Source organism: Leptonotus elevatus, chromosome 1, assembly GCF_054856555.1.
Source record: "Leptonotus elevatus isolate MCC_2025b chromosome 1, RoL_Lele_1.0, whole genome shotgun sequence".
Lineage (NCBI taxonomy): Eukaryota > Metazoa > Chordata > Actinopteri > Syngnathiformes > Syngnathidae > Leptonotus > Leptonotus elevatus.
Window position 1 is genome coordinate 22,071,597 of NC_141239.1, and position 288,358 is coordinate 22,359,954.

The 288,358-nt window shown below is 39.3% G+C and overlaps 13 protein-coding genes and 2 long non-coding RNA genes across 25 annotated transcripts in view; 7 read left to right on the forward strand and 8 right to left on the reverse strand.

Moving 5' to 3' along the window:
• Window positions 1-42,925: 42,925 nt before the first annotated feature.
• Window positions 42,926-48,198, reverse strand: snap47 (synaptosome associated protein 47). Its single transcript, XM_086084324.1, has 4 exons — window positions 47,047-48,198; window positions 46,474-46,952; window positions 45,228-45,352; window positions 42,926-45,093 (listed from the first exon to the last, which is right to left on the reverse strand). The coding sequence occupies exons 1-4, from the start codon at window positions 47,550-47,552 to the stop codon at window positions 44,947-44,949; spliced, it is 1,257 nt and encodes a 418-aa protein (XP_085940450.1). The 5' UTR covers window positions 47,553-48,198; the 3' UTR covers window positions 42,926-44,946.
• Window positions 48,199-48,433: 235 nt separating this feature from the next.
• Window positions 48,434-52,590, forward strand: jmjd4 (jumonji domain containing 4). The gene is made up of 6 exons (XM_086084308.1): window positions 48,434-49,024; window positions 49,099-49,264; window positions 49,661-49,786; window positions 49,917-50,184; window positions 50,966-51,112; window positions 51,199-52,590. Exons 1-6 carry the CDS (start codon window positions 48,772-48,774, stop codon window positions 51,532-51,534), a joined length of 1,296 nt encoding a protein of 431 aa, XP_085940434.1. The 5' UTR covers window positions 48,434-48,771; the 3' UTR covers window positions 51,535-52,590.
• Window positions 52,422-55,539, reverse strand: iba57 (iron-sulfur cluster assembly factor IBA57). The gene is made up of 3 exons (XM_086084360.1): window positions 55,060-55,539; window positions 54,329-54,678; window positions 52,422-53,040 (listed from the first exon to the last, which is right to left on the reverse strand). Exons 1-3 carry the CDS (start codon window positions 55,401-55,403, stop codon window positions 52,634-52,636), a joined length of 1,101 nt encoding a protein of 366 aa, XP_085940486.1. The 5' UTR covers window positions 55,404-55,539; the 3' UTR covers window positions 52,422-52,633.
• LOC147181245 (uncharacterized) lies at window positions 55,087-72,781 on the forward strand. 2 transcript variants are annotated; one of them, XR_015095924.1, is made up of 3 exons: window positions 55,087-55,368; window positions 60,353-60,571; window positions 72,484-72,781. It is a non-coding gene; the product is annotated as an uncharacterized LOC147181245 (long non-coding RNA). The 2 variants fall into 2 exon arrangements; XR_015095926.1 differs by lacking the exon at window positions 72,484-72,781 and adding an exon at window positions 61,385-62,008 and having other exon boundaries at window positions 60,353-60,567.
• On the reverse strand, window positions 55,892-75,857 carry gjc2 (gap junction protein gamma 2). 2 transcript variants are annotated; one of them, XM_086084340.1, is made up of 2 exons: window positions 75,657-75,857; window positions 55,892-58,001 (listed from the first exon to the last, which is right to left on the reverse strand). In XM_086084340.1, the coding sequence occupies exon 2, from the start codon at window positions 57,970-57,972 to the stop codon at window positions 56,719-56,721; it is 1,254 nt and encodes a 417-aa protein (XP_085940466.1). In that variant the 5' UTR covers window positions 57,973-58,001; window positions 75,657-75,857; the 3' UTR covers window positions 55,892-56,718. The 2 variants fall into 2 exon arrangements, with proteins under 2 accessions (XP_085940466.1, XP_085940477.1); XM_086084351.1 differs by lacking the exon at window positions 75,657-75,857 and adding an exon at window positions 61,468-61,859.
• A 4,029-nt stretch (window positions 75,858-79,886) lies between these two features.
• On the reverse strand, window positions 79,887-82,710 carry LOC147181247 (7-alpha-hydroxycholest-4-en-3-one 12-alpha-hydroxylase-like). Its single transcript, XM_086084294.1, has one exon. The coding sequence runs from the start codon at window positions 82,694-82,696 to the stop codon at window positions 81,143-81,145; it is 1,554 nt and encodes a 517-aa protein (XP_085940420.1). The 5' UTR covers window positions 82,697-82,710; the 3' UTR covers window positions 79,887-81,142.
• Window positions 82,711-83,982: 1,272 nt separating this feature from the next.
• Window positions 83,983-88,512, forward strand: higd1a (HIG1 hypoxia inducible domain family, member 1A). Its single transcript, XM_086084443.1, has 4 exons — window positions 83,983-84,151; window positions 84,456-84,530; window positions 87,425-87,559; window positions 87,650-88,512. The coding sequence occupies exons 2-4, from the start codon at window positions 84,461-84,463 to the stop codon at window positions 87,721-87,723; spliced, it is 279 nt and encodes a 92-aa protein (XP_085940569.1). The 5' UTR covers window positions 83,983-84,151; window positions 84,456-84,460; the 3' UTR covers window positions 87,724-88,512.
• A 149-nt stretch (window positions 88,513-88,661) lies between these two features.
• Window positions 88,662-95,337, forward strand: LOC147181249 (coiled-coil domain-containing protein 13-like). The gene is made up of 10 exons (XM_086084395.1): window positions 88,662-91,037; window positions 91,747-91,903; window positions 91,975-92,126; window positions 93,464-93,606; window positions 93,694-93,774; window positions 93,867-93,980; window positions 94,061-94,165; window positions 94,278-94,427; window positions 94,494-94,670; window positions 94,751-95,337. The coding sequence occupies exons 1-10, from the start codon at window positions 90,932-90,934 to the stop codon at window positions 94,955-94,957; spliced, it is 1,392 nt and encodes a 463-aa protein (XP_085940521.1). The 5' UTR covers window positions 88,662-90,931; the 3' UTR covers window positions 94,958-95,337.
• Window positions 91,640-95,825, reverse strand: LOC147181250 (uncharacterized). 4 transcript variants are annotated; one of them, XR_015095931.1, is made up of 5 exons: window positions 95,378-95,808; window positions 94,472-94,889; window positions 94,287-94,398; window positions 94,052-94,153; window positions 91,640-92,053 (listed from the first exon to the last, which is right to left on the reverse strand). It is a non-coding gene; the product is annotated as an uncharacterized LOC147181250 (long non-coding RNA). The 4 variants fall into 4 exon arrangements; XR_015095930.1 differs by having other exon boundaries at window positions 94,052-94,398; window positions 95,780-95,825; XR_015095929.1 differs by having other exon boundaries at window positions 91,640-92,050; window positions 94,052-94,398.
• On the forward strand, window positions 95,561-102,622 carry ccdc13 (coiled-coil domain containing 13). 3 transcript variants are annotated; one of them, XM_086084410.1, is made up of 11 exons: window positions 95,561-95,931; window positions 96,350-96,495; window positions 96,562-96,704; window positions 96,780-96,860; window positions 97,280-97,393; window positions 97,937-98,041; window positions 98,170-98,319; window positions 98,397-98,564; window positions 99,504-99,713; window positions 99,793-99,872; window positions 101,023-102,622. In XM_086084410.1, the coding sequence occupies exons 1-11, from the start codon at window positions 95,897-95,899 to the stop codon at window positions 101,057-101,059; spliced, it is 1,269 nt and encodes a 422-aa protein (XP_085940536.1). In that variant the 5' UTR covers window positions 95,561-95,896; the 3' UTR covers window positions 101,060-102,622. The 3 variants fall into 3 exon arrangements, with proteins under 3 accessions (XP_085940536.1, XP_085940556.1, XP_085940546.1); XM_086084430.1 differs by having other exon boundaries at window positions 96,354-96,495; XM_086084420.1 differs by lacking the exon at window positions 95,561-95,931 and adding an exon at window positions 95,991-96,204.
• Window positions 102,623-109,786: 7,164 nt separating this feature from the next.
• tmie (transmembrane inner ear) lies at window positions 109,787-134,232 on the forward strand. 3 transcript variants are annotated; one of them, XM_086085863.1, is made up of 4 exons: window positions 109,787-109,874; window positions 124,584-124,701; window positions 125,822-125,971; window positions 132,066-134,232. In XM_086085863.1, exons 1-4 carry the CDS (start codon window positions 109,794-109,796, stop codon window positions 132,314-132,316), a joined length of 600 nt encoding a protein of 199 aa, XP_085941989.1. In that variant the 5' UTR covers window positions 109,787-109,793; the 3' UTR covers window positions 132,317-134,232. The 3 variants fall into 3 exon arrangements, with proteins under 3 accessions (XP_085941989.1, XP_085942005.1, XP_085941997.1); XM_086085879.1 differs by lacking the exon at window positions 132,066-134,232 and adding an exon at window positions 126,060-128,182; XM_086085871.1 differs by lacking the exon at window positions 109,787-109,874 and adding an exon at window positions 118,802-118,910 and having other exon boundaries at window positions 132,066-134,231.
• pth1r (parathyroid hormone 1 receptor) lies at window positions 134,135-213,979 on the reverse strand. The gene is made up of 13 exons (XM_086090415.1): window positions 213,911-213,979; window positions 172,714-172,819; window positions 162,518-162,628; window positions 159,401-159,525; window positions 153,193-153,287; window positions 143,983-144,169; window positions 140,205-140,358; window positions 139,913-139,973; window positions 139,607-139,673; window positions 139,380-139,474; window positions 138,891-139,032; window positions 137,355-137,396; window positions 134,135-137,275 (listed from the first exon to the last, which is right to left on the reverse strand). Exons 1-13 carry the CDS (start codon window positions 213,977-213,979, stop codon window positions 136,886-136,888), a joined length of 1,644 nt encoding a protein of 547 aa, XP_085946541.1. The 3' UTR covers window positions 134,135-136,885.
• Window positions 213,980-243,347: 29,368 nt separating this feature from the next.
• On the reverse strand, window positions 243,348-247,349 carry LOC147181254 (uncharacterized). Its single transcript, XM_086084487.1, has 5 exons — window positions 245,431-247,349; window positions 245,303-245,353; window positions 245,166-245,217; window positions 245,061-245,093; window positions 243,348-244,977 (listed from the first exon to the last, which is right to left on the reverse strand). Exons 1-3 carry the CDS (start codon window positions 245,819-245,821, stop codon window positions 245,177-245,179), a joined length of 483 nt encoding a protein of 160 aa, XP_085940613.1. The 5' UTR covers window positions 245,822-247,349; the 3' UTR covers window positions 243,348-244,977; window positions 245,061-245,093; window positions 245,166-245,176.
• A 1,651-nt stretch (window positions 247,350-249,000) lies between these two features.
• On the forward strand, window positions 249,001-258,266 carry myl13 (myosin, light chain 13). The gene is made up of 5 exons (XM_086084476.1): window positions 249,001-249,147; window positions 253,557-253,584; window positions 253,826-253,975; window positions 255,061-255,234; window positions 257,968-258,266. Exons 1-5 carry the CDS (start codon window positions 249,043-249,045, stop codon window positions 258,072-258,074), a joined length of 564 nt encoding a protein of 187 aa, XP_085940602.1. The 5' UTR covers window positions 249,001-249,042; the 3' UTR covers window positions 258,075-258,266.
• A 3,039-nt stretch (window positions 258,267-261,305) lies between these two features.
• Window positions 261,306-288,358, reverse strand: part of crhr2 (corticotropin releasing hormone receptor 2) — a 58,865-nt gene continuing 31,812 nt past the window's right edge. For both annotated transcript variants that reach the window (XM_086084721.1, XM_086084730.1), the window contains 10 exons: window positions 282,721-282,806; window positions 280,090-280,196; window positions 279,317-279,434; window positions 279,093-279,246; window positions 270,476-270,536; window positions 270,140-270,212; window positions 269,832-269,917; window positions 268,400-268,535; window positions 266,976-267,017; window positions 261,306-266,225 (listed from right to left, as the gene is read on the reverse strand). In XM_086084721.1, coding sequence (XP_085940847.1) covers window positions 266,085-266,225; window positions 266,976-267,017; window positions 268,400-268,535; window positions 269,832-269,917; window positions 270,140-270,212; window positions 270,476-270,536; window positions 279,093-279,246; window positions 279,317-279,434; window positions 280,090-280,196; window positions 282,721-282,806 — 1,004 coding nt within the window. In that variant the 3' untranslated portion in view covers window positions 261,306-266,084. The remainder of the gene's footprint in view (window positions 266,226-266,975; window positions 267,018-268,399; window positions 268,536-269,831; window positions 269,918-270,139; window positions 270,213-270,475; window positions 270,537-279,092; window positions 279,247-279,316; window positions 279,435-280,089; window positions 280,197-282,720; window positions 282,807-288,358) is intronic.

A 288,358-nucleotide genomic window follows, 5' to 3' on the forward strand; every position in this document is an offset into this window, starting at 1 on the left:
ATCAAGAATTGCTGTAACTATAAACACCTTATTTCTTGTCTTGTAAATTAAGCCATCTTTTACATAACAGTGGAGTGGCACATTTTCAGAAATAGGCAAGCAACAACAACAAATGGTACATTACTCGGTTATTTAACTTCACACTTGATTGTTGGGCAGGTACTCCAGAGGCCCAACTATTTGTATACAAGCCATTAAAAGCTTGCTTTTCTACAATACATCCCTTTCAGGAAAATATCCAGACATGATACGTATCAGGAAAATTTAAACGTTCCTTTGTTTCTGAACAATGATTTTCAATTTATTTATGAACGAACTGTCCAATTAATCCAAAGGAAAAATAACAGAAACACTTGTGTAGATTTTGCACTATTACTAAAAAGTAGCGACATCTGTCATACTGGCTCTGTGTCCTATTGATACCAAATTCTGCAATGTCACCATTCCGATATAATGAACTGCAGGTGTACACCAGCTGTACCTAATAAATTGCCTGATGACTGTCTTTTTGAAGTGCCTTTTTGCCCCCATAGAGGTACCAAGAGCACGTTTTCCCAAGAAAATGTCAAATTATTCCTTCAACACTTTGAAATACAATACTGTACCTCCAAACGGCAGCCGAGCAGTGCTGCAGTGTTTACAGGTCAGCGGGTTCCTGGAATGTGGAATGACAGAAATTATCAGTAATAGAACTATTGCCGGCTGCTAAGAAAGTCAATGACAGGCAACATGGACCATGTTTATGATAGAGAAAGGCTCATGTTAGTCAATAAATGTCCTATTTTAGTAGATTTTTCTTTTTTTAAGGGCACATTTTAACTGCTTTAAAGGCTGGAGGTGGACATATGGCTTTCCCCATCCCTCCATGCAACTCACTGATACATAACAAGTGTTGTACAAACGTGTACTTTTCATGTCCGAACATAAGGGGGAAATCTATAAAACAGATTTCAAATGTATTCTAATCTATTGCTTGCTTTCGTTGACAATACAAACAATGTTTACGGTTGAACAAACATGCCATTTTTTGGGGGTCACCTGAGAAGTAAATATTTCGGCCCGACACCAGCAAATACCTCACAATGTTTGTAATTGTAATACTGAATGACTGTTACTTTCCTTGATTGACCTGTCTGTTCTGTTCTGTTCTCCAGGACATTCCAAATAACCGATTTTGTTTGTCCAAAGTCTCCAATTGATTTGCCGTCTTCTCTCAGCTACACAGTTGCTTATTTTTCCAACCACAGCTATCTGGTCTTCATGTCCGTTACGCACCTCTACTCCGTAAATATACAGTCTTCACATCTGAATCTGAAACCGAGCACAGGCAATTAATGCTAGTTATTGTGTGAATAACAGTGGTCATCACACATTTTGGTGCCAAGAAAGTTTAAACAGTTTAAGGGTATTTTGATGTTGACTGAATCCGAAAATGACTGAATTGGTTCTAGTTTTTGAGTAATTCCGTATTTAGTTTAAAAGAAAAAAAGTTACGATATTGGTATTCTCTTTATAATACAGCTTTGCTGACGCTGTATCTGTCTTTTCAAGCATATAGTAGTCTAGTAGTATAGATAGATAGATAGATTTATTTATTGTCTGTTCCAGGTAAAAACAGAAATGTATCTTTTGTCACATCTGTAAAAGAAAGTTAAAAACTCACATGTTATTGTGTTTCTAACTGCAAACATTCAAATTTAGCTGGTTGGGTTGAAAAACAAAACAAAAACTAAAGCTGCGGGCAGCTATAAAGGGCCCTCCCGGGCCACTTTGAGGTACTTGCACGTTTGGGTACTGGCACGTTTGGGTAGTGGCACATTCGAAGCAGAATTTATTTGAAAATGGCATAATAAACCTTTACGTATAATGGATTGTTTTTTTTTGCCAGGTGTGATGAGTGTGCAAAGCTCAATGAGTTTTGCTCAATGTTAAGACCCTCAAAATCAGCGTCCGTTTTATTTTTTGGCAATGAGTTGCCCCGATTTTAAAGTACATAACACATCATTGTTAGTTTTACTCATAGCACATTATTGCTTTTATTTTCTATACAGGACATAATAAATGAATAAATAAATAAAGTACATATGTATGGATAGGTCTGATGCCACAAAAAATGTGAGTGCTCAAAAGTAAAAAAATATATGTTCATAAATGACTTAGTTATCACACTTACAAAAGTATCAAAATTTTGTACATGTGATTTTTTTTTTTGTCGACCCCAAGGGCTAGGTGGCGCTATATTTACAACCGACTATTGTCATAGGGATACCTTCGTGACTATATACATACATGTGAAGTTTGGAAATGTTTTGAGTATTTCGTCTTTCATAGAAAAGGAAATATGAAACAAAAAATATGATGCTCCGCCACCTTCATATAGTATTTTGAAAATTCAAGATGTTTTCCCCCTTTTGTTGACCTAGGTCTTGACATGGTCCAGGCCAAGTTTGAAGTCAATCGGATCCAACGTGTAGGAGAAATAGGCAACAGAATTCTCCCTGTAAATGTGCAAAAATCGGCAACAAATGGCCATTCAAAAATTCCTAACTCACTTCATGTCCATTTTAGCATATGAGTCCAAGAGACTTTTTTGTAGGTCTTGGGCTCCCTCATATACCAAACATTTTTTCGTAGATCTTGCTTAAACATTTAATACAGGTAAGCAGCAAAATCCAGCATTTTTATCTAGCTCAGGGGGCGGCCATTTTGCCACTTGCTGTCAACTGAAGATGACATCACAGTTGCTCAGGGCTCAGGCAACAACCAATCACAGCTCACCTGTTTTCAGAAGCTGAGCTGTGATTGGTTGTTACCTGAGCAACTGTGATGTCATTTTCACCCGACAGCAAGTGGCAAAGGATAAAAATGGCTGGATTTTGCTTCATAACTCTTATTCCGCAAACGTAATATTAATCAAAATGTCATGTTTAGACTAGTGAGGTCACATATAACATATTATTGTCAAGAAATGTTTAAGGTTGACTTGTCCTTTAAAAAAAAAAAAAGAGTGCACTCAAAGGAAACAAAAGTTTTTCTACATACCTACATAGAAGCTGAAATGTTGACTTTCAAAATTGTTTGTTTCTCATTCTATTTCGGGTCTCTGTTTATCATGTTGTCAAGTCAAGCCAAGTTTATTTATATAGCCTTTAATCACAAAAGAGTGTCATATTGGTGACACATTTTACTGGTATAATATACATAGTCTTCACTGGCCAGATGTAAAACTGAAACAGAGCATTGTGAATTATTGCCTTGAGTAATCAATGTAACACAAACGGGACACATTGAGCAACAAGACATTTAAAAGCCCCATTTCTTTCGGAGTCAGAGCTGGACATAAAAGGTGAAATGTCCATCTCTTGTTTGGAATTGGCTGCACTGTTCCAATACTTTTGGATGGGAGTGCGCATGGTTCAAACGTGTTTGATTAATAGGAAGAAAAAAGATAGCGTTTGCTGCGATAACAGCTTCCACTATTCTGGGAATACTTTCCCCGCTAGATGTTGGAGTGTTAGATGTGTGCGTGTGTGGCGGTGGAATTTATGTCCATTCATCCGGAAGAACATTACTGAGGTCACTGACGTTGGACCCAAGAGAGGGCCCAATGGCTCCTAATCAGAGTCGTCGCGTCGATTGACGTACTTTGACAGTGCCAATCAAAAACTGAGCGTTATTATCTTTGTAAAGGCAGATTTTTCGACGACGGCTCTTGAATGGAATATTGTTACATTTTGTAGGTGTTCCCAATGTTGTACTGTGGAGAAATATTGCACAATAGCCAATGAGGAGGTGCCTGGTGGATGTCAACATTCCTGTGAAGTCCGTGTCGCTCTGTTTCCAAGTTGTAATCAGATTAAGCATGTACAAATACGGGCTTACCCCTTGTGTGGTCTCTCGCCCGTGAAAACCTGCCACCCAAATCCCATTAATAGCCCCTTTTAATGATGGGATAATACCTGTGGGATATTGTATCATTATTGTTGCTAATATTATTAAACTGTCATTGACTGACACTCGTGTCACATGCTTTGGAGACGCCGTGTCAGACGCCATTATTGAATTCTACACATTCCGCACAAGATTTTGCCACTTGAATGTTATCAGAGAGCTTATATGAGAAGATGCTTAGTTCATGTGAATTTGGTAAATCACGCTACTGTAAGCGCTCGTTTTGTTTTATCTGCTTGCCGAAAATCAGTGAGAGGGGAGTAAGAGCGGGGGAGGTCTGACAAAAAAAAGGTGCGAAAGATGAGGACAGATGTTGGATTTCCTTTGATGGCTTTGACCTCACAAGTGCCGGTCGGCAGCCAGCACGCCATAAATACACGGCTGGTGTTGGGTGGGAGGCAGACATGACCGGGGTAGCGCCGTGTGACCTCACAATCTGGCATGCTGTAGGACAACAAGCGTTTTTCTTCTCTGGCGCATATACCATTTTTTCACACTTAAACACAAAAAATAGTCATGTTGCAACTGTACTAGAATAATTTAGTACAAGTTATGTACTAAAGCAGTATTGTATGTAGCGAACGCGTATCTATAATATGTGGTATATATGCATATTTATATATATATATATATATATATATATATATATATATTTTTTTTTTTTTAATTCTAATTAATCACATGACTTCAATAGTTAACTCATGATTAATTGCACATTTTATATCTGTTCTAAATGTACAATAAAAAAGCATTGTTTTCATAATCTTGTTAACATAAAAGTGGAAAAATGTTAAAATAATAGAAATATAGCTTCATCTTTTAGTCATTGATACAGTAATTTCATAATAATTCAGAAAAATTACAATTAAAAAGATGTAATGTACTGTAGTGTGATATTGATTTGTGTTGAGGTCATTTATTCTGCCACTAGATGGCACAATTGTATTTGTAAGATGTGGGTGACAGCTCAGTGCATGTTTCTTTTCATATTAAGAGCTATCTAATCTTTAACATGAAGTAAATTGTAAAATGCAGCTTGACCCAAGTCTTTCTTATCGCAAAATTTTGACATGGACGTGTCTGCTACGGCGCGACTGAAATTCCCACAGTACAGACTTTCCAAGTAAGAAAAAAAAACTAAAACTAAATTTATATATATATATATATATATATATATATATATATATATATATATATATATATATATATATATATATATATATATATATATATATATATATATATATATACATAATCAGGTCCGGCAATTCCAGTTTATTAAGAGCAGATGGCCTTGCGTTGCCTTACAAGATGGGCCGAGGCAAAAAAAACAAAAAAAAAACACCAGGCTGACTGGCTTCTCTCGAGTCTCGCTCTGCTCTGGGGGAACCAAGAGCGACCGGTCCACCCATTTCCTTTCCTTGCCCTTCCCAGGCATGTCAGAGAGGAGCCAAGCCAAAATGGAAAAAAATAAAAAATCAGACCGGCTTTTTGGAGGAACGGTGCGGTCATTACGATTGGTGACAGAAAAGGTGTGTAGTAGAGCCGAGACCTTTAAAAAAACAGCCACAAAATAAACAGAATGATAAAATACTAGGACATTCCGCTCCCTACCCCCACCGCTATACGACATTCCGTTGACTGTTCTAAGGTCCAATGAGCATCACTAAAATTTTAAGTGCTATGTCACCGCAGCCATTTTAGTAATTTTAAAAGGCCTTTAACTGCCTCCACCAATCGCGAAAGGCGACAAAGTTTTGTTTTGATTGTTGTTTTGTGGTTGGCTGGTTAGCCGGCAGGCTCACACAAAAATTTTGCCAAAAAAACGCTTGTGGCAAAACCTAATATATGTTGGTACGAAATCATGTAAAAGAGGAACTCATTTTCTCTTTTTGGTATTTAAGTCATGACAGTTGAGACATTCCCATAACTATTGAACATCTTACTTCATTCCCCATGAACCAGAAAAAAGCCTGCTAAAAATAAAACTAATAAAAGTAGTTTAAAAAATATATATATCCTGCATTGGGAACAAAAATAGAACAGTCCTTTTAATTTGTCACCCTCTCTGAACCAGGAAGTAGTCCGCTAAGCAAAAATCCTGTGCCAAACTATTTTCCACTTTTGCTAGACAGATGGGTTACTTACTTTTTTTCTTCTTCTTTTTCTAAGTCACATTGGAATTGCTCCCCACTTCTTCAGAATCAAAAAGGGTACAGTCTTGTTGTAGGTTACACTCCCTATAACCAGGAAACTGTGTGGTAGCTCACAAACAGAAAAACACACAAACAAAAATGTAAAAATGTACACAAGTATATTGTCTCTTTTTAAAATACGAGTCAAGAACTATTTTCCCTCCCTTAAATAATGATGCAGTCCAGTTTTCAGTGTTCCCTTCCCTGAATCAGGAAGTAGCCTGCTAGCTTGCAAACAGATGCACAGAAACAAAACTATGGCATGCTACAATTTGACCACTTTTATTACACAAATGTATTCTGTCTTTTTATTATTTGAGTCATGATGGAACTGTTACCTGCCTACCGAGAAAATGTTAGCTATCTTAAGTCATTGTCCATGAACCAGGATGTCACCTGCTAGCTAAGAAACAGATGAACACAGAAACAAAAATGTGGCATGCATGCTACAATCTTTTACATTTATGAGCCAAGAGTAAAATTCATCGAGTTTTGATCAATGGGGTCGATTGAGTCATTCAGTGTTCAACTGAATGTTCTCTATAAATGTCTAAACAACATGAAGTCTTACAGAAGCTACACATGTAGCATGATTCATTCTCTCCTTTCGACATTGCATTATTTTTTGCTCATTAAGCGCCTCGCTTGTGATCCTTCGCAGGCACCACGAAACGCACGGAGAGATCTTTTTCCAAGCAGGTGGAGAAACTTATGAGCATGGGTGGATTTCCAGAGGAGCATAAAAATGCGACGCAGAGAACCTGGGAAAAGCAACAAGTCCCTTTTAGGAGCATCTGGCATTGCCTCCTATTTGTAGTAAAGTAGTGGAATAATAATATAGCATTACATAATTTTGTTTTGGGTGGCCTTGGATACCGCCACCCACCTACCCGCCCCCCCCCAAGAAAGAAAATATAAAAACAGTGGCTGCGCAGGGAATTCCCCGACATCACCTTACGTGTGTTTTTGTTTGCTGATGTTATTTTTTTTTTCTTTTGCTGCTGCATCAAGTTAAAAAGCGTGATTTTAGTCCATGAGAATGAGCGCTTTTGTTTCCGATTGAGGAAACAGGTGAGAGTAACAGCCAAAGCATCAGGAAGTGCTCATGATGGATCGTTAGAGAATACAGCGACTCGGAGGAAGCTAATCTAACTGTTTACATGCCAGACGTTTGGCCTGTTGAGTCAATTGACGTTTCTCTTAAGCAAGATGCACGTATGCCAAATTTCAGCCTCTTTTGCTTCCCTTAGAATCAAAGCCAGCAACGGTACTATTCTGCGACATCTTTGGAAACGTATCCTGAGCGATCATCCTGTGAGGTGGGGGTGTATTAAGAGTTAGTTTACGTCCTCGATCTGCTCAGAAAATGGACTGGTCCAACGATTAACAAATGTTCAACTTGTTCAATATTTACAATCTTAAATCCTTGTGGGTGCTCAACACCAAATTGGGACGTGAAAGAGAACTTGGCCAAAAGCTTGCACTCTTGCCTGACACATAGAGGAGCGACTGTTCGAGTTGACTGATTATGAGTACGTTTACATGCAATCGGTAACCCTTTTAAAACCCGAATTTGAGCAATATTGGGGTTTTGAAAGGCCACGTAAACACGTGCAAAACCCCAAATACCCGTATAAGACTTCGAGATGACCAGAATTCTTGTTCATAATATAAATGAATTCAGAATGCCAGAGGTGGGCATTCCGTCAATATTGACGGAAGGTCCGCCCATTTTGTTGACGGTTGACAGGAAACTTTCTCCCACCAATGTAATCATCGACCCGTCAATAAATTCGGCAATCCCATTTTGCTGACAGATTGACGAATGTCGATTGAAAGGAACATTGACTACGTTTACATGCAGGCAATAACGCTTTTAAAACCCGAATATTGCCAATATTAATAAACCCAAATATGCTCTTATTATTATGCTCTAGTTTATTATAAGACCCCTGGATTCATAACCAGAATTATTGCTCTTATAAACACATTCGGAAGACCTCGATCGATCGGGGCAATGTTTTTCGCTGTGCGCGTGCTCGCTACTTTTTTCTTCGTCTTCTTTTCTTCTTCTTCACTTTTTTCATTCACAAGGAATCTTGGTCTATGAAGTCACGTCCTACTTGCTAAAGAAGGCTCCCTTAACTACATTGATTTCTCCGCAGCTTTTTTTACGTTATTTTGTGTCTCCGCGGCAAAATTGCCACAGTTTGTGTCTACATACACATACAGTAAATACAAGTATATAAATCCATGCTTCTGGCGTGCAACACACCCGAAATACTCAAGCCGTTGTCAACAAACATGACACTCCCAGCAAAGAAACACACTTCAAAAGCGAGGAGGAAACCGACTACTTTATTTAGCGTGGTGAGTGACATAAATATAATGTCTTTTATTCACTAATTAATTAATTTAGTAACTCTTTCCGCCACGCATGTAAACGTGTTACCTCAATTGTTTGTCATTGTGTAACGTGTCTTACAAATTCTTTACTGAAATAAAAATGATCATGTGAAGAGCTTTGCACCACAATGTGTATGTAATAATCTAAAAGTTATGTCAGCTGCTACTATTTCTTCTTCTTTGTACTTTCTGATGCCCTGTGGCACTGTACTGCCCCTCACTGGTCAGTCTTGGCACTACAATAGACACTTTGATGGGTTGTGGGATGGTTGTGGGGTTGTCTCAAATTTGACAAATTGATGATTTAACAACACAGAAACAGAATAGCCAATAGCAGCGCAACACAGAACAGACCCTATTCAGTTCAATAACACATTAGGATTAGGAAAGAACAAACTTTTGACATATTTTTGCTCTTTTAACAGGTAAATCTGGCTAAAAATATGTGGATTACCGTATAATCAGATGAATCTTTCACAAATCAATACGCACACGGTTTTCTGCTCCTAAGGTAAGCAACGCAACTGTAATATCTATTAAATAAAGTGGTTAGCATGTCTCAAATTTGTTCACAGGTGTGAATTTAAGTGTCAATAATTGTTAATCTGTCCCTTTGTGTGACTCGCAACCCTCTCACCCAAATCAGATGGGTTGTTAGTTCAAAATGTTCACATTTTTCTACTCGCCGCTGAGCCAACATGAGGCTAGCTGCTTTGATGCGTCAGCGAAAACTAATAAAAGCGTCATTAGCACAATCACAGCCACAATGTGGTTGCATGCATCAGGAGATGATTGACGGCTTTGAGTGCAAATATGCTGAATTTAGTGTGTAAAAAAAACATCTACTCTGCATAGCCCCCCCCCCCCCCCCCAAAAAAAATGAAGGCAGGAGGCTCGTTGGCTGGCATGAGTCCTCCTGTCAAAGCAGGGCAAGCCTCTTGATGTGGCTCTGCCGTTTCCTCAGAGGTCGGCCTTCCTATGCAGCACGGGGGTCCGAGGAGTGTGGGAAAAAAACAGTGTGAAAGGGAAGAGAGGAAGTGTGTATTTATCTCTGTTGGCGGGGGCGTGATTCCCACTTTTGATCCGTGTGTGTGTGTGCAGGCCAGCTTCTGCTCTGGCACCGTGAGTTAAGGGTTACTGTGTCATCAGCCAAAACAAATGTTAAATGTATCCAAATAAAAATCCTACAGTTCCACTCTTGTCCTGTAGGTGGGGGTAATGTGAATTGACAATTGGTGTCAACTACCCCAAAAGGGTATGTTTTATTTCACTGCAGCTCCATCTACTGGAGCTGGGGGTCATTGCCGCAGTTGGGCCCAATGCGAGCAGACTGTACCCGACAAAAGTGAATGTTAATCCGTAGATATGAGCATTTATTCTGATCTTCACCAAAATGAGTTTTTGGCATTGGTTTTTCGTTGAAATTTGCATTATTGTTTTTTTGCCTGTGTCATGTGGATCATTTCTCCCACTTTGCCTATATGGAACTAAAAAAGTGAAAATAAATGATTCTATCCACACTTTTATTCAGATCTACACCAGAGTGAACACAATTCATTCTTTGCTCTTTTTACATGGTTTTAGATCGAGTTTGACCGCCACCTAAGCAAAACCATCTTAATTTGTATTAGCACCTGATTATTTGGATAACTTCTACAAATGCCTCCATGTTGTAAAATATAAAATAAAATACCCTATCGGGCAATGTCTACAAAAGCAAAAATAGTTTCCGATCTCCACCACATTGTGTTCAGCTTTGGGCCAAGCGCCAACATTTCTCTGTGTTTGGAGAAATTCAGTTAAGCAGTGTTATGTAGTCTCAACTATCTCGCTAAACTAAGATTTTTGTTTGTTTTTGCGTATAGTGCGTTTAACATTTTTAAACAGAGGTAGCTTGACAAAATATCCCATTTCTCAATTCAATTTAACAAAAGTTAAAATTATTCAGACAATTGTAATGGGTTCCTTTTCCTTCTTGGCTCTCTATTTTCACAAAATTTGGAGAGAATTTTTTTTAATGTAGTTTTTACATAATCCTGTTCGCTCGATGACTTTTGGTGGAGGTAGCTACAATGATCCTGGCAAAATGCCACCAACTGTCGTTCATTCCCACGTGCACCAAATTTTACGCTAATCTTTACCTTTTCAGTTTGTTTCAAGAAAAATTGGGTAGTTTCTATGTAATTTTACGAGTTGACCTACTAACCTAACAGTATTTTTCACTTTTTATTGAGGTAGCTAAGATGACACTTGCAATATTAAGAGTGAAAATTCTTTTGATCTAAATAGAAATTTTTATTTGGCCATGATCATTTTGGAAAATGAGACGAAAAACAAACAAACAGTTGATGTAATCCTGTTGCTAAACAAACGACGATGAATCAAGGCTCCAAATTGAGCATGTTGTTCCTGTCGTGACAACTTTGCCTTCCGTTCCTTGCACTAAACAGCCAATCCAAGAAATGTGCAACTCTCATGTAAAGACAGTCAGTGTTCGCGCTTAATTAATTATGACGAGGCTCATGTCGGCGCTTTACAGTGAAAGAATGATATCATCGGGCTTGGTCCATCCATCTTCCATCCATTTCCAAATCTTACTCACTGAGCAAACAAATCTTTTATTTGCTCTGCTCATTCAGTCGGGAGTGGCTCATTAAAGCAGACGTTTTTCCATTGTCTGGACGGGAGCGCTTTTAATTAGAGCGCGAGCTGCGCGTCATCACCTCCTCCGGTCTGCCGAGTGAGATAGCGCAGTTTTGCTCTGGTGTTATTGCGGCTTTGCGGTGAAGGCGAGACGGATTTAAGGCTCAATTCAAAAGTCGTTTGCCAAAGCCTGGCCCTGGAGGCATCTTTCGGTTGGTGCCCTGGCGGCGGAATAATAGACGACATCGTCCACTAACGAACATAAACGCTTCCCTCAGTTAGATGCCTTGTCGGGGAAAAAAAAGCAGTTAGCATTGTAGTGACATAAGAAGCTAACCCAGCTAATGTCTATGTATAATGTTCACAGAGGCTACTGATCACACACGGACATTAAGGATTTCATCAATGAGATCAAACACACTCTTTTACTAAACCAAACAGTGGCACATACTGATGCCAATAAGCACTCTCAGATAACAATTTCATCATAATTGTCTCAGTTTATTGACGCCATTGTTCAGTGTTCACACGTACACTGTAAACACAAACTAATCGAATAGACAAAAACTACTACTAACTTTTGTATGCTTTTATGATTATTTTTGTACTAATAATTTTTTGATTAAATTGACCTATACTAGTTTTTGGGTAAGATAACATAAAAGCATTAATTCGCTGTAACTTAATAACATTTAGTTAGTTTGAGATCAAATCTTGTTTCTATTGTTTATAAAAAAAAAAGCTAGTATTTATGATTAAAAATTATTTCATATAGTACATACTAAAAATAAAACTAATGTTAGAATATGAAAATAGCAACCATAACTGTTGGGTCAAATTGAACCAATTTATCAGTCCGATTTTGGCCCAGAATTTTTTACCCAGCGGTTTTAAGAGTGTTTCGGTATGGAGTCAAATAATCACAGCTGTGTTTTTTTTTTGTCTGATAACATTTTAATTATCATGAATTTGAATTGATTGTAGCCGCAATTATCAGAGTCTATAGATTTTATTGTTCACACACGGATATCAAAGAGTTAATCATTACTGAGCCCATTTGAACGCTGTTGCAAACCAAAACAGCAGTGGCGATGTAAACATGACTTTCCCTCATCACGAAAAAGAAAAAAAACTGCTACGTGGGTCATTTTGACCCAGGCTTTGGTTATTTTGGGGTTGTTTTGTACAAAACCAAACCAAACAAAACAAAACAAAACAAAACAAAAAACTGATTGTTTTGTACAAAATAACCCCCAAAAGTTACAAGTTGGGTACAGTTTTTTTGTTTTGTTTTTTGTTTTGTCTATCAGGTAATAAAATTGATTGTAATAGTAAATATCTGAGTCTATATTGTTCACACATGGATATTAAAGAGTTAAATATTGAGCACATTTGAAAGCTGTTGTGAACCAAAACAGCAGCACGACACAGGTAAGATGATGTTTTCCCCATCACACAAAAAAAACATTCAAGTTCATACATGCTGGTATGTACGGTCTGTTTTTTATTTATTTATTTATTTTACGAGGGATAAAAAGTCATCTGAGAGCATATTTACGTGCCTCATTTGAACGGCTAACCAAAACAGCAGTTTTCCAGATGTATTGCAAATGTACAGTCCTGAATTATCTGGATCATATTAGCGACAATTCATGTTTATAAAGACAAAGGTAAAGTAAAAGCTGCTCTACTTATAGACACCTCTTGCCATCTGCGGCTTAATAAATAAAAACTGTATTTATATTATAATTTTTTTTTAAATGCATTTGTACAAATAAAGGCTACCGCCTACCACTTTTGTGTACTCCTTATCCATGGAGTACCCATGGAGTAGATTAGACGCCTCCCTCCTCGTCTGCGATCTGTGTGAGTGAATAACCCCCCCTTCCACTTTATGCGGAAATACACTATCTTCGCTACCAGCTGAGGGCATCCACCCGGACCCTCCCTCTCATTCTCCATCGGTGTGCATGTGGAGGAAGTGGGTCAGTGAGGGTCCGAGTGGCACATGGCTGTGTCTATCTGGTGCTGACAGTTCACACAGGCCTTTTTTTTCCACCGCCTTTGCGCATATCAACGCAGCGTTTCCCTTCTCAGAGGGTTGTATTTCCTGCATGGCCTCAAGGCTAAAAATGTCCAGGAACAATATTTCGGCCTCTCCTTGTTTGTCGCGAGCTTCGTGTTTCTGAAAATTCAGTCCCCAATACCAGTTTCATTTAGCGACATGAAATTTGGCCGGCATATTTATCACTTAAGCCCATAAAAAAGTTTCAAGAAGTCTTGCTTGAAAAGACACAGGAAATTGGCCATTTTGGCTAGACGAGGCCATTTTAAGGTAAGCTTTACCGCAACCCAAGTCAGGTATGATTCTGAATCAAAACTTTATATGAGGGAACGTTTGAGTTAGTAATAATCCACGTTAGCTAAATTTGGGGAATACTCGAGTTTGTTACACATATAAGCCGCACCCGACTATAAGCCGCGAGGTGTTTTAATGTTACTGCACACTTTCTTTTCCATAATGAGGGCGCAAATTGTCTCGCTCTCGTACTCTCTCTCCTACTGTATTTGGGCTCACTTGGTTTGTTTTGCTAAGCCTGATGCTCTTGCACCTTTATAGTGTGCACCCTTGTGATGTGATGGATAAGCCGCACCTTTGTATTAGCCGCAGGGTCGAATGCAAGTGGAAAAAAAGTAGCGGCTTGTAGTCCAGAAATGACTGTAATCGATTGTAATTGACAGTAATCAATAGTTTTTGTTGTTCCATGTTGAAACTCCAGCTACATCTTGTGTCATACATGAGAAAACCAATACGGATGATGATGATGATTCAATCTAGGACTGCAGCTATTAAATATGTTGCGATTTGTCCGACTGAAAATTTGAAAAATTGAGTATTCCAAAAATATATTTCTGCTTGATAAAGAACAATAATGAATATACAACAGAAAATAAGACATTTCACTTAATAATCAACAGCCAAACGTTTTTCTTTTTCAGATCATTTAGCATAGATTAGGTCATATAAATTAAGCTAGTTTTCTTTTTTAGACAGCATTTTTTCTTAAATTTAAATTGTACACAGCAGCAAACTTTTGTCTAGAATAATAGTTGAGATTTTGGGCTACGGGACAAAGCTAAAACATAGCACATTTGAGTACGCCTGATTTGTTGTTTGTTGGATCAGTAGGAACTGCAACTGTGTCTAAGGCTGTCAGCATCCAAGTGTCCTGAGTCATTTTCACCTATTAAATGCCTTTAAAAGTTATTCGACTGCTGTTACCAGCCTGTACTGGGTACTCACGGCTACCAGCTAGCTGCTAGGTACTAGCCATTAACGCTAGCAACTGGCACCGTATTATAGCTGCGATTTACTCCAACTTAACTGCAACCCTCATGAGAATAAGATCTATTGAAAGTGGTCTACGGATGGACCAGTCCAGGGTCCCCCTGGCCTCGGATCTTCCAATAAAAGAAAATAGTGGTAAGAAATATTGTTCCTAACCATAAAAAATCAATTGGATTTCTTCTTTGATAGCAAGTGACGATCTTTGAATTGGGAAAAACCCAGCTAGCCCGGTCAAATATGATTCATAACAAGCCATTCAGTAATTGGCAGTAATAAGTACTTCGAGAGTCTTCTTATGTTGTGACATGTTGGGAGAAAATGGAAAAATATTGATTGGAAATCCGCCCTTATCTCATTTCAGGCTGACGTGTGCTTGTGCGCACATGACAAAGTGAAGTACGCGCTGTTGTTTCCGCTGCCTGTCATTTTAATGACACAAAACAGTTACGTTTTCCCTCAAACAAATCACTGACTCATTTGGCTGCCGCCGCGTGTTTATTGTGGGCCTCGGAGGTCAAAACAGTAAGTAAGCATCCGCTCGCTACGCCGCCCTGTGTCGTCACCCCCGCTGACCCGCTCGCTTTCGGTGTGTCATTAGCCTAATGAATGGAGGCTCTCCTGTTTTCCTGTCACATCGCAGCGGTTTAGCGACGATAGCGTCACGCTCATTAGGACAGCGCCGTGTGTGGGATTTCCCATCTGGAATGTCTCACGCTAAAACACAGTGTCAGGGCAACGGGGGCTGCATTTCAACAAAGGGTCCATGGGACAGAATGTCCGCAGGTTGTAATTCTCCAAATGGACGCGCAAATACATTGTTACTGTACTCGGGTATTTTTTACTTATGATGACATTTGACTTTCATTCCCGGCTTATAAGGGCAGCAAACAGCAGCAACATGGGCAAACCAATGAGTATTAAAAACCTTGCCGTATTTATAGAATTTATTATGTTGTCAACTACGAGAATGATTTCTGGCGAATGCATTGTCTTGAGCCAGCCTACACTCTTAAATACAGTTAGGTCGAAAATAATCCAAATTGGGTCAAGAGGGGCGACCCAACTTTTTGGGTCAAATGAATAACCAACAAAACAATGCAAAAATTTGGTGTAATTTCAGCCAATATTTTGGGTTAAATAATTGGGTCTGTTTGTTTTACTTTTAGGCTATTTAACCCAAAAAGTTGAGCCAAATTAATTACCAACAAAACAACCCAAGAAATAGGGTTGCTTTGTGGATTATTAATGTACTGTAATTTGACACAATTTTTTGGGTTAGATAGCCTAAAAGTTGGGTCATACCATTTTTTAGCCAATTCAATCGGGTTGTTCAATTACCCTAAAAAGTTGGGTCAAATGAATGACCCATAAAACAACCTGACAAATTAGGTTACTTTGAGGGGTTATAGATGTAATTTGACCCAACATTTTAGACTAATTGAATAACCCAAATTGGGTCAAAAAGGGACTGACCCAACTTTTGGGGTTATTCAATTAACCCCAAAAGTTGGGTCAAATAATGATGAATGAATAAGCAACAAAAAATAAAAAAAAATAAATGGCTGTTTTCAGGGTTATTAATTTAATCTGACCCAACATGTTGGGTTAAATAACTCAAAAAGTTGGGCCATTTAATTTTTTACCCAATACAATTGGGTTATTCAATTAATCAAAAATGTTCGGTCTTATGAATGACCCACAAAGAACCCAGGAAATTGGGTTGCTTTGTGCATTAATTTAATGTGATACAATTTGTCGGGTTAAATAACTCATAAAGTTGTGTCGGTCCATTTTTGACCCGATTCAATCGGCTATTCAATTATCCCAAAAAGTTGGGTCAAATGAACAACCAACAGAACAACACAATAAATTAGGTTGATTTGAGATTTGACCGAACATTTGGGTTAGATAAACATTTTTATAGTTATAAATACCAAAAGCTTTGGGTTTAATATAAAAAGGCTCATTCAGAAAAGGTGTTTTTTTTAATATTATTTTTGAAATGTACTTATTTTCTTCTTAGTATTGGCACTATGCAAGTTAATAGAAGATGGCAACCACTTTGTTTGCGAAGAACATTCCTTTCTTCGATGTGCCAAATGATCAAAACGGGTAATGAATAGGCTACAGTCGGGGTTATGCACAACCATTCGTCAAAATAGGACAAAGGAGATGGAGACAAAGCACCTGTTGAAATATTAAACGTCTACATTGTCTTTTGTCTTACACAAGATGTTTTCAAGACATATCTGATATTTAGGCTTTGTTTTTTGTTTTTTTACACAAAGTATCTATAGTTCTGTAACAGATAGAAACATGCGCCCGAGCGACACTTCTACTTAAGGAAAGTGTGTGAATACTTCTGTAACCTCTGCATCTTGGTATTTGGAAAAGCCTTGAAAATGAATGGCGAGGACGCAAATTCATTACAATGGAATGAGCGCCTCGAGGGGAAGGAATTCCCAGCGCGTGATGAAATTATACGTGTCTGTCCAGCTTTCAATCATTTCGATATCGAATTCCGCCTCCTTTTTTTGTGTCAGGAGAGTCCGCTTATGACTGATTAACATAAATAAATGGAAGGTAAATGTTGACATTAGGAGCCTTGTCGGCAGTGATGGTGGGCCGTGGAATTTCCATCCACAGTCACGCATGTGTCGCGTCTTTGATTTAAGGGGATTTCAACCCCTTGGATGCCTGAAGTTACCGCGCATGCCAGATGAGGATGATGGGCGGGGGGCTTTTCATGTCTGGTGGAAAGGGCGCGGTGTGCATAAAAGTGTCACCACTCTGACTACAGAGGGATTCGTGCTGGGCTCGTTCAGAAACGCAATGACAGTTGTGATTAAATCTGCAGCTACTGTCAATGTTGGGCAGGTTAGCGAGAATAATATCCAGTTCACGCCAATTTGTGAGCAGCAATGAACGGATCTTCGCACACCTCTAAAAATCCTTCAGCTTTGATGCCAGGCCCAACAAATTTGAAGGTGATTTGGATAAGTCACCAAGAATACATAAGATTTCATAATTATACATTGACTGTAAAAATTGCAGACGGTGTCTGCAGTATGGAATAAATGAATATGAGAGCAGATTGATATTTAAATGTATTCATACATTTATTTTTGTATTAATTTCCACATTTACTTTAAGTAAATGAGTCTCGTTTTTTTTATTTTTTACTTTATTATTAAATTTTTTGCAATTTATATTCTTTTTTTTTTCCATTTTTGAATTACGTTTTTATATCCGTTTTTATTTTCACATTTATTTATTTTGTCATGATTTCCTTATGTATCGCTGGGGTGACGTTCCCAAAAAATACCCACAATAAGTGAAATCCGCAAAGTAGTCAGCTTTATTTTTTACATTTATTCTAAATGTTTGAAGGCTGTAAACCTACACTACATACACTCCATACACTTTTTTCATAGAGGCATTTACATTTTCTCACAATTCTCTCTTGTTTAAACACTCTTAATGTTTAAACCTTAATAAAATCAAAATAGGTACACTACTGTAAAAAATTGCATGCAAAATTGCACACACACACAAATCTGCGAAACAGTGAGGCCACGATAAGTGAAGCATTTTATAGCGAGGGGACGCTGCATAGAAATTGAGACTCTATCAGAGCAGTGTTTGCCAAACTTCAATGAGCCAGGGCATCGACTTCATAGAGGAAAACTCCCACGGCACACCTCCCAAGAAAAATATCCCAAGGATCAGGAATTCTAATACACTTTACACCGTCTTTTTATCGAGTCCCTGTTTCATGCAAATAATTCATTGTTCCCAGCGCCTCTCTGTACTGCGGGGTGTGCCAACACAATAAATAAATACTTAAGCCCTGAGTTTGAAGCCAAAAGACATCAAAAGTTTTGATGGATTTTCACTTGTGGTGGCAGCACTTCAACACAAAGATGCCAAATGATACCTGTCAATTAGTTTGTGGGTCCATGCATGTGGCACGGAGCACAGACAAAGTCTGCTAGCAGCTTTGATGAAGTCAATGTGGTTATCAAAGACCCATCTATTTGTATACATGCAATTCAAAAGCAAATTTGCATAAATTGTATTTCTATTCAAATTCATAGCACCTTTCCACCTTGACTTCTTGCAAAGTTTACTGAAACGTTCCACATGACGACGCAGCCTGTGTTTAAAACAGAATTACAGTGATTCACAGAGCATGAAGTAAACAATTAACATAATTTTAAGGTACGACACAAACCGTAATGCGGGCGTTTCGACTTTTGGCGCCGCGCTGATTGGTTGCCACGGCAACGCGTGTTTCTTGCGTTCTTCACCGTCCACTTTGGGTTTACGGCTTCCTCAAAAATCAGAGGTTCCGCTCCAAGAGTGCCATTTTATTCCTGTTACCGTCTCCATCACGAGAGCCTTTAATTTTGTCGCAGGGGAGGAAATATCACTTCAATTCTGAAAATAAGGAAGGTTTTTCCATGTCTTTACGAGGGAAGCCTTCAAGGTGGGTGCGGATGATAGATGAGTGCGAGCTGGAACTTTACAGCGCAAATGCGGTTCCTCGGGCAGTCGTTTAAAGTGAAGGATGGGATCCTTTATTATTCCCCTACAACTGGAAATCGTCGCGGTTGCTAAGCTCGTAAAGCATTCCTGAACCTTGAACCCTGGCCTTTCTCCTCTTGTGCGTGTTTGGACAGACATTAGGAAGATCCAGTAGCACAACTACCATCAAAATGTATGTAATTGCAGTATTAATTAACCATGCATTTCATAATATAAATACAGGATTTAGCAATACCACAATGATTTGTAAGCATATAACGAAAATCCGCCTTTTAAAAACAAAACTATCACATCATAATTGTAGAAGCAATCAATACGACAGAAGGACAATATAACAACACCGAAGTGTATCACGTACATCATCTGGAGTCGTTCACAATCAATATTTATTTAATGACATGAAAAAATATGCAATTTTTAATATAGAAGATGCTAATGATCAAACATATTAACATAAGCAGATCCCCAGTGTTAAAAAAATATATATAGTAACTAGTTACAGTTACTAGGTACTTCATTTTAAAAGTAACTCAATCAAACAAAAAAGTAATACATAACTTTTAAAAGTAACTATTTACTTACTTTTTTTTTTTTTTAAAGAACATAGACTGTTCCTTTATGCTCAACTAAAGTAAAGTAATGAGCGTATTTCCACACAAAAAAAATTGTCTTGACTCTCACCCTCCAATCCAATCCATTGCAAACAGGAAGTAGTACAGTACACAGCAGCCATCCATTCATTATTTGATTCTGAACCGCTTATCCTCACGAGTCGCACAATTAAATTCTTAAATTAAATAATTCATCAAGTAACCGACAACTGTAACCGAGTTACTGTATTTTATATAAAAAAAAGAAATTCATTAGAGTATTAGTTATTGTAAGAAGTAACTAAGTTACAGTAACGCGTTACTAGTAACTAGTTACTGCCCAACACTGCAGATCACTACAGTCGTTCAATTTAAATAGTTCGGATCAGCCAAAGTCCAGGAAAACGCTGACATTGACACTGTTGACAGGAAAATGTGAAATCAGAACAAAAACAAACCGATACTAGTACAAGTACTCAACTCTTGACCAGTCAAAGATAATGGTAAGTACAGATATAACTAGTACTTTTGATACATAAAATGTACTAAAAAAGACAGATCTTTTTTAAAGAAATACCAATATATCCTAATGTAGTATTTTTTCTTAAAATGACCTGAAATGAGTGGCAATTTTCTACTAGCGTTTTTTCCCATTTGTTCATAAATACATATTTTGTATAAAACACACAATAAAATTCATTTAAATAAAAAAAATCCATTCTTAACGGGAATCTGTTAAGCATGTGTGCTTTAAGTAGCTGATTGTAAAATAGCCACAAAAGAGCCACTGTCGCGAGTGTCGATGCCTTGAAATAAGGTCGGGTATCGGTACTCGCCCATCCCTAGTCAAAACATTTATAGACTTTATTATTTATATAAATCATTTACAAATGAATGACAAATGAATACAAAAGTACAAAAAATGAATAAATACATTTTAATGCATAATTTACAGGATGCTTCATAATGTAAATGATCTTTAGGCTGGAAAGCAGGGGTCCGCATGTGTCCCGCGTACCATACTTTGCCCACCCCTGGATGAAAAGACATTTGCTTTGCACAGGCCAGCTTTCTGTACACACACTTGACTGATGGACAGTAACCTCCTGGTTCCCAGGGCACGTATGAATCGAATGTGGGCTGAAGCTGTTGTTGGGGAATGTTGATGAGGCGGTCTGGCTGGGCAGCGTGAAGGTATTCGCCAGGCCTGGACGACGGCAAGCGGAGAACGGCATTTGTTGGCCCATCCCCTCGCCAAAAGGCAGTCAGACGTTGTCGACTTGTTCTGCCGTAATTAGAACCCGCTGCGGATGTCTGGAGCGTGACCTCACCGCGCGCAACGCGGCTTCCCCCTCGGCTGGCTGGTGGACTGGGATCTCCCCGTGTTTCCGCCTTCTCCACCCACGGTTGGATGTTGCCCAAATTAAACGGCAGGAGATGGGGAAGATATATCTGCTAAGGATGCGCATAAGGGACCCGTTGGTACAGATTCTGGTTGACGGGGTAACCGAGTCACTTCACCCTATTTTCTCATCCTGTGTGAAGCTAACCATAAAAGCTGAACCTGAACCCCAAAATTCAGATACTAGAACCTGAACCCAAAACGCCTGGTACTACAACCCGAAAACTAACAGTAGGCCTATACCGTAACACCACCCTTAATCAAAATCCTTAACCGAAACCCTAAATCCTCCCCCCTGACCCTAACAATCAGAATCATATTTATTGGCCGTGTGTGTAAAAGCAAACAATCAACTATGACAAAGTGAAACGTATGTACATAGTCTTTTACGATAACTCTAACTGTAAGCTTAAATCCACCCATAAAACCTAAACCCCTAACCTTGACCCTACACCATCCACCTAAACTGAACCCTAAAACCAAACCCTAACCATGAACATAAACCTTATTCCTAGAACTTCTGGGTTCTATTTTCATGTCCAATGCAAGCCTGGCGCGAGGCGTAGTAAAAATCTACACAGGGCTAGACTGAGTTTTGGTATTTTCTAGGGGTGTGCCAAAAAATCGATTCTCATAAGAATCGCGATTCTCATTTAGTACGATTCAAAATCGATTTTATTTAAATTATTTTATACTGTCTTGCCTTTGTCTGTGTGTGCCTTTATTTGGAGCGCTGTTCATGTTGTACCCGGTTTAACCACTTAGGGGCAGTGTGGTTCCACACGGTCTAATACACTGTTAAGTTGTAGCCACATTAGAGAGTAGAAGGAAAAAGTCACGATCAAGTTATTCCAATAAAAGTTGTTTTTTTGTGGAGCCATTCTCTTGAGTGATAAAAGTGCCACGAGTAGTGCGCTAATTAGCATTAGCGTGTCAAACTGGAGTAGATCATACTTCTACCTATCTATAGATTGAAGCAAAAATCATTGTCAATCAAATAATTTTAAATCAAAAATCGTTATTAATCGAAAATCTATTCTGAATCGAATCGTAGGCCCAAAAATCTAAATCGAATCGAATCGTGAGACATTCAAAGATTCCCACTCCTAGTATTTTCCCAGACACATGCAGCTTCATGCAGAAACAAGTGTTTTGCACCGACGTGACTCGTTGCCAATCAGCACCAAAGTGAGCTTATAAGGAGCTGTCAGCAGACCTCCATAGGTGGATAATGTAAAGTTGGCTCAAATCTGAGCACTTAGAGACCGCCTTCCACCCTGATTGTTCATGTCCGTGTGTGATTCCCTCACTCGCTCGGCCAGGCTGAGATTTTTTAATATAATTAAGATGATAATAATTATAATCAGAGGTGGGTCCGTCAAAGAATTCTGAGCGGCCGTTATTCGGCAATCGTCAACAGTCGGGACACCCTTCCATTATCGTCAATCCGTCAATATTTCAAGCCAAACCCTCAGCCTGTCATTCGCCGATTGTGCAGCAGAATGAAAGTCCGTCGATGTTTCCGTCAATCGTCATTCGTCAATCTGTCACCCTAACGGGACGTCCGTCATTGACGGATTGCCAGCTTTATTGATGGATTGACGATTACAGTGACGGACAAAAGACATCAGTAGTCAGGTTTCCATCCAATTTAGGCGAATTTACTGAAAAGGCGCAAAACGTACATGCGACTTATGCCCGTTTCCATCTCTTTTTCTTTTGCAAATATTAAAAGGTGACTGCGCTGCTGTAGGTGGCGGTATACACCATAGAGATGTGAGCCACCAGTAATTTAAAAGAAGAAGAACAGGAAGCGACTGCGCTGTGCGATGACGTTCTGTGAGTTTTCTTTTGTAAGTCTTGATAAACCGTAGCGTTTCTTTGCTGTTTTCCATCTAAAAATTGCGTTAATATTCGCTTCTTTAATTAACTCCAAAACGATTTCTGTTTCGTCGTCCCCCCCCCCAAACATTCTTACTTTATCGTCCGCCATTATTTTGTAAATACAAACGTGACGTAATATTTAGTCAAAACGTGCAACGTGTATCCGGTCTTGTTAGTGTTTATTCGCAAAACTTGTTTCCATAGCCAAAATTGGCATTTTCCTTTTTTCAATACGCTTCAAAATACATCCCCTCCAAGCGTGATTTTTTTGTGCGAATTTTGGGCCTTTTTTTGAATTTCGTGCATTTCCATTCAGTTTTATTTTCGCATTTCTTGAAAATTCGAATACAAATTGGTGGATGGAAACCCCGCTAATGCTAAGTTTGTCAATTATTAGAAGTTTCCCATCAATCGCCAACAAAACGGGTGTCCGTCATTGATGGTAATAATAATGTATTCAATGAATTGACTTCTACAGAAATTCTGAGGTTTAAATGAACGTCGCCGTCTGAATGCGAAGTGATGCCATCCACTGCACAATCTGTCTGACTGTGCCCCGATCAAATTCACCAAATCGCGCGGTACCAGCAGACATAAAGTTTAGTCGACTTTCAGCGAGCAAATTGTCAGGTGTGCCAGATGCGTATTCACGGAGATGCTCTCGGTATGCCAGAACGCCCACCATGGTGCAGAGTGGTCTGCCAAACTCCCAAATAGGCAAAACGAAGCTTGATTTTGTGTTCATTTTGACAATAAATTTGTATTTAGTTTTAGTTGTAGTCTTTTGACTAAAATTAATTAAAGTCATAATTCAGTCATCTGATTGTATTTTAGCTTTAATAAAAATTTATTTTCTTTTTTCTTTTTTTCTTTTTCTTGAGAGAGCTCATTATCATTATTCGATTCGACATGTCATGACATGACGTGACATCATTGCTCTCTCTCTTTTTTCCTTTTTATTTTTATTTTGTATGTGCGTGAGTGTGTACAAATTAGTTCACCTAAAAATCCCATACCGTTAATCTAAACCGAATACTTCAGAATCCAGCTAGAGTCGTGAGGTTGTCAGGAGACCCGAGGAAGGATCAAAGAAAAGAAAGGAAAGTGAAATCCAGCACCGACCACACATTACCTACTACCCACCGGGTTACCGTTTTAATACTATTTTAGTCGACGAAATAAAGAGCAATTTTAATTAAATTGACAATTTAGTCGATGTTTTCCCTCTGCATACATTTATACTTTTATACAGAAAATGATCACACCTATTTGTAACTGTAGCAAGACAGTTTTGCTTCAATGAAACATGTTGAACTGACAATAATAGACCTCTTTTGTCTTTTGTGCCGTAAACAGTATCTGAGTGGTTATTTTCTCCCACCCGCGTTTGATTCCTTCTTCTGATTGGATTTTGTGAATTTTCATCACTGTGCTGTTTTCGTTTTAGTCATTGACAAAATTGTCATTCAGTTTTAGTTATCATCATCTCAATGAATGGCTTCCGTTTTAGTTCGTGTTTCATTTTTGTCGGAAAAAAATGTTGTGTCGGAAAATATGACGTACATTTTTCGCCGACGAAATTATCACTGGCTTGCACCGACATGAAAATCAAGATGCGGCCGTTTTTTAGGCTCGAACAGAGCTGAAGTCTCATCCGAATGATTGACTTTAAACCCTTATGTTTTCTTCAAAACTTTGACCCCGTTACTTTGACCCCACTTAGCTTGCATGAACTTAAGACTCACAACGCAACTTTCTGGAATACTGATGACCCACAAAGCAATTCAGCTGCATTTTATTTAACCTTTGTGTCTTAATTATTAATAATCTAATAATGACTGTGTACATGGTCAAAAAGCTTCATTGAATCGACCACAAGAATAGTGAGAAATGATTCCCAAAGGCAATAACAAACCATTGTTGAGTGTTGAGAGTCCAATCGTACGAAGGCCTGCGTCTCCAAGGTCTCCTCAGCGTCTTCATGTAAACTTAAGGTCATTCATCCGCTGCGTGACCAATTAACCCCGCATGCGGCTCTGCGGAGTGTCAGCCGGAGACACTGGAAACATGACTTTACCGTCTTTTCGCGGGATTGATTTGCTCGTCATGCCGAATGGGAATCACTGATTCAAGGGCGCATCGCACATTTGAATCATTTACGCATCTCAAAGGAAATTACCCGCCACTTATTTTTCTCCTGGATTTACTTTTAAGGGCTCGCGGTCATGGTGTCATTGACATCCGGCGTATATTTGTCCAAGTCATGTCATGACTGCTCTCGTATGCGCGTTCCATAACCCGCAGAGTCCCTGCGGGGAATCTAATTACAACGGGGGGGCGGGGGTGGGGGGGGGCGGCTGCTGATAGTTTTGCTGTGATGGAAGGACGAAGCTAAACGTCAAAAGCAAAGGAAAGTCTGCAGAGTGTAAAGTAATATTAATGAGCAGACACGCCATGTTAGCCCTGACGTCAATCCAGCGCGGCTATCGAAAGTGGCCCGTTTGTACTTCCCAATGCGTGATGAAGCCTCCTTATGAGCTAAATATCAACTAAAGTGCACTAGAGGTCAACGTGTCGAATGGGTTGATTACAAAAGACAGAAACATCTGCACTCTATAAAGTTAGGAGAGTCGCCACCAGAGACACGCGTTCTCATTTTTTGCAGGGTAACAAATTAGCCCCGTAACCTGGAGCCAAGAGGCGGTTAATCAAAATTTAAAGCTATAAAGTACAATGTGTAAACAATCCTTTATGTGACGACATTAGAATTCTGAGTGCAAAATGTTTCCCTTGGAGAATAATGCAAAGGGAATTTGTTCAGTCCTGGATTCAACTGTCGTCATCGTAAACCTTCATTAGCCGCACACGCCTTGTTTTAAGTAAATAAACGAAATAAAACAAAAATACTTAATTCCCTGAAATTAGTGCTTCATCTGCTAAGAAAAATAAACACCTCCCTTTTTTCTTATTAGGAAAAAAAAAACACCAGACACTATTAATATTAAATTATTTGGGCTCATTTGAACTCTGTTGCTCACCAAAATAGCAGCACCTATAAAGACACACAATTAATAATGATACATTTAAGTGTAGATGTCTGTCTCACAGTCGAGAGATTCTGAGTGTGAATCCCGTCTGGGTGCTCTTGTGTGAAGTTTGCATTCTCTTCTTCAGCTTCCTGCCACATTTCCAAAGCGTCCACGTTCGCATCATCCAAATTGTCCGTAGTTCCATACCAAGATCATCATAGCTTATGTAAACAAGTGAAATAACGAAAAATAAAATGGATAAAAAATGATTCAGTTAATGAAATATTAATATATAAAAATGAAAATGCTTTTTTTTAAAGAAAGAAAGAAAGAAAGAAAGAAAGCTAATTGAAAACACATATTACATTTTTAAAACTATAATTATAATGAAAATGTCCTGTTTTCATTTTTTGTTAATTAATATCATTAATGAGCTTTCGACGATCCTGCACCAAATACTCCATATATTTATAAATGAAATAAAATGTAACTAATTCTAAAACTAATTTAAAAAATCCAACTAAAATGAAGCCTTTTCAAAAAATATAAAAACGAACAAACCTGTTCTGAAAAAAAACCTGAAAGTAAAAAAATTAAGCTAATTGAAAATACATATAAAAATTGTTATAATTATAGCGAAAATGTCATTTGTTTTCATCTTTGTCAATTAATATCATTAATGAGCTTTCGACGATCCTGCACTGAATACTCCATATATTTTAAAATCAAATCAAATTTAACTAATTCTAAAACTAATAAAAAAATCTAACTAAAATGAAGCCTTTTTTAAAAAATATATATAAAAACTAACAAACCTGTTAAAAAACAACAACCCTGAAAGCTTTAAAAAATAATAATAATAAAATAAAAACGAAGCTAATTGAAAATACATATTATGTTTTTAAAACCATAATTATAGCAAAAATGTAATTTGTTTTCATCTTTGTCAATTCAATATCATAAATGAGCTTTCGACGTTCCTGCACTAAATACTCACTATATAATTTAAATGTATTTATTTCAGTTTTACTGTACCGCTGTGCAAACAGTCATTTGGGGATTGTAATTTCATTTAGTAACCTTAAAAATAAATAAATAAATAATAATAATAATCCTGCACTAAATACTCCATATAATTAGAAATAAAATAAAATTTAACTAACTCTAAACTAATAAAAACTAAAACTAAAATGAAGCATTATCCAAAAATATAAAAACTAACAAACCTGCTCTAAAAAATATTTAAAAGTAACTGAATTTTCCAAACAAAAGTCTAAACTAAATAAAAACTATCTATAATGAAAAATCCCAAACTATTAGAACCCTGGTGCTTACACTGCAATTAATTGGTTACTGGTCCAGGGTGTCACACAGAGGTAGCAAGGATAGGCTCACCTGTGACCCTAGAACAGTGGTGGGCAAACTCGGTCCTCAAGGGCCGGCGTCCTGCAGGTTTTGGAGGTTTCCCCGCTGCAACGCAGCTGATTGCAATCAACAGGATCAAGCTTATGCAGAGCTTGCTGATGAGCTGATCATATATCAGCTGTCGCAATCGCGCCAAAATAATTTGTGCACTAAACTAAAACTACACCATTGTGACGGGTACAGCCTGTGCTGGTCGCCAGCCAATTACAAGAAACATATAGACAAATAACCATGTTTTTAGCATGTGGGAGGAAGCTAGAGTACTCCGAGAAAACCCGATCCACGTCGGGAGAACGTGACGAGATTCAAACCCAGAACCTGTTGACTGTTAGGCAGAAATGATTTTGTATTTATAATTGTTGTTTAATGAGTTGGTATTGCTCATGGTTACATACGTTTACACATGTTCTTTCTTTTACATTACCGGTATCCTTTTATGGTGTCGTCACACACAACCAGCCAAACATCGTGGAGTTAATCAAGATTATATTTGCTTTTTTATGTTTTATACTCACCTTTCTTTCCGTTTCATTAGAGGGACTGACACAATTAGCACCAAAAAAAAAAAAGTGCCAGATGTTGTTTAAAAAAACAAAGGTAGTCCTCACATTCTCCATGCCGACCAACAATCACCAAGGAACCGAAGCTGATGTTGGCCGGCGTGGAGGCGCACAAACTGCATATCCACTTGTGTGGCCCACATCCATCACATGAACGCAGGAGGGACATCATTAAAATAACAAGTTACCACGCTTCGGCTTCCCCATTCCCCACCGCGTCTGACGGTAGCATGCTGAGAGAGAACATTTCCTCGTTTGAGCTCAGCCCTGACGGTCACATTTAACTGGATAGCCTTCAAAACCGATCGCTGATTCTAAGAATGCAAGTCGGGATGTTTGATTGCTTGGAAACTGTCACCAAGAGAGTACCAAAAACTTTGATATCACCCGTGCCCGTCGCTTCTCAGTGGTTATCATTCGAAATAAATATTGGGTTCTTACTTACGTACAAAAACCCAACACATAATATTTGAACAAAAACAATGTAGTACTTTGGTTGTTTTTAGTGCAATCTGGTCCTAAATAAAAAAGTGACCAGTGGGCCATACGATGAAAAGGGGACCTCATGGCAAACTCGTACTTGCAGATGTGAGCAGTGCCTAATGACCAAGGCCTGGAATTTGACCATCAAAGTCCGCCACTAATGATAGAACTCCAAAGTCATTTCGAGATGTGCCCCTCGTCTATGAAAAACCGCAGAGAAGGTCAGTGACGCACTAGGCCGTGTGCACATAAACGGACAGAGTATATAAAATCATCTATAGGTACAGGCTTGGCATTCCCGTCACCTCTCTTGTCTGACAGGAGGGAATGTCGTTACGGATCAGCCCCAACGCATGCTGTATGTGGTCGGTGGATGTGGCAAGTATACGTTAATAATTAGATAGAATAATACAGTATCGATACCATACATACTGAAGTGAAGGAGAGCAGCAGCAAGAAGCATTGTCAGTAGGGGTGTGCCAAAAAATCGATTCTTATAAGAATCGCGATTCTCATTCAGTACGATTCAGAATTGATTTTAAATGTCCCAAAATAGATTTTATTTAAATTATTTCATACTGTCTTCCCTTTGTTTATGTGTGCCTTTATTGGGAGCGTTGTTCATGTTGTACCCGATTTGTCCACTTAGGGGCAGTGTGGTTCCACGCGGTCTAATACACTGTTAAGTCACGATCAGTCACGACCAATAAAAGTTGTTTTTTTACAGCATGAAGCCATTCTTTTGAGTGATAAAAGTGCCGCGAGTAGCGCACTAATTAGCATTAGCGAGTCAGACTGGAGTAGATCATTACGAGTCCTTGAACATCTATAAATTGAAGCAAAAATCACTCAGTCAAATCATTTTGAATCAAAAATCGTTCCTAAATCGAAAATCGATTCTGAATCGAATCGCGCACCCAAAAATCGGAATCAAATCGAATCATGAGACATTCAAAGATTCCCACCCCTAATTGTCAGTATGCAGGGCTGCTCAATTATGAAGAAAATATGAATCATGATTAATTTGGTAATAATTACAATCACGATAAAGACAATCAATTGTTTTTTGGTACAAAATAAATTGTTTAAACATGTAAAAAATACTACTTATTTCTTTGAAACTTTATAATTATGCAAGATATTTTTAGACCAAACAAGATCTATTAAATTTGTCATTTTAAAATTAAAAAAAGGTGCAAATAAATACATTTAAACGGCTCAAATTGAGTAATAACAATCTTTTGTTTTTGTTTATGATTATGCTGATTTTTGAAATTGTGGAGTGTAATAATTGAAGTTGTAGGATGTCGATCAATTGCACAGCCCTACCAGTATGTATAAGCATTCTTTTTTCAGAAGTGCAGTATTCAATTCTGCTCCAGAGTATTTTCTTCCACGTTTGTAGCGTCTCCCATGTGGCTTGTGGCAAACTTCAAATGGGCATTTTTTTCTTTCTTTGAGAAATGGCTTTCTTTCTGAAGCGTGGAACTGCCAATGTGGAGCAAACATTTTTACCTGGTGAACGTACTCAAATTGTTCGAATGTACTTATAAACGGGTTTGAACGTACTTGCAAATATGTTCAAACGTGGGTTTGCGGTGGTCTGATACTCTCTCTCTTTTTTAATATGAATGATCCAACAGTGCTCCACGAGATGTTTAAAGATGGTGAAATATTTTTAAATCCTGCTTTAAACTTCTCCACAACTTTATCCTGGACATGCCTGGCGTGTTCCTTGGTCTTCATGATTCCTTTTTCTTCCAAATTTTCTTTTAACCGATCTGTGGGACCATCGCAGATTATCATCATCATCATCTTAATTTATTTCAACATTGGATCATTCAGAAATCATCAGGGATCTTCTGGCGTCAGTTGGCTGCGCTGAGGGAAAAGGGGGTGGCCCTATTTTTCAGCTATTTGCAAAAATTAAAAGGTTAAAATACTGTTCCATTTCACAATTTTGTCCCACTTAATGTTGATTCTTCACCCCCCCAAAAAATCAAATTTATACATTTATGTTTTGAAGCTTGTGGCATAAACTCAAAAAGTTCAAGGAGGGCTAATGTTGTCGCAAGGCACTGCACTGTATATATAGCATACTACACTGTGCATGTATGCAAGTGAACGTAAACTGGATGAATGAATTGATACTCCAGTATTTACAGTATGCAGCAACAAATTTGAACAGCAGAAAGAAGTTGGCAATATTGTATTTTAAAAAAAAATACACAGCATTCACATGTGCCATTGGGAATGTCAAACTGAACATTTCTACTTACACCACTAAACATTTCAGGCTTGGGCCACTGTGCTCCTAGTAAAAAAAAAGTAAAAAAAAAAGTTAAAAAGTCAAAATAAAACGAACTTAAAAGCTAATAAAAAGAATAAAAATAATTTATATATATATAGATAAGGGATGCACCGAAATGAAAATGTTTGGCCGAAACCGAAAATGAAAAATGCAGGAAAAAAAATGATGCCAATTTTTACTCTCATTACATTTCTTCTTTTCCTTTTGGCTTTTCCCTTCAGGGGTCGCCACAGCGAATCAGTTGCCATCCAACCCTGTCCTCTGCATCCTCTGCTCTCACACCAACTACCTTCATGTCTTCTTTAACTACATCTATAAACCTCCTCTTTGGAAACTCATCTCTCCTCTGGACATGTCCAAACCATCTCAGTCTATCATTGCATCTATTATAATGAATTAAAATTATAATATTATTATAAAATATTTATTTAGCACTGGCATTTTAACAAAGCACAATATAAATTGAAATGTGCGCACACCGCAGACATGTTGGCTAATTAAACATCAAAAGAGGGTTGAGCATTTTCTGGCGGTGCGATTGCACTTTATAGTCAATGTAGTTCGCACGGGCGGACACGGATGCGTGCGGCGGGACAAGGTGCGGCGCACTTAAAATCGGCACATTCACATATTCACCAACGTTTAAAAATAGATTAAATAAATTTGTTCGCACCAGCTAATCGGCTTCGGGAACAGACTGCAAAGTCACACACAAGCGTTCCTGTAGAGGTCTGCCGCCATCCGGAGATAGCGGTAAGTGTTCCCGTGTTTGAAACTGTTGATAGCAATAGTGCTAGCATTAGCTAAAGCATTTAGCACGACCACCGGGATGCTGGTGAAAAAGTGGAAGCGTTCGAGGGGCTCTTATTAAAAAAAAAAAAAAAAAGGAAGGCGCTGCAGGACAAAGAGTGGCTCACCTGTACTGCAGTACACGGCAGTTCTTTTTTTTCCCGACCCGCTTAAATGTTGTACACCAATCGAGTCGACGCCCCTTTCCTTCGGCGTGCGCAATGATCCCGGGAGCTGCTGCGACCGACCGGTACAAACTTATACGGTGAAAAGCCAGCGAGAGGCGAGGGGACAACACCCCCCCCCCCCCACCACCACCACCACCACCACCAAGCCACCCCCCCCCCCCTTCCGTGTTCGCTGCTTACTTCAAACAGACGCTTACTTGCAGCGGTTTTTTGCTTACGTCACCACAACATCCAAATTCGGCCATATTCTTTTGGCTTTAATTTTATTTCGATTTCGGTGGCCAAATATTCACTGCATCACTAATTGTATAATATATATATATATATAATAAAAATATAAATAAATAAAAGTTAAAAGTTTGTCTAGTCTAGAGTCCTACTGTGTGGCAAGAACAGTCAGCAGCAAAGATATTCATGTCATGTTACATTTCAAAACATAGTGACATAGCGCTTCGAAGTCTAAACATAGCTCAAACATTCAAGATAAAGCCACACATTACAAAGACGAATGAGGTGATAAACTGCGCGTATGTCAAATAAAAGCGATTAATTAAGTACTTGCTCGGTTTGTTATTGGGCAGGGAGTAGTGCAGCACTGCAGCTGCATGAACGGGAGTGAAAACACGACAGTGGGCATGCAGAGGGAACAATGAGGAGGCTGCGAGATGAAAGACTTCTCAAGGCTTCATTGAGATAAGAAATATATTACTTTTTTTCCTCCAGTGTCCTTCATTTGAAAGAAGCCAAATTGTACAGCATCGCTGAACGCGTACTGCCAAAAAAATTCTGGGTTAAACATCCATAGTCAATGACCTAAGAATTTGGCTCATTAAGCTGTAAAACATATCCAGAATTTTATATTAGTTAATGTAAGAAAAACAGTCTGAGTTATGTGCAGCTGCGTAATAATCTTATTCATACACATTGCGGCTAAAGGAGGAAAGCAAAGTTACTGTTGCTAAGTCAGTCAAGATTCCAACATGAGTGACGCTTCCACTATCCACTACAAACATTGCAACCACGTTGCTAGCCTCGTTAGCTTAGCAACAACGATAGTGCTGTAACTAGAGTACCCGACTTTAGCATTTTGAGCTAACAGTAATCGTTTTACATAACAATGCAAGTACATTGTCCAATTTAGAGCAGAAAAAAACTTTTTAAAAAGGTATACCAATTTATTTTTGAGAAATTCAAATGATTATCCGGACTCGGACTAGATCAGAAAAATGTATATGGATGACGTGAGTCACTTCTGCAAGTGCTCAAACACATCTTATACCTTTTAAAGGAGCAAAAACACACCCAAAGCCTCCCATTGTCGAATTTCTTTAAGTGGGGGAGCACACATAGCCTACCGATTTTTGGATGTCTCCAAAAGATGATCCCAAGTGATAGGATTATCCTTTGGCGTTGTGTACGTTAAGAGTGATTTTTCCCTCCTAAGCTGCTCGCAAAACAGTCTGCGCCGACAATCGAAGATGTTAAATCTATTCAATATTTACAATGGCAAATTCTTGTGTGGGGTCAACACAGACTCTATTATTGTGAGGGTTAGGGTTAAAATCAGATTTACAAATAATTGACACCTGCTTTGAAACCCTGACACTTTTAAACTGAAGGTCATACATTCTGACAGCTGTGTTTTTTTATTATTATTATTATTTTTTTTTTTACTGAATTTCATAACCCTTGCTAAAAATCTGGACCCTTCTTTGTAGCTAAACCATCCTATTAAACCCTAACTTGAAACCCTGATTGCTTTGAAACCTGATGTCAAACATTCTGACAGCTGATTTTTATTTAATTTTTACTGAATTTCATAACCCCTTGTTAAAAATCTGGACCCTTCTTTGAAGCTAAACCATCCTTTTAAAAGCAAACTTGAAACCATGATTACTTTAAAACTTGAGGTAAAACATTCTGACAGCTGAATTTTCTAACTCAATTTTGCAACCACTGTTAAAAATCGTGAGCCTGCTTGAAAGTCAAACCTTCCGTTGAAACCACTTTGAAACCGTTATTGCTTTAAATCCCGACCTCATACATTCTGACAGCTGAATTTTTAAACTGCATTTCATTTGTGAACATGTGTGACCTTTCATTGAAGCCAAACCATCCTTTTAAACCCTACTTTGATACCCTGATCGCCTTACAACCCGAGGTCAAACAGTCTGACAGCTGAATTTTCTAACTAAATTTTACAACCACTATTAAAAATCGGGAGCCTGCTTGGGAGTCAACTCCTCCTTTGATACCTTAATTTGAAACCCTGATTGCTAGCTGAATGCTAGCTGAATTTTTAAGATGTATTTCATTTGTGAAAAATGTGGACCCGTCACTGAAGCCAAACCATCCTTTTAAACCCTACTTTGAAACCATGATTGCTTTAAAACCCGAGGTCAAACATTCTGACAGCTGAATTTTCTAACTCAATTTTGCAACCACTGTTAAAAATGTAGTCTGCTTGGAAGTCAAACCCTTCTTTGAAACCCTGACTGCCAATTAAAACTCGAGGTCATACATTCTGACAGCTGAATTTTTAAACTGAATTTCATAACTTTTGAAAAGAACTTGGACCCTTCATTGAAGTCAAACCATCATTTTAAACCCAACTTTGAAACCCTGATTGCTTTAAACCCTGAGCTTGCTTGGAAGTCAAACCATCTTAGAACCCTCCTTTGAAACTCTGCTTTAAAACTCGAGATCAGACATTCTTGACAGCTGAATTTTCTAACTCAATTTTACAACCACTGTTATAATTGTGAGCCTGCTTGGGAGTCAAACCTTTTTAGAAACCCTACCTAAAATCTGACTGCTTTAAAACCCGAGATCAGCTGAATTTTTGAATGCACTCCCTCACAGTCATTCACATTCTTTAAATCAGTCAAGCTGTTAAAAATCAATGAGTTACCCCTGCTTCAGAGAAATGTAAATTAATGAAGGGTTGAAAACAGATCCCTGAGGAACACCATGTATTACAGTAAAACAGTCAATATTTGACACTGGTTTTATTTTACTAAATGATTTATTGAAGACTCAAAATTGTCTATTTTGGTGTTAATGTAAATGGTTGTCTTGGTGATCCATATGTGCCCTGGGATGGACTGACGACCAGTCCCGGGTCTACCCTGATCATCAGTGAATAGGCACTACATAAAATGGAGTGATTTGTTTTTGCCAAAAGGGTAACGCATGTAGCTATCATTGTTAGCAGTTCAAATGTTCAAGAAAGTGAACAGAAGTGTTTGTAGATCTTATAAAAGCATGACATAATCCATTGTGGAGCCGAAATGACTGCATTGCAGCAACTGATGGCACCACCATGAAGTCTTTAAGGCCGCTTGTGTGAGAGCAAGTCCGCGGTTCAAAGGCTTCACGATGAATGACAAATTATATGGGCCCCGCTTTGAAATCAAATCTCGGAAAACTCCTAACCGCTGCGTCGCTGTATTGTTCCAGAAAATCTTCCACATCACATGCCGTCTGGAATTGTTTTTCACACAAAAAGCCGGGCTGCCGCTTCCAAATATTTCGACGCTCCGGACTCTCAAAACATCGGTCGACCACAGGTGCAAGTTTCCCATACCAATTAGTCGAGGGCCCCACCCACAAATTTGCTGTCCAAATAAACCAGGGGAACGAGTAAAGAATGCACATTAAAAATGGAAGCCATTGTCTTTGATATTCAATGCTTTAATTGGAACCAGGCACGGGTTCCGACACTAAAAAGAGGATTCCTGATTGAGGGACGCTACGTTTCCTGTTTGCGGGGACGCGTCGTTGTTTGCTGGCCTTCGTGGTCGCATGGTCAAAGGTTCAACGCAGACCTCGAGCAACCAGGCCGCATATGGTCGGGCTGGGTAAACATCTGGTAGTCTTTTTTTTTTTTTTTTTCATACCTCACCAGGCTACGTTCCATTTCTCTGTGTACGTGCGTGTACTCCATTCTATCTTCTCCAATTACACACTTGCTGGCGGCTTCCCCCGTAGTTGCACAGCATCTGGGATTGCGGAAGGTGTTTCCACAAAATAGGTGTCATTCCAAAAAAAAAATTTAATTATGGAAATAAACTCTCATGCAAGAAATAATGAAAGGGGTTACACAGAGATTGAGCGTGGCTATTTTTTCCTTTTTCAGTTTTGATTCAATTATGCAATTTTTTTGTCAATGCAAGCTGGGTTATACTTAGTATACTTATACTTAGGTTTTACTTTGTTTTGAATTTCGTTTCTTAAATTAAAATACGTTTTTAGAGCCCTTTTTTAGTTTCAGTATTAGATTTTTTTGTCAAAAGGTCACGGTTAGGATTATGCAATAAAGTAAAGTAAAATACAATTCCAACTGTTCATACCAAAATTAATTCATTTAAAATAAACCCCAAAAGATCATGTATGAAATTAATTGATAGAGACAAAGGACATTTTGGCTATAAATTGCAAATAAATGTATCATGTATTTCCAGTTAAATTTCATTTCTAAACAGCAATCTCATTTTTATTTTGCAGTAGCCCCTCGCTATTTCGCAGGTTTTTCAGAGATTATTTCAGAGATTATTTCAGAGATTTTTTTTTTATAGCCATATTATCTTGGCATCCACTATAACCACTAAAAACATGAGATTTAAAAAAAAATCCATGTTGTTTATGTGGGGAAAAGAGTCAAAATCATAAGAAAAAAAGAAGAAAAAATATTGCCCAGCAGAAGAAATGCGGGTGTGAAGGGACTACGACCATCGGGTCACACAATGGATAGGCCTCACATGTGTGGGCGGTCATGACAGTATGAGTAGAAACCATTTTGAAACCAAGAGAAAAAGAGTCCACAGCTGTGTACTTGATCTTTCTGGCATCCAGGAAATATTTCAACTGAAATTAGGCAATCTTCTTCTTGTTGTTTGTATAATATTGAGAACATTAAAGATAAAAGGACCGGGTAATCGGATCTCCAAGAACTTTTCATTCTTTCAAGCTTCTGGGGATGAATTTTCAAAAAATGTACAAGCCAATTATTGGGGGTTACGCTCACCAACTGAAAATAAAAAATAAAATTAAATAAAAAAAAGCAGGGGCTGGAACGGATTAATTGCATTTCCGTTCATTTCAGTGGGGACAGATCATTTGAGATGCATGTGTTTTGATATCACAAATTTAACTCATATCTCAAGGCACCACCATATTGTGTGTATTTTTTTTTTATGGGGAAGTCGGTACGTTTTGCATGGGATAGTTTGAAACAGACTCAAGAACTGTTTTCCATAATACATTTTGAAAAAGATCTGAAGATCATAATTTGATAAAAATGATGAATAGTGTTGATCAACATCAAAAGTGAGTAACTAACCCAGAACATACGATGTGTTTACTGAAAATAAACAGTACGTAAGGGTTAATTATGTGTAACCCCGCTGGCGTGTTTCATGTTGTCCACGCCGGAACCGTTATGTTTTTAATGGCTCCTAAAGAATGGCCGTCCAGTGGATCAGTGACCTGCTTATTTACTTTGCACGCCAACCGAGAAAGACTATTTTTATCCGGCGAGGTGGGAGGGTTGACAAGGCACATCTTTAATTGTAATCACAGCGGATGTCGGAGCAACAACCCTGGTGTGATTGTTGTTGTCCTCTTCCGCGAGTTCACGCAGTCCAAAGTCATTACCGTAGAAAAGTCTGAGAGGAAATCCGGAATCGGTATTGGTGACTACGCGAGTTGGTATCAGTAAAGTGGTATCAACCCCCCCCCCCCAAAATAATAAAAAAATAAAAATGGAAAAAAAATCGACAATATATATATTTTAATATTTTTCAACAATGTGACTCTATGTATTATTATTTGTAAATTAAAAAAACTACTTTTTCTTGAGACCCCCTCCACCGCGTTATCAGTCCCATTGGACCAAACCAAACAACAACAGGACAAGTGTGTATATAGCGGTACACCCCCTGCTTGGACTCCGGCACCTTTTGTTCCGGGAAGGTTTTTCTCCCAAGTCTGACATTAAACCACCAGGCAGGCCGTCATCATCCGATTTCCTGAAACAAGAAACTCCCTGAGCAAATGGAAAGCCCGGCAACACCTGCGCTCGCGACGAGAGGCCAAAAATGCGGCCGGACATGGTCAAAGCATTAAGAGATTAGGGATTACGTTTTTATGCATATCATTTAATTTTGGAACATAGAGAACAATTGGAGGATGGAGCGTTGTGCTGTATATGTCTACAGTTTTACACATATCAATAATTTAGAAAAATATAAATATAGTTTATAAAATGATTTTTTTTAACTCACAGCCCACAAGTATGAAGAAACTGTTTGATTGTCATGTGTAGCACACGGTCGGTCAGTATTGTAAAATTATATAATATATTTGAAATATTTTTGGGGGACCATTTATATATTTAATAAAAAAATAGAATACATAAATTCTTTAAAATGTTTCATGTACATATATTTTAGACACTTCATTTTTTTAAAATGATGATATGGGTGAATTTTGTCAGTACAAAGAAATATAAATTACATGAAAGATTGTGAATATGAATATACAAAATACATTTCTTAAAAATTAGCAAAACTATGGTACGGAGAACGGCTAAATTAAAACACACACGCAGTCGACTGGTTGGATCTCCGTGAAGTGTATAATTGACGGCCATTGAAAAATCATTGGGAGGGGAATTTATTTATTTATTTTTTAATTAAAAATTCTTCATTCCAACAACATTCAATACTGTTATAGACCTTTTGCATTTGACGTCACAGCCCTGATAGGAACGCTGGACGGCAAGAGAACCGCTTGCCTATATCGACAAATTTGACACCGTGTACGCTCGTACAGCTTATAGTCCTCTATTTAATTGATCATGTTCTAAAATGGTCACATCTTGCTGTCCGGTCGGTTGTACAAATAGAGAAGGGTGTAAACCAAACGTTGCTTTTTTTAATCATGTACAGCACCTAGTGATGAAGACAAAAGTCGTCGGTGGGTAGCAGCAATCAACCGAATGGACTCAGTATTTGCGGATTTGTAACAATCATTTCTTTTTTTTACGAGGTTAGTAGATCAATGTTCATACACTCTGACAAAGATTGTAAAAGGGGGCAAATGACGTGTTTCAAATCACAATAATGAGCCAGATAGTGTCCACTCCAACTGCGCACACACAGGTTAGTTTTTAGTTTATTTAAAATTATTAACTCCTTCACTGCCATTGACGGCTATAGACGTCAAAAATTCATTTGGACTATTTCTATTAGTTTAACATTTTTTTCCACTTTTGTTAACAAGAGTATGAAAACCTAGAATTTTGGGGGGGATATTTAGAACAGATATAAAATCGCGAGTTAACTAGTGAAGTCATGCGATTAATTTGAATCGCCTGACGCCCCTAATTTTTTAAAATTATTTTCTTTTTTAAATTGTTTTTTTTTAAGAAGAAAAGATTATTAAAAATTAGGGGTGTCGGGTGATTATTTTTTTATTGTAATTAATCGCATGACTTCACTAGTTAACTCACGATATAAAAAAAAAAAAGAACATTAAAAATGAGGGGTGTCAGGTGATTACATTTTTAATTGTAATTATTTGCATGACTTCACTAGTTAACTCACGATTAAAAAAAAGATGATTACAAATTAGGGGCGTCGCGTGATTAAAATGTTTAATTGTAATTAATCGCATGACTTAAGTACATGATTAATTACAAATTCTATATCTGTTCTAAATGTGCAATATTTTTTTTCTAGGTTTTCATACTCTTGTTAACAAAAGTGGAAATGTGCCACTTTGACCGACAGGCGAACTTCAGCTGAAGTAGTAAATTCCATGGCTCGATGGGCAATAAGAACTTTTAATTCGTAAAATAACAAGTCTCTAAGTCGCTCCGCGCCCCGTCCACTTCAATTCAACAGTCATTCACCTCTGCCGTCCGTCATAGGGCAGTCATGTGATCATGTGACACCGGTGCAAAAGGTCTATATATTTTCCACTAAAAAGAAGGGAAATCCTAGACAAATATTGGAAAAGAATGATCTTTTATGTCATTAATGATCTCTTCTAACATTGGAAGAATTATGGTAGATTGTTGTCACATGAAGGACCCAGCCAGAACTTGCCAGAAAGTCCTGCAGCTCCTCTCAAGTTTTTATTCCACATGGCTCCACCTGTTGGAATGCCTGGCTAGGTAGATTGTTGTCACATGCCAACACTTGCCAGAAATCACTGCTTTTTGTCAATATTCTGGAGTATGACTACCTTTTAAAAGCGGCTCTCAGTAAAAGAAGCAAAGTGAATGGATGGCGAGTGAAAAACATTCCCAAGGATCTTTCCCTCCACACTGTTTGCCTTCAAAGTTGCGGAACGCCAGGCCGCCCACATGTGTGCCGTCGTAGCCCGCAATCGCCTTCTTTGTTGACCGAGTGGCCATCAGCGGAATCGCACGCGGCCCACAAACAAGGCGTCAAGGCCGAGCCAATCCCTTGAGTATCCATACCATCCGTTAAGGGAAAGCCCGCTCTCGTGTGTCTGCGGTGAGGACGCGGCCTCCTCCGCCGCCGCCGCTTCCTCGTGCTGCAAGGCTGCACGGAAACCACGCCAGCGTGTGTGTGTGTGTGTGTGTGTGTGGAGTTCACACGAGAATGCGGTGTGCGCCTTTGCCCCGCGCCACTTCACCGTGTCAAAACTGAGCATCCACGCTGAATGAGTGACTGGGTGCAAACCGGCGAGCCTTCCAAGATGCTAACCTGGGGCTGCTGGAACAGTAATTGCATCCGTTTGCAGTTGGCCAGTGTTTTCATATTTGTCACTTGGGAGTCAACCACGAAGGGCGTCGTCTTGCTGACTTTCAGTTAAAGAATAAAACAACGCTGGTGGAGGACTCCTTCGTTGACGCACTGTTGTTCCAATGACTGACTGACAAGGTTATTGTAGTTAACGAAAACGAATGAACAAAACACTTCTGAAGGAGAGTGCTGTAAAAAACAAATAATGGAAACTACTTTTTACATTTATAACATTTATATTTATAACTTTAGCATAAATGTTCATTTTCCTTTTTGTCAATGAGTTGTATGAGCTTTCGGGGTTCATTTGAAATTGATTTATTTTGGTATTGTAGATTTTTTTTTGTTTACTTTATTATTACACAATAAACTCTTGACTTATTTTTTTTAAATCTTGCATTTAACGAATGCTCAATTTAAAAAAAATCAAAAACTAATACTAAATCTGATTTTTTTTTAACTAAACCAAAATTAATCCTTTAAAAAATTTATATAATCGAAATAAAAAATAACACACCAACTCTTAAAAACTAATTAAAACTACATTACTTCAAAAGAAAAGTCAAAATGAAATAAAAACTATAATGAAAAATCCAAAAATATTATACCCCTGCTGACTGATTGGCACTTGACAGATCCCATATGATGCATTTTTTTCACAATTTTAAAAACTTCCCTGGCTTGGACGTTTTTCAATTATGAAGAACAGGGGAGATTGTTGTCAATTGTAGGAAGTGGTCAGTTCTAAGAAAAAATAAAAATATAATTTTTTTTAAACCATAATTAGCTAAAAATTGATTATGGCAGTGGTGAATCATTAAAAGTACAATGTGTAAAAGTTCACCACTAGATGTCACTATATCACAGAAAGCAGCCAAAGTGCACACTATGGTGACTCAGAGAGATGAAACTTCGCAAGCTTACAACCAATTATTAATTGGCGTGAGCGACGGCAACTTGGCAGCTGGCGAGAACCCTGGCAAGCGATGCTGAAAGACCAAGCGAGCGCGAGTTAGCCGGCGCAGCTAGCAAGAGCGGCTAACGGGAGAAGCTAGTAAAAGCTTGCGAGAACAAAGCAGAAGGCGACAAGGGACGGGAGCCCGAATACAGGACTCAGCGACGACCGCTTGCAGGCCCCAGCTGGGAAAGGTGAGCGGTGGTCGACCCATTGGGTCCGACACGAGCTGCAAGCACCACCGGGGCTAATTATGTTTACAAAATCGTTCTTCGGGTATCCGTAGCAGGAAGATGGCCAAATATCTAGTGCAGCGGAGCTTTGACCTGTAAACAGGAGGCGATGGTTCGAATCCCACCTTAGAGGGATTGCATTTGTTTGAACGTTTGTTCTTTTTATTCATTTATCTTTCAACTACAATTAATACACATAATTTATCTTTCAATTTACTTCATGAGCATTCAGGTATTAGCATTCAGCTTTCAGCATTCCCACGCAATTTCTCCAGAAATTGCACTGTCTAGTGTAATTAATGATTACTTGACCTACGACTAAAAAAAATAAATAAATAAATGTACGTTGATGTGATAGACCATATTTTTTTGCGTTCCATTGAAATCAATAGTGGGTAGACTCTGGTTAGTAACCCGGTGGGTAGTAGGTAATGTCTGGTCGGTGCTGGATTTCACTTTCCTTTCTTTTCTTTGATCCTTCCTCGGGTCTCCTGACATCCTCACGACTCTAGCTGGATTCTGAAGTATTCGGTTTAGGTGAACGGTATGGGATTTTTAATAGGTTTTAGGTAAACTAAAGAGTACACACTCACACGCACGCACGCATACACACATAAAAAAAAAATTTAATTCATAAAAAAAAAGAAGAGAGCAATGATGATGACATGTCAAACCGGTAAAATTACCGAATGAACAATACTGAGCTCTCAAAAAAAAAAAAAAAAAAATCAATAGTGGGTTTTTAAATTATTAGTTCACCACTGGATGGCGCTGATTATTACACACTTGACTATCCATTTAAAGGCTTTAAAATATTAATGTCTAAGTGCCATGCGATTGTCTGGCGACCAGTCCAGGATGTTCTCTGCCTCCCGCCCAAAGTCAGCTGGGTTATGCTCCAGCTCTCTCGCAACTCTGGGAAACAGTACTATATTTCAGATAGTCGATGGATAGACAGTTGATTGTTGTCACGTGTAGGACACAGCCAGCACTTGCTAGAAATTCCTGAAACACCTTCAAAGTCAAGAGAAGGCACATTAACAATTATTATTCAGCAGTCACATGGGTTCATATTTCAAAATTCCAGGTCGGGCAGACTGTTGTTACATGTCGGACATGGCCAGCACTTGCCAGTAATTCCTGCATCTTCTTTAATGTTCGGATAAGTTCAACCTCGACAATGGACTGTAGTTGTTTTTCAACTGGGTGTTGCCACAATTCACATATTTATTGATTTTTAAGTTATTCAATGAATTTTGCATGGTTTCATTTGTGGTTTTTCAGGGGTGTGTAGATTCGGTATCAATTGTAAACATACAGTACCATCACTTAATTATAGGACTGATTACAATCGATGATGATGATGATAATGTGTTTCTTTGCGTTATACTTTTAACTCATTCACTGCCATTGACGGCTATAGACGTCAAAAATTCATTTGAACTATTTCTATTAGTTTCACATTTTTTTCCACTTTTGTTAAGAGTATGAAAACCTAGAAAAAAAAATATTGTACATTTAGAACAGATATAAAATTTGTGATTAATTTTGAGTTTAAATAATTAAGTAAGTAAACAAAAAAGAAAATATTAAAACATTTGAGGCGTCAGACGATTACATTTTTTACTTAATCGCATGACTTCAATAGTTAACTCATGACTAATCACATTTTATATCTGTTGTAAATGTACATTTTTTCCCTAGGTTTTCATACTCTTGTTAACAAAAGTGGGAAAAAATGTGAAACTAATAGAAACAGTTCAAATGAATTTTTGACGTCTATAGCCGTCAATGGCAGTGAATGAGTTATTTGACACACGATGCCAGTGCATGTTGTTCGTGCATTCAATTGTTTGGACATCAAATAGATAACAGACAACAAATACATTATGACTATGCATATATGTCAGTCCTACACACATTTGACAGCTTTTCAAGTCTTAAGGAAATAATCTTTTACGCACATGCAATACATCGTGGGTATGTCACATACACGTGAACAAGTAGGTCTCTACAATGACTGGAGCAAAAAGATGTCTTCAGTAGAGCATGCTCTTCGCCTGTTTAGTTGCGAGTGTGCTTTGTGCATCAAGGACAAACAGCGTGAACTCGTGTGCCTCAACCAAGTGCTCATACAAAGCGTCCCAAGGGGCGTAGTTCCCCAACCCTGTTTTATGGAATCAACTATATTTCTATTCTAACGGTATTGTATAGAACTGTGCATGTCCCAATGGACCCTTAACTGATCCTGGTTAAAATAGATACTTTGGAAATCATCTCCAAAATAAAATAAATAACATTCAAAAAAGAACATAAAGTTAAAAGTGCCTATCTAATTTTTAGATTTTACAGTTAACTTAATTCTCAAGGGACATTCGGGAAAGTGAGGACATCATGAAAACAATAATGCTGTAATATATAAAGTTAATATGATGATGTTCGTGATGATTCATTATTTTTTGTTTCTGTATTTTACATTATTTTAAGATTATTATGATCATATAACAATAATGTTAACAATAAAATTTTACTATAACGATCAGAAAAATACAGAAAAATGAAAAAATGTACAGTGGTCTATTTTTTTAATCATTATTTATGTCTAATATATATTTTTTCTCTTTTTCAGCCAATTTCAAGACCGTCCGTCATTACGTTAATAACCTTAAAATGATCATTCTTAAAATGAATAATAATAATCTGAATAATGTTTGATCCACTACAAATTTGGACAAACGTCAAATAAACATAGCAATAGTTACTATAGAGCATGTGTCAAACTCAAGGCTCGGGGCCAGATCCGGTCCGTCACATCATTCAAATCAATTGTCGACTTCATGTTTCTTGCAAAAATATCCAAACTGAAAATTATTTTGAATAACATTGAGATACTACAAGCATTTTTGTTACCAACCTCCCTTTTAAAATAAATTGAAAACAGATATTTATATATAATAATATAAGGGTGTCATATGGGTCTACAGTCATAATGGTCCCCCAAAGGAAACCATAACTACGAAGTGGCCTGGGACAAAAATGAATTTGACAGCCCTGCTGTAGAGGGTCAAGTAAATACCAATGAATAAATACATACCCAGTTTCAACTCTAAAAGGAATGCAACGTCTTTCAAAGCGCCAACAGGTTCTCACCAATCTTTCAAGTCTCTGGAAGTGCCCAACCGCACATCTGTCCGTCTGTCTGTCTGTCCACTGGTCCAGACTTTGCGTTTACAGCAGTCTCTTCATGCGGCAGGTGTGCTTCCCGATGGTCATGGAGGCTTGATCGGTGGAGTTGGTCAGGACGTTGAGTGCTTCGTCCTGTCGTTCCAGCTCTGTCTCGGCCTCCAGGGCCAAGCTCTTCAGCTGAAGTAGCATCTGCGCCAACATACGCACGTGCTCACTTATGACTGACACCATCACAGACGTATAGATCGAATAATATGGTGATTTAATTTTTTATTTATATTTGTATTTTTTTTGCAGCGCCACAGGGTGTACGCGCTGGTCACCTGCTTGAGCTCCTGGGCTTCGGCCTGGCTGACGGCGGGCTGGAGGACGTGCACCTGCAGCTGGGACAGCTCCCCCGCCGGGATCTCCATAGGGACCTCCGTCTCCTGGCACCCGTGCAGCAAACCTGTGGTGGGACGGGTGGAGAGTTAGACAAGTGCCTGGGTTTGTGTTATGAGAAATGCAGATGGGCTCTCCAGATGTGATGTGGTTTACTGACAGAGCTACACTGCCACTAAGTGGTTAAAATGGAGAAGTGACTGCAGGGGTGGGCAAAATTTAGTAAAAAGTATAGAAAAAGCCTATTTAAAAAAAACTATGAAAAGAAAAAAAAAACAGATAAATAAATACTGATGGAAACGCTGGGTGTCCGAGGACCCCAATTTGGTCCTACGTTATGAAGGACCAAAAATTCCCAAATAACATAAAATAAAACAAAATAAATAGAGTCAAAATAAAAATGTATATTCAAAAATTATTAATTAAAAAATGTAATATAAAAAATAACAATAAATTAAATGGGAATAAAAACATAGTAAATAAATACAATTAAAAATTAATACAAAAGTAAAAGTAAAAATAAATAAAAAAACAAGATTCAAAAACTAAAAATAAATATGGACATAAATACTCAAATAAATGTATAAATAGATTTAAATGTCAATCAATAAATAAGAAGGCTCTGCTCTCATATTTATTTAATTCATGTCGCAGACGCTGTCAGCATGAAATGCATCATGAAATGTCGGACTCTACCCATTCCTCAGCAAGGAAGAATTCACACACACAAAAGAAACAATGGGCCTTGTTGTTTACAGGAACTTGTGTGAAGTTATCGAGCAAATCAAGTCGCAAGTTGTGGTGACAGTGGACAAGATAGTCGTCTATTGCTGGAGCTCTCCATGCAAGCTGGCGAGACTTCCTTGTTCGCCGACCTGTTGGTGTGAATGAGAGAACACTCCACCATCGAAAGGCAGTTTGCAACGGCAGCATGAAATAAATAAATACGAGAGCAGAGCCTTTTTATTTATTTATTGATATTTAAATGTATTTATATTTTTATTTTTTGTGTGTTTTATTGTATGTATTTTTACTTTTATTGATTTGTATATGTATATATAGGGTTTTTTTGTATTTAATTTTTGAATTATATTTTTACAACCATTTTTATTTGAACTTTTATTTATTTGGGCATTTTTGGTACTCCTATGTGGCCACACAAGTCGCACTGATGAAAAATTGCCTTACCGTCATGCACATCACAGGGCGACGAAGCGGGTGTGGCCCGGAAGGCGGCGTACTCCGCGGCGAACTCCACCTTCTTCTTGTACTGCATCTCCAGCACGGCCAGCGCCTCCGGCATCTTGGCCGACAGCAGCCGGCAGCGGACGTCGGGCCTGCCGATGAAGCGTTGCCCCACCGTGATCTCGTAGGGGCTGTGCACGCGAATCTCGTCCACCTCGCCACGCTCGAAGCGGTGCAGCAGGCGGCAGGCGGCATCGCGCACCTCCAGGGAGGACGGCAGCACCAGCAGGCAGCCGGGCTTCAGGTCGCAGTCGCCCTCCTTGGACACCACGGCTGGGATGCTGGCGATCACTTCGCTTCGGGCGGACGCTTTGGATGCGGCGGCGGCCCGGGCCGCATCCTCCGCCTTGGCTTCCTGCTGAATCTTCCATGGGAGTTTACTGAAAGGCCACCAGGAAGGAGACTCCAGCTCTGACAAAAGTCTGAAATGAAACAATTGGAGAAAAGGTATAGAGCATAGAACGCAGGACTTGATTTCCCCCCTAATTTTACACTTGCAAATGAAAAAAGTCCTACTTATCAGCCACTCCCAGGTCCGAGTCCATCTTCTCCAGGCCTTGCATCATGTTGTCGAACTGCTCTCCCTGGTGGCTGAGAACCCTCCCGGTGTCCTCCAGTCGTCTCTGGGCCCCAGCGACGAGGTGGATGAGCTCCCGGCCCTTGGAAGGCTCACTCCCCAGAGTCTCACCCCTGGCCTCCGAGCCGGTGGGGGACAGCAGGCGCTCCCTCCAGAAGTGCTCCATCACGTTGTACACCACCACACGGTTGGGCTTGAGGGAGCCGAACCAGTGCTTCACGTTGCCCTCCTCCAACACCGTCAGGGTGCTGAAGATGAAACTGGACGATTCCATTTTGATCTCCATGATGCGGGAGAGGTGGAAATGGGCAAGGGTCTCCTTGGTTTGCTTTGAGACGAAACGCAGTGCGGTTCTGCTCAGGGACAGGGTGCCGTTCTCCCACCTCTTGTCCGAGGTGAGGTAGTAGGAGCCCGGCCAGCTGTGGATGGAGGCATCTCGGCTCATTTCGGGAGTTGATGACCGAGCTTTAGCTCTCGGTCTTGCCGCTTACATTCGTTAACTGACCTAAACTGTTTTAAAACGTCCCTACATGTATCGCTTCTTTCTTAAAAGTAATAACCATGGAAGTACTACCAAACGTTTCGCCTTGTTTGGCTGCGTATGTTTATCACGGAAGTGACGTCACTACTGCAGTGTAGCGCTGTATCGCGTTGGACATAAAAAGTCAGTTGACCTACTACATTTTAATCGTTGACCGCGTCAACATCAAATCGCTTTAACCATTAAAATATCACGTTCTTTTGATAATAGTCCTCTCAATTCAATCGGAATTAGTGCGACTTGGTGTTGTTTCACTGCGTGCGTACTTAATCATTATGTGACGTCACGTGTTGCAAACAACACTGTTTTTCTTCATGTTAATACATAAAACAAACACATTTTGCGCATACACACATAAAATCGCCGTTTAGCGTCCAGTGGTTGTCAAGGAAGGGTCGTCTTTGATGTGTCAAGTGTTGCACTTTATATTGTCCGATTTCAAAGTGAGAGACATCCGAGGACATTGACGTACCATGACAATGCTTTTAGACATTTATTTGACTGCTTTACTGTCGAGTCAGTCTTCCCCAACTTGTATCACTTAAAAAACAAAATAAATAAACATGTCGCTGATGCTTCCAGTATTTACTGTCCGATTATGCAACGGCAACAATACTTTTAATTTAGACAAATTGAAATATTTGATATTTTTTCCCTCGTATCAGTTAAACCTTATGCTAAAGCCAATCTTATAATATTCCTGATATAATGTGTAAGTATTTGGGCAAATATTTCGTGTTATTTGGCATCTTGTTATTTTTTCATCACGGAAGTGACGTCATGGTAAATGATGTTGCACTGTTTACTGTCCGACTTGAAAGTGCAATGAGAGGATGGTCCACTGCGACAATGCTTTAGGACAAACATTTCGGCGAGCAAAGACACCGGGTTTTCATTATTTATTGTCATACTATATTTTAGAATGAGTATTACTAGCGTTGTAAAAACATCCGTAAAGGCGTCGTAAATTAAGTGTACCAGAATGGATATGTTCTTTGCTGTGGCGCTCCAAAATGACGTCTCCGGAACGATGTCACCTCCAAGGAACAATTTTCGGACTATTTCACTTTTTCACATATTACATTTTTTTAATTTCTCGATTTAATCTCACGTTTGCACCATCATGGACAGGGATGCTTACCGCAACTGCTGCAGTCTGGTCAAAATCCCACGGCAGTCTTACGACCAGTTCTGCTCGTCGCATTTCGTCGACTACATCGACAAGGATTTGTCCTACTCCAAATTCTTCAAAAGGTACCTGCTTCCCAACCACCCGTGCGTCTTTTCCAAGCGATTTACCCAGGAATGGAAATGTACGAAGCAATGGGTGACCGAGGAGGGCAAGCCTCACTTCCAAAAGCTGCTGCAAGAATTTGGTAAACATGACAGTCGATGCACCCTTCCCTCGATAACACTTCATTAGTTTTAATTCTTAGTTTTTCCTTCTCAGGGGAGACTCCTGTTCCTGTGGCCAACTGCAATGCAAAAGAATACAATGCAAACCCCAAACAAGTGATGCCTTTCAAAGAATTCATCCACTACTGGAAGGAGCACATTCAGAATGGACACTCGTCTCCTAAAGGATGTCTCTATCTTAAAGACTGGCACATGTCCAGGTACAAATGCAATGCAATGCAATGCAAATGTAATGCAAGCATGTAACGACATACTGTACATCCATCTTCTAGCTGGAGCCTATTCCAGCTGACTTGACGTGACATTCGATCACAGGGTACTTTCACACTGACATAATTTAGAGTCTTTAATTAGTCATTTAGAGTTTAGAGTAACATACAAGTGTTTGGAATGTGGGAGGAAGCCAGAGTGAAGACCTGGAGAAGCGCAAGCTCCACACAGGGAAGAAACCGACATTTGTAATGCAGAACCCCACACATGTGCCGCAGTCGTGCTACCCTATGTTACAGACATGTACAATATATTTTAGGTTAAAGAAGTTCTAAAAGTGGGGGGCGAAACATGCCGGACGTGTAATATCTTATTACTCATCGCAGGGACTTTCCGGAGCATCATGTTTACACTACCCCCATTTTCTTTACCTCTGATTGGCTCAATGAATACTGGGATGCACTTGAAGTGGACGACTACCGCTTTGTCTACATGGGGCCCAAAGGATCGTGGTAAGGATTTTGGTTATGAATGAGTAATGATCGGTGGAATTTGCCATTTGTATTGAGAAGGTGATAGTTTTTGGAGACAAATATTTTAATGATATTAATGCTACATTATCTAAAGATTTCTTACCCACAGGACGCCATTCCACGCCGACGTGTTCCGCTCGTACAGTTGGTCAGCCAACATCTGTGGCAGGAAGAAATGGCTGCTGTATCCCCCCGGCCAGGAGGAGTTCCTGCGGGACACGCACGGCAACCTCCCCTATGACGTCACGTCGGCCGAGCTTCGCGACGGCAGCCTTTTCCCGCGCTCCCTGGAGGCCTGCCAGCCTCTCGAGATCATCCAGGAGGCCGGTGAAATTATTTTTGTGCCCAGCGGCTGGCACCATCAGGTTTATAATCTGGTATGTTTCGAATAGATGGTGTATGATGTCAAATGTACATTTTGATTGTTTGTATGCAAATTATTGGTCTTACATAATATTATATAATATAATTGTATACATATTATTATTTATTTATACAGTATATTTATTATTTTATATATTTGTATTATTTATTATTATTATTAAATATATTCATATTTTTAATATATATTAATAGTAATAATGATCTATCGTTGCTGCTATGTGAAAAGCACTTATGTCCATTTTTTTCATTTTTTATTAAAAAATTTTTTTTTTTTCGTTGGAACTAAATGCAGGCATCCCAAAAAACGTACAAATGTAAACATTTACAATAGGGCTGCTCGATTATGGAAAAAATAATCATCACGATTATTTTGGCGATTATTTATTTGTGGGTACAAAACAAGAAAATGTTTACACTTAAAAACAAATAAAAAACCTTAAGGCAAATAAAATTCTTTGAAACACTATAATTATGCAAGTTACTTTTGAATGAAACTAATTGATTAAATGAGTGATTTTTTAAAAGGTGCAAATGTATACATTTTAACAACTCCAAAATTAGTATAATTTTTTTTTTTTTACGATTATGCTGATTTTAATAATTGAAATTGTAATTGAATTTCAATCAATTGCACAGCCCTAGTATATTATATATAAACATGTTATCTGGCAACCTTGATTTTAAATGGTGAAGGGGGTTGTGCACAATATTCTAATTCTGGACCCATTCCACCAAGACTTAAAATGTAAAGATGTCCCTGACACTTTCTTATAGGAGGACACCATCTCCATCAATCACAACTGGCTAAACGGCTGCAACGTGGACATCATGTGGCAGTTCCTGCAGAACGAGCTGTCTTCAGTGCAGAAAGAGATTGACGAGTGGCGAAACACCATGGTTTCATGGCATCAGCACTGTCAGGTACAAAGGAAACTCCAAAAGGGCTTGACTTCCAAGTTGGTACAATTTTGAAACAAATTACCGTTCACTACAACGTCCATTTCAAGGTCATCATGAAGGCTTGTTCCGGCATCGACTACGGGGAGTTCGCCTCGTTCCTCAAAATGGTGGCGCACAACCGCATGACTTTCCTGAACGCGCGCCCCTCCGGAGACGGCGCCGACTACCCGCGCCACCTTTCCGAGGCGCTCGTCACCCTCGGGCCTTATCACGCCGCCTTTGACTTGCAACGGGTGGCCCACATCCTGGAGCTCCTGCTGTGTAACGAAGATTTCAAGCTGCTCGACCACTCGGCGTCCGCTGTGCAGCCCGAAACGCTGTTGCAGCAAATTCGGGACACCATACAGTCCACCAGGGGGCAGCATCTTCTTTATCAAGACTGAGATGTCTAGTGTAAAGGGTTTACAAACAGGTAGACATGTTCTGCTACAAATCCATTAACTTTAACTGTGGAAATATTTATAGTTGGACAATTGGTGTGAGAGTTGATGAAAATTAATTTCTAGTTTGTTTTTTAAATGATCCACATAGTGATTTTTTTCAAACATTTTAAAAGTGTTCAGATGTTTTCATAACATACATGTGATGTGTCAAAAGGATGAAAAATTAAAAAAAATTTAAAGCCTTGCTCAAGTTAGCCTGTTTTGAGGGGGCGGTCCTGTCCATGCAAAGAGCCACTGTTCACCACGCCCCGTTACTGTGTTATGCCAAAGCTAGCAGTTGACTTTTGTTACTATGGCAACTAAGGGCAGTGCCAGATGGAGACTACATTATTAGCTCCCAGTTTGAAAAAGCAAATGGAATTTATTTTCACCCATGGAGGCAGCACTTCATCAGTTTGTCAATTAGTGTCGTCGATCCCAGCATGTGGCTCATGCAGCTGACACATCACAGAGCAGCTCTGCTTACCTTTTGGCTTTTACATGGTAGTTCTTCGGCGTAACCCACTATGTGAGTGGTATTATCTAAATTATTGGCATCACACTTAGGCAAAATTAAGAACGGCTCACTCACAGTCACAGACTGAGGTAGATACTAGCTAGCAAAAGATTGATTTGTAATATCTTTGCAGTGTTGTGTGATTGATTTGCATAAGATCTGATAGTCCCCATGCCCCTCCCCCCAAAACAACTAATGCTTGGCGTTTTAGCCAAGTCTGAAATTTTGAATTCCCATGTGTAGTTTCCAAATTCCCAGAATTGCAGCCCTATTTCTGCATATTGCCTGGAAATAGCTTGAATGCAAAAGATGACACTGAAGGCACTTTTTTTGTGTTCAACTCTTGTAAAATATTTATTCGTACACCATCACATGTCACATTTAGTTAGAACTCAAGACGATTCATGACATGATTGGTTTGTCGCTGTGAAGTGCACGTGTCAATCTCATCGTTTGCCCTTTAAAAATAAACACAGTCAAGTTGTGACATTGAAACAGCACTTGGGGCTTCCATTTGAAACGTGTCAGCAGCATTCATGTAAGTCACATAGAAGCTCCCGAGTCGCTTTTCTCATTTTCAGGCCACCAGTCGGGCACGGAGGCCTTGAGCGTCACTTGGGTGCTGTCGGCGGATTTGACCGTCAGCGCCTCCTTGGCGTGAGCCAGGCGGATCAGGCTTAGGCCCAGATTCCCCAGCCCCGCGCGGTGCTTCCCGGCCGGCTTGCCTGACTGCGTGTGCAGCGCGGCGTCCTCCTCCAGGCTTTGCACGGGCGCCGACCAACGCACTGGCATGAGGCGCTTGCGGATCACGCCGGTGTGATGAGTCCTGGCTGTCAGCTCCTGGCCGATGTAGCAGCCTTTGCTGAAATTGATGCCTTGCATGTAGACTAAGTTGGACTCGAGTGGTAGCGCCACTCCCGGAGGAAGGTCTTTCACTCCCTCTGGAAGTCCTGGACAACAATGACAACAGACAACAAAGAAATACATGCTTTAAAATCAGCGTTTCGCACTGGGGATAAAAGGGCTACACAATAGAAATGTTTTTTGTTTTGTTACAATTGAATGTCATTTTTTTCTGAGTTAGTAATATTAGAAATTTGTGTAAACTGACAGTACAGTTTTTTTAAAATACAAAATACTTATTGTTTAAAAAAAAAATCTCTACATTTACAAAAGAGACTGGGAAGGCATTTGTTTTCTTTAAATACTAACATTTTAACATTTAGAAAACATTTTAAATATTTTTTTTGAAATAAAAACAATTTGCAATTCATTCTTTAAAATAAAACGTTTTTTTTTTAATGCTGGGAGACAGTTTTTCATTAAAAAAAATATTTAAAAAACTTAAATTAGAAAAGAGACAGGGATGATTTTTTTTGTTTAAAAAAAAACAGCCAAATATACTTGCATATTTTAAGTGTAAATACAGTTTTTTTGTTTTGTTTAATTTATTTAATAAACAAAATAAAATAATTGTTAAAGAGGAATCTTATTTATATATATCCATCCATCATCTACCGCTTATCCGGGGTCGGGTCGCCGGGGCAGCAGCTTTAGCAGGGAAGCCCAGACTTCCCTCTTCCCCAGCCACTTCAACTAGCTCCACCGGCGGGATCCCAAGGCGTTCCCAGACCAGCTGAGAGATATAGTCTCTCCAGCGTGTCCTGGGTTGTCCCCGAGGCATCCTGCCAGTGGTACATGCCCAGAAAACCTCTCCAGAGAGGCATCTGAACCAGATGCCCAAGCCACCTCAGCTGGCTCCTCTCAACGCGGAGAAGCAGCAGCTCGACTAAGTCCCTCCCGGATGACACAGCTTCTCACCCTGTTTTATTTATAAATATATTTTTTAAAATTTAACTTTTCAAAGAAATAGATCGGGACAGTTTCCAATATTGTGGACACCACCTGTACATGAAGCAATATCAAAGTGACCTTGACTGATAAGCCTGCTTGGAACAGACTTGCTTGCTTTCCTGTCTAGCTGAGCCTGCCTTTCTCCTCCCAAAAACCATAACCAAGCAGAATAAAGAATCTTCCCATGATTCTTAATGCGTACTCGCTCACCACTATCTTGTAGACTGCTCTGTTAGACGTGTGTATATTTGAAGCTTCAAATATAAAGAAACCCAAAAGACAAATTGTTTTCCAGACTGTTTCGTTCATCTCGCCTAACTACTGAAAATTCCACAAAAGTTGCCTTGTCAAAACCAGAAGTAGAGAGCAATGTTTGGCACTTACCTATGCTATAGCGATGCCTGTGGTAGTCCTCCGTGTCGCCTTTCTGACAAGACGCAATCACATCGAAGGGATCCACCTGACTTTCCAGCACCAACCTCCAGCCCATGTCCTGTGTCCGCGGGTCCGCCTCCCACACAACGGCCTTTTCCGGTGAGGAGAGCTCGGGCTTACTGAAACGTTGGTTGTGACTTTGCTGCAGGGGGAGCACGGCCCACGCGAAGAGTTCTGGACACGGGCTGATGTCGATCTTCCTGCGGATCTTGTAGACTTTCAGGTGTCTCAGGAGTGAGTCAGTCATGGTGCTGTCACACTCCAGGAGGATGCCACTTCCTGTTGCCGCTTCCTTATAACTGAAAGAGCATACAACAGGAAAGGTGAAACTCTAAATTTCTGCCCATTTATTTTCCAAACCAATTTTCTTCATTTAGGATTTCCGGAAAACAACTTGACAGGAAACGTCATCAAATGCCGAGTTCATTACGGCCAGAAAAGTACAAAATATCCAATTTGGAGCTTACGACTTCCCGTCAAAGTCAACAAAAATGTCTGACGAGCTCAGTAAGATGTTGTTCAGCATTCGATGTACATTTAAGTAAGTAGATGTGATGAAAAGTAATACAAGACCAGCCTCACGCTATTTATTTAACAAAACATGAAAATAGCTACCGTTTAAACATTTCCGAGTTTTCCCCAACGCACCAAAATTCCCACGACTCACGAGGACCCCTCACCTGTACATCATGACGTCATATAGCGTTCTCCCCTGTATGTTGAGGAAGTGCGCGTACATGGCCCCGCCGTCGGCCTCCAACTGTTGCACGTTGTTGGTGACCAGCCCCTGAAGAAAGGCACCAGCTTCGGCTCCCAGGACCCGGACCAACGCCCTGTGGACCAGGCGATAGCACGCAAGCTTGCCCGGTGCGGCTGGGTCGTCAAGCGCCGCCTGGCTGTACCTCATCACCCGGAGTCCCGCTCGAGCCGAAACATCGACGCCGAAGCCGGTGTATTTGCTCGCGACGCCGCCAAAGGGACCGCTGGAGGTGAGCGCCCGCCTCACAATACAAGACAGCGTCATGGTGAACACCTCCGTGAAAGTTTACTGCGTGGGGAAACAAACAGGCTAGAGTCCGCTTAAATAAGAGTGAGTGACAGCTATGTTCTACAGGACACTACAGAGGTCGCCATTTTGTATTTACCCACAATCCTTTACTCCACAATAACAGTGGAGCACGTGAAGCTAAACGTCAAAGTGCTCAGTCAGGATGACGCATGTCACTCTTATTTTACATTTTACAAAGCTACGTGTTATTTAAAATAAATAAATAAATTATATATATATATATATATATATATATATGTAAACATACATACATATATATATATATATACATAGATATATATATATATATATATATACATATATAAACATACATACATATATATATACATATATACATATATAAACATACATATATACATATATACACATATATATATACATATATACACATATATATGTATATATATATATATATATATATATACACCAGGCATGTTTTTGGAATGTGGGAGCAAGCTGAAGTATCTGGAGAAATAACCAATAACTTTATTTTCTTTTTCCAGACTAAAATACAAGAACAGTCTTGAAAAGTTTGAGGCACTTTGATGAATGATAAACGTGAAGGCAGGATTAAATGTTAAAATCAATTTTTAAAACACACATTTTCGAGAACCAACATGCCTAAACACAAGTACCTGTAGTTTCATCGCTAAACGTGGGTTTTCTATTGTAACCTATGTATAGCATGCATCATCTTTTGATAACAAAAAATAAGTATGATATAAAATAACCATTTCTCTTGTTTATAAAATGTGATATTGATTTTTTTGGGGGATAGTAAACATGCAGTGACTGAAAATGAATGGGTCTGTTAGCAGGAGCACGCTCAGGAATGTGCCGATTCTTTAGCAAAGCATGTCACATTTAATCTGCTTCCAGCAACTCTCATTCAAATTATCCAAACTATCGAAACAAACCCCATTCATAAATACCCTTCTTTCCGACAACAATCAGCAGTCATCCTTCTCAAGAAATCAGCTAATGAATCAATTTTGGCAACAGTCAATAAATAACTTGGAACAGTCTTGGTTTCTGTTTTGATGAATTAGTCGAGTTAGAGATGTAACTAACCAGGCGTACGTTCAAGCACAAAATGACACTGGAACGTAACAAAGACAATTCTCAGTTTCTTGGTGTGTGTGTGTGTGTTTTAAAACTCTAAAGTCCGGTATGTTGGGTAATCCTTTAAATGGTCTGATTGTTGTCCAAAGTAGCACAGGTCTTCGTGTGCAGAGTCTTTAAGATAAAACTGTTAAAACACAAAATATTTCTAGATCCAGACAGAAGTTTTTCCGTTTTTTACAATGGTGGCAGCCTTCTCCGTGGCCGACTTGGGCCTGGCACCTTGCTTCTCCTGGACTGTGTTGACTCGATTTTGCTCCGCCATAGTCGCCCCAGACACAGGACTGCTGGTTCTGGAGGTCTGCTGGTGATTTTTTGTTTGGTACGTCTGAAAGGCCATGTCCAGCTGCTCCTGGGCCACCCTCAAGTGGCGGTGAAGGCTCGCCAGTTCGGCGGGGATGTTCTCATCTGGGCTGGTGCACTGCTGCTCCTGGGCCACGTTGGCCATGTTCTGCTCGTGGGTGGTGATGAGGCTGTTAGGCATCCTGCTAGGCTTGTCTGTCTTCATCACAAGGTTGTATCCAGGAGGGGAGGCTGGGATGTTGCGGGAGAACGGGTAGCCGAAGCTCCGCCTACCTCTGTTTTTCTTGAGGCGCAGAGTGTCTCGAAAAGTGCCGATTCCCAGGTGAAGCATTTCGCACACGTTCAAGATGAGGCAGAGGCAGCTCACCACATACATGATGAGAAGGAAGATTGTTTTCTCGGTTGGCCTAGAGATGAAGCAGTCCACTCGGTGTGGACAGGGGACCCTGTTGCACACAAAGGAAGGACTAACTCGAAAGCCGTACAGGAGGTACTGTCCCGCAAGGAAAGCGATCTCAAAGATGGCTCGTGACAAGAGCTGAAGAACATAGATCCGCATCAGCCCCTCTTGAAGGATTCTTCGCCGACCGTCATGCTTTGGTTGCTCTTTACAAGTGCTGCTCACCAGCTCAGGTTTGGTCTCCGGACCCTCCAGGGTGTCTTCGTAGATCATCGGTTGAGCGTCGTCATCATCCCCCTCCAAGACGTCCTCCAGATGGTGGCTTCCCCTCCATCTCGAGTGAGCCGGCGGCTTTTTGCGGACCCTGTGACCCCTCTGCCGCTCCTGCTCGGACGATCGAGCGATCTTGTGGATTGCGTAGCCCATGTACATGATGGAGGGTGTGGAGATCATGATGATCTGGAAGACCCAGAAGCGCACGTGCGAGAGGGGCGCAAAGGCATCGTAGCACACATTGTCACAGCCCGGCTGCTTGGTGTTGCAGGTGAACTTGGTCTGCTCGTCCGAGTAGATGGACTCCCCTCCGACTGCTGTGAGCACGATTCGGAAAATGATGAGCACAGTCAGCCACACTTTGCCCACAAAGGTGGAGTGGTTGTGGATCTCTTCGAGCAGACGTGTGAGGAAGCTCCAACTCATGTTGCCCTCGCTAGCTTTTCAACTAGAGTCTGTGGAGAGAAGAAATCGAATTGAATCATTGTGTAGGGAATGGTAGGATCTTTTGTTTAGGCCCAAGTCCTGATCTCGCAGTTTGAACTAGCGACCTTTTGGTCTTTGGTGGATTTGTCTCTCATCCACAGTTTAAAGAAATCCAGTTAGGGCAGTAGCAATAAGGACTTGGCTTGGGTTCTGGAAGTTCTGAGGTTTAACCCATTGAACGGAGACAAGGTAAGCGAGATCTGACAACATCTGAGTAAAACGGATGTGACAGAACGTCAAAGCTAATTCAAGATTGAGAGTCATGACATGACTGCCTGTACTTTACGTTCAGATTCCACCAAAAGTGAACGTGTTATGGAACATGGTCTTTCAAATTGCTCGCTTACAAATAGTTGGCTCTCTGCCTAATCTACAAATGTGCAACTCTACAACTAAGTAAATCTTTAGCAAGCTTCCTATTTCTGAAATTGTGTCAGGCAGCAATCTGTTCTGAATTTTGAGTTGGTAAGCTAGGTTGGGGGAACAACTGCCATTTTCACGCGATGGCAAGAGTCTGTTGGAATCAAAAGTGGTACGGGGCAGAATGAGCAGCAACTCATTTGCATGAGACTGAACCAGGCTGTTGCAAATGTTGAAAAAACACTTGCCAGACACTCTCAAAGAGCAGAGAAATTTTGAACATGTTTAAAATTTGGTCAGTGAGATACGGACTTTACTGGAGAACACAGGAAAGACAAGAGATTGGGAACCTCACAGTCTCTTTATAGCCATCGACTAACAAGTGGTCCAGTTCAACTTGTCAACATTATGGTTTGAACAGTAAATCGTAGAGGTAATGCTACATGCATTTGTATCTGGAATTTTCAGTATGGTAGAGTGTAACTGCCTCGTACTCCAGCCACACATCTACTCCGTAAACAAACACAGTGCAGCTTAGCTTCTGCCCAGTGTACGTCATGGCTGGCGATATTTATTTATTTATTTATTTATTTACTTATTGTGCTCATTATAACCCTCAAGGGAAAATTACATTAATTTTACGTTTTTTTTGTTTTTTTTACCCCTTTACAATTGGTTAATTAAAGTATATGTATTCGTTTTAATGCATTTTTATTATTTTTTTCTCATTTAATAATTAGTTGATTGGTTGCAGTAAATAATACAAAAATATATATATTTTACATTTATTTATATATATATATATATATATATATATATATATATATATATATATATATATATATATATATATATATATATATATATATATATATATATATATATAGTATTATTATTATTATTATTATTATTTTATTAAATAACAATAATTATTCATCCGTCCATTTTCTGTACTGCTTATCCTCATCTGCCTATCCTAGCTGACTTTGGGCAAGATGTGTGGTACACCCTGGACTGGTCACCAGCCAATTGCAGGGCACGTAGATAGTAGGGGTGTGAATTGCCTAGTACCTGCCGATTCGATTCGTATCACGATTCATAGGTCACGATTCGATTCGATACGATTAATCCCGATATACGAATCTATAAATTGATTATTGGGATTTTTTTTTTTACTCAAATTTAGAAAATACTAATCAGAAAATATATACATGAACACTAAGATTTGTATGAACATTTATTCATCTGAAAATTCAGGTTGCAGTCTTTTTCATGTTTGAACAGCACTGAAATAAAATATTAAGGCTTAATGTTCCATTAATATAACATTCCTCCATGCTTAATGTGTGAATCATTACCCTAAGTAAGACGTTTTGTTGAATATTCCCATAAAAAATTGATGTTTAAAAATCGATTCAGCCACATATCGAATCTATTCGAGAATTGCGCGCTGTAATATCGCGATATATTGCCGAATCGATTTTTACTATCTAAACCCCTAGTAGATAGTATAGAAACATATAGATAACAATTCACATTCACACCTAAGGACCATTTAGAGTTTCCAATGAGCCTAACATGCGTGTTTTTAGAATGTGGGAGGAAACTAAAGTACCTGGAGAAAACCCAAGCAAGCACGCGGACAACATGCAAACTTCACACAGGAAGGCCGAAGGGCAGACACAAACTTATGACCTCTGAACTGTGAGCCAGCTGTGCTAACTAGTCGGCCAAGGGGCCTGCCGCTCACTGATTAATTAATTATCATTGAGTTAATTATCAATAATGCAACTTAAGAAATAATGTAATTATTTTAACTTCATTTCAACAAATGACCCGATACATCTGTATGTTTTAAATATCAAATGTGGCCTCTAGGCACAAAAAGTAGTAGTAGTCTTTTGTAGTGTGTAATTTTGTAGCAATAGACAAAAATATTTGGCCTTCGTTCTCTTCACAGTCTCTTTCATGCCATGATGAGCCCCCCATTTCTGAGTTCATGGTGCCCCGCGCTCCCCGGCGTGGGATGCGCCATCTCCCTTGCCATCTGAGAGAACAGGAGAGGCTCTGCTGTGCCCCCCCCCACCCCCCAATCCCTGCACACACACCCCTCATGATCCAGCACTGCCGAGACTGGGGAAGGTTTTGGCCTCGTGGAGACAGATGGCACCAATGGTGGGTAAGTGTGCCTCAGGATGGGATGACATGAGGGGCTGCCTCACTATGAATACTTCCATTCAAATTACGCCTTTAAAATGAGTACGTTGTACTGTAGGTCAACTGATGTCATTCTAAACAGGTGCAAGGAGAGGTTTGGTTAATTTAAAAAGACTATTACTATTACTACATTACTCTAAAATGAACTTGAGAATGTGATGATCACATGCTGTCTTACAAAATAATGTTTTGTGGTGATACTATTAAAAAATACATAAAGACATTTATGACAATTATAGAAAAGAATGCAGTGTTTTATGAAAATCATTCTATCCAAGATTTTTTTCACCCCATAATTTCCTTCTCAACATTTTTTTTCAAGGTCAAACTCATCTGTAACATTGTTTGAAGATAAAGTACAACAGCAAATAACTAATAATAAAAAAAAAATAATAATAATCAATTTAATATACAATACAAATTACATAAAAAAATAACCAACTACATTACAAAACTATTACATTCTCTTTACAATTTACTGAGAGATATCAGCAATAAAGGTGTTAACCTTTTGCCTCACCCATGTTCGAAATGAGGAAACTAAAATATTAGGTCTCAGTGTGATGCGGTTCACCAATACAAATGACAGCCATGTCAAAAATTGCCATATGAAATACAGTTTTTGCATTGGGTCTCACTTGCTGCCTATTGAACTATAGCTTTTGTGCGGTAATATAGTTTGCCATTTCATTGATCAAGTATTGGCTATCAATATATACATGTACAGTATACATATAATGTTACTTAACTGCTGTATGTGGTTTTGCATTTACAGCTGATTTTTACAACAACATGCCCATTTCAATGAATTATGTTATTAATAGATATGTCAATAGTCGGAAAAAACAAAAAACCCACCTGGAGAAGTGGCAAATGCATATCCCGTCCTAAAGGTCCCCTTTTTGGTCCCCTGCCCAATCTGAGGCGAAGAACACCACCTCCATCCTAAAGTCCTAGACCCCTCTGTTCTATGGATACTTTTCAAAGCTCCGAAGCAACACGTTCAACTTTCTTTTTGGATCAGTTTTGCTTCCTCACATTCTGGCTCATGTCTGGATTCTGTAACAGCAGCTTTCTGAGCATGTAGGAAGTCTTATTAAATAATAAAAAGGAAGAACATGAGAAAAAAAATAAATCCTCCTCTGGCAAGAGACCCTCATCCAAGAGTTGAGATGTGAAAATATGGTAGTGCAGAATGAAATCAACACCGACGTGAGGGAGCGTGTTCATCCCCACACACTCGGCGCTCATGTGCAACATTTGTAACGCAGATGATGAGGGTTCCTCGCGCTTTCCCCTCCTCTCTCTGTATGTATATCTCTCTCTTGCTCTCTCTTGCTCTCTCTGTCTCCTTATGGCTGACGCTACGCACATTGACTACAATGACACCTGTGCGATCTGAGACTCAATTAAAGAGTCGTAGTGCCTTTACATCCAAAATAAAATTGGACATTTACAAAATAAGGTTATTATTGTAGTATGTAGAATTGGTACCGTATTTGTCAGAGAAAAAAGTACAAGTATAAGTGGTATTTCTATGAGGAAAATGTGGCAATATTACAAGAATGAAGTAGTGCTCCTTTTTGACAATTAAAGTTGTAGTTAACGAGAATAAAAAAACAAAAAATTCTAGAGTCAAATTATTTTTTATCATTTTATGACTAATTTGTCACTCAATACATGCATTTTGTCATTAAGGTCAAGGCGCATAAAGCCATGGTTGAAAAGATGCACAAACAGGAAGTCTGCTATTTTGGTTGTAAGCGGCCATTTTAGGTGTCAGTTTGGCCATTTCAAAGGCGTACTCCCAGCCATTTTCACTGAAGCAACCCCCTTCGCTCCTGACTGTTTTACTGGATTTTGACTGATTTTGCAAGGCCCACAGAATATTGAGTTATATTGCTATAAAAACATAAAACCTACCAAAAGAAATATTTGAGTCGCTTCTTTCATCAGGAAAAAATATATATCAGTTTCTGTTTTGCAGCAATTGGAATTAGAATATAGCTAAGTTTCACCAGCATTCACAAATCTGTCTAGAACTGTGGGGAAATCAGCTTGTTTGCAACATGGCCCTGGTTGATCTCTTGTACTCTGCTGTCACCTGCTGGCCGTTTTTGTAATTACTACCATTGCTTCTCTGCAGTTCAGAGGCTGCATCAATGCCTTTATGCTCTAGCATAAAAAAAGTATTAAAAAGAAATGTATAAATACGTCTTTGGGACACTTAAAACATTTAAAATAGAAACTATTTATACGTTTTTGGGAGCAATTGTGTTAATTGCAATACATTTGTATTGTCAACAATGCGTGTGGGCAGAGCATGGTGGTTGGCTTATTCTCTATAAACACAGCACTTTAATATGGCAGCACACAAAATGTGATCAAGAACAAATGTTTTGAGCGTGATGAAGGGGGTGTAAAAAAACAAAACAAAAAAAAACAGGTTTGAGTACAAAAATATTTTAGAGCCATGAGTGGCTTCGGAGCAGATCCGCTCAGTCACATGTAGTAATGATAATATTTACATCTTCCATCCAGGATCATGGACAGATAACAGAGCGTACCCTAGCTCGCTGTCATATTCGGGAAGGGATCCTTCAAAAGTCAAATTAACAGATGGCGCTTTAGTTTCTGGCTTGTATCTGGCCATTGTCACGGTGACCATAAAATGCTAAAATGTTACACTTGCATGATCCTCAATAACCCTTAATGATGACTTGCTTTTGCGATTGAGGCCCGCCTAAAAGGGCTCTGTAATTGTGTATATAGATGCCACAAGATGGCGGCCAAGCACTTAAAACGGAAAGGCCAATAAAGCATTAAGACCATACATCTAGCATGTGCACAATAATAAACCCATGTTACATAACTGAATTCAGCAGTTAAATTATTCGCTACAAAAAAGCTCATCGTTGGCATTAGGTCGTATATTAGCCTAAATAACATGCTAGCATAAACTTTATAGCACTTAATAGAAAATGCTATAAAGTCATTTAACTTATCTGTTGGCATTTATACACAATAATAAATGTTAGGGAATACAGCCAACTTGTAACAGCAAACAATGCAGCTGGGCACTGGGTGCATTAAAGTACCGCCAGCAAAACCGTACCTCTCAAACGCAGTTGATAAATAAATCAATGAATTAAACCTTACAACAACAACACCAAGATTCCACAAGTTGGCACTAAAGTAACACATGATTGTTGCTTTGACCTGAAGACAAAAACAGTGAACAGACAAGTTTTTCAGCAAATAACAGAGAATATGTTACAAAAAAATTAAATAATTTGCAAATGTTGAATCGCAACTATGCGCCGATTGACTGTAATCTGTAACATCCAATCAGCATCATTGTCTCCGTTTTATCCGAGAAGAAGCAAGACGAGAGGATCTTAGTGCTGTCTGAGTCGTTTCCAGTCCAAAGAAAAGCCATATGGGCCTGCAGGACTCCTCGCCTCGCAGCCTGCCCTCTCCATGTGACGGAGGAGATGTGGCGTAGCTAGCACCCCTGGTAAGAAGACAGGGGATGCTGCTGGAGTGAGCATTGGGGATTTGGACATGTGCAATTCCGCAGGGACAAATCAGCACGTGTTTAGCTTTTTTTTAATTTATATTTCCTTCCTCCCGTCCAACTTTTAACACTTTTTTTCCCCCTGCTGCTTCTTCCAAAATCTTTGCCTCCTCCAAACGACGCAGATGGCTGATAAGTGAACATTGGAGGCACTCAAAGTCAACGTCACTTTGAGTGAGCGTTCCTCGACAGTGAGTGGAAGTGGCTGGCTGTGATGGACAATTAGCACTCGCAGGTCGCAGTGATTTAATGAATCATGATACTGACACGAACATCCTCTCTTTAAATAGCGCTATTTGACAGATACAGTAGCCGTTAGCCTTTTATTTCACTCTGAACTGACCATAAAAAAATTCCATATGACTTTTTTATCGAAATATTTTCCATTGGAATTGCATCAAAGCCAATTTGATATAATAAATAAAATAAGAGTAATGGAAATAAAATGAATTGAATGACAATGCATACATGTGTACAAAACCATTAAAAAAAAAAAAATTGTTATCTAAAATTTAGTCTAATTGGAATACACAAATAATAATAATAATAATACTTATTATTGCACTATTATTTGATTGCACAAATGCCTGCTATAATGAGTAATTTACCAGATAAAAATAAATAACACTGCATACGCCTTTCTTCTTCTGATAACTTTTAATTAAATTAAATAAATTTATTGGGGGGGGATAACCATACATAAAAATATTCAATTGCTCTACATAAATGTCAATCTACTTAATTAAATAACAGGAAATGAAATTATACGTGTGTGTCTCCATTATATATTTTTAATTAAATTTTACAAAAAATATAATTAGAATAACTTAAATTAATTATAAAAAACACAAGTTGTAATAGATTTGTTTTATTGAAATCTATCCCCAAAAATTTAATTTTTTCCTTTACAAATATTTTCATTTTATTTCGTATTTTCTTTAAGGTCCAACTATGTCACTAGTGAAGACTTGGTATTTGCATTAAAGAGTTATGATATATGTGGGGGACACAAACCATGAATCACTTGGCATTAGACTTCATTAGGTTCGCCTGTAGAATCTATACAAGAACTGTACAGTTTGTAGGGGTGAGGGAACAAGCCCTGACACAAATAGCGAAAACCCGCAATTGATTTTAAGTTTTGACCCAGAAAAGAAGAGATGTCTCATGTCAATTTGTTAACGTCACTCCAATATATTAAAAAACAAATCTAAATGTAAAATGTACCGTAAAACAATTGTATTTGACATGTAGGCGCTTTAAATGCACATGCACCTGACACTTTTGGATAATCAAATGTCAAACATTCCCGAGTCAAAATAACCATGGAACATCATTGATGCCCTTCAGAAACAAACCTAACAGGAGGGATTAATGAAAACCACCCTGCAGGGTCAATCAAAACTCAGCTTTTATTATCTAGTCAATGTCAATCTTCTATTCATTAGACATTGCAGATGCACCTAATTTTGTGGCTGCTCATTGAACTCGTTTCCCAGACTATCTCCGAACATTCAAAAGTCAGCGAAGCTTGAAACCAAACCAGCAGCAGATTCCGAGCAATGACAACAGAGACGGTCGCCCTGGTGTCCTCAGATAATTCGAGCTGTTCTTGCTTTGGGACAGTGTGCTTCATGTTGATAACTATTGATTGAAGCGCCCGCAGCCTTTCTCCTGTAAGACATGCTTTGACATTGCTCGCCAGCCAAGGTCTGGCAACATGCGACAGCCAAACGGCACTCTTTAATATTCATAAGGCTATATTTGGGTGTGACATGTAAAATGGAAATGTGTTTTTAATGGTAATGTGTATACATACCTCTTGCTCCCGCTATCTCCTATCTATCTGTCTCAGTAAATAACCAACCACTACGCCGTGGCTCATTTGTGTGTCGTGATCGAGCATCGGGTCTGGTGCAAAACAGTCAATCTGTCTTTGTTTATTTACCAATGACTGCTATGTATAATGACAGGTACAGTAAACATGTGAATTAAGTGTCTTAACTTAACTCATTCACTGCCATTTGACGGCTATAGACGTCCCAAATTAATTTGAACTATTTCTACTAGTTTCAATTTGTTTCCACTTTTGTCAACAAGTGTGAAAACCTAGAATTTTTTTATTGTACATTTTGAACAGATATAAAATTTGTGATTAATCGTGAGTTAACTTGTAAAGTCATGCAATTAATTACATTTTTTTATTAATCTCATGACGGCTTCAATAATTAACTCACGATTAATCACAAATTTTATATCTGTTCTAAATGTACAATATTTTTTTGAGGTTTTCATACTCTTATTGACAAAAATGGAAAAAGTGGAAAACTAATAAAAATAGTTTAAATGAATTTTTGACATCTATAGCCGTCAATGGCAGTGAATGAGTAAATAAACGTTGAGAAACATTGATCGACAGTATCTACAGTAATTGGAGAGAATAAAGTTGTATTTTTTCAAGGAACAAAGTCATATTAAAAGAAAAGTTTTATTGCTCAGAGAAAAAAGTTGTGTGAGAGTAAAGATCGATTTTTTGAGAATAATGACAATAATTCATTCTTAATAAATTGAATCATCTTGAATAATTTTATAATTCAAGAGATTTTTGTTTTTTTGTTTTTAGTATTGACAAAAAAACTTTCTTCATGAAAAATATGATAATCTTGTCAGGATGGGGGAGTTTGAGGACCCAAATGCGGGAAGGCAGAGCGAGGAGGCAGTGGTTCAGTCAAAAGGGGGATTTAATTAAACCAAAAACAAGGAGGTACAGGATGTACTGTCCAGAATCAAAAACAACAAACTCCAAGAAGGCAAACAATGCAAAACATGGGGGGGGGGGGCACAACAGGGAAAAAAACTGGCAGCATAACTGGAGGAAAACAACAATGACAGGAGACTAAATACACACACACACACTAACGACACGACAAGATACACTTAGGGCAAGACACGAGTGGCTGAGGGCACTGATTGGTTGACACGAGGAAGGGCAGGATTACACTTAAGAAGACCAAGGGAGACACACAAGGAGAAACAGAACCCAAACATGACAAATCTGAAAATAATCTTCAAGGGGAAGTCAACCCAAACATTTTCTTTACAATAATATGCAGCCCCACTAGTCTAAACACTTTATTCTGATTAATATTGTGTTTGTGGAATATGAGTTAAGCATAAAAATTCACCCATGTTTATCCATCTCAGAGGATGGCCATTTTGTCACAGCTGAAGATAAAATCACAGTAGCTGAGGGCTCAGGTAATGACCAATCACGATGAAAATAGGTGAATTTTGATGCTTAAAGTGACAGCAATGTGAAAAATCAACTTTTGGTCTTTTTAAGCACAAAGCGATTCAGCTTTAGAGCCAATATGCCGCCGTTCAACGCACGTCCCATATCGTTGCATGAGAAATGGCTGTTACCCCGGGCAACAAGCAATCGAGCGACATACGGCGAACGTCGTTAAAATCCATCCGTCCGCTCCATAACAAGTTATAAGTCCGCGCACACACAACACCAAATGCCTGAACCCGCTCGATGAGGGGAGGGAGATGTTTTTAAAGTAATATTAATATCTCTGGGCGTCTGTCTTCCGTAAATATCATGAGCACCTCCTACGGAACTGCGAGATCCCGCGATACGGGACATTACGAGAATTGCGCCTCAGAACCGAAACACTCATCAATGGAAACACCGGCAAGTCGAAATTGTACAATATCGCTTTTACTTGTGCAAAAAAAAACTGTAACGGAAACGCACCTAGTGTTTGACGTCATTAGGAGCGGATCCGCCCCCGTACCGCCTCTGCAGACTAAACGAACGGCCACTTTCTCTGAGAATTCCATGGGATAGTGACAAAACCTGTTATCAGTAAACATTCTGTCCAAATGAATTCAAAGCAATCAATTATCCTTCACATTTGCAATGGCAAAGTGCAATGACAATTGGCCGTCTTAAAATCCCAGAAAGGGTTATGGCTGACACTTGTGTAAACTGCAAGTAAAACCTTCGCGCTGCTGAACCTAACTGAACAAAGGGTCTAGTGGTTAAAGCAATCAACCTATCAGCAGCAGGTACCCGATTCGTGAACCGCTCAGGTTTGGATTTTTTCCCTCTGTCTTCTTCCCTCTCCTACCATCTTTCTCCACGATTTATTGCGGCAAGGAGCTGTTTTGTTTCAAATGTTTATTGAAGAATTCATGGCTTGCGTGGCCAAACGCAGAGATCCAGCAGCCGGCTCGCCCGGGGGTGTGGCAAGCACACAGGGAGAGGCGGGGGTTTTTAACTGTGGGAGGGCTTAAAATACCGTGATGTAATCCCTTTAACTCATATTTCACAAACGCAATATTAATGAGAATGCCGTGTTTGAACTAGTCTTAATGTTACAAGAATAAAGTGCTCGTCAAAAAAGGTATAATGTTAACCGGGAAAAAAAGCTGCGAGAAGGTAATAATTTAAGAATAAAGTCAAGGTTCTTTAAGATATATTTTTTTAAACGTCAAAATGTTATGTCATAAAAGTTGAAATTTAAAAAATAATAACGTTTTAACATTATGAGAAAAAGTCTTGATGTTTCAAGGAAAAATTCGTAGTAGAATTAGTAATGTTACGAGAAAAGTGGGAAGTCAAGCAAGAAGAAAGTTCTAGTCTTGAGTTAATCACAATACAATTCCATCACTGTAGCCACTAACATGTTCCTCAACATCATTCCGCACGACAAGGAACAACTCAGAATCATGAGGAAATAAAAGTTGAAATGTTACAAAAAGAAAAAGTTGTTCTATAAAAACAGAAAAAAGAAAAAAAATTATGTTACGAAAATAAAAATAACATTGATGAGGAAAAATGTTAGCATGTTACAACAATATAGTGTTAATTTCTTCCAAATACTCGTAATGTTACAATTAGAAAAATGTGTAAAGTTACAAAAGTACTGTCACAATATTATGAGATAATGTTGGAATGTTAGATCGTGGGTAGGGAAGCCTTACGAGGAAAAACATAGCGTTACGTCAAAGTCAGAATGTTACAAGTTAAAAGTTTGCTATGAATAAAAAGTCAGAACATTGGAAGATTAAAGTTATCTTGACAAAATGTTAGAATAAAGCTGAATTTCTTTGAGTTAAACTCATTATAAAAAGGTTCTTACAACCAATATTAAGATCAATTCATAATGCGTTGCAGAACATTTTTGTAATTTTATGAGAACAAACTTTGTGATATTACCAGAAAAAATAGAAATATTGTGTGGAAAATGTTGAAGTATTTAAGATATTACAAAAAAAATCCAGGAAAAGTCAGAATGTTATGACTGAAGAATCATAAAATTATGTGAATAAGGTATAATTTATTTTTAGAAAAAAGTTTATGTATTATGAGACTAAATTCAGAATAAGTGACGTTTTTAATAAGATCCAATAGAAGACAGACCTCGGCGTTGTTGTATTTTTCCACCGTGTTTCACCTTTAAGAGGTCAATGTGAGCTGTGAGGGTTCGCAGCGTAGCCGAGTGAAGATGTCGACAACTCTCCTTGGCCGCCACTAATGTCATCACAAGTCTTTTTTTTTTCTTTTTTTTTTAAGCCAAGCGGCTGCGCTGAGCAGAGTTGATGCGAGCAGACTGCGGGGCTATGGAGGTCTGCGTTTATGTAACAGATCGAGCTGCCCCCATGTGACTCGGAAATGCCCCCCCCCCCTCCCTCCCTAACCCCTTCGCCACCCCCCCTCAGAGAAAAGAGTGACACAAGACACCAGAGCGAAAACATGCAACTGCTTCTGCGCCGCCTGTGCTGTGTGGCACTATCATTAAAGTGCTGTGGTCTGGGTGGGAGGGGCGGGGTTGGGGTGTGTGTGTGGGGGGGAGGGGGGGGGGCTATCCCATAGGCTGCCTGAGAGTGGTGGCAGTCCTATCTCATTTGTTCATCTGGCTTCTCGTTTTCTCAGCCAAGCCTATCCTACCCGCGGGCTCAGTGCGTCCCGTGCCAGTTTGACTAAGGCCCGGCTCCACTGAAGCGACGGAGATGAAAAGGCCTTGAGGTGGGCGCCGGCAAACTTGCGCTGCGTCTCGCGCACATGAGCCCGGCTACTTGCTTTATGCATGATTGTGTCGCTGTTATAAATCTCCCACCCAAAAAGACAATGGGAGCCACCATGCCGAGTCAGTGTTCAACCTCCTGGCGAATCTGGGAATTTAGTGGCAAATTGTACCCCCAAAAAAAAAAGTGAAGCGTCAATGTTTGGACTGGAGAACTTACATAAGTATCAACAAAAGTGGGAGGCGGAAATAGTGGAACGGCATTTTTGCAATCGTATTGTGGCAAGCAGCAAAGTGTGCTACGGCAATAATGAGGCAGTTGATGCCACAGAGTGACAAAAAGTCGATACATAGCGGGCGAAGAAACCAATGTATAAAAAATCCATTTTAGAATATCAAATAAAATCTTGTAGTATGGCTATGCGAATTTCTGATCACCCTAGAACAAGCGTAACACCCTCCCTGAGAGTGTGCCATGACTATTCATATACCAAATTAAGTGCAGCCTCAAAAGCAGCTGACATGGCGAGAGAGAGAGAGAGAGAGAGAGAGAGAGAGAGAGAGAGAGAGAGAGAGAGAGAGAGAGAGAGAGAGAGAGAGAGAGAGAGAGAGAGAGAGAGAGAGAGAGAGAGAGAGAGAGAGAGAGTGCTGAATTTGTGTGCTGATTGAAAAATAACAAATCAAAAGTTTGTCACAAAAGTGTTCCCGCATTTATTATTGGGGTTGCATTTCCAAAAAATACACACAATAAGGGAAATCTGCAAAGTAGGTAGTCAACTTATAAACTTATAAATGTTTTAATGCTGTAAAACCCCTCACTACCCACTTTATAAAAAAAATAAAAATTCTGAGAGGCATTTACATTTTTGCATCTTCCTCTCTTAATGTTCAAACCTTCATAAATAAAATAAAAAAAGTAGTTACACTACTGTAAAAAAAAAAAACATGTAAAATTGCACTAAAAAAATCCATGAAACAGAGAGGCTGCGAAAAGTGAACCGTGTTATAGCGAGGGAACACTGTATTTACTCAATACTTGTTTTTTGTCACTAAGTACTCTTACTTAGTAATTAATTGGAGGAATACTTTTTACTTTTACTTGAATCATGTTATTCTAAAGTAACAGTATTCTTACTTGAGTACAATTATTGGTTACAAATAATCATGCCATTCCTACCTCAGGGATAAAAGAAAAATAACAATATAAAAAAATGAATATACTCTACATCAGTCTAGATCAGGGGTCACCAAATGTGTCCCCCAAGGGCCACTATTCTGCATGTTTTAGATTGTTCCCTCCTCCAACACGCCTGATTCAAATCAGATCAGCTCTTCAACAAGTTCCGCAGAAGCCTGAAAACGATCCTGATCATTTAAATCAGGTGTGTTGGAAACATCTAACACAGGATAGGGGCCCTCAAGGACCAGGTTTGGTGACCCATGGACTACTGTCGATAATATTAATGGATTTTGCTAGTAATAGTAATAATAATAGTAGTAATAGCATATCATTACTCATAGAATGACTCTTGTAGGATTGTCAATACAATTAATTAATTATGTTGTTTGTGTGTTTGTGTCGCAGTAAGTTATAGTATGGTTATCATGATCACACTTAAAAAAAATAAAAAATAAATCACTGGTACCCTTCTCTATCCTTCTCATGTCCCTTGACAGTCTTAAGATCAATTGTATCACAGTTTGAGTCGAAAGCAGCGCACAATGATGTTGTTCAGTATTGTACAGTAGATGTGCACTCTGTGTGTGTCTGTGGGCTACATTTCACAGTGACGCCATTCCATGTTTGGCCCTTTGTCAGCTGCTAAGTGCACTGGAGACTGTTGCACTCTCATTGAGCACGACGTGACGTGGATGCTTAACAAACTCGACGTTGCAGTAATCCAAAGCCATTTGGTGTTGATGTTGTGCAGTTTTTTTTTTGTTTTTTTACTCATACATCCCAAAGTAGAATGAATGTTTTGCCAGTTTTTAATCCCACATCAGGTCTTCATCTTGCTGTGGCTAATGAAGTTTTCCCATCAGGGCACTAAAATCTGACTTACCATCCAAAGAAAGGCAATAACAAACACGCCTGCAGAGCGTGGTGGTGGGGTGGGTGGACTTCATCTTTGACGTTATCTTGTCTTAACCAGCCGTGTCATGGGGTCCGAGCAGGGGCACGCCCGGAGCAGCGACAGACCTCGTGAGGGTCATTTGCAGTAGCAGAGAAACGTTAACTGCATCTTCTCCTCCCTCCTCTAGATGCCTCAGTCCAACTCAGTGAACTACCAACACTGCAGGGGGCGCCGTGGGGTATCTCCCTCACTCGCTCGCTGACACTTATTCACGCAACAATAGTGCCTATGTGCACATTATATCGGCTTCTTGTTGGCAGATGACGCATGACTCAGCTTTTTAAGGCAGTGATAAGCAAGTTCAAGGTTGATCATTTACACGGGGTCAAGGTCACAGGGTCATACAGTGAGTGCATAAAGGTTACATTTATATGAATATCTAATACATGGACTGCTTATGAAATAAAGATCAATCTTATGAAGAACTTTGAGATATTTTGCTTCTTTTTTTTTTGTGGTTGCAACTTATGGCCACTAGATGGGAACCATGTATTCCAATAGTAGGAGTCTCCTCCTTGATCATTTACAAAAGTGTTTTGTAAATTTGTCAAATTTATATATATAAATATAAAGTAAAAAAATAAATAAATACGATGACAGTATTAAAACAATTCTATAAAGTTATTAAAATATCTATTTTATTTAGAAACTTGAAAAGTAAATGTCACAAAATGTATGATTAAAGATTTTTATACAGTATATAATACAAATAAATTGAAATATTATATATTATTAAAAAAAATTATTTTAAATTCTTGAACTAAATATATAACTAAAAATTTTAGTCAAAGATGTGTTTTTTAATATATGTTCTATTACTGATTTAAAAATAAAAAATGTATGCAGTATATATTTTTTAATTATATAGAAGTAAAAATAGTCAAATAAAAAAATCACTACAATCAAAAGTAAATGATTATAAAATATACATTGTGAAAAAATATTTAAACGTTATTTAAAATGACAAAAATCTGTCCCAAGTAAATACATAAGAGGGAGGCCAAAACTGTGATGAAAGTCGAACTGTTATATAAATGGTTATGTCGTGCCACTATCACTGGCCAAGTTACTTTTTGAAATATCTCCAATCCGAAATAAATGAATAAAACCCAATGCCTCAAAATTATATTTATTGCATATATGTGTTGTATGTATAGCTGACTTTATAATACAAAAACCCTGCTGGCCTTGTTTGTATTGTATTGTATTGTATTATTATTTATATTGTATGCTTTTAAAAATATTTTTTGATATTTTTTATAAGTTAAGTAAATATATTGATCTGGCAGTGACTTAAGGAACAAAATAAAAGGTAGGAGGGAACTGAAGTGTCCTTTTTTTATGGTTAAACATGAAGCCGGTCACGTTAACCCGTAAATGTTTTTGGTGTACCAAAAAATGACCCGTGAACATTTTTTAGGTGTACCAAAGAACAAATAAATATAAACAGAAGGATTACGCATTTTTCAGCCCTTTGATGGATATTTAACTGGACAAATAGAACAACAACCTATCATGTGGTTTGTTGAGCCATGGTAGGGTGACAAACAGTACAGGTGCAATAACCCAGCAAGTATGAAAACAAACGCACCTCACACTGTGACGACAATACAAACAAGTACCACAGCAGATTCTTTGATGAAAAGAGTTATGACAAAATTGTGACAACAATTGAGTCACACATTTTTCATAGCACCTCGTGTTGTTACCAAATGACACAAACACGCACATTTACACACACACACACACACACACACACACACACACACACACACACACACACACACACACACACACACACACACTAATGTGAGAAATCTACTCCACATGTTTATCCTGATAGCATGTACCTAAAACACACAGGTCCTCAGTCCATTATGGTTTGAAGTTGCCATTTTTAGGAGGGAGAGGGGATCTGAATTGGGTATTAGGTTAGGGCTGCACGATTTGAAAAATAATGTAATTTTGTTTTCTTTTTTATCTTAACTCATTCACTCCCAGCCATTTTCTCTGAAGCAACCCACTTCGCTCCCAGCGGTTTTACTGGATTTTGATCGATTTTGCAAGGCCCACAGAATATTAGGTTCTATTTCTATAAAAACATGGAATCTACCAAAAGAAAGATTAGAGTCTCTTCTTTCATAAGGAAAAAAGTATACATATTTGTATCTGTTTCCGTTTTGCAGCAATTAGCATTAGAATATAGCTACGTTTCATCATTATTCACAAACCTGTTGAAAACACTGGAAAAAAGAGCTTGTTGCAACATGGCTCTGGCTGATCTCTTATACACCCGCTGGCCGTTTTTTTATAATAATTACCATTGCTTTAAGCGTCCTCTTCAGGTCAGAGGCTGCATCAAATCCTTTTGTATGCTTTAGCATTAAAAAAAATAAGAAGAAGTTTTGGGGAGTGCAGGACAAAGTATTGAAAAAACTTATTAATAGGTTTTTGGGTTTGAATGAGCGATTGCACTTTAATATGTTAAAGTTCCTCTTCCCATTTATTTATTTTTTGTAAGCGCAAGGTTGAACACTTATAGTATGCAGGAGCTGCTTTCGGCCACAGTTCACATCGAAAACCTCACATGCAAACTCGCTGATGTCTAAAACCATCCCACCTGGCCCCACCTCTTAAAGACATGTGTTTAACACACAGGCTGGTACAATACCTACATTATTGACTGTCTCCTATACATTTTATGGTTTTAATTTTGTGTGCTTTTAAAAATGTGTTTAAATTAATATAGATGTGTGGGAGCTGTAAATGTAAATATAAGTGTTTTTCTTCATATGGTATTTCTTAGTTGCGCTTTTTCACCTATTGCAGGTGGGTTTGCAACATGTTGTCTGCGATGAACTGAGGTAACATTGAAATTGCGAAAACACACTACAAGGGATTATTTTATCACTTACTGTATTCTCCTAAAATGTAAAAAATTATTATTTTCTCTTTTACCCTCCTATTCTCAGAAATGTTCATGAGCCAGTATGACACACTGCATGTCATCCTCATCATCATTTTTGGAAATTTAAAAAAGTAGTTTCGATTTTTAAAACCTATTAGGAGAGTTAAATATAAGGCTTAAATGAAAGTGATAAGCAAAGAGCTCCAGAAGTATTTGGACAGTCGGGCTCATATTACTAAATGGTAAACATCCTTTTTTTTCCCCCTTCAAAAACTCTTAATTAAAACTGCATTGTTAATTGTTTTAAATCGAATCCATTGTGCTGGTCCAAGATGTCATCACTGTCCCAATACTTGTGGAGCTAACTGACGGTGACTTAAAAAGTGCCTTACCTGTCCATGTGGATAGAGCGGTAGTCTTTTCTATGTTTTATGGATGAGCATGCTGGGCTAGCGTCCAAAAGCATTGTTGCACTGTGTTCACGCTCGACAACAGTGGGACGGCAAGTGAGACAATAGCTCATTTTTCATCAAAACCGATCCCCACCAAGTACAGGCAGCACTCTCAGGAGAGCAGAACAGCCCGCTGTGAAGGCCACCATTGTTGTTCTCCCACCGCCTTCATTGCTGTGACGCTTGATTTATTAAGGATTTTTTTTACTACAGCTCCATTCATGTTTTTTTGTTTGTTTGTAAGTCTGTCAGCAGGATGGAGGCAAAAAGATTGGGGATGGGGAGGGCTCATGCCCTCAAAAATTCATTCATGAATCAAGAAAAATCACCCCAAGGCCGTTCAATATTAGGTATACAATTGCACAAAATCAATGTTCTTAGCCAAAACGGACAAAATAACAAACTCAAATTGAAAATCATATTTAGCTAGATAAAATAAAAATAAAAACCAGAGTAGTTAAAAACAAACAAACGACTAGCGAAAATGTACTTATTTTTCATCTTTGTCAATTTGCTACATGAGCTTTCAGTGCTTATTTTTAGCTTACTTTATTACAGAATGCTAAGTGATCTTTTGTTTTATCTTGCACTCGACAACTATTGCATGTATTTTTTTTATTTAAAAAAATAATACTAAAACTAATAATAAAAACTAAAGCGAAACCTACTTGAAAAAAAAGTCATCAAACAAACACAAAAAAGCTGAAGAAATAATAAAATTTAAATTAAATAAATAACTGAATTTGAAAAACTAAAGTCAAAACTAACTAAAAACTAACAATTAGAAATCAAAAATGTTTATAGCCATGGTGGATAGGCACAATTAGATTTCATGACTGGTCGAATTGTCTGTATTCTATTTCATCATCATCGCTCTAAAAATGGCAATCCAAAATTAACATCGTCATCCATATAAAACAGAATTGTTTATACTGCTCAACGTTAGCTCAGCTATTTAGGTAGTTAACGTTGTGCAATTACGTGTTTAAAACCAACCCTGGGTTATTTCTATTTGTTGTTAATGCTTCCTTTGGCCGTTTTCCAAAGGTTATTGTCAAAGGCATTTTTTCCCAGCTGGGCGCAGAGGACTTTTTTTTTTGTTGACACAAATGTAGCCTGACTCCCCTTTTTGTCAAACATTGTGTCAAAACAATAGCCACGCTTCTTTTTTGACTTGATGTGTCACCTCTTGTTGATACTGGGGCGTTACGTCCAGCTATGAAATCTGGTCATCAAACTTCAATGACAAAAAGTTTTAGAATGCATGTTGACAACAATGGGGGTTTTTTTTTGCGACAAATTAGGTGTAAACTGTGTATACTTAATGTTGGGCTTTTTGTAAACAAAATAATTTGATTTGGATCATCTGTGACTGGTGTTGCATTTTTTTTTAGTAAAGGACTTGGTTCTGGGTGTTTGGTTATCTGGTGTTGTGCTGTTTGTGAACAAATGGCTTTGACATGTATATCATATGACTGTCGGTGTGATTTTTTACTTTTATGACTAGGAAGTAAAAATAAAAGACGAGATTCTAAAAATAAATGTAAAAATAAATGCCAAAATAAATACAAAAATAAATATACAAATAGAATTAAATACCGCCGTTGCAAACTGCCTTTCATTGGTCGATAGTCGTCCGGCGAGACTTCCTTGTTCGCCGAGCTGCTCACTTGACCAATGAAAGGCAGTTTGCAACGGCGGAGTCCAACCCAAGACACGCTTATGACCGCCCCCTCATTTGAATAATGTTTCATCCTGGCAGAGCATTTGCACTTTGCAGCATGAAATAAATAAACGTGACAGCAGAGCGTTATTTATTGATTGATATTTAATTATATTTATATATTCATTTTTGTATTTATTTTGACATTTATTTTTATTTTTTGAATCTCATTTTTATTTTTTTATTTAAAAAAATAATAATTATGCATATATGTATAAATGTATTTTTTATATCCGTTTTTATTTATTTTGCAAGACCCTGCTGCTGAGATAGTACTCGGATGTCCCCTGCGGAATTTAAATACCCCAGAAGTTGTTGTTGTTGAATTTTCCCAAGGTAAATGGAAAAGTTCTCCAAAAGTTCCGTCGGTGGAAAAGCCCCTATTGAGCCGCTTCTTGGAATGTATTGACGTGTGTATGCCAAAGTCCATTTCTGTATGTAGATTAGTAGATTACATAGATGATAGTGTAATATAAGACAGGAAACAACTTGATGAACTTTCACTGCCTCTCAAATTGGATATCCGATGATGTCATTCACCAATTTGAAGTTGAAGAATAAGTAAATAAATCACATCTTAAATGACTCAACAACTTTTACGGTCAGTATTTAAAAAAGAATCAAAGTTGCCAGTAACAGTGTGTTTTTGTGACAGAGGCCTGACTTGTATACAGACTGTCAATGACCTGGATTGGAGCCATACCTGTGTGGACATCCTGTATCAATGAGTAACTGGAAAGAGTGTTGTGTGTTTACGTCAGATGAATGCTCAGTGGAGAAGGTCACTACAGAGCAAGTAGACGTGACTGGACGCCAAGTGCTTCATCACAAGATGGATAAAAGTAAATTGTGTGTGACTGTGTACCTTTTTGTTTTTGTTCCAATTCCTATTAGCTTGATGGGATTCTCATCTGGAGCTTGAATCATCCGACACGTGGACAACTGTGATTTTCAAATCTTACTGCCGTTACGTTCCTTGTCATCTACTTGCTTTGATTTTTTTGAACAAAAATTGTGTTGTAATTTGAGGGGGGGGGGGGCTTCTTTGAAAATGTGCACGCAAGGCTCAAAATTAGGGGTGTCAGGCAATTATTTGTTATTAAATCTTAATTAATTGCATGACTTCAATAGTTAACTCACAATTAATCACAATATCTGTTCAAAATGTACAATAAAATGTAAAATAAAATATTTGTTTCCAAGTTTCATACTCTAAAAGTGGAAAAAAAAAATTTAAACTACATCTTTTAGTCATTAATACAGTAATTTCATAATAATTCATAAAATTAAGTTAAAATTTAAAAGATGTACTGTACTGTAAAAAAACGAGTGTAGTATTGATTTGTGTTGAGGTCATTTTTCTGCCACTAGATGGCATAATTGTATTTGTAAGACAGTGACAGCTCAGTGCATTTATCTTTCATATTAAGGGCTATCTAATCTTTAACATGAAAATTTCTTTTTTGAAATTCTGCTAATTTTTTAAATTGTAACATACAACTTGACCCCAGTCTTCACAAATATATGCATTACTGTATTATTAAATGTATCTGTTGCGTTGCCACTGGAATTCCCCCAGTACAGGCTTTCAAGTAAGGGGCGGTCATTAATTGCACATAAAAAAATAAAAAAAATAGTGGCATTAAAGGAACTTTAAATTAACTCAAAATTGAATGCACTAATTTTGACACCTCTACCCGAAATAAATAATAAATTGCACTTTCAGTGTCAAAAATTTTACGCCTCAGACAAACACATTGAAACGCAAAACTGCAAATGAGCCGGCGTTTATCTGATGGCTTGTATAGTATGAAGTGTTGATAGTCAATGTGTGTGTGTCGTGGCTACTAGATGCCCTCTTCATCAATGGACAAGCCGCTGATCACACTTTGGGTATGTCCGCCAGCTTGAGATCTCATTGGCTCAACGCAGGGCAATAGGCAGTCACTACGTGGACAGTGTTGTGTTGAAACTTTGAGATACCACTCTTGGAAGGTAAAGTATATATTTTTTCAAAACACATTTCTGATTCAAACTCATGGCCACATATGATTTGCTTTCCTTCCAAAACAGAACCTTGGACACAATTAGGTAGTGATGAGGTACAGATGTTGACAAGAGTCTTTAATGTGCATTGCATGTGAACTTTTCTCCCGAAGGCATTGCTTCCTTCGAAAGTTTTAGGAGATTGGACACGCTTTGCTCCTTTTTTGAATTATCTTTGCAACCCGATTGGACATTTTGTGCGCCAAAATTTCACTCTGTGCCGCTTATATAAATGTGAAAAGATTCAGCAAAGCAAGTGAAGGTTTTATTTAGTATTAATTTGTGTCTGATTGTATTAGAATTGGGCAGAAATGATACTATTTGTGTATTGCATTGGATTTGGGTTTGTTCTTGCAATTATACGCAATCATTAACCTCAGCAATAAAACACAAGAAATTGCTTCTTTTTTTTTCGCATACTTTATTTATTTTGTAAGGAAAGTTCACACTTCACACATTTTGCTGATCAAAGAATGTTACTAAAACACAAACCAAGTGGGAAAAAAAAGACTACAAGACATGCTAGCTTTGTGTCAAATAAAATTAGAAGAATTATATTGATATATGATTACGTGTTTTACTCTTGATTATTTCTAATAAATACATTCTTCCATGATCGTTTTCAACTTCATTCCAAGGGCAATCTGCCAAGTATGTTACGAAAGTGGTCCCATACTTGGCAAGAAAAGCATCGTTGCGCACACATGTTTTTCATCACAGTGTCTTTGCAGGCTCAATTCCATTCCAAACTTCGATTTGTACCACTATGTGTCCTTCTTTTAAAGCAATGCATGTAAAAAAAAATCATTTAAAAAAAAACATATACATTACACTCACTTCACGCTGTTGCACTCTTTATAAACAAGAATAGTGTGATTACAAGCAGATGTTTACTCATACTAGCCATCATTATAGCCATAGATCTTTGTTACACGAGTTGAGGGATTTGTTCCTCAGCTATAAAACATTGGTGAAGATATATATGTTAATTTTACCGTATATACAGTATTAATAATGGAAAATACACTTTTACGTAGAAGCTTTTTTGGCCCAAGAAAAAAAAATGGTACAACAAATGTTTATTTCTTGAGCGAGATTTTAAATGATGATTGACTTACATTCGTGAATAAAATCTCATTTAAAAATGATGAAGCTCACTGAATTTCAAAGAGTCAAGGTGAGAGCACATAACATTTTCATTGTTGTGACGGGTGGCCCCAATACATTTGTTAAGCACTACAAATAACGGTGAAAATAATGATTCAGTATACAACAATGCCTACACAAATTGTCTTTGTTTTGATTTTCCAAAAGGAAGGCCTTGCTTAAGACACTTACGCTAAATCCAGCATACAAAAGTCACAATAAACCACACGGCTATTTTCATTAGGAAACTTGATTTACTAAAGGTTTGTTTGTGCAAAAACGGGTGGAAACCAGATTGTGCATGCAAATGGATGTGGATGCTGATTCACTAATTGGGGTGAATCAGGGCAACACTATACTACATACTACTAGGTACTATACATATGAAAATTGAATTGAAATGTCACGATAAAAGATTATGGTGCAAACAGAATATAACAAATGATAAGCTTTAAATTTGATTGCATCGCCCTTTAAATAGTCTTCATTTTGCGTCCTTTAAACTCTGTGTTTAATATCGGAGTCTATATCGGAAGGGAACATCTCTGACGGGCTGCATAGTTCCAAAGCCCCATCGCCGGACGTCTATTCCAGGGATCTCCATTTCAGGATCCAGCAGCTCGCACTCAAAGTAGACCAGAATGAGAAAGATGAACTGCTTGAGCTCGTTGGTGGCAAAGAAGCGGCCCGGGCAGATGGACACGCCCGCGCCCCAGGGCATGGTGTAGTACTTGACCTTCTTGCCGTCTTTGTAAAACTCCGTCTTCCTGCTCCCGTCGGTGTTGAGGAAGCGGTCGTACTTGAAGGCCGTCGGGTCGGAGTGGATTCCGGGGTCCATTTGCACGCTGCTGTAAGGGAAGATTGCCATCCTGTCCCCTTTGCGGACGAGGAACTCCTGTCCGTCGGCCACCTTAAACGTCATGTCCTGGAGCACGGCCCTGGTGAGAAGGGGCGCGGCGCAGAGTCTTAGGGTCTCTTCCACGGCGCTGTCCATGACGGTGGCCTTCACCAGCATCTCGCGCGTCAGGTTGAGTAAGGGCCCGCCACGCCTCACTTCCTGGCCCGACTCGCAGACGATCCGGTCCACCTCGGCCTTGACGGCCGCCATGGCGTCCGGGTGCTTCATGAGGTAGAGCAGCAGCCAGAAGGCGGACGGGCCCGTGTTGCCCTGCGAGGCCCACAGAAGGAGGAACATGTACCTGTCGACCATGGCCCCATCCATGCCCATCTCCACTCGCACCTGCTGCATGTCCCAAACCCAACCGCTGATGTTGTCTTTGGTCTTCACTTTTTGCAACGACAGGGCATCCCAGAAGTAGTCCATGAGCCCCCGCAGTTCCAGCCTCCTCTTGGGAGGCAGGACGCCGTAGGCCAGGTTCGGAAAGAGCTGGTCGTACTTCCGGAACTTGTAGAACAAGGCCTCCGATTCCACCCTGTCTTTCTCTTTGGCCTTGCCGTCCTCGCACTTGGGGGACACGTTGCCATATAGGGACAGGTAGCCGGCCCTGAACACGATATTGTAGCAGTACATGAAGAGCCCGTCTTCTGACCAGGCTTGCTCCTCCCTGCCGAGGTTGTGCAGCATCAGGTTCTGAAGATTGCTCGTCATGGACTGTGTGAGGACCTCCAAGCCGTCCCCCTTCAGGTGCTTGTTGCTGGACTGCTGAAGGAGGTGATGCTCACTGTTGGGTGACCAGTAGCCGAACACCCTATGCACCAGGTGCTTGGCGAACTTGTTGAAGTCCAGCTTCTCCCGGCTTTCCTTGACAAACGGTCCGAAGGACAAGGGGTCCTGCACAAAGGTGACGTAGAAGCCGCCAAGCTGGATGGTAAACACGTCTCCATGCTTGCTCTGCATTCTCTGCAGGAACTTCACCGTGTTCCTGCGGAACTCCAAGACGTGACCCAGCCAAGGGAAGAAACCCTTGTCCAAAGGGGGCTCTCCGGGTCGCCGCCGTCTGAACACCCCGAGCAGATACAATCCTCCCATCAGTGCTGTGAAGAGCGCAACAAGGATCGGCAGCACCGGCCCTTCCATGACTGATCCCTCTGACGGAACAGGCATGCTTTGGAGTGAAGGTCCACACACGGAGTATAAATGCTGTTTTAGCTCCTCCCTAATAGGTTTTAGTTTTCCCGGAACTCAGCAGGGCCGCCTTTTATGGATAGTTACCAACAGAATGTACACCATGAACCACATTTGCTCTTAGTTAGACTCCATAATTCATTCTTCCTTTTTAACTGTTGCTGTCAAAGGCCGCATTTACAAGCTGGTGGAAAAATCCAGCTTTTACAGTCATCCAAATAGAAACAGCTGTTAATTTGCTATTTATGGACTGAAATGCTAACATTGCCATATTTTCGCTGAAATATGACACAGTGCGTACGCCGCCTTCTTCTTTTTAAATTTCACAACACTAAATTGAAACTGGACTGCTCTGTCTTTAATTTTTTTTTGCCTATCTCTCATCTGGAAAGGCTTCATCAGTTCATGCGACAATGCTTAGCTATACGACATACCAGCCTGATCAGGCTGCTCAAACAGAGCCGTCTATACTCTTAAAACAATGTGATTATCCATAGTGAATTATAACAGTAAGTTTGGAGATGTCCCTTTGCAGACTACCCTGAGCATGTGGCGCCACCTCGTGGGAAGCCTGCCACAATACAGGCATTTCGTTCTATCAGTGAGTCAAGTGGATAGATCAAGAAATTTTGTCAGTTTCTTGTAGACTATTGTTTAACAGTTTGTGTTGGGGAATTACGGGGTCTCCATGAGGACTCTCTAAAGTGTAACAAACTCATTACAAAAGCAAAATAATAGCCAAATCTGTAGCGAGTGACGAGCCTTACAAACTACGTCGTTGCAGAGAGAAGGAAAAATTAATAGGTTCCCGTCCACTTGCTTCCGTTTTCGTTTCAACAGTAAAAGTTAAAATCGCTTTTCTTGGGTGGTCGAGAGCAAAAACAGACGTGATACGGTTCATCTTCCTGAGTATAAGTATAAAGAATTACAAGCCACGATTCAATATACTTTATTGCATAGACTCCGTAATGTATGCGATAAATGGGCGTACGCTATTTTACGATCAAGAGCAAGATTAGACTGGTATTCTCTTCGATAGAATTGACTATCTTTGATAGTTGCGCTCATTGTACAACCGATGCTGCGTAGATTTGAATATTTTCTTTAAATGTCGGTTTAATATTTCAAAGATTCTTTAGTTATTATTCGATTTAATGTTTAGAGGAAATAAAACATCACGTAAATACGTTTTATTACATTTTTAACAAATAACAAAGAAGCGTGCCGTAGTTTGTACCATTTTTACTTGTGTCCTCGAACGCACCACAATGCACGAATCCTTTGACGTCACACCTGCGTGCAATGGTGATTGCATCACGAAACCAGGCCGGTTGGTACATTTCCTTCGTACGTGCGAATTGAGGACCCAGGGGATTCCGTAAACTGGACATTCGACACATAATTTACTCCAATAACGTTCACATTTATTTACAGGTAAGACTTATTTGAAACAACTGGTTTCTGTAACTGCTACGAATAAATGACGTCTTGCTGAAGTGAAGTTTTTTTTTATGGACCTGTACGATAATCAAAATCACGTGTGTTGTATGTTTCTAATAACGCGTGTGACCGTTTTAGACATTTTCTTAACATTTTGACCCTGTCTAACTTGACTACTTGTCCTTCATGTGTAACCTCTGAGCTGTTCGTTAGCATGAACCTCGAAGAGCATGTTTAAGCTAAGATGCTACACAACTCTTTTAACGGATTTCTATTTTCTACATATTTTTATGTCCAGTTACAATGTCTGCCTACGAGGAGAACGAGTCCAAACTTGCGAGAAAATTCAAGGAGAATCCATTTGTTCCTGTTGGTGAGTACCCCCCTGGCTACCTTGATCACATCACTTGACAAACACAACAGGTCGGACTTCTAAACTAGGTAACAATGCTCAATTTTTATTAACTACGTGTATGTTACCAGCCAACTTAGTCCGTTTTGATGTGCCTATCGAATTTATTTCATTATGAGGTTACACAACCTAGTTGCTGGTGAGATGCTGTGTCACACAACTCTGCACCTCAAATACTTGTCTCCCTTAGTTTGATGGCTGTTATTACCAGCATCTGTATAAAGACTGATGAGACGCATATCCTGTAAAGCAGATGGCCCCTGCTAATAAGTGAAGTGCGCATTACGTTTGTGCATGCGTGAAAATCAAGTTAATAAAAATAAACTTGCTACCAAACAAAGCCGTCATTTGAATGGCGGCGAATGGAGTGCGGAAAGTGTTTGCGTAGCTACACACCCCAAAGCTTGCAAGCATTGTTTAAACGGCTTTCAGCCTAAAAGGCACTGTCCGGAGTGTTTACCGTTTCTGTTTGTCAACAAACAATTCAAAACGGACCACTCCCATGGTTCAACCCATACGAGCTCAACGTTCACGCCCCCTGCCTCTGACCGCACTCAGCCAAGCAAGCTGCAAGAGTGAGTCACGAGGTATCTTGCAAATGGTCACATTACTGATAATAGTTCAAAACGACATTCGCCTTCTAACAATGGGGAACTAATCAGAACAAGTGTGGAGCTAACAACAGTTTTCAAGAACAAAACAGCCAATAGCGCGCATAGCTTTCCCAAAAAACAGTCTGTGATGCCTTCATGGTCCGTCCAGAACGTCGGAAACTACCCAACCCGCAACCCACCCCCAAAGGTTGCTACAGCCTTTTGTCTTAGCTTCACTTATTGCCAGCTGTATATATAAGGATATTAAAAAAAAGTTCGACCCTCGTTCTATATTGCCGAGTTACCCTTGTCAATGTGACTTAGCCTAGCATGTCGCTAGATCAGCAAGCTAACATTTTCTTTTCTGTTTGCCACTTACCTGTCAAATAGCAAGCCAAGATTTACTCTCATTTTCGACCGTGCATTATCCGCTGCACGTTTTGTTGTAGTATACTTTTTTTCTCCACTCGAGTCACTCAACTCAACATCCCGTCTGCCTACAGTGACACGCCCCCCGCTCTGCGATTGGCTGGAGAGTAAACAACAGTCTGTAGACTCTGAACGTCCCGCTGCTGGCAAAACAAAACACAAAATGGCAAAATACAGTTGTTGTTTTTTTGGGGTGAGGACAAAATCACCACCACACATTAACAGAAGCCCAGAGGTGTAGATTGAGAAGGAGTTCATGTTTAAACATCCTGTATTTAAGAAGGGATTTTTTCTGAGTCAAAACGTTGTCCTAACGGAGTTTATAGGCAAAAAAAACATCATTGCGAAGCTCGAGAAGACGGAAGTGTAAACCTCAGTTCACTCTTCCCGATTTCCAGACAGAAAAGAAAGATCCAAACGGACGCAAAAGAGGCTAAATTGTAAAACTTCTCGAACACATTTATTTTGTCCATATCCTGAAACCGAGGGAGCAGACGGAAGGATCACGAATCTTGCTAGCGGACGTACGTGTAACGAAACTAATGGAGTGACGGGCATTTAAGAACCTGCTTCTAGCCCCAATTAACCCCTTCAGTGAAGAAAGATCCTACCCGTCTATTGATCCCGTCTCCTGGTTTTGTGCCCTCGATCCAACTCCCGGTAAAGTGCACACATTCAGCAATATCGGCTGACCTGCAAGGTGGCCGAAGTTTCAAACCATGGCCTTCTTCCAGCCATCCGTCACTTGTCTTCAAGGGGTCAGAAATGACTTTGTCTCCAACGATTAACAATGACGTAGTCATTTCTCACAGCGTCTCTTCCTCCTTTGTCAATAAGACTGGTCGTTTTTGGATGGATGCAGGCGACGACAAAAACGCTTTAAATCAACTTTCATGCGGTTGAAATCGTCTAAGTCTCCATTGCTTTCCATTACTCTTGACTGCTGTTTGGTAGCCGGGTGACGTCCCCCTTACCCACAATGCACTGAGCGGGCCCAGATGCGCACTCTGCTTTTAGCCTAATGTTATTTAGCCACATGAAAGTGTGTGTGGGTGTGTGTGTTGGGGGGAGATCAACACCACACCTCTAATACACACTTCCTTTTAGTGGGTGGAATAACCTTTACCCATGAATTGGTGCCACCATGTCTCAACAGAAAACAATTGCAACGCACCCAACCTCGAGGGCAGGCCAATGAGATCACAACCTAAAGCTACCTTTTTAATGAGTGATGGAGGAGCTAATACGATAATTGTTCCCGAACGGAACTCTGCCCACAATTCGTAGCCTCCTTTAATGTCTTTAGTGTGCCGTTCACTTGAATAGATAAGCAGCAAGTATCTCAAACACAAGCATCCTTGTTAACTGTAATACATAATTATAGTATGTTTTATATATTGTATATTATATTATTGTTTGTTGGGGGGAAAATAAGCGCAAATAAGACCATTGCCTTGTCCCTAAGTGACTGTATACCCCAGTTTCAATTTTTTTAATATTTCCTCAATTAGTGGCCCCTCTTTTTCCATTCCCTTAATAATCATCGGTTATTCTGTCCACTCAAATAAATAAACACCAGACCTCAAATCCTATAGATAATATTTTCTTTAATGCATAATTGTCTGGCGGGGCAAAACAATAAAACAGTACACCAGAACACACCCTGGCATCTGTGAAGCTGACGTTAAAAATTGAATATTCAACAATATTGTTATAATACGTGATACATTTGTGGGAAATATAAGTCACTGAATGCCTTATCCCAAAATTAATGACCGTTCATATGCGCAGTAAACTATTTGGGAAAATGTTGGCATTGCCTTTTGTGCTCAGGAATTGCCGGCTTCTTCGGCATTGTGGCCTACAGACTGTGGAAGTTGAAAAGTCGCGGGGACACTAAAATGTCCGTGCACCTGATCCACATGCGTGTCGCCGCCCAAGGCTTCGTGGTGGGAGCCATGACTGTCGGTACGTATGCAGCTGGAAAGAAACACACAATACATAATGTAACTGCTTTGTTTGTTTGTTTGCTTGTTTTTTTTTTTTTGGTTTTTTTAGGTGTCATTTATTCAATGTACAGGGACTTCTTTGCCAAACCAAGTGAAGAACAAAGCCCCACACAAACTAAGTGAACATGGACTCGGCTCCTTTTATTTAACCTCCCTTAATATTACCTCATTATAAGGTGTATTTTTCTACTGATAGATCGCACCTATGCGCAAGTAAATATAACATTTGATTATCTACACAAATAATACTGTATGTCAAACTATCACCTCTTCTACACACACAGTTTGCAGTTATAATTCAGGATTATTTGGGGAATTTTTTTGTTTTCATTTCGAATGGTGTGGGGAGTGTTTTTAAATTACACTTAAAAAAAATAATTATTTATATATATATATATATATATATATATATATATATATATATATATAAATCCCTTTGTAGTTTTGTCTTGTACGATATTTTAGTAGAATTTTTTTCTTTTTGAAGAAAAAAAACGCTCCTTGCTCACATCGCTTGGATGTATTTAACCAGTAAAACACAAATGCAACAGATATATTGTCAAATGGATGTAATGTGATGCATTCATAAATGTTAGGGTAATATATTCACTCGCTGTGTTCAATACAAGTTGATCATCAGGGGCAAGTGTTACAGTATGTTTGACATCAACTCTGGTCCAACTACATTACAAGTGATGTTTCATGAGTGGCAAATGAAGCGGTACACATAATGCACACTGTAACTACGGTATATTACCGGTATATAGCATGGTGTGCTTTAGCTAATATCACAATTTAATGCCTTATTTGACAAACGGCTATATTCAATGTACATGTATTTCAGTATTTGTAATGGATGCTGCTTCCATGTCTTGTCACTGAAAAATAAATGATTTCATGATGGATCTCTCACTTTTGGCTTATATTTTATAAAATGTTCTATTTTTTATTATTATCGACATACAGTACAGTATAGGCGTTGTTTAACGCTGTATAGCTTTTGATTGACGGGATGGGGAAGGGGGATTTTTTCTCTCGTTTTTTTTGTTTTGGAAGTCGTGGCCTGTGATTGAGAACGTGACGTCACGTTGCATTGCGGTACGGCACCATTTTGTTGGTGGTGTCTCCTTAAATAATACATTTTAAATTAACTGGATTAGGTGTTTTCTGAATAATCCTGACTCAATGTGGAACTGTATTTTGAACTAGTTTTTCTAAAATTGGTGGATTAAGACTTCTGTTGTCATGTAATTATAAAATTGAAAGGATCCCCATTCGCTTATCTAACTTGTTTGGTCACTCGTCTACAAGCATAACTTTTCACCACACCGCTATTCTATTTGGAATAACCAAGACATTTGTTACAAGAACAAATCCATTTTTTTAAAGACTTGGTTTGATCATAAAATCATCTGGGTGAATTAATTATTTAACAGGAGAGGAGTTTTATTTACTTATGAGGAATTTCTTCTACACTTTCTGATGCCTGTGACGCCTAAACAATTTGCTGTAGTTTTTTATGCTATTCCTTCTGGTGTATGAATGCTGTATAGAGGCCACATTAGTGTTGTAGTGTGACACTCCTATTGCTGATATCACTGAATCACCAATTGGTAGATTATGTTTCAAACCTTCCTGTCATGAAAACAATCGCAAAATCCGTGCTCTTTTCCAATCTGATATTGTGTCTGTGTCACCTGCAATATCATACTGGAACTGTCGTGTAAAGAATTTATGTTGGAAAAAAATGTGGACCATGCCTCAAAAATTATTTTTAGTGAACAAGGAAGTGTCTTTCAAAATTATTCATCGTTGTTTTCCTGTGAAATCCTTTTTTGTTAAATTTGGTTATGACATGGATCTGAACTGCTCCTTGTGTGGCTTCCAATCGGAGACTCGTGTGCATCTGTTTTGGAAATGTTCTTATGCTCGCAAGCTATGGCAAGACATTTGCTAATTTATTTTGGACAATATCTTTTGTAATTTTGTGCTTTCCTTACCAAATGTTTTGTTTGGATTTTTTAACTATGACAATTCATTTGAAAGAGAATATTATTTGATTAATCTTTTAATTTATCTTGCTAAGTTTTATATTCATAAATGTAAATGTGTTAAGTCAAAACCTATTTTTTTTCTGTTTTTGAAAGAGATGGATGTATATTTACAGTCCATCTCTACTTCCAAAAATAAGAAGGCTATCAAGACATTAAATTTGTGTTCTCATTTTGGTGTTTTTAATATTTCTTAGTTTAAGACCCCTGGCATATTTTTTTCCCCTTTATTGTTATTGTGAGATGGTTGTGTACTGTGATGATGTTTGTTTGCTTAATGTTTGCCATGTTTGCCATGTTTGGCTTGTGATTTCAATTTGTTAAATAAAGCATAAAAAAATAAATAATAATGTGTTGGCTGCGTCAAGGCACGATCTGCGACCCCTGCATGATGGGTGACGCGCATGCGCAGAAGAGCGGCCATCTCGGATCGCTAACTACGGCAAACACAAAGGTCAAATCACGTTTACGCACGCAAATGTTTGTTACTAGCTTTACATGCTGAAGTGTTGTGTTTACTGCGCATGTCATGAGCGCGGAGGGGAGAGAGAGAGAGAGGTAATCGAGCGAGCATCGTTCGAGAAGAGACAGAGTTAAATAAAAGAGAGACGTTCTTGAATCCTATCCTGCCGTGACTGTCTGGTTAATTTAGCAGGAAGACGCCAGAAAACATCAACTTGAAACTATTTGTTGCCCGCCTTTTACCCAGCCTCCAGTAACGACAACAATTTAGGGTTACAATAGCATAGAGGTGGAGACTGGGTGAGGGGTGGGCGTCATTTAAAACACACACGCCACAGACTTACTGTAAAGTATAACAATGCAGACTCACTGGAAATTGAATGGGGTCAAAAGTAAAATGTATACGATTAAAATGTACTTATAGTAACTTTAAAACTCATCAAGAAACACCATTTTTTCCTATGTATAATATTTTTACGAACGCGCACTATCGCGCAGGCATATAAAGGTATTTTGTTCTAGTGTAATTGCCGTAGTTAGCGATCCAATTGGCCGATCTTCCGCGCATGCGCGTCACAGATCGTGCAGGGGTCACAGATAGCGCCTTGACAGGCGGCAAATAAGAAGACAAATACTACCATATATTATCCACTGGTCGTAAATACTTCATAATTTACATTGTAATGCTCACATAGTAGGTCGACTGTTTCCAAAAAGTAAGAAATTCAATAGTTTTCTAACTCGATGTGCACTACAAGCATGACAACATATTTCTCTCGTTCTCGCGAGATCTCGCCAAGGCGGCGTCGTTGCCATGGATGCAGCTGTCGCGGGTACAGAAAATCCTTTGGGGAGTCTTCTGTTCGCCAAACAGATTCAAAACAGCCTCTGTTGTAACAAAGGCGATACTTCATCTACTGACAGGTAAGTAAGTGAATCGTATACTACAATTGTTTACATCCACTTTCTGGATAAATGTTTCTTTTTGGACCTAATACCTTACACGCAGTTAGTGGCCACTGTTAATGTATCACCAGACACTTCCAGGCAATTCCCGTTGGTTGTAGTTTGGTGTAAAACTCCACTGTATCATAAGAGTTGTTGAGAATATTTTGGTACAGGTTTCACACCACAGTAGATTACAACGATAATGTGCTAATGATTGATTTTGTGCATCTGATGTATTGCAATTCATTACATCACTGAGACCTTAATTAACATATAGGTGTGTTGACTGCGTATGTTTAACTAAAAAAATCCAGAATTGCACATTTGGTAAATGTTATTTTGAGGTTCTGGGTTTGAATCTCAGCTCTGACCTTCCTATCGTTTTCTCGGTGTACATTCCAAAAAGATGCATCTTTGGTTCGTAAGAGATTCACCAAAGTCTGCTGGTATCTGATCCAGATCACGTGGATAAGCGGTATAAAAATGGGTTGGATGGATATTTTCTCGGAAACCAATATGACTTGAGAGTCTTATAGCGAAGAGGGATTATTGTAAACAATATGACAGAGACTTTCACATCACAGTATTAAACATTTAATGCAAGTGTGCACACTTTATGTTTACAGCAATTAGCAATGTGTTTAATATACAACCACCTGTTTTGTAATCTTTGTCTTTATAACAGAAGCAACACAGATGGACTGCGGAAATGGAGAGAACAACCTTCAGCATCAGGAAAATGGAAAACAGCATGTGGACAAAACGGAAGCAAAGGATACATTTTTCAGTGAGCATTTGGACTTACTGAGCCAAAACGCGTTAGCAGACAACATGAAAGACAGGTAAAAAAAATCAAAAGGTTGAACGGTCGCTACTTTGCATTCATTAACTTTTTGTCGATCACTTCCTGTAGACTTGAGCGGGATGAGCGTCAGCGTTTGTTGGACCAGCTGAGGGAGTTGACGGATGTCAATGGTCGCCTCTTCAAACTACTGAGCGAAAAAGAATTTGAGTTCAAACACATGAAGAAGAAATGGGAACAAGAGAGGGTGTTTCTCATGGCTGGTATGTGTATAATGATGTCTTATAAGGAAGGATGCACCGACAGACCACTTTTTTTTTCCAGATTAAGTACTTGCATTTAACTCATTGACTGCTGTAAACGTCAAAAATTCATTTGAACTATTTCTATTATTTTAACTTTTTTTCCACTTTTGTTGACACGAGTATGAAAACCTAGATTTTTTTTAAATTGTACATTTAAAACAGATATAAAATTTGTCATTAATCGTGAGTTAACTTGGAAAGTCATGCGATTAATTACGATTCAAAAATTTGATCGCTTGACGCCCCGAATTTTTTATATTTTTTATTTATTTTTATTCATTCACTGCCATTGATGGTTATAAATGTCAAAAATTCATTTGAACTATTTCTATTAGTTCAACATTTTTTTCCACTTTTGTTAACAAGAGTATGAAAACCTAGAATTTTTTTTATTGTACATTTAGAACCGACATTAAATTTGTGATTCATCGTGAGTTAACTAGTGAAGTCATTCGATAAATTACGATTACAAATTGTAATCGCCTGTCACCCCTAATTTTTTAATAATCTTTTTTTTAAATGAATTTATGGCAGTGAATGAGTTAAGTAACTTGTTGACACCAAGAACAGGTATTTGGCAATGCCATTTCGTCTTGCATTTTATGTTGAAAATGTGTTTTATTCCAATCAAATGTTAAAAACATGAACTTTTTAAAGTGCCACTCAAATTTCAACAATTTCTCATGACTGATTTTTAACACCCAACTGCACGTCGACAGAGTTTGAATGGTAGGCTTTTACTTGAGGCGTTTTTCTACCTTAGGTACTCAAACCGCTAGGGGAAGTTTTTTTGTGTGACAATAATATGTTCTATGCAGCCCCACTAGTCTAAATATGGTATACTGGTTCATATTGTGTTAGTGGAATATGAGTTAAGCAGCAAAATAACAGCTGTTTTTATCTATCTAAGCGGCCATTTTGCCACTTGCTGTCGACTGAAAATGACATTACAGTTGCTCAGGTCTCAGGTAACAACCAATCACAGGGCAGCTTAAGAAAATCTCATATCATCTTCAGTCGACAGCAAGTCGCAAAATGGCCGCTTCCTGAGATGGATTAAAACGGCTGGATTTTGCTTCATAAATCATATTCCACAAATGTAATATTAATCAGAATGTCATGTTTAGATTAGTGAGGTCGTAGCTAACATATTATTGTCAGGACGTGTTTAACGTTGACTTCCACTTTAACACTATTTCCTCATTTGACCTTCTTACAGATACAGTCATCAAAATATCAGTGCATTGCTTTGGCATGTTGATCATAAAAATAAAGCGTTTGTTGTGGCGTTTTAGGTGCGTCCGGCATGTCAGGCGACGCAGCAGCCGTCAAAATTGTGGAGTTATCCAAAAAGAACCGAGATCTGACTGCTCAAGTGGAACAAGAGAGGACAAAATGCAAACAAAACAGTAACAGAATCAAAGCACTTGAGAACGATGTGAGTCTTCTGTTTGGTTTTATGTCATCGTCACAATGTCGGACTGGCTCATTATTATTATTATTTTTTCATTTTTTCTTGCTACAGCTACAGGCTGCTTTGCGTTTACTCCCAGGGCAAAAGATTGACGACAATTTGCAGAAGCAAAGCTCATCTAAAGACTCTGAGGTGTAAAATGTTACTTAAAACGTTGAATGTTAATAAATGATGGCCATAGTTTGACCCTGAACATATTTTTGTCCCCCCCCCAAAAACCCCAGGACAATCCAGTGGTGAAGTCCCTGAAGGACAAATTATCTGCTGCCCAGCTCAAAGTCACAGAGTATCGCAACCAAGTTCAGTTTCTCAAGCAGGAATTAAAAGTGGCTCAAAAGGTGCAAAGCATATCATCTAATGTGGTCCCCTAACACATTTTGCATGCAACCTAATTTGTTTTTCCTGTCACCTGTTGCAGGTTCTGGTGAGTGAGGTTGGGGAAGACGTCAATGTTCAACAGTTACTGAGCTGTACGGGAAGCTTCCGGGGGCGCGCACAGCAGATTCTGGTTCTTCAATCAAAGGTAAGAAGGGGAATTAGGGCTCACATGCGCTCACATGCTTGTATGTGAACGGACAAGAGAAAAATCACAAAATAAGCTGATCTAAACTGAGTAGTGTGTGTGTGTGTGACAGGTGCGTGACCTGGAGCAGCAGCTCAGGTCACCTCCATCAAGCATGCTGAACATGGCCGAAGAACAACTATCAAGCGTTGCTCCTAAAAGCCAGGGCCGAAACGTCAACTACAGCCGCAGCGCTGAGAAGGAAAAGAAGGAAGCATTTCAGGTGGGTTATTCGTTCTTTTTAACCTTCAACGGAAATATACTGACATCATATCCATTATTTGTCCAGAGGCTCTCGGACGGCTACGAAGCCTTGCAGCGAGACCACGATCAGATGAGGAGAGAGCTGGACGCCTCTAAAGCAAGGAACAAATGTCTGGCTGCTGACATAAAAAACGTGAAAGCTCAGACTTCCTCTCTTCTGCTGAAGAGCAAACACGACGACGAGCTTGTGGACGCGTTATTGGTAAGGATGAGCACATCGACCGTGAACAAAAAAAAACGTTTTTAACATCACATCTCATCGTCTCGATCGTTCCATGGCAGAAGGAGAAGAGTCGCATGCTGGAGGTGCTGAGCCAGCTCACCAGACAGAACGCACCGAGCCAACCCAGCTCGGGACCGTCGCTCAGCAGCGAGCTTTCCGCACAGAAGATGCTCATCCATAATTTGTACCAAGTGGTCGCTGACAAAGAGGGCGCCATTAAAGAATTAGAGGAGACAATTAAGCAGCTTTCCTGTGGCAACTGCTGACAAATAACATTGTAGAGAGTGATTTCAAAATACTGTATATGTGATTTCAAAATAATTCCATTACTGTAATAGAATAACACAGACTACTGACAATGTTGTGCTGTATGTGTTTTGGTAGATTAGAAAGCAAATTATCACATTGGCACCGTGGCACATTTGTATACTGTGGGAATTCCAATGTCACTTACTATAGATATATTGCATCGACGTATAGTGACAGGAATACTAATTAAGTGTCTTTCCATTGCCATTCATATTACACACACTTATTTACTTATTTGTTTATTTATACTTTTTATGGCATTTTGTTTGGTAGTGTGCCTTGACATTTTTTTATGTAAAATATGTGCCTTGGCTATGTGCCCATTTTCAAATAAAGTAAAAAATAAAAAAATAAAATCACATTAATCTTCACCTTACCTTGACTCTAGACAGTTTATAACGCGAAACACAAGTTTCCATTGGTATGTTATGTTCATCTATTTGTACCGCTCCAATATGGCCGACCAACACACGCACACGTAACGGCTGCTAGGTAAACTGATGTTGAAATGCATACAGGGAAAGCAAATCTTTCCTTTCTTTCGCAACGCGTAGCGCTCATACTTTACTTCATCATACTTAACTTGACGGACTTGTTTGGGCAAAATATAAGACGTAACCACACGGTGTTTGCTCATGCTAATTACGTAAGAAAGGGCATTCAGCCTTCGCAAACGCGCAACAAAGGGCTGCATTGCTGACAGTGCACTGTAATATTTTTGCGCAACAAAGGCTGCGAGTAATCGGTAAAGGTTTTTTGCGCAACTGAAGCGAACATACCTGGGAGTGGTCATGAAACGCGGGCGAAAATTGTGTTTTATTTTCGGTCGAAGGAAAAAAAAGGTAGCTAAGCTATAACTACAGAAAGCGGCTAGGGTACTTTTTCTAAATGAAACAATGCAAAACCAAACTACAGACTGGGAGTACAACATGTGAGTTTGACAGTAAATTATGACATTTCCAAGGACAATAATTTGTGTTAATATGAATTTTAAAAATATTATTTTGAAAAAGTACATTAATATGTCGGCGTTTTCTTTACCCGTGGGTGGTATTTTATTTTGAAATAGCCTGGTCGGAACCATCAAAAAGCCCAAAACGGGTCACAATACCACCCACGGGTCAATTTCCGGAGTGACACTGGTTAGTTAATTTTCCGAGGGAAACAACGCAAAAAAACAAGCGCTTAATTGAGAGAACAATTTGTGAGTCATTGTATACAGTAACTTAAATCGTGTATTAATTGAGCCCCCTTTCCCCAAACTAGGGATAACGGTGTCCAGTCCACAAAATGACACTGTTCACGCTTGTATGCTCAGTTTTCATGGCAAGTGATTGTGTTTCCATTAGACAGCTGCAGGAGGAGAGCTGGTTGAACCAACTGAGGGAAATGAGGGATGAAAACGACTGTCTGATAAAACTGATCACTGAAAAGGACTTGGAAGTCAAACACATGAAGAAGAAACTGGACGACCAGCGAGTGCTGGCCTTGGCGGGTATGTTTGTTATGATATTAGTACTGTATATTGTATCTGAATAGACAACAAAATGTTGTGTTTTAGGTGTAGCAGGCATAGCAGGCGACATGGCCGCCGTCAAGATCGTGGAGTTGTCCAAGAAGAACCGAGAGTTGACATCTGAAGTAGAGCGAGAGAAGTCTAAATCAAAACAACACAGCAACAGAGTCAAGGAGCTTGATAAGCAGGTTTTTTTTTTTATGTCATTTAATAGAAGTATGTCATTTCTATTGAGTTTATTTTCGCTCTCCTTCTTCATACAGCTGCAGGCTGCTATGCTCTCATTATCGGAACAAAAGCCTGATTTCAATATGCAGAAGCTAAACTCTTCTAAAGATTGTGGGGTAAGTTATTTCTGTGATTGCCATGCAGATGGGAACCTCTGAAGTAAATGCTCTTGAAATATTTTGGGGGAAAAAGTTGCTCAAAACTTGGTGGTATGTACAGCGTGAGAGATCAGTTCAACAAGTATCAAACAATGAATTTTACAGGCTTTTCCTTGGCCTTGTTTTATATCATTTTAAGAACCAGTATTTTTCTTTACCTTTTGTAGTCATGTATTTTTTTCTTTTATTTTTTTTAAATCTTATATTTCACTTTTTTATTATTATTATTTTTTACAAAACATATTTTTACTTTATATTAAATGGGAAAAGGTGTTGTGTTCAATCTTAGAGATTCTACTTTATCTTCATGTGTTCTTCTTGAGCGTAATCATGTTAATCCTAATCAGAACGACTGATTGCTTTGTCCGTCAAACCAGGACAATCCAGCGACGAAGTCCCTGAAGGACAAATTATCTGCCGCCCAGCTCAAAGTCACCGAGCATCGCAACCAGATTCAGTTTCTGAAGCAAGAATTGAAACTGGCTCACAAGGTGCACATCATTTCACCTATTGTGACCTATAGTTTTGCGCACATCCTGACGCGGTGTTTAACTCATTCACTGCCATTGACGACTATAGGTGTCAAAAATTCATTTGAACAATTTCTATTAGTTTCACCTTTTTTTCCCACTTTTGTTAACAAGAGTGTGAAAACCTAGAAAAAAACGTATTGTACATTTAGAACAGATATAAAATTTGTGATTAACTAGTGAAGTTATGTGATTAAATACAATTTAAAAAAGTAATCGCCTGATGCCCCTAATTAAAAAAAAGAAGGAAATATTTAAAAAAAATTAGGGGTGTCAAACGATAATTTTTTAAAATTGTAATTAATCGCATGACTTCAATAGTTAACTCACGATTAATCACAAATGTTATATCTGTTCTAAATGTACAATAAAAAAAAAATTCTAGGTTTTCATACTCTTGTTAACAAAAGTGGAAAAATGTGAAACTAATAAAAATAGTTCAAATTAATTTTTGATGTCTATTGCCGTCAATGGCAGTGAATGAGTTCATGTCCTCTGTTGCAGGTTCTGGTGAGTGAGATCGGGGAAGACGCCAACGTTCAGCAGTTACTCAGCTGTGCGGGGAGCTTTCGAGGACGTGCACAACAGATACTGGTCCTTCAGGCAAGGGTAAAGTGTGTTACACATATAAAAAAAAAAAAAAACTTTTAAAGTAAGACCCATCAGATTTTATTTTATATTTAAGAATTTGTCAATTATGGTGGAAAATAAGTATTTGGTCACCTATCACCTGACAGGTGCGTGACCTTGAGCAGCAGCTGAAAAGGGCAACTACGCAAGGGTCAATTGTGAATAGCGCGGAAGAGGAACCTTCTAAAATCCCAACTCAGGGCAGAAACATTAACTTAATCCGCACGATGGAGAAGGAGAAGAAGGAAGCATTTGAGGTGTGTGTGCATTACAATTGCGTTATTTCTGTATGAATAGTAAAAATAAAAAATAAAACGCCTTGTTTCTTTTGCAGAGGATCTTGGCCGGCTATGAAGTTCTTCAGAAGGAACACGAAGATGTGAAGAAGAAACTGGAAGGATGCAGGGCCAGGATCAAATGTCTGTCGGAGGAGAAGGCTGCTCAGATTTCGGCCGCGCTTATTAAAAGTAAACACGACGACGAGCTGGTGGAAGCTCTGCTGGTAAGGAGTTAACACAGGGGTGGCAAACGTACGGCTCGTGGGCTGCATAAAGACCCGCAAGAGCATTTGAGCTGGCCTGTCGTGAAATTCTAAAAATAAAGCCTCTGTGGTTCTAAAGAAAAAAAAATCATAATGCTTGGAAATTGGAATGCATCTCAAAATTTTTTGATTTCAACTAAGTATTTAGATTTATAATAAACAAAAAAAAGTCTTTGTTTTTCAAATTAGGTTTTTAATTTTTATATAAAAAAATATCTTTAAGTGTTTTATTTTAAAATAATCACACAAGTTGGAGTTCCAGTAGTGCCTGTTTCTTAACTATAAATAAAAACATTTAAAGTTTTAATTAAAAATGTGTATTAATCAAAATAGTCGTACTATTTGAAGGTACATGTTTTTTTAATGGATAGTATTGTGTTCATGTATTAAAAGATTGTAATTAAGTTTTAAAATAACGTAACATTTTCTAGGTTTTGTCCTTCTTCCAGATCTTAGTTTCAAAGATATTTAAATAAAAATATTTGTTTTTAAGTTTTGAAAAGATCAAATGTTAAAATTTCTTATATAAAAACATATTGTTTCTTTGTGAATCTATTGCTTTTATTTAATAAATGAAAAAAATCTATATCTTTAGATTTAGTTTTAGATTTTTTTTTTATGTTCAAGATCATTTTTAAAAATACAAATATATTTGTATTGTATCTGAGCCCTTTCTCTCTCACTGATTTGGACTATTTTCCCACACATAAGAAGGTGTATCTCATGTTATTTTATTCTAGGATCCAATCATGAACCAGAAGTGTTGACATCATCCAAATTATGTGATTTTATTGGTTTAGACACACAAAATATGTCATGTCCACTGCAATCATCTATGGGTCCGAAAGGGTGAACTAGTTTTCATATCATAACGCTGTCTTTCTTATTTTTCCACTGCAGAAGGAGAAGGCCCAGATGCAGGAGATGCTGAGTCATCTCACCAAACAACTGGAGGCGCAGAACACGCCGGCCCAGCCGAACCCGGTCGCACCGTTGAGTAGCGAGCTCTCCGTGCAGAACACACTCATCCAGAACTTGTACCAATTGGTCGCCGACAAAGAAGACACCATCAAAGAGTTAGAGGAAAAAATCCAGAAGCTGTCAGTCAAGGTGACAACAAAATATAATGCAAGATTAGAACAAATATGCACCCTGATCCTTATGTGTTTACTGTTTGCAACTTTGACAGGATATGGAAACTCAGGCCAGCTTCAGCATCGCTACAGTTTCTCCTGAAGAGGGCGCCATTGACAAGAAAACATCTCCAGGGTATGGACGCAGTTTTTTAATTGTCCTCAGAACTAGCACATGATCAATTTAGCCTTTACAAATGGAATAACACTGCATTTTGTTTATTATTGTGGTTGAAGTATAATATTTGAACCCTGTCAAGGGCTAACCCAAAATATAATATACATAAAAATAATCCTTATTGTCTTTGTAAAGGCAAAGTTTCATTAACATCGTGCTGGTGTATCTAATTAGGTGTCTATTATACAATTAACTTTTTAAAGCGGTATTCCATAATTAATTCAATATTTTTTCTCCAAAAAGTCAAACCTTATTTTGCTATATAAAAATATGTAATTTGTTTCTTTATATCCCCAAAAATGAAAAACAAAATACAAATATTTAATGCACATATTCATTCATTTGGTTACTATGGGAAGTTTTGTGTGTAATTTAAGTACATTTTAATTTTAAAACACCGGAATATTGATTTAAAAAAATATCTAAGGATATTCCTTTCACGTTGAGACATTAATCAAAAAGTAATTAAAGTTTTGTTCTAAAATTTTTTAACTTTCAATTAAAATATTTTACTTTTTATTTAAAAAAAAAAGAAGCAACCTTTATTCTGGAAAATGTACTTCACCTGCGCAATATAATGACTTTAATCTTCAAAATAAACAACCTACTATTTTCCTGAAAACATCCACCTTTAATACTACTACTTTAATCTTCAATGTATTGGACTCTGCGTCAAAAATAACTCCTCCCCACCCCCTCAAAAATCTGTCTTTATTCTCATATAACAAAAAAAACGTACAACTCTATTCTCATATTATGAATTTAATCTCGAAAATGGACAACTTTTTTCCTAAAAATGACTATTCTTGAAAATGACATCCTTCTTCTAAAATATGCACTTGAAAAAAATTCATATATACAACTTTGTCGTAATACATGTCACTTGTTTGTCTAAAATATACACCTTTTACTGAGTATAAACTAAAAAATATACAATTTATAAATATAGAGATATTTTTCCCCCTAAAAAAATAGGCAGTTTTAGTTTGACTTTAAATCTTGAAAGCTTTTTTCTTATCTTTATTCTTATAGTGTGTTTTCCTTTAGCACTCGTTCATAAAGGTGTCCCTAATGTTGTGGCTCAAACTCTTCTCCTCCTCTTCTTCAGTTCTACCGCTGCTGTCAACGGGCCATGGTATTTGTAGACGTTTCCGTCGTCGGAAGAACCTCCGCCAGCAGCGGTGGGCCGCAGCAACTGAAACGAAGTATCCCGGCCGTCGGTTATAATGACATTGTATGGACTTGTCAATGGGTGAAACCTTGCGGAACCTGAAGAGGTATTTGCTGGCCGAACATGAGCAGGAGCGTGACGGCAGCGTTTGAGCAGCGGCAATTGGATTGCTGGAGCGTGATAACACAGAGATGTGGCGTTTTACTCCTTGTTTCCCTTCTACCGACCCAGGCTCTAACGTTGAAATTACAAATAAGTTTGGGGGGGGGTCGTGCTAATTCCGCTATTCATATTAAGATGCTAATGTCGCTCCAGAGCCTGCAGTTGAGCGGTAGAAAAAGGGGGGCCACCGAGGGCATCGCCGAAGAGCACTCGGCGTGGTGACCCCGCGGCTTCAACGCTGACGCGATTGGACAAGTCGAGCGCGGCTTCCCGTAGGCTCCGTGACATTGCACAACTTGGCCTCGCTGCTCCAGCTCACGTCCTTACCTCCTCATGTCACGTGTGACAAAATGCAGCCGGCGGGAACAGGCTCACCTACCTCCCTCGCACCTCCTCCTCTTCCTACTCCTCAACAATGCTCCACCACTCGACCGTGACCTTCTTAATGCTGCTTTGAAGCCCTCCTGAGGTCAGCTGTGATTGTTCTTTGCTTGGCTGGCCTCTGTGCAAACACTTGAGTAGCAAAGTGGAGTCATCAGGCCCCATCAAAAAAAAAAAAAAAATCAAATGGGCCAAAATTATGGGGGTTTTCTTTACCTGATGATTCATCTTTTCAGAGCCAAAAAGGTGAACAGAAGCATTAGTACCATAACTCAAATTATCTACTCAAATGTTCTAAAAGTCCATTTGAAGTTCAACAATTTGTAGGAAAAATGTGCTTCAAGTCAATCAAATCAATGAATACATTCCATCTCCTTTTAAGTCTGAATTTATGTATTATGTGCACAGGTTATTTCAAAAACTTTATTGTGGCAGGCTTTCAAAGCGACGCAACCATCTAGTGACCTGAGATGCATCATACAACTTTCATCTTGTAACAAGGTTATAACTGTAAACCAAAATTAACAAAATAAAACTAAAATTGAAAAAACATTAAAAAAAAATTTAAAATCCTTTAAAAATAAATCAAACTAACTGAAAGTATAATTACAGCAAAAATGTCCTTGTTCATCTTTGTCTATTTATCAAATTCTCTTCTCAGAAAGAAGGTCAAACAGTTGTTTGAGAATTGTAGTTTATTAGACAATACTTAGTGAGCTTCTTTTTTTTAAATGTATGTTTATCTTGTACTAGACATACTTAAAAAATTAAATAAAACTTAATTGAATTTAAAAAGCAAAAGTCCAAATGAAATGACATCTAACTGTAATGAAAAACCTAAAACTATTATAACCCATCTTCTAACCAGGATTCAATGTCATCTGCATTTAAAAGTGTGATTTGAAAAACAAAAGTTGCAAAACGCAAACCATGTAAAAGTTGTTGTAGTTTCGGAGGGACCATGGAATCTAAATAAAAGTCGTTCAGCAACTTTTATTACCATTGTAAGTTTTTTTTAATTTATTTTTATTTATTTATTTTAAAGGTTATTTTCCTTTAAATTGTCAGTGACTAATGTCTGACCTTTTGCAGAAAAAATCTTTATTTGAGAACCTCATGATTCACTACTACTACTTTATTTTTAGTGAGTGAATAATGCCTGAACTTCGTTTTGTTTTTTTAAATTCAGGAGCTGTGTATCTTGGAAGGTGATAATCCATCACTATGTCTCCGTTAAAGGGGATTTGCACTTGTTGTTTTACTACCTCTGAACCCAACAGGCCACGTTGAAAGTCGCAAGGCTAACCTTTACAAAATGCAGTCCAAATGTTCATTCGAGAAAACACATTCAGGCTCCGAGGCCTCTTTCAGGACTTATCACTCATGCGGGAAGTTTTGGGGTGTCCAACTTTATTGTCTCGGGGTCACATACATAAAAAATAAAGGCAAAACGCAAACTTTTCTTTAACACGACATATGTGCCACTCACTTTTAACGTTTCAATTGATCAATTTAATTTTGAGGGTCTGTTTTTACTGCCAGAAACAGTTGACCTACTTTCTGGGCTTTTTTTCAGGAAATATCCAAAAATAACACCTTTTTTCATAATGAAGGAGTTGGATAATCCAGTTTTTATTGTCTCAAAATGTTAAGGGAAAATGATTTGATCGCTCTCTCATCATTATCTGCTCCCACATGGCCAACAAGTGGCCTCAAGTAGGGGTTCCAAAATGGTAATTTTCTCCAGTAGCCATATTTGAAGCCCTCCTGTACCCCCACAAATGCCTGAGTGCCTTAAAACTCTGTAAATACAGAGTAGAGTCCCCAAATATGATAGTAAATCAGTTGAAACCACACCAACGCAGAATATTTACAAGATATGGACCACCCAAAATGTAAAAAAACAAAAATTATCATGAAAAAAAATATCCACTTTTAAAGGGTTAATATTTCAAAAATGGCTTAATAAACATGACGTTCTGATTAATATTACATTTGTGGAATGTGGATTAAGTAGCAAAATCCAGCTTTTTTTTTTATCCATTTCAGGGGGCGGCCATTTTGCCACTGGCTCTCAACTGAAGATCACAGTTGCTCAGGGCTCAAGCAACGATCAATCACAGGTCACCTGTTTTCTGAAGGTGAACTGTGATTGGTTGTTACCTGAGATCTAAGCAACTGTGATGTCATTTTCACTCGACAGCAAGTGGCAAAATGGCCGTCTTCTGATATTGATAAAAGCTGGGATTTTGCTGCTTAACTCATATTGCACTAGACATGCATAAAACATATTATTGTCAAGAATTTTTTGGGGGGGTTAACGCCTCTAAATATGGTCCAAAATTTAGTGTGCAATTCCAAATTTTGAAGGGCCATAACTCAAAAAACAGATTCTTTCATTTGACATATAAGGCACATATTGAATAAAAATACGGCAAATTGAAAAGGTGTCACTTGGGAAGTTCTGGAGATTTGCCTCAATTGACCTTATTTTTAGTTTGTTAGTTACCTACGGGATGTAGTTTGAACACCCCTGCCGTACAGCTTCTACATTTGACCTCAGTGGCTCCCCTACCTTCAAACTTGTTTGCTTCCAACCTTGCCAAAAACATTTCAACAGCACCCGCGGCCCGCTCGCTTCTCCTCCTCTTTCTTCGTCCTCACGCTTAATTTAAAAGCACGGCACATTTAGTGCGCAGCTTCAAAATACCGCACTGGTTTCTTCCAGGGCTCGGCGGGAGATTGGCAGGTCCGCGTCGGAACGCGGCGAGAAAGGAAAAAAAAATTCCCACCCATCCATCCATCCGTTTTCTTCACCACATATCCTCACTAGGCCACAAGACAAAAATATCAAGACGCCCAATGAAGACGGCCTTTGTGCGTGACAAACGAGGCCTGTGTTTGCACGATCAAAAACCGACGGCCCCCTCGGTGCAGGCCCCGCTTTGCTCGGCTGCAGGTTATCACTCACTGTTGCCGGTGGAGATAGCGCCTGTTTCTTTTGCCGGCGAGCGTCCTGCCGGTGCGCCTTGCCAAAATATGTATCCAAAGTAGCAATGTGCGTCAGAAAGGATGTTGATGGAGTAAATAGTTGACATGGTCCAGGGAAAATGTTGAACTAAATATGTTTTTGTTGGGAGGATGGCGTTTGCCGTCAAATGAACATGCTGCAAATGGGTCACTCGTCAGTTTGGGGTCTGTTGACGGCTGCTTCATTTTGGATTGATAAACTATTTTCCCTATAGGACTGAAAGGAAGGCAACATGGTGGGTCAGTGGTTGGCACGTCTGCCTCACAGTTATTAAGTTTTGGCTTAGGACTGTTAGTCGTCGACTACTCTATGGTCCAATTATTGTTCTACGGTCCTGGCAGCAGCACATGATTGAGCGGTTAGCATGTACGACTGATCGTTCTGAGATTCTGGGTTCCAAGGTGTGCTTCTCGCCCAAAGGCGTCCGGGATAGATGAGGTTCAGGACCGGAGTGGTAATCTGGACATTCTGGTCATTTTCTGGTGGGCCGGGCTGTTATATATGCAGCTTGGGCCGTTATTCCAACTCACAGATCTGTAAAGAATTAGTATTTGTGGTAATTAAAAGGGACAGTCAACCCCAAAAAACTTCACAATATGTTCTATGCAGCCCCACTAGTCTAAATATGGTATTCTGGTTACTATTGTGTAAAATCCAGCCGTTTGTATCCATCTCGGGTGGCCATTTTTCTACTTGCTGTCGACTAAAGATGACAATCAATGTTGCTCAGGTCTTAGGTAACAACCAATCACAGCTCAGCTTCAGAAAACAGGTGAGCTGTGATTGGTCGTTGCCCAAGCCCTGAGCAACTGTGATTTCAGCTTCAGTTGACAGCAAATGGAAAAATGGCCGCCCCCCTGAGATGGATAAAAATGGCAGGATTTTGCTTCATAACTCATATTCCGGAAATGTAATATTAATCCGAATGTCGTGTTTAGACTAGGAAGTCACACATAACATATTATTGTCAAGATTTTTTATTTATTTTACTTCCCTTTTAAAGTCGTTATCGTACAAATGTACTAATAGCACTCTACAGTCCAATAATTTAATACTGGTTGTAGCAGTAATTAAATATACGACTATAAACAACACCACTGTAACTATATTATACCCTGTCTGTACAAAAATAAATAAAATAGTATGAAAGAATAGCCACACGAATAATTACTTTTAATGGTAACAAAGCATGCTGGGAAAGCCTCAGTGTGATCGTAAAGTTAGCATCAGTCGCTAAGTAGTGACGTGAATAGGTTTCAAATAAAAGCATAAACAGGAAGTGCCATGTTAGCTGCCTAAATAAAGGTTGCCGTCTTAACAGCATTTGATAAATCCGCCTTGTTAAGTGTAAAATGTCTTATACGCTTGCCTATTGGTCCTTTTTTTGTCCATTTTAACTATTTATGTTCTCATACCTGTTCAAATAAACACTGATTGTAATCTTGTTTGCAAATTCATTTTGGTCTAATTTTAAAGGGATAATTGACTCATTGAGCCATATTTAGCAGTAAAAAGTTTACATTTTTGTCTATTATTTGTGTGATAACCTCATAATTTTTCATGTACTATTAATACCTTTAAAAACAAAATTTTCCACTTGCTGTGGACTGCACATGAGTACGGTAGATAACGACTAATCATGGCTCAGTTTACTGACCAAACCCAGAAAACAGGTGAGCCATGATTGGTCGTTACCTACTTCCTCTGCACAGGTGATGTTATGTTCAGTCGACAGCAAGTGGAAAAAGTAATTTTTTTAAATCAGCCCTGGCATGTTGATTTAAGCCTACCAGCCTGGCATAGATAGACAACGATTTGCCACTAATATTGACTGACGTTGGTTCAGTTTGCTAGCTATATTCGAAATTGATTAATGGACTAGTCCCTCTAAATTGTGGGCCAGGCTCTTGGGGTAAAATGGAGGAAAATAATTATTAAAATGCGCTGCATCTGCCCCAAAAGACGCCGGTCCAGCGAGCATCTGCCCTGTATGCCAGATGGCCAGTCCACAAAAGTCATCACACAAAGATTTGGATTTGCCAGTGTACGTCACATCCTGTCATTTTAGTTATATTGTATGAGTCTAGTGTGACGTCCCATAAAATGGCAGTTGGCCATTTGAAGCTTGACGTTGCCTTAAAGACGTGTTTTTCCAGGAACCTTTGGTCGGAATTGTAACGCACATGGTAGCGATAAGGCCAACTTTTCAAGCCGACTTTCCCCAAATCAAAAAACAAGTTTGTTTGAGCATCTCAATTTGCGCCCGTGACCTCAGCCACTAACGAGTCTCGTCACATTCCGGTAAATTACACCCCCCCCTCCTCCTCCAACCATCCAAAAACAGTTTTGATATTGTTTTATGGAGCCCGATTACGCAGGAGCGCTGCAGATTTATTCCAAGATGCCCAAGCAGCCACCAAGCCAAACAACCCAGTTAAGTCAACACGGCGTGCGTAAACAGCCTCACCTATTTGTCATTCCAGCTTTGAATGACTCCTTTCTGCGGCCGTCTCCTCTCGGAGGTATTCCCTCGTTCTGCAGCCGCGCTTCCTGCAGACCATTGACTGACTGACTGCGTCCAGAAAGCTTAAGCAAACAGCGCGGCCGCGCGAGCTTTAAAGTTAGCCGTTGCGTGTATGTATGAAGGCGTCTGTGAACTTTACTCGCCGTTCGTCTATCATTTACATTTAATGCAAAGTCAATAAACGCGTCCTTCTAATGAGAAACGTACAGTAATTGGACTGTAAGTGCCAGGCAAGACACGAGTGTGGCGATCCACAACCTTTTTTTGTGCCAACTTTGAAAGAAATGTGATGTATGGTTTGTGATGTACCAGCAGCATGTCTGTTGTTGAACACAGAAGAGCAAAATGCACAAAAAGTTGTGTTTTATACTCCAGTCACGGGTGGCAGATGGCAGACGTAGTGGGCGGAGTCCCTGACAGCCTGATGCTTGAAGCTGTTGAGTGCTTTTAGAACCAGGTTCCCCAGGCTATGCTGCTTCATTGTCAACGGCAGGTGGCTGACGAGGGAGCGGGACGGGTGGGCGGTGTCACCAGTGATGCTGATGATGGCCATGCAGGTGAGGCGGGTCAGAGAAATGTCTCTTATTGGGTGTAGTGACTGCAGAGTCTTCATCCTCCGCGTGTGGGCTGTGAACAACTTCTCTTGAAGTCTCCAACAATGTCTTTAGTTTTCCTCTATATTGAGGACGAGGGTGGTGGGTTTTCTCCGGGCACTCCGGTTTCCTCCCACATTCCAAAGACATGCATGGCAGGTTAATTGAACACTCCATTAGGTGTGATTGTGAGTGTGGATGTTTGTTTGTCTCTGTGTGCCCTGGATTGGCTGGCAACCAGTTCAGGGTGTACCCCGCCCACTGCCCGAAGCCAGCTGGGATAGGCTCCAGCGCCCCCCGCGACTCTTGTGAGGACAAGCGGTTAAGAAAATGGATGGATGGTTTGAGGACGAGAATGTGGACTAATAGGCTCACCACTTTCCTGTAGTTGGCCTTATCAGACTAGGACTTTATGATGTGGTTGGTGTACTAGATAGCAACGCTGTCAGGGTTGGTAGCGTAAAGACCAGCGGGATGAGAACGCAGCCTTGTGGTTCCCCACTGGGCAACATGATGGTCCTAGAAGAGCTGCTGCCGACGTGCATGCTGTGAGGAAGTTCAGTACCTAGTTGCAGAGAGATGTATTAAGTCCCTGTCTGAGGTTTTGGAAATGTGGACCTGTTTAAACTCATTCACTACCAATCCAGTAAAAAAGAAAAAAGGATCTTTGACGTATATAGTCGTCAATGGCAACGAATACGTTTTAATTTGTATGTAATCTGAAACCGGTCATAGGAGAGAGGAAGGAGTGGACTTGATGTTCTGCATGACCAGCTGCTCAAAAAAACTTAATGATAGTGGTCAGTGCTCCAGGCTGATAGTCATTGTATGTGAATGGGTGGGCCTTCTTGGGAACTGGATTTATTATTGGCGCTTAGAAACACTCTCTAGGTCTGTAGTTGAGGTTTATAGCCAGTGAGAGCTTTGATGTCTTGACAGAGAGATTGTGCATCCCTAGTGTTGCTTGTAGTGTCCAGATATTTTTTTTATTGTACTGTCGTTTTGGTTCTCTGAAACCTCACAGTAAATTCCGTAGAACAAATTTAAATCTAAAAAGACTGTATTCGGTCCCAGTCTAAACTAGAGTAAACTTTACACTTGGAAGAGAGTAAAATGTTAAAAATAATATAGAAAGAGAGAAAGAAATCACTCAAGGGTTGAGGAACGATCGCAGAACCTTCAGGTTGCGAGACGGCCAATCTACCCGCTGAGCCATGCCGCCCCTACTGTGTGTCAGTATATTGCTGGAGTCCGGCGGAATCCTCGTACCTCCATGACTATTTTTGGTCTCCTTTCGGACACATCAGCAATGTTAGCCAACAGCAGGCGTGGCATAGCTCAAGTGGTAGAGTGGCCGTGTCCTCTGCTGAAGGCTGTGAGTACAAATGTACCCTATGAAATGTACTTTTGCATGGGCCAGGTTAGCTCTGGCCGACGCTCTCCCTGCAGCGTCACCATACCTGAAGGCCTGCAGGTGCCCGTGAACAATGTCTGAATGTGTATCTTTGATAGATGCAAGTTTAAAAATGTGCCATTCTGTGGTGTTAAAAGTAATGCATCGGAGGCCCATCATAGCTACGCAAGTCCCTCGTTTTCGTGTGCCACTCTGGTCTGTGTGCAGGTTTTAGCATAATTGCAATGTGGTCAGAGTTACTTTTTTGTTTTGTGTATGCCAGATCTGTAAGGTTGCCTCCCCTTGTTGAAAAACACACAAGTTGCTGTAAGTTTTTTAAGGGAGTTAATAGCTGCGATGTGGAAGCCCTCTAGGCGTGTCTGTTAAAAGACTGCATGGCTTCTAGTGTTCTGTTCTTAGCTGAGGGGTGTAAACCGCAATCAGCGTAATTGATGTCAATTGCCTTGGAAGGTAGAAAGTTTGGTACTTAACGATAATAAACAACACTTGCAGAGAACAGTGTTTGCTCACCACTGATGTATTCTGGCATCAGGTGTCACTCCAACCACAGAGTCTCAATCGATAGTAATGTTAGTCCCCGTAAGCTGGATGGCGGATTCCGGGATGTTGTCAGTGATTCATGATTCTGTAAAAACACACTGCACCGTTTGCTGGAAAGTGACACGTTCACCAAGTGGCAGAGCGGTAAGTTGTGCTTTGAATCAGCTTTAACTGAAACACTGTGTGTGATTGGAAACGAGTGGTTGCCTCGCAGTGTGTGCACTGATATGCATGCGTGGGATTTGGAAGTTTGACTCATTGGCCGTGATATCATCAATGCAGACATCCGTACCGTATTGTTGTGTGTGTGTGCGTCTGACATGATGGTGATGTCACGCCAGCAGCTGCACCTCACATGTTGCTGCTGGTGATTCTTCTTTGTTGTGTGACCGATCACGCACACACGCACACAGAGGCAACAGTAATTGGCCGATGAGGTCATGCCAGCTGAGCCGCTGACAACCTCGGGCGCTTTTTGTGTATGGACGGTGTTGCACGCTGCGCATGATGCATGCTGGATGAATGCTAATGTTTTGACACAACCGTCACAAGTCATGACGACTTCTTAATGGTTTCCCATCGATCCAGCTGCAGCGTGAACATTAATAAATTGGGTTCATCAGTCACCAAGCTTGTTAAAACTCAAAGCTACTGCTACCAGTTTGATACTATGATGTATAGTCATTAAATAATGATCAACATTTAGCATAGTAGGAACCTGACAAATTGCTACTTTATACAAATCTCTGCAAATGTTCTCGTTTTCAAACGATCACATCTCTACAACATTCCTAGAAAATCACAATGTCACATCACTCGTGAGCTATGTTAAGAACATGGCCACAGGCACCGTGCCCTAGTTTCTCATAAGGTGCGAGGTGCGGGGTTATTCTTTTCGAGTGTACCGAGAATACATTTGAATATTTTTCTGATATTAACTCTTAGATTTTTGTCAATAATTTCATCGGTTTAGTAATGAATAATGAAATGGTTTACATTACTACAACAACATATCTATAATAGCTAGCTAACATTGATTTTTATGTAGCCTATTGTGTGTACAGTACTCTAATCACATATACAGTACTGTAGATGTGTTGTCCGGAATTCTCCATGCTGCGTTCAGAGATTGTTTTCTATTTAGCAGCAGACGCTTGTTTAAACTGAAAACTAACAGTGGCAAAATATGTTTGCTAACAGATAATGGGAAAGGCTAGCCTGCTAAGCCACACCCACTTTCTTGAAAGACAGACTCTACCAAGAACCGCTGTTCGGCCAGGTTCAAAGCAAACTGAACAGTTAAATTTGTTTGTTTGCTTCGTGAGCAATGCCATTCTTCGGCGGCGGAAATCATTGGAAATGGCGCCTGGGAGAGACGATAGTTTGTTACCTTTAGTTTTAAATGACCAGAAACTCATACTGTCGTTATTAACTCATTCACTGCCATTGACGGCTATAAACGTCAAAAATTAATTTGAACTATTTCTATTAGTTTAACATTTTTTTCCACTTTTGTTAACAAGAGTATGAAAATCTAGATTAATATTTTTGAAATACAGATATGAAATGTGTGATTAATCGTGAGTTAACTATTGAAGTAATGCGATTAATTACAATTTAAAAAAAAAAGAATCGCCAGACGATTAAATTTTTTTATCGTAATTAATCGCATGACTTCACTAGTTAACTCACAATCACACATTTTATATCTGTGCTAAATATACAATAAAAAAAAAAGAAAGGTTTTCATACTCTTGTTAACAAAAGTAGAAAAAACAAATAGAAATAGTTCAAATGAATTTTTGACGTCTATAGCCGTCAATGGCAGTGAATAAGTTAAAACCCCCAGAAGCTGACGGCACTGGAATAATTTCTTTCAAAAGAAGACACGTGTCAAGATCACTGACTCCAAAATGAATGTAATCACTAACAATGATGCCTACTCGCCATCGCAAGTGAAGCCACCAGCAGCCATTTTACCTTGCCACTTGCTAACACCTCCTAACTTGAATAGGTTGATATCTCTGTGGCGTTTTCGCATTATTTTCTGTTTCTACGGTGAGAATGAGACCGCCAAGGTGGGAGAAGCGCCAGATGCAAATTTCAACGGTAATGCGATGACACGATGTCGGGTCCTACACTAGGTCAAACTACTTCCCCAAAAGACGTCACTTCTGTTCCTTGCTGATTGGTTCTTTCCACTGTCTGTTTGGTTTTCACCTCCTCAGAAATGCGCTTGATGGCGACTGTGTCCAGAATAACTCGCCGTGATGTGACATCATCACGTCGTGCATCTCCATATTGTTTGGTTTGATTTCGTAGCAGTCGCTTGCAAATTTCAACAAGCAAGCCGATAACATGGTTGTTTCGTGTTGCGCTGACAAACTTGATGGAACTTGCAGACTGTGGTTAGCCAGTATCAACAGAAAGATGAAACCGTGAAATTCTCAAGATCCGCTCAGATCACTTAATCACAGGTTAATTCGATTTCCTTTTAACGTTTGTTGCACATTGTCCGTTCCGGTCCAGTCGAGCGCCTGCACGCTTAATCCCTCAGTAGTAAACAGTAGGGGAGAGTGAGGTAATGTGAGACTTTTTTTTTTTACATTTGTCCCCCTCTAAGCAAGCTATAGTGATGTATCAATAACATTAACACATCTTCAATTAATTTAGGATGTTTCCTAAGAATAGAAATGATCAGAATGTATGCAGGACTCAAGACAGTGAAAATATGATTGTTTGAAAAAAAAGATGGTAAAGTGTCTCATTTTACCTCAGCTATGGGGTAAACTAAGACAAACCCCAAATTTCAAGGGGGTAAATTGATACTGCTAGGGGTAAAATGATCCACTTACTTTTTCCACTCTAAATCAAGCCTAACGACACGTGTTGTAAAAGTCAGAATCCTAACAACTAGTTAAACAACCACTGATTCCGGCACTAATGTTGGAATAATTAAAAAAATCATGGAGACTGGTCAATTAAGCCCATTATTCCCTAAACATTTGAAGGTAACTCGGACCAAAAACCAATACAACAAAAAATATTCAAAATGTTTTATTTAACAATCAAACGAGAGAGAGAACGATTTTCACAGTTGGGGTCCGAACGCCGGGACCCTTAGAGCCATGTATGGTCTGCAAATCAGGGCAAAGAACAAACTGAAACGAGTAGAGCAGCCTCTGACTCAGAAAACAGGAGTAGAACTCAAACTAGGACATCTCTCTCTCTATAGCAAAACCTATTCCACATTCCAGCCCTGAAGGTTGCACGGAAAGATGAAGATGATGAAGATAGATTAGGAACATGTGCAACATCATTTTCCTTTCTGGCAAAGATGGGTCTCTCCCACACTGGGGTTTTTTTTTACTCAGAAATTGTGTGAGTATTAATATCATCCCCATCAACTTTCTCAACCATGCCAATGTAAGGGACATTCCTGAGTTTGGTTGCAAAAATTGACAATGACAAAGTCACCCACTGACAGATCTGTGCTTTCTGGTTGACCACTCTCGGGGTCAGATTTTTCATCATTAGATGTTTCATCAAGTGGCACGGGAACATCACTCTCCTCAGAGCTGCTATATATGATTTTCTTCTTGATTGGTTACTTTTTTGGTTTTGTTTTCTTATTTTGCATTTTCTCTTTCGTCTTTCTTCGAAAGCTTTTTCAAGTGCCTTCTCCTCAGGAGTATCCGCGAGGATGGCTGTCTTCACACATTTTGGAAGTGCAAGGAATTCCTGAGGGGCAGACATATCCAGGTCGGCTGGTCATATGTCACATCTTTGTCAGCTGGCGAGGGACGGGTGAATTAGTATGGGGTGACTTCTCTGCAGTGGATGGTTCATCTTCCAGTGGGTCATCTGCAGGATGTGGTTCCTTTCATATCATCTTCTGGAAGTGGACCATTCCGATTATCCCCAGTGGCAGGCTGCAGCTCAGGGTTTGGTCAGTCTGATACCAAACATAGGAGGTGTAGCATTCCCAACGGCATTCACTGCACACACCAGGGTCATCAGTTCCCCTCTTGCCAAGCCAACTTGCTTTTTTCCCTCTGTGTGTCACAACCTGAATCAAATAGAAAAGTTCTGAATCACTGGCATGTTCAATTTTTAGGCTACAACTGGACAAAAGGTTTACAGTCTCTGGTTTCAGTTGATCCATTTTCCAATTCAGACAACAATATCACAAATAGCAGTTTCAGCATTGTTTCAGTAACCGGCTGGTTATTATTACAAGCTACACATCAATCTTGTGTGTGTTTATCCTGTGTCTTACCTGCTGAGGCTTTGCACTGTGTAGACACCCGTTTCATCCACATGAAAAAATGTGTGTGGGGCGAATTTATGTCTGTTAAAGATAAGAGGAAAAGGGAGAAATGGATAAGAATCCAAACTTCATCTCAGAGATAAAGCCTTGATAAAATATTTGCAGTTAAAAAGATAATTATGTTACCTGTCCTTGACTACTGCCAGGTTGTCAAAGAACTCCCCAACAGTTTTGCTTCCAAGGGATGTCGCTTCTGGAGTTCGGACAGAAAGATGGCGACGTGCGAAGAATCTCCAAAAGCATTCTTGACCTATAGACAATCCATTATTAAAAAGATTTTGCCTTTTGGGAAGATCAGCCTTGGTTAACTTATTATATAAAATCATATGATCTCTTGCACACCCTGACTTTACCTGCACACTGCATCTCCTTCCAATTGGCAGGGATAACGACATTGTTTTTTTTCTGCATATTCATATTCAAATGCAAGTTGACGGCACTGAGCTGGAGAGGCCACGGAACTGTTCAGCAAGTTCTTTCAGGCGTTTGGAAAAGTGAAGTGCAAATTCTCTTTGCCTGAGCCACTTGCACCCCAAGCTGCTAATTTCACTTCCCCTTTCTCCTTTTTCTTTATGACTCTTAGGAGGCTTGACTTGTCAATATTTCGATTCCTTGACACTGCTCTCAAAGACTGATTTCCCTCCTTGACCTCTGTGGCTGCAATTTTCATCTCTTCAAGGGAGGTTTTGCCCCAGGTTGTCTTCCTGTTGTATTTCCTTGGCATGGTGGCTTTTTAAAAAACGGTTTCTGAAATGAAAGACAAAACATGAACGAAAAGTGAAATCATGTATGAAAAGGGGCAAAATTAGACAAACCCACCACCACCATTTTATAAAGAACAACCTCTCGATAAGTCAGACTAATCTTTAGCTAGCATTGTCACATCATTTGATAAGTTGATAGTTAGACAAGATGTAGGATATACAGTTGATCAAGTTCAAAGCAAAAAAATTAAATAAAAATACTTTTATCTCCCCAAAATATATTTTTGTACAAAACACATGCTTACCTCAACACAATCCAGTCATCTTCTTCATGGCCAAGCTGAAATGGGAGGGGCTTGATAACAAATTGGTCACATGACCACAGATGTGTTTTTTTTTTTTTTAGATACAGGTAGTGTCTCACATTACCACCTTACAATAAATGGCTTCACACCGCCACTTAGCACAAGTGAAAAAAGAGCATTTCTGTTATCATACATATCCTTTGTAAAATAGCGCGCACACATGCAAAAACATGATGTCAGTGTATTTTAAAGTGCATATAAGCTAAGCTAGCTATGACATAACTTTGCCATCACTTATCAACAGATTGGACTTCATGTTCGTGTGCGCACCCAACCACAACACAGCTGGCTGATTGCCTCAATTGATTTATATGCCTTTAGTTGTTGAAAGGTATACGCACTCTTTGCATTTAAAAGGTAGTTCACGATGTCCATATACGCGACCGGTGTATATAGGCTAATTTTCAATGTAGCCTACAGGGATCCCGGCGACCAGTCCAATTTCTGTAACGTACCGCTGCCGCTCCTTTGCCTGTAAGCCTTCCCGGTACAACGTGGACTTTTGCGTGCTCATTGCCATCATTTTAGCCGTTTTAATAAGCGTTGTTTATACTATTGTCGAGGCTTCGAGCCGCGACACTCCAAGCAATATGATGGAAGGAAGCTGGACACGCCCACCGGCTGACTTCGTGGGAACTATCTACAGCAGTGATTCTCGGTTTCCAGGCATTTATAAGTCTGAAAAACTGATGTTTGAACACAAACAATGCAGCAACACATTTAGACGTTCAATATGACGGTACTCACGGTTATATACCACGTCTTCAGGTTACGACGGAGTTCCGTTCCTACGCTGGCGGTGTAACCTGAATTTCGACTTCCCCGTTAAAGTCGATATTTACATCAAAATACTTTGGACTGTAATCTTAAAAAACATATTTGCGCGACCCGGAAGAGCCCGAACCAATATTTCGTGTTTCCGCACGGACATTCATTGTTGACGGACGGCAGAGCGGAGCTATAAACACGGAAATGTGACACGCCTGATGGCGAGCCGACCTGCTGATGGACGTCCGCTGGTGAAAGTAACAACAACACAACTTTAATAACTTTAAAATAGAGTGATTACTGTGGGAAATTAACGAAAAAGAAAGTGCCAGGGACGAGGCACAGGCGCTGTAAAGTCGAAACGATGTAGGTCGCGTACGACGTAACTCGAGGACTCCCTGTATTCTTTGTTCTCTGCAAGTAGCTGAGACATCAGTACTGCACAGTCAGACGTCCATGTCTGTTTATCCCGTCGGTGTTATTTGTCCATTTTCTGGCATTTTTATGTTTTTCTATGTTTCATCAAAGAAAAAGCATTTGAAAAAAATACAATAGGGACCTGACATTTCACCAGGATTGTTAAAAAATGTAGAAGTTCAAATTGGCGGCGTGCTGCAATTTATAATTATTGCTAACAGGAGGGAGAGATTCACTCGAAATTCTTGTAATAATGCCCAATTTTGGCTCATTGACTCCCGTTATAAATCAGTTTTTGATATGCTGTAAACTTGATGTGTTATAACGCATTTTCCGTGATTACTGGTGCAATCGCTTCTTTGACAAGTCATAAACATGAAAATAGAGGAATTTGTGTGTTGAGAGTGTTGACACCCAAAATCCACTAGGTGGCGCCATAGGTTAATAAATGAATTTGCTTGTGCCAAGCCTGCTGCAGATTGGTCAAAATTAATGTGATAAAAACGGTTGGCATTACAAAGAAATTTGGTGTTGATGTGTCTGAGCTCACTTTCAGTCTATTTGGGCTTGCATATTAGCAGGTGTGCACAAGAAAATACAAAGGTACCACAAATGCAAAAAGAAATTCACTTGTTTATTGTTGTTTGAATTTCAACTCTTACTGGTTGGGTGTTGGAACTTCTTTACTCTTAATGGTTCCGGGCATTTTTGAGGTCGTTGTTCTCGCGATGATCACTACTTTGCATTTCTTTCACTACAACTGGTAGAAATGGCTAACACGAACACGACGAGGCGGCAGGGGATGATGAAAATGACGGCGATCAGGGCAAAGAAATTAGTGAGTGTCTCTCAAAAAATGTAAAACTATTATGGTCTCCTACTCACGAAGTGGCCACACATTATTTCCCCCATCCCATTCGGGCAACCCTCTACGCAGTAGCCAGAATCAGCAGCCCTGAAACTGCGTTAGATTTGTTTTCCAACGAGGGCATCATACGGCGAACCATAAGAAAAGCTTCAAGCGGCTTGAGGAACGAGGCAAGGCTCTAATTTGGCCTGAAATTTTGAATCGGGAAGCAAAGCCTTCTGCCGAAGGCCTGGTGGAGCAGGTGGAGCATGCAGAACAGCGTGCTGGATTCCCCCCCCCCCCCCCCCCCCCGTCTCAGCCCAAACAATGTGGCCTTTGCACAAAGCCACTTCGGGCTTCAAACGTTTTGCGCAAAATGTGGAACTTACATTTGCAAAAAACACATCAAGACCCATTGCATGTTTAGTTCTGGTGTTTAGTTAGTAGTAGTTCTTCGTTTCAGTAACTGGTGTTTCATGTTCATGAATTCTGCATATTTGTTCTAAAGTGTTACTCATCAAAATCAGTTATTGTGACTTTGACCTTCTTATTCTAAAGAAAAAAATATATTGTTACGACTTATTGACCTATTCAAGGATCTAATTATGTCATATGAAATATTTTACTTTGATTTCTGTCTATCCATAATATATGTATACAGCATAGTTAATTAAAAAAAAAAAAAAAACATGTATGTATAGATAGATCTGATGCCACTGAACATTTTGAGCGGTTGAAAGTGAAAAAAATATTCATAAATGACTAAGTTATCTCACTTCAAAGGAAATGCCTGATTTTGGCAAAAATTCCAAGAATTTAATCACGGGTTATACTGACTCCTGGTGGCCAAAAACTGTTTTATTATTTTTTAATTATATTTAATTATGTAATTATTGTATTTTTTATTTAAAAAAATAATTTGGTTTTGGAACGGATCCTTGACATTTCCATTCATTTCAACGGGGAATGATGACTTGAGTCACGAAAGTGGTCATAGAACACATTCAATTTGTACCTCAAGGCACCACTGTACAAGGCGTACATTCTTCTCAGCGACCAAGTCAGTTCTACCTAGTAGGAGGTGTCAATTTAATGTACGCCGTTTATCTAAGCCGACGACATCCATATTTGAGGAACGGCACTTCATAGAACGAGACTCGTATCGATCATTATTATTAAACAACTCGTGTTTAAAGGCCGATTTGAGCCTTTAAATGATTCACTGCAATTGGACAGGCTGCGAGGTAATAAAGACCTTTTCTTCACTGTCATTGGCTTCCATCACATTGTTACTGTATGGCCCATCCCCCCAACACACACACACACACACACACACACACACACACACACACACACACACACGTGTGTATGCCGTGTCCCTTGCAGGACAAGCTGGCTGTAAAGCACACCAGTTCTATTAATTAATTAATGTGCCCCAACAACTGCTGCCTTGGCTTCTTCGTGTGAACCACTGCGGCATCAGAGCAGGGAGAAGGCAGCAGACGACTCAGGGCGGGAGATAGCTACAATTAATCACCTGTGTGGGTAGGGGGGGGGGGGGGGTCAAGTGTGGCAGGTTCTGGTATATTCTGGCGCCGGTGCGGTCATACAGAGAGGGGGAGAAAAGGAGACGTGGGGGGGGGGGGCAGTGGACGCAGGGAGGGGACCAGGATGGTCGGGGATGTGGTGGTCCTCCTGCTGCTGTTCCACTGCTTGTCCTGCGTCCTGACACAGATCCCGGACCCTGAGGTAAGACTATCTTCATCATCTTCATCTTCCTCCAACAGGTTTTCTAACAAGCAAACGTGTTGTTATGGTCTTTTGGGAATGGTCGCTGTCAATGTGTTTACTGACATTGACGGGCAAATCCATGAATTGACTGGTGGCTCGTCCTCTGGTTGGTATTGGCGTGCAATACAATGGGAGAGAAAAACAAGTTTTACATAAAACATTCTGGCAGTCATGTCTGTCCACTGGGAAGATAATAATATATATCGTATGACTTTAATAGTTAACTCACGTCACAAATGTTATATCTGTTCTAAATCTACAATAAAATATTACATTACAGTAATTTCATATTTCATAAAATTTAGTTACAATTACAAAGATGTACTATCGTCAAAAACAATTGTGATATTGATTTGTGTAGAGGTCATTTTTCTGCCACTAGATAGCATAATTGCCTTTGTAAGACATTGGTGATAGCTCAGTGCATTTTTCTTTTCATATTAATTAACTCATTCATTGCCATTGACGGCTATAGACTTCAAAAATTCATTTGAACTATTTCTATTAGTTTTAAATGTTTTCCCACTTTTGTTAAAAGAGTCTGTAAACCTAGAAAAAAAATGTTTATTGTACGTTTAGAACAGATATAAAAGTTGTGACGGCCCTAATTTTTTAATAATCGTTTCTTTAAAAAAAGAAAAAAAGAAAAGATAATAAAAAAAATTCAATTATTTTTTTTTTTTAAAGAACAAAAGATTAAAAATTAGGGGCGTCAGGCGGTTAAATTTTTTCGTAATTAATCGCACGACAAATTTTGTATCTGTTCTAAATGTACAATTTTTTTTTTTGATTTTCATACTCTTGTTAACAAAAAGTGGGAAAAATGTTAAACTAATAGAAATAGTTCAAATGAATTTTTTTACGTCTATAGCCGTCAATGGCAGTCGATGCGTTAAGAGCTAGCTAATCTTGAACATGAACGAACTTGTGAAATTATGCACATTTTTTTTAATTTTAGAATACAACTTGACCCCAGTCTCCACAAATATATGCATTATTATTAAATTTATCACTGCTAAATTGTGTCTGCTGCCTTGCGACTGGAATTCCCCCAGTACAGGCTTTTCAAGTGAGGGGTGGTCATTAATCATGCGTTGAAAATTTTTTGTGGCATTAAAGAAACTTTAAATCAACTCAAAATTAATGCACTAATATTTTTTCATTATTATTATTATTACCACTAATATGAAGAGTCTATTTCTGGGTCAAACTGTTCCGAACACAAAACCTTTTTGTACAGATCAAAGTAGTTTTAATGCACAGTACTTTTACTTGAGTATTTTTTATTAAGAACACTACTTTTAATCCAAAGCTACATTCTGCTCGCTACTTTTCTTATTACTTGTGCAATTCCTGCGACGTTGGACTTTATTTCAACCAATCAAACTGAGCCAGACAGTCACATGACCACACACACACACACACACACACACACACACAAACACACACACACACACACACCCACACACACACACACACACACACACACACACACACACACACACACACACACACACACACACACACACACACACACACGAGTCTCTGCTGTCCTACAACATGAGCAAAGTTTCAAAGTTTTAGTAAAAAATGACAGAAACAACCCCTGCCCTCACATTCAATCTGATAACCATACGGACTACAAAAAAAAAAACCAGCCATGTCATGTGTGTCTGCCCTAAAAATGGTCGCATTTCAGCCTACAAGAACTACACTTCCTGTTCTGATTTAAAAATAATAGTTAGTACTCAATTATTTTTTCACCCGATGCTTATTCTTAAGTTATTATTTGGAGTTAATTGGACTACTTTTTACTTGAGTAATAATTGTTTTCAATACTCCACCAGGGCGACATGGCTCAATGGTAGAGTGGTGGTCTCCCAACAAGGGAGGTTGTGGGTTCGATTAACATCCCTTGTGTCTTTGAGAAAGATACTGAACCCTAATTTGCTCCCAGTGGACCCGGCAGCGCCCTTGAATGGCAGCAGCTGACGTCTGGTGTGTAAATGTGAAGCTTTGTAGTTTGGGCACCATATGGTGGAGAATAGATGAAGCGCTATAAAAAATAAATAAAATAAAAAGCGGTCCATTTCTGGTTTGAAGTCACAGTCAAGTGAAGATAGCATCCACATCATACATTTTTTATTTTATTAGATTTTTTTTTGCAGTATTCCCATGCTGTTGAAATAAATGAAATAAGAACAATTTCATTTTCCATCACCGCTAACATCACACACAAAAGAAGGCTCGAAGAAAAAAAGCAGTTGATCCTTTCGCTGCTCACTAAGCAGAAGTCTGAGAAATGCAATTTTCAAGTTTGAATGCCACTCGAGAGGCTTGCTTTTCTCTTTATTAGAACTTGTGCCTTGTGCCTGAATTTCCTCATATGGGTGCGTTTATTTTATTGTGCTAATCATACTGGGATTTTCATGCAAGGTCTCACTTTTGATTGTTGCTACCATGTGGAGCAAGCCTGAGGCTAATGAATGCTAATCCCGCCACATGAAATTCTCCCTTGCAATTTCAATTTGAATCACTGCCGCCAAAGTTATTTAAGAGTCACGCTGAATCTGTTCATTAAGGCTAATTTGGCCCAAAGGAAGTGAGAAAGAGCGCCAATTCTCTGCTTTTCTACTCAAGTGTTCTTGCATACAATGATTTTTCATTTTTTTAAAGAGGTGGCGATTGTTTTATACTTTCAACCTTTTTGTGTGTGTGTGTGATTATTGCTTTAAAAAGAAATCGCAAAATGCCAGCTATTGAAAACCATAATCAAGGCTTTTTATGTCTGTTTTTCACATTTTCAGCTGTGAACTGAAAGATCAACGTCAATCACAATCAGAAATGAATTTGCTGTAGGACTTAAAATAATCAAATAAAGCTGCAGCTGAAATGAAGTGCCATACAGAAATACAAAAATAAAACGCCAAGGAGTATTATATAAAAATAGAACTTTATTGTGCTATTGTTATTTTTGTTGGATTTTAGTATTTAAAAAAAAAAAATCTTAAAGTGGTTTTATACTGATGAAAATCCTAAATTTATAACTTATGTACGTAATGATTTTCTGCATCGTGTATTATGTCTAAATGTAATGTTTACACACAACATAAAGGTGAGTGTCTCTCATGTTGTCAGTTCCGTTGACAGACGATATCACGGCGATGCAATGTTTGTCGCTACACGTGATCTTTTGAGTCCTTGTTTACTGTTTCCGAGCTCACCGCCTAATAGCGTTCATGTATCGGTGACAGCAGCAAATGCAATCATTGAGCCTTATACGATCTATTGGCCATCAAAGTACAATGCAGTATAGAGTTTCAACAGAAACCTCCTCACGTTCAATCGATGCTAATGCTACGCTATCCATCGATTTTAAAAAAAGGAAGAAGAAAAAAAACGAGATCTCAAGCCAATTGCTGTTTATATTCGGAATATTTTGCAGCAGCATCATAGAACTAATATGCGAGAAAGGTAGCAACCGTTGGAAAGTCACGTGTATTGTATAATGGGACGTTGTAGACCTGATTTGCTCAAATTGAAAACGTTGCGGAGGAGAAAAAGACGGAGGAGGGGACGCTTAAGTGGTGCCGATGTGCAGATTTGTAATTGGGCAGAGAAGCACGTGACACCGTTACGACTGCACTGACGGGACATGGTGCTTAAAAAAATGTCAATAATTTTACAAAAATACTACTAATTAAGAATTTAACAAAACATTTTTTTAATATTTAACATAGTTTTATGGAAATTGAATAGGTTTGATTTCATTATACAAAAACTTGATTTTCTATGCCAATATTTTTTATGTACTGTTCACATGACAAAAACAAATGCCGACATCTAATGTGAACGCGCCCGTGATGGACAAAGAGCACACGTTGAGTGACGTACACCCTGTCGCCCAAAACAACGTCACGTTGCAGTGTTCCCGGAAGTAACCCGACTCGCAACGTTTCCCCTCCAGCCAAGGCAAGCGACTTTTATCAGTGTCATATGCAAATTTAGCTGTGCCAACGCACGCTACAGATTGGTGGACTCTTTTCGCGGACGTGTTAGAAGTTTGTTTCATGTGTCTTGTTTGCAAACATTATGCAAATTCAGCTGTGCAAACACCCGCGCTCCTGGTTGGTGGACTGTTTTCACGCTCGCTCTGGTTGTTTACAAACAGCAACAGAAATCCGTCTGGCTTATTTTTTCATCCCATGTTGCCAGAGTAGCAGGGTTGGAAGAGGTAATAGCAATATTTGGGGGAAGTGAGGGGACACTCCTCGACCTCATTTCATTGAGAAGTCTACCGAAGATGACGTAACGTCATCGCCGTTCGTGATGAACCGTCTGCAGGACTGAATTTGTACGACCGCCACACATGTCAACTTTATGCTTCATGTTTCAAGTGTGATTCAATTAAAGACAAAAAGTTAACACTGTTACTCAACACAGCTTTGTATATTCACAGACGCGTCAGTAGTCTCCCTTCCAAGCGCTCTCTCCCGCCCGCTCAGAGCGCATATCAGGCTTTTGATATCCGATTTATATTCACATACGAAAGAGGCCCAGGTCGGGTGTGAAAAAATCGGAATTGTACCGTCCACACTGCATGAAATAAATCAGATACTTGTGAAAAAAACATCGGAATTGAGCTGCAGTGTGAACGCAACCTAATATAAATTAAAAAGCAAAGTTCACCTGTTTTTCTTCATCTTGGGGCAGCAATTTTGCCACTTGCTGTCAACTGAAAATTACATCAAAGTAGCTAAGGTAATAGCCAATCACAGCTCAGCCGTTTTCTAAAGCCGAGCCACAATTGGTTGTTACCCGAGCCGAGCAACTGTGATGTCATTTTCAATTTGCAGCAAGTATCCAAATGGCCGCCCCTTGAGATGGAATGAAAAACGGGTGGAATACATACTGTATAATGTTTTTGTACAAAATCTACAAAATTGTTGTGAATAAAGACTCATTTGGGAAAAACAAAATTGTTACCATATGAGCATGACTCCTATTTTCATAACAATAGCTGCGTTTCCACCGCAGGACGTTCGCGTATGGTGGTAGGGACTTTTCCAGGAACGGTCCTCTTCGCCGGCCCGCTTGTGGCGGTGTCGGAGTACGACCCATTTCGCGACGTCACCAGTTTCGATCAACACGTAAACGCCGTGCAACCATTTCTCCCGTGAGAAAAACTTTAGGTGGTTGCTGGTTTTCTCTGCTTTTAATTTGAATGTACTTGGCGTGGATGGATGGTTTGAGTGAGAGGTGACGGCGTGTAGATGAAGAATTTGAAAAAGCTAACAGTAGAGTGGAACGAAAATTGGCAAAGGATTATTAAGAGAATTAATTTTGTGGAAGAGACTTAAGCCGAGAATGCATCATCCTTGCGCATGAAGGTAAGATTTTTTATTTTTTATACAAAATCATTTTTAGCCAATCAGCATGAAAGCCCGATCGGGAGTTTGCCGGGCCGGCGGAGTACCTACCCTCGAGTAGGACCTCCGCTCGTCCCCATAAGTTCGTAAGTGGCCCCGCAAATTTACCCCGAAGTTCCTGCGGTGGAAACGCGGCTATTATGCCTTTTAGCGGGTTATTAACAATATTTTGCCTTCATTTGTCTTTTTCCCACCACCTCAGCTTTTACCCACAGACCCCCCTAAAAAGCCAGACCCGGTCACATCAGAGACCGTCGTGTTTTGGGGGCTGCGCTTATGGCAGGTCATCGGAATCTTCTCTGTGTTTGTTTTAGCAATTGGTAAGTAAGTGTTATTGATCATTATACTGCCCCCAGGTGGCCAAACCGGAAGGAGTAGCAGTGCAGCACCCCCCCACCCCCCCCCCCCCCCAAAAAGAGGCAAAACTGGCTTGCTTTGATTTCTATATGTAATTATGTCTTCTTCTAAAGTTGTTTTTTAAATGACATTGTTATGCACTGTGTTGGCGTCACGAGACTTTTTCACACCAGGTGGTGACGCTCCGCAGTCACTCCTCTAACCAACACAAGCTCACACGCAGTAAACGTATTCATTCTTCCACTCTCGCGCAGCACAAAACGATCTAATTGGACACGTTTAGGCCAGTCAACTTCCAAGAATGACCTGCTCTTGGCAGCCAGAGAAGCGAGCTCTCCAGAGAGATTGCGTTATCGCCGCTATGAGCCTTCTTTCACGAAACAATCACCACCTTATCATTCCGAACCTGTTGTTGTGCGTGTCGCGAGTCGGTGGGGAAATCTGCGATCCTCTCGGGTGCGAAGTGGATACGATTAGCAAGTACAGTGTTGAGAGTGTGGGATTACGTTATTTCACAAGTGAAAAACCTTGTTAGAGTATAACCAACTCTTAGAATGATTTAGCTTTATTTAGCTTTTTGATGTATATTATGTTGTGATTGTGTAACAGTTTTCTAAAAATATATTATAAATATATTATTCTCAACTAGTACTTAAAGCCTGCGGTGGCTGGAATGAATCCTGTTCCGTCACGGGGCTTTCCACTCGCAAGCTAGCCACCAGCTAGCTTGCAAGCTAACACATATTTCTGGGGCTATTCTTTTTTTAACCAGCACGAGAGTGGCTAGCTTGCGAGCTAACATATTTCTGGGGCTATTCTTTTTTTAACCAGCACGAGATAAGAAGTGTGCTCGTCCGTGGCGTCAAGTCCTCACTTGGGTATTTAAAAAAAAAAAAACGACACCATTTGTTTTGTAAATGGTGGCACCGAGATGTGTTTTCGCGGTAGAGCAATAGCTAGCTAGCTAACTAAACGCTAAATGCTCTATCTTCATATTTCAACCTCTGAATTTGTTGATCAAACTTCTTCAAACCAACTGACCCCAAACCTTTTTTTTCTTTTCCGTTCACCTCCTCCCTCTAGTGATCACGCTGTGTTGTATTTTCAAATGCCGAATCCCAAGAACCAAAAAGGAAATCGAAGCGCGTCATGCTCAGCGACAGGCCGCCAAGAAATATGCCAACACGTTGGAGACGGTGCCACCTCTTAACGAGCTGACGGAGGTGCCGGGATGTAAGTTGCTTACTTCTTTGGTGCTCCCTTTTCTTTCCTTTCACTCTTCTTCTCGTTTCCCTTTTCTGTTGGCCGTTGTTGTATCCAGCTGTTGCCGACGCGTCCGCTGTACAGACGCTCTCTGAGCAGGTCCAAGGCGAGAGTCGTACCGACAGTCAACCGTCCCTGGTCGGCCTCGCTGAGGAGCAGGCCGCCTCGCTTACTTTGCCGGAAACAGTGTGATCTTCTTCTTCTTCTTCTTCTTCTTTCCCTTTCTTTTAACAAAGCTTCTCAGTTTGACGTGGGTGGAAAAATGGCACCCGAAGCAATTATCTTTTACGGTTTGTGTTGAACTGTTTTCAATTGCGACATTTAAATGTACTAGATTTGCCAGACCGTTAGCCTGATGTGCTTGGCTCGTTATAATGCCACGTTAGTGGTTATAAGTGTACCCTTATAAAGTGTTTATAAGCACATAAGGTGAAAGGTCATGAAGGATGTACTTCTTAACTCATTCACTGCCATTGACGGCTATAAACGTCAAAAATTCATTTGAACTATTTCAATTAGTTTAACTTTTTTTTCCCGCACTTTTGTTTTTAGTATAAAAACCTATAAAAAAATGTATTGTACATTTAGAACAGATATGAAATTTGTGATTAATCGCGAGTTAACTAGTGAATTCATGCGATTAATTACAATAAAAAAAAATTATCGCCTCTTGCCCCTAATTTTTAATAATCTTTTTTTTTTTTTTATTAATTCATGGCAGTGAATGAGTTAATAGCTTGTTTGGTCTCTGGAGTGCCTGCCCACTCATCAAGTGTGACGTTAAAAACCACCAAGTAGGTTTTTTGTTAGCTCGGCAATGACCTACTACAACCCAATATTGGTTTAATTGGCAGCCTTGGTGAAGCGCTGCCTCGACGAGAGAAAATGCCAACCAACTTTTTGGGGACTTGCTTTTTTCCTCCAATTTTTGGCTGTTTGGGAACAGGCAGCTGCTCGCCTCGTCACAACGCCTAAGCTCCGCCCCCAATCATCGCAGTAGTGAAAGCCCAGTGGCCCTCGAAATGAGCCTGAAAATGACTGCTGTAAATGTTTTAGTAATGCAAACATAAAAAAGAAAAACTTTATTATAGATTTTTTTTATTTTATTTTGCATTCATACTAATTTAACCATGATAGTTCTTTAAATAATGACGTATCAGAATGCCCCCCCCCCTCCTTCCTCATGTCTCCTTTTTTCCCGTCTAAAGCCTGGTTCACACGGCAAGATTGAAAAATTGTCGTCCGACTTCCAAACTCTGACACACACCACACGTGAAGAGAAAAAAAATCACAGGAATAACAGTTTGGATCGTACCGCGTGTGGTGTGTAGCCACACTGCGCGATCAACACACCACACGCGAGCCGAGTTCATTCATAAATGTGACGGGAAGTCTCGCGAGATTAAACGTGACTTCCGAGTCAACAAGCGTGCAGGACCAGTCGTGATACTTCCTGGTTTTCAGACAAAAAAAGCAGCATAAAAAGAAAAGGCGTTTAAAGGAGTGTAAATGGGCTTTGGGGTGCAGCGCGGGTTCGCGTCCTACCCGGAGACCACGTTGTGTCGTATGTGTGTGCGTGTATAAAAAATAAAATTAAAAAAAGGAGTGTAATAACACGGACCGGAAATCCGGGGGCTAAAATCGGGCCAATTCTCCTGCCGTGTGAACCAAGCTTAAGAAAATCGGGGCGCTGCCTAGCGCACGGGCAGACTTCCCGTTTTGTCTCCCTCTGTTGGCCACTGTTATTTTTCGTCTTTCTTGGACAGGTTGTGACTCTGAAGACAAATTCCTTGTGTGTTTTTAAGTACTCGGCTATTCAATCCTATTGTGATTCTTTTCAATATTATTCTCTTCTGCTTTGCTGATTGGCCGGGAGCTGTCACATGGCTCTACTGCTTCACACCGGCATTTGTTGTAGCGCAAGTTCAAGTTACCAAATGTACTGTTGTTGCTTGCCGTAGGTAATTCATGAATGCTTGCCAAATAGTGTCCACTGTAGACAATGTCCGAATAGTTGTCTTTGACAAATAGTGAGCATGGGATTTATTTTTTAAGTACCATTTAGTATTATTTGTATGATGAACTTATTTTTCAGTCAAAGCACACATTTAGTGATCACATGGTGGCGATGCTGCATGCATGTTTGTGCACTTACAAATAAATCCAGTTATTCACACTCTCCTCTTGTGCTGTTCAATATGATCAATACTGCCCACGTGTGCGTGTGTGCGTGCGTGCGTGTGTGTGCAGCTTAAAAGCACACTGACACTTTGACAAAAGAGGACAGGCATGCGTCTTCTCCACTTCGATTTCAACACTTTCGCTCTATAACTTGTTTTGTTTTAGGTGAATGTTAAATGGTGTCAATTAAGATCTTTGCTAGCATAGTATTAAAAATATATATATGTATTGTAATAATACTGTATATTGGAGATAAAATCTCTCTCTCTCTCTCTCTCTCTCTCTCTCTCTCTCTCTCTCTCTCTCTCTCTCTATATATATATATATATATATATATATATATGTATATATCCAACATGGAATAAAAAAGTGAGATTCACAGTCCTAGGATTTGGAACGACACGAATGTCAGGTTTTTAGCCCTTTTGGAAGCTTCTTTTGTTTTGTATTTGTCCTTGGGCTTGTCAGCCTTTTGTTTGTTTGTGTAGCCGCGCCATCCGCCATGTTTACTTTGTGAGCACAGAAAAGCACACCAACGATCCACTGGGCCTTCACCCGAGCTCTGCAAAATGTGTCCCAAAAAAAAAGAGCGACTGATGCATTATTCAAAAGAAGAAATAGAAATTTAGTTTTTTTTTCTTCTTTATTTCAGATCTCCAATGCCAGTCAGTGAGCTCTCATGAATATTTTAAAGGTCAATGTGACATTTTGTCATATTTGCAGTAAACTGTCATGCATGCAAAAACGTTAAAATCTTTAGTCTGAGCAAAACAGACCACAGAGAATTGATGGTCTATCTATCTATCCAAATTCTTCATATTTTTCCTACATTTCCACTGAATTCAATAAAAGTAGTGTAATTCATGGTTTTTTTTTTGCATGTTGAGTTTATCTGCATTTTTTTTAGTGCTTGAAGACATTTGCCTCCATTCGGATAACATCGACATCGACTCGGGTGACCTCGTCCTCGCGTGCTTGTAAAATAATGACCATCAGCTCTTGTGTTCCACTTCAAAAGATCCAATCACGGGAATAAAAAGAGCGTGGTCATTAGACCACACAGGACAGATGCGCCTTTATTACGGCCGTACATTTCGGAGCTCCGCCACTCAAATAGAGCTGTACAAAAAACTCTTAAAAAAAAAAGAAGTTTTAATATGCTTCGAGTCATTCAGACAACATTTTAGGGGAGATAGGCCTTCAAAAGTGGGACCTAAAAAAGGAAATCACAAAACATTTGTGATAACTAGCGAGCTAGATACAGCAGGTAGGTAGGTAGATAACTTTAGCTTTACTGTACATTTTAAAAATAATACAGGAGAATAACACTCGTAAGGCCATCCATTTCGGAATTCAATTAAAAACTTTGAGGAAAATATCATCTACATCTTTGGAGGATGATTCGTATTGGGGGAAAAAAACACACTAAATGATATTTTATGTTAATGACATTAGCTAGGTTGACAAGCGGGCCGCTATATAATAAACAATACATTTCACCAAATTTCATCTCTAGTCAATCTTGGTCAACGGTGGGAGGGGGGTGGGGTGGGTTGTATCGTGTCAGACTGTTCAACGGCGCTAAACGAGGCAATGCGGTGCACTCACCTTTATCCAAACTTTTTTTTTGCTATTTGAAGCTAGCTAGCTGTGTGGTCACGAATTGTAACATTGGTGCTAGAAAGCTCAGCTTGCTTTGTCTGACCACAGACTGGTGACTGCAGCGGACAGTAGGACGGCATTTCCTATGATTCCTAGAGGCGAAAGCAGGAAGTGCTTCACCGCCTGCTACATAAGCCCGCCCTGCTACCGATTGCATGCGGTTGGGAACGCAAACGTAAATTTGGAAATAAATAGGAAGGAATTTAACAGTTAACTCATTCACTCCCAGCCGTTCACTGAAGCAACCCCCTTTGCTCCCGGCTGATTTTTCAAGGCCCACAGAACATTTTGTTCTATTGCTATAAAAACATGGAACCTACCAAAAGAAAGATGGAGTCTCTTCTTTCATCAGGAAAAAAAAGTATATTTGTATCTGTTTACGTTTTGCAGCAATTAGCATGAGAATATAGCTAAGTTTCATCATTATTCACAAACCTGTTGAAAACACCAAGTAAAAGAGCTTGTTGCAACATGGCCCTGGTTGATCTCTTATACTATGCTGCCACCTGCTGGCCGTTTTCCCCCCTAATAACTACCATTGCTTTAAGCGACCTCTTCAGGTCAGAGGCTGCATCAAAGCCTTCTGTATGCACTAACATAAAAAAAAAGATATATAAATACATCTTTGGGACACTTAAAACATTTAAAATAGAACATATTTATACGTTTTTGGGAGCAAAATAGTTAAATCCCCTGTACTCTTTTACTGCCACACGTTATCCAAAGAACACAGTGCCAGCCGATTTCGAGCATTTTAACTCATCTTTCAAGGCAAACAGAATATAACAAGGTGCATACGTATGTTTCTACCTTATTCCGTTCTTTAGTAATCACCATTTGAAAATAGGTGATTTGAGTGACATTGAGCAAAAATTGAAAATAAGCTTTTTGTGAAAATTCACGTCATCCTTGAAGACGTTTTATTTCATCATATTTATGATGTTTCATCGTAAAGTCCATATATGACCATATTACCGGAAGACCATTGAAAAGAGATACAATGCTGCCATCTGCTGGCCATTATTAGTGGGTGTTTTGGGATTTGACAACCCCAATGACGAGGCAGTGCTGCACGGACGTCACCCTGCCCATTGAAAAACAACAACAACATAGTAAACGTCAATGAACGTTTTTGGCGGCATTCATTTGGATTTTACTGCACGTCATTAGACGCTTTTGGCGGTAAAAGAGGTTAATGGTTTTATTGTATGAATTGCTATGATAACTGTGTGATTGACTCAACACATGACAAAAAAAAAATACGGGATGGCAGAATAGGACCTGCGTGAGGTTGGCAAAATCCGCAGGACTGTCCCAGCCAAAACGGGACGTCTGGTCAACCTACCCAGTGGTGTGGTGGTCCCTGCCTGCAAAAGTGGGTATACTCTCAATATTCATTTTTTTTTTTAAGTAGTCCAGAAAAATGTCCTTTTAGAAATGGCGGCGTGAGAATTAAAAATCCGTTATTTGTACTTGCTCACAATAATCAAATGATCATGACAGAACAGTTTGGTAACACAAGCAGCCTGAAATCATGTCAAATGTATTTATCACGAGGCAAGCATAAAGTATATGTTATAAAACAAATTACAATATTTAGTGAACAATGAACAAAAATAGTGAAAAACAGTCTGGTTAGACTTTAGTATTGCTTTGTTCTGTCTTAAACTAGTTGTCCCCACTCTTGTGTTTTAATTGACCTGTACTTAAAAATAATATAGAACCTAACTAGCGCATGTAGTTGGGAATTGAACCTACGTCGCGATCTAGTAATCTGTGCACGAGGGCAAATCAGTTCACCTGAACTAAATTTCTGGGTCACCATTGTTTGGCCTACTCTGCCTCCGATTGGCTCATCAGTCCTCAAATGCCAAACCTTAGCCAATCGAATCAGTGTAGGCAGAGGGTCTCAGCCAATGAGAGGCGGAGGAGGGTAGACCATGGCTGAACGATGTGCCGCATGCCCGCGTATACCCTGGACTACACCAATTAGCACAACAAAGATGTCAGTTCAGCTGACCTTGTCTTCATATAACCTACAGGTACTTGTAAAATAATGACCCTTGCATTTTGTCCTCCACTTCAAAATAATTACACCGGAGGCGTAATCAGCAAACTCATTAGATCACGCAGGAGACAGATGCGCCTTCATCACTTCCTACTTCATTTCAGCCCACAATACAAGCGTCTGCGTCTTCATTGTCTCTGTCTCGCCACGCAGCTGCCAAAGCAGAGGACAAGAAGGAGGAAGACGCGCAGTCGGTGGCCACCGTCTCGGGGAAAGTGGACGCCGACCGGGGCGAGAGGAGGAGCAAGGAGGCGAGGAGGGAAGGAGGCAAGGGTGCCAAAGGCGACGAGAGGACGCAGAAGAAGGCGGCGACGGCCGACAAGGAGGGAGGCGGCGGCGAAGGAAAAGGAAGAAAAACGGCAGAGAGAGGAGCGAAAGGAGGCGGCAAAAAAGCTGCAAAGTGACTTTGCGGGAACAATGCGGTGGGCAAACACAAAGCGAATATTCTCGCTGCGTAATGATATATTAAGTCGGCGCAGTTCTTAGCATGACGCTATGAAGCGATGTTTCGCCTCATGTTGCTCGCGAGAGTTTGAACTGTTTCATCCTCGCCGCGTCACAACGGAGAAAATGAGGGGCCGTTCTTTTACAGAAAAAAAACAAACTATGTACGAACATCGCTAGCCAATCAGGTGGCCGGTGGATGTGATAAAACTTTGCTAATTGCTATTGCTATCTTGGTCCACAGTTCAACAGCTGTAAAAAGTAAATATACTCACCAGAGATGCCGACTTCCTTGCTCATTTGGACTCAAAACGTTCTTCTTTTTGGTTTGGAAGCTGGCGTCTTGCGCAATTCAAGGTTCCCACACAGACACAAGGATTGTTTTGCCCTCCACTGTTTCTTCACGCTAACTTGCACACTTACAGGACACTTTTAACAGTTTGTGATCTGGTGAAAGGTCATCAGTCGCCGCCCAAGTATTGTTCCAACTGAACGTACGAATAAATCAAGAACGCACGGAATGATGTTGTTCTTGTCAGCTAGCTTAAACCAAGGCTACGTCGGAAATGAACAAGTACAAAGCCGTTCCCGTTTACAAAAGAGACTCATTCTCTTACGAATAATGTTCTTGCGTATGCTTTTAGCAAAAATGAGACTGAGCTTGAAACACTTCCTGTTTTTTTTTTCTTTCTTCAAATTTACGGTGCTAAACACAATTGTGTTCCGCTCCCTAGTGACCAAAAGTAGAATTACACCCCAAAATAAATACCAGAATTGAGTTATAACCGTACCAAAAAAAAAACAGCAAGACTGCGAACCCTGAACCGGCGATGGAGGGAGGTTCACTAAAAGTATTGTATGTGAAAGTATTATGGATGACGATTGGCTGTCACGACTCAATGTGTGTCTTGTAAGTTTTCCGACTTGAGCGAACGGGCGAAGAAGCCCATTTTTGTGGGCCCTCCCCCACTCACATTGCATCAAATGCGTCAATTGTGCCACCTGGCGTGGATTTGCACCTGCAGCATCTACGCCAACTGCATTGACTTTATATGTAGTCACTTCCATTTGCGTTTCGTGTGACGGTAGCGTAAGAGTTTAATTTGTTCCGCTAACTCAAATCATCTCAGCTTTCCCCATTAAAATAAAGGGAAATGCCAATTTTAATAAGAAAAATTGCACTGTATAAAAATGAAAAAATCGAATGTAAGAAAATTAATCCTTTTCCCCAAATTGCCACATTCTAATTCCACTTCACTTTTTACTCATCTTAATCTTTTTTTTTTTTTTGCCTTTTCTCCGCACTTTCTTCACTACAAAAAATCTTCCCTTATGTTACCTGGTCAGTTTGAAGTTGCAATAACACAATTCGCCACTAGATGGCAGACATCACTAAGCTCATTCATTGACAAGCATAGCCCACTTCAGATTCTGCTCCCCTGTAAATGTCAAAGTTGGAAACCGTTTACGGATGCGCAACCACCAGTAAATGGCGTCGATGCCCCATTTCCGATATGAGATCAGCACAGTTTCCCTGGAGAAAAGGGGAAGAGTCTATTTTTCATTTACATGAGTACGAGTGTATATTGAAGGCCAATGTGCAGTAGCATTAAGAAAGATGGCTGATTTCGATTTAGCGCTATGCTCATTTCAAAAGTTGGTCACCGGATGTTTGCTGCCGCCATCTAGTGGCGCTTCTTTTGTATGATTATACTCAAATAAATACAGTCTCAGGAAACAGTAAACGAACACGTTTATTGTTTTATTCACAAGCCACTTTTAAGACACACATATATGTACACTGGGCCTCTCATCTCCATGGCGACGAGCTCCAAAAAGACAACGAGACATGTTTTATACTTCCATAAACTTTAAGCTCCATATGCTTGTTGGTCGCCAAACACAATCATTTGACATGATACAATCAGAACAGAGGACGTTATATTTATTTGAATAATAATAATTACAATACCCATAGCAATAAAGTGCTCAAATACCATCTTATTCTCGAGATGCTTAATTCTTATTTGCAAAAGTCCGTAGCCGTAACATTTTAATTAAAGATGTCTGGACTGTAGATTTCGCCTCTGATAAAGTGAAAGGCAGATTGCATCTGAATAACAGTAGCTCACACTAAAATAAAGAGGATTAAGAAGAAAGGAATTTGTAATGTGGGGGAAATGGAAAACATTTGTAGCTTGGTAAAAAACAACAACAACGTAAGTTCTCACAAAAATGTTGTCAGAAGTTGTATTTACAATTTATGAATGCATTATATTCAATTGGATGTCAAACCGAAACCTTTTAATACCAAATCATGTCAGTTTTCAACGACAGTGGAACCTCTCAAGTTCAACAACAATAAAGTTGTTTGAAACATTTCAAAGTTCAACTCAAATATGTGAAAAAAATATTTGTAAATTTTGCTGTACAACTCAAATTTTTCATGAGCTACAGATGTCATTTTCAGAGTTCAACCAAAATTGACAACAAAACGCACATGTAAAATTGAAGGTCTCTAAAGTCGAATGCACTTAAAGTTGTACATTTTAGGGTTAAAACAAACTTGATGACGAGACTTCCAAATTTGAACATTTTAGCATTCAATATTTTCGGAAAAAATACACCTCGGCTGAGCTTTTACAATTAGAAGCCCCGCCAAAATTAATTAGAAAAATACATCATTTATGAAAAAAATTTGCCGCAGAGATGATGTTTGATTCGTGTTCAAAAGCCGAGGTTCCACTGTAATCGCCTTGCATTACTTTTAATTGTACAACATTCCACTAAACTCTGTTGAGAACATCTTTCAAGTTCAACTCCTGCAGTTGAGGTTAGTCACCTGACGGCTGACGCCACGACTGCTCCTCCTCCCTCACATTGCATTCGCAAATTGTTTTGGGTGAACATGTGCTCCTCGGAATTGCTCGAATAAAGCAAAAAATAAACAAACTCCAGCGTCGTCCCGACTGTCCAAAAACAGTGCAGAGAAAGTCCGCCAGGCAGAAATAATCAATCGCTTCAGTTCTTCAATTGGAAAAACACACTTGAGGGCTTGTTTTGCTACAAAAATGATTTTGGGGGGGGGGGTCACTGCTGGTCCTGATGAGTGAGCTGGAGCTTATCGCAAATGACTTGATTTGAGGTGAGGAGGCAGACTTACTAACCACAAGGCATATGTGCTGCCCAATGTAAAAAAATAAAATAAAATAGAAAAAAAACAACCTTTGTTCGAGTATAGAACGTAGAAAAAAAAAAGCAGTTTTTTTTTTATACACACATGATCAAATATCACAAAACGACATAAAATATACATATAAAAAAATACTTATTTGTACGGGAGTCTGGAGTTGCCAGTGCGGCGTAAACATTTATGACTGGCAAATTTTTTAACATTAAACATTTTTGACTGGAAAATATGTTGTGAAGTTCGTATTTAAATACGTTTGGACGCTAAAAAACAAAAGTATTTAAATATGTTATTGTTCAAACATATTTGCAAGTACGTTCAAAAGTACAAAAAAAAAGAAGCATTTTTCCCATAATGCTATTGCGTATTGACTTGCACATGCACAAGTTAGAATTTTTTTTGTTTTGTTTTGTTTTTTTGCAATTGGCCTACATTATACCAATACAAACATAATTTCCGCTCAGCATTTTTTCCCCTATATTTCCATTATACACATGTTGCACGTTAATACTCCATGGCATTATGCGAAAAATGCTCATTCTCAAGTACTTTTGAACGTACTTGCAAATATGTTTGAACAATAACATATTTAAATACTTTTGGTTTTTACGTCATAACGTATTTAAATAGAAACTTCGTACATATTTTCCAGTCAAAAATGTTTTGTTTAAAATTATTTATTTTTTGAAATACAAATGTATTTAATTACGTTCAAATGTATTTTCCAGTCAAAAATGTTAACTCCACGTTAGCAGTTCCACGCTTCCATAGATTTACAACATTAGCTCACAATTTGAATGGCATTTGTAAACATTGTGACTTGTATGTACATCATCAAAGCAGCATATATAGCACGAGATCAGCTTGATACAAAAAAAAAATTGCAACACATGACACACAGAGACGCTTTCAGAAGTTCTCCAGTGATACCCAAAAAAAAATAAAAATAAAATCAAAAACACACAACATTCATTTAATTTGCACGAAATGGGCGGAAAAAAAATTCATTTTGGAGAAAAGGTTACTAAATGCTTGAATGTCTCGTTACAAAAAAATTGTTGAAAAATCAAAAGCGTCTGTGACCTGAGTGCCTTCCCTTTAACACTGATGAGGACTTTTTCCAATGCAACTTTTTTGGAAAGAAATCTTCCACGTCTGTCCGTGAGATTGATTAAGGCTGTTTCCTGGCAACTCCCCAAAAAAGCATCTAATGTAAAAAACCAAAAAAAAATAATAATAATCATAAAAACATGGCAGTGGATGAAAAAAAAGGGACAGCCAGTTTTAAGACTGTTGCACATTCACTGTGGCAGCTCAAAGTGTCTTGTCTCGGACCGGGTCACATGACCGTCTCCCGTTCCTCCTCCACCGCCACCACGGGCGAGGGCTTCACGTCCTTGGCCTCCTCGCACCCCGGCGGCTGCTGCGTCGGTGCGGCGCAGCGCTCCTCGAGTTCGGCGTGGATCTCCTGGCCCGACGAGGGCGGCGAGCACTCGGACACGGAGCCGTTCTTGATGTAGCCGGGCAGGTTGCGGTGGCCGTTGACCGGCGCCGGGCCCAGCCGGGTGGTGAGGTGGAGTGCGTGCGGCGCCCGGGCAGTCACGTTGGTGACGCTGGTGTGCGACACCATGGGGCCGTAGCTGTACGTGTTGCTGCCGCTGCGCGCCTTCCGCTTGAAGTCCAGAGCCAGGGTCCGACGGCTCCACGACTTCTTGATCTCCGCTTGCACCTTTGAACACAATGGCGGTGCATTTAGAGGCATTTGAGGAATTTGGCAGGAGATGTTCATGTTTGGTTGGACTATTTACCTCTCCGTTGCAAAAGCAGTATATGATGGCGACAAGGAAGCCCTTGAACAGAAAAAAAGCACAAATTTTATTTTTGAAAAATCGCAAGGAACACCATCAAGTCCGGTTAACTTACTTTTACGCAAGGTTAGGTTAATTATTTTGACTACACAGATTAGTTTGAAGATTGGCTTTGGATAGGTTGAAGGCAGTTGGAGGGCTCAAGAGCTTATTAGAGCTGCACCATAACACAAAAATATGAAGAGCAGCATCCAATACATCAACATTTATTTTCTTCTGCCTTTCCTCTTCCGTTGTTTTTATTTATTTATTTATTTTTGGTTGTAATTTTTCATATTTTGTTTTACATACATTTCAAGACTTTTCTGCCTTTTGCCAAATTTGTGACATTTTTGGAAATTTTATGGACATATGGTCATTTTCTGCCTTCTTCCTTTTTTGAACATTTTATGGCTATTTTGGGGACATTTTTATGCTTTTTTTCTTTCAATTTTCTGTCTATTTTTGTGTGTGCAATTTTATTTATATATTATGGTAATTTTCAGGATTTCTTCTTTTGTTTTGGGACATTTTATGGTTACTGCCTGACATTTTTTGTCATTTTCATGGACATTTTATGGTCACTTTAGTTTTTGGAAGTTTTTACGTAATTAAAAAAAATAATTCTGACAACTTACAAACTGAAATTTTTTCGAGTATTTAATTATTCTTAAAAAAAATCAAAGTCATTAATTCAGAAAAATGATATTTGATCTAAAAATAAATATTAACTTCTACTAATTTTTTTTCGAGATCCACAGAGGGCCACAGGAGAGGGACTAAAGAGCCAGATGTGGCTCCAGAGCCGCAGGTTGCAGACCACTAGGCTATTCCATGCCTCCATCTTTTTTGCGTAAAAACATTTCCAGGGTTCGGGAATTCATGTCCAGAAAGTAAAAACCCTGAAACAGTTATGAGACTAGCTCATTTACCTGCCAGTTGAGTCGAAGCACCAGTGGCTAAAACCAAACCGGTAAAGGGTTTTTTACTTTCCGGACCTGGATTCCCCAACCCTGAGCACGCCCCTGGAGAACCGAAACAGGGTCACGCCATCCTCCCATTGGTTTGACCAAAAACCGTCAATGCAACGAGATGACATAATGAAAATTATTCGAAAAGCGAGACAAATCAGGAGGAGAAAAACATGCACGCCGGTAACAACATGACTCTACAATGTCCGATCCAATTTGGCTGCTGTGATCGCTGGGAAGATTTTTGGCGCGTAATAAAAAAATGATGAAATGCTCGGTTTCAAGGAATATTAATAATTAAAATCTGTCCCACAACATCCCTGACACTTTAAGGTATACAGGAATCAGATTTTGCTTATGTTCAATATTTATCTTGGCATAAGATGATTTTATTGTGTACAACCTACGTTCACATTTTTTCAAATGTAAATCAAACGTATTTTTTCCCAGTGTGGTTAGCGGGTACTTGGCTCAACTTATTGTGGTATTTTTGGGCCTTTTCCACATTTTGTGGGAAGCATGGTACCTGGAAGGAGTTGAAGAGCATCTCGTAGTGCATCTGAATCTGCCAGGGGATGCCGGAAACTTCCGTGTAGGGCATGGCATTGAATATGATGTAATGCACGCCAAACAGCGGCATCAGCACCAGCGTGGACTTCAGCAGTTTTCTGCAACGGGAGGAAAAAGGTTTGAAAACGACAAAAAAGAAACATTTGCATTTTTTTTAATAACATCGCTTGTTGATTTCTTGCCGTTTATGGAGAATTAGGTCGAGGTTCGAGAGTGTTTTGGCTGTGCCAAAAATGGGCCAAGGTACTGATGCTGAGTTTTAATCCTAATCCTAACTAATGTATATATATATTGAATGTGCAATATGAATTCACGTGTATAACGGAACATATGGCGTTCCACAGGGTTAAATTCTGGGGCTCCTGCTACTTTTTTAACTAAATAAAATGTAACTAATTTGAGCATATTGGGAAGGTTGAAAAAAACAAAAAACATCATCACATACCTGTACTGCTGTCTCGTGTCACATCTTCCTGCATTGGTCTCCCGCAGCTTGGTTGCTAAGACTCTGATGATGTTTAAAAATAAGACAAAATTGACCTGCCAAAAGGTAAACACATAATGAGCGGGTTTTAATTCCCCACAAGCTGTAATAGAGCCGGTGCAAGCGATTTTCTTCACAGCGGTTTGGGGGGGGGGGGGCCCCGCATCCAATGGAACGTGTGCACTTACCACCACAGCTGCAAGTATAGGCACTTGATAAATCCATTTCAAATTGCCCGCACTTAAGTCCCAGCACCTGTGAAAAGATAAACAACAAAAGTGGGATAAGCATGAAATAAATAATGTGATCCAAGATAAGCAACGTTCTGCTGTCTTCAAGTGTTGGAACATTTCTTTAAGCAATCTTCATCGCTCTTTTACAATCAATCGATCAATAGTCAACTCAAGTTTAAATGTCGGCTCCATTTTGTTCACTTAATGAAAAGTCAACTCGAAGATGTGACAAACTGAATTAGAAAAGCAAGATGCACTCACTCCGTGTCGGCAAATGTGGCCCTCACTGTCGCCCAAACGCTCACAAACATGGCCGGCACACCTGCCAAATCAAATATTCTCATTAGGAATAAAAAGCCCTCCGTGCGGACGCCCTGCTGGTTTGTTCTTCCCCGACGAAGATGGGCCAACGCGGCATCCACATTGTATGCGCTGTGCTTCTGTTATCAATACGCACAGTGTGTACAATGCAGGTGTCGCGAAGCCCGCATCGAAGGCGGCGACGTGACGAGATATAATCAAGATGACGGGTACGGTCATCGCGTCGACTCACCCCATCCGATCAGAGTGAAGCCCCAAAGATATTTCCGGTCCGAGAAGAAGGTCATGAAGATGAGGCTGTGCAGGTACAGACCCTCCACCAGGATCCAGAAGTAGTTGGTCGCCAGGAAGTACATGAAAAGAGTCACAGCCGCCTTGCAGCCAATCTGCACGCAGAGAGCGGGAGTCCAAGCGTCAAACACGTTTTACGCTAACATGCAACTACATTTTAATAAATTGTATATATATATATATATATATATTAGGGGTGTGCCAAAATCGATTCTCATTAGAATCGCGATTCTCATTTAGTACGATTCAGATTTTGGGACATTTAAAATCTATTTTATTTAAATTATTTTATACTGTCTTCCCGTTGTTTGTGTGTGCCTTTATTGGGAGCGCTGTTCATGTTGTGCCCGTTTTGGCCACTTAGGGGCAGTGTGGTTCCACGCGGTCTGATACACTGTTAAGTTGTAGCCACATTAGAGAGTAGAAGGAAAAAGTGACGATCAAGTTATTCCAATAAATAATTATTTTTTTTTGCAGCGTGGAGCCATTCTTTTGAGTGATAAAAGTGCCGCGATAGATCATTACGATTCTTTGAACATCTATAAATTGAAGCAAAAATCAGTCGATCAAATCATTTTGAATCAAAAATCATTCTTAATCGAAAATCGATTCTGAATGGAATCGCACACCCAAAAATCGGAATTGAATCGTGAGACGTTCAAATTCCCACCCCTAATATATATATATATATATATATATATATATATATATATATATATATATATATATATATATAAATGTGTGTGTGTGTGTGTAGTAACATTTTTCCCAAAACACTAATAAACATTGAATATAAGTAATTTTTTTCAATTATTTTGCAGAGCCGATTAATGATAAATTGATCAATGATGTATTGATTGATTCGGCAAATTAAGACATTCACCAATTTTTCATAAAGCGTAAAATATCGGCCAACAACCGTACTGCTTTCCGTATCTTTTCCCCCCCAAAAGTGTTCTGGGTTGATCTTGGGCGGGGTTCAGCGCTCCACTGAAAAACGTACACAACAGCAAGCATAAGCCGTTGAAATGGCGAGGCCGGTTGGGATTAAGGGCTTCGTTCCCTCAGGATTCCAAGGTCCGCTTGAAATAGGAGCTTTTCGTTCACATGACATAAAAAGCCAGGTAACAAGATCGGAACAAATAACCCGAGCTTTGCCTCTGACTCCACTCAAGGTATTTTGTGCAAAGGTGTTACCTGAACCGCCTTAAATGAGGGCAGGCGCACACCCTCACACAGGAAAACACGCGTGGGAACACAAATAGGCAACACGCAATCCGATAACGTCAGCACACGGAGAGAATAAGACTCACTTTTGAGAGGAATAATACAATAATTTTTCAATGTAGTCATCAATGCGAGAGTGCGCAGATGCACTAAAGATTCAACCACACGTTGCGTAACAACTAGAATACGGAAACAATTGCCATTGTGTCTGCTTATATACGATTTGAGCAGATGATGTGCAGTTGTCATGACAGAATGAGAGGCTGTCTCAGGAGAGGCAGCCTGATTTGGCCAGCCATCGATTCTGCTCCAGTTGTGCTCGCCCTCGCGGCTTGTTGCTTAGCTGTCACGAAGCCGTGTTATTAGAGGCCTCTCGTCGCTGATTACCGACGCCTCCTCTTTATTGTCCGCTGTCATCTTCCGGGCTGCTGCGTTGGTTCCGTTCACGTGGAAGCGGATTCGAAAAATTGTTTTGCATTGGGGATCGTAGGTTGCTGCATTTACGCTCCAAGTGCCCAACAATTCTTAACCCCTTTTCACACTGCACTCACTCAGTGTGAAGGAGTTCAGCGTGCCCAGATTTGGAAGTGCTGCCGTAGCAGCGCGTAGCAAAACTAAAATTGCCGATATACTTGACGACCGGGCTCACTTCAGCTCACAAAAGAACCGGTGAGGTACGTGTGCCGCTCGCATACTTTTTTGCCGTAAGCTTCACTATTTCATCAGCAGGTGCATGTGTAATTATAAACAATGGTTACATTTTGTTGTAAAACAATCTGTGTGACCTCTTTCGTTGCAGATATCCCATTTTATAACGTGGAGATCTGTGGTTTCACCCAGTGTTTTAATTTTGAGCAGGATTGTGGCTAATAATGAGTGAACTTAACTTAATTTTTTATATTTAAAAGCTATAATGACTTCTAAACATTGTCTTTTTTTCTACTAGTAACATTCTTATTAGTGATGAACCCATGTCTTTTCCAGGGCCGATACGATACGAATCATTATTATCGGCCAAGGATGCCGATAACCGATATTTTGCGCCGATATTTAAATGAAACAGAAAACAGCCTTTGAGCATATTTGTTAAAAGTTTAACCATATAGAGGATAGACAAATTCTTAAATTAAATTCAATTCTTTAAACATTTTAACAAAACCATAACAAAAATTTTCATTTACCAATTTGGTTTAAAATTGTGAACAAAAATAAAAAGTACAGGGCGTTCCCAGTTTCGGCAGCATCTTTCATGAAGGGAAATTTTAAATAAATCCACAAATAAAAAGTTCCGTGAAGTTAACCCAGTTTTAAATTGATCTCTTAAGATCACCGAGCGACGAACGCTTGCGAACCTTTTCGTCAGGGTTCGTAAAAGGTTCCCAAAGATGTTCGCAGACAGTGAAAAATTGTCTGAATATGTTCAAAAATGTCTTTGCAACAATAAAAATGGTCTGTTATCACCTTTGCAATTTTTTGCAACATTTTACAAACCCTGACAAAAATAAATAAATTCAGCAAGTTCGCAAGTATTCGCCGCTCAGTAGGGATGCGAATTGTCTAGCACCTGGCAATTCGATTCATATCACGATTCATAGGTCACGATTCGATACAGATCTATAAATTGATTATTGCGATTTTTTAAAAATTCAAATTTAGAAAATACTAATCAGTAAACTTGTAAGATTTGTATCAAAATTTATTTATTTACGATTTTAATTGTCGCATCAGCTGGGAGAACGATTCTCAAAGTAGTTTCACGTTGAATACCTTTTTTTGTGACGGAGAAAATCTACTGAAGGCATTAGGCAGATTATTAGCTTGCATATTCACGCATGCATGAAAAGCACACAGTTTAAAGTGTCGTTTTGGACGGGGGGGGGGGGGGGGGGCTGGTTGGGCGGGTGCGGGGAGCCAAGCAGCGCCAGCCTCGAGTAAATGCTTGGCACCAGGACAAAAAAGCGGCGTTTATTTGCTCCGACCCTGGAAAAGCCAGGGTGAGACGTTGCAAAAAAGAGACTCAACACTTCCTTTTGCGCAGGCTCAATGCTTCACACCTCACTCGAAACATGTGTACAGTGCTGAGGAATAACAACTTTAAAAAAATACGGCTACAAAAATTGGACTCCAACATTTTTGCAAGCAACTCTGCGGTGTGATATATATATATATATATATATATATATATATATATATATATATATATATATATATATATATATATATATATATATACACAGTCACCTTTAAGACTTAGCAGAGCAAATTTCAGGACTTTACAAAAGTCACAGATCATCTAAGAGACAATTTTTATGCCTCCGTAGATGCTGCTGTTTTGGTGAGCAACAGGGGGTCAGCAGTCTTGTGAACAATGAGGTCTAAGAAATAAGATGTTTACACTTACTGAAGGATTTATAATTAAAAATAATAATAATTAGATTAGCAAGACGTGCAAAGTGGAGGCCAGCGCGTATGTGTTTTTTTTCTGCACTTACAAAATGCGCTTTGTTGGCTGGGGGAGCCTCCGTGATGGATTTGAGCTCTTCCACCGTGACGCGCTCCACGTCCTCCAAGGCGGATCCCGAGTAGAGCACGACATCCTTGACGAAGATGCTCACCGCTCTCAGCATGTAGGACACGAAGAGGTGCATGTGGATGTAGTTTCTGGTGCAGTGCAGGCGCCTGAGAACACACAAAATGGTGGCTCTTCACATCTGACAGTAATCCTTCTTATTGATCAGCTGGCGGCAACGCATTCCTGGCAGTTTTATCAAAGCAGGGCTGATCAAAATAAATAGATAAATGAACGGTCCATTTTTAATGCATTGAAATTTCATCAAAACATCTTTGGCGGGTTATGATAACGGGTCATCATTTCTACATATATTATCAACTGTGATGATAATTATTATTATTATTTTTTTTAAATATTATCAAGTGGAATAATTATTAATAATCATTTTCATTCATTTAGGATTTTTTTCTGATCCCAGAATGCTTTGTGATGCGGTAAACCTCCAACTATTTGAAATAGCAAGCATATGCCCCAGAGATTAATTGATTGAATTTGCCCGTAAATTGCCTGCACATTAACTGCGGCGAGGTCGTGCATTATTGTAACCGTGCGTCGACGTCAACTCCCGTGTCAATATCGCTAATCCCAATGCAATCTAATATTTCTTTGCCCATTTAATGAGCTCGAGATTTGACAAGGCGGCCTATTGATTGCAAGCGCTGTGCGACAACGAATCTATCCCGCATTTCCCAGGTGAGAAATTCGCACATTAACGTGAAATAGCTTCTGTCCCTGCTTGGGAAAACATTTGGGGAGCGCCGGTGTCTCCGAGCTGACGTGTTTTGAGTTGAGGCATGCTTCTGGAACGGCCAAGCCGGAATGTCAGATGGGCCCTTGGGAGAATTTATTCAACTCATTTGGCCCTTGTACATATTGCCCTGTGCCAGCGGGGAGCGACGCTGAAGTCTTCTGACGGCTCGTGTGGAAACATTAGCAAACAGAGTGTCGATTCCTGACACGTCCTGTTGCCCGCTTCGTTCCAAAAGTGCACGAACAGGCCATGAAAAACATCAGCAGACTGAATGCGAGCATGTAAGAGCTCCTTATCATCATCATCTGAGAAGAAAATGTGTTTTCTATTCTAGAGATATGCCGACATGTGTTTTTTCAGGGTCGATATCGATGCCGATTGTTAGCAGTCAAGAAGGCCGATGACCGATTTTTGGAGCCGATATTCTTTTTCGGGGGAAAAGTGGGGAAAATATTGGCGTCCACATTTTTTGAAATACAAATGCCACTTCTGGATAGCATTTATAGTGACTTGGAGCGCTGGAATAATCTTCCTATTTCTCTAATAGGACGAATAGCCACTATTAAAATGAAAGTTTTACCCAAAATAAACTATTTTTTCTCAATGATTCCATTTAAACCTACGGCTAACTGGTTCCAGTTGTTGGACTCAGCCGTTACAAAATTTTACTGGAAAAAAAAAAGAAGCAAAGATTAGTCTATCTACTCTTCAGAAAAATAAATCCAAAGGAGGTCTAGAGGCACCAAATTTTATGCACTATTATATAGCCAACCAGCTACAATATATTATTTTATGGGCACAACCCAATAGAGATACTAACTGTTGGCTGGAACTAGAACAGAAGGATTGTAATAACCTCAGACTCCTAGATTTACTCTTTATTACAACATCGATTAAGCGCCATAACTGCTTTAAAAATCCAATGATTTCCGCCACCCTGACTGCCTGGTGGAAGGCACTAGAAATGACAAAAGCCCAAGTGGAGCCCAGCGGGCTTTCTCCCCTATGGCATAACCCCGACTTTCAAATTAACAACCAATCGTTTTATTTGAATGTGTGGGAGCAGAAAGGAATTACACATCTCCACCATCTCTTCTCAGATAATATGTTTATACCATATACATCCTTGCTCCAAAAATATAAAATAAAAAACGGAAACTTTTTACATTATTTGCAAGTTAAAAGTATGATAAAGAAACAAATTCCAACACTCCAGGGTACGCTCCAACCGCCTGTTTTAGCTAAAGATATTACCAAGCTTTCTCCGACAACAACAAAAAAACTCTCAAAAATATATAAGTTACTTTCATATACTGATAAAACGTCTTTACCCATCTCAAAATGGGAAACAGACTTGTCTATAGCTCCGGAATCTGTCTTTTGGATTCAAGTTTGTGAAAATGTTTTTAAAATGACAAAACACACAAATTTACAACTTATCCAATATAAAATTATTCACAGAACATACATTACTCAATATATGATGAAGAAAATGGACTCTCAGACTCCGACATTTGTCTCCAGTGTTTACAAAACACTACAGACACTTATTTTCATGCTTTATGGTTATGTACTCCGGTTATATGTTTCTGGACTAAAGTCTTAGAAAAACTTTCCGCTGTCTTGGACTGTAGGATACCGTTCTCTCCAAACTTGTGTTTGCTAGGTGACTTAACAACAATTGACTTACCACATAAACAATTTCAATCTATACTTGTAGCCCTTACTATCGCAAAAAAAACAATTCTTGTTAACTGGAAAAATAAACAAACTTTGAATATCGACCAATGGTCTAACCTCCTCATAAATCATATTTTAATGGAAAAAATATCTGCCTCAAATAAAAACCAAATGTCAAAATTTAAAGAAACATGGTCTACGTATATAGAATTTTTTAACCTAAACTTGGATTTTAATTCTGCCTGTTAGCGAGAGCCACAGCAGCGTTATAACTGGCATTGATGTTTCTGTATTAGGCAATTTGTAACTAATGGTTGTGTTTCCATAGTCAGGAACCCGGCTTCTGCCAGCGGGATCGAGCGGATTCACCTCCGATGGGCACCAGGGGTTGATATTCGGATTCACGGCATGCCAGTGGGTTAATTCTGTGGGTGCTGTCCCCCCTGGCGGGGAGTGGGCGGGTCTGCCCCTCTGTTGGCTGCTGGGTGGCGGCTGCGTCTTGGCCGTTCCCTGGGTCTCTTGGGGGGTGCTGCGTTGCGGGGCTTTCCCTGGTGTCGGGGGCGGCGCCGTTCCGGCGCGGTCCGTCGCTCTGGGCCCGGCGACGCGGTTCGGGGCCTGTGGGCCGCCGGGGTGCCCGGTGGTTCCCTCTCCCCTCCCCCTTCCTCCCCCTTGCTGCCTCTCCCTCCTCGCCTCTCCCCGCCCGTCCTCCGCCTCCCTGTCCCCTCTCCCTCGTCGCCCTTCCTCCTCCTCTCCCCCTCTCCTTGCGTCCCTGCCGCTGCCCCCTGCCCTTCTTGTCGTCCCCTTCCCTCCTCCCTTCCCCTTCCCCGGTACGCCTTCCTTCCCCTCCCCTGGGCCGGGGGCTCCATCCATGGCCCGGGTCTCGGTGCTATGGGGGCCGGCGGGGGTGGCTGGGGTTTGGTGTCGTGCCCGCCCCGCTCCAGTGGGCGTCCTGACACCTCGGGCGGGACCCAGTATCCGGGGGGCGAGCCCTATCGCCCCGCCGGACGGGTCCCATATGCCCGCCGGGGTCCTGGTGGGGTGGGTGGGGGCTTGGTGGGCCGGTGCGCCTCCTGCCCCCGCCCGGTTGGGGGGGGGCCCCGCTGGTCACACCTCTTAACTCACTACACTAGGTTTGCACAATACACTTTTATAGACATATAAGGCACATAACACACTTTGGGGGGTGGGGTAGGGTGGAAACACCGTCTTCACCCTACAACTCCCCTCCAATTTTAATACACCACACAACTTGTGGGTGGGGGGGGGGCTTGTGGGGGTGCCATCGGTTGGGGGCCGCAGTATAGAGCAGTGCTGCGGTCCCCTGTCCGTGTCGCCAAGCGCCCCCCCCCCCCCGCCCTATCTATTTTTTTTAATGCACCACGTACACTCAGCAACATGCTTGGGTGGCGGGTGGATCGGAGCGTGGGAATATCATTTCCATCGGCTCCGGTTCACCTGCTCCTAATTTTAATGCACCACACACACACACTTGTATATACACTGGGTGGGGTCACATTCACGGTTTAGGGGTAGAGTTCGCCAGTCCGCGAGCTGGCGGACTCAGTAACAGGGGTTAATTTTCACAAAGAACGCTGGGGTGACGACCGGGGCCTTCCCCCGCTGGGCCTGGGGTTCGGGGGTGTCGGCCGCCCTCCGGTGCCCCCATCTCCCCCTTCTGCCCCCGGTGTTCCGTCCTTCCACACGGCGGGGGGTGGGGTGGGCGCGGCTGCCCTCTCCGCTCCGCTGTCCGGCCCCTCTTCGGCGCCGGTGCCTGGGTGCGGGTGGTCCCCGGGGGCTGGGGGTCGGGGGTTGGGGGGCTGCCGGTTGGTTGGGGTGGGGTCGGGGGGGGCGGCTTTGTTGGGGGGGGGCGGTGGTGGGGGTTGCGGGGTGGGGGGTGCTGGGGGTGGGGGTGTCTGGGGGATTGGGGGCATGGGGGCGGTTGGGGCTGGGTTGGGGTGGGTGGCGGGGGTGGATGGGGGGCGGGGGGTTGTGGGGGGGGGGCGGGGTTTGGGGGCCGGTGGGGTGCCTGGTGGGCCTGCAGTGCCCCGTCCTGCTGCGTTGGGCCGGGGGCGCGGGCCGTGTTGGGGCGGGGGGCGCTCCTGCTCCTGGGTTTGCTCTCCGGCCGGTGGCCCTGGTGGGGCCCGGGGGTCGTCCTTTGGCGCTGCCGCGGCCTGGGGGGCCCTGAGGTGTTGCGCTTGCTCTGTTCCGGCGGGGGTCGACGGCTCCCCTCTTTGGTGGAGATTTTCATGCATGCCAGATCCACCACACCAGCATCTACCGAAACTCAGACACAATCTGTTTCCTCCTCAGGTTATTGAATCGGTGGAGGCTGGTGTCTCGGATCTCACGCGGCTTCGTCTGTCCTTCCTTCCTTTTCTCGGTCTCTCCGTTGGTCTCTTGAGGCCTCCCTGATTTTATGTTTTTTGGATTTGTTGGGGTCTGGATGTTTCTTGGGCTGGGGAGGAGTTCTGGTGGGGGGTGTCTGGTCGGTGCTAGATTTCACCTTCCTTGGTTTTCTTCGGTCCCCTCGGGTCTCCTGGTGTTCGATTTAGGTGAACGGTATGAGATTTTTTTTCTAATAGGTTTTCTGGTGAGCTAACAAATACACACACGCACGCACGCACGCACGCACGCACGCACATACACATACTCACCCACACACACAAAAAAAAAAATAATGTATGTATGTATGTATGTATATATGTATATATGTATGTATATATGTGTATATATATATAAATATATATATATATTAAAAAAAAAAAAAAGAGCAATGATGATGACATTTCCGAATGAACAATACTGAGCTCTTAAAGAAAGAAAAAAAAGAAAAGAAAAAAAAGAAAAAAAGAAGAAAAAAAAAAAAAAGAAATACAAATGCCAATCTAGACTTTGTAATGTCTTAAAGCACGTCTATTGAACACTTTTTCTGACTTTTCAAAATGTAGACATTTATCTTAGAAAATATACAATCCTTTTCAATTTCTAACAAAATGTTCAGAAATCTCCAAAGGTAATCAGTACGTCTTAAAAAGTTACATGGAAACTTAAACATAGCTCTTTATCGTTTGATAGTTGAACAAAAACAAAAGGTTCAGAAGGTTCCCGGGGTCAGCAGCATCTCTGATAAAGTTAACTGACAATTTAAAGAAATAGTTCCCAGAGATTAAAATGTTTTTAGATTGACCTTTTATCGGCCGCCAGATAATAAAAAATAAAAAGAGGCCGATACCGATATCCGTCAAAATGCCCAATATCGGCGCAGATTATAGGTCTATCCCTAATCTATTCATTAAGAATTCTATGTTAGAACACTTGTCGGGCAAAAAAAGAAAGTGGTCGGACGTGTAATTTGAATTCACGGACGTTTGGTGTTCCACAGGGTTCAATTCCGGGGCCTTTGCTGTTTTCATTATATCTGCTGCCCCTGGGTTCCACGTATCCTAATGGGCTACTTTTTTTTTTTTACACACGCCATATGTGCCATGTCGTTGTGTTCATGAACATTTCTAGGATCCACCATGAAAAATGGGGTACGTTCACCGCCGCTCGCAGCTTTGATTATATTCAAAATGCTGCTGATTTTGTGCCTTTGAATAGAGAAAGAAGCACCGGTCACACATAGATTGTAACCCGCACAGCACCCATTTATTAGTATTAGTATTGAAGAAGCACGAGCAGCCTCAAAGTCAGTTGAAAGTCAAAGATAGCATTTCATACAGTACAGTACTTCTTGCATAATTTGCCTTGACACAAAGCAGCCAGCAGTACATGAATGTAATCAGTAGTGAAGTAACACACAAGTACTTTTTTCATACCTTGGTACCTTGAGTATTTATTTTTTTCTGACATTTAGCTACACCCTACGGAAAACCAGATATTTTGCACTTTCTATTCTTCGCTTTTGAAAAAAAAAGCTTGTTATTGACGTCAAGGTGTAAAAAAAAAGAAGAAGACGTAAATAGAAAGAGGTCAAATCAAGCTGAGCTGAGATGTTGATTGATGATTGAGAGCTTGGAGACTCATAAAGGGAAAAAATCAACAGCTGCGACATGGAGCAATGTGGACCAGCGAGTATTGACGACAATGGCAACAGATTCTGACAAGAATCTATTCCCCATCCATGAAGTTATGAGACATATTTCAAGATGTCGGCTCGAAGAAGTATTTGTGTCAAATGCTTTGACGCTTGTGTCCTAAAAACAACAAGCTGAAAAAAACGACATGTTTCAAAGTATAATGGATTTCAGTCTTGAACTTTAGTAGTCTAAGAGTCTTTTTTTTTTTTTTTTGTATGTTTCTATACAGTATGTACTTCTCAAGCTGCTAGCCAGTGCTAATTTCGTCAACAACAATTTTTTCGGCATATATCGTCACACATTTTTTTGTAGACGAACGACGAAAACTAAAATAGAAGCCATTCATGAAGATAATGATGATAACTAAATTGACTGACAATTAGTCTGTATAAAAGTTATAAAAGTTAATATGTATGCTAAATTGTCAATTTCGCCGACTAAATTTGCTTATTATTTTCGCCGACTAAAATGGGATTAAAACTATAATACAATCAGATGACTAAAACTGTAATGAACTATTTTACTGCCAAATGAGTGCCAGGCAAACAGAATATTGGGTTCTTTAGTAATCACCTTTTGAAAATAGGTAATTTGAGTGACATCAAGCTATAATGGAAAAAATAAGGAGAAAATAAGCTTTTTGTGAAAATATACATTTTCTGCACAATAGTGACTTTGACGCTGATAATTTTCGTTTAGTGACGCTCTGTGAATTCGATTTAATGTGACAAACGCTTTGATCATTCACGACATCCTTGAAAACGTATTTCCTAACATCCGCCATGTTGTCATGCCATGTCATTTGTTCCATGGGATCCCATTGAAAAGAGATGCAATGCTGCCATCTGGTGGCCGTAGTTAGTGGGTGTTTTTAATTTCTTCAGCTCATTCATGAAACCAAAGCTGCCCAAGATGGTGTGCTGCCCACAGAAAACAAAAACAAAAATGGGATTTCCATTCACGTTAATGAACGTTGATGGCAGGAAAATCGTTTATTTTAGTCAAAAGACTATAAAACTAAATTAAAATTTCTTATAAAAATTAACACTGCTGCTAGCAAGAGTTTAGCTCATTCACTTCCAGCCAATTTCACTCCCGGCTGTTTTACCGGGTTTTGACTGAATATTGTGTTCTATTGCTATAAAAACATGGAACCTACCAAAAGAAAGATTAGAGTCTCTTCTTTCATCAGGAAAAATATATATTTTTCTATCTGTTTCCGTTTTGCACAATTAGCATTGGAATGTTTAATTATTTAATTCATTATTCACAAAACACTGGGGAAAAGAGCTTGTTGCAACATGGCCCTGGTTGATCTCTTATACTCTGCTGCCACCTGCTGGCCATTTTTTCTAATAACTACCATTGCTTTAAGCGATCTCTTCAGGTCAGAGGCTACATCAAAGTCTTCTGTATGCTCTAACATACTTTTATTTATTTATTTTTTATGTATAAATAAGTTTTTAGGACACTGGCAACATTTAAAATAGAATGTTTTATGCGTTTTTGGGAGCAAATGAGTTCATGTAGCCTCACATCACCACCTTCCGAAGCCACGCCCTTCACAAATATGCGCGCCACATGCAGCTGTTTGTTCACTGTACACTATATAAAAGCTGACGTTAGCTAAAGCTGCTACGTTGGTAGCATAAAGTTGCTAAACATGAAATGTTACCAGTTTGCTGTTGTATTTTTTATTTGATATTTGATACTTCAACTGCACGAACACGCAGCTTAGTTTTAAAATGCACCTTCTTCAAATACTATTAAGTGCTTTTGACTGTTCAATAATGGGGGATTTCGTCTTTGTGCTCGGAGTTTTTCACTCTGGAGCCAAAGTCATATTCATGAAATCACCGCATAGCTTGCCACTACGATAGTCATTTGTTCCATGCTAGTAAACATAGTAACATAACATCATCACAGCGCTTCAATATAGAACGGACTGTGTAAAAATAAGTCAGTTAGCGTGATACACAAGTTTTGTCCCCCGGTGTGAGCGTAGCATCTCGTCCCAGAGACCGCTAGCGACAAGGTTTTAAATCAGCCCCGGTGTAAGGAGAAGAGACGCCATTGACTACATAATGATATAGGTCGTGCGCTGTGAATTCCGGCAAAGTCGGCGATTTGATTAACTTGGTAAAAACAGCAGGCAACAGAAGGTAAGGGGCTGTTTTCAAACTAGTGATCTCCAACTAAAATAAATATCGCGCTCTAAGAGTCCCGACTAAATGTAAATAAACTTCGACTGACAGGCGAATTTCGGTTGAAGTAATAGATTCCATGGCTCTATGGGCAATAATAACTTTTAATTTGTAAAATAGCAGTCGCTAAGTCACTAAGTCGCTTTGGGTCACATCCACTTCGATTCAACAATCAATTCCTTCCGCCGTCCGTCATAGGGCAGTCACGTCACGTCGGTGCAAGTGGTCAATACGCGTATGCTGATCTGACATACCGGATTTCAATAATTTGCTTAAGAAAACGATCAGCTCACTGTGACACACAGGACCTCCTGTTTTTGTTTCTCTTCTAATTACTTGATGTAAAAAAAATATAAAAAAAAGTCTCCAAGGGAGGAGGTCGATGAAAAAGACAGTGACAGACAGCAGCGACCCACCGGAAATATCCCAAGATGACCACGGCCACTATGAGCGATCCCAGCGAGACGGAGTAGCCCACGGTGTAGATGAGGTACAAGCGGTGAAAGACATCCTGTTGGAAGAACGCCATTGGTTAGAACAAGAGAAACACTTAATGAGACTGCAGTCAAGTCAAGGGCAAAAGTGCAATCCAAACACAAATGAGGCAAGTGGCATGAGGATAGTAAGTTCCAATATCGGTTTCTGTCATTGTGAATGAGACACTGAACTTCACGGTGGATTCTCACACAATGATGATATTGATGATGTTGCGAGCGCTATGCTGCGGAGGTATTCAAACAGGAATGATGTGATTGGGGTTAATTATGCACAGCCGAGAGACCTTCGTAACAGCATATGCGTATGTGTAGTGGTGCCTTGAGAAAACGACCTTCATCTACCTTGACCAAGCTCTCATTTGTTTTTTAATGAGAAAAATAGGGCACTTTAATATTATACTTGATTAAAAGGTTAAATTACACCATTTTGTCACATTTTCTCCAAATGCGCATTGTGCTGCTCATTCTGGTGGTTAAAGATTATACTGTATGCTTGTGAGTATTTTGTGTACCAACAGAGCCATATAGATGCTAATTGTTAGCTTGTGTGCTATAGTGGTTCAATTGTATGTAAGCATTAAGCTAGCAGAGGACATGTAGTTGCAATACCCTTTGTTTTATGTTTAATTTAATAGTGATGCTAATTGTTAGCTCGTGTGCTATAGTGTTTTAATTGTATGTTAGCATTAAGCTAGCAGAGGCTATGTAGTTGCAATATCCTTTGTTTTATGTTTAATTTAATAGTGATGCTAATTGTTAGCTTGTGTGCTATAGTGTTTTAATTGTATGTTAGCATTAAGCTAGCAGAGGCTATGTAGTTGCAATACCCTTGGTTTTATGTTTAATTTAATAGTGATGCTAATTGTTAGCTTGTGTGCTATAGTGTTTTAATTGTATGTCAGCATTAAGCTAGCAGAGGCTATGTAGTTGCAATACCCTTTGTTTTATGTTTAATTTAATAGTGATGCTAATTGTTAGCTTGTGTGCTATAGTGTTTTAATTGTATGTTAGCATTAAGCTAGCAGAGGCTATGTAGTTGCAATACCCTTTGTTTTATGTTTAATTTAATAGTGATGCTAATTGTTAGCTTCTGTGCTATAGTGTTTTAATTGTATGTTAGCATTAGGCTAGCATAGCCTATGTGAATGTATTAACCTTTGTTTAATTTCTTAGTAACCTTTAGAGTGGCAATAAACAGCTTGAAGACTTTTTGGGGAAGAATATTATAGAATATTTACTAATGTTAATGGATGGATCTGCTAAAATGCTGCTTGTTTTGAAGCAACTTAAGTTACTTACTATACAGCGCCTGCATCTCATGTTTGTGCTCACAGGTGAAGCAAGATCAGATTGGCGGCTTGAATTTCGAAGGACTCTTGAATGACTAGAAAAATGGTTGACACTAAAGTGCAAGCGAGTTCAATATTCGCCATGCACATGCCAATTTAATGGCAGCTTTAAAATTTGATGCGACCTGACCAAAACACCTTTTTCTTCTAATCTCCTCTTGCTCCCAAAACAGTAATATCAAGTTCAACGACCTCTGATAATACTATGATATTGCTTTTGTGATGTTGACATTCGTGGTGGCGTTTCAAGAGAAAATGATCTCCGGAGAAAAAAACATTTGCTAAACATTTGAATATCCATTCATTTTTAGAGAACTTGTCCTGATTAGGGTCACGGTTGAGCTGGAGCTTGCCCTAGCCGAGTTTGGGTGAGAGGCAGGGTGCATCCGGTACTGGTCGCCAATCAGCCATGGGACACAGAAGTCAAACAGCTATTTTCATTCATGGGTCATTTCAAGTCTTCAATTAACCCAAGAAGCTTGTCTTTTGGAATACGGGAGGAAGTTGCAACAAATCCACATCTCTTAACAGATAGGCGTTGGTAGCCTATTTTGGTCAATTGAAACCTAGCACCCTTAAAATTGAAGTTGTTAGGTATATGTTAGCTGAGTTTTTTTTTTTTTTGTATCGAGGAAAAGGTGGAAAGAGACAGCTGTCCAGTTTGAATGGGAGGAGCTAGCTGTTATGTCCTCTCCTGTGCGTATGTTCATTTTTTAAAGCCGAAGTGTTACTGACAAGCTAACTGATCGAATGCCCTTGATCAAAAAGTGTCATGCTTTTCATTCTTCCTCCGACTCTAAAATTGCGCCTGGCTGGCGCTGTTAACATTTGAACATGAACACACAAATAACATTCTGTCTACCAGCTCAGTAGTACAGCGACAAAATACGGCCACTCGTGATAAGCTACTTTCACCCCAATCCTTCCATTTGTGGTCAATTTCAAGGAAGAAAAAAAAAAAACCAAGCCAGTCTTTGCCGCCTCTATCTCGTCAAACTACGCTGACGGATTGAATTACATTCCCAAACTTCAATAATCGTATCCCTTTGAAGCTTGGCGAAAATGAATTTGCGAGATTACACCCCCGCCGCGCTCCCCGCTCTGATGTTAGCATGAAAGTTAAACAATAAATAAATAGATAAGCATAACCTGAAGTCCAAATTGTTGTCTGTCATACAAATAGGCGCAACGCCGACTGTGAGCCGGCGCTGTAAAACCCATCATCCGCGTTGTCTGCATGGCGCTACATCGGCAGGATGAAAGAAGCCCTTCTATAAAAACAACTGCACATCAGCAAACCCCTGCTGCGGACTGCAAATCAAACAACTGCATAAAACATTGACCACTCAAGTCGACTCTATTTTAGCCACAACCATTGTGTCTCTCGCATCAGCAGACATGCCGCTAATTTCCTCATCATCCTTTACTCCAGCAAGCCATTCGAGAAATGGACGCATACAGGTCATGTTAAGTTCATGGTAATGGTTAATTATTTCTCAGTTTTGTTTCATTTATACATTTTTGTCGTTAGTTGCGAGGGCTGTCTGCTGATCAACACAATCTCTCGTCCATCAACAAGGTCTGCCTTCTGGCGTCCCTTCGGTGTCGCTGACTCGAAGCCATCCATCATTGATGGTCAACCTCGCCCGTCATCCTAACAGAGATTTTTCCACACTATTACAAGTCATCCATCTTTGCTATATCTTTATTGACCACTCTCATTTGTTTACGTACACTGCAAAAAAAATATTTTTAAGAAAGTCAAAAAACACACACAAAAGCATGTTTCTGGGAGGAAAAAAAAAAGTTTTGCCCGACAAGAAAAATAATCTTGAAAAATAATTTCTCAAATTAAGGAAAAATAGCTAACTTTTGCTAAATAAGACATTAGAGCTAATATTAACTAATTCACTGCCATTGACGTCAAAATTCATTTGAACTATTTCTATTAGTTTAACATTTTTTTCCACTTTTGTTAACAAGAGTATGAAAACCTCGATTATTTTTTTTAACGTTTAGAGCAGAGTGAAGTCATGCAATTAATTACGATTTAAAAAATGTAATTGCCTGACGCCCCTGATTTGTAAAAATATTTTCTCTAAGAAAAATAAATAAAATTATTAAAAACAATTTTTTTTATTTGTAATCTTTTTATTTTTTTAGAAACGATTATTAAAAATTAGGGGCGTCAGGCGATTACAATTTTTAATCGTAATTAATCGCATGACTTCACTCGTTAACTCACGATTAATCACACATTTTATATCTGTTCTAATACAATAAAACATTCTAGCTTTTCATACTCGTTAACAAAAGTGGGAAAAATGTTAAACGAATAGAAATTGTTCAAATTAATTTTTTACGTCTATAGCCGTCAATGGCAGTGAATGAGTTAAGAAAAAAAATATTCATAACAAGCTCAAATCATGGTTTGCGTGGAACGACCAGCAGAAGAACAATACTTTTTTTTCCTTCCTTATTTTAATAGGAAAACCAATTACCCAACTTCTCAATTGAGAAATTATAGAATAAATTGCCAATTAAAGTTTGAACACAGCTGTTTTTGTTTTCAAACACATTTCACATTATTGACCCATTGCCTCTCTGCTTGCCATCAGATCACGGTAATGGTTAATTATTTCTCAGTTTTGTTTCAGTTACACATTTTTGACCTTAGTTGTGAGGGCTTTTTATTTTTATTTTTTTTTACTCAGTATGGTCTGTTTTAAGGATGTATGTCCTAATGTAACTGCTATTTGCTATGTAAAATTCCCAAATTGTTAATAATCAAATTAAGAAAAAAACATATTTATTAAAGGTGCATTGTGCCGTTAAAAAAGGTCATATTAAAGCTTTTCCTACATCATGCATGCTCCAACAATGCCCAGATGAGTACGAAGAGTTCTGACTGTTTTACTCTGACTGCACCTATCAGCTTTTATCTTCCCTTTATAGTAGAATGTGCGGACCCTCACACTCCACAGTTTCTTTGGGGAGGGGAGGGCCGGACTTTTTCTGACCTCATTTGAAGTCATGTCTTCATTTGTCAACTGTGGCTGACGCTTTAAAATTGTGCACGTACTCGCACGCGCACCATGAACGAGCCTGACACAGATGCTGCATTTACGCTTTGGGCCAGAGGGGGCAGTCGCGAGTAAAAGAGTGACAAACTCCACAAAGATCATTTAATGAAAATAAACTACTATTTTAAGTAAACTTTTCTTACATAACATCATTTTTTGCTTGTAATAAGAACATTTTACTAAAGTGTTTCTAAATTTAAGACCTGTTACTGTTTTGAAGGGGCTCAATTTATATACGAGTATTAAGAATTCTTTCTTACCCCATTGGCAGATTTTGTTGTTGCTTAAATTAAGAAAATGTCTAAATTTGAGGACATTTTCACCTATTTTTAGTTGTTTGTTTTTTTGCAGTGTACTTCAAATAATCATCATTCCCCTCGTGTCCAGTGATGTCTCCACTTTTGTAAATGGTCCTCCACATGCTCGTTGCTCTCACTTCAGATCACATTCATCATCCGAAAAAACACATCTAGTCTAACACCATTCACGTGTCAGCCTATCCATCGACACTGCAAACAGGAAGGGGCTCAGACCTGACCCCGATGGAATCCCATTTATTCTCATTGACATTGTCAGAACAATGAAATTCAGTTAACAACATTGACAAACAGTCCGAGAGTCATAAAACAAAAATAAAAACAACAACAACGGCCAACAGAACGGGAAGTCTGCCGTGTTGCCAAAAACTCTACCCTGATAGCTCAGATGAAAAAAAAATAAATAAATACCTGCAAGGTAAAAGTAAACAGTATGTATTTGGGCGTTGGGAAGGGGGGGCCTCAGCAAACTCGAAGAGACTCGAATACTTTACAGCCCAAATGTCGACTCGAAACTCTTGTGTCCCATCTCCCTGAAGCTCTCATGCATGCCCTGCAATTAGCGTGCTACTCTCACATTCTTCTCTCCCACTCCAGACTTCCTCAAGAAGTAGCACAGCTCCTTCCTGGATATTCTCTCATAGGCTTTAGCGGGAAAAGATGTGTCAAACCCAGATCCGGCCCACCACATCATTTTGCGTGGCCCCGATGTGCGTCTATTTCATTTTTCTTGCTCAAATCTGGTCCAAAATTGTGAATTTTTCTCACTTCTAATAAAGTTGACAGATTGCAAGCATTTTTTTTTAGCAACCCAATTTCTTGAAATGAATAATTGAAGGTTCCGTTGACTTTTGATGTAAAATACATTATGGTTCTGGTAATCGATGGATGGATGGATGGTTTCACAGTTTGTTTGAAAGACACTTGAGCTGCTTCTGCACCATTTTCCAACACAGCACAAAGTCAATAATTTCCTCTTTATATCCTGTTTATATTCACTTTTAGGATGACTTTATAACACTGGTCCAGAGACGACAGATGGAAATGAACTGCGGCGCATAAACAGTCATGTTTATTCATGTATTTTGTCTCTGTTCAATAAGCAAAACAAGGCAAATATTCTTCAAGCGCACACTGTTGTGCTGTCACAATGACTTGTCTTGTACTGCTTGACAGAATGCTCATGACTACGCTAACGACGATATGCACAAACAGTATGCGTATATGTCTTGGGGACAATTTACGCTACACATTGGAACAGCACTACAAAATGGAAAAACTCATTATATAGGGCCCGGTATTGTGTATAGGAAGTCAGGAAATAATTCCTGCAAGCTCAAGAAAAATGTCAAAGGTTGCAGTACGGTGCGAGCCTTACCTTCTCTTGGCTCTGGTTGTAATGATAAAGGAATTTTGCACATTCACTGTAATTGGCCCACGTCTTGTTATTGGCTGTGGAGATCTCCCACGTCCCGTTGCTGCCGCATCGGCGGTACGTTCGTCCTACGCACAAGTATACAAAAATTGATAAGCTTTTTTTTCTTATTATATTGTGATAGGAAATGTTTTATGTATTACTGTAATAAACACTACAATATTTCAAGAGCTGTCAAGTGAGGTGTGTGCGCACGAAGCTGTACGCACACATATTGTATAGAGGTCGTGGGGGGAGCGGGGGCTGTGGGCCGGTGGGGTGCCTGGCGGGCCTGCCGTGCCGTGTTCTGCTGCGTTGGGCTTGGGGCGCGGGCCATGTTGGGGTGGGGGGCGCTCCTAGGTCCTGGGTTTGCTCTCCGGCCGGTGGCCCTTGCGGGGCCCGGGGGTTGTGCCTTGGCGCTGCCGTGGCCTGGGGGTCCCTGGGGGGTTGTGCTTGCTCTGTCCTGGCCTGGGTCGACGGCTCCCCTCTTTGGTGGAGTTTTTCATGCATGCCAGATCCACCACACCAGCATCTATCGAAATTCAAACACAATCTGCTTCTTCCTCTGGCCGTTGAATCGGTGGAGGCTGATGTCCGTGGATCTCACTTCATCTATCCTTCCTTCTTTTTTCAGTCTTTCCTTTGGTCTCTTGAGGTCTCCCTAATTTGTTGGAATTTAGATGTTTCTGGGGTTGGTGAAAGATTCTGGTTGGTAACCCGGTGGGTAGTAGGTGATGTCTGGTCGGTGCTGGATTTCACTTTCCTTTCTTTGATCCTTCCTCGGGTCTCCTGACAACCTCATGACTAGCTGGATTCTGAAGTATTCGGTTTAGGTGAACGGTATGGGATTTTTAATAGGTTTTAGGTGAATTAATGAGTACACACTCACGCGCACGCACACACACACCCGCACATGCACATTCCAAAAAAAAAAAAATGTATGGAGGAGACTAATTGGACAATTTGAGCATTTCCTCCCTTGCAATCAAAGTAAGCAAAGGTCCAATTATCAGATTTTACTGAAAGCTTGTCTTGTGATATGGTGTGTGTTATAAATGTTTTTTCCCCCCCTCCTCTCCAGTTGGCTCGGAGAACAGTTGGGGCTGACCGTCATCAATGTTAAAACTGCCCAACGTTAACAATAACAAATCTGTGTGTGTGGTCAACACCAGCCACAGACTCTTTGTGATTGTGATGTGAAATGGAAGGATTTAGAACAATTGGGTAGCGACCTGAAGCTTGCGCTGTTGCTGAGTTTTTCCTCATCGTGTGGTGGGTCTTTCACATGTTGATTTTTTTACAAATCAGGATGCGTGTACTCCACTTCACACGGCAGCGTCTTGTCCCACTTATAACCAACATTAAATCGCTGCCTCGTGATCACAAACATGCAGCTTTTCATTTGGAACAGGGCATTCAAAATAACCTGAACCACATGTTGCTTCACCTTGTTTAACTCATTTGCTCCCAAAAATGTATAATTACGTTTTATTTTAAATGTTTTAAGTGTCCCAAAGACGTATTTATATGTTTTAAAATTATTATTATTATTTTTAATGCTAAAGCATACAGAAGGCTTTGATGCAGCCTCACAACTGCAAAAACTGGTTGAAGAAATGGTAGTTATTACACAAACGGCCAGCAAGTGGCAGCTCAACTCAAAAGAGATCAACCAGGGCCATGTTGAAATAAAGCTTTATAAATTTACTCACAATTCTAAATAGATTTGTGAATAATGATAAAACTTAGCTATATTCTAATGCTAATTACTGCAAAACAGGAAGACATACAAATATACTTTTTTTCCTGATGAAAGAAGAGATTCTAATCTTTCTTTTGGTAAATTCCATGTTTTTATAGCAATAGAACACAATATTCTGTGGGCCTTGCAAAATCAGTCAGAATCTAGTAAAACAGCCGGGAGCGAAGGGGATTGCTTCAGTGTAAATGGCTGGGACTGAATGAGTTAAAGACAAAGTATCAAAGATCAAGTTACAGTCTGGAGTCTTCCATTAGGCTTTTATTTATTTATTTTTTAAATAATAAGACCTAAAGACTATGGTCCACAGTTTTAAAATTAGCACTTGTCAACTATGAAAATGTCTGGAATTTCTGCTTTATATCAGAATAGCAATCCTAATTGATCCTAATGATTACCACTAGTTGTACGCGTGCTCTTTCTTTTTTACGCAAACAAATCACCACATGAAATGTTCACACTTTGCAATATTGTTGCAATGGCTGAAACTTTATTATTTTACTCTGGAAGAGGACGTTTGTTAACTCATTCACTCAAAGCCATTTTCACTGAAGCAGCCCCCGTCGCTCCGGTTAATTTGACTGGATTTTGACTTATTTTGCAAGGCCCACAGAATATTGTGTTCTATTGCTATAAAAACATGGCACCTAACAAAAGAAAGATTAGAGTCTATTCCTATCAATTAGCAATTAGCATTAGAATAATTCTAAGTTGAAAACATTGGGGAAAAGAGTTTGTTGATCTCTTATACTTTGCTGCCACCTGCTGGCCGTTTTTTGTAATAACTACCATTGCTTAAAGCGATCTCTTCATGTCAGAAGCTGTATCAAAGCCTTAAAAACAAAAAATAAATATAAATATGTTTTTGGGAATGAAGGACAAAGTATTAAAAACTTATTGAATGAGTTAAGTACAGTTCGGTTGTATTTAACATTTAAGTACAATACATTTGCACTTAATCGTTTAGAACTGTTTGATTTCAAACATTTATTTAGGTAAGATTTGTATGTCACCTTGATGTGAAATAAATTTTAATAAAATCATTAGTCTTGGGGTTAGAGTATATTCCAGGTCAGGTTCAGGATCATGGTAGAGTGTAAATTTCAGGAATTGCTGATTTTAAATGACAGCCAGCAATGTGAACCATTACACGACCAATGAAACCATTTACACAACTATAAATATGGTGTGCCATATTCTATTCTTACTTGAGTTGATACCTTTGGGTTTGGGGCTTATTGTGCAACAAACACACAGGATTTTGTTTTGAAAACATCTGCGGCATGTTGAAGAAAATCAACTTGTGGCTGCTATTGGCTTACCTCTATGGTTGAAGTCGTAGATGTACTCCGGACATGAAGTGGACACGAGCTTTCCCGAAGTCCCTTCGGGCCAACACACAATGCCATCCCATTCTGGTAAGCAGTTACCATCTACGGAGACAAAAGCAGGGAAATATAGCATCACGTATTATATAGCTTTCTACAAAAGCAGCAGTGTGAACTCATGTGAAAAAAAAAAAATGGGGCACATGAATGTGCTTTACATAGTATGTAAATGAGCGGGCATTTATGGCACTGGGGGTCAAGCAGAGAGCACATATTGTTGTCCACTTTCCGTCCATTAAGATGCAATTAAGACTTACAATAATGGCATTCTAAGCATGCTGAGTGCTTGCAACAGACAGATCTTCATTGTAAATAGTGTGACACAGGCTGGCAACCTATCCATGGTGCGCCCGCTTTTCGGCCAAAGTCAACTGGCATAGGCTCCAGCTAACCCTAATGGGCAAGGGCCGTTTTTCTATACAACACAAGCTGCATGGGGATGTACAATTACTGTGGAAATCTCACAAATTAATCTTGAAAATCCAAGTATAATTGAGGCCCATCATATTTGTGCTGGATTTTTATTTTATTTTTTAAACAAAGAAATTCTCGAGTAAGCGAGTTATACTGCCAATGGAATGAAAGCGTGAACAACGGGTGCGGGGAGTCTCCTTACAAAAAGAAAAATACACGTAAAAAAAAATCTATATTAAAAAAACACTGACAAAATAAATCTGAGAATAGGCAAATCGACAAAAAATGAAACGATAAATATTTTTATTTGGGTTTTAAAAGGGAAAAATATTATTTGCAGTTTATTATTTTCAAAATCAATGAATATATATGGAATAAATAACAAATAAACATTTCAATTAAAATAAAATTTCCATATATTTATTTCTCCCCCCAAAAATAAAATGTTTTTTTTTACTTCTAAAATGAATTTAAAACAACTATTCACAATAAAGTTAAGATAATATAAATACATACCAAATTTTTATGTGAGTATACATTTTAGAATTAGATTTTTTTTTAATTTGAATTGATTAGTAATTATTGACCAGAAAAAATACTGCATATGTTTGAAAATATTTTTTATTTGTAAAATACTTTTTACAACCAATAAACCTACCCACAAAAGAAATAAATAAATAAATACATTAATTAATTAATAATAATAATAATAATAATAATGTATTCAAATTTTCATTGTGCTATAATTCCAAATTTCTTTAAATTAATTTTTAATTATTATGAATTTTAAAATAATTACGAACAACTATTCACAATAAATAAAATAATAATAAAACTAGACTTTACACCGATCTGATCGACAAGATCGGCATCTGACTATATTTTGCATTTTATTAGTTTTTTTAAAAATAGATACATTGCTCCATCTGCTGATTAAATCCTTGATCAATTATAGTTTTTTTTTTTATAAAACTCCGTGAAAAGTATAAATGAAACACAATATATTTTACAAATGTTTTTACAGATGCTCAACAAAGGATTGCGGTTGTTGCTGAGACTTAAAAAAAAAAAAAAAAAAGGAGAAGAAGAAAAAAAAACCTATATACTACCAGAGGCCCATAAGATGATTGTCAGCATACTGGTGGACCACAGGCCTCTGATAACAACGTTCCCCCTCCACCGTCCACCCCACCCCAGATTCCTAGCGTACGGTTTGGCATTTACGTTGTGTCATTATTGGAAACATCTGCCTGACTTTGACCACTAATAACCAGCTTGGGATAAAACCAAAAGTATGCTTTCTCTGCAGTCCATCCATTAAGTTCCTGCAATCAAAGACTATAGGGGGGGGGGGGGGGGGGCATGCATTGACGACATGCTTTTTTTCCCCCCCTGACCAGACATCCTGAGCTATTACTATAGGACCACCTACGTACCAATAGGTCTAAATTAGATACACTGTACTGTGTTTATATATGTATGTAAGTGTACATAATATAGACATCATATGACTACAACGCAAACAAAGACCAGACTCAAAGGGAAGTGTGGTATTAGTGATGCAAATGGACCCGACACCCACGGCGTGATTTTAATTACGACCTGCAGATGTCAAAACAGCTGCTCCACGTTTTCCCCAATGATGTTATTCTATGCACAGACCACAAGCTCCAGCTATTTTTTATCCAAAGCGAGGTCTGGGGCATCAATCCCACATCCCTACACACTGTCTTCCCCCCACTTCCCCCCATGCCAGCCTCAGTGTGTTTCCCCTCAATGAGAAGCTTGTCTGGCAATTGGGTGTATTTTAAGTACAAATAACAAGAACATACTGAGTTGAGAAAGAAAGTTGATATAATGCAGAGAGTGTTTTTTTTTTTCTCTCTTACCAAATTTAGAACGACATTAAGGCAGTCTGGTGGAATTTATGTGCAGCTGACTTGCCTCACTGTTGTAGCGGCCATTTGAGTCAGCTTTAAAAATAAATACAATTTGTGTGATTATATGATAAATGTAAGATTTATTATACAAGTGTTTGTAAGAATCTTCTTAATGTACTGTTATATTTGTGTGTTTGTTTCTATAGTGGAACCATCTGCCTGACTTTGACTGCTAGCATGCTAGTGCGCTAGCAGGCCTATGTGGTTATGGTCATGTTCTCTATGAAAATTACAGTTTGTTATTTCCTGTAATTCCTTAATATTGTGTTTTAATTGAGCAACAATGATGTTTGAGTGCTGTTTGTCCTAGTGTAGAACCGCTAATGTAGCGAAATAAAATATTAAAGACAAGCTAATCTTGTGTGCAAAAACAGCTGTCTAGACATCTAAAGCGCCTCAGCGGGTGGTCAGCCAGGAAAAATACAGAAATATCCCCCCCCCCACACCTCCCCAAAATGATCCTTTGGGTGTTCCGCACATTCAAGGTCACACCACAAAGCAACAACAACACACCGCATAACTTTGGTCAAAGTTACTAAAAACAATCTAACATGTCCGACGCCTTGCCACCACTTCATGGTAAACACTTAACACGGATCATCGGGAAGCTTTCATTGGACTTCACCTCGTCACGCCTGTTGCTTCTCGGAATAGGTCAACTCAATTTCATGTTGCAGTGAGAAACTGGCTTCAAACGCTTGAGGGCACTATTGAATCCATCAAATGGAACTGAATTGCAAATATCTCAGTTCCATAGCCGCTATAGTTAACTGTGGAGCCCATCTTTGCTAACCAAGACTGCAGCACCCGCTAAAACATGTAACAGGTCTCTCAGATGAATTCAAGTGAGGAATCTTAATTAGATCCTGTCTTCCTTGGTTCTTGCAGTTTTGCTGCTTTTCTCACTTCAGTACTTTATTTTCGTTTGACAAAGGCAAATTAGCAGCATTTAGACAACCTTCTGATTATTGATTTTTAAGACTGAAGGCTGAAAGGGTGTGTTAATGCTACTTTGTAAGTCAGCAACAGGACTGGCCTGGTAGAAGTGCAACGCCGGAGACCCTTAATGGGGCCATTAAAAGGAAAAACCTTTAATCAAGCAGAAACGGGAACATGCACTACGTGTTTATCCATCCACATAAAGTCAACTGCATAGGGGACGTATGTTTCATTAATCAGGTAAAAAATTAATCACGGCTCCTTTAACTGGAAGACTGAAGCAAAAGAGGTCAGTGAACAGCGACCCATGGATCGGCATGTGAGTATCCTAATGGAAGGTAACTAAATGTGACCACTAAGAGCAGGCCGCACAATATTAACCACTAACATTAAACCCCCATCCGATGGATCTCCGAGAGATAACACAAAAATGTTTTTTTAGTCGAACAGTATACTGAGGCCTCTAAGTGTTTGCAGTAAACAAATCCTGTTGTTTTCTAAACAAACTTATCATTCCACAATATAGATCAATAATCAATCATGCCCAAAGATGAACATTAACATGAAGATTACAGTAGATGATTAGCAACAAAAACTAGGATGTGCTGGAATACTTCCTGTTTTGTTCTTCTTCTGTCAAATGTACACAGTTTCATACTAAATAAGCCGCCATCCCACGGTCGATAGTGGAATTACACCAAATATAAACGATCAGTCCAAACACGACAAATTAGTAGACTCATTGATGTGATGCATTGCATTTAGGGGTATCAAAATTAGTATTTTAATTTAAAGTTCCTTTAACGCCACTAATTTTTAACGTGCATTTAATGACTGCCCCTTACTTGGAAAGCCTGTACTGGGGAATTCCAGTCGCAACTCAGCAGACACGTCCACGTCAAAATTTAGCAGTAATACATTTGATACTAATGCATATATTTGTGGAGACTGGGGTCAAGTTGTATTTTACAATTAAAAAAATTTGCAGAATAAAAATAAATAAAGATAGCTTTTAATATGAAAAGAAAAATACACTGAGCTGTCACCAATATTTTACAAATGTAATTATGCCATCTAGTGGCAGAATAATGACCTCAACACAAATCAATATCATACTCGTTTGTTTTTTTAGAGTACAGTACATGTTTTTTATTTTAACTAAATGTTATGAATTATTATGAAATTACTGTATTAATGACAAAAATATGCAGCCATATTTCGATTAGTTTAACATTTTTTCCACACTTTTATGTTAAGAGTATGACATTTAGAAAAACAAAATTGTACATTTTAATGTACATTTAGAACAGAACATTTCCTATTGAAGTCATGCGATTAATTACGATAAATTTTTTTATCGCGTGACACTAGGGGTGCACCGATCACAATTTTCTGACCGATCTTTTAAAAAGTCTGACCTGCTAATCCCGATTTTTCCGATCTCAATTTTTTTCATAACAAGCAGCATACACACACCTTCAGAGTTCCAATCTCATTTGATTGGAAAACATTGAACAATATCTGTGAAATAATACAAACGGGTTGTTTTAACTGCAAATTAAGTAGTTCTCAGAAATAAAAATAAAAACCCTATTAGTCATCTCAGCAGAAGAGGACAGTGGCTGACTTTTTCAGACCTCTGAGGAGGGAGATGAGATCGGTGGAAAAGATCGGTTTATATTTAAGGGATCGTGCGATCACCGATCCCTCAAAACTAAGGAAACCGGGGCCGATCGATCGGTGCACCCCTACCTGACACCCCCAAAAATAATACTTTAAAATATACAAATAAACGAGGTAACAGTCCAAATGTGCTGCTCTAGTGTGACACGAAGCCTCGCAGTCACACTGACCCGTCAGAACGGATGAAGCGAGCTGTTGGTCAGATGAGCAACACACACACACATGCACATGCACATGCACACTCAAACGCACACTCTCATTGCAATGGCTCTTAAATCCACTTGGAGAGCAAACATGTGATTATCATAATAAGAGCCGTTTGGCGCCTGCAGTCATATTTTCACAATCTCATTCGAAATTGTTGGATATTGCTCAAACCCACCGTTGGGAAACACCACACCGGGAGGAAATAAACCTTTTGTGTCCATATCCTGGAAGCAAACACTTTTAATTGCATGTTTCATTTACAAGCGGCCAATCACTATGACCGCAATTCACTTGGAACAAAGCGGGCACATAATATCGGTTTGGCTTCCATAATCCGAAATATCCTTCCAGGCACTCAAGTGGACAGAAAACCACAACGCGGTTGGGTTTCTGCTGGATTTTGATGTTCCTCAGGCATCCATGAGTATACAAATAATCACCCCCTTGGCGCAAGGAAAGCAGAGGAAACACAAAAGCAGTTTACGCCTCATTGCTGCGTTGAGTTGCCAACCAAAAACATACAGATACTGTAGAGTATCTCACAAAACTCACATTTCTGCAGATCTTTAATTATATATTTCCATGGGAAAACACTGAAGGAAGGACACAATGAAAAGTAGTCGGTGTACAGCTTATATAACTTGTAAATTTATTGTTTCTTCAAAATGCAGCTCGTAATAGCTAAACCGCTGGCAACAAAAGTGAGTAAACCCCCTAGTGAGATTGTCCAAATTGTCCCAAAGATGGGCCTATGTTATAAGAAGACTGACAACGCTCTGAAACTGAGCTGCGGCGCAGTGGCCGAGACCATCCAGCGGTTTAACGGGACACGTTTCGCGCAGAACACGGCGCGCCATTGGTCGGCCAAAGAATTTGAGTGCACATGCTCAGAATCACATCCGGAGGTTGACTTTGGAAAATAGACGTATCAGTGGTTGACACATATTGGCACTTTGGGTTTAGCTAAGATGTACAATCACTACTTTGCATTCGGTCAAAGTGTCGTGTCTCATGAAAATGTCTTTTGAAATGTGAGGGGGTGCGCTCACTTGTTTTTGACATACTGCATACAAGTAAATGGTCCTTCATGTATATAGCACTTTACAAGGCCCTCAAAGCGCTTTACGTTCAACTACTCATTCACCGGCTGATGACGCAGCATCGGGTTCAGTATCTTGCTGAAGGATACTTCGACGTGGCCGCAATGGCATGAGATCGAACCCACAACCTCTGGGATGGGAGACGACCACTGAGCCACGCCTACTCCAATAAGCAAGTTTAGACCAGATGGCTTTACCGTTACGAGTTAAATGTATTTATTTTTACGTAGTATACGTATATTACTTGTTTTTATGTTACTTTATTATTTGTCATAGGAATATATATATAATCTTTCCATTTTACAATATTCTGCACTGAAAAGAGATGCTTGAATCTCATTGAACATCTCTTTGTCAATAAAATCTGACTGTCAGTCAGTCAGTCAGTCAGACTGACTGACTGAATGACAGTCAGAGTGACAGTCAGTCAGTCAGTCGAATATCTATCCATCCATCCATCTATCCATCCATCTATCTACAGTATCGACAGTAGACATATCTATCTATCATTCAAAGCGGGAAATCGGTGTGTTTGTATATCACTATATCCATCCATCCGTCCGTCTGTCCGTCCATACATCCATACATCCATCCTCTGCATTTACAGTATATATATATATATATATATATAGTAAGGTCATTTGACCTATTTACTCAGTAACTCCATAAAATTCGCTATACACAATATTTCCATCATTATAATGATTACAAAGCAAATACTTATCGTGTTCGTCAGCCATGTGTGTGTTGTTGTTGTTTTTAACTCTTTGACTGCCATAAACGTTATAAAACGTTTAGCATAAACCTAGGGAAGGGCGCCGAGGACGTTAAAAGACGTCCCCTATGTTTTTTTTTTTTTTTTTTCAAAAACGGGTGCAGGAAAGCCTTGGGCAGCTGTGCTGAAAGTATCAGGCAGATCTGATTAGTAAAAGACTCGTTTTGGCCCCTAGAGGGCAGCGATGACTCTCTTTGCACAAGGTTGGATGGGCCGCCCACCGTGGGCGTCAGTAGAAGACGTGAGGCGGAGCTAGAGTGTTGAGGAGACAATGGCTGGTTCAAGCCATTGTGGCTTGACCAAGCAACCGGTTGCAAGCAACTCACGCTTGAGCATTTTTTTCAAAGACGGAAAGCATCAATCAATACTAAAAAGCGCATTGATGTCGACGATGATGATGACTCCGAGCTTGACGCCAAAGTTGGAAGCCTTGACGCGACTCCTATGACACGTAGTAAGCCTCACCGGCTAAGCGCGGCTAGCGCGGCTAGCGCTGCTAAGGCCGGAAAACGCGCACAATAGCCGGCCGGGTACTTCTACACAATCGGACATTCGATCGGGCGATGGAGAGTTGGCATCGACCAATGCAGATTGATGATGATAATGATGATGACTCCGAGCTTGACGCCAAAGTTGAAAGCTTTGACGCGACTGTTTATGAACACGTAGTAAGCCTCACCGGCTAAGCGCGGCTACCGCTGCTAACGCCGGAGCTGCACAAGCGGACATTCGATCGGACAATGAAGAGTACCCCGAGTCCAATGCATATTCATCGGAGGAGCGGGTACAGTCTGATCACGGAGAAGACACTGTTTCTGGACTACGATGCCACCATGAATGGAGTGGATAAAATGGATCAGAACATCTACCACTCGGTATAGCAACCGAAGGACATGAGGAAGCCACAACGTAACATCACCGTAACGTAACCGTAGCATGATCCTGATATTAGACTTTATGGCAGCACACACTGCAGTATATACTTGCTATTCCCCGGAAAAAACGGCCTGCAAGAAAGTGGAGCTTTTGCAGGCGAAGAGGCAATCTGTTGTGCAAATGCTGTTGCGTCTCCTTGCACGCAGGAGAGTGTTACAAAAAGAAAAACTGTCGTTGAAACATCCACATATTTGTAAATAGCACCACAGTTGCACACATTTGTAAATAGTTTGCCAAATTGTTGTCAAATTGTTACACTGTTGAATGTAAATAAACGTATTTTGCTATCAAAAACACTTTTTCATTCTTGGTGGTAGTGTTTTATAGAAGTAAAGCACTATTTAGGTGTTTGTGGCATCATTCATGGACAAAAAGAAGTGTCAAATTCACTAGAATGCATGAAATAATATCGTTTCACTAAAAGCTTGATTTCTCCGTATTTTGGTCCAAAACAGGCGAAATTGGGTCAAACTAACCATTTTCTATTGTTGATTACTAAAGAACGGAATAAGGTAGAAACAAACTTTTTCTTCTGATGAAAGATGAGAGTTCAATCTTTCATTTGGTAGTATCCATAGTGTTTCCATAGTCCAAACAGAACATTTTCTGTGGACCTTGAAAGATCAGTCAAAATGCTTAAATCGGCTGGCACTGACGGCATCCCTTTTCTGAAAACGTCTGGCAGTCAAAGAGTTAAACATTTGACTCGAGCATTGTCAGGGTAAATGGTGTAAACGCTAAGTGGGATATTTCCCACTGCAGCATTAGTCCAATAAGAATTAACAATGGGGGAGAAAAACAAAAACTGAAATAAATTGCTATTTGGCAAAAAAAAAGTACAAATGTAGTCACTGATACTTCTTGGCAAAAAAAAAAAAGATAGCTTTTCTTTTTTCAAAAAACACATTCCATAGCTATCTGAAGCAAATACGCGATCAACTGCAGACGTTTTCACATTGTTGGTAGATATTAGCGTTTTAATCAAATAGTGAAGCGAGAAATCGACATTTAGCACATACAAAAGATTTTAGCGCGACCTCTTCCAATTACGTAATACGCTCTTGATTTGAAGCACCATACAGCCATCACCATACTGCGCAGTTAGACCATAAAACCATTTAGCTGTAACCCCCCCCCCCCCCGTCCCCAGCCCCAAAAAAACAACACATCTTTATGTCATTAGGCCCGGCGGGAGTCTGTGACAGAAATTTTTCAGAGTCAATGGAGCCACAGGAAATCACTCTCGTGGAAACGCAATCAACGGTAATGAAGTTGGATTGATTGCAAGCGTAATAATGGCCTGAAATTGAAAGGGTCCGCATTAAAGCACTTGTTTCTGTGGCAGGTGTTCTAATAAAACATGTTAAGGCCTTATCACATTCGTACAAATGGATGGACAGATAGAGACATGATGGATGGCTTTTCAAATGTATTCCTGACCTTCCCGGTGCTTATCAGAAGATTCCTTTTGATTTGATTGACCCGGGCAGCCTTGGGTCCTTTAAAAGTTACAATCATGACAGCTATTTTTATCCTTTGACAAGGCCTGTCATTTCTTCAATACATGACAGAATTGTGTTGGACAACATCAGATTTGTCAGTGACATCCAGCAAATGTAAACGTGTTCCAATAGGGAATATATTAGGGAAGCGACAGGAAGTGTACCTTTCACGCTCAAGCCAAATGTCAACAAACAAACACAGTGCAGCTCAGCCTCTAGCCAGCGGACGTCATGGCTAGCGATATGCTTTTGGCAGTAGTAGAAATGGGACATGCAGACGTGAATATCAGAACAAACAAACACCTTTTGTTCATTGCACCATAATTCACACTGTTGTACTTCATCATCATCATAAGGTTGCACTTTCAAAAAGAAAAGAAATTCAAACTGGATTCACTGCTAGCGGTTTGTGGCTTTAATGTTTCATCTGTTCACAAAAGATACGCTTTTTTTATGCAACCAACTCCCTGCCACCTGATTTTATTTATTTTTGAGCAAACAACAGACAAAACATTCTTTACTAAAAACCTGATAAAGTACAACTTTGCTTCAGGAGGATTATTTTAAGGCTTTGGCTTACCAGTGCCAGCGTTTTGCCTTAAATAGACACGAGGAGGGCGGCTTCGTTACTCACCGGGAAGCTTGCCTTGCCTCGACTTGACGAGGCCTTCGCACTTGCGCTTGGCTTTGAACAGCAGCGCTATCTGCTCCTCTTTGGTGAGTACATCATCTGCATGGGCCTGCCGGGAGGGGGAAAAAAACAAAACAAAAAGATGGTAAATTCAAGAACTACAAGCCAAAATTGGCACATCAGAGCTATAATGTAATCTGTAATTGTTTGCACGCAGTGTGATGAAAAATGCATTTTTATATTACGAAAAAGGATTTAAAATAAAATAAATTAATCAATAAATTAGGGGGGTCAAAATTGGTGTGTTAATTTTGAGTTAATTGAAAGTTCCTTTTTTTTTTTTTTTTAACACGCTCAATAGTCAAGTTGTAATTTTACAATTTTAAAAATGTGCTGAATTTCACAAGTTACTTCATGTTAAAGATTAGATAGCTCTTAATATGAAAAGAAAAATGCACTGAGCTGCCACCAACGTCTTACAAATGCTATTGCGACATCTAGTGGCAGAAAAATAACCTCAGCACAAATCAATATCACACTAGTTTATTTTATTGTACATTTAGAACAGATAGAATATTTGTGATTAATCGTGACTATTGAAGTCATGCGATTAATTATCATTAAAAATTTGAATATCCTTTTTATTTCTTTTCATTTTTTCTTTAAAGGGTTTTTTTTTTTTTTTTTTTTTTTACTTGTGAGGAATGACCGGCTTGGAAAATAGATGGATAAAATAGAATAATTGTCTGTTATTTTTAGCATAATTGCATGTTATTTTTAATTCAAAATGCCAATAAAATCCCCAATGTATGTACTTGTTTAAAATATTTTCCCCCACTTAATGTGTGTGTAGATTCTTGGTCATAAATCAAAGCAACTAGATTCTTCTTTTTAGTTCAATTTCTTGTATTTATTATTGTTATTCAAAAACATTCAAAAATGACATAAGCAATTATGCTATTAAGCTAACAATATGCAACTTGCTGAACTCATTCACTGCTGTAGATGTTTGTATATGTCAACTGAAATTCAACTTTGTACTGCTTTAAAAAAATATATATAATAATTTGAGAGCGAAAAGCCAACAGTTTGAAAGTCAGACAAATTTAGGAGTCGCACTGATGTTCAACTTGAGTGTTGCGCTTTTTTTTGGTGTGGATTGTTTGCGGTTTTACAAAAGCAAAAAAATGACAAAATATTAGCGGCAAAGTTCTGCTTGACATGCTTGACTGCTTTTTCTTTGCTATTTCTTCTTGCAATATTATTAAAAATCCTTTTCAGGCTTATTATTGAAGTAATTTTAACTCTAATACAGTGTCAAAGGGGCTATGACAAAAGCTAGTGAGCAGTAGCAGTTCAACAGATGTGCGCAGATGTGACTTGCTAGTCTTTGCCATGCCACTTGTTGCTTGGGGAGATTTCATGACACATGCACTATTGCTGTTTCCTTGGCAAGTTGGGGCAGAAATATAGCAGAAAATGATAGGGTGAGCTGGCAGGAAAATGTTAGCATTATGAAACGTGAATATATAGAGACATCAATTTGGCAATTCACTTTAAGAAATAACAAAGCCGTTTTCATTAGCGCACCATCTGCTGGATGCAAAATGTCCAAATAATAGTCTACAAATGTTTCTCACCTCACATGACCTACGGTATTTATAGTATAGTATAGTAAATAGTACCGCGAAGGGCGGCAGCGGGTTGGCCTGGATAAAAGGTCCAATTAAAGCAAATTTTGACCACGTGTCCAAAAAGTTGTATTTCAATTTTTACATTTCTATCTTCTCTTTCATCAATGAAACAACAACAACAACAAAAGTTTTAGTCTCGTGGTCATATCAACAGGTGGACGTAACCTTTAATCACACACGGCAGGGGACAAAAAACTCATTTTATTTCCGCAACCAGTTTGAGAGTGACGCGGCAGCTCCAAGTGCGGTTTTCTATCAGAGGAAACATGTCGTCTCTAATGGGGCTCGAGAAAAGCTCACCGTTTGCCTCTGGGATCTGTTTTTAGGCCAAGAACACGTAAAAGCAACTAGTCAATTCTAACTCAGCGTGACAAGAAGGGAAGACATGGAAAACATCGGACTGAAGCATGTTGACATATACATATATACTGTAATGGAATCGAATATTTTCAGATGGGAATTAGGCCTCGTTCAAATGTGCATAAAAATGTGATATGGATTTAGATCTGCCAATGGGAGGGCAGTGTAAATGAGAAGATTCAATATACAGTAAATCCCTGTTTATCACGGGGGTATGTGGCAGACCCACCGATGAAAGAAGAAATCAAATTAAAGCTTAGATAGCTCTTAATGTGAAAAGAAAAATGCACTGAGCTGGCACCAACGTCTTACAAATGTACATATGCCACCTAGTGGCAGAAAAATAACCTCAACACAAATTGATATCACACTCGTTTTTTACATCTTTTTAATTTGAACTCAATTTTATGAATTATTTAGAAATTACTGTATCAGTGAATAAAAGATGAAGCCATATTTCTATTAGTTTATCATTTGTTCCCATGTTTTATGTTAAAAAGAGAAATGAAAACATTTTAAAAATGTCATTGTACATTTAGAACAAAAAATGTGCGATCATTCGTGAGTTAACTATTGAGGTCATGCGATTATTCACGATTAAAATTGTAATTGCCTGACACCCCGAGATTACATAAAGCAGTGCAATTTGAAATGTGGACTGTATACTGGAAAAACATTAAAAATGTTTGCCAAAAAATCTGTTTGTCATCATCAAAATATTCTGATAGGTGACATATACAAACACGGACGCATCTTCCCAAATAACAAATAAACATCTGCTGTAAATGATCCTACAACAAACGTTAAACATGGTCAAAACATGCTCCATAAGCAGCGTGACCATAATTAAATAAGCAAAATAATTGCAGATGGTGGCCAGTGGAGACTGAATTATAATCTACCTTTTCCGATGGTGTTCCCTCAAATTCTTCTTATTAACATACATACTCAGTTCAAAAAGGAACTTCATGCCGTCAGTGAGTCCCCAAAGTTGATGTCAAATGAATTGACAAACATTTAATTACAATGTGGTTGGGGATGTTGAATCCAATCTGGCTTTATTTGCTTAGCACACAGGTACTGTACAAAGCACATGCACAATTAAATTTCATTGTACTTAGCTAATAAAATAAGTGGTAGCCATAAGCACTTTTGATAGGTACATGAACTCTCCCCACCATAAAATGACGAATACATTTAAAATAATTTTAAAAAGACCTATAAATCTCAATATAGGTAATTGTGTATAATCATATTGTGTGAAAATATATATTTTTTCCTTAAAATTGCATGCAATTAAATTAATTAATTAATGTTCTATTCTTCTAATTTCTTGTTCCTCATTGTAAACTGGCCGTCGTGGCTACCAATACCTTGAAAAAAGGCCCAATCTTATTGATAGGTAGAAACATATGTTTAAAAAAAAAAAAGACACAAAGAACGATACAATGAAAAATATACATTTGAATGACTGTGTAATATATGCGTATGGACAAATTATTTATGTAAAATCTGAATCATATTATATACATTGTGGAGTACCTCAGGGATCGATTCTAGGGCCAAAAATTATTTCATGGATGTATCCCAAATGCTCAAATGTATTCAATTTGCGGATGATACTATTTTCTTTTATTGTGGAAAATATATAACACAGGTGTTGAACTTGGTTAAACAATAATTAAAAATAATAAAAATGTGGTTTGATATAAATAAATTATCTTTAAATTTGAAAAAAAACAACTAATTTTATGGTATTTTGTATCAGATGGAAAGACTGACGCTTCAATCAATATGCAGTAGATGGTATTGAAATCAACGAAGTCGGAGAAACTAAATTCTTTTTTTTGTGATGCAATGCGCAAATCGTAAAACAAGCAATGATTATTGATCAATTTAAATGGATAAAATCGATTATTGAATATTAAATATTTTAAAAAGCAAGAACGTGTTGATTTATTTTAAGAATTTTGGACTAGTCGAGCCACTGTTAATATTGGACCCTGCAACGACTTTAAACTACTTTATACTCACTCACTTATTACAGTAGCTCCAAAAGTCATTGTAGGATTATTTTCTGAGAAATGTGCACACATTGCTTTCAATGCAACTGAACGCACGTGAAACCTACCGCCTAATTTTGCGAAGCCTGCGCGGGCTTTGCAGTGCACAAAAACCACAACACGTCAGTCCGAACCGCCATCCTCGCTATTTCGGGCCTGGAAATAAAGATGTCCAGTCTGCTGCCGCTGCTGAATGCGCTACGCAGAATGGAGACACTCATGGCTTCCCACTGTAAATAACCGCACGCGGAATAACATTCAACCGCAGGCGAACAAGGATAGATGCTACCTGTTGACTGTACTCGAGCGAGTCAATATAGAATATTCCACAGGAGCGCCCTGGGGACGCGGTTGCTATTTTCACCTGGAGGAAAGACTGGCGCGCTTCAGTGGAGGACCTCAGGCAAAGTGTGCTGATTTGACAGTTCATTACTGGATTGATTACTTTGTTACATTTTCAATGGAAACAAATGAGCTCTGATGTTCTGAACTCTTGCGCATTTATCATCGGTATGGATTTCCTCAGGTTTCACTTCACTTTTACAAGAAACAGCTCTGCGGGTGTGCAATTTGCAATTCAGGGAAACGAGCAGACGGCTCCGGTAATATGACAATTTGGAGCAGACGTGCTTGGATTCTGTTGTGTACGCCATATGATAGCAACACCGTTCTATACAATACGTCTTTAGCCCACACAACAAAAACACGGTTCATTAAGACTCTAAATCTGTCAAAGTCAATCACGCAGACGCTCTATTTTCTTGAACAGTGTAATTCTGTCACGGCGGGTGGCACAACTTTGCAGTTACTTCGGTAGTGCTAATTTTGTAGACAAATGCAGGAAGGCGGATCTGAGAGTGGGCGGAGTCTTTACAGCCCACTTCACGCACTGCTAATCAAAATGGCTTCTCTTATTCCTCAGGGCATTATCACTTTTCTGGCCATTATGTAGTATTATGTGCTCATTATATGTTTGGCTGTAACTTAATCAAATTCCTCAAAATCACGTGAGATTAGCAATCCGCCTTTCGCGGTCTGACGAGAACTCATTTTTGATCATTTTTCTGCCACCAAATTGTCACCCCGCCAGGCATCTTTCAGGCAAACACGGAGTGGGGCCTTGGTGATTGCACCAAATTCAACTGCACTCCGCCACAGGATAAAAAAAAAAAACAGGATAAACATTTATTCAATAATTCTTCTTAGCAAGTCAGCGTCTCATCAGTGGTCAGCTATTTTTGGAACAGATCCCAGTTACTCGTACACAATGCGTGTGTCTCATTAGTCCCCCGCCCCCTCCTCCGTGTGCACTTGCAGGAGAAGTTAATTGAAGGCAATTAATTTAAGAGAGGCTGCTCTTTAGACAACTCCAAAGAAGAGCTCATTAAGGTGACAGACCGTATTAGCGTTATTGAAGGCGGGGAGGGGATATTATTATTTTTTTTAAATAACCGCTACTTTGTGGAAATTCACCTATCGCAGGTGAGTGTTGAACGTAACACCCGCAAAAAGTGAGGCAACACATAACATTTTTTATTTTTGTACTACAATCAGTTTTTCAGTAAAAGTACAATGTGTGGCCAATTTAAGTTGATTTGGGATTTGCTGCTTAAAGTAGCACTAAGGATTTTTTCAACTTTAATAAAATATTATCATAACTCTTCAGATGAAACATCGACTTAAAACTAGCTGAATGGTACCTTTTCCATAGCCTGGGGGGGGGGGGGGGGGTCTCTATTATTTACCGGCACTAAACAACTTTGAGGAGGATGGTAGGAACACTGCCACACAAAAAACTACAAAGGTGCTGATTGCTTTATGGCATAAGTCACTTCCCCCTTTCACAATTTGTAACAAAGACGGAAGTCAACTTGAATGTCGATGCACGATTACGGCTTTCCTGGCAGAAGCTGCAAAACAACTGAAAAGTTTTGTCTGAGGAGACAAAAAAGAAAATGGAAGCTACTCGTGTAAAAGGACAATCAAGGATCAACAATGGCCTAGCTTTCACTCGCTGGCGTGAGCTCAAAAACGACAGAATGCGCTTGTCCTCATGGGAAATGTGGTCTTCCTTCAGGCAAAACATTACCACTTTTGTCCATATGGCGCTGCCATAATCAACGTAAACTGAAAGTTCCTTAGCGTTGCTTTAAACGGTAAACAAATAGCGAACATGAATTTTAGGCACGAGTCCGAGCTGTAACTGTTATCGAATATTAGTTTGCATGCATTTCTGTTGATGATAAAACAAAATTGCATACTGTAATTGCTCAAAATCACCCCACATTTTCAATTAATTTCCAGCTCTATGTCTGTTTGGGATTAAAGTCGGTACTGAGTTCCGCGTGCTTTCCCGGCTTTTCTCTGGTGTTCTCCTCCATTCCAAATACTTATTGAAGACACTTAACTCTTTGACTGCCAAGCATTTTCAGAAAAGAGGACGTGTGGGTGCCAGCTGATTTAAGCATTTTGACTGATCTTTCAAGGTTCACAGAAAATTTTGTGTTTGGACTATGGAAACACAGATACTACCAAATGAAAGATTGAACTCTCATCTTTCATCAGAAGAAAAAGTTTGTTTCTACCTTATTCCGTTTTTCAGTCATCAACAATAGAAAATAGGTTAGTTTCATCCAAATGCTCTGTTTTGGACCAAAATACGGAGAAATCAAGCTTTTAGTGAAACGATATTATTTCATGCACTCTAGTGAATTTGACACCTTTTTTTTCCATGAATGATGCCACAAACATCTAAACAGTGCTTTACTTCTGTAAAACACTAACACCAACAATGAAAAAGTGTTTTTTGATAGCAAAATACGTTTATTTACATTCAACAGTGTAACAATTTGACAAAACAATTTGGCAAACTATTTACAAATGTGTGCAACTGTGGTACTATTTACAATTATGTGGATGTTTCAACGACAGTTTTTCTTTTTGTGTAACACTCCCCTGCGTGCAAGGAGACGCAACAGGATTTGCACAACAGATTAGTTTCACTGCGATTGCCTCTTCGCGTGCAGAAGCTACACTTTCTTGCAGGCCGTTTTTTTCCGGGGAATAGCAAGTATATACTGCAGTGTGTGTTGCCATAAAGTCTACTATCAGGATCATGCTACGGTTACGTTACGGTAGTTTTACGTCTGGCTTCCTCATGTCCTTCGGTTCCTATACTGGGTGGTAAGAGATGTTCTGATCCATCTTATCCACTCCATTCATGGTGGCATCGTAGTCCAGAACCAGTGTCTTCTCCGTGATCAGACTGTACCCGCTCCTCCGATGAATATGCATTGGACTCGGGGTACTCTTCATCGTCCGATTGAACGTCCGCCTGTGCAGAAGTGCTCGTTTTCCGCCGTTAGCATCGCTAGCCGGTGAGGCTTTACGACGTGATCGAAGCCGCCGCGTCAATGCTTCCAACTTCGGCGTCAACCTCGGAGTCACCATCATCATCATCATCAATGTGCTCTTTAGCATTGGTCGATGCTTTTCGTCTTTGAAAAAAATGCTCAAGCGTGAGCTGCTTGCAACCGGTCGCCATTTTCGCTTCCTCAGTCATTCTCTCCTCAACACTCTAGCTCCGCCTCACGTCTTCTACTGACTCCTACACGATCTTGTCCAAAGAGAGTCATCGCTGCCATCTAGTGCCCAAAAATAGTCATTATACTAACCCGATCTGCTTGATACTTTCAGCACAGCTTGCCAAGGCTTTCCTCCACCCGTTTAAAAACAAAACAAAAAAACCCCATAGTGAACGTCTTTTAACGTCTTTGGCGGCACTCATTTGGATTTTACTAAACGTTATTAAACGTTTTTGGCGGTCAAAGAGTTAATTTTAGAGTCTAAAATGTCCACTTGTGTGTGAATACGTTTTTGTTTAGTCAGTACGTGCCCCGCTATTGACTGGCAACCAGTCCATGCTGTATAGTCCGCTGGGATACGCTCATATTCACTTGCAAATCTAATGAGGACAAGCGCTATGGAAAATGGATGGATATCTCCTTGAATAGTTTTCTGACCTACTGTATACTAGGGATGTAACGATAACGGCAATATCGTGATATCGCGATGTTAAAACTGCTACAATATATCAATGCGTGCAACCGATAAAGACAACCAGAGCTGTCCACTTGCAATCCAACCTGAGAATAAAATGACCGAGAATGAGAATATTCACAGGGATACGCTGTGCACTCTGAGTTTTGAGTAAAACAGCTAACAACGGCGTATCATGTAACATTTAGAAAAGAGGATGCTGGGTAATGAGCCCCTGATTATTTTCTGCTAAGTCTTCCTTCTCCATTGGCTCGCGTCCAAACCGCCAGAGTCAACACTAGTGCTGGCGAGGGGGAGAAACATCCACATTCTTATTTACTGTATTTCATTTCAAAACACAGCATTCTTTCTGTGCATTTCACAGCGAGCCAAAAATGAAAATGCGCCGTGTAAATACATGTTTTTTCATCAGCCGCTCGCGAGAAGACAAACTCCACTTGAGCAAACCGCAAGTTTCTATTTCTCCGCGTGCGCAAACTGTGGCTTGATGACTTAAACGGCAGCGCTCTATAAGACCAATATTGAGAGAAGTGTATTTAGGACCTGTGAGTATTACTACTGTATACGAGACACGCCATCCTGGACAGGCGGCACTGCAGTTGGATCGTTAGGTAACGGAACCCTAAAATTATTTTGGCAAATAAACCCAGTGCAACTAATAAGACTTTATTTTAAGGCAAGCTAAGAAAATGTTCTGTTCAAGAGGGGAAATGTGAGGACGCTGAGAGTCCTGATTGGGGACGGCTGTGCATTTGGAATACGTATACGTCCTCCTCGAGCAACTTGCGGTTGACCAAAGTCATTTCCTGAACTTCCCCGCAGTGAATATGAGAGGCGAAAACTGGCGCCTTGTACTCTCCATTTTTCCTCCGCCAGCATGAAACAAAAGGATAAAAACCAACCAAAAATCTGCAATAAATTGTAATGAAATAAGGCTGGCCTTGCGTCATGAGTCAGAAATAGATTGTTAAAGTGCAGGCCAATCATTAGGAGATAAAAAAAAAAAAAAGGCAACATGGTAGCTGAGTCGTTAGCATGTCTGCCTACTGAAGTTCTGGGTTCAAATCTCAAACATGCATGGTGGGTTCATTAAAGTCACTTAATTGCCCAAAAGTGTGAATGTGAGCTTGACTATTGTTCCTTGTGATTGGCTGGCGACCAATCCATGGTTTACCCTGCCCGGTGTCCAATCGTCAGCTGGCTTCAGGTCACCTTTGACCCTACTAAGGAAAAGTGCTATAAAAGATGCATGTCAGATCAATTAATCGTCATCTTCTGTAGGGAGCACAGAGTGTAAATAAAACGAAATAAATAAAAAGCCAGTTTAAAATAAAATAGTGATAAATATTAGTAGAACACTGAGTTGGATCAAAATAAAACAAACTCAAAGCTCACTTTGAAAGATTAACAAAAATAATATATATTTTTGTTTAAAAGCCCGCAAATGCCTAAATGTTATTTGAATGTAAAAAATGACTGGAAATGGAAAAATAATATATTATTTAAAAAATGTCCTTGTTACTTTTTAAAAGAACAAAAATACTATATTTTCGGAATACAATTATTCACAGGCATATATTGTTTATCCTCTGCAAAAAAAGAAAAGAAAAAAAGACTAATATTTAAGCTTTCAGTCATGACAGTAGTTGTGTAAGTCTTCCTTTGTGTCTGCGTGATTGTATTATACTGCCTCCCGGTGACCAAGTCTTGTACACCAGAAGGAGCACAATTAGTACTACTACTACTTAACAATGTTATTACTGCATGATTTTATCAAGTGAAATATTTCCGAGTGTTATTTGTCTTAAAAACACATTACAAAAAGTTTTTTTTTAAGAGGAGGCTGGAACAAATTAATGTCATTTCAATTAATTCCAATGGGGAAAGATTATTTGAGATACGGGTTTGTGTCGTATGTTTTGAGTTACGAGTGTGGTCACGGAACAAATTAAACTTGTAAGGCACCTCTGCATTATATATTTTTTTTAGTTTTAAATTCCCAAACGTTTTTCTGTTCTGACTCAACACCCCACAATCCGGTATATTGCTATTCTATTCATATATATTTGATTTGACTATATTATTTGTAATGCATTCTTTTATTGACATCAAAAAGAAAACTGAAATTGTTGGCATTTATACGAACATCGTCTCACATGTTTTACTTTTAGCTTGAGGATTAGTGGCTTGCTGTGCATCATTTACATTTAAGGCTGACACGACGACACCATTTGTTACATCTAAACACAGGGGAAAAAAAGCTCTTGTGGCTTTTAAACTGATATTTATAGGCAGTAATCTTCATAATCCACATATATGTGCATAATCACTCAACCATGACTAAATTTACATTATTATCACCGTGACCTCACGCATAGGTCCACTGTGAGCAGGTCCATTAGAATAACATGTTTGTCTGTTGCATAACCATTAGTAGCTTTGAAATTCCCAAAGCTTGACCCCATACTTTGTTGTATTAAATCACTTACATAACATCAGAATTGTCCTTCTTCCTTTTTAATTTGACACAGCGCCCCAGCTGCAGTGGCCTGGTGCGCACACATTGTTTCCATCTGGGCCTGTGCTTCAGTCTGGCGAGCGGCGGAGGGTATAATTAGGAGCTAAACGGCGCTTTAAGTCAGAATGCGGTCTGCGAGCCTTTCCAAAGGACAACCAGTCTTTTTTGCGGCTTGCGGTTTTTATCGTCAAATGTAAATTGCAGCGTTGAAGAGGAGTGGCACTGACTCACATGCTTCATAATATCCCGGAACCTCATCCGCTCAAACAGTTCAAGCGGTGCCATGCGTCTCAAGTAACATATTCATGTTGCGTATTTTCCTCCTCCCAGATTAAAAAACAAGATTAGGCCCAAATATAATTGTGCTTCTTATTTTGTGAAAATACCAAAAAAACAAAAACAAAACATCCAGCAAAGTCCAAAAGCCCCCCTGAGACCCCGTGTTGAATACATGCCAACAACAAGGAAGTCAATGTTAGCCTATGGTGTAAAGAATGGCAAATGACCAAAACAAGTACATAAAACCAACATTTGACTGTATTCCCATATAGGGGTGGTGCTTTACAGCAACCAGGGTAAATATTTCATGAATGTTTTTTATAAACATACATATCATGCATGTGTCGAAGTGCCATCTGGACAGGAAAGGCAGGCTTCATGTGGCTATTTACCTCAAAAATCGCATCCTTGCTGACAGATCGGCCGACGGGGGACTAATCAGAAGGTGGATATCGCCAAAAACGGACAAATAAGAATGTTTCTCCGTGTCTTGAACACTTTTCCTGGCAGGCTTTTTATTTGCAAGACTTAATTGGAGCCGGATCAGGACGCCGACCGTCTGCTTTTGGGACATACAGTGTGCGGTACTGTGGGGCCTCATTTCCACACCAAGCGGTACAGTTCGATTTGGTATGCCACTCTTACTTCTTGTGTTTGTCAAGAGTTGCATGCTTTATAGTGTGTTTTGTTACGTTTCCAAAACGCACGATTCATCTATATATACTAACGTTGACAAGTTTGGGGACATGAAAACATACCATTGAAATACACTAAAATGTAGAAAACTTACTTATTAATTTCAATTTTTTTTTTTTTAAGGGATACTTGACTCATTGAGCCATTTTCAGCGGTAAAAAGTTCATATCTCATCCAGAATGAATGTGATAACTTGGTGACACAGATGACATCACCTGTGCTGAGGAAGCAGGTAACGACCAATAATGGCTCAGTTTGCTGCCTAAAGCCAGAAAACAGGTGAGCCATGATTGGTCGTTAGCTATTTCCTCAGCACAGGTGATGTCATCTTCAGTCGACAGCAAGTGGAATTTTTTTTAGTTATCACATTCATTCTGGTCAAAATATTAACTTTTTACTCCTGAAAATGGCTCAATGAGTCAAATATCCCTGTAAAAGACACTAATAACAAATTTTCCAGTATTGGATTAGGCATTGTGTATATCTGGCATCTTATTCCCTGAATTTTCTTTTGAAACCAATTAAGTATCAAAATAAAAACATACCGTGCGCAACACCGTTATCCTGGTCACGTGACCGTGAAGACGTATCCCGTGCGTAAACGACAGCTGCCGTCGTCCACTTGAATGGGAGTTTGCTGACGTAATGGGCAAGAAAAATACAGTCTTCTATCCCAATGACTGTGCTAATTCTGATCAGAGTAAAATCTTCAGCACGTCATTCTTAGCACACGACATGTAGCTAGCCTGAAGTCACCCGGATGTTTACCGTCCAGGTAGGGACCGTCCACAACTTACATTTCCAGTGTGAACAATGTCAATGGTGACTTGACTGGTCATTTGAGCTCCGACTTGCTATGAGCCGGCCGGATGAATGAATTGTTATCGGCCACTTTCATCGCCGCTTTCGACTGTGGACACAAATCTTTGCCGAGTCCTCCGTCTCTTTTGACACTTCTTTGCTATATAGGGTGCAATTCCACCTTTAATGTCCGCCGTGGGACACAATAATTCCTGTGAGTGTCTTTGATGTCATTAGCGGTCATGTCACATATTCATGTATTACGCGCGCGGCACGTCACGATAATCACTTGACTGTCCAAAATGGCCGATACTGTACTTAATGCAAAAATAATCATAAAAAGTGCTATAAAATCATCGCTCAACATAAATTGACAATTTTTTTAGGAAAGAGTTGAAAATACCATTTCGCAGAATAAGTCTTGTATTCCTTACAATATACAAAATAAACAATTTTGGCCCTAGAATTGATCCCTGAGGTACTCCACAAGGTATATAATAAGATTCAGATTTTACGTAGATAATTTGTTCATATAATATTAAACAGTCATTCAAATGTGTTTTTTCATTGTATCCTTCGTGTCTTTTTTTAACATATGTTTTTAATTTTTATTAAGTTTTAAACTTAAACCAGATCTATCTGGATGGATAGATAGATAGATAGATAGATAGATAGATAGATAGATAGATAGATAGATAGATAGATAGATAGATAGATAGATAGATAGATAGATAGATAGATAGATAGATAGATAGCACTAGAAGTTAGCACACCGTCGTACCCCAAATGTGATAATAATAATAATAATAATGTGGAAGTTATCACGTGCATAGAGTCAGCAACTGTACCTTTGTCTACTTGTAGTAGATATTTGTAAAACAATGGCACTAGCAAGCCTCGCCAACTAAGCTAACAAGGCTAACAACATGCACCTGTTAGGTCGAGCCCCAATGTTTGTTTGTTAAAATAAGTTCTTGGAAAATTGTAAATCTAACATTTTTTTGAAATATATATAAATATGAAACATTTTATATTATAAAAAGTGGTTAGCACGTCTGGCTCACACTTCTGAGATTGTGGGTTTGAATATCTGCTCTTCCTGTGTGGAGTTTGCATGTTTATGGGTCTTCTCGAGGTACTCTGGCCTCCCAAATCCCCCAAAACATGCATATTGGATCTCCTCAAGCATGAGATCATAATAAATAATAATAATAATAATAATAATAATAATAATAATAAAGAAAAAGAAATCCCAATATTTCATGTGGTACCTTTTCCGTACTCAATTCTACGGACAACACGCTGCAAATAGTGTTGAACTCAAAAGCTGGCACACTGCTCCATCGCGCTTAATAGAACCAATTTGTCCTTAAAGAGTCACTAAGGATGTGCCAGAGGGATCCGCTTCAGAGCAACAGGAAGTGGGGATGTGATGCGTGAATAACAATTTAGATGGGGGCTCTTCACCTGCAGATACTGACTAAAACGGGGGAATGAACCTGAGGCAAGGACCACTGCTTGTGGCCAACATGGAAGGTTGGAATAAATGTGAAATGTTATGATTTGATTTTGTGACGATTAGGAAAAAAAAAAAAATCATTGCTGTTCAATAAAAAATGTCATCCATTTTCTATACAGTTTATCCTGTTGAGGGCCACGGGTGTCTTTTTCTCTTTTTGTAATAATTATGGGATTATTTTTCTCAGTCCTCATCCTACGTATTTTTTCTTAACAAAGGAGCGATTAATTAAATCTGTATTACAAAAAGAAATATCAGAATCATTCAACAGAAATGCTTTGGTCAGTCTGTTTTACACTCATGTTATCTTCTCAGAAGATAGAAATCTCATTAAATTCCCAACATCGTGGCCTCCACTTGTTTTTGGTTTGAATTGCTTTTTCCCATTTTTTATTTAAATATCGATGTCAAATCGGCAAGTCAACCTAATTACTTTTCAATCGCCTTGACCCGGTTGCCAGACCGGTGAGGTCAGAAAATGTGGGACGCTTCAATATTTATCAGGAATGTTCCTAATGGCCTCATGTATTTTTCAATGAGACTTTCACTAAAATACACGCAGCTGCATGGGAAAACTGGTTGCTTGAAGATACCTGAAAGCCCTCCCGGGGTAATTGTTTCATAAAAGAAAAAGGTCTGATGAATGAATGATGAATTGTACCTGCCTGGCTGCGAAGGATATTGTTCTCAGCCTTCTTTTCTTCAAGTGAGCCTCCACCCTGCTTTTGCACTTTTCTCTGTTTGCGCAGCTATTACGTGAACAAAGAAAAAAAAAGACTTGATTTGTAGAACCAGCTCTTGATGTCAGCATACTAATGACAGCAAGTGGCAAAATGGCAGCCTCCTGAGATGGATAAAAAAAATGGCTTGATTTTGCTGCATAACTCATAATCCACAAATATTAATCAGAATGTCACTGTGCGCACTTCCACAGCCCTGATTGTAATGGGAATGAGGGGAGCCGCTTTGTTTGGCTGGGAGTCGGCTGCATTCCGTTCCACAATGGTGCCGTTACTACAAAAATAGCTTATTTAGTGAAAACATGTCACGTGTTCTTATTACATCAGGGCACTGATTTAAATTGTGGGAAAATGTCTTAATACGGCTCCTTTAAAAAAAAGTTTTTATTTTCCTTTCTGTCAATGGCCATGCTAATAGAACCGACAGTGTGTGTCTGCAAGATGAGCGCAATCAGACACTAAATCCACCGTCCTCAGCACAACCCGACAACTTAAAAAAAATCTTTAGTTGTAATTAAACATTGTAAACTAATTAGGCACGATGGCACAATAATCCTCTTTCGATTTTGCTTAATGAAAACGAATTAGCCAAAAGTCAAGTAGTGAACACAGTCACATTGATTGAAGTGCTCTCTGAGGCACCAATAATTAGAACTGGCGGCGGGCAAGGGCAACTGGGGGAATTTTGAAATCAAGGAAATTAGCATGTGTTGAAAATATTTTATAACTAGCTACATCTGTGCTCATTTGAGAGCTGGTTAGAAAAGTCAGCAAGGCCAATATTTTGTTAGCTTGAAAAAAAAAATCATTATTAACTGCCATTGACGGCTATAGACGTCAAAAATTAATTTAAACAATTTCTATTAGTTTAACATTTGTTCCCACTTCTGTTAATAAGAGTACGAAAACTTAGATTTTTTTTATTGTATTAGAACAGATATAAAGTCTGTGATTAATCGTGAGTTAACTCGTAAAGTCAATTGTAATCGCCCGATCCCCTAATTATTAAAAAAAAAAAGAAGAAGAAAAAGATTATTAAAAATTAGGGGCATCAGGCAATTAAAATTTGTAATCGTAATTAATCGCATGACTTCACTAGTTTTTATCTTCTCTTTTTTTCCTTCTTTTGAGAGCTCAGTATTGTTCATTCGGTAATTTTACCGATTCGACATGTCATCATCATTGCTCTTTTTTTATTTTATTTTATTTAAATTTTTTATTTTGTATGTGCGTGAGTATGTGCATGTGCGTGAGTACGTGTGACTGAATGTGTGCGTGCGTGTGAGTGTGTAGTCATTAGTTCACCTAAAACCTATTAAAAATCCCATACCGTTCACCTAAACCGAATACTTCAGAATCCATCTAGAGTCGTGAGGTTGTCAGGAGAGCCGAGGAAGGATCAAAGAAAAGAAAGGAAAGTGAAATCCAGCACCGACCAGACATTACCTACTACCCACCGGGTTACCAACCAGAGTCTTTCACCAACCCCAGAAACATCTAAATTCCAACAAATTAGGGAGACCTCAAGAGACCAAAGGAAAGTCTGAGGAAAGAAAGGAAGGATGACTTCACTAGTTAACTCAAGATTAATCACAAATTTTATATCTGTTCTAAATGTACAAAAATAAATCTAGGTTTTCATACTCTTGTTAACAAAAATGGAAAAATATGTTAAACTAATAAGAAATAGTTCAAATGAATTTTTGACGTCTATAGCCGTCAATGGCAGTGAATGAGTTAATTTGATCTCCATATTCAAGTAGATAGAACATGAGTTTCCCTTACCACATCTAACACTGCTGCGACCTTCAATATGGCATCCATTTGTGCGTAATGTATGTGGCATCTTTCGGCCCCCAAGCAGTGTTGCGGAGGGCGGGGGGCGGCTAACACACATAACATGTACAATAATTCCCATGATGCCTTCCAGGAATTAGGGCAAATCACATGGCAAAGGTCTTAGTGAAAACAAGCGCACGCTTCTTGAGGACCTCAACGAGGCACAGTTACAAACATGGTGCATTCAAAGACCACATCCAATAGTTTTCTTTGTCTCCTTGTTATTTGTTTCGAGTGCTGACCTGATTACGTAAAATGTGACATGTAGAAGATTAGTGCATGTACATTAAGGGGATTTAATACTCATACGAGACTGACTGACCACGAAGTAAACAAGCACTACATGGTTCAAGATCTGTGTATCATCCACGCATCCATCCATCGCTTATCTGGAGTTGGGTCGCGGGGGCAGCAGCTTTAGCAGGGAAGCCCGGACTTCCCTCTCCCCAGCCACTTCAACCAGCTCCTCCGACGGGATCCCAAGGCGTTCCCAGGCCAGCCGAGAGACATAGCCCGTGTCCAAATTCACAAGGCTGGGTCCTCCGAAGGCACAAGCAGTGTCTCTTCGGTCCCGCCGGTGGGACATGCCCAGAACACCTCTCCAGGGAGGCGTCCTGGAGGCTTCCGAACCAGATGCCCGAGCCACCACAACTGGTTCCTCTCAACGCAGAGGACTAGCGGCCGGATCCTGAGTCCCTCCCGGATGACCGAGCTTCTCACACTATCTCTAAGGGAGACCCCGGACACCCTGCGGAGGAAACTCATTTTGGCCGCTTGTATCTGGGATTCTGTTCTTTCGGTCACGACCCACTAGTGTTAATTTTATCCGCCATTTTAAAATCTAGTCTCAGTTTTAGTCACGCTTGTTGCTTAATTCTATCATGGCCAACATTGCTATAACTTGTACTCCATTTCCTCCTCAAAATCATCAGCTTCCACTTGATCTCTCTAAAAAAAAAAAACATACTTTTGTACACTTTCAATTAAAAAGGTATAGTGATAGATCTTTAGTTTATAATTCTACACATTAAAAAACATGTTTAATGATTGATTTACGTCAGAAAACTGTCCAACTCTATGCTTGCATGTTGCATCATTCACATACAAATATGTTGGTGCTCCCGACAGACCTCGACTCCATCCCCTCCCGTCAGTGTGATTTGCCGACACTGCATATTTCTGTCAACACTTTCCACGTGTTAAGCACTCGTGAAATCACAGAAATACAATTGTTGGCGCTCTTAATTACACGAGGCATAGTAGGCGAGTGTGTCGCTAAGACTTACCGGTCGGTATCTTTTCTTTATCGCTGTTATGGTGCTTGAAGAGTCGCGATGTTAATGGTTCTTGGTGGAACAGAATTGTCAACAAATCGCTCCTCACGGTGGCCGTTTTTCGACAAATCTCTACTTTTATTTTGATTAATGTCACTCTTGTCAAAGTTGTCAAAACCGCAAGGCGAGCGACATACTTTTTGCTAAAATGCTAAGGAAGGAAGACACGCCCGTCACGTCGTGACACTTCCCGCGGCACCTCCAAAATAAAAGTCACTACACAGTTCAGCTGTCAGACACTTTTACCGCGACGATGTCCGACAACAAAAGTGCCTCTAAATGTGCGCAATTGACATTTTTCAGAACCAGTCACCGCACAACGCCTTGAAACTAATACATGAATTGTAACGCAATTCACATACAATAACGATAACGACTTTTCAAATATGGGGAGAATAATAAGTTAGATTAGTCCATTTATGAAAAAAGAACGGAGTTAGTTTAACCGCTGTTATTTCACACCGCACACCTGACAGTATCTCAAGGCACATTAGTGTGCCGCGGCACAGTGGTAGAGAAACACTGCACTAGTACATAAAATCCCCCCAAAAATGACGAAAGAAAACCTTACAATATAGTATTTTTCCACCCAAAAAAAAAAAGAAGTTAAAATTTTGAATTTCTATTCCTCTTATTTCTAATATCTAGTTTCTGATCATAAAACGGCCACAAGAGGGCGGACAATACTGGTATCGACCACCGTCACGAGTACCAATAGCTAGAAATAAGGCTGCTATTGGCACCGATACCTGGTATTGGTACTCACACATCCCTAGAAAAAACAATCAATTTGGACATGTTCATCTGCCGCAAGTTGGGTGAACCAGAAGGAAACTTCAAGCTTTCACATGACTCGCGGGAACTTCATTTATTTATATTGAGATGTAGCAATTAGCACACTTAAAAAAAAAAAAAAAACTGAACTCGTTGAATTTGTTTGTTTTGTTGAAAATATATATAAATAAAAAATAAATACAAAATAAATAAATGAATATAATCAGTGTGTGTTGAAAATCTACGTTTCCTCAAAAATGGTAACTTTTAAGGAAATAAAAAAATGGAAAATATTGGGGCGATTGTGACCGTCAAATCACCTGTTATCTGTTGTTTTGTTTCCTTTTCCCCATTTGTGCACAAAATCGGAAATCAGGAAACGAGTTGTTATCCGTTTATATGACTTCTACTGTATAAGGTCAGCAGGCTGGAGGTCAATGGGACACTTATTCATCAGTAAAGACTAAAAATGACTCACAGCTGAAAGGCACAATGACATTAATTGCAGAAAATGTGTTGTCAAAGCAAACGGTGCGACACTTGGAGCAGAAGAAGGCGCAAGGCGTGCAAAAGCTCATTCTAATTACTACATCAACAAGTGTCACAATTGGTAAGCATTGTGACTTTCGGAGGCTTTTGCTGTATACCACCGACAAAATAAGCTTATTATCATCACAGCTACATCAAAGAACACTGAAGGTTGTTGACCCCTAGCGTGTGAGTCGTTAAGGTCAGTTGAAGGTAATATTCATCGAGATTTACCCTGCAGGTCCAATTTCCTCATTTTGATTTCATGTATATATCAGACATTTTTTGACTTCCTATTTCCTTGTACATTTCAATTGACATTGTGGATATCCAATAAGTCAGTGGGAATAAGGTCCAACTCTTAGCTCTTAGTGAGGGGAAGCGGTTTGGGAATAATAATATCACACTTCACATTTAGGTTGGCCTGTGCAGACTGTTCGATTTAAACGAGGGTAACCTTCACTTAACTCCACTGGCTGCCATCTGCAGATATTTTGCTCATTTAACACTACACTCGCATTGACAGCTTTTAATTCACATTTGGAAGAGGCCTCATTATGATGTGAAGATTTAAAAAAAGAAAAGTATTTACACTTCCATGACTCGTATCCCAATTGTGCCACTGGAACATGGAGGAAAATATATTACCAAGTGGGCAAGAGCGATAAAATGATGGTATATAACTTAAAAACAATTGACGTCAATTATACGCAGATTTTTGCTATTTGCATGCCAGCCCTAAATTGTGGGGCTTAACTGTAAATATATTGTGGCAAAAAATAACCCAAATGCAAATGAAATGAGTTTATATATATATATATATATATAAACATTTTTTTTAGGGGTGTTAGAAAAAAATCGATTCGGCAATATATCGCGATATTACAGCGTGCAATTCTCGAATCGATATGCGGCCGAATCGATTTTTAAACATACATTTTTCATGTTAATATTCCACAAAACGTCTTACTGAGAGTTAGAATTCACACATTAAGCACGGAAGAATGTTATATTAATTGAACATTAAGCCTTAATATTTTTATTTCAGTGCTGTTCAAACATGAAACAGACTGCAACCTGTTTGTGTACAAGTTTACTGATAAGTATTTTCTAAATTTGAATTAAAAAAAAAATGCAATAATCAATTTATAGATTCGTATCGAGATTAATCGGTATCTAATCAAATCATGACCTATGAATCGTGATACGAATTGAATCGCCGGGTACTAGGCAATTCACACCCCTTTATATCTATATATATATATATATATATATATTTGTAATGTTTGATTTAGTTTGATTTATGTTGGTCTATGTTTTTATTTGTTTTTCAACACACTGTATCTTTAGGTTATTTGTACTAAAGTTACATCCAGGGCAATTTCATAAACAAGTTGCTCAATGTATGTGTTGTTGGCCGGTTGATTTGTTTGGTCTGACATGAGCCACTTTTCTACTTTACAAAATAAATCTTGCAGGCCGGATGACACCCCTTTGTGGGCCTGATCTGGCCCACGGACCGTAAGTTTTACACCCCTGATCTAACCAAAGTGCTTCCTTCTTTTTGGCGACCTGGCTAGGGAACAATTTTAAGATGGCCTTTTCTGGATGTAGTAATGCAACTGATCAAAGATGTGCCTGGATGTAGCTCTGGGAGTTAAAATGGAATAAAACGGAATAGAATATGTCTTTATTAGTTCCATAAGAATATCCCAAATACTATACTAGGCATACTGTATGCACGCCAGCACAATTGTTGGTACCCTTCTGTTAAATACAGAGTTAAAAAGAAAATTAAACACTCAAGACGAAGCCACAATGGTCACTAAAATTACTTGAAAGTGACGAGACTTAAACTTGCCAGAATGTATAATGACAGGCAACAAAATTTCTTCTAGCAGATGAGACAAAATTCAAGTTTTTGGGCAAGTCACATAAGCTCCATGTTTACAGCACACAAGTAAAAAAACAAAACAAAAAAACATGGAGGAGGCTTGTTCGTTATTATTATTATTTTGTTTTTTTGGTTCATGAATGTCTGATTTTGACCTGCCAGTTACTTGTAACACTTTCAAGTGATTTCATTCAGCATTCTTTAACAGAAGGGCACCAACAATTTTCACCTACGTGCGCACGAGCAGAAATGAACGTGAACAAAAGCAGGGGTGCGAGTGCATCGCGATACATTAGAACTGGGGTGTCACACTCATGTTTGTCACGTCGTAGTTATGACTTTGAGTTTGAACTCAAGTAAATATATAATAACAACTGTATTGCAATTATGTTAAAAAGGCTGATTGGCTTTTTCAATATTGGCATTTTAACAAGAAACATGAAGTCGATGCAAATAAGTTGAATTCAAAAAAGGAAACTTCAATTCAATAAACACGCGTCAAAATATTTTTCAGAAGACCAATTCCTGACTAATCTACTGTATCTTATAAATGATTTTGATTAGTTCTTATGTAGTAATCTAATTTCGTGAGATATTTTGTTAGCTGCAAGCTATAAAAATCAATGTTTAAAAAAAAATCATGAAATATTTCATTGAGCGTATAGTGAAAGTTACACTTTTTTTTTATTGCACTTTGTATGACCATTTTTTTTAGATGCATCTGTGTGCAAACATCAAACATTATGAAATATTTTCATGTCTTGCACACAGTTCGGCCGTACTGTGTGCATAGGTGGAGTTTTCTTTCTTTTGATATATTTTTTAGAAAGTATATTAATATATTTGGTAAAAAGTAGAAATTTGCATATGCGCCGTTGTGGGAGTGAACACGGCCGATTTGATTCCCAGCAAATTGAAGCGGCAATTGCAAAATACTTTGTACGTTTATTTGCATTTGTGCCGTTGTGGGAGTGAACAACGAATTGAAATGGCAGCTGCAAAGTATGTTTATACGGACCTGCAAGAAGATCTCTGCTTGTGAATGATGTGTGACCACCTTCACCCCCTCATCCAAACATCCGAAACACAAACATGTATCAATGTGTAAGAGCAATAAGGTCAACAGCTTTAAAGCCTTTTAACTCATTCACTGCCATTGACGTCTATAGACGTCAATTTTTTTTTGAAGTATTTCTATTAGTTTAACATTTTTTTCCACTTTTGTTTGCAAGAGTATGAAAACCTAGAAAAAATGTATTGCACATTTAGAATAGATATAAAATGTGTGATTAATCGTGAGTTAACTAGTGAAGTTATGTGATTAATTACAATTAAAAAATTTAATCGCATGATGCCCCTAATTAAAAAAAAATATATATATATTATTAAAAAATTAGGGACGTCAGACGATTAAATTTTTCGCATGACTTCAATAATTAACTCACGATTAATCACAAATCTGTTCTAAATGTATTTTTTTTTAATAGGTTTTCATACCCTCGTTAACAAAAGTGGGGAAACATTTGAAACTAATAGCAATAGTGCAAATGAATTTTTGACGTCTGTAGCCGTCAATGGCAGTTAATGAGTTAAGACCTGCAACGACTTTTGAGATGCGCAATCAACTGTAGCTTGTAATCATTCAGGCGAAAAACGACCCAATTACAATCAGAATTACTGTTGTGTAGCTGAAGGTGGTGGCAGTAAAGATTATAGAGGTGGCCTGAAGAATTTTGTATATTTGAAACTCTATTTCAGGAGAAACAGTGTGTGTGTGGGGTGGGGGCGGGGGCACAGTGGCTACACACAATAGCTGAGAATTTGCACGTGGACTCTAAGGAGGCTACGCTGGGATTCCAAGCATATCGCCGCCCACCGGGAGGTCCGCAGCACAACATTGACACACAACCTCATATAAATAAACTCAACAGGAAAAGCAATCAGTCACTTCGCCCACTTCTGTAATAATGCAAGGCCCGAATACACCCTACACAATGGACAATATTCAGCATGTTCAGACTTAGCACCCAATTAAATGGTCGGCTTTAACGCGACAGCGCTGATGGTACACACGGATACTACAGTACAGACAACAGTTTATTATTTATTTATTTAATATATTGATTTATTTTTTATTAAAAAGGAACTAAAGCCACAGTTTTTATGTAAATATGGCTGCCCCCATAGGAGAGGAGAAGCTGTGTTTAAAAAAATAAGTTTGGACACAGTGGGTTGAATTTAAGTTCTGTTCGGCTGTCAACAGAGAAGTTGATATCATCATGTTGAGGCCTGCAGGCTGCGAATGTGGTCGATGTTGGTGACCCTGCTTTTAATGCTGCGTTCGAGGATGGTCGAAAGTCGGATATGTCAGAGTTGTTTTTTTCCAGTTCCGACCTGAAAGCATTCGAGGCGAAAGTAAACAACCAAAATGGCGCATAGTGATGAATAGTTTTTTTATTTTGGCCCTCAAAACTCATTTTGACCTCCAACAAACCTGCCTTCTCCTCTGCAATTTTGCTTCATTTATTGTTTTTATGTTATTTCATAAGCATTCCATACAGTTCAGTAGTTCACCATATAGTTTCATGCAGGGAGGTCGTGGCATCCCACTTAACATCCGACGTCCAATGGCACTCCAGATCGTGTCCGTATCGCATCGGCCGGTCGCGGACCGTATTTCTACGACACATTTAGGCTGTGCGCTATGCTAGGTGCTAGGAGCTAAAGCTAGCCACGCACGGACACCACCGCTGGTGTTTGTTGCCACTGTTTACATGTTTAAATTTGGTCAAGTAATTATTCACCTTCATATGTTTTTCTTTTCAGATGAATGCTAAAGCAGTGGAGGGCATGGTGCCATTTATCTGGACCGAACCATCCGATGGACACGTAGCAAAGCACACATTTGGCTTTTAAACAATAAACCAATTGTAACAAACTGGATTAGTAAGCTATATTTTTATTTCTTTATTGAGCATTTTCATGCATGATTTCACACCATTATTTTAGTCAGTTTAAATGATGAATACAGGCCTACAATTTGGTCTATACAAAGTGCTAATAGGACGTCCACATGACCTGTTTTGAACCCGATTTCAATTTTGTGTTTTATATATGTCACTAATCTACGTTAAAGTATAACTATGTAATCTGATATTTCAATCTGCACCCAAATGTGACGTTTTGTCTATATTATTTATGAATGAAGCAATATATTCGAGTAAATTGTTTTACCATTCACGGTCTGCGTTTCCAAACGGGTCGTCATTGTAGAGTGACGTCATTTGTAGTCCGTCTGTGAAGTCGGGGTACTCCCCCCCCCAACTCCACAAGTGGAATTTCCGAGTTCAAGGGGGCGTTCCCGTACACACTTTCTGGTTTGAACTCAGAAAAGTCTGACTCCCGATCATCCTCGAATGCAGCATACAGTTGTGTATGTGTACATTTGAATGTATTTAAAGCATTTGGAAGGCTTGTGTTTTGTTTACTAAGTGTTTTAAACAGTATGGTCACTCTTTATTGTAGATTTGATAGCTGGGTGAATCAATTTTTTTTGTCAGCTCGCTCTGTGATGCGTGAAACCTTCGTTTCTGTTTTGGAGGATTTCATGGCAGGATGTGACATTGAAGGGGAGATTGTAACATTACAATGTTTTAACTGACTTTAAAAATTCCTCACCTTCATGAGGGGATGGAAGCGTCAGAATGCTTTATTATAAATTGTGTCGGAAAGCGTTTGGAGAGAAAGATGGGTGTGCATTTGTGCCCCCAGATATTCAAAACACCTGCTCAACCTGTTTTCACCGATTAAAAAAATGTTTTGAAATCTGAGACGTATTCACTGCTCTGCTCACTTTTCAAAAATGAAGCTGATTAAGACTTACCTCTGCTCATCAATTGCGTGGCTTGGCAAATAAATGTATCAATTATGACTTTGCGCAGCATTTGCCAAATAAAAGCCTTGGCTACTAGACAAGTAGTGGTTGGTGCTGAGGAAGTATTTTTTGAGGTGATACATTATGGCAAGAAACCAAAATCTTTGGATGTTGCGGAGGAGCTAGGTTATGGTAATTAATAAAAAAAAAAAGTGATTGAAAAAATATAACTCAAAAATGAAATACAAAAGCAATTATATAAATGGCAATAAAAACAACAAAAACACATATACAGTTTAGATAAATAAACAAATTAAAAGTAAAAAATAAATACAAAAATAAACAAGATAAAAATAAATAAATAAATGTGGAAACAAACACAAAATAAATATATAAACAGAAGTCATATCAATCAATAAATAAAAATGCTCTGCTCTCATATTTATTTATTTCATGCTGCAGACAAAGTCTATGGAGGATCAAAACTGCCATAATTTAAAAAAAAAACCACACAAACAAATTAAAGTGAAAAAAAATAATATATATATATATAATTATATAAAAAATATATAATTCAAAATTTCAACCAATAAGGGAATAGTTCAACACTTAAGATTGCCCCCTTATTTGAATAACATTTCCTTGCAACATTTCATGTTGACATTACCTAAAGCATGAAAAAATAATAATAATATGAGAGCAGAGTGATATTTAATGATTAATATTTAATTGTAGTTATACATTTTTTATTTTTTATTTATTTCCACCTTTATTTTTTTTTAAATCTTGTTTTTTATTATATTCATTTTTACTTTTATGTATTCACTTATGTATACACACATTTTTTTGTTGCTGTTTTTGTTTTTATTAAAAAAAAAATATATTTAATTTTTGAATTATATTTTTTATATTGGTTTTTATTTTCACTTTTATTTATGTTTATTTATTTTTATTTTTTTTGGGCCGTTTTGGTCCTGGTTTAGCCTTGCTTGTTAACGGAAATCACGAGTCTTGTGTAGGTACTGTACATGCGTACTTCCAGTATTTTTTTTTCAAAACAAAATCATCTGTACGTCTTTTTTTGTCTTCTTTTTTTCTCTTTGACGTGAGACGTTTGAAATGATGTGAGATTGTGTTGAGATCCTGATCTGTGGTATAGTTACAGGTTAAAATAATATAGGTAATAGTAAACCCTTTAGGGGAGGTGTTAATTACTTGCTGTCGCTGCAGCAGGGCTTGGTCCCTAGTTAACTATTTCTTGTACACAAGCATAACAGTAGCGCCATTCATCATTAGTAATTTAAAGCAGACAAACACATAGTCCACAAAGTCTGTTTACAATTCAAACGTCAATTCGATTTGTCCACATGACCAGTGATAATAAAGTTTTTAATGACATTTTTTTAATCAAGTTTTTGAACTCATCAATCAACCATTTGCAGACCAATGTCAAGGAGGATCTGGCCACCTTCAGATCAATACATACTGTTCATCAATGACCTGACCCAAAAGATCAGATATGCCATCGTCACTATTGCTGAAAGCATCCTACGGCAAACCTAGCAAGAATTTGAGGACTTTCTTGATGTGCGTCATGCACCCATTGAATGCGTTTTTGAATGAGAGGAAAAACGTCAATATGTCTTTCTCGCTTTGCAATTATTTCCACAGATGGGACTATTTATTTGCTTTTGCAATAAATGTGTTCAATTGTAAAGAGACTTCAAGGACACCTGCTATTATGTTATGTTTTTTTTTTAACCATTTAAAAAATTATCTAAATCACATGTCTGTTATGTGCTGTCCTCAGAATGTCCCAATTATCAATGATTACAGTCATCATATTCTTGCCATGATATAATTAGCACAATTTAGGGCCCAGTGTGAGCCCAACAGTGAGCTGGCCTTCATCCCCATCACCTTTACTGCCAGGCTACTGGTGAGTCAGGATCTCACAGGGAGTGTGCACGGAGGCCGGCTGCTTGCTTCGACTCGGATTGACAATGTTTTATCTCCTGGAGGCAGCAGTTCATACACTATATTGCATTTACATGTCACATGGACACACCGAAAAAACACAAATACTCCCCATGCACTGCAACCCGCATTGTTAACTTTACCAAACAATTCCTAAATCCTAATTTGTTGGAATTTAGATGTTTCTGGGGTTGGTGAAAGACTCTGGTTGGTAACCCGGTGGGTAGTAGGTAATGTCTGGTCGGTGCTGGATTTCACTTTCCTTTATTTTCTTTGATCCTTCCTCGGGTCTCCTGACAACCTCATGACTCTAGCTGGATTCTGAAGTATTCGGTTTAGGTGAACAGTATGGGATTTTTAATAGGTTTTAGGTGAACTAATGACCACACACTCGCATACAAAAAAAAAATAATAAAAAAAAAAAAAAAGAGAGAGCAATGATGACGACATGTCAAATCGGTAAAATTACTGAATGAACAATACTGAGCTCTTTAAAAAAATAAATAAATAAAACTTTACCAAACAATTGAATAATCAGACACTTACACCATTAGCTCACACCCAAAACTCAATGCAGCTCTGCTTATCTTTCACAAAGCCACCACTGGCTAATTCAACAACAACAACCCACACTGTTGGCTAACACAAAAGGAAAGCCTGGTGGAAAGCCTGGATCGAGTGCTTTGCACGTTGCTTGAAAGTGGCTGTTTTGCCCTGTGTCTTCACACAGCTTTCCTTCAAGTCAAAGGCAAAGAAAAGGGTGTGCTTTTTAGTTATTATCTTAATCAACCCCACTGTTATGTACAAACGCAAGAGTTTAAGACCTTTAAAATCAAAGTAAATAAATAAAAAGTAGCTTACTAAAATTACTAAAAGAAGACTTCACTTTCAATGGCAACTTATTCCATTTTTGTGCAGCATAACAGCTAAATGCCGCTTCACCATATTTGCTTTGAACTCTGGGCTCCAATAATTGAACAAAATCTGGAGACAAAAACGTTTCTTGGCTGTTTAGTTAGCAACAAAGTGTGAAAAAGTCGTGTAAACGTAATTGATTGAACTTTCCAAAAACACAACATCAAACCGGTAACATTTCATTTTTGGCAATACTCCATCATGAATAAGTCATGCTAGCAACGTGGATAATGTAAGGGGAAGTAAAAGGAGTTAACTCATTTGCTCCCAAAACGTATAAATACGTTCTATTTTACATGTTTTAAGTGTCCCAAAGATGTATTTATACGTTTTAAAAAAAAAATATTATGCGAGAGCATACAGAAGACTTTGATGCAGCCTTCCAACTGCAAAGAAAGATTGAATAAATGGTAGTTATTACACAAACGGCCAGCAGGTGGCAGCAGAGCAAAATAGATCAACCAGGGCCATGTTGAAAAAAAGCTCATTTACTCACAGTTCTAAAAAGATTTGTGAATAATGATGAAACTTAGCTATATTCTAATGCTAATTGCTGCAAAATGGAAACAGATAGATCTTTCCTGATGAAAGAAGAGACCCTCATCATTCTTTTAGTAGGTTCCATGTTTTTATAACAATAGAACACAATATTCTATGGGCCTTGTAAAATCAGTCAAAATCCAGTAAAACAGCCGGGAGTGAGGGGGATTGCTTCTGTGAAAATGGCTGCGAGTGAATGGCTAAATCCAAATCCTGCTAGCAGCTTCAAGAATGCGTACTGCACCTTTAAGGGCCACATTTCATTTTCATACCACACGTGGGCCTGCTCATTCATAGATGAAGTATAAAAAATGTGTAATGTCTAATTATTTGAATTGCACTCAATTAATGGAGGACTCTTCATAATATAAATACTAAGTGGGTGGTATTAAAGAAAAGTGGGTGGGGCATGTGGCCATCCCTGCAATAAAGACACACTTGCGTGACATCACACTGCTAAGAATATCTATTGGAGAAGGCGTACAAGTGGTATCGAGGTGCACACAGGCTGGCCCTTTTCAGAAGAAAAGTGTGAGGGGGGGGGGGGGGGGGGGAGCAGCGAGAGGTCACAGTAAGTCAAGAAAACAAGCCCTTTTCCTGAGCCAAACACAGCCACTGCACACCAGCCAAACTCAAGGCTAGACTATTAACTCAACAAGCTGCGCAAAAATCCCAGCAATGAGGCGGTCGACCGTCAAGAAAGGCAGATAACCGCGGCAGCTTCGTTATCGTGACATCAGTGACATTACCCAAGGAATCCTCAAAGACCGAGTATCTCGTTGGCATGATGACATTTTGCGCGAAGGCTTTTTTCCTCCACTTACAGGTCGCCTCTGTCAGACGCATCATCGCTGAGCCTGTAAAATTCAACAAGTTGACGGGCCACTGATGATAGCCGGCGACGAGCACTCAACCAGGCAGCTCATGAAAGACATGTGGGGTATTTTTTCAATGATTTTTAATGAAAAGAAAAAAATAATTATATGAACCATATTTTTTTATTTTATTACTACATTTTTCTCATAACAAATGGCAGCGTATTGCATTCATTTAGATTTATATTTTTTTTTCTGTGTAATTTTTGGGAGGGCTTTTTTTTCGTTGTTGTAATTTTTCAAAGTTTTACGTTTTATTGAATATTTGTTTTTCTGAGTATTTTTCTGTTTTTAAAACATTTCGTTCCTGTTTTTCTGGATAATTTTTTTTCTGTTTTTCTGAATATTTTTCTCTGTATAAATTTTCCCCGTTTTTCAAAATACTCTTTTTTTTTGCCATTTTTCCAAGTGAATGCAATATGGTTCAGTTTTAAAATCAGGCCCCCCTGTATTACTTTATATTTTTGTCTTAATTTTTTGTGTGGACGCAGCCAAAAGGATTTTTACACTTGTACAGCTTGTTAATGTGTTAAAAAAAAGAATTCTGCTGACTCTTGTAGATTTTTAAAAGTGACCGTATTGGCTGGGCGATTAATCAGTTAGGCCGTACTGTTTATTAGGAATGTGTGAGTACCAATGCCAGGTATCGTATCGGGTATTTCAAGGTATCGGTAGTCACAACAGTGGTATCTACTGCCCTCTTGTGGTCGTTTTACAATCAGAAAAATAGAAGAACAGAAGCAATTAACTCATTCACTGCCATTGACGTAAAACAATAATTTAAACTATTTCTATTAGTTTAAAAAAAAAATAATCCACATTTGTTAAGAATATGAAAACCTCGATTTTTTTTATTGTACATTTAGAACAGATATGAAATTTGTGATTAATGGCGAGTTAACTAGTTAAGTCATGAGATTAATTACGATTAAAAACTTTAATCGCCCGACGCCCCAAATTTTTTTAGATTTTCTTTCCTTTAAAAAAAAAAAAATCATTCACTGCCGTTGACGGCTATAAACGACAAAAAATAATTTAAACTATTTCTATTAGTTGAACATTGTTTTTCCACTTTTGTTAACAAGAGTATGAAAACCTAGACTTTTTTATTGTACATTTATAACATATACAATTTTTGATTAATCGTGAGTTAACTAGTGAAGTCATGCGATTAATTAAATGTTTTTTTAAATAACCGCCTCTTGCCCCTCATTTTTAACAACATTTTTTTTAAATGAATTTATGGCAGTGAATGAGTTAATGTCACACAATTTTTATGAAAAATGCTAAATTGGGATGTATAGGTCTTTCTTTAAAATGATCTATCATTTTTTTTGGGGGCGGGGGATTTTTTTGTATCAAAACTAGTAGTGGTATCAGTACTTGTTATTGGTATCGGTGACTACTCAACTTTTGAGAACTCCAGTCTCACACAGAAAAAAAAAAAGTACTATCGAACATTCCTACTGTTTATTGTCATATTTTTCTTTTTGTGGACACAGCCAAAGGGAGTTTTCCGCCTCAAATGTGCCGACCACATCATCTCATTTGGAAGTAGGAATCACACTTGACCAAGGTTGGCGGTGTAAATACCATCTGTCCACAGAAAAAAAAGGCCCTTCAGCCTTACACGCTCTAGTATAAATTCCACTTTATATAATTCCGGCACAGAAAATGATGCGTTTTTTGTTTTTGTTGTTGATTTTAGTCCAGCAGTTTCACTCAAAACGTACAAACGAAGATACGAATACCGTCACTGCTGAGCTGCGGCATGTTTTCCCGTGGTTAAAGAACCGAAAGGTCAAAGGGCCCTGCTCGCAGCTCCAGAAGCTTTCATGACATTCTGTGTTCCGATCATTTCACAGATGACATGCATGAGATGTGCTCGAAACGGAGGCGACATGCACAAATCCTGACTGATGCGTGGATCATATGGAGTAAATATGTCAAATGAATTGGTTAGAGGTGGTTAATATAAAACCCAGATCTGAAAGAAAGGCTCAATTTGGACCTGGCCGGGCTCTGTTGTCCTAATAAGAGAGACTCATGATCAAGGCAAACCGCAAAACACTTTGAAGTACTCGTGTAAATGTGGACTGAATCTTTGATTATGTGCACTATGGATAACCCAGCCTCTGTGCATACTAGGGGGAAAAAAATCTCTGAGAAAAAAACAAAAACAAAAACAAAGCCTCAGAGTATGTCACAGTCTTCATTTACCTCACTTCTAATAATGATTATTTTTATAAACTGATTAATCTGTTGATTATTATTGCAATTAATTGATGACATTTTTTTTTTTTTAAATCAATTTACTCTACCAGACCAATCCATGCTTGGGCACGGTGCAATGGCCCTAGTGTGAGTGCGCATCTCGGACTGTGCAGTGCATTGTGGGTAAGGGGGACGTTACCCGGCTACCAAACAGCAGTCAAGAGTAATGGAAAGCAATGGAGACTTAGACGATTTCAACCGCATGAAAGTTGATTTAAAGCGTTTTTTTGTCGCCGCCGTGGATTGCCCCTTACAACGAGGACTGCGTTCGGCAACAGACAGAAACGGAAAGACGAACTGGCGGCTAATCGTTGGAGACAAAGTCATTTCTGACCCCTTGAAGACAAGTGACGGATGGCTGGAAGAAGGCCATGGTTCGAAACTTCGGCCACCTTGCAGGTCAGCCGATATTGCTGAATGTGTGCACTTTACCGGGAGTTGGATCGAGGGCACAAAACCAGGAGACGGGATCAATAGACGGGTAGGATCTTTCTTCACTGAAGGGGTTAATTGGGGCTAGAAGCAGGTTCTTAAATGACCGTCACTCCATTAGTTTCGTTACACGTACGTCCGCTAGCAAGATTCGTGATCCTTCCGTCTGCTCCCTCGGTTTCAGGATATGGACAAAATAAATGTCTTCGAGAAGTTTTCCAATTTAGCCTCTTTTACGTCCTTTTCCCTTTCTTTTATCCACTTCTGTTCAAAATGTCACTAAAGGCGTGCCCCAGGGATCAGTCCTGGGACCAATTCTATTTTCAATATATCTGCTAATGTGTCAAATGCATTTGATCACTTTTATGCAGATGACACTATAATTTATTGTTGTTCATCCTCACTTAGTCAGGCTTTTGAGTTTACAAGCTGCTTTTAATGTTGTCCAGTCTCACCTGAGGAGTTTGAAATTGGTTCATGGTCTTCTTTAACACACTTTATTTAATTTTTAATTTTAATTTTGTAAAATGTACTCACATTTATTGTATGTATAGTCTTAGTTTTAATGACGTGTGCTGCTAACCTCTTGCCCAGGTCACCCTTGTAAAAGAGATCTTGATCTCAATGGTTTTTTATCTGGTTAAATAAAGGTATTATTATATATTCTGACTGGAAATTGGGAAGAGTGAACGAAGGTTTACAAGCGTTCACTTCCGTCTTCTCGAGCTTTGCAAAGTTGATTTTTGTGTGCCTATAAACTCCATTAGGACAGTTAACTCATTCACTGCCATTGACGGCTATATATGTCAAAAATTCATTTGAACTATTTCTATTAGGTTCACCCCCCACCCCCCCACTTTTGTTAACAAGAGTATGAAAACCTAGAAAAAATGTATTGTACATTTAGAACAGATATAAAATGCGTGTTTAATCTAGAGTTTAAATAATTAAACAAAAAATAAAATATTTTTTAATAGTAATTAATCGCATGACTTCAATAGTTTTTAATAATTTTTAATCTGTTCTAAATGCACAATACATTTTTTTCTAGGTTTTCATACTCTTGTTAACAAAAGTGGAAAAACAATGTTCAACTAATAGAAATAGTTTAAATTAATTTTTGTCGTTTATAGCCGTCAACAGCAGTGAATGATTTTTTTTTTTAAAGGAAAGAAAATATTAAAAAATTTGGGGCGTCGGGCGATTCAAGTTTTTAACCGTAATTAATCTCATGATTTAACTAGTTAACTCACCATTAATCACAAATTTCATATCTGTTCTAAATGTACAATAAAAAAAATCTAGGTTTTCATATTCTTGTTAACAATTTTGTGGAAAAAATTGTTAAACTAATAGAAATAGTTAAAAAAAAAAATTTGCGTCAATAGCCGTCAATGGCAGTGAATGAGTTAATTGCAATTCTCTGTTCTTCTATTTTTCTGATTGTAAAACGACCACAAGAGGGCAGTAGATACCACTGTTGTGACTACCGATACCTTGAAATACCCGATACGATACCTGGCATTGGTACTCACACATCCCTAATAAACAGTACGGCCTAACTGATCAATCGCCCAGCCAATACGGTCACTTTTAAAAATCTGCAAGAGTCATCAGAAAAAAATGTAACTAACTAAACTAAAATAATTGTTGACGTTTATAGCCATCAATGGCAGTGAATGAGTTAAAAAGGCATCAAGTGCACCTGTTGTTTTGTCACTTCAGACTGAAAGCTGTTTAAACAATGCTTGCAAGCTCAAAGGTGGTCAAACACTTTCAGCACTCCATTCGCTGCCATTCAAATGACGGCTTTGTTTGGTAGCAAGTTTTTTTTTTAATCAACTTGATTTTCACGCATGCGCAAACGTAATGCGCACTTCGCTTATTTAGACGTCCGCACAAGTTGATCCACGTTCACATTCATCCCTCTGAATTTTTGGCTTCAGGAAACGAATAAAGACTACGTCCTTCATATGTGGGCGGTCGTAGTGTCTGGAGTCGTTTCTGCAAGTTCCATAACAGCTGTGTTTACCCGGCATGGTTTCCCCCCCCCCCCCCGGAGATAAACGAGAACAAAACAAGCACTACGAGCATAGGTCATCAACGAACTGGCTTTAATTTTGACCTCCTTCCGGTTCAAGCTGCTGAAGTCACGCGACCTTGCGGTCTAAAAATAGCATTCGTGCGGTACCCCATTGGGAGGTAATGATCAGCTTTTTTAAAAAATTAAATGTTTTTTTTTTCACGTTTTATACTACACAACATCGCAACACAGCCAGAAACCGCCGAAGTAAACACAGGAAGTGGCGGAACGTTCTGTTGTCACAGGAAGCTAACGTGAAGCTAGTGTCATGTAACACTGATCACCTCTGCGGCATGGAAATATTTGAATGTGGAAAGTGGCGACTTGCAATTTATAAATTTATAAATAAAGACTTGACTGGCACATCATTTTTTTCCCTAGTGTTTTTACTGTGAAATTGTGATTTCATTAATTCATCTATATTACAGTTTTGAAATGGTGCCTTTTCATTTGCTTGCTGTCTTTTAATTTACGTACCCGGAGGCTGATGCTTGGCTTTAATCATTTTGGATGATTTTATTATGATTTTTGCAATGTCTGAATGATATTTTGTGTCTCTTTCTGTAATGCTTTTAATGTTTTACGTTGTGCATTTTGACTTTATCATCATAAAATTCTACCCTTGAAATGATGTTTATCCGTGTTGTAAAACAGCTTTTTCTAATAAAATGTTTGGAAATATGACTTTCTTTTCCCTTTGGTTTCCTTTGTTATTATTACGATTTTATTCCTGTATTTATAATTTTTATTCATTGACTTTATTGTCTAAACAACACAACTTTATCTTATAAGATTTTCCGCATGATTTGACTACTTTATTTCAATATTTTTTTAATCCATATTATGACTTTGAATTTAGATAACAATATGTTGTGAAAATCCCAGTTTTATCATAACATTTCAAATGTATTCCCATAAAATGATGATCTTTCTTTACTGTCAAGACAGCTAATGTATTAATTAAGCATGCCACCTGTCTAAACAGATCCAAAGAAACATTCCTAAGTGTCGCTTTACCCGCCTCAGCATCTCTGCCAGGGCGCATTTCGCTTGTTGTCCTGCTGCAATGCCATTCCGTATGAATGTTTATGTATGTGCTGGTCAAGCTACACACGGATTTGAATAATGCTTGCGGCCCTGCGTCACATTGCACAATAATCACATCCGCTCAAGTGCCGTGTGCAGCACAAAAAGTTACAACAACTCGCATCCGAGTCATCCCGGTCATGAGGTCCCAATTCAATGGCCGCCCACGTTTCCCCAAATCGCTGCTTCCGCTTAATAAATTAACGTGATAAGTAAGTAAGTGGGGACAGTTGTTATCCTGAAGCGGGTTTTTTGTCTGCCAGCGGACGTATCGCATTCCTGCTGAAGGCGGGGTCAGCTGACCCTGAGGGAGAACGTGCAGTGGGCAGTCTTCTCACAGAACACTTTTTTTTTTTTTACAGCTGAGAATATTTAGACAATAGAGATGGTAATTTTGTGGAAGAAAGATAATTCTTGTAAAACTACAATGATAATATTAAGTGAAAAGACAGATTATTTTCAGAATAAAGCCATCATTTTAAGTAGTGTTATACCGGTATCAGGAGGGGCCCCGCTACTGCATTAAAAACAGTGGTATCGGCATCGGCAAGTACTAACAAGAAACATGCCGATACCATTATTTCACTGCATGCCGAGCCAACATACCCTATTGGTCCTTGAATGCTCTGAACCAATGGCAGGGCAGCTTTTTCATGTTGAAAAAACCCCCAAAACCCTAGGTACGGTACGGAATCGGCCGATGCTGCAAAACTGGGTATTGGAATCGGTATCGGGGCCAAAAAACAGTATCGGAACACTAATTTTAAGGATATATTTTAAGAACAGTTGGGTCAAAAATATTTCAATCTGGGTGAAAAAATGGCTAATCCACTACTTGGGGTTAAGCAGCTGACTCAACTATGTCAAAAAATTGGGTTGTTTTGTATAAAATGACAACAAAAAAAAGGATAATTTTGTCCAAAGCACAAAAAATTGGGTCGTTGTCTACAAATCAACCAAAAAGTTGGGTAAAATTTTTAACCAAATTGGATTATTTTGACTGTAATTTTATTTTTTCTATTTTTAACTCAGAAAGTTCTAAGGGAAAAAATCAGCTAATTTCACAAAGCATACAATTGTAATATTTTGTGAAACAAAGCCGTAAAGTCAATAGATTGAAATTGTAACGTGGGAAAAAAAAGTTATTTTGCAAGAATAAGAGTCCTAAAAATTGAGACTTGACTGAGTCTCAATTGACTAAGACTGAGTCCTAAAAAAACCCTTCACATTATGAAAATATTTCAATATTACATTAAACATCAGAATTTTGTAAGAATAAAATCATCAAAGGTGGGCAAAACTGTCAGTACAGCGCCCGTCATTGACGGATGGCCACTTTTCGACAAGTGCTTTCGCAGTTTCGGTGAGTGCTTTATGATGCGAAGCCACGTAAAAATGCACGGACTGAGAAGGACCGTTGACAGGACTACCACTGTAGTACTGTAAACCGGTTTCAGCCGGTATGCTCAGTCCGTGTACTTTTTCGAGGGTTTCCCGTCATAAAGCACTCGCCAAAAATGCGGAAGCACTTGCCGAGAGGTGGGCATCCGTCAATGACGGGCTGATGTGACGATGGTTTTGCCTGCCACTGAAAATCATATTACATGAAATAAGAGTACTTTAACAAGGACTGAAATACAATACTAAATACATATTTTATTGTACGAGAGTACAGATACTGGGGCGATCACGTTATTTTTTATGCAGATCGTTATCGGCCGAAAAAGATTGGATTTGAGATTTCTTCAATTTCTAAAGGCAAGATAAAATATTCTATTTGCTTACTTAATGTGAAGACTTGCTGACTTCGAGCCAAATAAAACTTTATCATGATGGGAATAGCTTTAATTGAATTTATTTTTAAAATTACGACAATTTGGATGCACTCTTTTTTTCTTTGTAATGCATTGGCAAGGTACCAGATCGAGATGTTTAAAAACAAGTTGAAACTTTTGGAGGATAAAGATCTCATTTAAAAATATGATTTCGGTAATAACGACCTTATATTAATTTGAGAACAAACTAATGATTCGAAATAAAATAGGTATGTGAGCAAAGTCATTTTACAGGTAAAACTTCGTTTTTATAAATTCCTAAATGTGGGTAAGAAAACATTACTCCAAGAAAAAATTTGGTCAAGAAAATCTAAATTTAAAAAAATGCTCTAATGATATAAAAATAAATCAATAATGTGATTAAGGTGGTCATTTTACAACAAGGACTAAAAAAGTAATATCCCCCGTATTCCTTCTTCATAAATGTGAAATGCTCTCGGCTTCCTTTGCTCTTTTCGTCAGTAAAGTCTGGGATATACAAAATAATTCAAGGTGGAGGACGACGTCCATTTGGGATTTGTGGCAGTGACTTTAGTGACATGTCAAAGTAATCAACACATTAAAATAACGGCTAGAGGAGGCTTGAAATATTTGGAAAGCGGCGTGTTGAAATTGAAAAAGCTTTGTGTTCTTTCTACAAACACAGACGCAGACTTTCCACTCTTTGCTTTGGCATCCCATGCGTTCACGTCCCTTTTTTTTTCTTATTTTTGTCGGTCACGGCTCGGAAACAGGAAAAAATCTCAGGGTGGAAGCCTGGAGCAAACAGCCTCAGCTAAACGCAGGTACACATCGGCGACGCTCGCTTTAATTGTGTTGGGCGCGACGTCGACGCTGATGGACCGCGTCGCTGGGAAGCGGCGCTGATCCTCAGAAGCCCGGGCAAAGTGCCGGTTAAATGCACAACAGCCTCGGCCAAGACACACACAAGCAATTTGGAGCAGCAGCGGCAGCAGGCCGTCTGCCACATGAAGATTTCTAGGACCAGTTCAGAGCCTTCGTGTTGGGTTTTAGGCACATCGAAAGGGTTCGGGTTACGGCCCTAACCCTAATTAGGATAATATTATTAATTAATTATTATTAATAGAAATGACTACTGTGGTGTCTCGTTCCAATATTCCACCCATCCCACACCCAAGACCGACCCCGAACCCCCAGCCATTCTCAGGAAATCCAAGCCAAGATGGTGCTTCATTTTCAAGTAAAAAGTAAAAAAAAAGTTGGAAGTCAACACGAAACTTAAAACCTAAATTTAAATCCAAATATGCTGAATATGGTGTGGGGATATTTTAATTCACTCCCTATGAGAATACTCTACCTCTAACCTCAACCCTATCCCTATTTTCATCTGTACTGGGGAGCTACAACTACTCAGGTGTCAGGAAAGTATGGATTCAAATAAAATGGAAAACACAACAATACAGTGGTTCTTAAGAAGATTATTATTTTTTTAATACATGTGAATGAATACATTTTAAAAAAATTGCTTATTAAATCGCAATCACAATATTGAGGGAAGGAAAAAAACTAATCAGTGAACTGTTGATATGCTGAAATCAGAAGATTTGGACAATTTTAAATTAAACAATGGCTCCAAACAATTACTCAATTATTAAAATAGTTATTGATTAATTTGATAATCGATTAGTTGTCGATTAAGCTCTAAAGGCAACTATATTATTTTTCAAAATCTTTCAGCCCAATTGTAAGGACTAGTCCACTTCTTTGTACGTTACACTTCTGGCTGATGATTGATTTATATAGCCTCGCAATCTCTCAGAGTTAAATCAATATTTTTAACCCTTTCATGCACAAATTATGTTAACCTACATTTTTTCTCAATTTCTATTACGGTTTAGGCATGAAGAAAAAAATAAATAATCGCCTTCATTTTTTAATTTTTTTTTTCAACATACATTTTTTAAGGAGTTGGTGACATGTCCACTAGGATGGATAACGTGCATTTGAGCAACTGATGTAATATGTTTGCAAGATAAGAAAATACATCAGTTATTCGACAGTGGAATGTCACCATTCATTAGACTGCAAAATATTGCTATTATAAAAATTTAATGATGATTTAAAGCAAAATAAATAAATAAATAAATACTGCAGATTAAGTATTTTCAAAAGCAACAAAGTTACAGCAACACTTAGTTGTAGTCAAAATACAGCTAATGAAGTCCAAAGTCTAATTAAGTGGACTCATGATCAATCACCATTTTCTCAAATCACAAAATCAATACTCTGATATTTTAACAATTATATTACTCCTCAGTTGTAGCTTGTTGTCCCAATATATTTTTTTTACTTGCAAGGGCTTCCTTGACACTTATTCCTTCCTTGCAAGTCACATCTGAACTTCTGTCGGCCATCTTGTTGTCTGTCTTTCTTTTTTTTTTGCACTTACAAACGTTGACCACTGGATGGCAGCGTATGTCAAGACTGCACTAGTGTCCACTGGAGTGGCCAATGGCCAACTGTGGCAAAATTATTCATTTCTATAAGACACTGTAGTAACCACTATTCATGAAAGTGTTACCATAGTTAAATATTTACCACTTGGTAGAGTTCAATGAACAAACATCTGTTTTCTCTCTCAATCAGTGTTAATTTGACTCCTTAAAAGTCTACCCCGACTGGTATTTGATCCCCAATACTGTGCCATTCAGCCATCACATCTCGTCTCTCAGTCTTTGTAAATAACGAATGTGATCAAAAGTACATCAGTTATTCGAAAGTGGAATGTCATCATTCATTTGACTGTAAACAACAAGTCCAACTTTGAATTGAAAACCATCAACTAGTTGAGAGCATTTCAAGCATGTTATGTTGACCACAGTTTGTTCTATGAGTGATCATGACTTCATGGTCCCAAACTCCTTTGGTTCGAAAGTCTCTGTTTCTGGAAATGAGGAGGAGGAAAATGCCACCGATTTGTCTCTCTCAAACTGGAAAAGTGCAATTACAAAATTCGGAGGTAATCTAACACTCCGTAGGAGTTAATCTAACTGAAATAGCACCTACTCTGGAAATCATTTAACTCCGAAAATGTTAAAATTACACTTTGGGATTTAAAATTAACTCACAAATTTTTTTTAACTCTGGACTTTTAACACGCCAAGTTTTGCGGTGTTGATAAAGTCACATATGGTACTTACTTAATTATGGATAATAAAATTAAGCAGAAAAAGGCCCAAGAACAAATCACCCCTGTCAAAAATGGTTTGCAACCGTGGTGAATTAGTGGAAACCTTTATTATAACCTGCCTAGGAACCTGCATCATCCGTCTCAGTTCAGAAAACAAATGGAATATTTAGAGGTTTAAGGTACCATGTTCAGAAACTAAATATGTCTCCTACATATGGTGCCTTAAAACAACACAAGCAGATAATGTAACAATAATCACTGGCAACTATTCTTCATCCTCTGTAAAGAACGATCAAAATGACTGCGCTTTACTGAGTGCCTAAGAGAAGTGGTGACTCCACACCCTCACCTCAGTGCATATACCAGGAGCAGCACTATTATTTGAAGTATGAAATCATGATGCACCAACATTTTAATTTGAATTTATATTCTATTGGACGATGTTATTCCTCTGTTTTACACAATATCAGTGTTCAAATATAAATTACAACGATAAAAAAAAAGAAAGGCAGAACGGCTTAATGGAACTTCAATGGGAGAATGATTTGAGATAAGAGTGTTTTGGTTAGGTTATTTTTCTAAAATGTTCAGCCCTAATATATCTGTATAGCATGCAACCCTATTTGTATGTCTGACTGGCAACAGGTGGATACCATCTAGTGGAAGAACATTTTATTGTTCTGCCGGTCGATATAAATCACTCGCAGGTGAACAATGATACAATATTTGTGGGGAAAAACTATTTTTGGACCAAAGTGTTTGCAGTCATGTAAACTGCACTATACTAGGAGCTATTTCTAATATTTTTGGTTGTAGAGCTTTGTGAGAGGTCAAAAAAAAAAAAAGTAACTGCTACACACTACTACCACAAAATCAGCTTTGTTGTGAAATGCCCGGCGAGTATTTTTTGCACTACAGTTGCCCCCAGCCTGATGCTGACTCTCTGTCACTGATGTGTGTCAGTCAAGTGAAAGCAGCCCTGGCAGGCGACATCAAAATCACATTATCCCATCAAGCATAACATTGCTTGGCAGAATCGAAAAATAAAAAGATTTCTTACCAGGCAGAAAGTGCAGAGCAGTGAGATGAGAAGCAAATCCAGACTGTGGAGCAGCGCAGTGGAGCCCATCACTGACTAGCTGCAGTCACTTAATTCTTCCCCGGAGTCCTCGCCGGCTTCTCCCAAAAGATGCTGATGATGCTTGGATTTGAATTATTTAATCTATGCTTCAAACTGGAGTGTTATGTGCTTTTTTTTTTTTTTTACTCCATCTGGCTTCTCTTGCTGCTTATGCTCTGTAATCCAGCAGTTTTTTTTTTAATTTCCTATCATCTGAACGTTTATAGGCTCAGCAGTGCTCACTTTATTCCCCCCCACCCACTCTTTTTTTTTTTTGCATGTGTGTCTTCTAAACCCCCCTTCCCTCCCTTTCTCGTGAAATTACATCCACATGTCAGCACTATTTATGTCGCTCTGCCTTCTGCGGTGGGAAGTTCAAATGAGTCTTTGTAGGGGGAAGAGAAAAACCAACGCTGTATTTTTAGGTCTTTTTAAAAAAAAAAAATCCCCCTCAGACTTGGAGCCATGACGCTTTATTCCAGCCACGTCTTCCAAAAGAAACGTGCAGTCAAATTAACAAAAAAAAAAGAAAAAGTTATAATAATATTAATAATAATAATACCACGCCAGGTTGTTGGGGGGGGGGGGTCTATGGGAGGGGGTGTCACTCAAGGTTGTCACCATCCACGGAACTGGCGTGTTTCCCCATTAATAAAAACAACAAGACTTTTCTCAATAATTACCACTTTTACGCATCACTTTGCGAGGAGTCATCGCGTCTTCCACGTGTGGCAGAATGGATGACAATCCTCGCGACAGAAAAATGGATCTCCCACTAAAGACAACATAGAAAAAAACACGAAATAACGAGAGAGAGAGATAATGTCCAAAAAGCGGTCGGACGCGTAAAAAGAACGCCGCGGTTGTTGCGCGCGTACAAAAAAAGTAAGTTTCTCGCTCCAGATGTGTCAGACAGGCTTGCTCGCAAGTCTCGCTCCGCACTAGAGTGATTCTGTGGGCATGGAAAAGGGGAGGAAGAGGAGGGAGGGGGGGTATGGGGGGCAGGTAGCAGCCGCTCATTGGCTTCCGCTCTCAAACGTCGGAGTAGAAACCACGACTCACGACGTGACATATTTTCTCAGCCCCTCAAACAAACTGTACATTCAACACATCGCACAGCCTTGGCCAATCCGCCCCCCCCACCCCCCACACACTCCCCCACCCCCTTCAGCCTCTCAAAGAGTGCATCTTGTAACTCTGAATTACAGAGACATAATGCAGAGACCCCATTTAAATCAATCGCTTGATTAGGAACTTAAATATTAACATCAGGATTCGTGACTTGTTTGCTGAGGAAAAACTGAAGAAAAACAACTTGGCAATGTTGGTCAAATTTGATTTAACAGTTGTCATGTTAACATGCTAACACAGAATGGCACTAGAGGACCGTTTGCACTATACACTGTAAAAAACAACAACTGTAATATACCATAATTTTACAGTTTTTCCCTGTATTTTAAACATTTAATTTACTCAAATAAACTCAGATTTTACACATCAAATGTAAAATGACATGAAATCACTGTAACTGTAAAAACACACAATATTTCTGTTATATATTTAAAAAAAAAAAAACTTCATTCGAAATACATATATTGATTGTTAAAATACGTTCACAAATGTATCATAATTTCACAAATATTTGTCTGTTATTTAATGGCATACATTTTAAAACTCAACTTTAAAGTATAGTCTTAGTTTTAATGACGTGTGCTGTTGACCTCCTGGCCAGGTCACCCCTGTAAAAGAGATCTTGAAAATAAAATAAAATATATATATTAAAAAAAAAAATATATATATATATATATATATCTTTTTTTTTTTATATATTTAGAAATAAACGGTAACAATTCATAATTTTACCATAATTTCTTTGCGTATTGACTTTTTTTTTTTAAGTGAAAATGACTAAAATTTCTGTAATGTCCTAGATGGTAGCATTCATTGTATTAACATTTATTTTGAAAGGACATCTAATGAAATACAGGTAAAGGGGAAAGCTTGAGAGGGTGAATAACACGCAAAGCAAACAATTGGTCTTACGGATGCTGCCTCTGCTGAAGCATCAGCACTACCAAGTATACATTTCATGAGATTTTAAAATGATAGACAACAGTGGCATTGTGGATCAGTGGTAGAGTGGTCGTCTGGTATCCCTGAGGTTGTGGGTTCAGTCCCGTTGGTGATGGTCAACATGTTGAAATATCCTTGAGCAAAATACTGAACTCCTAATGCTGTCATCAGAAGGTGAATGACTAGTCAAGATGTCAAGCGGTTTGAGAGCCTCGTAAGAGGGAAATATGCTATATATATATATATATATATATATATATATATATATATGGTATATATATATATATATATATATATATATAAATTATCCTAACAGTAAAACCCAATATGTAGTTTTTCAACAGTTATTAGCCATGTTCTGAAATATTAATCACATTATTTTTTTTCTTAGTCATATTACATACAATCTTGTTAAAATTACAGTTAAAACTGTACTTTAATTATGGGGAAAATTTTTTGTTTTTACTAGAAAGTAATTTTCTGTTATTTCATAGTATTTTTTTTTTGGCACCCCAACTGCCGAAAATCCCTGTTTTGTTACAATTATTATTATTTTAACAGTCGCTCACTTGCACGAGTCAGGGATGTCAAAAAAAGTTTCATTTCAACTGGACAACAAATAGGGTGTGTAAAGTGACTATTGTATTTGTTGATCTTTGGAGCATTGACAAAAGCCTGTTTCAATTCTGAACTAAATTCTTAGGCAGTGTGTGTAATCCTTCTAGCAAATTATAATAGCACTGAAGGTTTGTTTACACTGGGGTCGGTTATATTAACCCATAATAATTATGGGCTTGTGGCACTCCATACTAATGTTCAAATTACTCATAAAGTCATAATTACAATTAATGTGTATATAATGTTGATTAAATTGTGTTATGTAAATGTGTATGTAATGCAGGGATGGATAGTGAACAAAAAAAATAAATGCCCCTGGCATTTTTGGCTTGGACCAGCCCCTCATAATCAGCAGAGCACAACTGACTGACTAATGCTCGGAGCTGTTCCATCTTTTTTAACTGGCTTTTATCAATTCGATCTCTGTTTAGTATCTTAAGGTTACATTTTTATTTGAGATGATAATTGAAAATGGCACATGAAAGCGACTAAAAACACAAGGCTGGAGTTGGCTTCAGGCATGCCTATAACAAAAATAATAATAATTAAAAAAACGTTTTTTTTTTTTTAAGGGAGCGTTTTGCCAGTCACTGTGCAACAGATGACTTGATTCGTCCTGCGGAACATGTGTTTGGCTTTTTATTTTTTATTTATTTATTTATTATTATTGTTTTTTTTTTGTGTTTGCCATTCTTATTGCTGCCGGCATAAACTATTACGACCAAAGTCAGAAACCACATTCGATCACCAGTTAAGGGCACTAAAAGAAAACTTAATTACTCCAACATTGTATTGCACGGTGCATGTTGCCAGTGTTTCGGGCGTCTACAGTGTTAGCATGCTAACGGTGCTAGTGGCTGGACTACTTCTCAAAGGCAGTCTAATCGAACGGGATGATTTGCACACTTTGATGCTGACAGACGGACACAGTTGCCGTTCTTGGAGATCAATTTAATAAACGGAGCTCACTCAATTGTGCAGTTCACGGTCGGCAAAATCACAACTGCGGTTCTGACCTCACTTTGTCTCACAGACTAAAAACTGCTCGTCTCGGAATTTCATTTCATACAAAGTGCTGCGCATGGAGTAAAAATCTGTCATGGAATAAAGACGGGTAAAACAAAAATAACACCAAATAAATTCATAATTTTCTTAAGTGGGAAAATGAATAAGTCAATAAAATAGCACAAGTAGGTAAGTAAATAAGGAAAATAAATTAATTAATAACAAAATACAGCAGGCACCATAAAACATTGAAACAATGATGAGTCTCATGCCGAGTCAACGCCAAAGAACAAAGATGAGTCTTAAGAGTGGGTAGAGAGGGAGGTTGTCTAATATTTAACGTTAGGTCATTCCAAAATTCATGGGGACAGATTTGTCTAAAATCTCCCTAACGTTCTAGAGAGGAAAATAATGTGCTGTTAAGCACAATTTAAATTTAAGTAAATGAAAAAAGTTGATTACCGGTATGTAGAAATGAAAGTTGGTCAATCATTAGTAAGTGGAAATGTATTTTTAATGTCTTCTGTATTCATAATTGTTCTTTCACCATGCGAAAATATTATTATTATTCAAATACAGTGGTACCTCGGAGTTTGAACATAATTCGTTCCTGTAAAGTGTTCAAAGTCTGAATTCAACCTCAGAAACATTTATTCCAATAGGAAATAATGTAAATGCATTTAATCCGTTCCCAAGCTCCAAAAACCGAAAATTCCTATTTGAATTTATATTTTTTACATTTACACCCTGTACAGTATTTAAACAATTAAAAATACGTTACCTTACCTGTGGTGGTGTGATGGCATCAGTAGATGATAACTGCTATGTTAATGCTAACTTTAGTTCAGTGCTGAGTATGTGTATTTTACATTGGGCATATTGTAAGACTACTTGGCGGTCCTTACGTGCGTTGCTTAAAGTCAGCTAAGGGGGGTCCTCATGCCAGCATTTACAGAAGTAGTCACGGTAGTTAAAACTGCGTGATAATCTCCTTCCTAATTCCACTGTGGTTCGTAGCACTCTATGTTTTTCTTTGGGCCAAGGGCAAAGAAAATTGTCGTGGAAAATAGAGTATGGAGCACCTCCAGGAGTATTCACGATCTGACTGGAAATGAGCAGTGCATCATCTCAACTACCGCAACGCGAGCATTCGGCATTGCGCGACTTTACTCGGCTACCCGTTTTCAAGGTATGTTCGGCTTAGCTTGCTTTGCTTGAGTGTTCGAACTCAGAGGCATTTTTACTCAGATTTTTTGGTTGCTGCAGCACTAGAGGGGACTGCAACGCGCAGTGCTATGCTGTACATACATAATATACAGTCATTTCTGGACTATAAGGCGCACCTGACCATAAGCCGCGCTAGCTAAATTTGGGGAATACTCGAGTTTGTTACACATATAAGCCGCACCAGACTGTAAGCCGCAGATGTTTTAATGTTACCGCACGGGGTTCCCGCTACTTTCTTTTCCATAATGAGGGCGCAAATTGTCTCGCTCTTGTTCTGTCTCTCCTGCTGTATTGAGGATCCCTTGGTTTGTTTTGCTCTGCCTGACACTCTTGCGCTTCCTTTATAGTGCGCCCCCTTGTGATCTGATGGATAAGCTGCACCTTTGTATTAGCCGCAGGGTCGAATGCAAGTGAAAAAAGTAGCGTCTTATAGTCCAGAAATTGCAGTAAATATATAATGAAAGAGATGACCTGACACTTGGGAGGACTGGCCGTTTCATGAGTTTCCCAAATGCCCCAGTCCATCCACGGCGACGAATCGAAAAGTAATGGCTTGATGTCGGCCGAACAACGAATCGGCACGTTGGACATGCACCACTGCTCCCTGGGAAAAGTTCAGGCTCAGGAATGTTTTCTTTACTTAAAGCCCTGAGCTCCTCTCATTCCCTTAATTAAAAGATTGTGAGGCGTTTGACGCACACTGTTATTTGTCATATTTATGAATAAAATACAATGATATCCACAACACATCAGTAGCGTGCAGAATCTGCCTGCCTCGATCAAATTAACCAAAATCCCGTTATACCATCAGAATTTAGAACTGCTCCGAGCTGGTCTAAAGTCTAGTCTACCGTCTGTCACCAAATTATCAGGTGCATCAGGGCTGCGTAAAAGAACACACACTCAGTCCACCAGGACGCCCACACTGCAAAAAGGACTGTAAACAATTTTAAGAAAAAAAATAAGAAAATTATTACTTCAAATAAGCAAAATTATCTGCCAACATAAAAAGAAAATTGTATTTAAATTTACCTGTAAGATTTTGAAAATAATACTAGGCCCATACCAACCACTGCAGTCTTGAAAATAGTATTTTCAGACTAAAAACAAGTCATGTCAACTTTTTTCCAAGTTGTAATAAATATGACTATTTTCTTAAAATACATGGAGTAATTTTTTTTTACGCTTGGATAACTTAGCCGGAGTGTCAAGCAGGGAGGTAACAGGTCCCATTTTCTTTGTCATGACCTAGCCAGGAATTTAACCCACAACCTTCAAGTCTGAGTATAGGCACTCTACCACTGAGCTTGTACTGAAAGAAGGATAAATGAGCTTAGTAAATATGACAAAATGAACCATATTGCACTCGTCTGGTTTCATACTTGTATTTTTTGCCCCATTTATCTTATCACTATATTCTGCAAAATCTTAAAATAAGAAAACTCATGAAACCCCAATTCAGGGCCTTTGATGTTGGTTAGTTGTCGTCCTAAAATGTGGGAAATGCTTGTTTTAATCCTCACAGTACTTAAAAATGGCTGTTAACACTCAATGCCAAGACTGCTTGATCAAATAAAATATTTAAGTAAGTTTTTTTTTTTTTTTTTTTAAAGCACAATGATCTTGCCTGACAATTTCATTTTAAGCAAAAATAACTTGTCAAATCAAAATAAGCAAATTTAGGTTAAAAATAAGAAATTATGTCATACTTAAGATTTTAGTTTTTGCAGTGCAGCATGTCGCGGCAAATCAGACTTGCCCGGGAACTAAAACGAAGATGTGCCACCTACTTTATATATATATATATTTTTTACATATGTTTAATTTCAAGTAAAAGCCATCATCTACATCCTAAATATCACAAGTTAGCGTCAATTCTTAACGTCAACACTTTTATCTGCTTTGTGCAGTTCAACTGATTCTTGTCAATCCTTAAAATTAAAATGAAATGTATGCATTTTTGGAATTTCCCTGATTTAGCCCAATTCTAATTCTTCAGGTTAAATGGCTAAGCCTACGTCTTTAAAAAATTTTAAGCATTTTATGGTTAACATAAAGTAAACGTGTTAAAAGCATTTGACACTCTCTTCTTCTGAATCATACATTTTCTTTTGTTCAGCGAATTAAATCCAATGCAAATATGATTCTTGAGATGGGAATGGTAATCATTTTTTATGACTGACAGTTGTGTTTAATCCTTTGAGAAACACATTTTTGTACAGGAGCTGTGTTTAACCATCTTGAACAAGGTCTGGGAATTGTCTGAAAACAATGGAAATGTGTTCACATATATTTGTAGGAGATTTCTGTTGTGCTTTGAATGTGATAAGAAACATCACATGGGTCCAAGTTTGAAATCATTGAGCCACGGCCTTGAAAAACTTTAATACCTTTAACCAAAGCATAGAGCACTGCTACCAATTTAAACTACTATGCAGGATACAGCCTTTCAACAAACTTTAAAATAAATAATGTATCTCAAAATGCTTTGATGTAGCCCAAAATGGACACTTGCTGCTCATTCAACACTTCTCACTGCTGACCGTTGACTATTTTATGAGAATAAGGTAACATGGCGACCAGAGGTCACTACTAATCAATCGCCATTCACATCATTCTCATGTAACTTTTCAGCTCACTCTGGCCCTCAGTTCCCTTACCTAAAGTCTGAATACTGTAATAATATAAATAATAATAATAACAGATGTGGGCATTCCATCAATGTTGACAGAAGGTCCGTCATTGATGGATACCGTCGCTGAGGGAATGACGGATTCATGATTACTATGCAGTTGGACTTGTGTTATTGACGGATTGACGATGACGGAGGGGTGTCATGACTGTTGACGATGACGGAAGCTCAAATTTCATTGGAGGGTGGTTGGAGACCGATGGTTGTATATTTATACGTGGCCCTAATAAGTGTATTTTCTCGCAACGTTCTCAGTTTTTTTTTCTCGTAAATCTGCAAGTTTATTTCTCGTACATTTTTTAGTATTTTTTTCACAAATTTGCAACTTTGTCACAAATATTTGAGTTTTTCTCATAAATGTATCATTTTTTTCCCCTCTGAAAATAAATGATAAATTATACGTGACTCTAATACGCCATTTTCGCACTGGTTCAATCAAAAAAAAACAAAAAAACGATTGAGCGACACACTGTTTTAATAAAAGATCATTATTGTGAGACCACATCTCTGTCAGTGGATAGGTTTCAGCACGCTCCTTACCAGGATAAGCAGTTGGGATAATGGATGGATAACTAGTAGCATTAAAAAGGTACAATATTATCGTTCTTTTATCAATAACCGCCTCAAATAAAGTGTATGTAGGCATGGAAAACAGGTTTGCATTATTGTTCATGTTTTGTGTTCTACAAGCGCTTTGTGACAGCGCAGCTATTTGATAGAGCGATATAGATGAAGATGACTTGACTTTTCTGTCAAGAGACTACACAAAGGCCGTCTTCGCTCTACAACTCCCCTCCAATTTTAATGTACCCCACAACTGGGGGTGTCGGGGTGGGGAAGACCGCAGTATTAAGCAGTGCCCCATCTGTATTCCCGCCGCGCCACCCCTATTTATTTTTTTTATGACCCACATACACGTCTGGGAAGCAGGTGGATTGGAGCGGGGAGATATCATTTCCCTCTGCTCCATCTCACCTGCTCCCAATTTTAATGCACCACACACACACACACACACACACACACTGGGTGGGGTCACATCCACGGTGTAGGGGTAGAGTTTGCCAGTCGGCGAGCTAGCGAACTCAATAACAGGGTTAGCTTTCACTAGATACGCTGGCATGACTGGGCCTGGGGATCGGGGGTGCCGCCCATCTCCCAGTGCTCCCATCTTCCCTTCCGCCCCCAGTGTTCCGCCCCACCACACGTCCGGAGGGGTGGTGGCATGGGTGCCCTCACCACTCCGCTGTCCAGCCTCTCTCCGGCACTGATGCCTGGGTACGGGGGGTCCCCGTGTTTGGGGGGCTGGCTGGGTCATGGAGAGAGAGGGGCTGTGAGCCGGTGGGGTGCCTGGTGGGCCTGCCGTGCCCAGTTCTGCTGCGTTGGGCTTGGGGCGTGGGCCATGTTGGGGTGGGAGGGCGCTCCTGGGTTTGCTCTCTGGCCAGTGGCCCCTGCGGGGCCCGGCGGTTGGGCTTGCTCTGTCCTGGCCTGGGTCGACGGCTCCCCTCTTTGGTGGAGGTTTTCATGCATGCCAGATCCACCACAGCAGTATCTATCGAAGTTCAAACACAATCTGCTTCTTCCTCTGGTCGTTGAATCGGTGGAGGCTGAGGTCTGTGGATCTCACTTTGCTTCATCTGTCCTTCCTTCCTTTCCTCAGTCTCTCCTTTGGTCTCCCTAATTTGTTGGAATTTAGATGTTTCTGGGGTTGGTGAAAGATTCTAGTTAGTAACCCTGTGGTTGATAGGTGATGTCTGGTCGGTGCTGGATTTCACTTTCCTTTCTTTTCTTTTAACCTTCCTCGGGTTTCTCGACAACCTCACGACTCTAGCTGGATTCTGAAGTATTCGGTTTAGGTGAACGGTATGGGATTTTTAATGTGTTTTAGGTGAATTAATGAGCACTGATGATGACATGTCAAATTGGTAAGATTACCGAATGAACAATACTGAGCTCCCTCTTGAAAAAAAAAAGGCTACACAAGGGCATCTTATATCACAGCTCTAGCCTCCTAACCAATTATTTATATGCGGTGCTGTCCACTTCACTATAAAGACACTTCACTTTGTCCGAGTTGCGCAGGATTGTTGACAGACATCTGTAATTTCTTAGCTGCACCAGCTTTCCAACTCTGCATCTTTCTTGACAGGTGTATTAAGCAACTCAGTCTGAACAGCTGCGTTGAGTTGATTGCTTACGTTGCTGGTGTTCCCAATCCAATGACATGTCATTTTTGAAGAGCTTTACAGCATGTGACTTGCTCAGTCCGTGCTTTCTTGCCAGCTCAAATGATGAAAAACTTCAGAGATCTATTTTTGAAAAGTTTTGAGAGTCCTTGGAGGTTTTTGCTTGCTGCATCGTATTCAACGAATTATGTCAGTTAGACGAACACTCTTCAGTATAAAAGACCGGGCAACACCAGCATAGACAGAAAAGAAAGTCCATGAATTTCTTTTTTTTATGATGCAGGGGCTCCCCAGCAGGGGAGGTGCGATTCCGGGACTCTCACAATCCAATGGCCTAGGCTCTAAGGCCTGGTTCTTTAGCTCACCATCAAAAAAGTCAAAAGCTCCAGTAAGGCAAATGCCAACACATTTACAGCAACAGCATTAGCTCAAATCTTGAAGTGTTCAATAAATCAAATATTTAAGTGTTCAAGTGTGCACACAATCCATATAGCATTGTCTGTACCATATATGTAAATCTACCAAATAAACAATTACATCATGAATAAATAGCATGTGATTGTACTCCTATTCAATCAATAAATACAAAACTAATCTTTGCATTACCTGTACAGTTATGGATACACTTAATATCACAATACACTTTGGCTAACATTCATTCAAGTAGGCAGAAACAGGCATAAAGTGTGGCCCAACTTACTACATACAAATGAATGAAGCACTCCAAACTAATTGTAATAGTCTGCACTCACTTATTCGCTCTTTATCCCCTCGAAAACACAGCTAGTTCACAGTTTGGGCACAAAGGAGGCTCCTACAAGGTAACATTCAGGTAGAATTAAATACCAAGCCAGGCTAAGACATAAAACAAGGGAAACCAGAAGTGCACAAAACTGCAGCTGATTCTCTGACAACTCCCACCTCACTTCCTGATTCAATTTCCCTCCCTTTTATATGTGCATCTCAATGGCTGCACTGGGTCACATGACCACGTGCAGAGGTTGAATTTAAAGAAACAGGCACAGGATTTGCCACCTGGGCTACATTATGGTCTGTGCTCATCCGAATTGCGATACATCAATAATATGATAAATGTCAACACCTATGCATGCCGTTGTGGATCTCAACAACTGTTCCAGTTTTTTTTAAAAGCCCCCTGGGAAAATTAATTGACCAAACCTGCTGTGCTTGGACCACCCGGCTCAGGGGGAAGTTTTCAAATCTTGCCGTATTTTGTGTCTAAATGTCAAGGAAAACTATGAATATACTATGGTTTATTAAACACAAAACATAATAAATGTATACTACTGTCATTAGTTTGAGCAGTGTAGCTGTTGTACATAAATTATATCAGTTCATGATTGCAAACTAGCTTTTGAAGGGAGCAGGCCTTAAAATCACAAACTAAAACCATTTCATTAAATCTTTTTTGAGGGCAAGTTATCATATTATCAAGCAATAAATGCTGCGTGAATACGTACAGCTTCAACCTAAGCCTTTCAAATGAAAACAATTTTATAGAACCTGAGAGATATAGCAAAATTAAATTAAATAGCCTGGAAGCTTGTTTGCTGACAAGGCTTGGAAAGACAAAAGGTGAAGAAGAAAAAAAAGAGTACACCAGGATTGATTGTAAGGTTCTAAAGCATTAACCCTTTGTGGTCTTGCTCCTCTGATCTAGTGGATTTGCTTTTACCATATCGACCCCTGCCTGGGGACCCAGCAGAGATTAAGGATAGGCCTTCCAGTAATAACTAGACAGCAGTCACATTAAAGAAGAAGAAAAAAAAAACACGTCGATGCCAAGTCTATGGTCCTTATTGTTTGTAGAACAGCCTCCTGAAGGAGCTCAGGGCCACAGAGGCTTTTGATTTTTTTAAAAGTAGGCTCAAGAGCAAAATCCACTTTTCATTTTGTTTCTTTTTTTTTCTTTTTTTTTTCTTTTTCTATAAAGAGCTCAGTATTGTTCATTCGGAAATGTCATCATCATTGCTCTTTATTTTTATTTATTTATTTTATTTTATTTTATTTTTTTGTGTGTGGGTGAGTATGTGTATGTGCGTGCGTGCGTGCGTGCGTGCGTGTATTTGTTAGCTCACCAAAAACCTATTAGAAAAAATCTCATACCGTTCACCTAAACCAAACACCGCCGTCAGGAGACCCGAGGGGACCAAAGAAAACCAAGGAAGGTGAAATCCAGCACCGACCAGACACCACCCACCGGGCCACCCACCAGAACTCCTCCCCAACCCAAGAAACATCCAGACCCCAACAAATCCAAAAAACATAAAATCAGGGAGGCCTCAAGAGACCGAAGGAGAGACCGAGAAAAGGAAGGAAGGACAGACGAAGCCGAGTGAGATCCACAGACACCAGCCTCCACCGATTCAATGACCTGAGGAGGAAACAGATTGTGTCTGAGTTTCGGTAGATGCTGGTGTGGTGGATCTGGCATGCATGAAAATCTCCACCAAAGAGGGGAGCCGACGACCCCCGCCGGAACAGAGCAAGCGCAACACCTCAGGGCCCCCCAGGCCGCGGCAGCGCCAAAGAACGACCCCCGGGCCCCGCCAGGGCCACCGGCCGGAGAGCAAACCCAGGAGCAGGAGCGCCCCCCACCCCAACACGGCCCGCGCCCCCGACCCAACGCAGCAGGACGGGGCACTGCAGCCCCGCCAGGCACCCCACCGGACATTACTTTTTTATCAACTGGTAACTTTTACTTGGTTCTGTTATATATTTTGCTATTTTAAATATTAATGTGCATAAGAATAGTATTGTATATATATATATATATTTTTTTTTTAGTCCCTCTATGTCCTCATCAATTAGCCTTCGCTTTTATTTTATTTATATTTTTTTTTACACGTTCCAGTGTTTCCTCTCTGGGTGTCGGTGGAGGGTGCCGCTGTGGACATGGTCCAGTAATTTGTTTGTTTTTTATCAGCTTTTTAGTGAAGCAATTTTCGTTGCTTTTTAAGTAACATAAAGGATTGATTGATTATTTGACTAAGTAGTTTGACTAAGTACAATAGTTAGAAAGCCTTGCAGAGATTTTTTTTTTTTCTACCATGTTAAATCATCATTGATTATTTTTCGACATAGATATCATTCGTTATTAATAATGACATTGAATTAAAGATAATTTAAACAAATGTTGATTTAATAAGTGTGGATCAAACTTTGATCAGTCCCAAAGAAACTGCTCTCAGTTTCAAAAAGGTCGGTGACCCCTTCTGCAATTAATGCTTTTTGGGTAGATTCATCAAGTCGAAAAGTTCACTGTAATCAGATGTGCCTCTGATTAACTTTTGAAAGTGCTTCCAGAGGCAAGAAGAAATGTTTGCATTAAGTTAATATCATTCCAGAAGTGGACGTGATTTTGCTGAAAGAGGACATCAAAGGAGCTCATCTGTAAAGACGTCACGGTTGTGTGATTTGTCATGCTGCTGACAAATGTAGAAACTGCAGCGTGTTGCCAGAGCGATGCTATCTGACTACTTTTGGGATGCCCTTGAGCAAGACACCTTCATTCCCAGCTCAAGTACTGCAGCACTATTTGCATGCCTCCTTAAAAAAAAAAAAAAGTAATTTTGTTGTTCATTTAATTTTTATTGGTGTAAATTGTACTTTCTGTGTTACAATCAGTGAAAAAATATTTTTACTCTCAATATAACTGACAGCAATATTGTATGTCAGGACTTGCTTAAACCAAGCAAAGACTTGACTTCACTTGCTTGAAATTTAGGCTCTATATCTAAATTTGTGCATGGGCGGACGAGACAAGTTTTGGTAGTTTTTCAGATACACGCAGTTTGGCACAGTTAGAAAGGGGTAAATCGCGCAGTTGTGGGCGTGAACACAACCAACTTGCTCCGCAGCCAATCGAAGCAGCTCCTAACAATCACTTTAAAATTGTCACGTGAGCGGTGCAATCCTTGACGTGGCGAAAGCAGAAACTGACTTTCTTGAGTCCATGGAGGAGAACGAAGCGTGCAAGTATGGTTTTCGTCCTGGCCGTGGAACAGTGGACCAGCTCTACACCCTCAGCAGGGTCCTCGAGGGTGCATGGGAGTTCGCCCAACCAGTCTACATGTGTTTTGTGGATTTGGAGAAGGCAACCCCCTGATACCGGCTGTTCGGTCCCTGTACGACCGGTGTCAGAGTTTGGTCCGCATTGTCGGCAGTAAGTCGGATTTGTTTCCAGTGAATGTTAGACTCCGCCAAGGCTGCCTTTTATCACAGATTCTGTTCATAATTTTTATGGACAGAATTCCTAGGCGCAGCCGAGGCGTTGAGGGGCTCCGGTTTGGTGGCCTCAACATTGCATCTCTGCTTTTTGCAGATGACGTGGTGCTGTTGGCTTCATCAAGCCGTGATCTCCAGCTCACACAGGAGTGATTCACAGCCGAGTGTGAAGCGGTTGGGATGAAAATCAGCATCTACAAATCTGAGACCATGGTCCTCAGTTGGAAAAGTGTGGAGTGCCCTCTCCGGGTCGGGGATGAAATCCTGCCGCAAGTGGAGGAGTTCAAGTATCTTGGGATCTTGTGCACGAGTGAGGGTAGGATGGAGCGGGAGATCGACAGGCGAATCGGTACAATGTCTGCAGTGAAGCGGACTCTGTATCGGTCTGTTGTAGTCAAGAAGGAGCTGAGTCAAAAGTCAAAGCTCTCGATTTACTGGTCAATCTATGTTCATACCCTCACATATGGTCACGAGCTGTGGGTCCTGACCGAAAGAACAAGATCCCGGATACAAGTGGCCGAAATGAGTTTCCTCCGCAGGGTGTCCGGGCTCTCCCTTAGAGATAGGGTGAGAAGCTCGGTCATCTCGGAGAAACTCCTCCACGTTGGGAGGATTCAGCCGAGGTGGCTTGGGCATCTGGTTCGGATGCCTCCTGGATGCCTCCCTGGAAAGGTGTTCCGGGAATGTCCCACCGGCGGGAGGCCCCGGGGACGATCCAGGATACGCTGTAGAGACTATGTCTCTCGGCTGGCCTGGGAATGCCTTGGGATCTCGTTGGATGTCTGGGCTTCCCTCCTAAAGCTGCTAACCCTAACCCCGGATAAGCGGTAGTATATGGATGGCTGGATGGATGGAACTGTAAGCAGACATCAAAGGGCAGCATGCCTAAACTTCCAAAGTGTTGTCATTTCTCTCCCTCATAATCGACGTGACAAGCCGCGATTAACCCCTAATCTTTATTTAGCTGGGCTGTCTCAAATCCAAAGTAATACAATGCCGCCATCTACAGGGATCTGAGATTTAAAGTAGCACGTTTTTTTTAAAGCAATAATTTTTTTAGTTTTGCCTCTTTGGTTTAAATGACAGTGTCGAGAAAAAAGCAATTTAAACAACACAGAGGAGCTGACTGAGATGACATGCAGAAGAAGAGAGTGACTGCTAACCAAACAAACACGCTAAATGGCTCCTGGTTTGACAGGAAGGTCAGCGAGAGAAGGCTCACATGCATCTCGTGCAAGCCGAACAGTCGCTTTCAAGACGTCTGCCGGCGTCTGTCAAATGCACACGAGAGTCAACAAGGTGACAAAGATCGTGACAATCAATCAGGCCTCTCAACAGAGCCCAGAATAGCACAATACATCAAGAAAATACCTGGAAAACTGTACCAGTATATTTCCCACAAGTATTGGCAGGGCTCCAATGTGTCATGTCTGGGAAGATCTGGTTTTGATTGAGGGTCCCGATTGGTCCTGAGTGGCTTCCAGCCCTTCCGGGTTGACCAATCCGGGCCCTCAGCCACTTATGCCTGGCCCCAGGTGTGGCTAGTTACCCAATTAGTGTGAGTGTATTTAATTCCCGGGTGGTGATCAGTCGGCGTGGGATCATTGTCGCTTGTCACGGTCACCCCCGGAGTTCTGTCTGTCATTTTGATTTTGTATCTTTTCAGTTTGTTGTTTAGTTAGCATTAACCAGTACCCTGGTTAGTGTTTTCTGTAAAATAAAGCACGCCAGTTTCGCACTCCTGCTGTGGTTCTCCTGCCTCCCTGCATTTTGGGTCCTCCACTTCACACGCCGACAGACACCACGCCGCTCCGTGACCACACCGTGACACAATGAGAACATGCACATATGACACGAGCTACCTCATGCGTCCTAGGTCTGATAATATCCAGACAATATGATCAGGTTTCTTTTGGATATAGCATTTAGTGTTGAACCTCTGAAGTAGGGGTGTTCCATATCATACCTTCTACGATATTACCGGTGTATATTTTTTGGTGATAAAAATGTAAAATATCACGGAAATTAGGTGATGACGTAATGCATAACATCATCTTTGTGTCCATTTTGGACGAACATACGTCGTTCACTGCTGCATTAAAAACAATGTCGTAGCATTTGAGGCTGTGAGCTGTAGCCAGTGGGAGTGAGCTACCTTCGTCGTTTGGTTGCAAGAGGTCAGCAATGATGCAAAAAATACAATCGTTTGCAAATTGTGTAGGAAAACTGTTGCCGTTAAAGTTGTGACCCTCAACAGTAACTATTAGGGAAAAAAATACTTTTAAGACTAGTGTTACCACACAATACTCTTTACTTTTACTTGAGTAGACGTGTGACGAAATAACACTACTCTTACTCCGCTATATTGGGCTACACTAGAGTCGTTACCCGCCGCCCCATTCATACATTAAATTTACCATATTTTCACATAAGTGAGCCACTTGACTGACTGTGTGGGAGCATTTCCGCAGACACTAGTAATGTAACGTTCACGAACGAATCGAGTCTTCTGAACAACTCTTCAATGTGTTGATGGGAACCGAGTCTTTATGGAGACCCGTTGACCCACCCTTCCCTTAATTACCGCATGCGCCACCGTTCGCTTTTGGAGGGAGCGTCTTCTTTGCATATTAGCGTCAATCAAACAATTGACTTGTAAGTGGGTCGTTAAGCCCTGAAAATAAATAAATAAAAGAGGACACTGCTCATTGTGCATGACTGCTTTACCACCATGGTAGAAGTTAGAAAAGCTTAAAAGCTTAAAAAAGTATATATATATATTTTTTTTTTATGATTTGAAGATGCCAGCATTTGCACATAATTTTGTTTTTGCCTATCTGATGACATTGTTTAAAAAAAAAAAAAAAATCTGACTTCATGTTCAAGCAGTTACAGTATTTGAGTATTCTTTTCAGTGAATACTTTTTTACTTGTACTTGAGTGAATTTTTTTATGACTACTTTTTACTTTTACTTGAGTAATATTATTTTGAAGTAATGCTACTCTTACTTGAGTACAATTTTTGGATACTCTACCCACCTCTGCCCGCTAGTAATGTCTACAAACAATCACGGCATTTTCTCACACCTCTGGTTGACCAATCATAGACATTCACAGCAAAAATAACACTCGCGCGAGGGTTGCCGGTTACGGCAAAAATAACCTCTGCCTAAACAATCGCAGGGGAAAAACATTTTTCAACAACACTACACTTGCCTGCGATGTATAAAGCATGACGCCACAAACTGGCTGCTGGTGGTGAATTTTTTTTCTCCTCTACAACACGAGGATCAGCCACACAGGAGAAAATAATGGACTTTCTTGACTCATGCAATTTATCACTGACTTCTGAAGGTTTGTGTTTTCTTTGTATTTGCTAAGTAAGTGCGCTTTATGTGCTTTAAGCAGTTATGTTACAATTAGACCTCGCAGGGTAAACACTACCTGGCCTGTTTTTATTTCCATTTCATTCCATTACGGTTGCTATATTTGCACTTGGTTTACATTTTAATTGTGGAAAAAAAAGGTGGCTTAAATATTGTGTAGCAATAAAAGTGCTATTATTCTGAAGCACCAATCACAAATCTATTGTTCAATAATTATTACCAATATCGTCAAAAATATTATCACCGCAAATTTCTTTGAAATATCGTGATATAATTTTTAGGCCCTATCACCCACCCCTATTCTGAAGATGGTATTTGGCATTGAATTCTGGCAACACACAGATAAGCTCTATCTATTCTGATAAAGCTCTTATTTATGGTATAAATCAATACAGGAATTAGAAACCTAACAAGCTAGTTCTACAACCATGGCAATAACTGTATGTCAGAAACACCAATCAAACATGGTGCTAAAAACAGCAACTCCATCACAGCATGGTTTATGGTTTCTTGTTGGCAACTTCTTTCTCCTACTTCTCTTGGTGATCACATTTTTAGCCAACCAGAACGCTACTTCTTCAAAAATGTTGGTTAACCCAATCATGTAAAATTGACTCTAAAACAATTTGTTTCTTCAATTGTATTTGTACAGAAGAAGCGTTATTTAAGTGATTTCAAAGTTTGTGTGTTAATGTGAACCAGCAGCAGAAGTGTTGTATTTTTTATTGATCTTGTTCATAATTGTTTGTACTTGCTAGCTACATTTGTTGGCTAGCACTAGCAAACTTGTAGACTCAATATTCCTTCAAAAAGTAAATTACTTAGTGAAATGATTTCTTATAACATTCATGAGTAAACTTGGTGAATAATTTGGTAATATAATGTGACGAGGGTGAGAGTACAAGAAAAGTTGAATTAAAGGGTAGTAAAGATGGTGTCCCAGGAAAGAAGATCACGTGCACTAAGATACCACCCCACTGCTGCCAACCAAATTGCTAGGAGCCTTCACCTCATTTGCATAAAATGAACAAGTCAAAGCTTACCAACAAATCTACCGACCAATCATCTAAGCTTTTATTGTCACCAATTTATTTACTTAAACCACCATATAATCATTGATTCGGCCCCCACAAAAAAAACACTTTTACCCAGAATTAGAAACCATCAAGGTTCCTGATCACAATTTGCTCGCGTATGCAACTGATCTCATGAGATAATAAAATATGGAAGTTACAAAGAAGCCCCACACGTCTGTTTTTGTTCTGCTTTGTGGCTATGGACAATTTCAAACATCCATTTCTGATATTCCCGCAATGCAATGAACCTTGCACGGTGAAACAAACGGCAAATTGTATTGCTTTCAACTGTGACTAGCATACAAACCAGGCAGATTGTTGTAGTAGTCAAATGACATTTTATCACATTTTGAAAACAAAATAATCTTCACAAATCAAATTCCAACAATCCTTTTCAATGAGTAGAGAGCTTCCTTTCACCAAGCTAGACCGCCATTTTGATTTGTGATATAAGCTTGGAATTGTCCAAAGCTCAAGGTAACAAATGACGGATGCTTCATTATTGGAAGTGCGATTAGGATTCGGGTCATTTAACCTTGTATAGCTTTTATAGATGTTGAATTGGAGAATAAAGATCCTCGGGTTCACTTGACAACTTGTTTATCAAGACAACAATTGGGAGCCTACAAACGAAGCGTACTGTCCGTTACTGAATCCGGATGTGTCTGAACTCTCATTCCCAGTTTTGCGAGATTAACAAACGAAGCCATCCTGAATAAACAAGATAACAGTGCAACCGTCTACATCCTTTCTTTTTAGTATTAATCACAACTGAATAAAAAACTTTCTACGAAGGTATGGCACAGGCAGTCATTTCTCTCATCCCAGTCACTTGTTCATCGAGGTGTTGTGACATGCCAGGATCAGGTGCCTGTATGAGTGTTTTCGGTTGTGGCTCCATCACAGGTAGGATGTGACGACGCTCGCGCCTGTATTCCACTCCATCGGTCTCCACCTCGGATGAGTGTGGCTCGTCGCACTTTTTCTTCACAACAACAATTTTATCATGTCCCCTTGGTGTTTGTAGCCTCACCACTTGATTTGGTTTGAGGGAGGTAAGAGCCTGGCTGGTCTTGTCATAGCACCGTTTCTGGGATCCACGTTTCTTTGACAGTTAGCTTTGATTACAGAAGGTGGCTTTGCAGTGGGTTTGAGTAGCTCTTTGAAGACAGGCAGGTTTGTCCGAGTGCGCCTAGACAACAGCCTCTGTGCAGGTGACCCTGATATGTCACCTCGGGGCATGTTTCGTAGGTGCAACAGGTTGAGGTAAAAGTCTGTGCCATCTTTTTGTAGTCCCCAGCAGTCTTTTCGCACTTCTCACCGCTCTTTCACTCAGTTCATTGGTATTCTGGGCTGCTTTTTGTATGCCGAAAAACCCAAGATCTTGCAAAATCAGCAAAGATCTGACTTGTCTGAGTACAGCTTCTGTGGTGTGCCGTGAACCGCAAAGTGACGCTTCAGTTTGTTAATTATATTCAGGGATGATAAACTGCTGAGTTTATCGATTTCGAACCATCCTGAGTATGAGTCTACAAAAACCAGGTAGTGTTGGCTTGGCTGTTCCATTCAAATATGTCTGTGGCAACGACTGGCCAGGAGAGGTCTGGCACTGTGTGTAGTTTCTGTGTTTTTTTTTTGTTGGTGTGGTTTTAGTAGGCTGTTGCAGATGCTGCATACTTTAATGGCATCCTCAATGTCCTCGTTCAATGAAGGCCAGAACACACATTCCCTTGCTCTTCTTTTTGTTGATTCAATACCAGAGTGTCCTCTGTGTAATGCTTTCAGGTATGTGATGTGGGAATAACGGCTCTATTCTCTTTCATTCCAATGTTATCATCAATGGTTCGTCATGGTAACCAAAGTGTGGCTGTATTCCCTCTGGAACGCTGAAGACGCGCCTTGGCCAACCTTCTTGAATGAAGACGATGAGTGACTGGAGAGTTGTGTCTGCAGCGGTGTGTTCACGGAGTTCCTCAAGCCGCTTTTGGGAGATCAGCTGAACCGCCATGACTTCAAACTCGTTTTACTCCTCTTTCTCTGGACTCACGCCAGGCTTTGGTGAACGTGAGAGAGTATCGGCCAAGAAAAGGTGTTTTCCCTTTTTGTATGTAATGGTCCAATTGAACGTTTGCAGTCTAAACATCATGTGTTGCAAGCGTGCTGGAATTGCGTGGAATGATTTGTTATGGATTGTGACTAAAGGCAGGTAGTCTGTTTCAATCACCACTCGTTTTCCATACAGTTGTCATACAATTTGTAACAGGCAAAAGCCACTGCGAGAAGCTCCTTAACTATTTGGGCATATTACATCTCTGTTTGGGTCAGTATGCGTGATGCATAAGCATCGGGATGTCCATCTTGAAGGCAGGCAGCTCCTAGGCCATATTGAGATGCATCGCATGTGAGAGTCACTGGTTTCGTCACATCAGAATAGCGAAGCACAGGTGGACTTGTTACGCATGCTTTGAGTTGATCAAAAGCTTCCTGTTGGTGCCAAGTCCAGCTCCATGCAGCATTCTTGTGCAATAACTGGCGTAGCGGTGCTGAGAGCTCGCTCAGGTTTGGGATGAATTTTGCCAAATAATTTATCATTCCAAGGAAGCGTTGTAACGCTGATTTTTCTTCTGGAGGTAGCATCTCACTGATTGCTGTGATTTTGCTTGGGTCTGCTTTGAGTCCTTTGTCTGTGAACACGTGTCCAACATATCTTACCTCATTCAGCCTGAATTTGCATTTCTTCGGGTTAAGCCTAAACTTGATATTCTGGCACACTCCAATATCGACTCCTTTTCCTCCAACGATGATGTCATCTCACGATTATCGCACATGGATAACCAGCAAATAGTTGCTCCAGGGCCCTTTGGAATACCTCATAGGCAGTGTTGATGCCAAAGGGCAGCCTCCGAAACTTGAACCTGCCGAATGGAGATGTGAACGTTGTGAGGAGAGATGACGCATCATCCGGTTTGATCCGCCAAAAGCAGCTTTTGGCGTCAAGGACAGAAAAGACAGTTGCAACTGCCATTTGAGCTGCGACCTCTTCTACTGTGCGCATGGGATGGTGAGGACGCATCAATGCATTGTTTAAATCTTTGGGATCTATGCATATGCGAACTTCATCTGTTTCTTTTTTTGTGTCTAGCGACCATGTTGGTTACCCATTCAGTAGGCTCTTCCACTGGTTCAAACACTCCCAGAGCTTGCATTCTCTGGAGCTCTTTTTTCACTTTATGCTTCATTGCCACGGGAATGCGTCGTGGGGAGTTAACGACTGGTGTGATGTCAGAGTTCACCTTCATAGTGTATTTCACTGGTAGTTTGCCCAATTCATCTCTGAATAGATTTGCATATTCTTCAAACATTCTGCGTAGCAGTGTTTTTTCTTGGACGGAGTTTATGATGTATACTTCTTTGCTGAAGTTTACCAGCTTCATTCTTAAACTATCCTGTAGACCAAGGATGGACTGCACATTTTCATTCACTACTTAAAATTGCAGAACATGGAGCTCCTCCAAAAGCAATCAATTGAACTTGCCTTTTTTGCTTGTGTAGTTATAGGTGTTTTTCGTTTGCAGTCACAGTGCAAAGACCTTCCTTCTCGTTACTGTTATTTTCAGTTTGCACAAAGTTTATGTCACTTTCGTCTTGCAGTGCCTTCAACCGCAAGACTGTCCTCACTGTCAGAGTCCGCTTCAGTTGACACCGGATTCATCTGTCTTCTTGGTCTACTGAGTCTGGTCGATCTACACTGACTCTTGAAATGGTTTTGTTTTTTGCAGTTGTGACATTGTTGTCCAAATGCTGGGCACTCTTCTGGTTTAGCTGGATGGGTGCCGCCACAAATATTGCAGCTTGAAATCACAGATGGACTTTGTGATTTGGTAGAATATCTTTGTTTTCCTTTGAATTTGCTGTTGTGCATTGTCTGTACTGTTTACACACTTGCAGTTGCCATGGATTTTGGCCCAGAAAGAACTTTACTGTGCTGTTCAGTAAGTTCACTTATGTGGCAAATACGGACAGCTTTAGCCAGTGTTAGGTCTGTCTCTTAGCAGGGAATGTCTGACACCATCGTTATTGCTGATTCCACAAACGAGTCTAATGAGTTCATCTTGCAATGCGCCAAAGTTTTTGCCAGGTTTCGTAACAAACTCACATAGGCTTCAATTGTCTCACCTTCTTTTTGATATCTGGTGTTGAAAACATGCCTCTCCGTCATTATGTTGGTTTCTGGGTTCCATATTTCTTTAAACTTAAATTAAAGGCATTCGGAGTCCTCTCTCGACCTCGCTGGCGTTATGACGTCACCGTTGTCCGCCGTAACTGGCAGCTGCATATGTGAATAAGCGCTCCCGTTCAATAGCCCCGGGTTCCGCCAGATTGAGGAATTGAGCGGCGGCAATGAATATCTCATATTCACGTTCAAACCTGCGTCAGTTTTCTGCCACATTTCCATTGAAAACAGGAGGATCTGGGCGCCTGAAACCGTCCGCCATGTTCGATGCTCACATTAGCTTTTGCTTTGCGCTCCGTCGCGTTCGGCTCCGACAGCGGGTCGTCTAGAAATCTCAGCCACGCTGAGAGACATCCCACTTCTGACACCATGTTGAATTGGAGAATAAAGATCCTCGGGTTCACTTGACAACTTGTTTATTAAGACAACAAAGAGATTAACATGCAAACGAAGCCATCCTGAATAAACAACATAACAGTGCAACTGTCTACAATAGAGTTTTCATAGGTTTTTGGGGTGGCTTTTCTAGGGATATATACAACACTATCAGCCTCAACAACACAGCTCGGCGAAAGGGAAAGGCTATTATGAAACAGACAGTACTCTCAGTCAGTAAATCCGAGCAGTTAGATTTCAATTGCCCATTTAACTCATTTACTACAGCAGGCACGCATGTTATCAGTGCAGGCTGCTTAAATGTTGCATTGGAATGTCACATCCCGTGACCATGCCGTATGGAAAATGAAGACGGATGACATGTTAATGGGGTTGCTTTTGTGCCAAATTATTTCAAAAGTGTGGCGGCAACATACGGGTGGTAAATTACCAGGCTGCTGGATAATGAATGCCCTGTCCGCACCGTGCGTCATCCTGCGCTAAAAAGCTATTCATCTTCAGCTAGCTTTTACTTTGCGGCTGTTACAGAAATCAAATGGTTGTACAATCACGTCTGTAATGGATAGAACATTTCACACACGTTATATACATTAGAGACCAGGGGAGTTTGGTTTGTAGTACTCACCCACATACCTAATCAGGGTAAAATATTTTAAAAAATTGAAGAATTGATGTCTGTACTCGGCTCTTAATTGAATCTTCAAAGGGTGTCTCATAGAAGGAAGCGCAGCATAAGCTAGCAGCCCCCGATACCGATAGTCTTTTTTTTTTTTCTCAACATGAAAAATCGGTCCTGCCATTGGTTCAGAGCATTCAAGGGCCAATAGGATATCCTAGCTCGGCATTGCAGTGAACACGTCACACATCAGTGAATGTCGTGCACGAGCAAGACACAAGATTCTGCATCCAAAGTCCTATATTAGTGTCAGAATGGTATCGGCATGTTACTTGTTAGTATTCACCGATACTGATACCACTGTTTTAATGCAGTATCAAGGCCTCTGCCGATACCAGTATCGGTATCGGAACAACACTAGTTTTTGATCCAAGAGGAATAAAAACAGTGTAAAAGCATATCAATAATTTATATCTATTTGAGCGACATCCAGCAACGGCAGATGCTAAGACATCAATGAGCAATACGTGTATAGTTCACCATTTTCTTCCAGCTATTCTCATCATCGTCTTCTTCTGGCGGAAACATGCTCAGAAATCACAGCCCAGCCTCCGCATTTCCATTATGGAAAGGTTATTCCCGGGGTGAGAAGACAGGGGAACAATATGATAGCTGTCATAAACAAAAAGCCAGCTCGATGACGTGTATGACCCTTCATTCACTTGTTGATTTTCTACAGAGGAGATTTTGGCCTCCCCACAGTGTCTCCACGGGTAACTCAGAATGTAGCAGATTAGCGTTCTAAGGCATATACAAAACAAATCTATAGCTACACATTCAAGGATGCGCTTGTCACTAGGTTTTAATGCTCATGCCCTTTCAAAAAAAACAACAACATAATAGTGGTGTGTGCGCTGTGCAATGCGTATGTGAATCACCGGGTCTTTTGCATACTTTTGTAGTAGAACATTTGCATCAATAATTTCACCAATTTGAACGATTAAAGTGATGTTTCGTCTATTTTATGATTGCCCTCCTGTTGCTAAGAAAAATGGGTAAATGTCACTCGAGGAAAGTGGAGGGAGCTTTACTCCATTTGTACAGATAATTATGCAAGCTGGTTAATATGGTTGTATTTATTTTTCTTATATTTTTGTTGTTTTTATTTCAAGTCAGGTCAAGTTTATTTATATAGCTCTTAGTCAACGGCATCCCCTAATCGAACCACAAGAGGGCAAGGAAAAACAAAAAATGTAAACCTTGAGAAGGGACTGCAAATGTGGTAATCCCCCCTTCCAGGATGATCAGGCTGCAATGGATGCCCAATGGGCAAACATTTACATAGTTTGGGATACTAAAATTATTAACTAGAATAGTGCAAAAGTCCATTGAAGAAACTGAAGCAAAGCAAGAAGACGTCAGGGAAGTGGGTCTTCATCCAAATCCAGCCCGGTTGGTCGGAACAGCTATCTCCTGTTTAGAGTCTTCTGCCCAGATTTAATTATAACTGTTTAGATTTAGTCATAACTGTTTTAATTTCCTCAGTAAAGCTTGGTGAGTGTTTGAATAATGTCTCCAGGTGACGGAATGTCTGAAGGGCCTCCTCTATTTTCACAACAATGAGCCATCTGTCTGGGGTGAAGCAAATGTGTTAAAATTATTTATTTGTAAGTCTTATCTTATGCTAGGTGACGTCAGGTCTGAGACCTACCAAATTTCCACATCAAAAGGCCTCTGTCAATGTGTATTGAATGCTGTAAAAGTCTGTCTTGGCTGGGGGCAGGGGTGGGGAGAAAGGGGAGGGGGGTTTGGCGGTACCGCCCTTCTTGCTAGTATAAGAATATTGCAATTGTCAGCAATCTACACACTTGTGATGAGAAGCAGCCATTTGTCTGTCATTCATGAGTGTCCGGAATATTCTGTAAAGTAAATCCTTTGAAGGACCTGTTCACCAATCTGCAGTCTGCATTCGGATAACCAACATTCTCTCTACCCGGAACAAAATGAACACGCGGAAGCCAAAGAGTGCAATTCCAACACTCCATAGCGGCAACTTTAAGGTGATGATCCTCCCCGGATTGCATCCCGGTTGACCAGCACAGAACCCGTAATGCAGCATCCAAATCGCTCATTAACACCTAACACCCTCTCCAAGCCGTGGACAAGGGAGGGAAAGAAAGCAGCGGCAGTCACCAGCTACACATCATTCAGCCAAATGCAAGAGTATAGAAATGAGTCTGTGTATGTGTTTCTACAGGGGTAGCGTCTCTGACCTCCGAGGGTAGGGCATTCCAAAGCACTGGAGCCCAAATTGAAAACGCTCTCGAACCCGAAGACTTCTTTTTAGCTCTTGGAATCACCAAAAGACCATCTCAAGTAAACTGGAAGCCAATGCAAGTTGGCTAGTATCGGGTAATATAATCGAACTTTCTTGTCTGCGTCAAAAGTCTAGCTGCAACATTTTGTCCTAACTGCAGACTTTTAAGACTGGTTATGGGAAGACCAGAGAGTAATACGTTACAGTAGTCGAGGCGAGACGTAACCAAAGCATGAATTATCATTTCTGTATCACCATCAGACAAAATAGGACGAATTTTAGCAATATTACCAAGGTGAAAAAAACAGTTCTAGTAATATTTTAAATGTGCATTTGAAAAGAGAGAGTTGGGTCGAATATAACGGCGAAATTTTTTTATTGAGTCACTTTGGCTAATAAAACATTTATCAAGGTTTAAAGAGGTATTCGTAAACAGATGCCGATAACGGGCGGGACCGACAATCAACATCTCGGTTTTATCTGGGTTAAGGAGCAAAAAATGTAACGACATCAATTGTTTAATGTCGGCGAGGCACGCCTCCAGAATACTGCAGTTGTGCGGATTTGTTATTTGTAGAGGCAAATATAATTGCGTCTCGTCAGCATAACAGTGAAAGTTTATGTTATATTTACGTATAATATCACCAAGCGGAAGCATATAAATGTTAAACAAGAGAGGGCCAAGTTCCGACCCTTGTGGGACTCCACACGTAACGTTACATAACTCAGAGGTCGCATTGCCATGGGTTACACGATGCGTTCTCTCTGAGAGGTAAGAACGAAACCACGAGAGTGTTAAGCCTGAAATACCAATACATGTTTGGAAATGTTCTAATAGTATGTTATAATCGGCGGTATCGAAGGCGGCAATTAAATCGAGTAATAATAATATTGACGAGGTATTGGGAGTCCATTGCTAGGAGAAGGTCATTTGTCACTTTAGCAAGGGCTGTCTCAGTAGAGTGAACGGCCCTGAATCCTGACTGAAAAGGTTCATATTGATCGTTAGCGGCCATGTAATCATTCAGCTGTTACGCAACAACTTTTTCAAGTATTAACGATAAATTTGATACCGGCCTATAATTACAGAGACTTTCTGGGTCGAGGTTAGGTCGTTTAAGTAGAGGTTGAATAAAAGCAGTTTTAAAAGCTACTGGAATATGTATAATATTTAAGACAGAAGGTCCTAAAATAGTAAACAATGTTTTAATCAGTTTGCCCGGGAGCGGGTCAAGCAAGCAAGTTGTTTGTTTCGCCGCACTAACCAGATGTGTAAGGTTTTCAAACGATATTTGATTGAAATAAGAGAGCGTCGCCGGACAGTTATTAGCCGGGCTGTCATTATGAACATCAGAAATTGTGCGATTTAACTGAGATTCAGGCACAGAGCCCATAATCTCATCTCTAATAGAGTGAATCTTTTGTGTACAAAGTTGCATCAAATCGAGAGCTGAATGCGGGGAGCTCTGCGACGTCGGCAACTGTTGCGTTAACATTGCTACTGTATCAAATAAGTATTTAGGGTTATTTTTATTGAGACCGATCATTTTAGTTTGGAATTAATTAGAATTATTATTTATTTATTTAATTTTTAAATTATATTTTGATATACTTTTTTTCACTTTTATTTATTTTTAATTTGTGGCCCTCCATAAGTTAACACCTAAAATATGTTGATTTCATAGCACTTAGGAAGTGCTCACTACAAAGCACTGAAAGCAATATATATATGCTGTTTGTTTTCACCGTGTAAGGGGCTTTGCTTTGCGGAAATCAGAAATGTTCAAAAAGATGTCCTGTTTAAAACACACAAAGAAGCATTTCCTTCTGCTTCGTCATTTCAAAGTGTTGCATCAATTTTACTGAGCCCTGACTGAATGTTATTTTCTTGCAGAGATTTTTTGGCAACGTCAAAAAAAAAAGCAAAGGCAACAAAGCCAAAGTCAAATGAAACCCAGTAACCACTCATCAGCACCACTTGGCAATTAGAGAGCTTGCGTCGCAGTGAGGGTGGCCACTGATTGATTAAAGCCCATAAATCCATCCTTTATATTACTAGTGACGTAACAAATCGGGCCATTTCAAGAGAGGAATCACCATGTGGATAATGAACAAGCGCAATATGTATTTTATTGAGTGTGCCTTGGTGTGGCTGAGTGGAAGTGCTCATTGACATATACAAAAGGGAAGCTGCTGCTAATTGGGGGCTTGTAGAGTCCGTGAAGAGGTTAGTGCTGTTACTTAGAGACCAAAGGAGGTTCAGTGTGGCTCAGGTGATGGCTCAGCGGCACACTGACACCTTGCATTAGAGTTGCCATCTCCTTACAGTGGCTTTTCTCAGCTCAGGAACCTTCTATTGTTGGGTTGCTGGGGAGTTTGTGAACCTCTTGAGCAATTTGGATTTTCAAACCTCAGTTTGTTGTTCAATCTGAAACATTACATTTTATATGAAATAACAGGTGTAGGTTTAGTATTTCAATGCATTGTTGTTTAAAATAAAAATAAAATAATTGTGTAGTCAAAACTAAATTAAAAATAATTTTTGATATATATATATATATGATCGAATGATGTTATTGTGACTTCATGCAATTCATTAATAAATAATTAACTAGATAGCATTTCTCCAGTTGACAACAGCACTGCGCTTTGCATGAAATTGGACATGGCAAACAAAGTCATGAGCAATCAAAATGATTTACCATTGAATAATTGAAAGGGGAACGATAATGTTCATATTCAAAATATATACAATGAGGATAAGCGGTTTGGATAATGGATGAGGACAGAGCACTTTTTGTTTGAAGCCGCCTACTTTTCAAAAGTATTGGAACGGACATCATTAACTCTTTGACTGCCAGACGTTTGGGGGATGCTGTCAGTGCCAGCCGATTTAAGCATTTTGACTGATCTTTCAAGGTCCACAGAAAATGTTCTGTTTGGACTATGGAAACACACATACTACCAAATGAAAGATTGAACTTTCCTCTTTCATCAGAAAAAAAAGTTTGTTTCTACCTTATTCCGTTCTTTAGTAATCAACAATAGAAAATGGTTAGTTTGACTCAAATGCGCTTGTTTTGGACCAAAATACGGAGAAATCAAGCTTTTAGTGAAACGATATTATTTCATGCACTCTAGTGAATTTTACACTTCTTTTTGTCCATGAATGATGCCACAAACACCTAAATAGTGCTTTACTTCTATAAAACACTACCACCAAGAACGAAAAAGTGTTTTTTGATAGCAAAATAACAGTTTATTTACATTCAACATTCAACAGTGTAATAAAACAAACGTGTGCAACTGTGCATGTGTGGTGTGTGTATGTGTTTCTATTTACAATTGTGTGGATGTTTCAACTACACAATTTTTTTTTTGGTGTGGTATATCGTGTAACATTCCCCTGGGTGCAAGGGGACGCAGCAGGATTTGCACCACAGATTTGTTTCGCTGCGAATGCCCCTTCGCGTGCAGACCCTACACTTTCTTGCTGGCTTTTTTTCCCGGGGGGTAGCAGGTATGTATTGCAGTGTGTGTTTGGCCATGTTGCCATCAAGTCGACTTTCAGGATCGTTATACGGTGACCTGGTGTTCTGTCTGGCTTCCTCATGTCCTTCAGTTTGTATGCTTGTCGCAACGTCCTCCTCCTGGTCTTGTGGTAAGAGCCACCCTCTCACCACCTGCTGGATAAACTCCAAAAAATGTTGACATTTGCCAGGATGTTTTGCTTTGTGCAGGATAAAGGCATTGAACAAACATATTTGAAACAGATACGCAACAATTTTTTTGTGCCATTTCAACGTCTTCCGCGTGAATGGGTGGTAAGAGATGTTTTGATCCATCTTATCCACGCCATTCATCGTGGAATTGTAGTCCAAAACACACACAGGTTTCGGGAAAGGCACTCTTTTTTTTTTTAGTGCCTTCCGCCACACTGTCCGCACACACACTGTCCGCATTTCATCATTGTGAAAAGTAGTCACCATCCTCAACAAACGCTTGTCCTGCCATGCCACAATCAAAACATTTGTGTTGTGTCCCACCAGTTTCCCCCCCACCCCAAGGCCAGTGTTTGTAAGAGAAGTGATCTCACTGGGTTCACCCCTGTTTTTTCTCAGTGTTCCACAAACATTTGTACGTGCTGCCAGGAGACGTTCACACAAGCCAATTGAATTATAAAAATTGTCCATAAAGAGCGTGTACCCATTTCCTGGCAGACGATCTAGCAAATTGAACGCGGTATCAGGCAGAGAACAACTGGTACCTACATAAGGTTGCATATTAAAACAATATCCTGTTTGGGAGTCACACAGGATGTATGACTTGATTCCATATTTGATTGGTTTTTGGGGGTTGTAAACTTTGAACGATAGACGTCCCTGAAAATTCATCATTCCCTCATCAATACACACATTCCTCCCGGGTTGGAACAGTTCTTTGAATTTTTTTACAATATGGTTGAACACAGGACGGATTTTAAATAGTTTGTCGTCTGAACTGTGTCTCTCGTTATTGTTAAAATGTAGGAAACTCCAGATGAGCTGGAAGCAGTTTCGAGGCATCGCGCGACTGAAAAATGGTGTTGTTTCAATTTCATCCTGAGTCCAATACATTTCTATACTGGGCTTTTTTATATACCCAGTAAGAAATTGAAGTGCAAAAAAAGTTTTCAGTTCGGACACAGACACTGGCTTCCAAGCACGACTCCTACAGTGTGGTAGACTTTCAGTCTGCTTCTGCATAGACTGACGTGCATATAAGTTTGTTTGGTCAGCAATGTGCTGGAGAAGTTCGTCCGTGATGAACAGCTGCAGGAAATCAGCTGGCAGGGTTGAATTCAACTCTGCTGCGGCACCCCTTGGTCCTGGTGTTTCGGTAAAAGGGAATGTGTTTGGCTGCCAGCCTGTTTCATGCCAGCCAGAATTTTTGGGATCTGCAAATATACATTTCAATATCATATAATATTTATTTTAGATCAGTGTGATGCAATATATATATATAAATATATCTGTTTACCTTTTTTCTTGGATCCACTGGTTGATATACATTCTGTAAATTATAGAAGACATTTACCATCAAATATTTTACTAGTGCTGTGTTAGAGAATCTTTTTTTTTTTACCTTTATTCTGCTCACTGTGAGACGCGTCCATCTTGAGCCCGACGAGCTACAGCTGAAAGAAATATATACAATTACAATCATATCGAAAGACCGTTTTCTTTTGTTGTTGCGGTGTATTGAAAACACGTTTTTTATACCTCTCTTTGTCGTGGAAACTGTAGGTTGTCGCTGTGAGCACGATCCACGATCTATGAATTGTACATTCACGTTACACGAGGTGCTAGCAGCGTGCCGGAAAAGTATCTCATAGCAAGTTTGCGCTTACCTTCACAGTCTTCTGCGGATGAAATACTGTCCGAATCACTGTCTCTGAGATCCGACTGTACCCACTCCTCCGAAGAATATCCATCGGACTCGGGGTACTCTTCATCGTCCGAATCAACGTCCGCGTTTGCAGAAGTGCTTGGTCGTGCACCACGTTTTCCGGCGTTAGCATCGCTAACCAGTGTCGCTTTACGACGTGGCCGAAGACGTCGCGTCAAAACTGCAACTTCGGCGTCAACCTCGTAGTCACCATCATCATCATTGCCATCATCAACGTTTAATTTAGCACTGGTTGATGCTTCTCTTTTTTGAAAATACCGATCAAGCGTGAGCTGCTTTCCACCGGTCGTCATTTTTGCTTCCTCTTCCATAGTCTCCACTCTCCTCTCCATTCTCCTCTCCACTCTAGCTCCGCCTCACGTCTTATACTGACGCCCACGGTGGGCGGCCCACCCAACCTTGTGCAAAGAGAGTCATCGCTGCCATCTAGGGGCCAAAACGAGTCATTATATTAACTAGATCTGCTTGATACTTGATACACAGCTGCCCAAGGCTTTCCTCCACCCGTTTCCCAAAAAAAACAAAAAAACATAGTGAACGTCTTTTAACGTCCTCGGCGCCCCTCCGTAGGTTTTTACTAAACGTTTTATAACGTTTATGGCGGTCAAAGAGTTAATTGAACTTAAAGGTTCTTTGTGCAGTTTGTCACTTTTTTACTCGTGTTTGCCACCTCTGGCCCAAAGCGTAACTGCAGCATCTGCGTCAGGCTCGTTCATGGTGCGCGTGCGAGTACGTGCACAATCTTAGGCTACGTTCACACTGCAGGCAAATGCGACCAAGGTCGGATTTTTTGCCCAAATGGGACCTGTATCTGATTTTTTCATATCCGACTAGGGTCACTTTCACATGTGGTCCTAGATCGAATACGTATCCGAATTTTTGCGGCCGGGTCGCATATATCCGACCTCGACGTCATCAAAAATCCAATATGCGCTCGGCTTGGGAGATGTACGTCAATCGGCAAAGTTGTTTTGAGTAACATGTTGTGACTTTATATTTTACTAAAAACGTGAAGTCTAAAGATGACATTTTAGGTGGTGATATTAGTAATTTAGCCATGCAGACGGCTCATTTATTACGGGCGGCAATGACAGTACGTCATCGTTCGGGAGAAAAAAATAGAGGTCTCCGTGATCTGAGGCGCTCGAACAGGCTCGCCTCTCTTTCACAAAATATTATTTCTACCTCCTGCATCACTCCTCTGTAGATATAGAGATGTTTAAAATATGAGCCTTATAAAAGTCTGACACGCTGGACCATACCTGGGGACGCATTCCGTCCACACAGCAGACAGACTGAGGTCACAATTAAAAGGTCATGTCAAAAAATCTTCACCCAAAAATCGGAATTGAGCATTCCAGGCCATTATTGCAGCCTCTCTCAGTTCTTGTTTGTTCCTGGGAGGGTTCTAACCCTCATCTTTACTCAAGTGAATATCCGTTGCAAGCTTAGTAAAAAAATAGTACCGTAGAAGTAAAAATGCTGGCTGCATAACAGCACTAGAAGGAGGCACAAACAGATGCACTTTTCAAACACACACACCCCAAAAAAAAAATTCTGTCTCTTCTCCACCAACAAACAAATTGACTTATCAGCGTGATACACAAGACTCGAGTTTGAGTGGCACATTTCAAACCGCGCCGAGGGAATTGCATGAGAGCGACGCCAGAGGACGCAGCTGCGTCCAAGGTCGTACAAACAATCGCCGTTGTTACGGCCCAGAGGAGGCTTTCCGCACGGCGTGCCAGTCGCGCGACGGTGCCCGCTCCAGAATAGCAGAGTGTCTTGGATGCTCTGAAAGCTTGTGGCAGACTGCCGCAGTGTCTATGACGAGCACCTGGTGCGCAACGCGGGACATTCGTGCTGTGACATATGTTCTCTGAGGGTCAGCTCCAGTGTGACATCCACACTGTCTCACTATTGGAAAATAATGCAGTCTGGAGAGGAGCGACCTCCGCCAAGGCCAAATAGTCCTCATTTTGATCAGCACCAGCATTTCTTTGTATTAAATGACATATTTATTGGATTAAACATAATTATTATAAGGATACATTACATTTTAGTACGTTACCATCATACATTGATTGGCAAGGACAAATATATTTTTATTTAATTTTGAGTCGATTGTTTTTTGTTTTTGTTTCTTTTTTTAATCAACTGACTGGGAGAAATGACTCATCCTTATCTCATATGAGGAATTTTAGGCACCTGTTACATTACTAAAATGGGTTTGGTTCCTTGTTTGATAAAGTGAAACTGTTTTATTTGTATTTATTTTATTTGTATTTTATTTTTTATTTTTTTCTGGAGAACTCAGTATTGTTCATTCGGTAATTTTACCGATTTGTCATCATCATTGCTCTCTCTTTTTATTTTTTTATTTTAATTTTTTATTAATTTTTATTTTGTATGTGGGTGACCATATGTATGTGCATGTGCGTGTGTGTGTGTGTGTGCGTGCGTGTGAGTGTGTATTCATTAGTTCACCTAAAACCTATTAAAAATCCCATACCGTTCACCTAAACCGAACACTTCAGAATCCAGCTAGAGTCGTGAGGTTGTCAGGAGACCCGAGGAAGGATCAAAGAAAAGAAAGGAAAGTGAAATCCAGCACCGACCAGACATTACCTACTACCCACCGGGTTACCAACCAGAGTCTTTCACCAACCCCAGAAACATCTAAATTCCAACAAATTAGGTAAACTGTTTTAAATATAATGAGAAAAAATATATTATTTTTTAATGATGATATTTTCAGTTTTTGGTGGTGGGGTGCAACTGGCCAGAAAATGGACCGGCCGTTCGGGAAATTCCTATATTCCTGATGGCCACCCCACTCTTATATGTCGACGTCGGGCAATATTACAATATTTAAGTCACGGGCATATATTTTTTCTCCCCTACAAAAAAAATGGACTAATATTGCAGCACTGAACCCCTGAGAGGAGTGGTTTGAGTCTGGAGGACTGTATTACACTGCTCCACCATGGCAGGGAGGCCCACCATTATTTTTACATTATTTTCAACTAAGTTATTACTCTATCGAGTGATTTTATTTATACATCTTTTTTTAAATTACAAACAAAATGTGGTCGCGTAACGCATTTCCATTCATTGCAATGGGAAAATACTATATATAATAATAATAAATAGGACGAAGATTGTGTTGCATTATTCTGTTTGAATAATCCGGTGAGCACAAATGTTTGCGTTCTCTGTTTGTTTGTTTAAAACGTGAAACATTGTCTCTGGTCTACTGTGCAAGTATGCTTTTGTATTTGTTATTGATTGCCACTTGAATTGCTGAAAATTGCGGGCAAACACGCTTTTCTGACATCCTGACGTTGTCAACACCCACTCCAAACTTTGTCCTAAATAGAAACTCCAAGCCATTATCCTTTTATAGAGCTGCCACAGTTGTTGGCAGGGTTAGCAGGCATGTAAGGGGTGGAGATGGCACCTGGGGCCACAAGATAAAAGAGACCTAATAGGCCATCGGGAGTCACTTCTAGCTGGAGCGAGCCGCCTCATCACCTCTTGACAGCTTCTCGCCATGGCCCCAAAGAAGAAAGATGAACCCGCACCTGCGGCTGCGCCCAAACCGCCGGCAGAACCTGAGCGCCCTAAGACCACGGTGTTCAACCCCTCATCTATCACGGTAAAAAAAATCACACACACACACACACAAAAAACAACAACAAATACTGACGGAACCGCTGTAATTCAAGAGATTAATTGTGTGGATCACACGTATGTTATTCTACCTTTATTTTTATTGTTAATATTACTACTATTATTATAGATTTTCTTTCCACCATTTTTTGGTCCTTCAACTACTTCTACAATTCTTGACCGATTCAAACCACTCCAACGGCAACATGTTCCAAAAATGCACACTTCGGGGCTATTATTTTTCTCTTTCCTAACGTTCACTGTTTTCCCACAATTCAAAAAAAAAAAAAATCCCCATTCATTTCAAATGAGACATTCAAAAATTCACTACCATTGGAAATTCAAACTGTTCCGCTAATTTAATTCACCTTGGCATCAATCGTCAGCCCTCCCTCAATTCTCACATAGCAAAAATTCCACATTTTTCCACTAAATATTGCACATTTTTCACCTTCAAAATTTTTTGTGTTAGGCGTGTGAGGGTTAGGACTTAGGGTTAGGGTTCGTATCATTCCTATTCAAAATTCAAACATGAACCTCTTTCAATTCATCCTGCCATTCAATCTGATATATTTTACCCACGCAAAGTCTTTCCACGTTCCACATAATTCTACGTTTTTGACCCACAAATTACATTTCCAATGAAACAATCAAATGTTTTCAACATTCCCACTTATTAAAAATTCTACACTTTTTACCCACGTATTGCACATTTCCACCAATATCATGTCACCTAATTCCATCATTAAATATCATTCAATAGCATTTGACATATTTAATATCTTCCAAAAACATTTCACCTCATTCGGTATGATTCCACTTTTCTATATTTTTCATTCCGCATTCAGACGCAATTTCACGGAAATTGCTTCATCTAGTCTGAAAGATAGATGTGTTGCAATTGTGGGCACGAATTATTACTACAAAATGCTGACAGATGCAGACACAAAATGCTATAACGCTGGTCTGCAACATCACAGAGATGTATCTAAGTCAGTGGTTCTTAACCTTGTTGGAGGCACCGAACCCCACCAGTTTCATATGCTCATTCACCGAACCCTTCTTTAGTAAAAAATTAAATATGATTTTTTTTACTACTTGAGCCAAGATGTCTTTACTCATGCACTCTATTCTGTCGCTGATGGTGTCATTTGAAAGAGGAATTTGGGATAATTTACCTTCAGCCGCTGTTCCGAGTATCAGATTCGCCATCTTTAACGCAGCTGGTTTTACGAGTGTTTCGCCAATGGTGTGCGGTTTGCCCTGCTTTGCGATCATATAAGCAACTTCGTACGATGCTGTGAGGATCGGTTTGTTGATGGGTACAAATCCAAGAGCGGGCAGAGTGGCCTTTTCGTCGAATCTGGCTCTCTTCACCTTGAATTCAGCAAGTGTTGTGTTCTTGTATTCCCCATCTCCATGCAGCTTCAAGAAGTGTTCCTTCAGTTTTGCAGGTGCGAGACTAGAGTTGCTCAACTTGGCATTGCAAATCATGCAGATGGGACGCTGACTCCCGTCACGTTCCGTGATACATGTAAATCCATGTTTTACATATTCGTCCGACCACTTTCTTTTTTTGCCCGACATAGTTAGCATGGATTAAAATATTCTGTAAGAAATCACACGACACACAGACAGTCACACGTTGTGGCGGTTGGAGGTGGACGTGGGGTCGGCGTCACTAACAGCCCTCTCTAAGCGGTCTAATACTGAGGTCTCACTCTGCTGCATAAACCAGCGACCTCAAAGCGGACCGGTAGGAAATCTCAGAGCAGAACGCTTTCAATGACTGTGCCCACTAACTGCAGACTAGACTGAGGGGTGGACCTCTGCGGCGGAGTCTCCACCGAACCCGAGACCGACTCACCGAACCCCTAGGGTTCGATCGAACCCAGGTTAAGAACCACTGATCTAAGTGAAGTGTTCAATTGTGGAAAGGAAATAAACCAATGGTAACGAGAACACGGACGTGGATGCTGAACGATGATGTCACCAGGCCCAATGTCAAAATGGCATTAAAACAAATCGATGGAGGGCCATGATCTAAGATTAAAAATAAACTAACAATCACTCGAAAATGCAAACCCTCTCAGAAACGTCATGCTGAGCGATACCATCACTCGGCCTGAAATGGCAAATAAATTACATCCATTATCTGAGATTTACAAATAGAGCAGCATGTCATAGCATCCATTATTATATTCCACTCTACGTTCTCAGAACTCATCTTCTGCTCTTTTTCTAGTGTCAGCTTGACAGGTGTGTTAGTTATTGAAGCGGTTTATTTTCTATTTTTTTTATGGAGTTTTTTTTCTTTTGGTAAGGGTTGAGCAACTTGTGGGCTAAAGTTCAGCCAAGTCAGTGTTTTTTCAGTCGCTTGTACTTGTAAAGATGCTAACTCTTGATCGTCCAATGTGGCTGGATTCTAAGGCCTATAGGTTTTCCAAACAAACTCAAATTTCTCACAAATGCATTCAGTCAAATTTAGCTAGTGGTCAATTGTACAATTTTTATACAGTAAATGTACAACTTCCCCCAGTTAAATGTGTTAAAACTGTTAGCAGCTAGCTTGGCTTAAAGCTAACAGTTAAAATATTACCACAAACAATTAGCGGTTTATCGGTTGATTTTATTTATTTATTTATTTATTTATTTTATAAAGCACTTTGAGTTTCAGTTGTATGATAAGGTGCTATAAAATTAAAGTTGACTCGACTAGGGTTGACAATGTAGCAGTGTGATTGAATGCAATTTGAAGGGCATGCTGGGAAATCATTGCTCAAGTGTTCTTGATCTTTACTTGCGAATTGGATGCCAAGTGTGTCCTAAAAGGAGGGTAGGAATGATGATAATGGGAAGCAAACGATATTGCTCACTCCATTCGTCCGATTTGACTGGCAGTGATGTTTCACAGGAGTCAGGCAAAGGCAATCATGTTTTAAAAGAGCAATATAGACACCTTGTGCTGGAGACGTGGTAGTGCAAGCTTATTGTTACAGCATTGGCATTGGCAGCAACATAAAATTGCCGAATACTCTCTATATCGTTAACTCGTGTAACAATATTCTGGAGTGAAGCCACATGATGTGGTATTTATTATGTGTGAGAATAACGGACCACCCACAGCATTCATATGAAAATGTGTGCGCAAGGAGTCATGAATGATTCCATATTTTGTTTTATATGATGAAGAACCTCTCAAACGGCTGCTTTATATGACAAAAAAAGTCGGAAGCTCAGCTGATTTAAGGCTAAGGAGAAAAGAAATACCCCTCATATTTACATTTTCATACTTCTTTTTAAAATGTCCCAAAATAATGCACGGAATGAGAAGAACCGTGTCCTGTGTACTCACCCTGATCGGCATATTTCAAAATATAAATCTGATTTATTTTTTAATTTTTTAAACAAATACAATTTCCTAGAAAAGTGGGACAGATAAAATATTTGTTTATTTTTTTGGGGTTGCTTCACCTTTCTTATTCCAAGCAATATCACACAACTAAACTTTATTGAACACAACAACATAAGGTGTGACTTTTTCGAGACAATTAATTTGTGATTGGTGGAGCTGGATCATTTGCTGGATTTGGGTTTTTGGACCATTTATGATCATTTGAATTATTTTTTTATTTTTGGGGAAATAAACGTTTTTGTGATTAGTTTTATTTTTTTATATTATTTTCATTAATTTCTTTGAATATTTAGGATGGTTTACTGTATATTAATTTACATTTATAATATAATTCAATATAAAATATTTAAGATTATTTCTTTTTTGTGATTTAAAAAAATATATATTTATTGTCATTGATTTTATTGACATGATATTTTTAGACTGAGATCTTTTTATTTGTTATGATTTTGTGACTAAAAGTTTTAGTTTATTTTGTGATTTTCTTTTGGAAATATTTTGTAATCGTCACATTTTTAAAACTGTGCTGTGTTGTTCCTTTTTCCCTTTATTTTCAAGTATTTGTATTTGTCATTTACTTTCATTGACAAGCTAAAACAAATAAAATGCAGTACTACTTCATGTACTAACTAGATGTGAACGAATGATGTTAAAATGATATCCTTCTGATAAATTAAGTAAATAAAGTAATATAATATAAAAAATAGAACATGTAAAAAATGCAAGTCGATTTGCGCCCGTCGCATGAGCTCATGGTCCTCATGTGCACCCTTGACCTTGCTGGAACCCCCCGACCCTGCGGTGCTGACACACTGCATAGTCTAAAATTAAATAGACAGTAGCTGACAAGGAGCCAAGGTCAGTAACAATACACAGCGATGACAGCGGTGCTGCAACTCGATCTGATGGAAGCGCGGTTGTTGTTTTTTTTCTTTCAACCTTTTTAATCTGATGCATGTGGCCTTTTTTTGTCTCTCCAGTTGGAATTCACCCCCGAGCAAATCGAAGGTATGCTTTTAAGGCCATCATCTTGCATGCTATTTGCAGAGAGAGGGGCGACACGGTGCATTGACTAATCTCATTACGAATGTGTGGAAAAACGTTGAGACAACAGCTGGTCAGCAGTGTCAGTTGGAGTGAATGGAGGTTTTTCAGTTTTCCGTTTTTTGTTGCCAACACAAAAGTGCCACTACAACACGGGGGGAAAGATTGGAGGCTAAAGATGAAAAGTTGTTGTTTGCTCAAACAGACTTCAAAGACGCATTCCAGCTGTTCGATAGGACTCCCAACAGCGAGATGAAGATCACTTACGGCCAGTGTGGCGATCTCATCCGAGCTTTGGGACAGAATCCCACCAACGCAGAGATCATGTACGTGCTCGGGAAGCCCAAAGCTGAAGGTGTGTCAAGTTTGCTTCCTTATATTTTGGCAAGAATCTGGAGAAACATGCTCTTGATTGATTGATTGATTGATTGATTGATTGATTGATTTTTCTGGGCTCCCTCATGAACCAGGGAATAGTTTGAGCTAAATATACAGTCATGTAACACGTAAATAATATTGCTGGGAAAATAATCTGAAATCCTCTTAATCAATGGATCGCTACATTTTCAAATAATTTATAATACATTTATTTTATAACAACAATGAAGATTTTTTCCTGACATTTCAATAGAATTAAACAAATATAAACAGTGTGTTGATAATAAATTATTGATCATGCTAATAACATAATTAAATGTAAAATTAATTTGAATATCCTTTACATTATTACAATTTATAAGTAGTGATTATTGTTGATGATTTTTTATTTGAATGAAATAATTACCTTTTTTTACATATTTTTTTTAAATAAAAATAAATGTAATCCCATGGATGTTCAAAAAGAGCAATAAGAATTATTAACCGATCAAAATATACAGAACCAACAAATACACTATTTATCAAATTAAGCACAATGAAATTTTGTTGAATACATTATTTTTAATACAGTTAACGTTTCATAATTAATCCCAAGAATGATTTTTTAACTAACATTCTAAATTAAATGAAACATTGGCACATAATAATCATGAATGAATATAAACAGTACCGGCAATAATTTAAAATGTGTTTACATTTTTTCCACATCTTATTACCAAAGATTAAAAGCTTTAATGATTCTATAATGACAATAAACTGTATTTTAAAAACAACAACAACAAATGTATAGCTTTAACTTAACTGGAATAATCATTTTACATCTTTCAAACTGATTTTTAATTTAAATGATTAATTCTAGTAGCAAATATTTATATTATATATCATTACTAATTATAAAAATGTCCTTTCATTAAAAACTTTTCCCATGTGATCAATTTGGATACATACATAATATCAAAGTGGGTACCGGTAAATTAATGAGCAAATGTTAACATTCATAGAACAACAAAAATAGCGTGTGATTGATTGATTGTGTACCTAATGAAGCGTCCTCTGCTGCAGAAATGCAGTCCAAGATGCTGGACTTCGAGGAGTTCCTGCCAATCCACCAGCATATCTGCAGGGCCAAAGATCGGGGCACCTTTGAGGACTTCGTGGAGGGCTTGCGGGTGTTCGACAAGGAGGGCAACGGCACCGTCATGGGCGCTGAGTTGAGACACGTCTTGGCCACGCTGGGTAAACACCATCATTTCATATACAGTCAGCCCCCCACTCCATCTTGGCTTCCAAGTTCACGTTCTGTTGCTGTTTTTTTTTTTTTTTTTACAAACAGTTTAGAACTCAGTTTTGGTCTGCCTCCTGCTTTTTTTGGTGTAATTCCATGGTCAGCCTCTAGATGGTGGATGACAAAAATTGAAAGAATTGAAAGTATTTCAAGATCAGCCCAAATTTTTGCTGGAGATGATTGAATGTTTAATTCTCTTTAATCCTGCTTTGCTTTCTACACTGAAAGAAAGCGATTCATTTTATAATATACATCTTTTGCCATGATTATTGAACTAAACACAATTTATTAAGTTTGTTTGGTGGAATGGAACCATTTGGCTTCTTCTATTTATTTAAATGATGTTTGCATTTCAGCATACCTATATAAGTTTAAAAGTGGCAACATTTGGTGCTTTTCATAGCTCAATTAAAAACGACTCAAGACTTCTTCTGGCCCGCAGGCAAAAAATGCTGCAAAATTCTCCTGCTGAAGGCACACACGGCTCCGATGCCTTTAGCAGCCCTTTCTGAGTAGCGATGTGAGTCCGCGCATGCGTAGTCAGTTTCCAAGTACAAAAGTTCTTTACGCAAATAGGCAGATCGCTACGCAGCCTTTTTACGTCGCTGTATTATTCCTGTGCGAACGTACGTCCGCACAGCGTATTCGTGAATTCAAAACCCACTGCACGGCGGTAAGATGACGCCGCTCTGGAGAATATAAAACTATTTTCATGCCTTTCGTTTGAGGATGGGAGACCAACGCCTTAGCTACCGGATCTTTAGCAAAGTAGGGGAAAGAGAATTATTCGTACGTCACAAAGAATGGTGCAAAAGGAAAAATTGCCCTTGTGGATGTGCTTGGATTAACTGGCTGCTTCACGTTACATAATGTTTGATATTGCTATTGCTAGCTTGATTTTGTGAGGAATTAGGCTGTTTTACGGGGACATATCCACTTTATAATACGACCTTTCCGAGCGTCCCGACGGGTTTTATAAATTGTCTGGTTTTCGCTGTGCGACAAATGGGTGCACTGCAACGTGTTTACCGCATCGGGCAGACACACAGTAGGCAGACGGTGGCCCAGAACTTTAGTTTGGAGGCAAAGCGTTGAGCTGCTGTACCGGAGGGAATGGGTACGAACTAGGGGTGTGCCAAAAAATCGATTCTCACAAGAATCACGATTCTCATTTAGTATGATTCAGAATCGATTTTAAATGTCCCAAATGGATTTTATTTAAATTATTTTATACTGTCTTGCCTTTGTCTGTGTGTGCCTTTATTTGGAGCGCTGTTAATGTTGTACCCGGTTTGGCCACTGAGGGGCAGTGTGGTTCCATGCGGTCTAATACACTGTTAAATTGTAGCCACATTAGAGAGTAGAAGGAAAAAGTCACGATCAAGTTATTCCAATAAAAAAATTATAATAATTTCAGCGTGGAGCTGTTCTTTTGAGTGATAAAAGTGCCGCGGGTAGCGCGCTTATTAGCATTAGCGAGTCAGACTGGAGTAGATCATTACAATTCCTTGCACATCTATAGATTGAAGCAAAAATCATTGTCAATCAAATCATTTTGAAAAAAAAAAAAAAGCATCCTTAATCGAAAATCGATTCTGAATCTAATCGCAGACCCAAAAATCGGAATCGAATCGTGAGACATTCAAAGATTCCCCCCCCTAGTACGAACCCCGCTCGCCCCAGTAAGTAAAAAACAACAACAAAAACTCGATTGCGGATTGTTTTAATTTCTAATCATACAGAGGAGGCATACGTTAAAATAGTTTCATGTATGGCATCTTGGAGTAAACTGAGTATCATTTCAGTATCTCGGTCATGTCCTCTTTTTTTGGAAATGAAAATATGGTCACCCTAGGATACATTGTACACTCACCTGCAGACACACAAATTTGTAATTGGTGTGTGCGTCTCAATTTACGCCTGCCTACCCAAGCCTAGAGCTCACTGCACGTCACTGGTACATTGTTACAATGTTTTTACAATCATTTTTTGACTTGCTCTTGCTCTTACATGTGTTTAAAATGTATTTGCTTCTCTTCAGCCCCCGGGAAGCGTAAAAAAACATAACCTCGACAGCGAGTTAAACATCGAAAGAGTTCTAGCAATGGAAGGACATGTAGTTCTTCCCCCTAGGCTAACATTGGCTTTTTAGCAATTACCTTAGCAGCTAACGGCTAAACTTTGTTTTAACTACAGTTTCTGTACATAGAAAAGTACAACAATGAGAAACGCACAGTGACAGAACACAATATGACTGCATTATGGCTGGCATGACTTACAGATTTTGTTTTGCCAAGTTTCCCATTTGAACACGATGCTGAATGAAGTCATTCACCGTGATTCAGTCGAGCTCCCGTGCTGTGATTGTTTTAGAACTCTGCTTAGCCGCTAGGTGGCACTATTTGTCACAATCAAAAAAGGGAAGACAAAGAGCGACATCTGCAGGCTAATAAAGAATATAACTTTTTTTTTTTATACCAGACAATGAGGGGGCAGAAAAGTTTGACTTCAAACATTTGTTTAAACACTTTTTGTGTGTTTATATGCTGTAAAACCATTTCACAGTTTTTCAATATGACAAATTTCACTTATTGGCGAGGTGCTCTGATCCGCAACCATGCATGAGGGATTACTTTTAATCCGACAGTGATGTCATAAAATGTGATCGTTTTGTGGTCTTTTAGGTGAGAAGATGCGTGAGGATGAGGTGGAGCAGCTGATGCAGAACCAAGAGGATGCCAACGGATGCATCAATTATGAAGCTTTTGTCAAATACCTCATGGCCTCGTGAACGAAACGTGATTTCAGAGTCCACTCTGCGTTATGATGACAATTCCTATTGGCTGTCCTCCTTCAGTTCACTGGAACAACAATGCCATCTGTGTGAATATCAGTCTGTATAGTACCATATGTCGATAGTGGATCAGTGATAATTGCCCTGTTCATAATGTCAAGCAAGGAAGAGAAGAAATACAGAACATTTCAAATACTTACGTTTGAATGTGTATTTGTTTTCTATATGAAGCTCCTACGTGATATGCTGTAGTGTTGTATTACAATAAGCAATAATCGGGGGGAAGCTTACCAAGACCTAGTTATAATAAAAATTATAATTTAATCAGAAATTAATATTAAAATATTGACATTTTAGAATCTACAATTATGTTCTGATTGCAAATACAAAGATGTCATTTATTTTTTAATATTTACAAATAATGATTTTGACTTTTTCCATTAAAATTATGCACAAATTAATATATCACATATAATAATATATTATATTAATATAGTAATATAAATCGTCTTTTAAAATTATATAATGCTTTAAATTACTATTTAATTTTTTTTTTACTAATTGCCAAGAATAATACAACATTTGAATCATTCTAACTATACATTATTCAAAAGTTTTCCGAAATCATTAGCATAAAAAAAATGTTAATCATAACGTTAACTTAAGTTAATCAGGCAATTGTGCTATTAGGACTAAAGTATTTTTTTTTATTATTATTATAGAGCATATAAAATAAATGTTTAATATTATTAAATGAGTTTCTACACAAATTGTAAATTAAATAATCAAATTGTGTGAAAATATTACAAAAAATATTTTAATTAATGCAAATTATTTAAACAATATATATTAATAAAAACAAATTAAAACATTTTCAAGGCATGCTACACGAAGTAAATAATACATGTATAATAATTATTCTGTATTATTTTCATACTACATGTCCACTAAAGTGTAAGATAGCAACTTCTATGAAAATCTATTTAGGCCTATATATATTTGTTTTAAAATAGTCGTTCAACAAATCGCAATTTTATTGTAGAATATTGTAATACTGTAATTTTTTTTTGATAGGGAACAAGTTAGTTATAGTTGAGAAGTACCGGTAGTAGTAACTCTCCTTTTTGGCCACATGAGGACGCTGTTGTTCAATGTCATTTCATCTTTTGCACAGGCATACGTATGAGCAGTTAAACTGAAAAGCATTTAAAACTCATTCAATGCCAGAGACATATTTTCATGTATCCAGACATTCAATCACAGGCACAAAAACAAAGAAACAATTAGCAGGGTAAAGAAGGATCTGAAAACGGTTGGCACTGATTAAAGTAACAATGTGTATCCACTGAAGAGGCTGACATGTTTCACCGCCATCTTCCTGCTACGGATGCCTTAAGGACAACTTTGCCAACATAGTTAGCGCTGGGGGTGCTTGCATCTAGTGTCGGACCCGCGGGGTCAACTACTGCTTTACCTTCCACAGCTGGGGCCTGCAGGTGGTCATCGCTGAGTCCCGTCATTCAGGCTCCCGCCGCTTGTCGCCTTCTGCTTTGCTCTCGCAAGCTTTTACTAGCTTTTTGTTTATTAGCTTCTCCCGCTAGTTGCTCTCGTTAGGCACTCCAGCCCTATGGCTCCGCCTAACGCCAACTAGCTGCTCGTGTTAACTGCCGCGGCTAAATCCAGCTCGCTCTTTCTCTCGGCGTCGTTTCATGCTTCACGCTGGCTGCCAAGTCGCCGTCGCTCGCCGAGATGCTCATTCGCTCACGTAAAAAATGAGAATTGGTGGTAGGCTTGCGAAGTGTGATCTCTCTGAGCCACCGTAGTGTGCGTTCACCGCTTCGGCAGGATCCTATGATATAGCGACATCTAGTGGTCACTTATTACACACGCTCACTTTTAATAAATATTTACTTTCATAATTCAGGGGATTTTTTTCCATTGTATTGGTAATACCATTCAAATTTGTATCATTAAAAGTGAGTACTGACCCATATGTAGAGTTAATTAACAACAGAAATAATACTGTTAATAATTACTCATCTATATCGGGGGAGACTGGGGCTTGTTGTATCACGGGTAAGTTTTCACTTGCAATTTTCTTCTCCACCAGAGGGCGCAATGAAAAAGTGGATTGCTAGTTTTCTTCTTGTAAATGGTCAGGGGTTGTGTACTGTCTGAAAAGAGAATAGCACTTTGTGAGCTGAGTTGAGTGCCAGTTATCTGTTTTGCACAACCCAAAGTAAAAACATTTTTTAAACTTCATATATTTTGAAACAGGCGTAGTGCATAGACAAATTCTAGCAGCAAATCATGTGGACTCGTTAGAGGAGAGATTCGGGCATCTTGTCATGCCTCAGTCACTGCTCTGTATTAAGCTAACTTTAAACTAGAGCAAGCATTAGCCAACATGGTAGTTTGGGGCACCTTGTCTCAGTAATTTTGGGGTTTGTTGTCACATACACAAAGAATGTGGCCAATGAAGAATGCACCTCTGGCAACTCAGTATACATATGCCAGAATTGCCCTTCAGATGATGAGTCTGAAGAGTGAGGAAATGAGTTTGCTAGGTTTTGTTTCATTGATTAAAAATTGATTTGCCAGTTGTTGTTGGAAATACATTATGCCTACATGTCAGGACTGGTTTAAGTTTCATGATGAAACATCCATTAAATAAAAGGCTTTAAAAAAAAAATCATTTTAATCTCAAATTTCCAGTTTAAGGGAAGCAAGACAGGCATTTGAGGCTGAGAGCTATGACCTATATGCCAGCAGCTCATAAGGGCTTTAATCTATTTCATAATATTTTATGTTAAAGTTTGCTGAAATGACTATGGTAAATTTTCAAGATCAATGACAAACAATTTCTCTGGCTGTAAAAACAAAACAAGAGAACAAGGATAATTTTGTCCTTGTTTCATTAGTTGCGAAATCCAGTGTAACGTCTTACCATATAGTGTGACAACTTACCCATTGGTGGGGCAACATGTCACATGTTCACTCCCTCTATTTGATGGCTTAAAACTCTGCACTGACACCAAGTATGGAAATGACATGAATACAAAAAAATATACTTGACACTTTAGTCTTTGATCTGGTATATATTTTGTTTATATATGATGTATCGATTCCAAGAAATATATAAAAGTATAAAAAGTGATACAACTTGCCCCGATCTCCCCTTATAATCTGGATCCCTCCCTACACCCCCACGCACACACACACACACGCACCCCCACGCACACACACATCATTCGGGCAGTAAAAAAAGAAGAAGAATCCTATCGATAAAATATATGTCATCATGTTTTCTTTTTGTTGGTGGTATTGAGTGATAACATCCAATATTAGGTTAGAAATGATTACAAATACATGAATGCTGTTGGTAAAATGCTAACAATTAGTATGCTAACATATATCAAGGGCAGGGCAGAATGATTTTGCCATTTTGTACATAGTCTGATACAATTTCTAATAAAAATGAACAAAAATGCTAACATGCTAACAGCCGTCCCAGTGAGTGGGTTAGCATACCAACTGTTAGCATGAAAATAAAAAATACATATTATAAAACAGAGCAAAATACTATTGAATCCATTGGGAGTAGCAGTGTAAGTGTAAGTCTGTTAAAGTGGACTGCGAGTGAGAAAGCACTGCTATCACATGGATGTTAATGTGCACACACGACCTCTGTCTTTTTGCATTGGAGCTAATTGCTAGCGAAGCATTTTAAAAAGGACACAAAGACGCCGTGGGCACAATGAAGTGTACTGTACTGTACTGTCACTGCGACTGGACGCTGCCTTTGCATCACGTCTATCCTACTGTTGTCAAAGCATGGGAAGCAGGATTTGTCACAACAAAGCATTATTAGAGTGCTTTAGTGGTGTTTCAGCTAATTGTTTGGGGAAGGGGTTGCGGCGGGGAGTGCGCTGGGTCCTGGGGGCATTTATGTGAGGGTAGGCGCCTAGTTTCTGCTCCACTTCACCAGGAAATGTTGGAATTATGAAAGCCGCCTTCCCACGGAAGTTGGGTCTGCATTTTCTTCTGTTTGAACTAGGGGCCCAACAAAACGAGAAATGCTAAAAGGATAACTCATAACATGTTAACAAACGACATTAAACCCATATCCGTAATTACATTCTGGAGCATCTCGTACCTCAAAAGATGTGTAAAAATGCCTAGAAGTCTAGTGAAACGGCTAGAATGCTAACATGCTAACAGTTGGTTAAAAAACTAAACCAAACGCAAAAAGTGGCAAGGTAGATCAATAAGTTACATCTTGCCCTGTTTTCTGCTACTATTTCTGATAAGAATTGATACAATGCTAATATTCCAGCATTTGGTATAACATTGTCTTGCTACATGTTGAAATGAAGCTAAAACATTATCACTTAATATACTGACATACCATCTTACCCTAACAAAAATTGATCAAATGGTAACATGGAACAGTTGGTATGCTAACATATAGCAACGTAGCTTAGCAAGTTGACTTGTACTGAACCCTGAGGGACGCCTTGGCTCAGTGGTGTATTAGTAGTAGAGTAGAGTAGAGTAGAGTAGAGCAAATGCTTTGTTAATGTTTTATGGGAAGCTAGAACTGATAACTGGCCTTTCCATTCATATCAATGGGAAAAGTTTATTTAAAATATGAGTGCTGGTGCGTGGTCACGGAACAAAGTAATTCTTAAGTCAAGGCACCACTTCAGAATAAATGTATCTGCACATTAGTTCCCATGCAGTAATGGTGTACAGCGCAATGCCCGGAGTGATATATCAAATTTATACAAAATATTCATGTAATAAAATGTACACTTTACATATGCATATTAATTAAGTTGTGGAAATATACATTAGACGGTGACACAGGAGTGGATTTTCTCTCCCGTCCCATCCAAATCCCAGTTCCGGACCATTGTAAATAAATAAATAAATAAATAAATAAATAAATAAATAAATAAATAAATAAATAAAAACCTTGTCCCATCCCCTTATGAAAACGTTTCCCGTCCAGTTTCATCACTGTTTCAAGAAATCCAGCACAACCAGAAGCACCATTGCCTTGTGGAACATGTAATTCTATTGGCTAACATAACGCTTATGGGAAGATAAAAAATAAATTACTGCACATGTGTCTGAGGTTTTTCTCCTTTTTTTGGTCCTTCTGGATAATCCTGCTTCCGTGAACTTTTTTATCCTGTACCGTGATTGAAGGCAAAGTTGACTCCCATCCCGTGAAACTCCTACGAGATTTCCCCCAAAAAATGTCAAGCTCTAATTGTACACAGTACAACAAACACAAACATTGAACCACTTATCATAATAAATGTTACTCATTTACAGTTAAAGCGAGCACAAAATCAATATTAAAATAGCTAAGACAATGTAAACAAGATGAAGAATTTGACACATTTGTCAAACATAAAATTAGGTTATCTTAGCATAGAAAAATGAAAATATGTAGCAAAAAAATATTTTGTTAAAAAGAAGGTACAAAAAGGAATACTGTATAGTTGTAAGGTCAAGCAGAAACAAAAATGTAAGAAAGCATTGCATTTGGGTCAGTTGAAAGACTGAGATGCTTCAGATGGAGATGCTAGCTAGCAAGCCAAGTTGTTAGCCAAGTGTATTGATTTCACATACTCACAAGTAAAAGTTGTCTTTGAAGGTTAACTTCAAACTTCTTAGCTGCCTTTCCTCCAAACTGTCTAGGAGATAAAACTGTACCAATGTTCTGTTAATTTTTAATTTTCATGCTAAACTAGGCTACGCTAAGCTACTTCAGAAGATGTCTTTACAGGTGACCGTCAAACATTTTAGCTGCCTTAAAGCAATGTATTTTCAACAATGCCACACCAATGCTCAGTTAATGGGCTAGGCTAAGCTAATTAGCCCATTGGTGTTTTGATTTATTCATTTTAAAGCATTTTAGCAAAAAAGGATTGTGGCATGATATATATATATATTTTTTTCTTTTTTTCTTTTTTTCTTTTGACTTTTGGGGAGCAAAAAAGTGCATATACAGTTAAACTACAGTCATACTATTGTATTCTTAACATTCTTCGTGTAATTCATTAGAATTTGTTGGCATATTTATGCCTTGTAATTTTGGCTGGTTTAGAGATAGAGATGCATTTTTTAAATGTACCCCTTTCCCTTCGAGGGCTCAATATGACGGCAGCAATTGAATTCCGCTTGGATTCTGAACTTAATTTAATATGACGTATTTCCAAGGGGGGGGGGGGGGGGTGAAATGTATTTAGCGGAAAATAAATCAAATTTGAGCTAAATAGTAAATGGAGAAGACTTTATCTACATCATACTGTACTATGTCCGAAGCATTTTACAAAGCCCAACAATAAATTTTTTGAAAACGTATTTAGACGCACAGCATTGTTCTAACTACAGAAAAGTTGTTCTTTTAGGTTTCAAATAAGTCCTTAAGTAGATAGATACCGGCGGTGGAAACGAGGCTTTAGTCTCTTGTCTTCCTTCCTTGTCTGTTGTTTATTAAATGTTCTAAGTTGACTGAACCTGACAAGAAGAAAGTCGCTAGATTTGTCAATAGTCGCCAAGAGGCTTTGGAAAGTCGCCAGATTTAGCGAGAAAGTTGGCAAGTTGGCAACACTGGCTCGCTGCGGAGACCATTGATATGTTAGCACTAGAGCAAGCTGTGTGTTTGGCTCTAATCAGTTCATTAAATATATATTTTTTGTTGTTGCAATTTTGACGCATGATGATTGGGTTGCTATAAACATCAGATACGCGTCTATGATACAAATCACGTGTTATTTTATAATCGGGGCTTTAACAGAGTATTGACAACTATGCCGACAGCCGTTTCCCCAAAATGTCTTTCTTCCTTTTTCTAAACGACTGAATTGTCCGTCCAGGTCCTGCTACCACGTGCATTTGTGCTTGCTTTACGTCAAATCACCAAATAATATTTGCAGGGTGCCATGAAAAGATACAGAACTATATCAAAAGAGCACCGGGTATATAATTGAATGTGTATGGACTCTATACACGTTCTATTTTAAGATGCATCAACTGGCGTTCTCACATAGTTTAAGTCCGTAACTGTCAAACAGTTGCCATGGGGGGGAAAAAAAACACCGGTGACATGTATAATGCCACGTGGTAGTTTTATATCTGTAGATGTAAATAAACTATTTTGCCTTCATCAAAGGCCTTTCACAGCCTTATTTATGTTATTTTATAGTTTTTTGCGTCACATAAGCAAAAATTCACCGTTTCGATTGACATGTTTCATTTCCTGTTTTGTTTTGGTAAAACTGTTTTGGTAAAACTGGAAAAAACTTCCATCCATCCATCCATCCATTTTCTTAACCGCATGTCCTCACAAGGGTCGCGGGGGTTGCTGGAGCCTATCTCAGCTGGCTTCGGGCAGTAGGCGGGGTACACCCTGAACTGGTTGCCAGCCAATCGCAGGGCACACAGAGACGAACAACCATACTCGCAATCACACCTATGGACAATTTGGAGTGTCCAATTCACCTGCCATGCATGTTTTTGGAATGTGGGAGGAAACCGGAGTACCCGGAGAAAACCCACGCAAGCACGGGGAGAACATGCAAACTCCACCCAGGAAGGCCGAAGCCCGGACTTGATCTCACAACCTTTGCACTGGGAGGCGGACATGCTAACCAGTCAGCCACCGTGCCGCCTGGAAAAAACTTAATCAACTAAAAGAAGAAAGTTTCTTTTGATCGTTCTGGTGCTAATGTTACCACAGAACGCAATATTCTGTAAGTCTTGCCAATAACGGGGAAGTCTGCTTTCAAAATGGCCGTCGGTGCATGAGTTAAATACCACACGACTTGCTTCGCTCCAGCCAAGGAGCCGTTGAAAACGCAATCACCCGGCCCGATTCTTCATAAAATGGCCGACAGCAGTTTGCCATTACAGCCCGTGACCACATGAGCACGTCTACGTGCGGCTGCTGGTCCCCACCACATGTGTTACCCAGCATGTGTGTGCGTGCGTTCACACAGCGGTGGTCTGCTTAATGCTGTGGAAGCTGACCCGCGTGGGGGACGTGGGAATGGACATGGCCCGCGCCACTCGCACCCGCAGCGCGTGATTGTCCTGCCAGCGGTGCCAGCGTTTCCTCACCGCCGAGCGAACCTGTGGCGACAAAAAAAGATGGCTGCAGTTGGGCCAGGGGAGGTCAAGCATGGCGTATGTCAGGAGAAAAAAATTAGCACGTTTAAATGGAAAAACTAAAATAATAATAATAGTATTGGAAAAAAAATTGTAAAATAATGTTTACATATTCCTTAATTATTGAGTGGTTAATAATTATGATTACATTAATTAAAAATAAAAAAAAATTAAATCACAAAATTTTTTAACATATTTTGAGCGCTGCAGAAAAGTGAAGGCTATTGAGTGCAATGCTTCAGCATGTTTATTATTGTAACTGCAAAAAGACCAAATGTAACACTACTAATAATAAGCACAACTTTAGCCCTTTTGCTTGGTTAGCATACGACAAAGACAGCCACTGTTCGAGGTGTTAAAAAACAGACACGGCAATCGCTCAGCTATCCGCGCTCCAGGTTTCTACTGATTAGCGAGCAGTCAGAGAATATTTGATTACCGTAAAGGCGGCAAGCTTGTAAATGCACTCAGGATGGCGTGAGAAACGAGAGAGACGCCATCCAATTAGAGTTAGATCACATTCGACAACCTCATGAAAATGCATCGAGTTACGTTAGCTCCTCTTGCGTTTTTCTTAATGAAAGCTACGCCACACACGATTGAGTCCAATTTGGTTACACAAAGAAATCTAGCGAGGATTTTAGATTACACCAAATATTTGATTTTAGATGGATCATCTTTTTACAAATGAATGAATTCATGTGTTATACTCACCTCCCCGTTAAGGAAGCAGTAGAAGACGGACACAAAGAAGCCCTGCGGAAAAACACACATCAGTGCCATGCGGTGTAATCACGTCGCAATTAGATCACACTAACTAATGACACATTATTGCTCTCTACAGAATGAAAGACATTTACACGGAGCAAATGGTGTGAACCCCAATGCGGCATTTGAGTGTTTGTGAGGTTTAGCTTCCAATAAATCCACGGTTACGTCACATCTGTGTGTGTACCCTTTATAGTGTCTGTATGTACCTTACCTATATGTGCATTACTGGCTATTGTTTATATTTGTATAAGTTTTGTCCTCACCTCGGTGTATACCATTTTTGGCTTGTGTGACAGTGTGTACCTTGTAACTATGTGTATACCATTTTTGGCATATGTGTATAACTTGTAGTGTGTAAACCATTTTTGTATGTACATTCAACTAACAACTGTGTGTATACCGTATCTGAGTGTGTGTTTGTGCCTATACGGTAACCGTGTGCGTACCATATTTAGGTGTGTTAATTCACAACTATGTGTACACCATTTTGGTGTGGTTGTGCATCTTGTAATTGTGTCTATACCATGTGTTGTGTATGTGTTTACATCACACTTTAAAACTAATACATGTGCATGTGAATATCTTGTATACCTTCTACATGTGCACACCATTTTGGCATGGCTGTGTACCAAGAGCCTTGTAACTGTGTGCATGCCATTTTTTGTTGTATTTACTTCACACCTATGCATATGCCATTTGTGTGTGTGCGTGCGTGCGTGTCTGTGTGTGTGTGTGTACACCTTAAAACTATCTACCTACCATATTTAGATGTTTGTTTAAATCACAACCGCGTGTATACCATTTTGGTGGGCCGGTGCACCTTGTAATTGTGTGTACACCATTTTTGTGTATGTGTTTATACCGCACTGTAAAACTAATACTGTGTGTAAATGTCTGTGTATACCTTCTACATATACGTGTGTTTCTTTTGAGTGTGTGGCATGTATTTGTGTGTGTGTCTGTGCATGATAAATGATGCTTGTCACATCTGATGTTTGGTTACCATTTGAAAGTTTTTCTTTAACAACAGTTACTATAATTTATTAAAAGTCCATTCTAAAACGTTAATCATCTTCAATAAATTGATCAAACAGCCTTCTAGAACACATTGTGCTTGAGGTCCAATATTTGTATTACTCAAAAAATATATAGCAACAGGAGAGCAATCGTGCCCACACGGCCGACTTGTTTGTGACAGCTGAGAGCGCAGAACAGCGTCGGGATGTCTTCCTTCCTCACATCTTCCTCCCCCGCCGGAAAGACCCCACGAGCACGCACACACCCGCAGAAGAAAAGTTTCAACGAGAGCCAGCAGGGAGTCGACATGAGTCACACGGAAACCGCAGCGCTCGAGCCGCCACGCTTACCTGAAAGGACTGCAGGAAGGAGTTGAAATAGACGAAGACGATCTGCGAGATGTCGTCCCCGCCCGGGTTCACAAAGAACAGCATGTAGGTGATGCCCAGCAGAGGAAGCAGCACCAGCGTGGCCTTCACGGCCTTTCTGTGGATTAAAAGATTAAAAAGAAATATATATATATATATATATATATAAATAATACAATAAATAATTGGGTCACTACTATATGGATTTCGTAATTTGCGGGGTTGGTCTCAATAAATGAGGGATTACTGTAAACCAATTTCATGTTTTTGCATTTACTTCCCTCTCTCTGTGTATACCGTTTTTGGTGTGTGTGTTTATGTGTGTACCTTACACTTGTGTATATACCTTTTGAGTGTAGATGAATGATTTTGTAGGCATTAGAATCTTAGTATTATGACCGTGTTTTGGGTTAATAATTACAATAATGAAAACATTAGGTTTCCCACGTAGGATTTCAAACTGGGGTTGATATTTCAAAGTAGGGTATCCAGCCACAGTTAGGGTTTCAAACTATGAATAGGGTTTGAAATGAAGTTTTTTTTAAGTTGGGTAAGGTTCCAAAGAAGGGTTTTAAACTACGGTTAGGGTTCCAGAGTAGTGTTTTAAACAAGGAGTATGGTTCGAAATGAGGTTTTTAAACAATTGTTTTGTATTGTATTGAGTTCCAAATTTGGGTTACAAACTAGAATTAGGGTTTCAAGGTACGGTACGGTAGTAAGTAGTGTTTTAAATGAAGGTTAGGTTTTCAATGCAGGCTTAGGTAAAACAAACAAAAAGCAAAGGATCAGTTGGGCCCTAATAATAATGAATTAAAAAAACGAAAAAACTAACAAGGAAAATGTGTGTGTATGCCTTGTATATGTGTGTGTGTGTGTTTGTTAAATTGTGGTCAACAACAAATCAGTGATCTTAAAACATCGCCACCCAGACAGCTTGGCACATTATCACATGAATGCAGCCAGCACACACGCGGCATGAAGTGTGATATTTCCCTTTCTAAAAATGTCACCATGGTTACGTGTCTTTAAATGAAAATAATGCGCTTCCAGATGGCGAGCAGCTCAACTCGTGAGACGAGCTCGGCTAATGAACCACGATTAATATCAATAATTCATCCCGGAGCTACTTGCAACGAGAGATCCGATCTAAATAAATGTGCCGTCTAATGTGAGCATTGAAAGCGTTCACGGATATAAAAAAGGTCTTTCGAGTACAAAAAAAAAAAACACCGCATCTTGAAATAACAACAAAGACATCATTATGACGTTAATGAAATGTTTTTGAATGGAATCTCATTGACTGCAGCGAGAGGAAGCTCTTAAACCTGAAAGCAGCGATTAGACGCGCAATGAACGAAATGTATCAAAGCCGATGCGCTAAGACAAGAAAAAGCCAAAGAAAAAGCCCACTCACCTGTACTGTATGGTTTCTGAGGTGGTCGACGCCCTCAGTTTGGTCATCAGTATCCTGACGATATTGAAGAGGAAAACAAAGTTTATCTAGAAAAGAAAAAGACGGCGCTCAGTCTTTTGTGAAAAGCTCCAAAATGGGCTGCTTCAACCCAAAATGGAGGACTTCCTGTTCACTTTCTAACATGGATTCTTAAGACTTTTTCACGTGTCCTCCTAAGACAGACATGTCCATTGAGTTTCATGTCAATTTGTGGATCAATTGCTCATATTTTCCAAATGTACAGTACAAAATCCTGCAGTGATGCTGACCAGTAGCACAAGAATGACAGGCCCTTGGTAAATATAGTCGATGTATTTCCCGGGGTCCTTCCCGAACCAGCACCTGTTGAGGGGACACGCACAGTGAACGGCAAGGCAATACAAGTAATTAGCTTAATTGACTAAATCATTTAAATTTCCTGTCACAAGATCAATAGAAAATACCAATATGCTTGCGAAATTTTTTGTGTAGAATGTCAATCATGTAAGTCATCAATGATAGAATCAAGGCCACTGGACTCTTCTTGTTGATATCATTTCTTGTGTTTTTGTCATTTTCCGATAAAGTCAGGCTAACGATATGTCTTCAATCATTCAAACACTTACTTTTCATTTTCATAATACAGCTTCCCGATGCTCCAGGCTATTATTATCGGACATGGAATACCTGAAAAGGAAGGCAGATTTCAAGTGACTTTAATAAAAGATGTTAGAAATGTTCATTAACTCTTTCACTGCCAATGACGGCTATAGACGTAAATAAATCATTTTAACTATTTCTATTAGTTTAACATTTTTTCCTACTTTTGTTGAGAATGAAAACCTAGAATTTAGTGCGATTTGTGATTAATCGTGAGTTAACTAGTGAAGTCATGCGATTAATTTAAATTAAAAAAAATGTTTTTAATAAACTTTTCTTTTTTCTCTAATTGCATCAGGCGATTTTTTTTTTATTGTAATTAATTGCATGACTTCAATAGTTAACTCACAATTAATCACAAATTTGATATCTGTTCTATTTGTACAATAAAACATTTTTTCTAGGTTTTCATACTCTTGTTAAAAATAAGTGGACAAAATGTTAAACTAATAGAAATGGTTAAAATGACTTTTTGACATTTATAGCCGTCAATGGCAGTGAATGAGTTAATAACACAATGAATAAAATATTATTCCATTCCATATGATCAACCTGTGGCCATCCCAAAACATTTTAGCAGCATAGGTGATATTTTCGGCAACATTTTAATATTCATAAGCGGTAGCTAAGTCAAAAAAAATTCTACGCGCCCCCACTATAGTCTAAACACGACATTCTGATGTTACGTTTGTGGAGTGTGAATTTAGAAGAAAGATCTACCCTTTTGTATTCATCTCAGGGGGCGGCCATTTTATCCAGGTGAAAGGTTGGTTGTTTTAATGACCCTTTTTCCCCCAGACATTTTTTTTTTTATTTACTCAAAGAATCAAGAGCTAAGAATCAATTTGATTTGACATTGAAGCACCACATTGGAAAACAGTTGCAAGAGACACACAATGTACAACAATAACAACAAAAAGTTAACATGGCAAAAACAAAACATGCCCGCATGTGGAAAAGGCCAGTATAAATTACAACAACAACAACAAAAAACTGAAAATCCACCATCTCCAAAACTAACTTTTTAAAGTGAACTAAACAAACTCCACAAAATTCTAATTTGTACCCGTACAAGCTAGATATGAAACATAAAACATCATCAAGTGAGAAAAGACGGCATGTTCCATGTGTTCAATTTTGGACCTGGCAGCCCTACGAAATTGACTAATACAATAAAAGTGCAGACATTTGCTATTAAAATGAGAAATCCTCGTTAGGTTCAATTTGCATCATCCGGAGTGACAAATGTGCTTAATTCTCCATCTGGTGCTGTGGTGCATTAGCTTACCTTGCGAAGTCGGGGGTGGGGGGGTTTCCCCCCCAAAAAACACTCCTACATTGCTATTGATTGGATTGATTCATGTTTAGCAGGCTCATTTGTGACTAATTGCTTATACACTCATACACGTTCAAGAGTATGAGCCCATTTGTAGTATAAAATACTGCATTAGTATATTTTGTATTATTACTCTTTGTAAAATAAAATATATTTCATAATAATAATGATGATGATGATGATGATAAAAAATAAAAATAAAAATAAAAATAAAAATAAAAATAAAAATAAAAATAAAAATAAAAATAAAAATAAAAATAAAAATAAAAATAAAAATAAAAATAAAAATAAAAATAAAAATAAAAATAAAAATAAAAATAGAAAAAGAAAAAGAAAAAGAAAAAGAAAAATAGAAATAGAAATAAAAATAAATAAATAAATAAATAAATAATAATAATAATAATAATAAATAGGGATGAGCACGCACCGATATCGGTATTTGGCCAATACCCAGCCTTATCTCAACGTAATGGTACTCGCCAGTACACCAGTGTCGGCCGCCATTTTGTGGCCGTTTTTCCTATTGTGTGGAAATCTGGGGAAACGTATATAAAACCAATACCAATCCTGTTTTCAAACTGCAAAAAAGAACCATAAGAATTATAAATCGAGCAAAATATGCAGAACCAACTCATTCTCTATTTATTAAAACAAAAGCAAAAAAAATTCTACAACTTTGTTGAATTTAAAATAGCACAAATAATGTATAAAATATACAACTACTCTACTCTGCCACAGTACTCGGAAGCTGTTTTAAATTAGAGAGAGTCCTCAGAACATAGACACACAAGTGTCTACAAAAAAATTTAAACAAGAACAAATATTAAGCAAAGTTGTGTTTCTGTAAAAGGTGTTAATATGTGGAATGATTTTGGAACTGACCTGAAAAGATGTGGGTCACTTGCTGAATTAAAAAAATTGTTTAAAAGCAAAGTAAAAAAAAAAAAAAAAACTTACATCAGTCATGAGCTGTTAAAAATGTATATATGCCGTAATTTCATTGGATGTATCGGTATGAGTGTAATGAAAATTGTATGCGTGAGTATGATTTATAAATGTATTATGGTATATGCCTATGAATTTCATGTACATATGTTGCTGGCAAATGTGCGTAAGTTAAAGTGCACTTGTATATATGATTAGGTTTATACATTTCGTTTTGTTGAAATACATTACATTATTATTTTATTGACATAAAACAAATAAGGGGTAGGACGTTTATAACTTCCTCCTACCCCTTCTGAACATATGAACTATTTTCTTTCTTCCTATTCTTGTTTTCTTTTTACTTCAATTTGTATTTTAGACTGGTAATGTGTTTTCTCTGTGTTTTTAGGTTCAATAAACAAAACCAATCAGGAACTAGAAATGATAAGAATAGAAAACTGCCATTAATTTCATGCAATTTTAAGGAAAAATACTCAATTGGAATATATAGGTCTTTCTTTAAATTTGATCCGTCATTGTTTTTTTTTTGTCAAAATTACTAGTGGTATCAGTACTTTGTGTCAGTATCATGACACTCAAGCATTGCATATTGGTTTCGGTCTGAAAAAAAGTGATATTAAATCCATAACAATAATATTTGTATTTTATTGATTAAAATGGAGTGAAAGTAAGGCTGAATTAATTTTATTTTTAAATCTATTATCCACTTTTAATGAATATTGTTTAATAATGCAATTAGTATTGCTATTCAAATATAAATAATTATTTAATTAATAATGGAAATGTATTTAATTGTATTCAAATGAATGAGTAGAAATGAATACTTATACAGCATATAATGGTATAATCAGGCTTGGGGAGTAACGGAAAATACATGTACCGCCGTTACGTAATCAGATTGCAAAAAAAATGTAACTGTATTCCATTACAGTTACAGGAAAAAACATGTAATCAGGTTACAGGTACATTTATTAAAAATGGGGATTACTTCGATGGATTACAATTATGATGAGAGAGAGTGCGAAAGAGGGCGAGAGAGAGAGAGAGAAAGCAAAGGAGAGAGAGAGAGACAGAGAGAGAGAGAGAGTGCGACCGTCCCGCGCGAGTGGGACCGTTGCTACATGTCGGGGAGGTGGGAACAAATGAACTGACTCGTCGTGTCCTCCACATGCGGGCAGTTTGAAAAAGCTTCACGGAAGGGAGGAGGAAATGGCGACCGGTATTCACTGGAACTTACTCGGAGCGAAAGTTTGAGCTGAGAGTCCAGCGGCATGCTACGCGCTGTAGCTTCTTGCTAGCTAGCCCGTTAGCCTACAACCATAATGTGAGTTACACCTTCCAAACAAATCTTCCTCCCACCAATTCACTATTTAAACATCATGCACAACATATACACGGCTAAACTTGTGACTGGGATAAAAGTTCATTTTGCAGTTATCTATCTATCTATCTATCTATCTATCTATCTATCTATCTATCTATCTATCTATCTATCTATCTATCTATCCATCCATCCATCTATCAATCCACACATTGTATAGAATATATATTGTGGTGATATTTATTTTTATTTTGTCTTCATGAGCATACTCAATATTGGAGTAATCCAAAAGTAATCCAGTTACATTACTTTAATATTATGGTAATTTGATTACGTTACTAACAAAAAAATAGCAAGTAACTTGTAACTGTAATGAATTACATTTTAAAAGTAACCCTCCCAACCCAATATAGATAAACATTTTCTGTATTTTTAATACTCAATATACACTTATTATTATTAAATTTTGTTTTATTTTGAGGAGGGGGGGGGGGGGGGCAGATCCTCCCTAATAAGCAGCTGGTACTTTCTGTGGTTGGTTAAATAAAATTGCCCCCGGCCACCGTCAGGAAAATGTGGTCTTTTTTCCCCTCCCTTTAAAATCATTATGTCGTGAATAATGTAAAGCCAGATAAAAATGATTGACAGAAATGATGAGCTGACCTTCCATCAATGTTTGCAATATTTTTCTAATCATCCTGATCTTGCTCATTAATTTCTTTTAGAGCACCAAGTATTATAGGTGCAAAAAAAAAAGAAAAAAGTTTTCTAAAGCGAAAACCCATGCGCGCAATTAGAGCATGACCAGAGGTTCTTCCCAAAAACTACGATTGGACTCACTATTAAAAGTAATGACTGCGCTTCTGCTATGACTAAGGAGAAATGTACGTTTCAAGAGATCCCTCCATCGACTGAATATCAATGTAGGTCTCTTTGCCGTTGAACTTGGCCATTTGTTTCTCGGAGAACAATCTCATCAAGCTGACTGTCAGCGCTGATGATCGAGCATCTGTCTCCTCTGTTGTTTAACTCAGGCACCGTCACATTTGCCTGACCTACAGGCACCCCCCCCCCCACCTCCTCCTCCTTCTTTCCTTCTACTTATAGCCAGAGAGAGAACACGCATATTGACCGTGACATAAAGAGGAAGAATGTGTCCAAGAATGTTTACGTGTGCATTTCCTACGCCGGGAGGTAAAAACGCGGCGAGACGCTGGTGCTCAGAAACGACAATGCACACGGCAGTGACATTTTCCGCGTGGCTCTCATATGAAATCAAGATCCGGAGGCTGAAATAAGGCAAGGACTCAAACAACAGTGGGAGTTAAAAATGTTAACATGGTATTTTACAGTGAATTCATTGAATTTCCGGTTCAACTTACTAAAGCCGTAAATCATCGGAGGTACCTCTGGAACGTAACGTGACAACCATAACGCCATTTTTTCTGCCAATGCACTGTCACATTATGGGCAGCGTGGGACTCGATTAAAGGCATGTCGTGTTGCGTTGATATTCTGTTTATTGTAAACAACAGGTTAAGGGTGTCAAGGGCTCTTAATTTCACGGATGTGAAATTAAACACAATACAAAAAAAACCACGATATGAACCTCATGATACGATAATTATCACAATATCGTGGGGAGGTTGGCAATATAAAAAAAAGTTCATGATACTGTGTAAAACCTCACAATATTGCAAAACAATAAATTATTATTATATAGATATATTTTAAAAGCTCATATTGGGGAAAAAAGCACAATATTGTGTTTTTGTACATAATAGGAGCAGTGATGGAGAAATTGGCTTGCATGTCATTGGCTCAGCGGCGCAACGTATCATGTAGGGGTGGGAATCTTTGAATGTCTCACGATTCGATTCCGATTTTGGGCCTGCGATTCTATTCAGAATCGATTTTCGAGTAAGAAAGATGTTTTATTCAAAATGATTTAATTGACAATGATTTTTGCTTCAATCTATAGATGTGCAAGGAATTGTAATGATCTACTCCTGTATGACTCGCTAATGCTAATTAGCGCGCTACTCGCTGCACTTTTATTACTCAAAAGAAGGGCTCCACACTGCAAAAAAACAACTGACCGTGACTTTTCCTTCTACTCTCTAATGTGGCTACAACTTAACAGTGTATTAGACCGCGTGGAACCACACTGCCCCTAAGTGGCCAAATCGGGTACAACATGAACAGCGTTCCAAATAAAGGCACACAGGCAAAGGCAAGACAGTATACATTTTTTTTAATAAAATTGATTTTGGGACATTTAAAATCGATTCTGAATCGTACTAAATGAGAATCGCGATTCTTATGAGATTCAATTTTTTGGGCACACCCCTAGTATCATGGTCTATGTAATTCACAATGTTGTATTCGACTGAAGCGGGCAAAAAGGCTTTTTTGTTTGTTTGTTTTTGACGCAGATGTTGAAAAAAATATTTGCTCATTCGACTGATTTACATGAGTGATAACCGCTGCAGTGGCCAAAACATTCTTAATTCAAATTAAACTGCATTAATGGGGTAGGGGAAAGCGGGGTAAATAGTGCCAATTATTACTTAAAGGTGAGGTCTTTAGCTTTCACTCAGAAATGAACACTTCTTAAACACTGAATGTATACACATTAAATCCTTCTCAACACCACCTCTGGGCTTCTGTTAATGTGCGGTCGTGATTTTGTCATCATCCACCACCACCCCAGCCTGTATTTTGCCATTTTGTCGTGTTTTGCCATGAGAGGGACGTTTGTGGGCGGAAAGTCTATGTTTACCCCTCCAGCCAATCACAGATTGGGGGGCGTGTCGCTGAAGGCAGGCGCAATGTTGACGTTTTGAATTGGTTGTTTAGAAACACGCACGGACAAAACTAAAGACCCCGCCTTTAAAGTGTCTTTTACGCAAGGGGATGACAGAAATGCCTCCAACTAAAATATGTTCATATAGTTTAGGATGTGGTGCATCCCTGGGAGCAATCACTTTGGATCTTCAATAAACAGTTTGAGAAATATAGCTTTAAAAAAAAAAAAAAATCGCCCCCAGTGCGGGGTAAGTTGCGCCATTAGTCAGAATTCAGTGGGGTAAATTGTGCCATTGATAACCAAAGTTAAAAAGATCACTTTAATCTCACAAACGATAATGCTATATAAAAGGAAGACAAATTCAATACAAAACTTTGATTTGCAGGATTCAGAAGCCTATTCTTCTTTCGCTTTTCCTGGATGTCTCTTCAAAAATATGTGGTCACATGACCAACTTCTATGGTTTTCTAAATAACAGGGGTGGAACTACATGCCCCTTGGCACACACTCTCCCCTATATGCCACGAAGGAGGCGGGACTTCTGACTTCTGGCGCTGTTTCCGGTTGCTGTTTGCGACGTGTGGGCCGCGTCCTTGTGTTCCTCGGTTGCGCGTTTCCGTCGATGGGTGCGAGTGGGTAATGTGTCGATCAGTTCTCCGAAGAATTTCAGAGAGCTGTAACGCCCTGCGCGCTCGCGCCTATCGGCAGGAGAGCGCAGTTGGGGGGCGCAGGTGTGGTGGGGGTGTGAGTGTTGGGACACAGCAATCGGAAACAGCGCCAGTGTGTTACACCCGGAAGTCGGAAGTCCGTAGCATCTACCCCATAAAATAACCACCAGAGGGTGCTAGAACCAAACAAATGGAATAAGACCTCACCTTTTTAACAGATGTGTTGCTTTTAATATCATGACACGACAACGACGATATTGTGGCAATTTCAATATCACGATATTGCCGTTATTGTTACAGCCCTACTTATAATACATTCAGGCACGGCAGCTGATTGATTGTATTGTAAGGGGACTAGTCTAGTCTGTTTTATGATAGGTTTGGGTTCCGTTACTGCATTAACCTATGGAAAATTAGCCTAGATATTAAAAGTGTCTGAAAACATAGTGGAGATGTGAACAGGCATTTGCCAATAGCCTTCTCTATTGCAGTACCATCATTTCACCAGTAGATGTTGATGTTGCTATGTGTTATTTCTCCTTTTTAGTGAAGGATTGCGCAATTTGAGGTGAGGCTGGCTGCTTGCTGCCACACTCTGCGTCTCATCCATATCGCTCAGCAGAAATTGCAAGCATTCAGCTTTTTTCACTGTGGATTAAATTAAAAGAGAAAATCATATCAATCACAGACCACAGAACTAAAAATGGTCTTTTCTTTCGGGTCTTAGCTTTTCTCCGGTGTTTAGGAGCCATTGCAGTTGCAGTGAAGGCGTCCAGGTCTTCAAGGGAACGAAAGCCAGACTCACCATTGGCCCAGCAGTATACATAAAGTCGCTGACTTGCATGAGACCGTTACAGCAAGACTGTCATTTGATTTTGACGTTATTAACTCATTTGCTCCCAAAAACACATAAATGCGTTCAATTTTAAATGTGTTAAGTGTCCCAAAGACGTATTTATACGTGTTTTATGTTGTTATGCTAGAGCATACAGAAGGCTTTGATGCAGCCTCTGAACTGCAGGTGGCAGTAGAGCAAAAGAGATCAACCAGGGCCATGTTGGAAAACAGCTCTTTTACTCACATTTCTAAATAGATTTGTAAATAATGATGGAATTTAGCTATGTTCTAATGCTAATTTCTGCAAAAACGGAAACAGATAGAAATAGACTTTTTCTTCCTGATGAAAGAAGAGACTCTAATCTTTCTTTTGGTAGGTGTCCTGTTTTTATAGCAATAGAACACAATATTCTGTGGGCCTGTGGCAAAATCTGTCAAAATCCAGTAAAACAGCGATCAAAACTGTGCATCCTTTGCTTTGTAATGATCAGTTGTCTTCATCGCTATGGCAACAGTACACCATCTGCAAATGAACAGCGACACGTCCTCACAGGAACCGTGAAAGGTCATGAACTATGTTTTTATTGAGTATGTTGCGAGTGTTTGAAAGGTGCCCTTTTCAAAGCAGAGATCCACGCATGGCCGTTTTGCGAGACGTACTTACACCAGCCGATGCAGAGGAAGACCCACTTGCGCAGCTTGTCGGTGGAGTAGGTCATCACGATGGCCGTGTGCAGGTAGCAGCCCTCCACGAACATCCAGAAGAAGTTGGTGACCACAAAGTAGTTGTACACGGTGGTCATCAGGCGACACCACGGCTGGCACACGAGCATCGGCGGTCAGCCGCCAAGTGACGAGAACCCGAGGCGGCCGCGGAGTGTCGCTTACCTCGTTGCTCTCGTGGATGTTGTGGTCGATGAGCTGCAGCAGGAACCACATGACGTTCCGCAGGATGAAGGTGGTAATTAAGTTCCAGTGGATGATGTTGCGCAAACATCGTATGCTCCTAAGGAGGATGTTGGACGGGTTTTAATGTCGGACAAAAAAAGTATTGGGACACTTACGGTGAAGTGAGGAGAAATGTTCCTCTCTTGCGTTAAGGGTCAACAAAGGTCATGATTATTGTACGTCTCGAAAAGATGATCCTGAGTAATTATCTTTTTTTTTCTCTCTCTCTTTCTCCACAGTTTTGTTTTGTTATCGTTGTGTATATTTGGAGGAAAAACCTGATCAAAGACGCTTTAGGTGGGATGCTTACTTTGTGCCTTTTGGGCCCACATCCAAGCGCGATCCACATTAGTACAAGCACAAGCAGTTGCCATCTTTTCATATCCCCACCTGATATTGATTATTCCCGCCTTTAATCGCGGTCAGCACTGCGCAGCTGAGGCCCAGGTGTAGGTGTGCGTTTCAAGCAGGACATGCAAAGAACCACAAAGGCTCCAGAAAGAGGAAGCGGAGGAGGTGTGTGTGTGTTTCGGGGGGGGGGGGGGGGGGGGGGGGGTTGTAAGTATTATAAAACGCCGCAATCTAGTCAGTTGACATAAGCAACCTAATGACAAGAAACGGAGAAAATATGAGAGGAATGTTCCGGAACGTCTGCAGCTCTGAGATGGCCCGCAGCGCACGTAGAGATGTTTGTGTACTATTTCTGTACTCGCCTTAAGCACAAGAAGAGGATGAAGGCCACTAATAGCGCCCCCACAGAAATGCAGTGGCCCAGGTAGTTGATGATCAGCGCTATCTTATAATGCACGGGGTACATTCTCTGAAAGATAACAAACAATAAACACACGCATGTTTACATTCAGACAACATATCTCCATTTTTTTTAAAATTATAAATTAAATAGAATAAAACACTCTCTGTCAGCAGTGCAGCTCAGCATCTGGCTAGCGGACATTTTGGCTAGCTGTGCTTTTGACAGGATTTGCTAACACATTTGAAACAGCATCACGCAAACATAAAACTACTGTGTCTAATAAACAAAATTAAAATTAGATTACATTCAATTTAATATACATATAAGCAAAGGGAAAGTGTGTGTATTTGCATCACACTCTGGCTAACGGACATCTTAGCTAGCGATATGATCTTGGAAGGATGTCAGACTTGTCACATTTGAACCTGCATTACGCAAACATAAATGCCAGTATGTAATACACTGAACTAAAATTTAAAAAATATTACGCTAAATAAACATTTCAGCAAAGGGAACGAATGTGTATCTGCGTCGCACTTCTTGCTAGTGGACATTTTTCGCTAGTGATGTGGAATTGGCAGGATATCAAACTTGCTAACTCATTTGAAATAACATCATGTGAACATAAATATCAGTGTATAATAAACTGAACTAAAATAAAAATAATATTGCACACATAAGAAAAGAGAACGTGCGTATTTGCCTCACACTCACACAGGGGACATTTTGGCTAGCGATATGCTATTGGCAGGAGGTCAAACTTGCTATCACATTTGAAACAACATCCCATGAACATAGATACTAGTGTATAATAAAGTAACCTAAAATAAAATGACATTAAATTAGACAACTAAGCAAAGGGAAAGTGATGTTTGCATCACACGCTAATCACACGTTTTGCCGTAAGCAAATACCACTACACCTTGCATGGCAACATGCTTTTTGGCAGTACATAAAACATGTTATTAAAACTTGGTAACTTTTTTTTTTTAACTTGCAAGCAGGACGACTAGTTCAACAAGGAGCACGGAGTAAAGATAAAGACCGCTATGCTAGCTTCTCATGCTAGCTAGCTGTTGACTGTCAGCTACCATTGGGCTAGCTCTAATAGCATAATTAGCTGCCAAGTTATTCTTGAATGTTTTCGGTAGGGGTGTGAATTGCCTAGCACCTGGCGATTTGTATCACGATTCATAGGTCACGATTCGATTCGATACCGATTAATCCCGATACGAATCTATAAATTCATTATCACGATTTTTTTTTTTTTACTCAAATTTAGAAAATACAAATCAGTAAACTTGTACATGTACACTGTAAGATTTCTATGAAAATGTATTTATCTGAAAATTCAGGCTTATAACTGAACAGCATTTAACAAACAGGTTGCAGTCTGTTTCATGTTTGAACTGCACTGAAATAAAATATTAAGGCTTAATGTTCCATTAATATAACATTCTTCCATGCTTAATGTGTGGATCCTAACCTAAGTAAGACGTTTTGTTGAATTAACCCATAAAAAAATGTATGTTTAAAAATCGATTCAGCCGCATATCGAATCGATTCGAGAATTGCGCGCTGTAATATCGCGATATATTGCCGAATCGATTTTTTCTAACCTCCCTAGTTTTTGGAAAACAAGGAAAAACAACAAAATTAACAAAAGAGAAGAGTCTGGTTGCCTTGATTAAGAATAAGAAAAAAAAGACAGTAACATGTGTTTTTAATTTATATTGTGACAGTAAGTTTAAAATGACTTTTATGCTATTAAATCATTCGCTGCCATTGACGGCTATAGACGTCAAAAATCCATTTGAACTATTTCTATTAGTTTAACATTTTGTTTCCACTTTTGTTAACAAGAATTGTTTTTATTGTACATTTAGAACAGATATAAAATTAGTGATTAATCGTGAGTTAACTCATGAAGTCATGCAATTAATTACGATTTGAATTGCCCAACACTGCTCATTTTAAATTTAAATTAATCACATGACTTCAATAGTTAAGTCACAATTAATCATACATTTTATTTCTGTTCTAAATGTACAATAACAAATGTTTTCTAGGTTTTCATACTCTTGTTAACAAAAGTGGAAAAAATGTTAAACTAATAGAAATAGTTCAAATGAATTTTTGACGTCAATAGCCGTCAATGGCAGTGAATGAGTTAAGCTAACGACGTGCATGTCACTCCTCGTGGTACGACTCCAGTTTCATTTGGCACTCCTTCAAATATGTCACAAGCCTCTTCATCCTATCTTGTTATCCTGGTGCTTTTAGTACAAGGAGGGAAAGTAAATGTCAGTGACACACTTCACATACTTCAGGATGTCTAAATTTGTCCGAAGAAAAATGGAGCAAGAGCCAGAAATACACTTGAGTAGGGAGACGCGACGAGCTATCGGGCCGCATGTCGTTCTTCCGCTTTGCCCGCAGGCTTCAACTCATCCAGACACTGATATTGCACTTGGAGATGAGCGCAAGCGTCCGGAAACAAAACGTCTCAAGTGTTTAATTGTGCGACACCAACGCGAAATGCAGTTCCTTTGGGTGGCATTTCAAATATATAACAAAAACAAACACTTACCTTCTCCTCTAAAATGGGCACGCAGTTTGAATAATTGCTCTTTAGTGCCCATGTGCCGTTTTCCATGCATTCCCTGTATGCGCTACCTGCAAAAAAAAAAAGACAATTTAATTACTGTAAACACACACGACTCCAAAATGTGCGCTTCATTTAGCCGCTATTTGCATTCAGCTAGCCAAACTTGTACACGGCTGAGTCACTGAAGCGAGTCATCACTTGTGACAAGGTGACGGTTGGGAGAAAGTAAGTGGCATGATAGCTCAGCACCACGGTCAAAGTTTAGCACGACAATCTGCCCGACTCCCACACGGAATACCAATTCCGCAATGTTTTTGTATTTCCCATTCAAAAGTAAGACATGCAAATCCTCTCCCTGAGTCACTGCATAACTTCCAAACCCTGCGCTCCATAAAATACTCCCAGCGGAAGCCGTTTCTCAGTGTGCAAGTTTTCAAAGGCAGTAGGCGCTTCACATCTTAAAACAAGGGTGCGAGACATTAGTTCTGTCAAGCAATGCAAATCTAAAAACAAATTAAAGCTACGAGCAGAGATAATTGGGTCCTCGCATTGCTTTTCCATGGCAAAATGGTCAAAATGTTACGATATGCTTCACACTAGATGTATAGTGCATCTCCCATCAAAAATTCTACTCACATCATAATGACGATTTTTTTGTGTGCAAATTTATTAACTCATTCACTGCCATTGACGGCTACATACATCAAAAATTCATTTGAACTATTTCTATTAGTTTAAATTTTTTTCCCACTTTTGTTAACAAGAGTATGAAAACCTAGATTTTTTTTATTGTACAGTTAGAACAGATATAAAATTTGTGATTAATCGTGAGTTAACTGTTAAAGTCATGCGATTAATTACAATAAAAAAAAATTAATCTAATTTTTAACAATCTTTTCTTTTTCTTTTTTTCTTTAAAAAAAAAGAAAATATTATTTTAAAAAAAAGTCTAGGTTTTCATACTCTTGTTAACAAAAGTGGGAAAAAATGTTAAACTAATAGAAATTATTCAAATGAATTTTTGAAGTCAATGGCAGTGAATGAGTTAAAAAAAAAAACATTTATCACGTGTACTTTATATACTGTAAGAGACAAACCATGGCGAATATCTAGCGAATGTCTGGCAAACGTTAGCAAACCGTGATGAGAACTCACCATTCGCTACATCTCAAACACTCCCAAACGTTCACCTCATCAGGGGGGTGCGGTCTTTACCCGACACCATAGGTGTATTTGCACAAACTAACGATTGGAATTGCCGATAACAGCTTGATTTTTAATCAGCATCGAATCGGAAAGGAAATCCAAATTCATCCGTCAGGGCCCTCCCAATGCCTACTGGGTGTAAAAGATGGGAGCACAATGGACAGAGGACTTGGTGAAAGTGGACGAAGGAAATTGGAGCGTCAGGAGCGGAGCGATTACATCGACACATTGCACCTGTGAATCTCTTCAGACAGCGACCAACATCATGTACAAGACATTTGCGATAGTAGAGTTTTGGGTTTGCGGCGAGTCATCAGATTTTGATAAAAATGCTCCGCCCATACACAACTAAAACATTTTAGTGTTGCTCATTCGTCGAGTACTGTATATGTGGTTTAAATTTGGTAAATCATACAAAATCGGTAGGATTTATAATTTTCATAGTACGAAACTGCCAAAAAGATCCAAACTTCATGTGGACGTTTTAAAAACTTTGGTTGCCCATTTCAAAGAAAAGTGTTTGGAGGTTATTTCTTGGGTCCGACCGATTGTCCTTCAAACCGATTATTTTCCCCTTAAAGGGTTATAAACATTATCGAAGAAACCTGAAGTTTCCGACGCTGTGAAAGTACCTCGAATGCACCATTTTGCTTGCGTTTCATGATTAGCAACTAGCAAGTGTGTAGCGTATGTTATTCTGGTTATTCTGTTGTCCTCCGAGCGTCCTTTAAGCTGTTTAATGACATCGCAGTTGGAACTAAATACTCGACAATAAGAATAACACCCACAAAAAAACATGCTTCGTTTTTAAAACATCGCAAGCCTAACGCCAATGTTAAAATCAGAGGGATCCCATTCAAATGCTAACCGGAAGTTAGCATCAACTTCGGGAGTGTTTTTTCTCCAAATAACGAATTTTCACACACAGATGGTGTGAGAACATTCCCACAGGTAAGATAACACGACCCAAAGGCACAATTTCTCCCAATGTGTGAAAAATGAGTTGTTTTAATATGATTAAATCGTAACTTTCCTCTGTACTAACTCTTTTTAAGTGTGTACACCGTGGATGTACGGCACCATACTGCCCCCAAGAGGCCAAAAGGCACAGGAACAGTCAGTATTTGTTTTTAGTTTTTTTCAGTTGCTATTATTTGAGTATATTCTATTCCTATTTCACGTTCTTATTTTTATTTTGTCATGGTCCTTTAAAGTTTTATTCAAAAGTTGATATTTCAAGGATTCAAAGCATTTATTTTCTCAGAATTCAAGGATGCAAACATCCAAGGGTTTTGTTTTTGTCTAAACACACATTTCCACATGACATGGCACGAAATAAATTCCCCAGGTGTACCAGGTTAGCCCAGTAAGTCCCAAGACTTGTGAAAATAACACAAGATAAAAATATATAAAAGACAAGTTTAATGCTTAAAATAAAAATAAGTAATAAAAATGCAAGAGGCTTTAATTTCACATGATATTTACAACATAATTTGTGCTTAACTCATTCACTGCCATTGACGGGTATAGACGTCAAAAATTCATTTGAACTATTTTTATTAGTTTAACATTTTTTTCCACTTTTGTTAACTCTTTGACCGCCATAAACGTTATAAAACGTTTAGCATAAACCTACGGAAGGGCGCCGAGGACGTTAAAAGACGTTCACTATATTTTTTGTTTTTGTTTTTGGAAACGGGTGGAGGAAAGCCTTGGGCAGCTGTGCTGAAAGTATCAGGCAGATCTGGTTAGTATAAGGACTCGTTTTGGCCCCTAGATGGCAGCGATGACTCTCTTTGCACAAGGTTGGATGGGCCGCCCACCGTGGGCGTCAGTAGAAGACGTGAGGCGGAGCTAGAGTGTTGAGGAGACAATGGCTGATGAAGCCACAATGGCTGATGAAGCCACAATGGCTGATGAAGCAACCGGTTGCAAGCAGCTCACGCTTGAGCATTTTTTTCAAAGACGGAAAGCATCGATCAATACTAAAAAGCGCATTGATGTCGACGATGATGATGACTCCGAGCTTGACGCCAAAGTTGGAAGCCTTGACGCGACACGTAGTAAGCCTCACCGGCTAAGCGCGGCTAGCGCTGCTAAGGCCGGAAAACGCGCACAATAACCGACCGGGTACTTCTACACAATCGGACATTTGATCGGGCGATGGAGAGTTGGCATCGACCAATGCAGATTGATGATGATGATGATGGTGAATCCCGAGGTTGACGCCACAGTTGGACGCCACAGTTGGACGCCACAGTTGGACGCCACAGTTGGACGCGGCCTTTATTCTCACGTCATAAAGCATCACCGGCTAGCTCTGCTAACGCCGGAGCTTTCACATGCGGACATTTTGTCGGACAATGAAGAGTACCCCGAGTCCAATGCATATTCATCGGAGGAGCGGGTACAGTCTGATCACGGAGAAGACACTGTTTCTGGACTACGATGCCACCATGAATGGAGTGGATAAGATGGATCAGAACATCTACCACTCGGTATAGCAACTGAAGGACATGAGGAAGCCAGACGTAACACCACCGTAACGTAACCGTAGCATGATCCTGATATTAGACTTGATGGCAACACACACTGCAGTATATACTTGCTATTCCCCGGAAAAAACGGCCTGCAAGAAAGTGGAGCTTTTGCACGCGAAGAGGCAATCTGTTGTGCAAATGCTGTTGCGTCTCCTTGCATGCAGGGGAGAAAAAAGAAAAAGAAAAACTGTCGTTGAAACATCCACATATTTGTAAATAGCACCACAGTTGCACACATTTGTAAATAGTTTGCCAAATTGTTGTCAAATTGTTACACTGTTGAATGTAAATAAACGTATTTTGCTATCAAAAAACACTTTTTCATTCTTGGTGGTAGTGTTTTATAGAAGTAAAGCACTATTTAGGTGTTTGTGGCATCATTCATGGACAAAAAGAAGTGTAAAATTCACTAGAGTGCATGAAATAATATTGTTTCACTAAAAGCTTGATTTCTCCGTATTTTGGTCCAAAACAAGCGCAATCGGATGAAACTAACCATTTTCTATTGTTGACTACTAAAGAACGGAATAAGGTAGAAACAAACTTTTTTTTTCTAATGTAAGGTGAAAGTTCAATCTTTCATTTGGTAGAATGTGTGTTTCCATAGTCCAAACAGAACATTTTCTGTGGACCTTGAAAGATCAGTCAAAATGCTTAAATCGGCTTGCACTCACAGCATCCCTTTTCTGAAAACGTCTGGCAGTCAAAGAGTTAAGAACAATATCAAACTACATCTTATGATCGTTATGTGTACAAATTCATCTGCGGTTTGATGTTTTACGTTTTTTTTAAAGCAAGTTTTCAATACCCGTAAATACTGGATGTCACCAGTTATGAGCTCTTGTCTTTTCTTTTTTGAGGGGACAAGCAGGGAAAAATATGATTGGCTGTTTGCAGAATTGAGTAAATGAGCTGCCTCTTTGAAGTTAATCGCTTCTAATTAACATTTTTCCCTCATTCTTGGCACAGGAGTGGGTACTAGTTAGCCCCCAGGACAACGTGAGTAGCCCACGTCTGTTCTAAAAATAGCTCACTAGTGATTGGACACTGTGACTTATTAAGAAGAATTAAGACAGGACAAGAATGTCAACATTTATTTATTTAAACTTAACATGATACATCTATGTACAAAATATTGTGTATTTAGTTTAAAACTAGATTGTGTTTAACAATTCAATTCAATATAAATATATTTATCCCTAAGAGGCAATTTAGAAATATCAGCATTTGGGCAGCATTACATTTAAAAGAGAATAAAAAGTATAAATGAATATACATGTAAAAAAATATACAATATAAATACACAATTTCAATAAGGTGACTCAATGAGTAGGATAAAGTGCCAACTGCCAACATGTACATGTAAGTACAGTATATATTAAGAAGAAGATCTGTAGATGTGTAAGAAAATATTAGCTACTGGAATTGAAATGCAGAATTGCTTGGGGGACAAAAGTGGCTCTCCTCTCTGTCCTGAAGGCAATGCAGTGACGGAATGGAAGATATGCTGTTTTTATTTAATCAAATAGTTCAAAAAAGGTCATTTTACAGCTGCAACTTTAATACCATGATACTGCAATATTTTATTTCTCACGATTATCATACCGTCAGAATCTAATACCAGCCTATGCCTAGTTTTTTAATGTCCTGCTGGAACAATTGCGTCAATGATTTTAGCTAATTACAATTACTACCTGTTTTTCCCCTGATGGAAAAAGAAGGTTTATTTTAAGTACACCCCCATCAATTTATTAAGAGCACGGCATCTATTGACACTATAAAAATAAAGCTGGAGTGCAGTGTGAAATGTGTCAGCCATTTCAAAGGTAATGATGTCCTAACCAGGCAATCAATACACTTACAATTGGATCCTT

Bases quoted from the DNA above. Each gene is read 5' to 3' on its own strand.
- higd1a (XM_086084443.1), top strand. From the start codon at position 84,461: ATGTCTGCCTACGAGGAGAACGAGTCCAAACTTGCGAGAAAATTCAAG. The intron at 84,531-87,424 runs GTGAGTACCCCC...TTTTGTGCTCAG, and splicing joins GAATCCATTTGTTCCTGTTG to GAATTGCCGGCTTCTTCGGC. The intron at 87,560-87,649 runs GTACGTATGCAG...TGGTTTTTTTAG, and splicing joins GGTGGGAGCCATGACTGTCG to GTGTCATTTATTCAATGTAC.
- LOC147181247 (XM_086084294.1), bottom strand. From the start codon at position 82,696: ATGCCTGTTCCGTCAGAGGGATCAGTCATGGAAGGGCCGGTGCTGCCG.
- gjc2 (XM_086084340.1), bottom strand. From the start codon at position 57,972: ATGAGTTGGAGCTTCCTCACACGTCTGCTCGAAGAGATCCACAACCAC.
- ccdc13 (XM_086084410.1), top strand. From the start codon at position 95,897: ATGCAAAACCAAACTACAGACTGGGAGTACAACAT. The intron at 98,042-98,169 runs GTAAAGTGTGTT...ATCACCTGACAG, and splicing joins TACTGGTCCTTCAGGCAAGG to GTGCGTGACCTTGAGCAGCA. The intron at 99,873-101,022 runs GTATGGACGCAG...CCTCTTCTTCAG, and splicing joins GACAAGAAAACATCTCCAGG to TTCTACCGCTGCTGTCAACG.
- LOC147181254 (XM_086084487.1), bottom strand. From the start codon at position 245,821: ATGGAGAGGAGAGTGGAGACTATGGAAGAGGAAGCAAAAATGACGACC. The intron at 245,354-245,430 runs GTAAGCGCAAAC...TACAATTCATAG, and splicing joins ATCCGCAGAAGACTGTGAAG to ATCGTGGATCGTGCTCACAG. The intron at 245,218-245,302 runs GTATAAAAAACG...TATTTCTTTCAG, and splicing joins AGTTTCCACGACAAAGAGAG to CTGTAGCTCGTCGGGCTCAA.
- snap47 (XM_086084324.1), bottom strand. From the start codon at position 47,552: ATGAGCCGAGATGCCTCCATCCACAGCTGGCCGGGCTCCTACTACCTC. The intron at 46,953-47,046 runs GTAGGACTTTTT...GTTTCATTTCAG, and splicing joins GACCTGGGAGTGGCTGATAA to ACTTTTGTCAGAGCTGGAGT. The intron at 45,094-45,227 runs GTGACCAGCGCG...ATGTTGGCGCAG, and splicing joins AAGCCCAGGAGCTCAAGCAG to ATGCTACTTCAGCTGAAGAG.
- pth1r (XM_086090415.1), bottom strand. From the start codon at position 213,979: ATGGGCTCCACTGCGCTGCTCCACAGTCTGGATTTGCTTCTCATCTCA. The intron at 172,820-213,910 runs GTAAGAAATCTT...CCCTCCCGGCAG, and splicing joins TGCTCTGCACTTTCTGCCTG to GCCCATGCAGATGATGTACT. The intron at 139,674-139,912 runs GTGAGTGCATCT...ATCTTTTCACAG, and splicing joins GCCACATTTGCCGACACGGA to GTGCTGGGACTTAAGTGCGG.
- iba57 (XM_086084360.1), bottom strand. From the start codon at position 55,403: ATGACGCTGTCTTGTATTGTGAGGCGGGCGCTCACCTCCAGCGGTCCC. The intron at 54,679-55,059 runs GTGAGGGGTCCT...ATGCTCTTTCAG, and splicing joins TATGACGTCATGATGTACAG to TTATAAGGAAGCGGCAACAG. The intron at 53,041-54,328 runs GTAAGTGCCAAA...ATTGTTGTCCAG, and splicing joins CAGGCATCGCTATAGCATAG to GACTTCCAGAGGGAGTGAAA.
- jmjd4 (XM_086084308.1), top strand. From the start codon at position 48,772: ATGGACAGGGATGCTTACCGCAACTGCTGCAGTCTGGTCAAAATCCCA. The intron at 49,025-49,098 runs GTAAACATGACA...TTTCCTTCTCAG, and splicing joins AAAGCTGCTGCAAGAATTTG to GGGAGACTCCTGTTCCTGTG. The intron at 50,185-50,965 runs GTATGTTTCGAA...ACTTTCTTATAG, and splicing joins ACCATCAGGTTTATAATCTG to GAGGACACCATCTCCATCAA.
- myl13 (XM_086084476.1), top strand. From the start codon at position 249,043: ATGGCCCCAAAGAAGAAAGATGAACCCGCACCTGCGGCTGCGCCCAAA. The intron at 249,148-253,556 runs GTAAAAAAAATC...TTGTCTCTCCAG, and splicing joins TCAACCCCTCATCTATCACG to TTGGAATTCACCCCCGAGCA. The intron at 253,585-253,825 runs GTATGCTTTTAA...TTGCTCAAACAG, and splicing joins CACCCCCGAGCAAATCGAAG to ACTTCAAAGACGCATTCCAG.
- tmie (XM_086085863.1), top strand. From the start codon at position 109,794: ATGTTGTCAGTGATTCATGATTCTGTAAAAACACACTGCACCGTTTGC. The intron at 124,702-125,821 runs GTAAGTAAGTGT...TCCTCCCTCTAG, and splicing joins TGTGTTTGTTTTAGCAATTG to TGATCACGCTGTGTTGTATT. The intron at 125,972-132,065 runs GTAAGTTGCTTA...CTCGCCACGCAG, and splicing joins GCTGACGGAGGTGCCGGGAT to CTGCCAAAGCAGAGGACAAG.
- LOC147181249 (XM_086084395.1), top strand. From the start codon at position 90,932: ATGCAGCTGTCGCGGGTACAGAAAATCCTTTGGGGAGTCTTCTGTTCG. The intron at 93,607-93,693 runs GTGAGTCTTCTG...TTCTTGCTACAG, and splicing joins TCAAAGCACTTGAGAACGAT to CTACAGGCTGCTTTGCGTTT. The intron at 94,166-94,277 runs GTAAGAAGGGGA...TGTGTGTGACAG, and splicing joins TTCTGGTTCTTCAATCAAAG to GTGCGTGACCTGGAGCAGCA.